This window comes from Hermetia illucens, chromosome 1 (genome assembly GCF_905115235.1).
Source record: "Hermetia illucens chromosome 1, iHerIll2.2.curated.20191125, whole genome shotgun sequence".
Classification (NCBI taxonomy): Eukaryota; Metazoa; Arthropoda; class Insecta; order Diptera; family Stratiomyidae; genus Hermetia; species Hermetia illucens.
The window spans coordinates 107,297,472-107,585,829 of record NC_051849.1 but is presented as its reverse complement, the minus strand read 5'-3'; the positions used below and the strand labels follow the sequence as shown (position 1 = coordinate 107,585,829).

The following is a 288,358-nucleotide window of genomic DNA, read 5'->3' as shown; positions in this document are numbered from 1 at the left end:
CTACGACAGCCCAGCACTCTAACCACTTGAGCCATCCAGACCCATAAATGATAATATAAAGTCTAATTTTTCTTTGGAGGAAATTAAACTATTATTAACAAAGTAATAGAAAATCAAGATTTTTTATTTCATGTAAATTTATCGCAGTCTAACTAGTGAAAGACATGTCATAGGCATTATATTTCTTGTTATAGATGCCGATAACATTTTAGCCCATACGCTCAGTAAAATGACACTTGATGTTATTCAAAAAAAAAAGAACCTATTCTCCTCACCTATTATCTCTTTTCTCCATTGAAATTTTGATTTGACGATAATATTTTTACTAGATCGAGACACTGTTAATCCTTTGCCAAAGTCACTTCATATTTTTCCTTTCACTTCAAAGGTTGGAAGTTCTCTTCCACTTCAAAGAAACCCTTTGAAAAATTTAAAGGCACAAGTGAAACATATTTCCCTGAGTTCTTCTTCTTTCTCTTTAGCCTTCGTCCCATTTACAAGCGAGTAGGCCCATCTTGATCGATTGCACCATTTTGTTCTGTCATTCTCTCACAGCCACCAGCGAGATTTGTATCGTGATTTGACGTCGGATACCAGTCGACTCAGCTGTGAATGAGTACCTGAGTCAAATCAGGGTAATTATCTCAGACGAGCGCAATGCTGACCACATTGCCTCCTACAGTGTACTGTAGTGTACCGTTACGCAATCCCATATCAGGAGCCGACCCCGCTTGTGAACGGGACAAAGGCTGAAGTAAAAGAAGGTGCAATCCCATATCGATCGCGGATATCATTATTTCGAATGTGATCAAAGCATGTCACGCCACTAGTCCCACGCAACATCTTCGTCTCCATAACCACAAGACGCCGATTTGTTTTTTGTAGTTAGCCGACATTCAGAACCACAGAGCATGACAGAGGAGACGACACCACGATAACAACATATTCGTTGATGAGTCGACTAAAAAAAACACCAGTTGTGGAACGCCACTTCATCCAGGTTGCGTTAATGCGTGAAGCAATTTCATAACGTAGTTCTCCATTGGCTGATAGCATTGATCCGAGATATCCACCCTAGAGTAATGTGCCTCTAGCATATTTCGATAAACCTATTTCTTGCATTATCAATAAGGAATTCATTTCCAAAGTATGATAAAACAAAAATGCTTTCAAAAAACTTTATGAGATCTACTTATATGCATTTCATCATCATCAACAGCACAACAACCTGTATTCGGTCTAGGCCTACCTTAATAAGGAATTCCAGGCATCCCGGATTTGTGCCGAGATCCACCAATTCGATATCCCTAAAAGCTGTCTGGCGTCCTGACCTATGTCATTGCTCCATCTCACGCAGGGTCTGCCTCGTCCTCTTTTTCAACCATAGATATTACCCTTACACACTTTCCGGGTTGGATCATCCTCATCTATACGAATTAAGTGACCCGCCCACCCCAACCTGTTGAACCGGATTTTAACCATAACCATCATAGATTTCATCGTTATGTAGGCTACGGAATCGTCCATCCTCATGTCCTGTGGGGGATTCTTCGCACGAACGCGGCCGAGATTTCGCAATTTTTCTTTGCCGTGCGTAGATTTCATCGTCATAGCTGTTATCAGTTGTGATTTTCGACCCTAGATAGGAGAAATTTTCAACGGTCTCAAAGTTTCCTATCTTTGTTGTTTTCGTTTGACCAGTGCGATTCGATGTTGTTCGTTCTGTGGTCTTTGGCGCTGACGTTGCCTTCATTAATGTGCAGTCCGAGATTTCGCGCCGCCTACGCGATTTGGTTGAAGGTAGACTGTACATCTCGGGTCGTTCTTCCCATAATGTCAATATCATCAGCGTAGACCAGTAGTTGGGTGGACTTGAAAAGGATGGTTCCTCTCTCTCCACTTTCTCCAGGACCGGGTTAAAGAGGACGTATGATAGGGCATCCCCTTGTCTTACGCCATTGTTGATGTTGAATTGTCTCGAGACTGATCCTTCTGCTTTTATCTGGCCTCGCACATTGGTCAGGGTCAGCCTAGTCAGTCTTATCAATTTCGTCGGGTTACCGAATTCTCTCGTGGTCGTGTGCAGTTTTACCCTGGGTATGCTGTCATAGGCGGCTTTAAAGTCGATGAACAGATGGTGAACTAACGTCCATATTCCAACAGTTTTTCCATCGCTTGCCGCAGAGAGAAAATCTGATCTGTTGCTGATTTGCCGGAAGTGAAGCCTCTTTGATATGGGCCAATGATCCTCTGGGCGTATGGGGTTGTTCAGCCTAGCAAGATGGCGGAGAATATCTTATAGATGATACGTGACTTCAATAATTGATGGGCGGCTTGATATTTCCCTTTTTATGTATGGGACAGATAATGCCTCGTTGGCAGTCGTCAGCCATTGATTCGCTGTCCCACACTTTAAGCATCAATTGATGAACCACTTGATGTAGTTGATTGCCTCCATATTTAACCAACTGGGCTGTAATTCCATTGGCTCCAGCGACTTAGGTTTTTAAGCCGGTGGATTGCACGGACTGTTTCTTCTATGCTTGGTGGTGCCAGTATTTATCCCTCGTCTTCAGTTGGCGAGACCTCCAACTCACCGATATTTTGGTTCTTGAGCAGTTCATCAAAACACTCAATCCTGCGCTCCAGTATGCCCATTCTGTCGGAAATCAGATTTCCCTCCTTGTCTTGTTGACTAGTTAATAAAACTTCCGCGCCTGGTGCGGTTGCTTCCTGTACGTTCCGAGTTCACAGATCTGTTCGTTCCTCCAGGCTTCCTTTTTCCGTCTGTAAAGTCGCTTCTCCGCTCGATGGAGTTAGTGAAAAGTCTATTCGTATGGTCCCATTCTTTGAATATGCAACATTCCTCGGTATGCGGCATTCTTCCATTCCGTTGCTAGCTCACATTCATCGTTGAACCAGCCGCTCCGACTTTTCTTCTGGCTGGGGCCAAGTATGTTTGTGGCCGTACCAATGGTAACGTTCTTCAAGTGGTTGTGAAGGTCATTTGCTGATGCTTCCACTCCAGGACATCTCTTAGCTGCGATTATTGCGGCGTCTATTTCCCCCTTATAGGTGTTATAATTCGAGCCCGAAGCACTATGCCAACAAGATAGTGATCCGAGTCTATATTGACCCTCCTATATGTTCTGACATTCATCAAGGCTGAGAGGTGGCAGTGTTCAATCAGCACGTGGTCAATTCGGTTGAAAGTGGTCCCGTCCGCAGTGCGTTATCATTGGTATCCTTATGTAGACTATGGGAGCCGACTTATCGCCAGAATACCCGCTCCGTCCCTACTTGATTGTTGAAATCTCTAAGTATGATCTTGATATCATTCTTGGGACAGGCTTCGAAGGTCCGCTCAACTGTCTTGTAGAATGTATCCTTCTCTGACTCTGCAGTCTCCTCTGTAGAGGCGTGAACATTAATGAGGCTTATATTTCTATATTTGCCTCGCAAACGTAGAGTGCATAGCTTTTCGCTTATATTTTCAAAGCCGATAACAGCAGATTTCATTTTTTGGTTGACTAAGAAACCCACTCCGAGCAGATGGTTTACTGGATGGCCGCTATAATATACAGTGTAGTGGCTCTTCTCCAGGAAACCGGTCCCTGTCCATTGCATCTCTTGCAACGCTATTACATCAGCCTTATATTGGAACAGGTTATCGTCTAGCTGCTGAGCAGCATTCGGTGTGTACAGGGAGTGCACGTTCCATGCGAAAATGCGCAAATCGTTATTCCGTTGTCGTTGCCGGGTTCGTCGTTTCAAATTCCATCCCGTCCGAGGCTCCTTCTATAGCTTCATAACTTGGGTTTCCCGTGTAGGTTTCTCATCCCTATCCAATCCCCAAACTGGAGGACTAGTTGGTACAATTTGTCCCGTTTTTAGGTGCGGGAACTCACCTTCATTCTTCTCCATTTACAGTTTTTCATTAAGAAAAAACACCGAGCGTTCACGACGTGGAGGTGGAGATCAAAATTATTATATTTCCGATATACAATGGTTATACACCTAACAAACAAAAAAAATAAAAAGTTGATAGTTCCTTGAATATGCAAAGTAGTAGGATGGTCTAACATATTTAAAATAGGTTATCATTATATATTCTGTATTATAAGTCTAGCTTGCACTTATACCTTTATTATAGGTCAAGCTTATATCGTTTAATATTGGACAGATATAGTCTAAATAAGGTAATGCATGTCGGGAAACCAGAAGCTGGAAGTTTCAGGTATCAAAAGTTTTGTTAAATTTATTTGGCTACACGACGGTTCAATCTATGTGTAGCTCGTAGTGTATACACGTTGAATATACCTGATATTCAATTCGGTGTAGTACAGATATTTTATCTCGTGAGATTTAGGAGAAGCATAATCTACAATGTCTTTGTAAATAAAAATAAAATTTCGACCAAGTATGACCCGTTTAATTGAAGCCTACTTTAATGCAAAATTTAACGGCTCTAGAATGAACTTAACGGGGTTCGCACCAAATTTGCAATAATATACTATTATTATCGTTTTTAAGGTTTTGTTTTATTAATATCGGTTCAATGTCTGTCTGTCCTTCTGTTTGTCTTTTTTTTTCGGCGTTGAAAGGTGGAAAGGTTCAAAACCTACTGCTGACTCCTGCCACGCAGTTATGTGAGACTTTTACTCACTAAAACCACCTCCTTCTCATTCCACTCTCCCCACGGAACTCCTATCAAGTATTACGTCGCGGGGCTGGATCAGCTTTTAACTGTGGCTCATTATGGTTCTCCCCATTCCTTGTTTTCGTCGTAGTTCTTCCTGCTTAAGCTGTTGGTGAATAGCTTACAGTTCCCTTGCAACGTGGTTTCAGGTATCCGTTGACTCCAGCATAGACTCCACAATGTTTTCGGATGTTAAACGCCTTTCTGCGACCGCTTCCATTCTTTTTCAGGGCGCGGTGGACCTGGGGCAATCAAATATGGCATGCTCCGCATTCTCAGCCACGTTACCACATCTTGGGCAGCATAGTGATTCGTCGTGACCAAATCGATGTAAATAAGCACGATAACCTCCATGTCCACTTAAGAATTGTGTTAACTCGTAGCTTAATTCCCCATGGTTTCATTCAAACCATCCCCGAATATCCGGAATGATGCGGTATGTCCAACGACCAGTTTGGGACCCGTCCCATCACTTTTGCCACCGTTCGATAGATTCCCACCGTGCCAGCTGCCGTCGAAATGCGCTAGACTCTCCATCTGCATACGTTTTGTCGTAGAGTCCTCGACTTTCCTTCGCCAAGATATCTATGGGGAGCATCCCTGCTAGTACATATACTGCTTCTCCTGATGTTGTCCGATATACACTGCATACCCGGAGTGCACTTAACCGATACCCCATTCCCAATTTTCGGCAGTTCACTTTAATATTTAGAGCAGTTGCCCAAACTGGAGCTGCGTAGGGTAGCACGGAGCTGACTACCCTGGTGAGTAGAAAACGTTGACTTTGTCTTTTCCCACCAATGTTCTGCAGTATCCTCGAGATCGTTGTAACGATGGCTTTAGTTGCGGCGTACTCAATGTGTCTTTTGAAGTTGAGTCTTCTGTCAATAATTACTCCCAAGTATTTGAGCGATGGTTGGGAGTAAATTGTTTTTTCGCGAACTTTGATTTATACATTATTATACATACATGTAAATGGGAAATGTAAAATTTACATACGTCCGAAATCGATAAGCTTGCACTGCTATAACTTTGGTGATAATAGACGGATTTCCGCGAAGTATTATCCGCGATACTATCCTCTATGCTGCTGCAAAATTTGGTATTCCTAGGATGAACGTACGGGAACTTTTCAGTTAAATTCAAAAAGTTGGTGATATACTATTAGTAAAAATTATTTAAGCAGATATTGGAATTGGCCATATTTTGAGGCGCTTGTGATTTTTCGAATTGGGTGGTTTCTGAAAATGAGCCCTGTGTAATTTTATGTGTGCACATTTTGACTCTTTACGTGCGTACATTGCAATTCACGTCAGAACTATAATAATATCGTTTCCAGAAAGTATTATACTAATCGAGACCTTTCATTTGATACATTACTATATACGGTGGAAAAATACCTCCCCCTTTTGCATGCATCGGGAGCCCCTTTTAAGCTCACCGTAAATTTATCTCACTCACTATATATATGGGATTTCACAGTTCCCATATGTCCACCAAATTACTATTGAATCGAGAAATCGAGAAAAATGCGTGTGGCAGACAAACAAAGAATCGATTTTGTTCTGCACAAAATATTTTATAATTTTATAAAAATAATATGTATATCCCGACGGATCTAACAAAGGAAAAAGAGAGAGAACAATTTAAATTGAAAATTCAGAAAATTTCGCTATTTCGAGCGACTTGTTCGCTATTTAGAGCGCCTAATGTAGAAAAACTTGTATTAGTCATTTGGATCTCTTCTTAATGCCTTTTAGCCATGTCATTTGCAGTTCGTGTTGTAATTGCTTCATATTTTATTGTAGGCCAATATGACCGCAAATAAACGAAACTAAAAATTAAAATCTAAAAATACTCTTCTATTCGTTGGCTATAATGTTCGACAGTAAATTTTCGTCATCACCCTGTGCCGTTTAAGCAAAAGTAAACATCTTGTAGTTCACGTAATAGTCGCACGTAAACAAAAGCGCTCAGTGCCATCTTCGCTACGAGTCTGTCAAACTTGACAATTCTCCCACGGTGTTGTTCGTCCGTGTCCAGTTTGTTTTCTTTTTTATGGATTTTCCACAAATCTTATCAGCACTCATCCGGGGCACGGGGCGCGGATAACCGGGAGCGAGTTTCCCAGAGTACATGACCAGTACACAGGCGCACAGTGGGGCTCAGGTGAGAGGCGGAATAGTGCTTTCCCATTTTCCCTTGCATCGTCCACACATTTTCTCAGGTCTGCGCGATGTCATTTAGAAGCGATAGAGCTTTTGTTGCGCGTCCACCACGATAAGGAATTTGTCGCTTGCATTCCTGCAGCGATAAATCGCGTTCTGGTTTTCAAATCGGGAGAGATAGTCCAGTTTGAAAAATTCGACTGACGTTTAAAACGCGCTTTATTTTCGTGCCCGGCGGGAGTTTCGCGTCCCCGATTTCGCTAGTGAAGGTTTCTACCCCAATCTCCATGCAGTAATTTCGTTCCCGGAACCTTTCTGAGTGTCATGTCTTTGGAGGATCCATTTTTCGTAGTCAAGGAGTGCGTCTCATTATATTCCCTCCCCATTGCTCAGTTGTGTCCACCTGATTGCTAAAGTCGATTTCATCCTTTTGCAGCGAAGTGTTTAAGGCCCTTAACAAAACCCGAGGATTGTATCTCCGTTGGCGAGAACTGGGTGACGGTAGCGGAGCAGAAGTCGAGTGGACTACAACAGAGTTAAGGAATTCTCTGAGGAGCATCGAATGGGATTTGGAGGATCTTGAAGACACGATTTATATCCTTTTTAAATTAAGCTTGCTTTGCACATCTCGAGCCGGTCCGTGCCCATCTCCTTGGAATGCTATGACATTTCAATCTAATTAGTACACGGCCGAACGGGGTCGCGCGACAGAAGCAATCCTATTGCGACACAAAACTACTGGAGCAGCCTCCTCTTGTGAACGACGCTGAGTCACGTTTTCGCCGATGGGCTAGGCAAAGTGGACGGTGAAAATAGAGATGATCCCAGATAAACCGCTACATCGCTTTGTGAGCCTCAGCTCAGTAAATTTTCGGAGCGAACATAGATAATGAATTTCTTGCGGTAAGATGTTTTTAATGAAACGTATATTTCGAGATAAGGCGCAAAGTGGGCAAGACAATGCCGCGGACGCATGTAATGTAAATTACACTCAGTTTGCAAATGACAAGGCGTTCAAAGTTCACTTGGAGCCTTTTGTTCCATGCGCTTTGCCTTATCTGATTAGAATCACAATCAGTTGATGTTACAGATGAGCGATGATAGCAGCCACTATGTCCCTTGAAAAATTATATTTCAGCAAAATCGACGGGTGTTTGTACAGAATAAACTAAATATCGGAAGAAAACTGCTTACTGAGAAGGCAATGTATGATTTCTATCAACCGCAGTCAATCCAAAAATCACGGGGGACAATTATACTGGAAGGAAGGGGGTTTGGATTTTTTTGCAACAAATTGTAAACACTAACCAGTAACCTATTTGTTGTTCAGTCCACGAATTATAAAATAAAATAATCAATTTGCGAAACCGGAAGCTGAACGCTTCACGAATGAAAGATTTCCTGTGCCAGTCTTAGATTGCATTAAATTTGCACAAAAGAGACAATTTTAACCTATTATAACTTTGTTAGCAATAGTGTGATTCCCACCAAACTGGGTGGTATCATGCTCTGTAGTATTACAACTTATCTTATCTACCTTACCCTATATCACTGCAAAACTTGGTGATGGTAGGGTAAATTTAATGAGTTCCAGTCAATTTCTTAAAAAAATACTAATAACAAATAGAGTTATATACTATTATTAACTTAATTTAAACTGGTATCGGCTGTGGATGGTGTTTTAAGGCCTAAACACGATGTAGTTGTAGCTCTGTGATTTTCTTCAGATTTTTCGGTTGAGTAGTTTTAGAGAAAGAAATTATCACTTTCCAATTCCCACCTTGCCCCGCTTGTATAAGGGGGCGAGATTTTCGGATAGAATTTGGGGAAAGTTAGTAGAAAACTCATTCGGTATTCACCACTAGGCAGGAGCACAGCTTCTTCAGAAAATGTTGATCAATTTATGTAGACTATCACCGAAAATCCCTTCTATTTCCACAGCTCTGCTAACCTTCAGGTAAATATATATATATATAGTTTTAAAAACTCCTATTTGAGGCATAGTGCCTCAACCAGACCTACGTGTCATCGCTGTCCGTTCGTGGCGAAGTTCGTCAAATAACCTAAAGATTTTCCTAGAACTTTGCACTCTTGCTTCACTATTTCGCGGGACGTAGGTTTCAGAGTTATATTTTAGTACAACTGCTCCCCCTTTTAGTACAGTATTCTCTGCTTTCTATGCCCATCTAATGTCCATTATTCCAAAATCGGATGAATCATTAACAACATTAATAAAAGGTCAACTCCGTGTGGTAATATTTTGCTGTTGTCGGCGTCCGTCGTTTTAGTTCATGGTCCCTCCTAGGTTTATAAGTCCTTGTTTTGCGCAGGTTTTGTAAATGATTGATTTAGCGCTTCCTCAAGTAGTCTCATTTTGTTTCTGAATTAAGGTACATTTTATTGTCAAAATGTTACTTCCTGGTTTCTTGTAATGTGTTCAACGAATACGCAACTAAACATACCACAATCGCTCCCATTTGTTTGGCGCGGTGCGTTTACCACTGTTTCTTTAACTCAGGGCGATGTCTCAAATGGTTCGTTACGTTTGCTGAAAGATTCTTCTCCGAGGTACTTTGCTAGAGCATCCTAGAGTCTGTGGTTCCCGTTGCCCAAAGGATCGTAATATTTGATCAATGTACATTTTAGGTGCATTATAGTCATGCGCCAGTCTGTCATCCAAAATCCGAAATAACCTCCTTTGTCCATCCTCTAACTGCACTGTGAGAGCCATAGTATAAAGAGTGATACACATTCCTTGAGAAGTACTTTAAAAATTGAAAAATTCACTTCGTTGTCGAGCGTTCATTGTAAATTCATAAATTGCATGAGGCCAATCGGATGAATTATAATACATTCTCGTGGAGGTGAATAGTAGAGTATTATTTAATATTAGATGTTTTTGCACTTAGTTGCAAGTACACGTGACCTAAAGTTAAAAGTAGTTTTGAGCGTTTTTCGAATTGGCAGTGGTATCTTTATTGAAACAATGGAAGGTTAAGGTATTCATTTTTGTGTGACTGTAGTCTTTTGGATTGCGTTCGTTTGCTAGTAAGGAAGAAATTAAAAATTATTAAATGGTGGGATTGAATGTTAAAACGAAAAGAATCCTTGCGTTCCTCATAATTCTAATAGTTCACTGACTGGAACGTGGGGCCATGTCTGCTATTTTCTTCCGAAAATAACATGTGGTGAACAGGAAGGTTCGGCGATTTAAATAATTTTCACAAAACTTGAATATTTGAAATCGGTTTTAGCTTTATCTAAATTGAGTAACGCCGAGAATCCAAGATATGATTTATGCAATCATACATCATCAATAATAAAGCATTGTTATATTATATATATATATAGTTAAAAAAGCCAACGGACCCTCTTCCCGCCCAACCGGACCGATGGGCGACCAACCTAAGGATGAGCTGAAGGCAACATTCAAAGGCCCGCATCACAGCGATGATGCGTTTTAACGCAAAGTTTGTGCGACCATGCGAAAATGTGTAGCTACATCCCGATTGTCGCAAACACTTCAGCCAATGACGCGGTGGTTCTACACTACAGAGACATGAATCTTGTATCGAAGACAGTGCGGATCAAGACTGAAACCGATTAGGTCAGATTGTTACCGGACAGGACTCTTCGGACTATAGCACAGGTTGCCAGGATAACCGCTTTTTGCATCTCCATGTATAGTCCAGCCCTTAAGATCGAGCGTTTTCAGCGCTTTATGTAAGTTCTGCGGGACTAACCCCGTCGCTGAAATTACCACTGAGACTACTTCGATCTTTTGTAGTCTCCAAGTCTGCTTCATATCGTCTGCCAAGGGGCCGTAGTTCTGGATTTTTTCGTGCTGTCCAACGGTACGGCTACATCGATTATAAAGCACGTTCGTTCTTCCTTCAGAGGCAGAATTAGATCGGGTCTGTTATGGTTAACACTGTGGTCGGTGGTAATAGTGTGATCCCACAGTAGTTTGACCCGATCATTTTCCAAGATTCTCGGCGGAGTATATTTATAGTAAGGATGGTAGGTTGCCACTAAGTTATACTTCAACGCAAGGTTTTGATGGAGAATCTTGCAGACGGAATTATGACGATTGGTGTACTCGGTACCGCTCAACATCCTGCACGCAGATGTTATGTGCTGCACATGGTCTCCTCTTCACAGTTGCATAACCTACAACTGGAGTAGGTGATTGAGGAGTCGTGAAGAATGTACCGTTTATAATTTTTTGTTGGGAGTGAAGCATCCTGAATTGAATGTAGGAATGCTTCGGTCTCATAGAAATGTACACCATTAGTCAACCATTTGTTGGAGGCTTCGATGTCAATGCCTGACAACAACAAATTTTTGATATGACCTCTTTCCACTATGTCGATCTTCTGTTGGACTGAAGTAGCATTCGACCTGGGAGCCCATTCTCTGCTTCTCAAGTTCAAAGGAGATAATTTATCATCTGCCATGACGTTAGCCTAATGTATTTGGCTATAGGATTGTTTCTCATAGAAAAACTCACGATGAGAATGCACTTGATTGTAGTGCAACGTTTTTAAATCAAGTACCCCCCTTCCTCCCTGATGACGTGGGATAGTGATCCTCAATTTTTCGGCAGCTCTATTGCGCATGTTGTTGTTTGTAAGAACTACCCTTACCCGTCTATTGACAGATTCTAAATCGGTATTACTCTACTGTATCACACCGAAAGTATAAAGAAGGACGGGAATGGCTAAGGTGTTGATTGCTATGATTCTATTTTTCCCGTACAGCTCAGTTTTATCGACAAGATCCAGACGCCGTTCAAATTTCCCCAGCAACTTAGATTTCATAATTGCCACAGCGGATGTTGTTGCTTGCAATATGCCGAGGTATTTGTACACGTCGTCCGAATCCATACCCTCAATTCGGATATTATTTTGACTGTATCTTTCGTTGCCGGTGTGTTTTCCTCGAACAATTGTTTTTATGCGACATTTCTCCAAACCCAACTGCATGCCGATATCCCTGCTGAACTGGATGGTGATGTCCAGCAAAGAACGAAGTTGGTTCTCGTCTTTGGCATACAATTTGTTGCCGTCGATGTACATTAAATAGCTTAATGCCTTGCTTGACTTGGAACCCGTATTTGCTTTCATGCAAAAGATGGGATAGTGGATTCAAAGCCAAACAAAACCACAGTGGGCTTAGAGAGTCGCCTTGGAAAATGCCAGGTCTGTTTGGTATCTCTCCTGATGTTTGTGAGGATACCGATAGCTTCGTGCTCCAATTCTTCATTACTGTTCTCAGAAGAAGAACGACATTCGGGTTGATTTTATACAAGCGTAACACTTGTAGTAACCACGAATGTGATATGGAGTCAAAGGCTGATTTATAACCGATGTAGGCTGTCGAAATATTTCGAAGGACAGCCTGCTTTACAGCTACCGTATCGATTATAAGCTGTTCTTTGCAGCCTCGGGAGCCTTTTGCGCATCCCTTTTGCTCCCCAGCTATCAATTTATCAACATCAAGATGCTTTGAGATGTTCGCGCACAGAACTGAAGTGAAGACCTTATAGATGGTAGGAAGACAAGTAATAGGTCAACATTTTGAAGGGCAAGAGGCATCCTGTTCCTTGGGATGAGGAAAGTTATCCCCTTGGTGAAAAATGGTGGAACTAAATCAGCATCGACAATCATCTGATTAAATTGATTTGCCAATATCCTGTGAGTGCTCTTGAACCGCTTCAGCCAGAAGTTGTGAATCTTGTCAACTGCTGGCGCCTTCCAGTTACCTGCCTTGTCATACCGCAAGTTTCTGCTTCAGCACCTCGAGGATTTCTTCGATTGGCATATCATTGGACAGATGGTAGTTTCCAATGATAGTTCGCAACGCATCTGTGCACTCTTGGCGATGGATTTCCAAGAAGTGCTTGCGTGACACGACCAATCTCCTTTCTCAACTTTTCGACTCTTTTGTTGAGTCGAAATACCCAGAACGGTAAAGTCCTTCTGCGCATACCTCTGTTATTCGCTCTAAGATGTTGATTATGGAGACGAATAACCGTGGCAGCTGCAACGTAGATCAGATTGTAAACCTCTGTAGCAGTAATCTCGCTAGCCAAACGATCAGCCAAAATTCTGTCAACATGCAGCAATGATGTTAGTAGTTGCCGAAGTAAACTTCAGTTTTGGGATCTTTGGCCGTAGCATCTGGGAGAATCTCAACATACTCTGAATGCGACCTGGAATGCGGTCAAAGCCTCATTATTAGCTGGGTCGACAACCCCAGTCATTAAGCTTCTCCTGATTACTGGGTTCATGGAGTGCCTTATAAGTGGAGTATTCGTATTGCTCCTTTGTTCAGTCCGGTAAGTTGGTAACTCCAGACCGAGTTCAAGTGAAACCTCTTGGAATATTTGTTGCCTAGTTGGTAGGGCAACTCGATTATTTTTCACTATCACCCGGTATTGATTGACAACGTTCTGCTCCGGAACATGACTTAGTTCCGGGAAGCGTCTGTCTGTTCCCTAATGGATTCTGTTCCAAATCCGTGGCACGGTAATAGGCGCGGACGATAAATTCATTAAGTTGGTTCGTCCAAACCATACGACGCCTAGGTCTCCTGTCCCTGGTGGTTGACGGCATAACCGCCAAAACATCCAAGGGCGAAGAGCCGCTCTGGTGTTGCTAAACGACCCTTAACCGTGTTGAGTCTGTCTTTGTGTCCCTGGGGTCCCATCAAAAGAATTTGAAAAATCATCCCCAAGTTTTGTTCCCGACGAGTGTTGGGGAGGCAGTCAACCCTGCAACAGAGCCCCAATGATGCAATGTCCCAAAGTCCAATGAGGCTTAGAAAGACGCTGATATATATATATATAGCCTGGCGTACCAGGTTTATCCTCACCTAAGTTGCAAATGCAGAGCTACATGCGACCAGGCGCGTGTCATGGGTTACGGATAATGACATGACCCACCGGGTCAGCTACGAATATCGCAAGTTAATCTTGTAAATAAGTAGCCGCGGAACAAGCAGAACGTTTCCCTTTGTGTTCGTCCTCCCTTACCGATTCTTCCCTTTCAGGGGGAGTAAACGTCCTTAACAAATCCGTAATCCGGGGTGAAGGGATCGACGCGCCTATCGGATGAATTGCAGTGACGTTACACTGTATTTCAGCGGCTTCCCCTCCAAATACCTTCCCTGCCTTTGGACAATGAGCCCAAAAAGTGGAACAGGTCTCTTTCGCAGAACCTATCCAACCGAAAGATGGTGCATCTATATGAAAACTACGCCTCAAATTACATTCCGTTTAGATATCTGCTCAACTAACAATAATAAAGGTATATTAAACCCCCCTTAGAAGTACAAAATGGTACCAGTATAAGAGATAATATGGGGCATAATTTCGCGAAGTTTGGAAAAAATCCAATTATTATTAACAAACTTATAGAAGGTCAAAGTTTTGTACTTCATATGAATTTATTTTATATATAAAGTGAATTCACATGACCGGCGGAATAGCAGAATATTTTGTGTTCTCTGTATCCATGATTTTTGCGCTTCAAAATCTCTAATTTGGTCGGCCTAATGAATGTTGATGCTTAAGGCATTCAATAAAAAATAAATACCACTGCAATCCTATTATGCTACTCAACTATAATCCCGTTATCCTATCAAAGGCATATTATAGGCCAAAATTCCGATTGCCTGGAGCCCAACCCTGATTCAAATAAGTGTAATGATAATAAAATTGAAATTTAATCTGAAATGAAAGGAAGAAACATTGTAGAGAAACAGAAGACTATCATTCATCATCATCATCATCATCAACGGCGCAATAACCGGTATCCGGTCGAACTCCAGACATCTCGGTTTTGCGCCGAAGTCCACCAATTCGATATCCCTAAAAGCTGTCCTCACCTACGCCATTGCTCCATCTCAGGCAGGATCTGCCTCGTCTCGTTTTGCTACCATAGATATTGCCCTATATTATATTCCAGGATGGATCATCCTCACCCATACAGATTAGGTGACCCGCCCACCGCAACCTGTTGAGCCGGAATTTATCCGCAACAAGACGATCGTGATATCGCTCATAGATATCATCGTTATAGACGCTGCGGACTGTACATCTCAGGTTGTTCTTCCCATAATGTCAATATCGTCTGCGTAGTCCAGTAGTTGGGGGGACTTGAGGAGAATGGTGCCTCTCGCCTCCACATCTTCATCGCGGATCACGTTTTCCAGGACCAGGTTAGAGAGGGCGCATGATACGGCATCGTTGTTGATGTTGAATGGTCTCGAGAGTGATCCTGCTGCTTTTATCTGTTCAAACTAAATGTTATACCGCTTATTATACAATATATACGAAATTTTATTCCATTTTTCATATTTAAGTATATATAAGAATTTCTTTAAACGTTATTATCCTCAACTCACGTCAACACCTATCGTAGAGAAAAACCCAAGCAAATTTCGAATCGATAATAAAGAACTTTCCAGCCGGCGTCACTTTATCGAAGCCACCCGCGATGAGGTCCGTTCGATGAAAGAGAAAATGAACTTGAACCGCAGCCGGGACCGAGATATTACCGCACATCAACCGCTTCTAGATAATCCGTCAGAAACTAACAATAATCTCACCAACTCAGCCATCCTTGGAAATACTGTGAATTTCTCCAGCATGGCGGCACGACATAGTGGAACGAAATATTCAAAACTTGAAAATGCACTCGACAGTCCTGGTCACTATTCAACACTGGACAGTCCGTCACATAAGTTCATTGGAGAGAATGTATCTATACAGCAGCGAATGCTGCAAGGGCAAGATGAGCAATTGGATGTTATCAGCGATTCGATCGGTACACTCAAGACTGTTTCTCGGCAGATTGGTGTCGAATTGGATGAACAGGCTGTGTAAGTATTGAACTAGTTTTCAAGCTGTCCGTCTCAGATCATGATAACCCTTGAATTTTGCAGGATGCTCGATGATTTCGGCAATGAGCTCGAAACAACGGAATCTAAGTTGGATACAACTATGAAGAAGATGGCCAAAGTACTACATATGAATAATGGTAGGTGCAGAGTTCTCAACATAATCGTCAATTAACTCGTTTCTGCTTTCAGATAAGCGGCAATGGGCAGCAATAGTAGTTTTATCAATAATACTTTTAATTGTGATAATTCTATTCATAATTTTGTAATTATCAAGGAATCGCCTTTTACGTAAATTGGTTTCTACTAAAGAGAACAAAGTACATATATGGCAGAATGAGCAGCTGATTCCTTTGCATTCCAAAAATGAAATGAATGCTTTTCATAGGCATCATAAAGTTTCCTAGGGTAACGTTTTTTGATTAATAACGCTTTATTTTTTCAGTTTTCGTGTCGACATTTTCTTGTGCACGATCCATACATTTAAGTATTTATTAACTTGTAGTTTTAATGAACTCCAATTTTCTTTATTTGCTACTGCGTTTAGAAATTATTCGACGTAGTACTTAGCATAATGTAGTAATTCCATTTTGTGCTATAACTCCCCCATTTGGGGGAAGGATTCCGAAAGTAACAGTGTACATATAATATATATCAAGCAAATTGAAATATTCCTTTCACGAAAGCGGCAAAAATTTATTACAACTTTGTAGCAGAGAATTGCGAATTTCTATTCGAAAAAAAAGTTCTATTTACAATTGTGTACACTAGCTGTAGCGAATAATGTGTTAGACGAAAATGTAAACCAAAAACAACGGAAAACTGTATCAACGGACGTACCATATAGAGTCTATATATAGAGGGAAGTATCTACATGTATATGAATGTAAAGTTTTATTACAGAGACAAAATATCAAGTACCATTGACAAAATATAGTTATTAAATGATGACGTTGTTGAAGAGTTACATTTTAGCTTCTTTCTTACCATCGAAATTCAACAGTTGAAAATTTTCGTAAAGAACAATTGATACTGGATCTTTTCCATGATTGTCACGGTACAGGATGAAAATATTCGCTTTGGGGTAAATCATACGAACGAAAGTTGATGTAATCAAAGACATATTTATTTTGTTAAATTAGTTACTTCGATATTCTTATATCAACCAACTGCACGTTTAACAGTTGCGAGAGTATATGTATATGGTTAGCATATTCCCCTAAGTACACGTCAACCACACCTACGCGTCATGATTGCCGCTTTGACTCCCTCCACGATTTCTCGAAAAACTTGTACATCCCCTCCACTGCTTTATGCCACGTAGTGCTAGGGTGATTTACTCGGCGGCAATCCCGGGGAAGTAACATCTATTGCGTGCACCCCGACCAAGTCCAAAAAAGGACATGAATTGATAAAAAAATTGAAGCTTTTTGTGGTGGTCAGCTTCCATGTATTACTTTTACATAGTAGGACAGAGAGGGCACTCGCGTTTTTCCAAATTTTGAGAACACAGCAAAGGTGGATTTAGCGCTGTTAATGCGTAGATCGACATCAAGTACAGTTGACTAAACAACGCTTCCTATATGTATAAATTTACCCACGTACTTGATGTTCTGCCCATTAATGCAAATAGGAAGAGTATGATGTCCATGGCTCGGTGAGAGAGTACAACCAGGTGTCATCAGCGTTTTCCAGGTTCTTGAGAAATGGTGACTCTTATGACTTAAACGAGTTGGTGAGCCGCGAACCATCATCCTATCCCAAAACATGAAGAATTCACCGCCTTGAAGGTCCGTCCGCAAATACTACCACTTTCACAGCCTGGCTCGTCAGTGTGGGAGAGGTCCCTTGAACATGTCACATGTTATTTAACACAACTCAGGGAACTTGAGTCTAAAAATAAAACACAAAAAAATAATGATTCAACCGGTCGCATGGAATCGAGTTCCGCGATCGATAGGGAAGACCCACGACGGATTACGTCCTCAATCGATCTTTCTCCTGCCTCATGTGTTTAAGACGTGCGATCTTTGACGTTACCATCCTAACTTAGCATCCTCAGGCTGTAAAATAAAGGATACCCTTTGTATTAATGATAATATTGAGGGTTAGAAAGGAAGCGGAGAAAAAGTTTTAAGCCTTCATATTACTATACTTCCGTGAACAATAATAATAAATTTACTATAGTCATAAATAAAAAATATGAAAATCAAATTGCTCGCACTTCAGGTATAAAGGTTTTGTGTTCATCTCATTTAAAAAATTTCATTGCAAATTTTTCTATCCGTATATAGCTACAAATCCAACATATTCCTTCATATATTTCAAAAACTACGAGACATACGTACATATTACAGCCATAGATATTACGCTCAGTCTAAACAAACAAACTGCCTATTCCCGGATACTGTACACATATATGCACGTATATAAATTGATCGTACCCATATTTCCGATTTACTTCTTATATCTATCTGAATTAGGGGCTACCCGCAGTTAACAAACACGCATACTATATACCTACATACACACATGTCTGATTGGAGTAATTAACTAAAACAAAATAATTTTTTGGGATCCCATTCATAAGAACTCATTTCGTTGTGGTATTGACGAATTGATATGTGATGATGACGTCATGCAGGTTGTAGAGTGCACGAAATTCACAAAAAATTGTAAAGTTTCACCCCCTATAACTTTGTTAATAACGGTTGGATTTTCTTCAAACTTGACCAAACTGTGCATTATGTTCTCCATTACACGCATGCATTTTGTACTTCTGGGATGAACATAAGGGTGGGAAGAACGGCAACACACTCTAGACGAGTGGCAGCTCTCTTGGCAAAGTGAAACTAGAGGCAGATGGACTGCGCGGCTCATCGGCAACTTAGGTGCGTGGCTGAATCGGAAGCATGGTGAGATTGACTATTTCCTTACCCAATTTTTAAGTGGGCATGGAAGTTTTCAGTCTTACCTGCACAAGATTGGAAAGGCGCGTTCTCCGGATTGTGTGTTTTGCAATGGAGTTGTGGATGATGCCAACCACACTTTTTTTTTTCTTGTGGAAGGTGGGATGTGGTTCGTCAGCAGCTCTATTTAAACACAGGGGATCTCTCTCCAGACAACATTGTGGAAGAGATGCTGAGGACTGCTGACAGCTGGAACCGTGTTGCCCATTACGTTCGGGCCCTTCTCGTTGCTACGAAGATAGAACTCGACCGGTGGAGGAGCCGGATGGCAGGGGGTTTCTTGAACTGGCAGTTCCCTTCCTCCTCTCCCCTCCCGTTGGTGAAAGGAATTCCCTAATTTGAAGGCTCCGCAAGGCGGGAGAGTTCGGGGGCTGGCCCGAAGTAATGTGACAAACGGTTCCAGGCTAGCTCTCTGACGATGGGGAGGTGTTTAGTTGGTAGTCCGACAACGTACCGAATCGGGAGTCCAACACTGTGTGCGTAAATGCATTCACCTACCCTACCCCAAAAAAAAAAAAGGGGGGTGCCTGGTAAATTTCTAAAATGTGGAAATATACTATTATTCACTTTATTTGTGCAGATATCGGAACCGGATATATTTTGAGGCCTAGATTTCATAGAGATGCATCACTGTGATTTTTTTCAGATTTTTCGGTTGGATAGGTTCTGAGAACGAGACCTGTTACACTTTTTAGGGGTCATATTTTGAGCCCTCACTCCCCTATGTTTCACCCAACATCCGAATAAATCGGGTGTGACGGACAGACAGACAGACACCGTAAGGTTTTGTTTCACACTTTCGAGAAAGTGGTAGTGTTCCTCGTAACGCTTAATGTCATAAATACTTGCAGTTCCATAAGGTGGAAAGATATTCTAGAGGCACTAGACAACAATTCCTACGTGCCAAGCTATCTCTTACGGATATTGAGGGATTATCTGACGAACAGCTCCTTGCTCTATGAGACGCTAAAGGGTCAGACGAAGATGGAGAGTGAGAGTGAGTGGTTAGACGACTGCTCATGGTTTCAACGTCGCACTGGAAAAAACCAAAGCATTCATCCTGACTAAAAGGAGAATCTCAACCGTGCGTCCCATATCGATCGGCGAGTCGACAATCGAGTCAGAGCCAACGGTTAAGTATCTTGGACTGTCACTTAACTCAAAATGAGCTTTTACGAGCAAATCAAAGCAGCAGTCTCTGAACCGGCCGTGATAGTGTTCGTGGGAGTGATTTTCGTTGTTATTCTTGTTAACAAGCGTAAAGCCATATACATGAACAAGGGAGGTGGTTCTCGTGAACGTACACTAAATGACTGGCAACTCTCTTGGCAAAATGAGACAAGAGGGAGATGGACCGCACTGCTCATTAGCAACTCAGGCGGGTGGCTGAATCGGAAGCATGGTGACCGACTATTTTCTTACCCAGCTCTAAAGTGGGCATAGAGGTTTTCAGTCATACCTGTAAAAGATTGGGAAGGCACGACCTCCTGATTGTGTGTTTTACAATGGGGTGGTGGGCAATATCCATCACACCTTTTTTTTTGAGGAAGTTGGAATCGAATTCGTCAATAACTTTATTTAAACGCAGGGGATCTCTCTCCAGGCAACATTGTCGGAGAGATGCTGAGGAGCGCTGACAGGTGGAGTCATGTTGCGCATTACGTTCGAGTTCTTCTCGTTGCAAAGAAGATAGTACTCGACCGAGGGAGGGGCCTTGGGCTAAGAGTTTGTTTCTTCCCCTCCTCTCCCGTTGCTGAAAGGAATTCTCTGATTTGAAAACTCCTTAAGCGGACGTGACGGGATCAAATTTTAATTTTTTTACTTTTTTCAAACGATTTATTTTTTGAGAAAAAGACATTGTGATGAAAATTTGCACATATACAATATTATCATATTTAAGAATTAAAAAAGGATTTATGAAATTTTTTAGGCTGTCTTTTGTGTGCTACTGATTTTTTAATAAAATGTCAAAAATTGACGGCGTGGATGATTTCGTCACTGAAAGGTCTAAATAAAAAACAGGGTTTTAATCAGCATGAAATTCTCTATAGAATGAAACACAATCAAAGAATTTCGCCAAAAAATAACAAAATTACGGCGATTTTTTTAAATTTTTCGGCTTTTGGCGCCAAAGATCTGATTTAAATCAAAATATTTAGCACCTATCTCCGTCTTCGAGGTTCATTCTATTGCTTTGAATGTGTATAATATAAAATAAAATTTTAAAGCGGATGTGCAAATGGCTTTTTTTAAATCATCCACGCCGACCGCCAACGTTGTTTTGAAAAAAAAAACGATCAAACAATTGAGCCGTGCACGGGTCCGATCTTTCCCGAATCCCCCGCTCAATGAACGCTTCAATTACGGTTACAACAAAGTCGTCGATACGATCGCCCAACACAGCGAAATTAAACGAAAAGTAAATCCATGTAGAAAACCAGTTAGTTACAAATTGTTGTTAAGTGCAAAATTAATTGCACGAAGTTCTGCAAAAGATGTACTGCATAAATGCTGTGTTAAATTTGTTTTTCAACAAAAGACTGTGGAATGGCTCACCCGAGATTGTGTGGGCCAGTCCTCTGATCAAATCTCGCTTCCATAAGTTATCAGTGACTGCAGCAGTTGTGACAAATCTTATAGAAGCGAAACTTAGACCAAGATAATAGTCCCTCTCGGCCTCAAGGCAATATAATAATAATAATCATTGGCGAAACAATTCATATTGGATCAGAGCCATGAAGCCGTAACAGTCCACTACAGTACATTATAGGAGGCAATGTGGTGAGCATTGCGCTCGCCCGAGATTATTACCCTGATTTGGCTCAGGTGCTCATTCACAGCTAAGTCGACTGGCATCCGATATCCAGTCACGATAACAAAATTCTTCTGCCACAGTGAGATTTTAACCGCGTCCTACCGCTACGACAGCCCTGATAAGCTTGGGGTCAATTTTATTACCTTCTATATATTTACTTATGTTCTTCAATTTTCCAATTATGACTCTGCAGCATTACTTGCGGTCTGCTTCACGATGTCAATATCGAATATGAGAATAACTTCCAGACCATAAAATATTTTCATCTATTTTTGAGTCACCTCGCACCTATAATTCCAGTACTCACCATTAATCCAAACACACAAACCTCTCCCAGAAAATCATACAAACATTAATCTTATCAGTTTTTTTTAAAAATATCCTTAACCGTGTGGTAAGTGAAAACTTTCTCAATAAGAGACGAGATGCCAAAACGAACTCGCCTATGCATCAACCTTTAGTTGTTGACCTTAAACGGGTGTCAAACCGGACAGCGGTCCAGCTAGATCACAGAATAACCATGCGCAATACTTCGCTTTTGCTGGAAACAAACGTTAGGAATGTATTTCCTAATATTCAGCATAATTTCGAAATGCTAGAAATTTTCCCTATTAACCTTGTTGGAAGTTATTTTTATTTAAATATGAGTGAATGGACAGCAAATAGGAAATTGAAAGGATGGTAATGGAGGTGCTAAAGAAACTAAATAATGCGGATGCTGAGAAGCCATGGACACTACATGGCATAGCCCATTGTAGATCCTCAAGCCAAAGCACCGTGAAGAACGTCACCGACAACCACTAGTCTCGATTTGATGAATGCTTTTGTATTGGAAATTTTTTGAAACAATTCCCGAAACTTTTGATTAAGGCAGTATTTCAGAATTCGTCAATAGTCAATTTCTTAATTGCTTTGCTTAATTCTGTTACCTATTGACAGCAGAAATTCCAATCAATAATTTGGCCAGGCTGGAGCAATTTAATAATAATAATCGTTGGCGTAATAATCCAATTGGATCAGGGCCTCGAAATGTGTTAAAGCACTTCATTCAAGACTGTAACGGTACACTCAAGGATTACAGTACCCTTTAGGAGGCAATGTTGTCAGCATTGCGCTCGCCCGAGATTATTACCCTGATTTGATTTAGGTACTAATTCACAGCTGAGTCGACTGGTATCCGATGTCAAATCATGATACAAATTCCACTGCCACCAGTGAGATTTGAACGTGCTCTCTGCACTGGAGCAATTTATACTGGATAATTGCCTTGTAGCCCAATCACACATAGAGCATCACCTTCTTATTCATTAATACTGGCTGCGTGACTGCTTCTGTGGCTTCTGATCACTGCTTCCACGACCGCTCTCGCTACACATTCCGTACGTGATTCATTTCTCATTCCTAGTGACCACTCTTCCCAACAGTTGCATGCTTTTGAACTTTTCCATTCATTTCACGTGGAAATCTGGTCGATCAAATTTTTTGCACTCAGTTAATGCGGCACCCACTTATCGAGCTTCTTGACAAATCTGGCGGCATGCAACTGGTTTAAAATAGTTACATGATCGACGTTTTCCTCCTGAGCAACCGCATGCTACATGTTCTGTGTATTTTTACTGCATCCTCACCATAAACTGCACAAATTGCTTGCGACGCATCCTTGCCTTTCAAATATAAGAGAGATATCTTAATCGCTGTTTCGGCCCGTGAATTCCCTGATCAGCGCTAGCAGGTCTCCCATGGTTTCAAGACTTGTTAATGTGGTCATGTCGATGTGTTCATAGGCTCTCTTGTGAAGCCCCAGAACTTCCCTGGAAGATGCTACTCAAATACTGGTAGAATATATATTTACTAGGATCTCCTTGTTAAAGCCTGCTGAAAATAGAACGCACTTCTGGTTGCACTTTAAAACTACTTTACTGCACTATGTATTGGACTGCTTCGTTACAAATCTTATTTTTGGTTCTGGCTCGCGCGGCCTCAGAACTGCTTTCTCTCGGATTCAGCTGCGATTTCACGTGGCCATTAGGTAGCAACAAGTTTTATTAATTCTGATGGCATGTGAACACCACGTCAGAAGTTAATACACGCAAGGTCGTCGATCGTATGTGACGGAATGCGAACCTGTTGCGGGCATGCTGCCTCAGCGGAAGTATCGTTTTGCATGCCTGTTTACCCTGCAATATTGTGAACTTGTCGATGTTGGCATGTTGCAGCTGGTCAGTTGCGCAATGCTCAGGAAATTGAAAAGTTTTGCAAACATTCTTCCTCCCGAAAAAAATCCTGTGTTCGCCGTAAGTGGTCATTGCGAATTGTCAGTATTACATTGATAACAGTCCTTAGGTGTGTGGTAAAGCGATGGAACAGTTGCTTCTGTTGTTACGAGATAGTTGCTTGTGGAGTGATAAGATAGTTACTTATAGAGCGATGAGATAGCTAACTAACTGTACCTACTGCTACTTCTTTTTGGATATCTTGGCACCTATTCGTAATGCACTGGTAGATCATCTTTTGCTCCACAGTTTATCTCCTTAATGGATTATATTTTACACCAGCCCTGATCAATTTCTTCGTGTGCTATTGCAGATTGGGGACGTAAAACTTCTCTTGAATCAATATCATTGTCGGTTCTATACCACAAAGATCATTCGCTTTATGCGCCTGCCTGATCAATAAATCCATCAAATGGGATTTAACCATGATATAGGATGCTTTTGACCAAATGGGATCGGGGTGTTTCTTAGTCTTCCACCCAATCGAAACAGATCCGTTTCCTTGTCAACAAACGGATCGTAGGCACTCAACCACACTAGCTACCGAAACATAGGTAACGGTTGCATTACACAAAGGGAAAGGCGTCGTTGATAACTCGCCTCTCAAAAATGGAAGTCCATTAAACCATAATTCATTGGACAAAAAGGACAAGGAAATATGCTTCTGATGTACAATCCGCTGGATTCCCCTTCGATCGAATTTCAGCCTCTTTCTTGCTGCAAATCCAAGGGAGTGCTACCGCTGAATCGGTGTAGGCTATAATTCAGCGGAATATTTATCAGGCTCCTCCTTATGTCTGGATATAATTCTGTTAGGAGGACAACGCTTTCTAATTCCAATTTTGGAATAGTACAACGCCGAGACGCGTGTTTTAAGCAAGGACTCCATCAACGACTTCAACTCCCTCCAAAAACAACTGTAGGAGGATGTTTGATCTTAGCAATACCGCAGAATGAGAGGCATGTTCCGTAATCGAATCAGCTAACCTCTTAACAGCGAACAACGTACCAACTTTCTGTAGTAAACAAGGAAGTTATGTGTTATTAATAGCATATATCACACATAGCTTTGCGCTTTTGGCACTCTACCCTTTGCCTATATTTATGGTACACACAGAACACACAGCCTGTAATGTCGCAACAATTCAACCTTGTTCCTACTGTTCAGTAATGTCGGAAACCGGAGAACCATGTGATCTACCATACATACGAAGCAAGAGAAACGTGTTTTATTGTCTCCGTCACTCTTTCGGCGAAGACAACCTCCCTATATAGCTTATCTTCCCTTCGATAAGCGTTCTTATCTGAAATAGTGAGCTCTCAGCCCGGGATCATTATGATGTAGTGATTATCCAAAAGCAGGTCTATATCGTCCATGGTCACGGGTAGCTTGGGGTTCTTCCTTGCCAGTTAAGGTGCTTATCTTCCTTATCTTGGTATGTGACGGAAAGTGGATCTGTTGCGGACATTTAGTCTCAGCGAAAGTATCGTGTTGCGTACCTGTTTACGTTGCAAGAATGTTTCTTCACACGTTGTGACCTTGCCGATATTGGTGTGTTACAACTGATAACTTGCGCAATGCGCAGTGAAAAAATTTACTAGAAATTATTGCAATCCTGTCAATCAAAATCGAAAGAATCAAAAACTTCTTAAACGGTTTATCAGAATGACATGTCAAATATCAAATACAAAGAAATGCATTCTCCAACAGAAAGTGTATTTGACGTATATAATACTATATACACATATCTCCTTCAGCATTTGCCCCGTTGAGAAGCGAGGTCGGATCATCTTGATCGGTTGCGACATTTTGTTCTGTAAAAGGCCTAATTTGGATGTGGTGGCGAAGTTCAGTGTATCAAGTCACCGTTGTTCCGTCCGCCCTTTTGGTCGTTTCTCATCAGCTTCGATGTTCACGCCAATTTTGTCTTGAATCTTTGTTATATCGGTCCAACTCCATATCGATCGCGTTGCACGTTACGTCGCTGGTCCAACATAACATCTTCGTCTCCATTATCGCGAGATGCTGTTCATTGTCTTTTATGGTTGGCCGACACTCAACCATAGAGGGCGACAGGGTGAACGGCACTGCGGTAAATTTTGGATTCGAATCGTTCGTTGATACCTCACTTCATTCAAGTTGCGCTAATGTGTGAAGCAATTTCATAACGCAATTCACTATTAGCTGATAGCATTGATCCGATATATTTAAATCTGATATAATGGTGCTTGTTTTATTAGGTTTAGTCGTCAAAAATTATGCTTTATTCAAATTCAATCTGAGATCGTAGTTCACGTGGCGATTATTCATTTTTGGAACAAGTTGCTCTAGATAAGCCTTGCTATGAGACATTCATCTGTATAAAAGGAGTGTATAAGGCGCTGGCCGTTGGGAGTTTTGTGTAGCAGTATATACAACAAGGCAACGAGGCAGCGGACGAATTAGCCAAGAAAGGAGCAGACACGCCTTTACACGGACCAGAACCCTTCTGTGGAATCGGAACCGGTTTCATGGCTATGAATCTAAGAAATGAAGAGGAACGGTTGAGGGAACTATACTGGAACTATACCTAGGGAAGCTAAGGATATCTACGGAGACTGCCTGCAGGTTTTGTGAGGAGGATGACGAAACCTCTATACACGTCCTGGGACAGTGTCCGGCACGTGTGCAAAGTAGGTCGAGGCTTCTGGGAGAACACTTAATTCCAGATGCAAAGCTGAAAAATCTGGAAATAGGGAACATACTAAAGTTCCTAACGGTTATAGGCCTGCTTGAGATACTATGATCAATAGGTACACTATACCCAGTAAAAGTGGCACAATAGTTCTTCAAGGACGCGGTGCGACTTTCCCCTAACAGAATAATAATAATAATAATTGTAGGACAAGCAACTAGAGGCCAAAGAAACCTCTTTAGTTGCTATATCGATTATGCCAAGGCTTTTGATAGCGTTCCGCATACCTGGCTAATCGATATCCTACATCTGTATCGCATTGATCAGAAACTAATAAAGTTTTTGGCGACAGTCATGGAAGGGTGGCATACCACCTTATCGGTGCGTACATCTGAGGGTACTAATACCTCAGAGCGCATTCGTATACGGAGGGGCATCTTCCAGAGGGATTCTTCGAGTCTCCTTTGGTTTTGTATGGCACTGAACCCCTTTTCATGGCTACTGAATGAAGCTAGAGGGCATGGTTTTACAATAAAGTATGGCCTACGTGCTAAGTGCGAACTGACACATTTGATGTACTTAGACGACATCAAGCTGTATACTGGTACTAACAACCATCTTAGAAGTCTGTTGCGAATAATAGACCTGTTCAGCCGTGATATTCGAATGGAGTTTGGATTAGACAATTATCGAATCCAAGCCATCCGCAAAGGTCATCACGACCCGCATGCCGGACATAGCATTGGTGACCTCCACATCGAAACTATGACCGAGAAAGGCTTCTACAAGTACCTAGGAATTCTGCAAGGAACCCATGCTCGAGTTGGTGATCTGAAGGATGCTCTGCTCTCCGAATTCCTGCGACGTGTAAAGCTGGTACTGAAATCGCATCTCTCGGGGAAGAATAAAATAATTGAATGTATTCGCTATTCCTTCACTGGCTTATGCATTCGGAATATTGCCATGGACGAAGACCGACCTGGGAAACGTCCAGCGGCGGATACGGACAACTATATCCAAATTCCGAATGCATCATCCAAAGTCTGCCGTGGAGCGGATGAACCTGCCTCGTAACATCGGAGGTAGGGGCGTGGTTGACGTGGCGGCACAACATCATCGCCAAGTCGACTCGCTGCGCGCTTATTTTTACAGCAAAGAACAGGCGAGTCCCTTGCATGCGGCTGTCTGTAAGGCAGACTGTGGGCTGACTCCACTTAACTTGAAGGATCGACTTTTCAATCCTCTGAGTGGGGTGAAGTCGGACCAAGGTGAGTTCATGGGACAGACGGTCAAATGCCTTCCCTTGATCCAAAAATGCCATTTAAAGAGGACGATGCTTCTCACGATGTTTCTCCATGAGTAACAGCCGATCATGTATTGCGTCAGTAATTCCGCAGTTGTTGGCAAATCCGACTTAATTTACGGTTATTTGAGCGATGTCGTCGTCGTCAGGTCTAGTTCCTTTCCCCGATTTCATTCGTTTAATTTCTTCCTCGATTTCAATGGGACTCATAATTAAGTCCTAGTGGTTTAACTTGCGTACATCCCGTTTCAACTTAATCCCACAGTTTTCTAACGACATGGATTGATTTTGTGGCCACAACCATGGTGCCAGTACACCTCTGATGAGGCCTCGTGACCGAAGTCACTTCAGATGAAGCTCCGTGCAGACTCGGGTCTGATCACTCTAATTAAGCCTTGGAGTATTCGCCTACTGCATCATGACCAACAAGACAAAGTGAGTACAGTGTTTCCCGGTGCCACCAAATGGAGGTTCTCCTCAGCTAATTGGTTTTGATTCAGCCGACTAGGTTGCTGCCACCCCCCCCCCTTTACAGCAATGACGCTGATAGGTACAATTGCTCCAAATGCCAGCAGTGTGTGTGGAAGTGGACAAATTCTTCCGTTGAAATCTGCTCGAAATATTCTCGCCATCTATTAATCGCGCCTCGTCGGTCGGTAAGCAAAGCGCCGTTCTTGTCATAAACGCAACAGAAGTGTTCGATATCTTGTGTGTCCACTTTTGACAACTTCATAAAGATCTCTTTCGCCATCCCGACTTTCTTTTCCGATTGGAATTCTTATAAATTTGCCAATTGGCCTGCGTTTTGCCGTTGAGAAAGTTATGGTTAACATATTTCTTTTCAAGGACCTTCATTTGGACATCGTCATCCCAAAGCGCCATTTAATGCGGGCGAGCCAGTTTATTCCTCACGTTGTTTTATTAGTGGCGATGTTGACGTGCGATGGTCTCAAAGGAAAAAGCTTTGCAGTCAGTGGCGATGATAAAAAGTGTGCGTCTTATAGAAATATAGTCGATTTGCGTTTTACTGTTCCCACTATAAAATGTAGGAAGATGAGACAATCGTTTGATGAACCATGTATTTAAAAGTACAAGGTCGTTAATGTCCGCAAAATCACCCTCATTGCGAAACGCTTTTCCCCCATAGCATTCGTTGCCGTCTGCCTTTTCACCCACATGAACTTTAAAGTCGCTCACAATGGGTAGTCATCAGTGGGCATGTTGTCTGCGGTGCATATGTGGTGAAGAAATGAATCGTGCTCCATCAGCCGGTCAACAAATCGTTCGACTTCTTTAATGGCAACACGCAAACCTTCAGTGACGACAATGCCAACACCATATTGGGTGTGTGGGTTACCAAAATAGATGAGTTTATAACCAATTTTCCCGCGTCCGCATTCTATATCGCAGCTTTTGGTACCTCACCATCCAGTTTCTTGCAGTGAAAATGTCAATGTGCTTTTTTGAAGAGCTTTTGAGAGTTTTTCCTTCTTTCCAGTGAGGGAATCAATGTTTAGCTTGCAGACTCTTATTTATTTTGCAGGGACTAATTTACTTACTTAGTGTCCGGGTAGCTGAGTGGTTAGAGCACTAGGCTACCGTACGGAAGGTCGCGGTTCAAATCTCACTGGTGACAGTGGAATTTGTATCGTGATTTGACGTCGGATACCAGTCGACTCAGCTGTGAATGAGTACCTGAGTCAAATCAGGGTAATAATCTCGGGCGAGCGCAATGCTGACCACATTGCCTCCTACAGTCTACTGTAGTGTACCGTTACGGTCTTGAATGAAGTGCTCTAACACACTTCAAGGCCTAGATCCAATATGGATTGTTGCGCCAACGATTATTATTATTATTATAATTTACTTACACCTTAACATCGTCCATGTGTCAAGAACTCTTACTCATTTCTCGACAGGACCGGGGCCGGTTTTGCCTAACATTTTTCCTAGGCTTTGGATTCAAAAACAAATGCCAACAACGATACGGGAAAATCACCTTGAGGTCGTAATTAACAAAAAAGATAATGCTAAAAAAATCAAAAAGTTTCAAGCTTACAAAAAGTAACATTTAGGATTAGTAAAACTCCAATTTTGTTAATTACTCTCACCATTATCAGCATAATATCATATTTGAAAGGAGAAAATTGAAAACAAGAGTTAATACTCGAATTTTGATTGTAAGGGGGAAAAGTTATGTATCCAATATCTTCCTCTAACGAGCACCGTGGCACCAAACTAGCCAATATGAAAAAATTCTTCAAACAGAAAAACATGTCGAGACATCAGACGCCTAGTCAGCAAATCTGATCTTATAAATATGTCCTTCATAATAATCTAATGGGACCAGTTCCCGTTCTATATTCTCTCTAAGCGCTCATCAGTTAATTACTCTAAATGGATTTATTGTCTTGTAAAGTCTTTGTTTTAATTCAAATCATTTTTTTAATCCACGCCCAGTCCTAATGTGTAATTTCTCCTGCGCGCCTCAATAAGCCGATTAAATAATTCGCTAAACCAGAGGGTTGAATTCTTATTCTTCGCTGTCCAGAGCTCAGCTGATAAGTGGAACTGCTCCGAAAGCCAAAGTTACCTCCGTTGACATCTGCTCGACGCATACCTAGGATAGGGGTTATTTTGCACATCTTAGACTTAATCTAGGACATTTTCACCTGGATATAATCCACATTTATGATGAGTTTGTAAATGTATGCAAAGAAGTAAGAATAACCTTCCAGCCACTTCGGTCATACTGTCTTCCAGGACAGAAGTGCGATATCGTTCCTTAGACGAAAGCGTCAATCATTTTATCGAGGTTACCATTACGTCCATTAATGCAGAAGTTCTTGCTAGCTGGGGCACGTTTTGCTGGATTGGAATCGCCGATGCAGAACTATTATGCCAGTTTGTAATAAAGTTGCTTGGGGTGTTCGAATAACAGCGACCACTTTCTCGCGTTTATATAGCTTTGCAAACTGGCGCTTTATCACGGAAAAATTCCTGAAAACGACCAAAGTCCTTCACTACCTTTACGATCCACGTGGGTTAGAAGGATTTCATTGGGAGTAAGAACAATAATTATGGTTTAGGAGTGGAGATATACATCAAGGAGGAAGTGATCAATGAAAACATGATCTCGAAGGAAGAAATCACATTTATAGTTTACGAGGAAAAAAATTAAAACCCGTTCCAACCCATCACATTGCTCGGCGACCTCAGGAGCTTACTTCTACCAACATTGCACCTGCACTGGGAACACTCTTAGAATACTCATTTAGTAGTTAATGTAACTCTTTATTTACAAAAAACAGTCTCCAGTTAACCTAAGGCTTGCTTTCTATGTACACATTAAAATTTAAACTAGCATTTCTTAAAATTACTTCATTTCCACTTCACCAGTCATCTTGCGGCAGGCGATATGTCCAGTTGTTGCTGCGGATAACAGTAATGCCCGCGCCATAGTACGGAATGATGTAGGCGGAGCCATCGGCTGGGCCCACTACTTGCGTTGCTATCAGGATAATATCAATGAGCTGCCCTAAGAACATAAACCCAAGCGTACAGAACTTCGCAAGGCCAATGGCCGGATAGCCCAAGTAAAACCTGTCAATGCCGAACATACCGAAGAAGACGGACAACAGCAACGCGGTGTCGAAATGATAGCCATTGCTGGGAAGAGAGATTTTTAGTTCGTATATGGAAGGAAAGAAAGAACTCGCCACTTACGTCCAGTTGCATGGCATTTCCTTGGAGAACGAAGGCATTCTTTGTCTCCGTGCAGTTGATTCCCTCCACGGCTACACACCAAACTGCGAATAAACCGACTAGTTAGTACCCCACTTACACCCTCCAATATAGATATGACAACCTTTTGCTTTGTTTTCTTTTGTGCAGCCTCGCAATTGCTGGGTCTTCGGGTCGATTTGGTTAAGGCTCGGATCCGGGCAAATGAACTGACCCATCAGCAAACTGCCGCAGTCAACTTCGACTTGATGACATTGCACGAAACATGTTGACAGGACCAAGATGACAACAGCGGAGGGATTCACAAGAACACTCATCGTGACGACCAAACGCCGGCATTCATTTTTACGACGACCGACGGCGACTCTTTACTGGAAACGATAGTTGGGACGAATAATGGCTAATAACCCCGTTGACAGCTGATGGAACGATCTGTCAACTGTCATTCGACTCGATGATTTCTTCCCAATATGATAAAAAGCGGTTCTTCAACTTATACATATCTTATACTAGAAAGTCGTTGGCAATAAAAAATCCTTTTTTGCTTTAGGAAAGGTTATTATAAAAGAAAGTTATCTTATCTGAAGATATATCATATTTTCAGTATTACCTTTTCAATGGTTTGTTTCAGTAAAAACCTAAATAACTAAGTACATTGGTAATAAATTAATAAGGATTAATATCAAAGCCATTCAAACACAGCACTCAAAAGGTAGCATTGCGAAAGGATATACAGTGGGTCAAAAGCATAATCGAACAAAGGGGCTCCTTGCTTTGAATTATAGGTTTTTTTCTCTAAATTTGTACGGAGCTTTTACATAATAAACATACTTTTCAGCAGCCATCGAATCTGAACTTTATTTAACGTTTGAGAGGAATTGACAAGAAAATTAGAGAAGCAAAAATTTGAAAGTGTAGTGCAGTTTAAGGAGGTTATTAAATAGGAGTAGAATATAATTTTCACTTCATTCATTTGCAAAAAGTGTTGGCTACTCAGTCGGTTAAAATAATAATAGTTCTAGGAGTGAATTGTCAACAAATAAATAGAAAATGCGTATTTATATAAAAAAAATATAAAAAGGCTAGTACTACAGATTTTAATGTATTTCTATATCACTTGATGAAAACCTGATAACAAGTCGGGAAACCGGAAGATAGACGCTTCAGGTATGAACGGTTTTGTGTATTTCTTTTATAAAGAGATTTGAGTGTGCATTTGTCCCATTAGTATGTAGCACGTAATATATGCATATATTATGAGCGAATGTCCACTTTCAAATGATATTGACATTCAAAGTCTTGAATTTGCACAGAAGCGACAGCTTTGACCTATTATAACTTTGTTAGTAATAGTGCGAATTTCACCAAATTTGGTAGGATCATGGTCTATGCTCTAGCCTACAATTTCGTGATTCTAGGAGGGCCTTAAAAGGGGTTTTCCTGCCAATTACTAAAAATTATAGTAATATACTATTATTAACTTTATTTGAACAGCTATCGATATGGAGGGTATTTTGCTTCGAAAAGTATTAACCGAGACCTTTAATTTGATACCCCACGTGACTATATTTGATGAAAAAAAATGTAGACCCCCCTTTTCAATGAATGGGGACTTTTGTGTGTTTGTGTTTACACAAAACCTTAAAAAATGGGGCGAGGCAAGTACTCCACAACTGATCAACGCAGTCTTAATAAAAGACTAATTTGAAACGCAAAAACTTACTGAGAAATGCAAGATATTGGCTGATCATCGAGGAAGTAATGTAACTAATATATAATCGCAACTTGAAATATGTAGACCGTGCTCCACAGTGACCACCACAATTCATTGAGCATGTAATAGATTCACGAAGAAAAATCCTTTCGCTTCTGCACCTAAAACAGTTTGGAAAATTGAATACTTCAGGTATGAAAGGTTTTGTTGATTTTTTTTATAATATAATAAAGATGGTAGGTTGCCACTAAGTTATACTTCAACGATAGGTTTTGATGAAGAATCTTGCACTTATGACGATTAGTGTATTCGGTACTGCTCAACATCCTGCACACAGATGTTATGTGCTAGATGGTTTCCTCTTCACAGTGCATAACCTACAACTGGAGTTGGTGTTTGAGGAGTCATGAAGAATGTACCGTTTATAATTTTTTGTTGGGAGCGAAGCATCCTGAATTGAAGTTAGAAATGCTTCGGTCTCATAGAAAAGTATACCATTAGTCAATCATTTGTTGGAGGCTTCGATGTCAACGCCTGACAACAACAATTTTTTTATATGACCTCCGTGAATGGGTTTCTGGACTGAAGTAACATTCAACATGGGATCCCAATCTCTGCTTCTCAAGTTCAAAGGAGATAATTTATTATCTGCCATGACGGTAGCCTGATGTATTTGGCGAGAGGATTGTTTCTCATAGAAAAACTCACGAAGAGAATGCACTTGATTTTAGTGCAACGTTTTTAAATCAAGTACCCCCCTTTCCTCCCTGATGACGTGAGATAGCGATCCTCAATTTTTCGGCAGTTCTCTTGTGCATGTTGTTGTTTGCAAGAACTACCCTTACCCGTCTATTGACAGATTCTAAATCCGTATTACCCCACTGTATCACACCGAAAGTGTACAGAAGGACGGGAATGGCGAAGATCCAGACGTCGTTCAAATTCCCCCAGCAACTTAGATTTCATAATTGCCACAGTGGGTGTGTCGTCTTTGGCATACAATTTGATGTCGTCAATGTACATTAAATGGCTTAATGTACATTTCGACAATACGCCATGCTTGACTTAGAACCCGTATTTGCTTTCATGCAAAAGATGGGATAGTGGATTCAAAGCCAAACAAAACCACAGTGTGAGAGTCGCTTTGGGAAATGCCTGATTGGTAGCTCTCCTGATGTTTGTGAGGATACCGATAGCTTTGTGCTCCAATTCTTCATCACTATTCTGAGGAGAAGAACGACATTCGGGTTGATTTTGTACAAGCGTAGCACTTGTAGTAACCACGAATGTTTTATGGAGTGAAAGGGTGATTTATAATCGATGTAGGTTGTCGAGATATTTCGTTTCTGATGGACAGCCTGCTTGACCGCGACCGTATCGATTATAAGCTGTTCTTTGCAGCCTCGGGAGCCTTTTGCGCATCCTTTTTGCTCCTCAGCTATCAATTTACGAACATCAAGATGTTTTGAGATGTTCGCGCACAAAACTGAAATGAAGACCTTGCAGATGGTAGGAAGACAAGTAATTGGTCGTCATTTTGAAGGGCAAGAGGCACCCTGTTTCTTGGGGATGAGGAAAGTTATCCCCTTGGTGAAAAATGGTGGAACTAAATCAGGATCGGCAATCATCTGATTAAATTGATTTGCCAATATCCTGTGAGTGCTCTTGAACTGCTTCAGTCATAAGTTCTTGTCAACTCTTGGCGCCTTCCAGTTACCTGCCTTGTCAAGGGCTGTTTCTACGTCGACTTCAGTTACGTCAGGCATGGTCATTTCGGGGAGGGCCTCGCATGAACGCATAAGGTGTGGGAGCCACGCTGCTTCTAAATTGCAACGGTTAGATTCGCTCCAAACACTCCAGAAGTTTTCTGCCTGATCCAGATCGAGGTTACTTTCCTTACCTGAGTTGGTGAGATTTTTGTAGAATCACCGTTGGTTCTGGAAGAACATGGTGTTGCCTGTCCTTCGCTGGAAGCTTTTTTGATACCTACGGATGGGATTGGAGCATACCAAAAGTTTCTGGTTCAGCACATCGAAGATTTCTTCGATTGACATATCATTAGACAGATGGTAGTTTCCAATGATGTTCGCAACGCATCTGTGCACTCTTGGTGATGGATTTCCAAGGAGTGCTTGTGTAACATGACAAATCTCCTTTCTCAACTTTTCGACTCTTTTGTTGAGTCGAAACACCCAGAACGGTAAAGTCCTTCTGCGCATACCTCTGTTATTCGCTCTAAGATGTTGATTATTTAGACGAATAACCGTGGCAGCTGCAACGTAGATCAGGCTGTGAACCTCTGTAGCAGTAATCTCGCTAGCCAAACGATCAGCCAAAATTTTGTCAACAGCAGCAAGTGATGTTAGTAGTTGCCGAAGTAAACTTCAGTTTTGGGATCTTTGGCCTAGCGTCTGGGAGAATCTCAGCATACTCTGTGAATGTGACCTGGAATGCGGTCAAAGCCTCATTATAAATTGGGTCGACATCCCCGGTTACTAAGCTTCTCCTGATTACTGGGTTCATGGAATGCCTTATAAGTGGAGTATTTTGCTCCTTTGTTCAGTCCGGTAAGTTGGTGACTCTAGACCGAGCTCAAGTGAAACCTCTTGGAATATTTGTTGCCTAGTTGGTAGGGCAACTCGATTATTTTTCATTATTACCCGGTATTTATTGACAACGTTCTGCTCCGGAACATGACTTAGTTCCGAGTGTTAGGGAGGCAGTCAACCCTGCAACAGAGCCCCAATATTGTAATGTCCCATGGTTACCTCCAAAGGTAGGGAAGGTATTTGGAGGGGAGCCGCTGAAATACAGTGTAACGTCACTGCAATTCATCCGATAGGCGCGTCGATCCCTTCACCCCGGATTACGGATTTGTTAAGAAGGTTTACTCCCCCTGAAAGGGAAGAATCGGTAAGAGAGGACGAACACAAAGGGAAACGTTCTGCTTGTCCGCGGCTACTTATTTACAAGATCAACTTGCGATATTCGTAGCTGACCCGGTGGGTCATGTCATTATCCGCAACCCATGACACGCGCCTGGTCGCATGCAGCTCTGCGTTTGCAACTCAGGTGAGGATACACCTGGTACGCCTCATCATTTATATATATATATAGGATGAGTGCCTAAGAGCAAACCTACCCCGCGAAGTAATACCTCAATGGTGGTCTCGCGGGGCTAGGGCTGGAGAGACCGGGGGTGGTTTTTAGTGGGTGTGAATCCCACACGCGCCCGCTGTAGTTCCGCCGTCCGGGCGGCGGAGCTGCGGCGGACGTGTCTTTCTAAGATTTTCCACCTCCGTGTACGCACAAAAAAAAAATATATATATAAATGATGAGGTAATGATTATAATTTCATAATTACACGATTGTAATCATAATCAAACTCTCGTGATTATGATTGCAATCACGTAATCATAATCATGTAATTATAATCCTGCGTTTTCAGATGCCATTGTGCGATTGCGGGGGTCGGCGTTAATTGTTGTCTTTCGGGGATATCTTTACAATCGAGTTACTACAGATGAAAAATGTAGACTTTTGGGATTGGTTTGGAGTATTATTTAGTAGGATGCTTTGCTAAGTTATTTAAATCTTTAGGATTATCTAATTTAGTACATTTGAGGCTAACGCCCACTCGGAACGGCACACCACGGAATATTGCAGTGTTTTTAATACCCGTATCCTGCCAATACGAATACGCGTATTAAAAACACTGTTAGACAATTGTCTCTGCCTGTTCCACACCAATGTCTGTTTCCAACATTCATTCGTCTCCGAGCAAACCTTTTTAACAGACAAGCATCTGTGCTTGCGTTAGGACAAATGGCTCTGTTTCAGACATTAAGGCAAGCATATGAGTGTCTTTATGTCAGACAAATTTTCCCATCTGAACCGTACATCACGGCAATGACCACTCACGAAATACAACATATATATGTATGTATAATTGTGGCATTGGGAATACTGGTATACTTGTACGCATTCCAGTTCACCATTTCGGCTTGCTACGCAGGCGCTCGTGGATATGTTTGTATATATATGCTTACAAATTGAAAGAAATCGATCTCATGCCCCATTTCGAGTCAACTATGTATATACGTACCGTGAGGGGTTGTTTCCACTTTGTAGTTTATAGACGCATACATATCTATGAGGGTGGTCACAGGAAGCCGAAATGGTGAATTGAAATGTGCATAAATATATCTCGTTGTCACGATCGCTACAATTATAGTTATGTAATAATAATTAAGCCACTTTTATAAGATTAGATAGATCCTATTTGAAGGCATGTGAATCTACACCTTTTCATCATCATCATCAACGGCGCAACAACCGGTATCCGGTCTAGACCTGCCTTAAAAGGAACTCCAGATACCCTGGTTTTGCGCCGAAGTCCACCAATGCAATATTTCTAAAAGCTGTCTGTCATCCTGACTTAAATCATCGCTCCATTTCAGGCAGGGTCTACCTCGTTTTCTTTTTCTACGATAGACATTGCTCTTATAGACTTTCGGGCTGGATCATCCTCATCCATATGAATTAGGTGACCCGCCCACCGCAACCTGGTGAGCCGAATTTCATCCACAACCAGGCGGTCATATATAAGCAGCCAAAAACTCGTCAGAGGATTCTTCTCTCGAGGACAGCCAAGAGTTCGCAATTTCTCTTGTTAAGAACCCAGGTCTCCAAGGAATACATAAGGACTGGCAAGATCATAGTCTTGTACAGTAAGAGCTTTGACCCTATGGTGAGATCTTTCGAGCGGAACAGTTTTTGTAAGCTGAAATAGGCTCTGTTGCCTGACAACCGTGCGCGAATTTCATCATCGTAGCTGTTATCGGTTGTGATTTTCGACCCTAGATAAGAGAAATTTTCAATGGTCACAAAGTTGTAGTCTCCTAGCTTGATTATTCTCATTTGGCCAGTGCGATTTGATGTTGTTCGTTCTTTAGTTTTTAGCGCTGACGCTGCCACCATGTACTTTGTCTTGCCTTCATTAATGTGCTGCCCGAGATTTCGCGGCGTCTGCTCGATCTGGATGAAGGTAGACTATACATCTCGGGTTGTTCTTCCCACAATGTCAATATCGTCAGCGTAGGTCAGTAGTTGGGTGGACTTGAAGAGGATGGCGCCTCTTGCATTGACATCTGCATCGAGAATCACTTTCTCTAGGGCCAGGATAAAGAGGACGCATGATAGGGCACCCACTGTCTTAGACCGTTGTTAATGTTGGATGGTCTCCATGGTCTCCTGCTGCTTTTATCTAGCTTCGCATATCGATCAAGTTCAGCATAATCGGTCTTATCAATTTCGTCGGGATACCAAATTCTCTCATGATTGTGTACACTTTTACGTTGGCTATGCTGTCATAGGCGGCTTGAAAGTCGATGAAAAAATGGTGCATATTTCAGCAGTTTTTCCATCGCTTGCTGCAGAGAGAAAATCTGATCTGTTACTGATTTGCGTGGAGTGAAGCGTCTTTGGTGTAGGTCAATGAGGCTCTGGACATATGTGGCTATCGGACCCAGCATCTGCTTTCTGCAGAGAATCTCTTATATATGGTACTCAGCAACGTGTTGCACTACGTGGTATTCCCCTTCTTATGTATGGGACAGATAATGCCCCGTTGCCAGTCGTCAGGCATTGATTCGCTATCCCACACCTTGAGCATCAGGTGATGAACCACTTTTTGTAGTTGGTCGCTCCTGGCCACTTATGGTTTTTAAGCCGATGGATTGCACGGAGTATTTCTTCTATGCTTGGTGGTGGCAGTATTTGCCCGTCGTCTTCAGTTGGCAGGACCTCCAACTCACCGATATTTTGTTTGTTGAGCAGTTCATCGAAACACTCAATCCGCTGCTCCAATATGCCCATTCTGTTGCGTTCTTTGAGAATGCAACATTACTTTGTATGCAGCATTCTTCCGTTCCGTTACTAGCTTACATTTGTCGTCGAACCAGCCGTTCCGACTTTTCTTGGGACTGGGGCCAAGTATGTTTGTGACCGTATCAATGATAACGTTCTTCAGGTGGTTGTGAAGATTATTTGTTGACGCTTCATCTTCAGGACATCTGTTAGCTGCAGTTATTGAGGCATCCATTTCCCCCTTTAAGGTGTTACAGAGGGCTGTGCTGTGAATGGCTTCAGTATTCACTCTCATCTGATTGTCAGAGGAGATTGTAGGTGATGCAGACCAAAGAGATAGTGATCCGAGCTATATTGGTTCCCTTATATGTTCATCAAGGCTGAGACGTGTTGGCGTTCAATTGGTTGAAAGTGGTCCCGTCTGAAGATGTCCACGTATCTTTATGGAACGCTTTCCGTGCAAACCAGGTATTTCCAACAACCATCATTTGTATTTTGATATAATCTATGGGGGCGAAAATATCGCCCGAACACGGACTCTTTCCCTACTTAACTGTTAAAATTTCCCCGTTTATGAGGCTTATATTTCTAAATTTGCCTCGCAAACACAGAATGCATAGCCTTTCGCTTATATTTTCAAAACATGTTTTACTGGATGGCCAGCGCATCTCTTGCAACGCCGTTACATCGGCCTTATATTGGGGCACGGTATCGGCTAGCTCCTTCTCTGTACAGGGAGCACACGTCCGATGAAAAATGCGCAAATTGTTTTTACGTTGTTGTTGCCGGATGCGTCGTTGTAAGGTCCGTCCTGTGCGAGGCGCCTTCTATGGCTTCATAACGTCGATTTCCCTTGTAGGTTTGTCAGCCCTACCCAACCCCCAACCTGGATTACCAGTTGGTACAATGTATCCCGTGTTTAGGTCATGCACGTTCAGTTCAGTGAAAACACCCTGCTTCACTTTTGGTGATTACGAGAGTGTATGTCTTTTCAAAGACGAATCTGGAAACCATATGATCGGCCGGCATCAGAGCTACCGGATGTGTGTCAAGGAATTTCCAGATAAACGCATGACCGTGTGATTAGCCGCCTTTCCGCGCTCCAATGGCATCGAGTCTATATGCGCCATTGGCTGATTTCCGTTTCACTTCGAAATGAATGGGGGATCGATGTAGGATAGCTTCAAGTGCCGCAGTCGGCGTAGTACTCATTGCTCCAGTAATACTTAGTCAACCAAGCTTCTGAATCGGCGTTAGCAGCTTCCTGCTGTTAGCAAAGTTCAGTCTCGGCCACCACACGATGCATGCATACATCAAAATGGGTTTTATTATGGATGTGTAGATTCAGTTTACCCGTTACAGCACCAGAGCAATCTGCAGGATTTCTTATCTAGTTCCTGTATATAGCACTTCCATGTTAACTTGGGAGTTGAAATGTACTCCTAAATACTTGACTGTTTGTGTCAGCTGGATTTCCGACTCTGCTAAGGTGGGTAGCGTATAGCTGCCCCACCTGACTTTCCTAGTGAACGTAATTAGTCCAGCATTCCTAGCGTTCACCGTGAGTCCATTGTGGAGGCACCAACTTTTTGTGTCCGCAAACTTGCCAATAATTATTACGGCTAGGTCGTCCCCAAATGCTTGCGAAGACTTTTCGTCCACCACTGCCACTGCAGGGTATCCGTTACCATAGCAGGGTATCCGCCATAACAGCAGAAAGAGAACCCCTTCCTGTAAGCAGCCCCTAAGAGATACTGCTTCACTAGAGTTCTGGCCGACAAATATGAGGATTTTTGTGCCCTCTAGCATGTGATCCAACTGATTAACAGCGGTTCGATTCCATACTGTCTTGCCGCATCACAAATTGGCGCAAATGAGGGATAATTGGAGACATCTTCGATGTCCAGGAATGCGCCTAGCGCGTATTCTTTTTCGGACATCGCCTTTTCAATTTTTGCCGTCAGTTGATGGAGTGCTGTCTCCGTGGATTTGCCTTTCTGGTAGGCGTGTTGCTTATGGTGAAGTGGGCACTTAGGAATATATGTATCCCTTATGATACGATCTACTAGTCTATCTAGTCCTTTTAGTTGAAAAGACGTTAGACCAATCGATCGGAAGCTTTTTGCGTCTGTATAGGTGGCTTTTCCTGGTTTGGGAATAAATAACGCTCCACATCACGCCAGTTAATTGGAATATAAGCGTGTGCTTGGCATGCACGATTTATATTCCGAATATGAATCCAGGGCATCCATTCCCTCTATTACTAGCGCAGGAATGATGCCATTCGGAGCTGCAGACTTTTATCTATGGAACGAGTCAAATGCCCATTTTACTCGCTACAGTGGTACTACTTTCCATGCCAGATTCCAGTCTCTCGGTTGAGGGCTGTATGCACCTGTTCGCCCCGAGATTAGATTTTGGATGCTGCCTGGGAAGTGCAATTCAAGCAAATGGTTTGCCGTTTCTTCATAACTTTCTGTGCACCTCTCGTTCTGAAAAGGTAAATAACCCTGGTTAGGTTCTTTAACCAGAATCCGCTTCAGCTTTGAGGTTGCCTTGTGTGCCTCTCCTTTCTCCGACCAGAGCCGCGATGTCAGGGGATGCCACCGTGATGTCGATAACCTCTCGCCTGACCACGTTGAAGTAAGTGGGTTCATTACTCAAATTAAGGATCTTCAAATCGGTTCCTACTAGATACTCCAGTAGTTTCGATCCTCTTGGATTGCTGTTGGAATTTCCCCAGCATATGTGGTGAGCGTCGACATCACATCCTGCTATTACTCCCATGAGTTTACTTTTGGCATATTGGATAGCTCCGATGAATGTTGCACTGGGAACGTCTTTTGCGTCATGGGGGAAATATGCAGGGCACCATAGTATCTCTTTATCTCCCTGTTGCCTTTTTATGGTTAGTTAAGCTGTTGTGGTGTCGCCATCACATAAGTCGTTAACCAAATTAGCCTGAAAGTCTTTTGAGACTACTAGTAGTGCCTGAGTCACTCGTTCGTGTTGAAGTTTAGCCGTAACATTTTACGGTATACCCCTACCGACTCAAAGCAAAGCTTGATGCCTTGCGAGGATGCAGTCCTTATAGCTAGGAGGAGTTTCCTCCTAATTAATTAATTGCATTTTAATTGTATTTTTTAAAAAGGTTTTTGTTTTCTCATAATTGGCTGCTTAAACCCTGTGACCATTCAGCCCCAGGCACGTTAGTCACACCTTGGCTTGGGGTTCTGATTACCGCTTGGCTTCAGGTGCCACCTCCCGTTTCCTGGAGGATCGTTCTTACTGAGCTCCCTCATCATGCCAAGGTAGGTAATCGTCGAGGGACGATTTCTGACTAACATTGAGTTTTCCATTATTACACACAACCAAATTTTGCACAAGATTACCACACGGTACGTATGTGGCGCAGCAAGGTGAACAACAATAGACATTTATTTCGAATGTTGTTAATTCGATTGACAGTTGCCACTACCGGTGTACTCCGTCGCGGAGTAGGCCTTGATTTGTCGAGAAAAATAATGGAAGTTAAAAAGTTGATTTTGACATTTGGATTTCAATGAAGCAGAACTAAGTATAAACAGTTCTTCGAAAGAGAGAGTCTCGCTAATTATTCTTTAACTTTGAGAGAGTCTCGCTAATTATTCATTAACTTTATATTAATAAAATTATTTAAGCTGAGTTTCTACGTTTATTTTAATATGCCAACAGAATCGAATCGAAATCAGTTGCTAGTGGTATTCATATCCAATATCTAGAAGAAAATTACAATCAAGTCTTATCAAGACTAAACGCACATGTGAGCATATAAATTGAACATTACCAGACTACTGACGGAATACATATATACGTATCTTTCTTAATTGAGACTATTGCTGCTGAAAAAAGTATCCCAGCAAAGAGTCCGTTTCAGCAAAGAAATTTTTGTTTGTAATAAACTCAGAATCATGTCATTATGGAGGATTTCAGTTGCAGTCTCTTTGAACGAACAGAAACTCAATTTTCCTCAAAACGAATTTATCTTAAGTCATCACAAAACCTTAAAACCCATTTTCAATTTGCATAACTCTAGAACGCAAGCGGCACTTAGATTCAATCAACTGTTACTTACTCTGCCCATTGTATCTAATCATTCAATTAATATTAGTTAAAACATTTGTAAATCAGTTAGCAACTGCACAAATCACAAACAACACCGGTTGTAATGACATCTACGGTGATTTCGTGTGATTCCATGATTATGATTACGATGATTACGATTACATGATTACATGATTGCAATCGTAATCATGGCCTGTGATTATCACAAACTCAGGCATAATATTGATTATAATCACAATCATAATCAGGATTATGATTTTGACCTACTCTAAAGCCAAAACAAAATATCAGTAGATTGTGGAAGTATCATACTAATAACTATATAAACAAAAGTAGTTCAATTGTAGTAATGATCTTAAACTTGATAAAATAATTAAAAAAAAAACCTAACGTGGAATATCCATAATAAAGGAAAAAAGAATATTAACTTTATTTAACACTCGTTTAGAGATTTACACTTTTGAAAATCTAAGCACTTTTAAAGCCAATTGGATCGGACTTACGTAACTCACAGCAAATGTAGACTTCACTAACTTACAAATAACATTTTATGCTAAACATCCAATGAATTAATATATAAGTTATAATTATATGTGTATTATTATAAATTACGAAGAATATGAGGATATAATAGGCAAAATTATGAGAAAGGATTATGTTAACACCTCTCACTACTACGATTCGAGCCACCATTAGGATCAAAGATAGCTTCCCAATTTGGACCAAGCAATATCCATATTCTATGAGCGGCAACGAATTTGTAAAGGAAAAAATTGGCGATATATTAAGGGGTTTTTTTTTTCTAGTTCATTGCTTTATTTTACAAAAATAAAAACATAGCTTTAATACATCATGTTTCGACTTGACTTCACCAAAATTTAAAAAAAAAAAAAATTAATAATGTGAAAAGTTATCGCTGTTTGTGTGGAGCCCGTTCCTCCAGAAGTCCCTTGCGGTGATTATCACAAGTCCTTGGAGATTCATCTGAAATCAATCGGATAAGAGAAATTCGTTTTATTAATAGATAATCTTGTGCCTGATAGAAGCTTTTTTTTTTGTTTTCAAAATTAACAAAATGGCGGCCTCAGGAAATTTTTTTCAGATTTTTCAGACAGTTAATTGTTAAAAAAAAAATCGATATTTATGAAAGAAAAAAAAATCCTTCGATCAGGCACGAGTTTTTTATGTTTTCCATAAGCAGTATAAATTTTATTGAAATCTACCGAGCGGTTTTTAAGTTACAGTGATCACCAGTTGAAAAAACATAATTTTGAGAAAAACGCATTTAAACTTTTGCTATTGATTTATGTAGAGTTATACAAATTATTTACTTACTTACACTGAGTCATCTATTCCTGGGCCATATATATTTTCAGAAGTTCGAAGTTGTCTTGAAACCTTTCTTTAATCACGTCCCATGGTAAATCACTTGAAAAATAATTTATTTTAACACAAAACTATCGACTATCGATTGCAGCTGCTGCTAGCTACCTGCTCTCGAACGCTCCGTAGCGCCCAAGCGCCCTTTGTTAATTGTTGAATAACTCGAAAAGAATTTGTCGGATTCACTTTAAATTTTCACAAAATATTTTTAAAATATTATATTTTAAGAAAACGCAATAAAAAAAAATAAATTTTTTGAAAATTCTGACTACCCCTAACCCCTTAAGAAACGAATAATCAAACCTAGCAAAGTCCTTACAGTTCGCCTGTTTAGATAGTTCTAAACAAGTCGGGAAACCGGAAGCTAGACGCTGCAGTTATGAAAGATTTTGTGTATTTTTTCATAAAGAGATTTGAGTGTGCATTTGTCAGGTGATATTGACATTCAAAGTCTTGAATTTGCGCAGAAGCGACAGATTTGATCTATTATAATTTTGTTAGTAATAGTGCAATTTTCACCAAATTTGGTAGGATCATACTCTATGCTGCAGCCAATTACTAAAAATTATGGTAATGTACTACTATTAACTTTATTTGAACAGGTTTCGGTATGAAGAGTATTTCGGAGCCTAGGCACCATACAGTGGTAGCTTCTTGATTTCTTTCAGATTTTCGGGTTGGGTAGTTTCTGAGAAAGGGTCCGTTAAAGAAATGATCACTTTCAACCCCCCGCACTCTCCATCTTTCCAACAAATGTTAAAACCGGCTTCGAAAAGTACTAACCGAGACCTTTAATTTGATACGCCACACGAGCATATTTGACGAAAAAAAAATGTACACCTCTCTTTTGCATGGCAAGGTGTGTGAAACAAAACCTTATTAGAATCGAGAAGGTTTCTGTCTGTCTGTCACACCCGATTTATTCGGAACCGGCTAGACCGATTGTCACGAAAATTGGTGAGAGTATGTAATCTGGTATTCCCTTTACATGCAGTAAGTGGCGCTATCTTGTGTTAAGTTTAAGGGGGGTTCCCCATACATGTGAATGGAGGGTGCCAATTTTTTTGTCACAGAATGTAGCCATGTGGGGTATCAAATGAAAGGTCTCAATTGGTACTTTTCCAAACTGGTTCAATATTTGATATTAGATGAAACATAGGAGAGTGAGGGCTCAAAATATGACCTCCAGAAAGTGTAACAGGTCTCGTTCTCAGAACCTATCCAACCAAAAAATCTGAAAAAAATCACAGTGGTGCATCTCTACGAAATCTAGGACTCAAAATATATCCGGTTCCGATATCTGCACAAATAAAGTTAATAATAGTATATTTCCACATTTTAGAAATTTACCCGGCACCCCCCTTATGTTCATTCCAGAAGTACAAAATTTGGCACGCGTGTAATGAAGAACATGCACAGTTTGGTCAAGTTTGAAGAAAATCCAACTATTATTGACAAAGTTATAGGGGGTGAAACTTTACAATTTTGTGAATTTCGTGCACTCTACAACCTGCATGAGGTCATCATCACATATCAATTCGTCAATACCACAACGAAATGAGTTCTTATGAATTGGGTCGCAGAGAATTATTTTGTTTTAATTTTTTAGTTATTTGTCAACCAGACATGTGTGTATGTAGGTATATAATATATGCATGCTAACGGGGCTAACGGGTAGTGCCTAATTCAGATAGATATATTTGTATATTAAACCACCTCTTGTGCACGAAGTAAATGGGAAATGTGGGTACGATCAAGTTATATACGTGCATATATGAGTACAATATTCGAAAATATTCAGTTTGTTTGTTTTGGGTGAGCGTAATATCTATGCCTGTAATATGTACGTATGTCTCGTAGTTTGGAAAAATATGAAGGATTATGTTGGATTTGTAGCTATATATGGATAGAAAAATGTATGTTGAAATTTTTTACATAAGATGAAACAAAACCTTTATACCCGAAGCGCGAGCTTCCGCTATTCCGACTTGTTTCAGAACTAAAATCGAAAACACGAACAAATAAAATACAGACTGTTGAAGATTATCTTATTCCGAGAACGTTAAAAGACAAGATCAGTCTTAGGACTAACTTCCTATCATCGGAAAATAATTAAAGATTTTGCGAAAATTACAGAATCTTTAACTGTCTATCTGAGAGTAAGAATAAAAACAAGTCGGGAAACCGCAAGCTGGGCGCTTCAGGTACGAAAGGTTTTGTATGTTTCTTAGTCCGTAGCACGTAATATATGCATATATTAGGTTAGGGAAAAGTAATGTCGTATTTTGTCAATAGATGGCGACACTGAAACATATTTTGTGTTGTACTTATCGCATCGGGTCACACTATACGGCGATTTGAAGACGACAATCTGGGATAGAGGTGTCTCTTTAACAGTTTTATGATCGTACATTTCAGTCTCAAGGTATAGCGCATCAAAAATGGAGTTCACCAAGGATGAAATTCGTCATATTTTACATTTTTGCTACCTGAGAGGTAAAAATGCAACGAAGGCGAAGTTTATGGGTCTGATACTGTAACGAATCGCACTGGACAGTGTTGGTTCGATCGATTTCGTTCTGGTGTAGTGGATGTCCAAGATACACCCCGTACTGGTAGGTTAATCGTCGTAGAAACCGATAAAACGTCGAAATCATCCAAGTAGACCGGCATGTGAGCATTCGCTCGATTGGCCAGGAACTGGGTAAGGACCATAAAACCGTGTGGAACCATCCAAGTAGACCGGCATGTGAGCATTCGCTCGATTGGCCAGGAACTGGGTAAGGACCATAAAACCGTGTGGAACCATTTGCAGAAGATTGCATTCCAAAAAAGCTGGATGTTTGGATGCCAACGAGTTGACGGAAAAAAATCTCTTGGACCGAATCAACGCCTGCGATACACTGCTGAAACGGAAAGAATTCGACCCATTTTTTTGCGAACAAAACGGCGCATATTTGACTTAAATCGGACAATTCTAAGTATGTTAAATAAAGCGTTAAAGTTCGATCACAAATACGACATTACTTTTTCCCGAACCCAATATTATGGGACAATATCCACTTTCAGATGATATTGACATTCATAGTCTTAAATTTGCGAAGAAGCGACAACTATGACGTGTTATATGATAACTTTGCTAGTAATAGTGCGATTTCCACCAAACTTGGTGGGATCATGCTCTATGTTATACCCTATTGTTGTGGTACTAGCATGAACTTATGGGGGGTTTTGCGGCCAATTACTAAAAATTATAGTAATATAGTATTATTAACTTTATTTGTACAGATATCAGCATGGAAGGTATTTCGGAGTCCAGGCACCATATAGTGGCAGCCTCCTATTTTTTCAGATTTTTTGGTTGGGTAGTTTCTGATAATGGCCCCCTTAAAGGAATGTGTAGTGACCGCGGCTGCGTGACGGGAGCGGAATCTCATTCGGCTCTTTCTTAATTAATTTGCTGAAACAATGCATTTAATAGTGTGCAATTGCCTTAATGTTCGCCGCAGATTGCACATTATTGAATGCATTCGAGCGAATTGATCTTGACAAGAGGCGAATGATTTGCCGCATCCGCAGGCGCATGCGCATGTTGCCGCAACATTGCTTAGCGAGTGAGAAAGGCTATGTAGCGGGAATAGAAGCGGTGCACGAAGAAAGGAACGTGAAGAGTGGTGAGGGTTCTTAGTTGAGGACAGGAGGAAAGAAGGAGCGATTGTTGTTTGGAATCGAGGAAGAGGAACAAAATTCAATTTTTATAGAAGGAGAAATAAAGAAAGAGGAGAGAAAGTCTTGGAGAACAGAAGGGGATCATTGGTCCGAAGGTGTGAAGATTTTCGCGAGCAAAAGAAGGGAGTTCGACCAAGGGAACTAACACCACATCGTGCTAAACCCTAACGCAAGTGTGTTTTGAACGAGGATTCCGAGAATAAGTTCAAATCGTTGACAAATCGTTCAATCGTTGGCAAGTGATAAATGCACAGTGATTTAAGGCAAAAAGGAGAAAAACAATTGAACAGACAGATAGTTGAAGTGTCGGATGAATGAAGTTAATATTTAGCTGCAGAAGTAAAGTGTCGGAATTCCCGCGCTGTGTATAAACCAAAACAAACACATAAAACGTGAAGTACGAAATTATAGAGAGAAAGTGTTTTTTTCTAAGGACTATATAGCTCGGAGTGACATCTGGGTAAGTTGTTTATTTTCTTTTCTATTTTCTTTTTTTTTATGATTTTATTTTCATTTTTTTTCTTTAAACTTTTGTTTATTTTTATTTTCATTTTTTTTTCCTCAAATTTTACATTTTGGTTATTTTCTTTATTTTATTTTCATGTTTTTTCTTTAAATTTACATTTTGGTTATCTTTATTTTCATTTTTTTTGTAATAATTTTTTTTGTAACAATTATTGAATGCTGGAACAAGAACCATGTTGATTGAATAATCCTATCGTAGTTTGAGGACTTCCTCCCTTTCGTTCCTCCTTACTCCCGCAGAATTTCTATAGAGGGACATCCTCAAAGTGAATAACTGGCCTGAGGATGTCGAGGAAGGGTGGGAACCTCAGAGGCCGCGCCTCATACAAGATCTGAGGCGGAAGAGACAGCAATTGAGACAGTAATCCGTCGTGGATCTCCCCCTCCTTGATCGCGGCACTCAGGTCCGGAGACTTACGGCTCAACGCGCGCGGTCGAGCCGGTTTTTTTTCCCCTTTTCTATTTTCCAACGTTAGCTCGCGTTCTGTTTGTCCATCGATAGGCCGTCGCAAAATTCATTGTAAAGTCGAATTTAAAATCCGGTGCGGACCCACGCATCGGAAAAGACACGTTGGTTTTTAGTAATGAAGCGTGAGGGATCAAAGCGCTCAAAGGACCCCCCCACAACCGAGCACTTTGATGGAGCTTCAATCTTTGTGGGCGGACCTTCACGGTCAATTTAGCCAAATTGTTTAGATTTTTGGGATAGCTCTGCCCTCTAGGTCGTTATCGACTATCAACTATCACTAAGGATGATCGACCTGATCTCCTTGTTCCACTCTTAACATTACAAATGATCACTTTCAACCCCATGAACTCCCCACCTTTCTAAAAAATGTCAAAACTAAGACCGACTTCGAAAAGTAATAATCGAGACCTTTAATTTGATACCCCACATGACTATATTTGATGAAGAAAATTTACACCCCCTTTTGCATAAATTCATCGTAAAAGGATGGAACTCACTTTATGCGTGCGCGTTCACAGTTCCCAGCTTTCTACCAAATTTGGTGTCAATTGCTGTAACCATCTCCGAGAAAAATACGTGTGACGGACAGACAGACAGACAGTAAACCGATTTTAATAAAGTTTTGTGTTCACACATAGAATAGAATAGAATTGGATGAAGAAGCTATAAAATCAATAGTGATATTAAAAGATATATTACAGGAAAAGGTCGAACTTTATCAGCTCGACTTCAATAAATCTTTTGAATTAACTACTGATGCCAGCAGCCTAGCGATCGGGGCCATAATAAGCCAAAATACGAATCCAATTGTTTTTATCTCAAGGACTCTTCACAAAACAGAACAGAATTATTCCAGGAATTATTAACTATTATATGAAATCTTAAAAAGCTAAGAAACTGTCTATGCCGTACAGCTGACAATCATATACACGGGCCGGGGGCTGCTTATATTCTATTTCTGATAAAAATCTATATCCAAAATTAAAAAGATGGAAGAATCTATTAGAAGAGTATGGTGCAAAACTCATTTATAAACCTGGACATCAGAATATTGTCGCTGATGCACTATCCAGACAATTAATGAATGTGACTACATCAGATTGCAGTCTGTATTCAGCAGATAGTTCTCAGCGTAACGAAACCAAACAGTACTGCAACCTATAAATAGCCTAGCCCTAAACACAAATAATGAAAGAAAATACAACTGATGAGTTGAACTTGGTCAACACATTTCAAGGATATGTAAAGTACGAGGTAAAATTCTCACATGCACAGTTTATTATAGGGCAATTAAAAACGATAGTAAACCCAAAAACTAAATACTAATTTGTCTAAAACAAAGTATGACAGACATCCTAAAAACAGAAATTTAAATTTAATTTACACCTACGCCAATCAAACCTGGCACCTACATTCAAATAGATATCTTTTGCTTCTCAAACAGCACATTTATAACTTGCGTAGATAAATATTCAAAATACGCTTATTTTAGAAAAATACCCAACAAAATCAAAGTATTCGAGCATTTGGAAGAAATATTCCGAACAATATTCCCACATTGCCAATTACTGCTTACAGATAACGAATCCTATCACCCAAACTTTATTGAATATGATACTTTACTGTTTCCGGACACCAGTTGCCCATTCGAATACGGATACGAATGGGCAGGTAGAACGATTACACTCTACCATTATAACTAGAATTAAAAAGCAGAAGCAGAATACTGATCCAATTAATGAAATATTTGACGCAGTTTTCGAATAAAACAATACAATTTATTCAGTCACTAACGAGAAACGTATACTTCAATGAATGTAATTTCCGTCAAATGAAAGAAAAAACCTGAAATGTCTTTCTAGTTCAATGTACAAATATATCTATCTGAATTAGACAAACCCCAAAGCATATACATATGTATGTAACTCAGCCAACTGGAGTTGGATTAAGAGCACCCTGGCTAAACTGGGTGTCCTTGGTTACTTAGTTTCGGAGGGACTTCTTTGGTACGAGACGGACGACGGACTGAAGGAATATATTGTGACTGCAAGTGTTCTCCAAGGCTCCGTACTGGGGCCCCTGCTGTGGAACATAATGTATGACGGAGTGCTCGGCTGCCAAGGGAAGCAACATTGATTGATTTTGCAGACGACCTGGTAGTGGTAGTAGTTGCGAAGGACCACCAAGACGTGGAACTGTATGCAAGTGAAACCATTCATGCTATCAAAGCATGGCTCGAAATGGTGAAATTGGACCTGACGGAAGATAAGACGGAGGCGGTCCTAATTACAAATCGACGGAAAAACAAAACTGTCAAAATCCGGGTTGGTAATCACGAGGTCGTTTCAAAATCGATCATTAGATACCTGGGGGTAAAAATCGATGCCAAGTTGAGCTTCAAGGGGGCACCTGGACTATGCTCGCGAAAATGCAGCAAAGCTAGTTCATCTCTAGCAAAGATGATGCCAAATATTGGAGGGCCAAAATCTAGTCGCCGGTTGCTTATCGCAGGGGTGGTGAAATTCATCCTGCTATACGCGGCTCCTCCATAGCGAACCAGAGAAGGGTAAGTTCGGCATACCGGCCAATCGCGTTGAGGGTGTACGGTGCATATAGAACGGTATCAGGTGAGGCAGTGTGTGTCATCGCGGGAATGATTCCCTTAGATCTTCTGGCGAATGAGGCGCACTCTTTCTACCGGAGGAGGAGGGTGAATGCGGCCGAATTGACTGTGGGCTTCCTAAAAGCTAGACAGCAACGGTGGAATAATTCCGAAAAGGGCCGGTGAACCCATACACTGATCCCGTGTATTGTGAGATGGTTTGAGCGCAAGTATGGAAAATCAACACTTTTTTAAGAACTGGGGAGTCCTAAGTTCGCATCCACTTGATCTCGGGCCGGACCAAATGGAGAACAACTTGCTCCCACTTCATAGTCCACGGATTCCTCTTTTTGAGTCTAACACCCAAGATTCAAACAGTAAAAGAAGGACGAAGACGCCTACGGTTTCGTACCAGGGCAGAAGCAACTCATCAGACGCTGCCTCACCCCTGCCCTGGGAGTAGCGTGACTGAAGCGGCTCGCAGATGTTATATGCTCCCTTTTATAATACGCAAAACACGACAAGGGTGCAAATTATATTCAACTTGGCCGGAACTAGACATTGTTTTTAGGAATTGAGGAGTCCTAAGCCTGCATCCACTTGATGCCGGATCGAGGAGGGTCCCAGCCGCTTCAGTCACGCTATTCCCAAGGCAGAGGAGAGGCAGCGTCTGATGAGTTGCCACTGCCCTGGTACGAAACCATAGCCGTCTTCGTCTATCTTTTACTTTTACTAAGGAAGTTAAACGATGCCCTCAACGCAGTTATCGGACCCCATAATTTCGTGGAGGAGATGCTGAAGTCCCCAGCAAACTGAAGTGCGATAAGCGGAACAGTAACTGCGACACAGGAGAAGCTGAAGGAATTGGAGCGAGCTCGAAAAGCGCGACTTAGTTGGGCTGGTGTAAATCAGAGCCCTCCTCGCGAACTAATACTTCACGGTGGTCTCGCGAGGATATGAGCGAAGAAGTGGGGGTGGTTTTAGTGGATGAGAAAACCACACACTGCAATCGTCTTTTTAAAATTTCCACCTCTACCCATAAAACATATATATATATATATATAGATACATATGTATAAATACATATGTCTGTCTCGAGTTTACATGGTATATCAATATACCATGTAAATTTTGGTGTGAATTGATTAAAAATTAAATAAATGATAAAAAAACTAACAAGAAATGTTTCCCTGCGACCCCGCATTACTATGAATTCACTTTGTTGTGCTATAAACGAATTGATATGCTATAATGACGCCATATACATTTTAGAATGCATGAAATTAACATAAAATGTAAAAGTTTCACCTATAACTTAGTTAATAATAGTTGGAATTCCTTCAAACTTCCCATAAGCTTTAGGAGGGTTTCCGGCTTAATTTCAAAAATATGCTAATATATTATTATTAACTTTAGTTGTGCAGATATCGAAACGGACTATTTTTTGAGATCTAGATTTCGTTTAGACACAGATTTTCAGATCGGTTGAATAGGTTCTGAGAACGAGACCTGTTACACTTTTTGGGGGTCATATTTTGATCCCTCACTCCCCTACGTTTCATCCCATATTAAATATGGGACCATTTTTGAAATGTAATAATTGAGCCCTTTCATTTGAAACCCCGCACGACCATATTCTACGAAAAACAATAGTGCACCCTCCCTTTTGCATGTATAAGGATGCCCTCCTTAAACTCAACACAAAATAGCGTCACTCACTATATGTAAAGGGATTTGTGAAACGCAAAGTTAAGGAAAATCGTGAGGACACCGTTCTTACAACCTCGGGAAAGATCATCCACAAAGATGATATTCGCACGGATTATATTTTGGACCCTCATTGAAGTTTCATCAATAATTTCATTCCAATCCCTGGCGACCGTGCGTCTGTATTTGAAAAGACAGAATTCATGTATTACATGAATAATATTACACACTATCAAATAGTTCTTCAAAAAGTAAAAGAAAATCATTTTACCGATGAGGTTGACCTGAACACTATAGTAAAAATAGAAAATTTCTTACACCAGATCCAGAAGGGTTATCAATTTTAATCACAAAGATGCAGTTGAAGTAAAAATCGCAAAAAAAAAAAAAATTAATCGAAAATAATAAACAAGTCGGGAAACCGGAAACTTGACGCCCAGAACTGAGCGATTTAAATATCTCGGGTTAATGCTATCAGCCAATGGAGAACCGCGTAATGAAATTGCTTCACGCGCTAACGCAACCTGGATGAAGTGGCGTTCCACAACAAACATCTCAAATCTAAAATTTACCGCAATGTCGTTCGTCCTGTCGTTCTCTATGGTTCTGAGTGTTGGCTGACTATAAAAGGCAATGAACGGCGTCAGATTTTTGGGTTGAGTAGTTTCTGAAAATGAGTTCTGTCTCACTTGAAGCGGGTACATTTTGACTCCTTACTCACGCACTCACGTCAAAACTAATATCAGATTCGGAAAGTACTAATCGATACCTTTCATTTGATATAAATGTTTTAAACTCTACCTAAATTCATGTGACTCAATGTATGCCTGGGATTTCATACTTCCCATATGTCCACCAAATTTCGTCTGGGTCGCTTTAGCCGTTTTGGAGAAAGTGCATGTGACAGACAGACAGACAAACAATGAATAGATTTTAATAAGGTTTTATTTTACATAAAACTTTAAAAATGCACATGCGCATGTACTTCCACCAAGCTTATTATAGAGGCTTATCATTTGCCCACAAATTCCAATTATCCTAAATTGCCATTAATCCTAAATGAATCTTTAAAGAAGGTCTGTCTTTGGTTCCCGTTGGGTTGCGGCAAACGTGTTGAGCCGGCTTAATATTAGCCACGTACGTGCAAGCAAGTTGTTTGTTGCAGGGATATAGTATGTTTGTTGGCAAGATGCAATTGCAGCAAAATTGCATATCCTAACTGAACTCCTAATCTGCAGTACATAAAGAGGAAGATGTACTGGGGAAAAGGAGGCGCAGATTTGCATACGACAATGCCATGTGCAAACACATGATCATCGTTGGGGATCATCTAAATGTTGATAGACCCATAGCTTACTCCAAACTACAATTTTATTTTATTATGTATATATAATATATTTCGGGAGAATCTTACTCCCTTCGTCAGTACAAAGCTACTAAAAACAATTACGATTCTACGGTTCTATTTATACTAAAAACACTAATTACCTAAATTACTTTTTAACAAAAAAAAACTTAAATTATTAACCTAATTATCTATTAATTATCGCGGCAAGTCTTATTAATTTTGAGGGGCAATTACCGGAATCTGTGTTTAATAACCGCGTCGCGTCTTCTCTCAGAATTTCTAGACTTTCCCAAGGGTCCAAGGTTGTCGTTCGGTTAGTATGCCGGAAGAGTTCAAGGTTTTCGCGTTGAATGATATGGGCTTCTTCGAATATGTGTGCTGCCACTGATGCACGACTTTTGTTTCCGAACACTACTGACCGCTTCCTTGAAATGTTCATTAAATCCCCGTTATCAGGCGTTTCGTTTGTCCTATGTATAATTTATTGCAGTCGCTGCACGTTATTCGGAAAATCCCGCTTTTTTCGTCCGCTGCCAAAGGATCCTTAACGCTTCCTAGTAAATTCCGCAAGGTGGACGATCGATTCGAAGCTACGACTTCCAGTTGGTACTTTTTTACCCAATTCCTGATGTTGAATAGGTAGGAATATGGGATACTTATTCGTCTAGTGGTTACCTCCTCCTGCTGCGAAAATAGCGTTGTATAGGCATGCCTATTGTGTTGCTTGACTTTTCTTCCAATCAATTTCTCAATGGTCTGAGAATTATACCCATTCTTAATAGCGATTATATTTATCTAGATGGATGGATGTTTCTAATATCTTCTCAAAGGTGTACAACCAATACACACTACTCCTTTCACCTCCTATACATCAGTATAAGTAAGTCTCCGTTGTATTTCTAAGCAGTTAATAATCCAATCTCAATGCTAGCGAAATGTCATCCACTGTATTCGCTGGGAATTTAATATAATTGTCATTTCTGAAAGTAGATTTTTCTTTATGGCAGTTTGGCTTCAATTTGTTTTCCCGTGTTCGTGAATTATGTTATCTTATTGTGTCCTGGTAGCTGAGTGGTTAGAGTACAAGGCTGTCGTACGGAAGGTCGCGGTTCTAATCTCACTGGTGGCAGTGGAATTTGTATCGTGATTTGACGTCGGATACCAGTCGGCTCAGTTGTGAATGAGTACCTGAGTCAAATCAGGGTAATAATATCGGGTGAGCGCAATGTTGACCACATTGCCTCCAATAGGGTATCCTGTAGTGTACCGTTACGGTCTTGAATGAAGTGCTCTAACACACTTCAAGGCCTCGATCCAATATGGATTGTTGCGTCAACGATTATTCTTAATACCCAGCGTTTGAAAACTTTATTACTGAGATTTGGAAGAAAATTCGTAGTGGAGAAAAATACCCTATACGATGTTATTACTGACTGATCCGAGGATATTTTACATTTTCTTCTTCTGCGGTGCTTTATTCCGATATCGGTCCTTAGCCTCCTGAAGTCTTCTTCTTCATTATTCTCCGTTCAGCCATTTCCAATTTCGAAAACCGAGCAATGTGGAATTTGCGTTGTACATTGGGTCCTCCCATCAGCTTCAGGCTCTTCCAGGTGCTCGCTTCACTCCCACCTTGACTTTGAGTACACGCATAGTAATTCTTTTGTCATAAATTGCCTACACACATTCATTATAAAGGTTTTGTGTAAAAAAAAACCTTATTAAACTCGGTAAAATATTTTTCCACTGAGTATAGTTATGTGGGATATAAAATGAAAGATTTCGATAAGAACTTCAGTTTTGACCTTGGTTGCAAAGGGGAGGAGTGAGGGTGTCTGAAAAGGGTTAGTTACTTCAAGGGCCTGCTCAATGCAAATATCTGAAAAGAAATATGGTGGTTTGTGCGCATCTAGGCCTCAAAGTACTCCCCAGGGCGATATCTGCTTAACCCTTGTGTTACCACCTAAAAAATCTACATTCTTTACACCTAAAGACCCGGATACTCAAGCAGCGATTCATTATACTGTAGCTCGAAAGAAGTTCATATATTAGACATACTATACATTGACTAAGTTCTTCTTCTTTTTCTTCAGCCTTTGTCCCGATTCCATGCGGGGTCGGCTCGTCGTGATCGGTTTCGCCATTTGGCTCTATCAAATGCCTGATCTGGGTGCAATCTCGAGGCTTTCAAATCCCCATCTAGCGTATCAAGCCACCATTGTTTGGTCTGCCTTTTGGTCGTTTACCATTGACTTCGATGTTCAGACCAATCTTGGCAAGTGAATTCTCGTTGGCACGAATTGCGTGACCATACCATCGAAGACGTCTCTCTCGCAACTTTTCCACGATCCGTGCAACCCCCTAACGATCGCGGATATCCTCATTTCGGATGTGGTCTAAACGTGTGACGCCACTAGTCCAACGTAGCATCTTCGTCTCCATTACCGCAAGACGCCGTTCATTGTCTTTTATACTGGGCGGACGACATTGCGGTAAATTTTAGATTTCGGACGTTCGTTGATACGTCGATCACAAAGAACACCAGTTGTGGAACGCCGCTTCATCCAGGTTGCGTTAATGCGTGAAGCAATTTCATAACGCAGTTCTCCATTGATATTTAAATCGCTCAGTTCTGGGCAGATCACTGCCGCTGACAATGATTGTGCCTGTTTCATGGGGATTGGTCTTCAAAAATTCAGTTTTGTTTAAATTCAATCTGAGACCATGTTGCAGGAGGCGATATTTCATTTTTGGACAAGTTGCTCGAGATGATTTTTGCTATCAGATGCTAGGAAAACATCATCTGCGTAAAGCAGTCTGTAGGGGGCTGGACTTTGGATATCCTATGTGATGGTAACCATAACAAGAACAAAGAGGAGTGGTGAGAGGGCGCTTCCTTGATGAACACCAACAGAGACACGAAATGGTTTTGATACACCCGTCGTACTTCGAACTTTACTTTTCAGATCGTGGTAGAGCAATCAAACCCAGCAAACGAGTTGTTCTGGCACTAAGTGTTGTCGTAAAGCATACCAGATGAGTTCGTTTGGTACACGGTCAAACAGTTTCTCTAGATCCAGAAATGCAATGTAAAGAGGCGATGCTTCTCACGGTGGTTCTCCATGAGTTACCGCGCAGCGTGTATTGCGTCAGTAGTTCCGCAGTTTTTGACAAATCCGACTTGATTCGCGGTTATTTCAACGATTTCGCGAATACGGTTATCAGGAATGGTTCAAAAATCTTCATGGTATGGGAAAGTAACCGGATCGGACCGTAATTTGAACATTCTGCTGGACTACCTTTCTTTTTCCATGTTGGAACAGTAGCACTTTCTTGCCAGTCAGATGGTGTTCTTCCTTCCTGAATAACCCGATTAAAGAATTCACTGAGCCACAGTGTTGGGTCCCAGCTCTTCACTTTCCAGAGCTCATATGCGATGTCGTCAGGTCCTGTTGCTTTCCCCGACTTCATTTGTTTTATTGCCTCCTCGACTTCAGTTACGCTGAAAGGTGGAACTGGTCCAAATGCCGACAATGATTGTGGAAGTGGAGGAAGAGCAAATTCTTGAGTTGAAATCTGCTCGAAGTATACTCGCCATCTATCCGTTGCGGCTCGACGGTTGGTAAGCAAAGTACTGTTCTTGTCATTAACGCAACAGAAGTGTTCGATATCCTGTGTGCGTTCATTACGGCTTTTAGCAAGTCGATACAGATCTCTCTTGCCATCCCGAGTGTCCAGTTTATAGTAAAGATTTTTGAAATGGTTCGCTCGGGTGACAGCGACCGTTTTCTTTGCTACACTGTTGGTATTCTTATAAATTTACCAATTAGTAGGCGTTTTATCGTCGAGAAATTTGTGGTAGAGGCGTTTCTTTTCATGGACCTTCTTTCAACATCATCATTCCAAAGCCAAGTATTTCGGTTGATGTATCGCTTTCCCGGATTGGTGACCCCGAGGGTTACAGGGGCCGCTTTGCGGATCGTGTCTTTCATTTGGTTCCACGATTCTTTCATATTTGTAATGGTCGACAATCGTATGAGTGAGATCGTTTCTTCTTTCTTCTCACCAAATCGCCACCATTTAATGCGTCGCGGGCCAGTGCGCTCCTCACGCTGTTTTATCGATGGCTTAATTCGCAGGACGGCAATCAACGGCCGATGCTGAGCTGCGATGGTCTCATATGGAACGATTTTGCAATCAGTGACAGTGGTAAAATGTTGGCGTCTTATGAGAATATAGTCGATTTGCGTTTTACTGCTCCCACTATAAAATATAGGAAGATAAGACAATCGTTTGATGAACCATGCATTCGTAAGTACAAGGTCATGGGTGTCCGCAAAATCGATTATACATTCACCATCCTCATTGCGCACTCCGAACTCCTTTCCTCCATGGAACCTGTTACCGCCTGCCTTTTCACCCACATGACCATTAAGGTCGCCGGCAATGATTATATAGTCGTCAGTAGGCACGTGACAAGTCTTTTCATCGAGAAGTTGCCAGAAAGCATCTTTGTCGGCATCAGGTTGACCTGTCTGTGGTGCGTACGCGGTGAAGAAGTGAATAGTGCGATCAGCTGATATAATGGTGAGCTTCATCAGCCGATCACCAAATCATTCGACTTCTTTAATGGCATCACGGAGACCCTCTGAGATGGCAATGACAACACCATTTTGAGTGTGTGGGTTACCAAAATAGAGAAGTTTATAGCCATTTTTACCTCGTTCGCGTTCAATGTCACAACTTTTGGCACCAGACCAGGTTTCATGCAGAGCGCAGATATCAATGCACCTTTTCCGAAGGGCTCTTGCGAGTTCCTCCGTCTTTCCAGTTAGGGTACCAACATTTAGCGTGCAGACACGTATTTGTTTTGTTCGTTGTGTTCGAACTAACTTGCTTACGTCCTGACGCCATCCATGCGTCAAGAACCCTTGCCCATTTCTCGACAGGACCGGGGCCCGTCCTGCCGCGTCGACTGAGGTGGACGCCCTAGCATTTCTCCGAGGCTTGTGACTCAATCCGATCATTATATTTGTAACGACATTGTATGCATTTTCTTGGTCGACCTGTCGCGGGGCCTGTCACCAAGAGAGATCAGGTAGGATTTAGCATAGTAGAATAACTCCAACTATACTCTATTTATCTTTTTCCCTGATCTCAGCATTTTATTTTTGCTTTACTGAGAGAGAGAGAGAGAGAGAGTACGGAGTACAGAATACGTTGCCTCAAACCCTCCTCCTTTACCTGGGCTTGGGACCAGCATACTATGTTAATAGTATGGCGGAGTTTATATTGACTAAGTTATGGTTCACGAAGGTACCATATCTGAATAAAATGAAATATAGTGAATTTTGTAATCCTAAACGAGATCTAATACCCAGTGTACTTTCTTAATTCAGGTAAGGCCAGGTTCATTGAATTGAAAAGATAAATAAAAAGAAGGGTCTCTATATTCTTCGACATCTGAGGAACATTTTGAAACAAATTTATACATCCGGGAGGGAGTTTAGTTTAGTGCGTCTCGTTTCCTCAATGAAGAAAGATACAAACACAGCTCCAATATTTCCGTATGTTGATCAGTATTTTCATGTGTTTATGTATTGTAAACATTATTTAACATGAAAGCCAAAAGAGGGACGAAGACGGCTACGGTTACTTACCAGAGCAGCGTGACCGAAGCGGCTCGCAGGTGTTGTATGCTCCCTTTTATAATTCGTAAAACACAAGAAGTTTACAAATTATATTCAGCGTAAATCCGTCCATAGTTCGGACCAAAACTTGGCGGGAATTAGACAATATCTTTTTAAGGATTGAGGAGTCCTAGTCTGCATCCATTTAATGTCAGACCCTAGCCGTCTTCGTCCCTCTTTCAACTTTAGGTGTTAACCCAAAAAGAGGAGACCGTGGTCCATAAAGAGTGGGAGCAAGTTGCTCTCCATTTGGTCCGGTGCGACATTAAATAGATGCGGACTTAGGACTCCTAAATTCCTAAAAAGAAATTATTTAACAGTCTTTTGTAAAAATAGGCTTCTCGCGCATTTTATATGCAAAATAATTGAAGGGGTAACACGAGCACATGAAGGAGGCAGAGCTGGCTGTCAAGTACTCCCGAAAACCTACTAAATCTATGGTGGCTAAACATATGGTTGAATGCGGCCATAAAATCCCCGAGGATTTGAAGGTTCTAAAGCAGGTAAGGAAAATTAACCAGCTGGATGCTGGTTCGTTAGCAAACAACCGGTTGACACTAGATTGAATTCAAACCTGGGTAATTGCTATTCCCTATTGTTTAAAAAACTCTTTAAGAAAACTAAATGAACCTCTTCTCGTTTCAGGATAGATAAATTAGCTATTAGAATGTAATTAAATATCGTCCATACCGATGTCTGATCAAATAAAGTTCCGGTAGTACCTTTTCCGGTTTCCAGCGGCTACTGCGGGCAAGTCGTGTGAGGAGTTGCCGAATGATGCAACCTTATGCTAAAACTTAATTAGATTAAGCTGCCACTCAGTGTGAAAAGAGGGGCAAATCGAGTTAGAAAAAGAGCCCTTGTAGAACGCGGGGTTTGTTATCCGGGTGAACGGAGAAAGCTTTTGAGGAGGACGCGTTTGTCTGCCGCACCCACCACCTACCTTGTGGATGACGGAAGCATGCGATGGCACTGTGGTCAGAAGGCAAATGCTACCCAATAGGCAACCTAAATACTGGTGGGACAACAAAATCAGTAACTTTTCAAAGCCGCATGTTTCTGGGCAAGAACGCTTAGGGAGGGACCCGGTAGAAACTGATCGCGAGGAGGTACACAAACAAATGAGAGGCTCTTTAAAAGAAGCTTTCCGGGGGACCAAAAAGAACTGCTTAAAACAATTGACTGAGGACTCTAATACGTCGTCACAGTGGGCATACTACAGAGTATGCACGTCAAAAGGCAGTTAGCGCCACCGATGCGCTTGTAAACATGTTGCCGAATGTTAGTGATCCAAAACACAGTCGGAAATTTCTTCTAGCCGGAGTGGCGCGATTCATTCTGCGTGAGGCAGGGGACGATTAGGAACTCTCAGAGAGGGAAGCAAATGAATTCGGTTTACCGGTTGATAGCTCTCAGTGATTGCAGCGCTTTTTGAAACACATCAGATGAAGTTGTACTGGTAGTGGTGGCATAATCCCAGCCGACATTCGAAAGATATGAGTGTGTTGCACCATGCAAGCCGTATAAAGAGAAAGCAGGATCGCAGCAGAATCAGGGTAATAATCTCGGGCGATTACAATGCTGACCATATTGCCTCCTACAGTGTACTGTAGCGTACCGTTACGGTCTTGAATTAAGTACTCTAACACACTTCAAGACCAATATGGATTGTTGCGCCAACGATTATTATTATTAACTGCGTCGCCGAAATTACTACTGGGACTAGTTCCATCTTTTGTAAATCGATGTCTGCTTCATATCGTCTGCCAAGTTGCCGTAAAAAATCTTGTTCTTTCTGTTCTTCGACAGTGCTCCCGTCCAATGGTACGACTACATCGATTAAGAAGAACACTCATTCTTCTTTCAGAAGCAGAACAGGTCTCAAGCTCAATATGGAGAGATGGCCTCCTCTTCATAGTTGCATAGCCTACAATAGGAGTCGGTAATTGAAGGATATACCGTTTGACATACTTTTTTGGAAGTGAAACATCCCGAATTGAAGTGAGGAATGTTTCAGTTTCATAAAATAGTACACCGTTAGTCAGCAATTTTTTGGCAACAACAAATTTTTAATATAGTCTCCGTGAATGGGTTTTTCTTTCCATATGTGGATCTTCTGTTGGACTGAAGTTACATCCAACGAAGGAATCTCTAATTTTCAAGTTCAAAGGAGACAACTTATTATCTGCCATGACAGTAGCCTGATGTAATTGGCTAGAGGATTATTTCTTATAGAAAAACTCATGAAGAGAATGCAATTGAATGTGGTGCAACGTTTTTAAATAAATCTCCAATTCCTTCCCATGAGTAATGAGAAAGCAATCAGCCTTGCGCCAGAGTCCCAATGCTTCAATGCCTCATGATTATCTCAAAAGGTATGGAAGATACTTGGAAGAGAGCCGCTAATGTGCAGTGTACTGTGGCTGCAATTCTTTCGATAAGCATGTCGTTTGCTTCACTCCGGATTACGGATGAGTGGGGCTAATTCGAAAAAAGAGTTGAAAATTTGGGAAAGGAGCTTGGCCGCGTCATGCAAGCAAAAATTCGTCGTCCGTAGCGCATAGATGTATTGACACATCTCGGTTTTGCCCCGCGGCTTATTAATTCGGTGTTGCCCATATAAATTTTGCCGGCAAGATTATCCTTGCCCACACGCGTTAGCTGACAGGCCCAACCCAGCCTATTTTATCCAAGCATCAGTCTACGGTTATGGAGTCGTGAATCCTCCTGTATAAGGCCAATAATTTTTCGGATGATTAAGGAATCTCAATTTTTCTTCTGTAAAACTCAAGTCTCATGAGCACTAATAATAATCGTTGGCGCAACAATCCAACTGAATCAGGGCCTTAAAATGGGTTAGAGCACTTCATTCAAGACCGTAACGGTGCACTAAAGAACACCGCCCGGGATTATTACCCTGATTTGACCCAGGTACTCATTCACAGCTAATACGACTGGTATGCGACATCCAGTCACGATATCAAACCCCTCTGCCACCAGTGAGATTGGTACCGCAACCTTCCGGTACGACAGCGTAGCGCTCTAACCACTTGAGCCATCCTGACTGGTAAGACCATTGTCTTTTCAAATAGGAGCTTTTGGTTCATATAAAAGAGATGTGTGTGGGAAAATAATTTAAGTGGGAACTATAATAAGCATATGCGGCAAATACTTGAAACCTCTCAATAACAATTGAATGTGATTGTCTATATTGGACGTACGTCATGAAATGTTTCCCTCCGAAATTTTCGTTAAGCTTCCGTTAAACATAGAAAATTCGGTAGCAACCGAATTCAGCATAGGAAATGTCAAACGGATATCATAGAAAATGTCATTCGAAATTTGTTTTTGGGAAGTGGTGTAAGCAGGTGAGAAGGGAGATGTTCGAAACATCCACTCGAAATGTCAAGTATTCAAACGAGTCAATGCGATTATGGGCGAGAATGAGTTTTGACAGATCTCTAATTTCCGTTTGTTAAAATTTTGACATTATATGACTATTATAGTCCCGGCTTTTAAATCGACGGTGAAATGTGATGATGGTTCTTAGTGGAGTAGGAAACCTTGAGTTTATAAATGGTGTTATGGATAAAACTCTATATTGAAATATTTAAAAAAAAAAAAACAATTTGAAAACCAGCTCATAAAAATAGGGACCTCCCTGGAGAAGAATGGATTTATTGCATTGCAACGTACTCAGATCCCTAAAAGAAGTTGTATTGTATCTATTAAAATATACCAACCCCACTCGGAGCAATCAATGAGCAAAATTAAAACTTCAAATAAGAACAAATTGTGCAAAGTTATATTAGAAAAATGGAATATAGTAAGTACTAAACCAATAAAAAAATTTGGTTATTCGATGGCGGAGGATTATCAAAGGAAGTACCAAATTTTTCTTAAGATTTACATTTGTTTTTCGTTGTACTTAATATGTCAATAATTGTGTGTTCAGTATTACCTATTTTAGTTATGCTGTGTGTTATATTTTGACGGCAGCTGTGGTGTACAATGTATTCATATATAAACTAATGTAAATGTTTCTAATTTTAGCCGCAAGTCGGAAAGAAAATTCTATAATGTATTGCCATAGTAGGTAGTATATATAGAAATAAGAGCATGAATTATCGTAAGCTAATGACCTAATTAGTGTCTTTATAAAATGTATAAAAAACCAATAAAATTTAAACGAATTTACGTTTGCCAGATATGCAAATAAATACTCGTATTTGGCTACATTCCATTACCTCCTGGCCTCAGTTGGCAAAAGAATAAAATTCTTAGAATCTAACCGAAGATCCTTAGCACATGTGGAACAATAATTTTACAATAAGCAGCAAGGCTATAATTATTAAGGGGAAGGAAACGTTCCTTTCGATGTTGTTTAATCCTTCCGTTATCCATTGCTCTTTCTCCGTTTCAGTTACTGAAATATAATTTAATTACAGGTTATGGTAAACTTTCGCTAACAATCTTGCAAGGAATACTTACAAAACAAATTATACAAGTCTGTGGAATCCCGCACTTTTTCAAATTGGTCTATTATCGACTGCAATTGAGAACGCATTGTATCAATTTGATTTACTGAGAACTTTTTGAGCATGTTGACTTCTGGATGCCAATAATTCTGTAGTTTCCGTTGTTCAAAACACTTGGCCAAGGTGGAAAGAATCTACGACATTTAAAGAAGTTAAAAATTAAAGCTCAAGGCATTTATTAGGGATATACATATAATTTCAAATGTCTCAAACATGGATGTCGTGAGTCGTGTCAGACAAGTCGGGAATGGGAACCTCGCATTTCAGATATGAAAACTTCTGGTGTATTTTGTATGTAGATACAGTGGAACTCCTCTTAATCGGACACCATTGGGAAGAGAAACTTTGTTCTCTTAAGTGAAGTGTTCTCTTAGTAGAAAGGGTATTTCAACAAATTAAAAAAAGTTGACAAAATAAAAATAAAGATGATTTCTTATAATATAAAATTTATTAACCATACAAAAATGTATATGAGCATGAATACAAAATGAATAAGAAAGAAAAATCTGCATGTGAGCATCTTAAAGACAATTTTTCTTCAAACCATTCTTCTAGTCTTTCGTCCCATTCCCTTTCCAACGTTGATGATCTTTCCACAGTCATCACCATTCCTCTTCTAAATCCTTCCATTGTCGAATTTCTTATTGACAGTAGTGATATCAATGGCAGTGTGGTCCCGATAGTTTATCAAATCTTTTCTTAAACAAGCGGGGATACCGTATCTTATGTGAAGATCTCCTATGAACGGTTTTCAACTCGTATATAGCTATTGTTTGACACAAAACCTTAAAAAATGTACACATACATCTCCCTTCCCTTTGCTATCATTTGTAATACGAGTTTCACTGAAGCTATCTTTCCAGACAGGTGGAAGGAGGCTCGTATGATCCCTTTACACAAAAAAGATAATGCTACAATGCTCGAAAACTATCACCTAACATCTATCCTCTCCTCGATCTCCAAGATTCTCGAGAAGTACGTAGAAGGCTGTCTCTTGTATCGTTTTGGACTCTTTTGGACAAAGGTGACATTGTGATCGGATGAGTGATTTGAATGCCAAAATGAACTCTGACAAGATTCCGTTCGGACATATGATGGGCAAACACGCCGACCGTAACGGTAATGATGGATTTGTGCAGCTTCTACTGCCTCGTCATTGGTGGAACATTGTAGGAGGACAGAGCCCGCTTTATGGTCAGTTGGGCCTTCTGGATGTGCATAAAAAAGAGGCGCTGACTGAAAGGGATCACTATCTGATGGCCGCGTTTGTCCGCTTGTGTGCTGCGTCCGCCACTTCTGACAGAGTTCGAGATCCACGAACACCCCCGGTGCTCTATCCTTCCTTCCTTATTAACTTGTACCTGTCTAGTATATGCTGACGATCTATATTTATTCTTTGCCGTTGATTCCCCTACAAGGGTGCTTTGACTCAAATCTCGACACTCTATTTCTATGGTGCGCTCCGAATACGTTAGTACTGAATGTGGGCAAATGTTATATGCTATGTTATTCGTTGAAAGATTCTCCTCCAACACCTGCTTATTACCTTAATAATCTCGGGGTGAATTTGATAGCAAGCTTCGTTTTAACCTTCGTTATGTTAACATCCTTAGTTGAGTGTCAGAATATTTGTCCTTTGTTCATAAGCACTATTTGGTATATAGTTCATGAATATCCATTCCCTGTCATCCTTTTTAACTCTTTTGTCCGTAATATTCTCGAATATGCTTCCGTGATGTGGAATACTACAATTGTGACTACTACTACTTGTTCTCTCTTCTTCAAAAAAAAATCTTCCCTGTACATCTTATCCTAATCGTTTAGTTTTCCTTAATATGATATCTCCACAACACCGAAGAACTTCTCTAGATGCCAGTAAGCTTTATAATGGCCTGATGGACTGTTTGCTAGCCGCTGAGAGGCAGTATGACAGATACATAAAGAGTAAACCGATTTACTGGTGCACAAAACTCTCAAAACTAACTAAATATTAGGCCATGAATTGGATTGACTAAAGAGTAATGACGACAGGTGCGAAAAAAACTGATTAATTCAGGAAATGAAACACATTCTTCAAGAATGGAAAAATTTACGGAAACCGGTAGTGGAAGTCTGGAGCCGCATTTATGCTTGATGACAAACTAAAACGATTGTGTGAAACATAGCGTGGAAATTTTAACATCAAAGTCACTAATGAGGTTGGGGACAACATTATGGCATTCACAAAAAGCTTCAGGCATCGCCGTATGGCCAGACTTCTAACCAAATCATCGAAGCACTGATCCAAAAGCAATGGGCGAATAGCGTACTTCACGTCCCCGCGTTTCGAAGAGCCAACCAGCCTACCTATGGATGTCGTATATTAACAACTCATGGAATAAGCCAACCTTCAATCAATTTCATATCGAATGAACTCACTGCACAGGCGTATATATCACCACTGGCAAAGGAAATAAATTCACATGAGCAGTGGTTTTTAGATGAATCCATCAACGACGGTTGGAGTAAATCCAAGGTGCAATTTAAATGTCGCTGAACACGAAAAAGTATTTGAGACGCAAAATCAAACCGATTTGTTCGACGATGAATTAAGAGGGCAATCATATTAGAAAGTTTTTCACCTAGCATTTTGAGGCTTTTTTTCAATAATAAAGATTAACTGGAATTCAATCAAATTTCGTCATTATATTAGTCATATTTCAGCTAACCTTTTGGATAATTTAAACGTAAAAAGTCAAAGTTACGCTGGAGCTTGTACTAGTTACCTCATACGCATTTTAGAATGCAGGAACTTCACACAAAATATAACAGTGTCACCCTCTATAACTTTGCTAATAATAGTTGGATTTCCTTCAAACTTGCCAAAGTTACTCCTTATGTTATCCCTTATGCAAGTGCCAGTTTGTAGTTCTAACATGAACGTAAGAGGGTTTCCGGCAAAATTTCTAAAATATGCGGATATACTATTATTAACTTAATTTGTGCAGATATCGAAACTGGGTATATTTTCAGACCTAGATTTCATTTAGACACACCACCGTGTTTTTTTTTTCAGATTTTTCGGTTGGATAGGTTGTGAGAACGGGACCTGTTACACTGTTTGTGGGTTATATTTTGAGCCCTCACTGCCTTACGTTTCACCCGATATGCAATATGGGATCAGTTTCGAAAAGTACTAATCGAACACTGTGGAAAAAAAATTGTGCACCCTCCATTCACATGTATGGGGAGCCCCCCCTTAAACTTAATATAAAATGGCACCACTTACTGCATGTAAAGGGAACAATAGATCACATGCTCTCACCAATTTTGACAATCGGTCCAACCGTTTCCGAATAAATCGGGTGTGATAATTCTAATAAGTTTTTGTTTGACACAAAACCTTAAAAATGGGCGTTTCTATTTGAGTCGACCAGATAGCACACACTAATTACATATATTAACATTTCGCCCCGATCTTATCCCGGTGCGCTGCTGGCCTCGATATGGCAGAAAAGAAATTGGAAGACAAAACAAAGTTATGGTACAAACCAGAATAAAATGACAGAATATTACATGTACTGTATTCGCCAAGATATTTTGAAAATGGTGATACATACTTAGGAAGTAAGTTAGCTACCAAAGAACGGAAATGAAATTGACGAAATAAAGACAGGAATCCAACTAGCAAATAAAGCACCCAACTCGATACTCCTCATTTTAAAGTGCAAATACACAACCGCAAAATCTCTCTATAGGGAGCTTGGTAAAAGTACTCGTACATGCACATATTCATTTTTAAAGTTTCTCGCGAATTTACTGCTTCTAAAGCCATGCGAATAAGATGCTGACATCATAATTAACGAGAATAATTGACATTCGTGCGGAATATTAAATTCGCATTTATGAAGAATCTACTTCTCCCCAGCCCTTTTTAAAGTTTTGTGTAAAACACTTATGTGAAATCTTAGTCTCGAAAGATGTTCCATGCCAATATCTGCTCAAATAAACTTCCGAATAGTATATTACCAACTTTTAGAAATTGAATAAAAACCCCCCTTAAGTTCATCCTAGGAGTACTAAATTTTCCACCGGCATAGAGGACAGCATCGTATTATTTACTATATTTTGCAAGTATACTATGGAAAAAACATCGGTTTCATCTTTAAAGCCAGTACGCGCAAAAAACCGACACTCCATCGGATCGACGGCAAGTGCTAGCGAACGGACACAAGCCAAGCAAAACACGCTGTCCACACGTTTGCGGTATAACTATTTGTTGATGCTTGGCAAGTATGTGGACGCGCCAGATCGTCGACAAGCGCCAGCAACCACCCAAACACACTGTCCACACGCTTATGTTTGAGACTTTTTCTTAAGGCTTGGCAAATACGCGGTCGGCACTTTACATAATTACTTATGAAGCATAAAAGCGCCACGGATTACACCGGGGGCTAAAATGCAAAACATGTGTTCTAGATTGATTATATCTACGAGAAAGAATTTCAGATTCGCAATAGGAAAACAGGAACTTTACTTCCCTCCTCCATTCACGCGTCGTTCGTTTTACCACTTACTTAATAATTATTTTTCTAAACTTTCTTGGTTTACTTCCGCCTTAAATCTTATGACCACCTGGCTGTTTACTTCGGACATAGATGAAGAGTTTGGTATGAATGGTCGGTAGGAAATTGAATGATTAAGATACAGGTGCTTTTGGAAACTTTAACGATCAGTTGACCTGACAAGCAACAGTCATTGTGGGAAAAATGCATATTTTAAGGACATTATTAAATTCAGCAATTTTTTTAAAGATCGGAGCATTAGGTCCGAAGTTTTAGCAATTTATAAAGCCGCACCAGAGCAGTTATGTATAGACTTTCAAACCTTCGTTGTCAAACATACTGTATGCAATTGTAGTCATTAAAGGTAATATATGGTAGCCACAAACAGTTGCCTGAGGCGTAGGGACGTCAATCACATCTACCTGCGATCGCTATCGGTTCGTCGAAATGTACAAGGTCGACGCATTCGTTGGTGATTCTGGTATTGTGGATTCCATAACCATAACTCGAAATGGAGTTGCTGCCCTTTCTCAATGCCCCACTTATCCACTGACCTTACACCGATGCGTGAGTTTGAACTGAAACCTGAAAAACACACGAACATCGGGATATCGCGCGTATCTAACGGAAGTAAACGCGAGCTAAAAGTGTGAATAGAAACAACGGCGTCCTGCCTCAGCGGTTCATTTGGCGAAGTCTTCGGAGTTCCATCCTGCATGAGCGTCCTAAGGTCATTATATTGGAGGGTGCTCCTGAAATTACTCCGAGTCTTGTGGGCTAGAGAAGAGGAAGGGAGAGGGTATCCTCAAATTAGAACGAATTATCTCCGATTCATATCATTATAATTAAAAAAAATCACGTAAAGGCAACAAAAGAATTTATGCAGAGACAAGAAATAATAAATTCAAAAAAAGATAAGTAAAAAGTAAGGAAACAAATAAAATAAAATGGAAAAGAAGTATAAACAAGTCGGGAAACCGGAAGCTAGATGCTTCAAGTATAAAACGTTTTGTGTTCATCTTATGTGAGCAACTCTCTATATACGTTTTTCCATTCGTACATAGCTAAGAATGAAAAACATGCCCTCATATATTGCCAAACAAAATATAGATATGTACATACTTATTAAAGACAAAATATTGTGTGTTAAAATTGATCCAACGCACGTTCACACCCTCCTATTTTACTCTATGCACGAAAGGATTCATATATACACACACGTCCATTTTATTGAGCACCACCCGCAAATTTCATTAGCATATATATATACATACATGTTCCTGTCTGCAGTAATTGATATTGACATTCACATAACTAAAAGAAGCTAAAAAAAGTGAGCCCCGCCATTCATATAAGTTCACTTTATAGATATGATGATGACGTCATACACGTCGTAGAGTGCAATAAATTTACATGAAATGCAATAATTTGACCTTCAATAACTTTGTTAGTAATGGTTAGATTGCGTTCAAACTTCCCAGAATTATCTCCTATATTATCGCCTATGCGCTTCTAGGATGAACCTTAGGAGGATTTCGGCTAAATTTCCAACATCACCAACACATAGGTATCGGAACAGGATGTATTTTGAGGCCTAGATTTCGAATAAATGCATCACTTGTGATTTTTTTCAGATTTTGCGGTTGGATAAGTTTTGAGAAAAAAAGACCTGTTTCACTTTTGAGCCCTCACTGACCTATTTTTCACCTAACATCATAAATAAGATCAATACTAATCGAGCCCTTTTATTTAATACCCCACATGACTATATTCTGTGAAAAAAAATTTTACTCCCCTTTCGCATGTATGGGGTGCCCCATACCCCCTGAAACTCAATACAAAATGGCGCCACTCGCTAGTCACCATCTAAAAGGCTATACGCCACCGCAGCGTCTCAGGGGGTGGGTGGAGAAAGTGCAGGAAATTTGTAGTCTTGCAGATTACTCACTAAGAAAGCTATCACCGCACCTAGCAGTTAGGTATAAAATGGAAACCCATAAAATGAGGAGAAGGAGAAATTTAAAGTCCGGGACGGTAGGTATGTACAACATCTTCCCGTTCCTTGTTGCACGAGAGATTCGTCGAGTGCTTTCAACAATAAGCGCACGTGATGGCGCAACAGATTGCAGACCAATACCGCTTTATTACTTGCAACGACACAATCCCGGCCATTATCAGGGAGTGTGTTCGACTTGAGGTCATCGCGGAAACTGGTGATCCAGAGTTTATGGGGGCAGAGGTGGCGGCGTCAACCAGACCACACCGCATTGCAGGCAACAGTTTTATTGCTCGCCGAAGCACTCTTTTTCATCATCCGGAGGAAGTCTCCGTTGAGCTTTGGGACGAATTTAAAAGAGTGTGAAAAGAAACTAATAAAGTTTTTGGGGTGGCATACCACCTTGTCACTGCAGTTATCTGCGCGTACTAACACCTCAGAGCAAATCCGTGTACGGAGAGGCATCTTCCAAGGGGAGAGGGCATTTTTCTGCAACTTAGGACATATTTCTAAGAACTAAGTGCGAGCTGAAATACTTTATGCACTTAGATGACATCAAGTTATACGCGGGTACTGATGACCATCTCAGAAGTTTGTTAGAATGGTAGATATGTTCAGCCATGATATTCGGAAGTAATTCGGATTAGTCATACCCATATCTGGGGTGGTGAACTAATAATATGAATATGTACGCTATCTCTTGACTGACTTATGCACGTGGGAGTACTTCCGTGAACTGGAAGAGGTCCAGCGGCGGATACGAACTACTAGGTACAAATTCCGAATGCACAATCGAAATTGTTTCGTGGAACGGATGAACCTGCCTCGTGACATCAGAAGCAAGGGCGGCACAACATCGCCGCCAAGTCGACTCGCTATGCGCTTATTTTGACAGTAATATTTTGGGCAGATTGTGGGCTGACTTGAATAGATGAATGCAAGGCAATGCACGGTAAATATGTGCGTGAAATGCGTTTGCCGCCGTTTGTCGAGCAGATGGCTGTGTACTAGAGAGATTTTTGTTGAGACAGAAGGATTTATGTGTGCCATTTAGGACGGCGTCCGGATAGCTGCGTGGTTAGTGCACAAGGCTGTCGAACGGAAGGTCGCGGTTCGAATCTCGCTGGAGGCAGTGAGGTCGGATACCGGTCGACTCAGCTGTGAGTGAGTTAAATCAGCGTAATAATTTCGGGCGAGCGCAAAGCTGACCAGATTACCTCCTACAGTATACTGTAGTGTAGCATTACGGTCTTGAATGAAGTGCTCTAACACACTTCAAGGCTCTGATCCAATATGGGTTTTTGCACCAACCATTATTATTATATTCAGGACGGCATGGTCACCACTTGGGCTTATAAATGTCTTAAAATGAAAACCAGGTGAACTGCGACCAGTACAGAATGTATGATTTGGTGTTAGAGACGCCGGACTATCGTATTTTTGGCTGCACTATTATGGCACCGGTGCAATACACCAACAGGAAAAACGCTCCATGGTCGTCCATCAAAACGTTGCACACAAACACGGGCTGATCAGGGGAACATGTCCGGTTTACAGATACGAGCCGCAAGGCAGTACTGAATACAGCATGTATTGGGACCAGCAAGATCAAACTGATCGCCATATACCGCATAAAAGCTTGGCATGCTCTTAGTTGCCAAGACGGGTCACTCCGCGTATGTTAGTGATGTTGCTATCCTCCATAATAGCAGCATTGAATGGAAATATGTAGAGAAGAAGAGACTTTAGAACAGAATGTCAGAACATATAGGAGGCCCATATAAACTCGGATCACTATCTCGTTGGCATGGTGCTTCGAGCTCGAATAACAACACCCCCTGGAATCCCCTCTGACAATTAGGTGAGAGTTGACACTGAAGCCATCCACAACACAGCCCTCCGCGACACCTATAAGAGGGAGGTGGATGCCACAATAACCGCAGTCAACAGAGGACCTGGAGATGAAGCATCAATAAATGATCTTCACAACCACCTTGAAGAATGTTATCATTGATACGGCCACAAACATACTTGGCCTCAGCCGCAAAAGGAATCGGAACAGCTGGTTTGACGATGAATGTAAGCTAGCAACGGAACGGAAGAATGCCGCATACCGAGTAATGTTGCATTCTCAAAGAACGCGGGCATGCGCAGAGACTTATCACGAACTCCGTCGAGCGGAGAAGCGATATCACACTGAAAAAGGAAACCTAGGAGAACCAACAAGTCGGCGAACTAGAAAAATACAGGGAGCAACCGCACCAGGCGTGGAAGTGTTACCAACAAGTCAGCAGGGTGAAGCCTTATACACCTCGATGCTCATCCTGCCGAGACAAAGAGGGAAATCTCATTTCCGAAAGAATGGGCATATTGGAGCGATGTATTGAGCACTTTGATGAGTTACTGAACAACCAGAATATCAGCGAGTTGGAGGTCCCGCCAACTGAAGACGACGGGCAAATACTGCCACCACCAAGTTTAGGAGAAACGGTCCGTGCAATTCATCGGCTAAAAAATCATAAGTCGCCAGGAGCCGACGGAATTACAGCCAGATTGGTTAAATATGGAAGCGACCAGTTGCACCAAGCGGTTCATCAACTGATGCTGAAGGTATGGGACAGCGAATCAATTCCTGACGATTGGCAACGAGGCATTATCTGTCTCATACATACAAAGAGAGATATCACACAGCGCAGCAATTATAGAGGTATCACGTTGCTGAGTACCATCTATAAGATATTCTCCGCTATCTTGCTAGGCCGGATAGCCCCATACGCCCAGAATATCATTGGCCCATACCAAAGAGGCTTCACTCTAGGCAAATCAGCAACAGATTAGATTTTCTCTCTTCGGCAAGCGATGGAAAAACTGTTGGAATATGGGCAACAGTTGCACCATCTATTCATCAACTTTAAAGCCGCCTATGATAGTATAGCCAGGGTAAAACTGTACACGGCCATGAGAGAATTCGGTATCCCGACGAAATTAATAAGACTGACTAGGCTGACCCTGACCAATGTGCGAGGCAAGATAAAAGCAGCAGGATCACTCTCAACTCTTTCAACATCAACAACGGTCTAAGACAAGGGGATGCGCTATCATGCGTCCTCTTTAACCTGGCCCTCGAGAAAGTGATCCGTGATGCTGAGGTAAATGCTAGAGGTACGATCCTCATTAAGTCAACCCTACTACTGACCCATGCTGACGATATCGGAAGAACCACCTGAGACGTATAAATTGCCTTCATCCAGGCCGAGCAGGCAACGCGAGATCTTGGGCTGCACATCAATGAAGGCAAGACAAAATATATGGTGGCAACGTCAGCACCGAAAACCAACCAACCAACAACATCAAACCGCACTGGTCAAACACGAAGAAGAATAAGGATAGGGGAATACAACTTTGAGACCGTTGAAAATTTCTCCTATCTAGGGTCGAAAATCACAACCGATAACAGCTACGATGATGAAATCCGCGCACGGTTGTTGTCAGCCAACAGAGCTTATTTCAGTTTCGGACCCGAGTGCCGCGATCAAGTATTGGAAAATCTACGACGGATCACCTTCCCGATTGCCGTCCCTTCCGCCTCAGATCTTGAACGAGGCGCGGCCGGTGAGGTTCCCACCCTTCCTCGACATCCTCCGGCCAGTTATTCTATTAGAGGATGTCCCTTGTGTAAGAATCCCGCGGGAGTAAGGAGGAACTAAGAGGATTCTTACACAAGGGACATCCTCTAATAGAATAACTGGCCGGAGGATGTCGAGGAAGGGTGGGAACCTCACCGGCCGCGCCTCGTTCAAGATCTGAGGCGGAAGGGACGGCAATCGGGAAGGTGATCCGTCGTAGATTTTCCAATACTTGATCGCGGCACTCGGGTCCGGAGACAAACGGCTCCACGCGCGCGGTCGAGCCGTTTTTTTTTTATTTTCCAATTTAGCTCGCGTTCTGGTTTTATTCGATAGGCCGTCGCGAATTCTTACGTAAAATTCGATTTTAAAATCCGACACGTTATTTTTAGTAATGAAGCGTGAGGGATCAAAGCGCTCAAAGGACCCCCCCACATTCCCGAGCCTGGCTAGCACAGAGGCGTGCAAGAACGTGTCGACCGAGAGCTTTGATAGAGCTGCAATCTTCGTGGGCGGACCTTCACGGTCAAATTTTGCCAAATTGTTTAGTTTTTTTGGGATAGATCTGCCCTCTAGGTCGTTATCGGCCACTCAAGGGATCGACTTGATCTCTTATCTCCATACTTATCATTACAAATGGCGCCCAACGTGGGGCCCAACATTTCCTGGATTCAGGCATAATTTATTATTTACAGGTTTCCTGAATCATGTGGAAGATAGCCTATTCCGGCTCACAACTTCGTTTGGTGGTGTCGGATAGAGAATCAATAGATTCTCAATATTGTTCCCGGCTAGGCTCCACGTACACTTGTCTTCAGATTTCTAGTTTAGGTTTCACGCCTTTTTCCCCGGAAGCAAGTGTTCCTAAGCCTCAATTTCCTTTCCCACCTTGTAACGTAGAGTTTCCTGCCCTATCCTTGGTAGAATACCATAAGAGCTAGTCGTTTGTTGTGTTTGTCTTGAGACTTAACGTCTCGTAGGTGATTGCCTCCCAGAAGTCTCTGGATCTACGGGCCTTTGCGGCTATATGCTGAAAGGTATTGCCGTCCGAGCTTCTGAGGAGTGTCCTTCCCTACCTTTATGTGAAACGACTATCTCTTCGTTTCGGAATTTTGAAGAAAATTAAATATTCTTTCTTCTTCGTAGGGAGGAAGTGACGGGTGAGATGGATCCTTGATGGAATACGGAGGTAGTCGGCTATATGCTGTGCCATTCCGTCCTCAATGATTCATCTTCACTTTGTTCTCTGACTCCAGACGAGGAAGATTGAATTCTCGCGTTCCCTTTTTGCTTGTTCTTTTATTTAATATTCTGCGACGGGGAGCAACTCGATTGTTGTCTCTTCTTGGAAAACACTGTGTGTGGAAGTTCTGCACTCAGATGAGAAAATTTATGAGGAAGGGACGGCAATCGGGAAGGTGATCCGTCGTAGATTTTCCAATACTTGATCGCGGCACTCGGGTCCGGAGACAAACGGCTCCACGCGCGCGGTCGAGCCGTTTTTTTTTATTTTCCAATTTAGCTCGCGTTCTGGTTTTATTCGATAGGCCGTCGCGAATTCTTACGTAAAATTCGATTTTAAAATCCGGTGCGGACCCACGCACCGGTAAAGACACGTTATTTTTAGTAATGAAGCGTGAGGGATCAAAGCGCTCAAAGGACCCCCCCACATTCCCGAACCTGGCTAGCACAGAGGCGTGCAAGAACGTGTCGACCGAGAGCTTTGATAGAGCTGCAATCTTCGTGGGCGGACCTTCACGGTCAAATTTTGCCAAATTGTTTAGTTTTTTTGGGATAGCTCTGCCCTCTAGGTCGTTATCGGCCACTCAAGGGATCGACTTGATCTCTTATCTCCACTATTATCATTACATACAAAAACTATTCCGCTCGAAACGTCTCACCATAGGGTCAATGCTCCTACTCTACAAGACTATGATCTTGCCAGCTCTCATGTATTCGTCGGAAACTTGAGTTCTTAGCAAGAAAAATTGCGAACTCTTGGCCACGTTCGAGAGAAGAATCCTCTGAAGAATTTTTGGTCCCCTACATGAGGATGGACAATTCCGTAGCCTACACAATGACGAAATCTATGAGCGATACCATGACCGTCCTGTTGTGGATAAAATCCGGCTCAATAGGTTACGGTGCGCAGGTCACTTAATCCGTATGGATGAGGCTGATCCTAGCCCGGAAAGTCTATAATGGGCAATATCTATGGTAGAAAAAGAAGACGAGGCAGACCCTGCCTAAGATGGAGCGATGGCGTAGGCCACAACGCCAGACAGCTTTTAGGGATATCGAATTGGTAGGACCTCGGCGCAAAAGCGGGATGTCTGGAGTTCCTTATTAAGGCAGGCCTAGACCGGATACCGGTTGTTGCGCCGTTGATGATGATGATTCAAAAGACAACTGCTAAATCTGCTGCTAATTGGTGATCAAATTAGGTGTTCGTTGCTGGCCAGCGAAAATGGCGGTGAAATTTGCACAAATCAACAAACCCTTCAGTATTGTTGTTACGCTCACTAATATATCATATTTATATATTCTCATCATATGCTCGGCGAAGCTGTAATCAAAGCCCTGGCATTGGGCAGCCTCTCCTGAACTACGTGTAGTCGCTCATAGAATGAACTTTTTTCTTCCTTATCGGAAACTTTCATTGGCACGTAGCAACAATTTTGTTTCACCTGATGTTCATAGATTTCGAGAAGGTTTTTGACAACATTAAGAGAGAATGTATCTGTAGTGTTCTGCGCAGGAGGAACATTTCCCCAGAGACTAGTAATTATTATGTATTCGGGTGGACATATGGTGACGAAAAATTTAACGTATCCAGGTAAAATTCTGTCTCCGACACTACTCCCACCTGTTATCGGTTACATTTTTCATGCTGCCTTTTCCGTAGGACAGTGGACCTTGACAATTTCCTGAAATACCTCTGATACGTTAATGAGATTTGTTGATTTTCCCTGAGTCAGCTTACAGCTTTGGCCAAATGGCTCTGGATTCAAAGTAGGCGAGCAGAGTCCCCCATTAAAACAAAGGTTCTCATTCTGACGGATTATTTCATCCTATCGGCGTTAATGGCCGGAACATAGCCCTCCCGGAACCACCTTTTAGGTATTACTTTGCGGAATGGGTTTGCTATCGGCATCGCGTCCTTTGAGCCTTCCTCCTCCTCCGTTGCATACAGAATAACCCGGCGAAATATCCATCCAAAGCGGTGCAGATACTGCCTATAGGAACCACTGCGTCTCGTGAGGAACTAAATAATGTGGTAGTTGATTTTTCTGTCTTTATGCTTAAATCATACTCTAATGTTAGAAATTAGCTTGCACGTCCACCGTCCCTCGAACGCTCGCCCCATCTGCATTACCAGAGATAATGCGACCCTAACCTTCCCGCATTGCTGCGTTCTGAGTGCCCCTGCATACAACTTGCATGGTATAGCGTACTCATTTCATTCATTAAAATGACGATTGAAATCATGCCCGCCACAACCAATACAGCCACATCTGAGGTGGTTCACACAGATGGCGCATACATAAGAATGGATCGTGTCAGTCCGCCTAAAAGCAATTTTCAACAGTGTTTTAGTCCATCGACACTCGCCAACATTCTTGCAAGTGTTGGGATCGCATTAGCTACCTGTTGACATGCATACTCCAGGTGCCCTAATAAAGCTCAGTTTGGCGTGAATTATCATCCCCACATACTTGATACCTGGCTTATAGACGGCCATATGGCTACCAACTTCCACCTTCACGGTGTTTTTCTTTTCTACGGTCCATTGTTAAGACCGCTTTCGATTTTCTCATCTGTTAGGCCCTATCCCGACCTTTTCGAGTGAAGTATTTGCTGTGCTCACCGTCTCCGTTACGTAAACTTCCACATCATCCGGTTGCTTTGCTGGAACAACTACACCAGGTCTCCGGCAAAGCCTACAATCGTAGCTTCCTCTGGGACGAGAAGCACACACACACTCCATTATGCATGACATTCCACAGCAAGGGCCTACTGCCGAGCCCTGTGGTACTTCCACTGCGACTTTCTTTGAATTCTCATCCGTTGCGAACTAGACAGTCGTTTCTGGGGGATAACTTTCAAGCAGACTCGCCGAATATCCAAGGAATACTTATGCCAGTCAACGCTCCTTCAATTTGACGGAATTTGATGAGATTTCGACATCCTAACACGGAACAGCAGTACCAGAATCCAGTGCGCCTTTTGCCAAGCTCACCACTTACTTATTGCATCTATCGTAAGTTGGAGTAAGCAAGCATTTTTGTGAAGCAAGTTTCGATGCCGTTTGTTCCAAGGTGAGAACATTTGGACGCTTCGGCGCAAGCACATTTTGCTGTGATTCCATTCATAAGAAATCAATGTCTCATTCTCGGGATTGTCAAAAGCCCTTCCGCCATCGCTAAGGCTCTAAGAAAATATACTTTTTGTTATTTTAAAAACAATTTTCTAGAATTCCTTGAAAAAAATTGGAAATGGGTAGATGGTTTAGGCTGAGCGCAAACTAAGAGCGTAGCGTAAACGGGCATTTTTTCAAATCCACTGTTTCTTTAATACTCCGCATATTGCTGAACCACCGCTTGGTTTGAATTTCTACGCTCGTAGTAAGCGGCAGTCATGATTTGATTAGAAGTGAAGATGGATTGTGAAGTGTTAAGGATCAATACGGACATGCTTTAAACAAGTCGGGAAACCCGTAGCTTTTTGCCTTTTCTTGTGAGGAGCATAACGCTGTTCTCCATTGGCCGATAGCATTGACTCGAGATATTTAAATCGCTCAGTTCTGTCAGCGGCGATGACCTGTCCAGAACGATATCTAACGATATCTTGGGTCAATGCTATCAGCCAATGGAGAACTCCATAATGAAATTGCTTCACGCCTTAACGGAATTTGAATGAAGTGGCATTCCACAACCGGTATTCTTTGTGGTCGATGTATCAGCGAACGTATCAAATCTAAAATTTACCGCAATGTCGTCCGCCTGTCGCCCTCTTATACTTCTAAGTGTTGGCCTACTATAAAAGACAATGAACGGCGTTTTTCGGTAATGGGGACTTAGATGTTCCATTGGACTAGTGGCGTGACACGTTTTGATCACATCCGGAATGAGGACATCCGCGATATGGGGTTGCATCGATCGTGGAAAAACTGCGAAAGAAGCGTTTTCGAGGGTTTGGTTACTTAATTCCCGCTAACAAGAACTCACTTACCAATATTGGTCTGAACATCGAAGTCAATGGTAAACGACCAAAAGGCAGACCTAAACAACGGTGGCTTGATACGCTAGATGGGGATTTGAAAGACTCGAGATTCCACCCAGATCAGGCATTTGATAGAGCCAAATGGCGAAGAAAAAGAAGAAGATGTGAGGAGCGACGAACGGATGGTAGCTCCGTGTGACATAGCTAAAAATTCCAATGATCTCTATTTTTTAGAAAGTTATTTAAATAAATCATTTGATGGAAAGCCCTGTATTGAGAATAGTCAACTTCATACGCTTCACATTCTGGGTTTAGTATTATTAGCGAACGCGAAGAATTTAACCGACAACAGATATAAACACAAAACCTTAAAAAGGGCTGGGGAGAAATAGATTCTTCATGAATGGAATTTTAATATTTCACTCGAATGTCAATTATTCTCGTTGAATATGACGTCAGCGTGGTATTTGTATGGCTTAGGATGTGCTGTTAATTCGCACGAAATTGATAAGTTTGAAGTGCTATAACTTTGACACTAATAGTTGCCTTTTCATGAAACTTGGCATTCGTATGCACGATACTGCACTCTATGCCGGTACTCCAAGGATGAACTTAAGGGGGGATTTCCAGTAAATTTGTAAAAGTTGGTAATATACTATTAGTAAGTTTATTTTAGTTGATATCGGAATGGGACATCTCTCGAGGCTTAGATTTCACATTTGTGTTTTATACAAAACCTTAAAAAGGGCTGGGGAGAAGTAGATTCTTCATAAATGCGACCTTAATATTATATTTCACGGGAATGTCAATTATTCTCGCCAATTATGACGTCAGCATCTTATTTGCAGGGCTTTGGAAACAGTAAATTCGCTCGAAATTGCTAAGTTTGAACTGCTATAACTTTATAAGTATAAACTGCTATAACAGTTAATTGCCAGATTTCTATAAAACTTGGCATGTGTATGCGAAATGTGGTCCTCTATGCTGGTGCGAAATTTGGTAGTCCTAGGATGAATTTAAGGGGGTGTTTCAGTAAATTTCTAAAAGTTTGTAATATACTATTAGTAAGTTTATTTGAGCAGATATCGGAATAGAACATATTTTGAGGCCTAGATTTCATCTAAGCGCACTTTCCTGATTTTTTTTAGGCTTTTTTGGATGGTTAGTTTCCGAAAATGAATCTCACTTTAAGCGCCTACATTTTTACTCCTTACTCACGCACTTTGCAATTTACGCCAAAACTAATGTCAGTTGCAGAAAGTACAAATTGAAATCTTTCATTTGATATGCTGCACGACTATTTCCGGTGAAATTTTTTTTTAAATCCCCCCTTTGCATGTATGGGGAGCCCCCTTTAAACTCCACCTAAATTTATGTCACTCGCTGTATGCGTGGGATTTCATAGTTATCATCTGTCCACCGTTCGGATCGGTTTAGCCGTTTTAGAGAAAAGTGCGTGAGACAGACAGACAGACAGTGAATCGATTTGAATAAGGTTTTGTATTACGCAAAACCTGAAAAAAGAATGGAAAACACAATCTGGTTCTGCTGAATTTAGATCATCGGTTGCTGCAAAATTCATCTATGGCGACTTGATGTCGTTTATTAAATATCAATTAATGCCTTCAAAGGGAAATATCTCCGAACGAGCTCCTTCTGGTGACAACTCTACGTCAACTGAGGATGTAGCTATTTTGGGAACGCAAAGTGAACTTGCATTACCCAGCGACCAGCCTGTCGCCTCTAAAAAACAAACTGGAATTGGATTTAGTGGGAATGGTATTGGGAATAGAATAGCAGAGTTTGGAAAGCGACTATAGAGCACCAGAGATATTGATACTGAGAAGATGATTAGTTTGGAAGATAAGGTTATTAGAAATGGATAGTGTACCAGAGCGAGGCGAGGAAAGAGGTGAATACCTTTTGTTTTTGAAAAGTTTACTTCCGTTTATGAAGCAATTTACACAAATACAAAAACTATGTATACGAAATGAGATCCAAAATGTGATTTTGAAGCACGCAGAACAGGCCTCAGCCATCACACTCTTCTTGGGCTTCTTTTGATGATTCCGCTTTTTCTGCAGATGGGGTTGATAATTATTATTATCATCACTTCAATTTATGTGTGCATTTATGTAATGTAAAATTAAATGTGCCTACCTTAAAGTTACAATCAATCTTTGTTCTGGTGAAATTGGTTCACGAAAGTTTGTTTTTTGCTTTCTAATATCTCCTTCAAGAATTGTTAGTATGTAATCAACGTTCAGGAGATATTGTGGCATATTCATAAAATTTATCTGGGTATCTTCGAAGTTGTGGATACAAATGATGAAATTCCCCACATTTTTTTGATAATTTATTAATTTCATGTACCTGTACCAGTCCTCTTCTTTTTAACAAAAACTTTTTATGGAAAGTATTTTCTAAGAAACATAAATAAAATAAAATAAATAAATATTTTTTTGCAGACATAATTGATCTTTTAAAAAAGTAAGCTTGTCATTTTGAATACTTTTTCACTACTGAGTATACAAACGTATTATCATTACTCTGCGCTGCAATACGTCTTCAATCTGCCAATTTTACACTCAATTGCGCTTACGCTTTCATTGAATAATATATGCTACGCTGCGCTGCGTTCCGCTAAGCCTTTAGTCTGCGCTGCTCCTTACTCTGTTAGCTATGGCAAGTGTTAAGTTGTTTGATATTTTGTGTTTGTGTGTCCAGATGGCTCAAGTGGTAAGAGCGCTGGGCTGTCGTAGCGGAAGGTCGCGGTTCAAATCTCACTGGTGGCAGAGGGATTTGTATCGTGATCGAATGTCGGATACCAGTCGAGTCAACTGTGAATGAGTACCTGAGTCAAATCAGGGTAATAATCTCAGTGTACTGTAGTGTAGCGTTACGGTCTTGAATGAAGTGCTCTAACACACTTCAAGGCCCTGATCCAATATGGATTCTTGCGCCAACGATTATTATTGTACAATCTCCTGAAACTCTTATTCAAGCGGCCTCTTGCCTGAGAATCTAAGGACGTCTCTCAGAGTGCGGGAATTTTTCGTTAAAGAGAAGCTTTCCAGGGAAATCTAAAATATGTCTAAAGTTTCTGGCAGCTGCATTTGAAATGCGGTGCCGTCTCCTTCTTCTTTTTACATCAGCTGCATACCTATAACCGAGAAAACTTACCCGATTTCTTCGTGTTGTAGTTTAGGGAAGCTTTGTTCCGTTAGGAGCCCTCCTAGATTTCAGCTTTTCCCTCCTTAAGGAACATTTTTGTTGCTCAATGGTCCATATATAATATATATTTCTCTTATATAAGTACACATGCACATATAATTTACTTACTTTTGAAAGGATTTCTTCTTGTGATTGACGCCAGAAAAGTGGTTTCTCTCGTTCATTTACCAAGAGCAATACTGTTTTCATATGATAGGAATTTAGATTACCAATCTTCTTTCGACTGCACATTTTATTTATAAAGCGGAAAATGCTTTTCAGTTGGTTATTCTCCTTAATTATTTTGCTTTCTTGTTGTGGATAGAACGGCATGAAAAGAGTATTATCTATGGCCTCTGAGCAATATATCCGCTCCTCTATAGCGGACCATTCGAAATTAGTGTGTCGTGATGCCTTTTTTGAGATACAGATTTCCGAGCCGAATTGGAAACCTGGTATCAGTTTAATACTCAAGTTAAACATTTCAGCGTCATCTTCACATTTTGTATCGAGTATATGTCCTGATTCAGTTTTACGGATCGTAAAAGATGAAGTAAATCCATTGATAATTATAGGTTCATCTTTTTTGCTGATTTTACTGAAAAGACTCTGAAACCAGGTTTGTAAGAAGGTAACTTGGAGAAAGCCTTTTTTGTCCAGATGTTTCTGCAAAAGGCTACCAAACACAGTCTCATCCTTGCACTCGCTGACATTTATCTGAATTAGGCCCGCTTTATTTCGTACAGTCACCTTTTTCGGCAATTTGATGAGTATATTATATTCGAACTCATTGAATTCTCCCGCGTGAAGATCATCGTGTGAAATACCGCAAGGAACTACTTTATTAAATGATTCGTTGAATCTGTTGTCAGCATCCTTCATTCTTCTAATTACTTCTTCAACCAGTTGTTTTGCGAGTTTCTTACTTGCTGCTTTGTTCTGTGTAATGCAAGAGAGCATGTGGCTTACTGTTCGCAGGACCGGACCTGTTTCAATTGCCGGTAGACTGTTTCTGAAAAAATAAATTTGATATGATATAAGACCTTTCAATAAATGCAATTAAGTAAAATAAAAGCCGCTATCGATGTTTTTTAGCTTTAACGTAGTACCACACATAGCAGCATGAATTTGCAATGACTTAATGTAATTGACGATGATCAAAAGACCATCCTGAATGATTGGAGACGACCAACAGGGGAGAGTTATAGGGTTCAAATGAAATTGGGTTCTTCAGTTTAGGGGAAAACGTTTGTTCGAAAAGAAGCAAAATTAATTATTTTGAATGTTAGATGTTATATATAAATGAATGTCGGGATGAGAATTGTGAAATTGAGAGGGGTAATTGGGAAGCTAACGGGTGTGAAAATGGGAGAGAAAGAGGGAATGATGCTTATTGTAATGAAATGCCGCTCATGTCGCAAAGCCGTGGACACTACAAGTTGGTATACATATTCCAAGACGGTATTTCCAAACAGAGTTTATGTGATCATTGGCATTCAAGTGAATCTAATGAATGTTGACAAGTTGGGAGCTGAACAAACTATCATCATCATCAACGGCGCAACAACCGGTATCCGGTCTAAGGCTGTCTCAATAAGGAGCTCCAAACATCGCGGTTTTGCGTCGAGGTTCACCAATTCGATATCCCTAAAAGCTATCTAGCGTCCTCGCCTACGCCATCGTTCCAGCTCAGGTAGGGTCTACTTCGTCTTTCTTTTCTACCATAGATATGGCCCTTATAGACTTCCCGGGGTGGATCATCCTCATCCATACGGATTAAGTGACCCGCCCGCCGTAACCTATTAAGTCGGATTTTATCCACAACCTGATGGTCATGGCAACGCTCATGAATTTCGTCGTTATGTAGGCTATGGAATCGTCCATCCTCATGTAGGGAGCCAAAAATTCTTACCATTCTAGCCTTACCATTGGACCGGAACACTGTTGAAGAACAGCACGCAGAAATGCGGAACTACGGTCCCTTGACGGACGATATGAAGCAGACTTGGAGACTACAAAAGATCGAAGTAGTCCCAGCGGTAATTTCAGCGACAGGATTAGTCCCGCAGAACTTACATAAAGCGCTGCAAAAGCTCAATCTTAGGGCTGGACTATACATGGAGATCCAAAGAGCGGTTATCCTTGCAACCTGTGCTATAGTCCGAAGAGTGCTGTCCGGTAACAGTCTGACCTAGCGGGCTTCAGTCTTGGTTCGTACTGTCTTCGATTTAAGATCCATGTCTCTATAGTGTAGAGCCACCGCGTCATTGCTTGAAGTGTTTGTGACAATCAGAATGTAGCAATACATTTTCGCATGATCGTTGTGATGCGGGCCTTTGGATGTTGCTTTCAGCCCATCCTTAAGTTGGTCGCCCCTCGGTCCGGTTGGGCGGGAAGAGGGTCCGTGGGCTTTTTTAACTATATATATTGCTTGCCGGTGCCGAACCTCTGTTGCTATCATTTTCTTTTGTATTGCTACCAAAAAATAATTTATATAGATTATCATATGTACAATGAAGATCCTTTATCTGAATTTTAATTTACTTCACTGTCCTGCTGATCAAAATCCCAAAATAGGTTTATTTACTAAGCCGACACAGTGATCTAACCCTATAAAGAGGAGAATAATGTTAAAGGAGGATAGAAGCACATCAGCAAACAAGTTGGAAACCGAGAGCTCAACACATCAAGTATGAAATATTTTGTAGACTTTTTATATAAGAATACTTGAGTAGGTCGATTTACGCAAAGTTATGTATTATAGTATGTACTGAGTAAGTAGATCTTTGTGATATTTTGTGTACATAAGATGTCTTAGGGTGCAGTACCTCCACCATACGAAAACTGCATCTGCGGTAAGTGCAAGGGCACGCTCCAATGAGAATATTCGAATAGTGCTGGTACAGGAAGCCCTGGGTGTACCGTGCCTCCTTCGCTTTCTACAAGGAGGAAGCATCCACGTAATTTGGGACTCCTCTTGTGAAAAACCAAGAGCTTGTGTAATTCATTCTTCCAGACCGGGGACCTTGTGGCTATCCAAGATTCATTCGGAAGCCGGGACGAGCACTCGAGAAGCAGTCGCGACATCGGGCTACTTCCCAGGAGACGACATCCGGGTTCAACCAGAGCGAGTCGATAAACTAGTAAAGTACTGTGAGAAGGAGGCGTTACCACTTCTCCTCGGCTGCGACGCCAACGCCCATCACGAAGTCGAGGGAAACAGCGACGCCAATCGAAGAGGTGAGTACCTTCTTGAATTTATTCTTAGCAATAAGTTAGAAATTTATAATATAGAGAACACTCCAACATTTGTGATCAGCACTAGACAAGACGTACTAGATATAACTACTACTACTACTCTGATGCAAGAGCTGGTCAGCAATTGGAGGGTGTCGGAAGAGCCCTCTATGTCTGATCACAGAATAATTAGATTCGATATTGAGGGCAATTCCGAAATACCAAGAATAATAAGGAATCCCATGGGAACGCACCTGAGCAGCAACGCACCTGAGCAGCAACATAGCTCACCTTCAAGGAGACGGCGACATTAGGAGCGAACTGGAACTAGAAAAGGAGGTGGAAAAACTCAACACACTCGTCATTGACACATATGGGCCCAGCTGTCCGGCTAAGACAGTTAGGTCATCAAGGGATATACCCTGGTGGAACAGGAGCCTAGCCAAAATGAGAACAGAGGTACGAAAACCGCGCAAAACAAACCAGGGATTGGTCGAGGTACAAAAATGCACTGACTGCGTATAGATACGCGATCAGGGAAGCAAAACGGAACAGTTTCGGGGAATTCTATGAAGGGATTAAACAAATTACAGAATCAAACAACCTTTACAAAGCTGTAGCCAAAGACGGGGCAATATCTTCTGTCTGTTTGAGGAAGGAAGACGAGACATTTACCGAAAGTGAGGAGGATAAAGTATACATGCTTCTTAAAACTCATTGCGCGGGATCCTACCCCACGGCGGAAGGCGACAATATTCTGCCTGACACCCCAACAATGAATAAAAGCGGAAGAAAGGAGAATTGGATACTAGCAAAAAAGGTATGGCCAGAAGCTAGGGTAAGGTGGTCAGTGGAAACTTTTAAACCACTGAAATCACCCAGAGTAGATAACATCTTCCCAGCACTAATCCAAAGAGGCCTAGAAATCAACTTAGAGCCTCTTTTGAGGGTGGTGAGGGTCAGCGGAGTCCTGAGATATATACTAAGGGCATGGAGCCGGGCAAAAGTGGTCTTTATTTTAAAAGCTAATAAAAGAGATCCTTTTCATCCTAAACATTGTTCGTACTCAAAACGATGGAGAAGGTCATAGACAACAATATTAGAACTAACGTTCTAAAGCATAATCCCCTACATTAGTGCCAACGCGCTTACGGGGCAGGACGGTCAACTGAAACTGCTCTGCATCAGCTTATGGTTGTACTATGAAATGCCACAGAAACAAAGGAAATAGCACTGTGTGCGTTTTTGGATATCGAAGAAGCATTCGACAATACATCGCACATTGAGATACAAGATGCCCTGAGCCGCAAGGGAGTGGGAAACATCCTGGCTTTCTGGATGGTCAAAATGCTAGGGAGTAAGCAAATAGAAGTACCGACGGGTACAAATTCTATTGTCATGAATGCTACTCAAGGTTGTCCCCAGGGCGGGGTACTATCATCTAATCTGTATGAGAAAACCTTATGCGATAGAATCCAAACTGGACTAAGAGTTACTAGTGCCTGGTGCAGCAAGGTGAGACTGTGTATCAATCCAGTTAAAACCGCTATGGTACCATTCACTAGGAAACGTAAACTTGATCATTTGCGAGCCATAAGGTTGCACGACAAGGAGGTGAAACGAGAAACAGAGGTCAAATATTTAAGAATTACGCTAGACCAAAAATTACTCTGAAAGGCGCATGTCGGAAACACTTGCCGGAAGGCTACGACGGCTCTGATAACTTATAGGTACAAAGTAGGAGAAAAATAGGATTGCAGCCCGAAAATACTCCTTCGGATATACACTGCAATAGTAAGGCCAATGATTACCTATGGAGCAGTAATCTGGGCACAAAGAACTGAACTGAGCACACAAGCCAGGGAGTCACACAAACTCCAAAAACTGGCTTGAGAGTGGATTAGTGGGGGAATGAGGACATACCGAACGGTATCCCTGGAGGTTCTTCTGGGATTAACCCCTCTCCATCTGCATATACAGATGCAGACAAGGAGGGCAATCTTCAGGATGCTGCCTAAATCAAAGGAAGATTGATATTCTTTCTAGGCGACATCCCGATTTACTAATACCAAAGGATAACATAACAACAAGGTTTCATTTCGATAAAAAGTTTGAAACACGTTGGAGTAACGAGGCAAACTGGCAGAGCGTAGCTGTGAAATACCAGCAACTGATTACCTGATACACTGACGGATCCCTCACGGCAAAGGAAGTTGGTGCTAGGGTCATTGGTCCAAGGGAAATGTACTTGAGGCCAATGGGTAATCACACTAGCATATTCCAGGCGGAAATATGCCCCATAGACAGATGTGCCTCCTGTAATCTCCAAAGGAACTACTAGGGGCAGAACATTGCTATTCTGACAGATAGCCATGCAGCGACCAAAGCACTTAGGTGAACTCTAAGCTGGTAAGGGAATGCCTTGAGAGACTGAATACGCTCGGCATCCAGGCCATGTTTGGTTGGAAGGCAATGAGGCAGTGGACGAACTAGCCAAGAAAGGATCAGGGGCGCCTTTACACGGGCCAGATCCCTTCTGTAGAATCAAAAACAGGTTCGTGGCTATGACATCCAAAAAATGAAGAGGAACGGTTGAGCGAACTTTACTAGGCGGGCCTAGCAGGAATGGAACACTCCAGGGTGCTTATTGGGGGATACAATCGGAAACGGGTGCATGGCTATGACATTCAAAAAATGAAGAGAAACGGCTGAGGGAACTGTACTTGGCGGGCCTAGCAGGAATAGAGCACTCCACGGTGCTTATTGAATTGCTTGAACCCCCCCAAGAAGAATCATAGTGGGAATTCTCACTGCTCACTGTCGGTTAAACTATCACCTAGGGAAGCTAGGGATATCTACGGACACTGCCTGCAGGTTCTTTGCGGAGTGTGATGAAAGCTCCATACACGTTCTGGGACAGTGTGCGGCACTTGTGCAAAGCAGGTCGAGGCGTCTGGAAGAACACTTAATATTAGATGCAAAGTTGAAAAATTTGGAAGTAGGAAATATACTCAAATTCCTAATGATTATCGGCTTGCTTGAAATACTATGATTGTTAGGTACACTATAACCAGTGAAATGGCCACAATAGTTCTTTAAAGATGCGGCGCGACTTCCCCTTAACACTGTAATTTTGCTAATAAATTTGGTCTATATACCTCTTCTTTTGGGCCAAAGAAGTCCGACGGTTTCGTCTAATACAGAGGCAATTCGTCAGACGCTACTCTATCTCTACCTGGGGAGCAATGTGACCAAAAGCGACAGGTGGTGATTGCTTCTTTATAAACTGATTTGCTTTTCACCTGGACGAAACTACCAGTCGTTCTTTTATAATAATATATGATTACTAATTTCATTTGAGCAGACATCGGTATAAAGGATATTTTAAGAACTAAATGTAATGTAGTATATAAGAATGGCCTTTCAATTAAAATGGCCCCTTTCTTACGTCCCGCACTTCCCACCGCGTAAAGACTTCGAGAAAACAGAACAAAATAAAGGCGAATAGTGGAAGGTTGAAGCTCTATACGAAGTAGTATTGAATGAAGTGCTCTAATACACTCCAAAGCCCAGATTCAGTTGGATTGTCACGCCCATGATTATTATTATTTCATTTGATACCCCACATGGTTATGTTCAGTGAAAAAAAAATTGGTACTTTCCCTTTTGCATGTGCCGGACCTCTCTTGAGCCGAACTTAGAATGATGACGAACAGACAGTTGTAAAAAACCTTTAAAAACAATAAACCCTAATCAACTTTAGATGAATCATCCTACCTAATATACAACAAGTCGGGAAACCTGCAGCTAGACAACCGAGATATAAAAGGTTTTGGGTTTCCCTATATGTATCATAGAACCAAACGCCTGAGAGGGTGGATTTTCCAGACAACTGGTCTGGCACCTGGGGTATATAAAATTCATTGTTTTGTTCCATTGCATATGGGTGGGTGCAATTTATACCTCTTGTCAGGTACAGTAGCCTTTGTATTAGAATGTATGGGGTGTGGGACGCTCACGTTTGTCCACCATGCGACGGTTTTCTAAGTTATCTAGGACTACCACTGGAAGATGCTAATTGACTTCATCTAAGTCCAGCTAGTTACTCATGAATTTTAAAATTTAAATCTAATATTCAATCCCTCAAAGATATTTCCTTTCATTTCTATACCTTTTAAAAGAATAGATAAACGTTTAACTGTGTCAGCAACGCAGTAAATGTCGTTCACGATGAGTAAAAAAATCATCTAATCTGTCACTTACGTCTGCTCAAATCAGTTTTAGATTCCCTGGTTCCACCTCCAACACCGCGATGACGAAAGAGCTCATTAAGATCAGTAATAAACATCCACCTCCACTATTTTGGTAATAATTGCTTTTCACTGCGTCCAGCTTCTGGTTTCCGGACTTGTTCAAAGTTTCTTCTAGCGCTACAAGCAGGACCAAATGCAACGGCGACTTAGCCAAAATAAATTTAAACTTGGCAAACTATCTTCAACTAACCTCTGCACCTCACTTTCCCACACCGTGGTTCTAAGTATATTCAGTAATGCCACCTCTTCCGGAAAACAATTTTGGATCTGCAACTCTCTCCTCTTCCAAGTATTAAGTGAAATCTAACGATCTTCAAGAAAATCCGAAAACCAGGATTTCGTCGAGAATCTGAGTACAATCAAATGAAGGGCATTCTTTGTATAACAACCATTTTCTTCTCAAAGTTACGCACAAACTCGCTTAAAACAACAAATCAAACTAAAGCCGGTCATCCAAGTTCAGTTCGGCCTACCAGTTATAGGGCCCATACACTATCAAACAGATTGTGCAACGCAGGCTGTTGCGCAATAATCTGCTAATGTATGGGCACGTTTGATGCGTTGCGCAAATGTTTGACGAATTTCAAACATGTTTGAAATCTTTTGCGCAACGGAGATGTTTGCGCAACGTGTTGTGTAGTGTATGGGCATATTGTGCTCTGTTGCACAATATTTGTCAGGTGATGGCTGAAATATAATTTTCGAGAAGGCAGAATTTTCAACCTCGTCCCCGGAGGGGGTGGAAAGTTTATGGAGGAGAAAGGGGATGGTGCCTCCTGTTCAAACCCGGTCAAAACTCAATGCGCCCATCACCCTTATAAGGTTATGACCATTCAAAGTGGGGTTCCTTTTACATCAGCATGAATTTTCAAACCTATCCCATGAGGAGGACATAATGGGGAGGATAAGTAGAGGAAGGAAAGGTTCTCTTCTTCTAGCCCCGTTAAAGGACAGTGGCGGTCATAATCCCTTTAAAAGATACTGTTTAATTTTGAGCCCTATTCCCGCACTTATAAAGGATGTCCTCTCTCTCAAATTCCCTCCGTCTAATGAGGGGTATTTTGTTATCATCAGTTGAGTCTGCTTACCATACCCCCAGAGAGTAAGAGTACACACAAGAGGATATATAGAAGGAAAAAAATGTCCCTCCTTTCCACTTCTGTCAAAGTTATGGCACCCCGAAAGGGGCTATTTTCGAATCATAAATAAGGTCGAGTAATTACCGTCCCAATGTGGAAGGGGGGCTACAGAGGGGGTCACCCCCACCATTCTATCCCTTCCGATAACAATATAGAGAAATGCAGCACCATTTTAATGGCATGTTATTCGTTCTGTTTCCAACTTGTAACTAATGTTTGAACAAAATTCCACTAACTGTATGGGGACTACAATTGCACAACGCAATGTTGCGCATCGCTCCGTTGCGCAATTTGTTTCACAGTGTATGAGCCCTACGCTTGAAGAGTCCGCGTTTGACCGCCGGCCATAACGCGGATGGGATGCATTTGGTCTGTTATGATCGATGGTGATCGAATGGCAAATAATTCGGCCAACCGGTTAGATATTATTGTGTAGGCTGTGAGCAAGCTTTTATGAGCATTTTTATCGCTGGTGAACATTTTTGATAGATGCTCACAAAAAATATCTCAAATTCTCGTCTCAAGGCTTACCCCGTTCAGAGTTGAACTAATAATGTTGCTGCTTGGCGAAACGTGAAAGGTGCATTCAGTTCAACTGGCGGCCGACTGCATTGCGGGTTCTTCTGACGTAACGGACAGGAAGAACTGAACGTGGATAGCAAGCTTAACAATATCAAAAGCGTAGTTCTCATTCTACCAGCTCATTGCGCTCTTCCTATTTGTATTAACGGGCAAAACATTGACCCTACAGTGTGTATACTTAGGTAGCATTATTTCTAACAAACGGCGGCATTAAAAATTGCGCCACTACACGCCCGTTAAACCTGCCTTCGTCATTTTGCACCTCAACGACAACATCAAGTTGAGGCTATATAAAAGTATAAGCCGAAAAAAACATTGAGAAAGTGTGACAGCTCCATTGCGAGATATGTCATGCAACAAAATCCCCCCCCCCCCAAAATTACACAAAAAAAAAGTTTAACAAGTCACCAAAAATTGACCTTTTAATATTTTTTGATAATCCTATTTTGCGGACTGTGGTTAAGTCTGCACGTTAAAATGCCGTGTACATTTTCTTCTTTAAGGTGATCACAGCGCCCTCTGGCGTAGCAGCAGGAAATAATATTTTTTTGGAGACGGGTGTATAAGTTGCTCTGTATTTCAATAACGAACTATGCTATCGTGCTGCTTACTCCACATGCTCAAGATATTAATAAATATATAGTGAATTTGTACATATATAAATATATACGCATTTGTACCTGCATCCAGTGCTTTACAAAAATGTCAAAAAAAGCGAAAAAAAAACGGCCTTCACACGGAGGACCCCCCTAAGAAACGAGCTTCTTTCTCCACTATATCGGAAATATCCGTTGGTGCGTAGTACTGCACAATTGAAATGTTCTTTGACCTGGATTGAAGTCTTGTAGTCAAAAACCGGCTCCCGATTATGTGAATACGTCTCGTAGCGGCTTTCATCAACAGTCTACTATCCCTAAAAGAGTTTCATCATCTCACTTCACTTAGGCTCAAAATGTCCAGCTTATATCGCTGGAATCTTGGCTCAAGTTGGTGCAAGCAAGCATTCTGGAAGTTATCAGTTCCATTCCCACGAAGCACGTGCACGGGAGAAATTTTTACAGCGCAGGTGTGATAACTTAGCGAAACACTTTTGACAGTTTGAGCATTGCTAACGTGAAGTAGAACGCATTCTTTGAGTATATTCTTACTTACTCACAGGGCACACACGAAAAAAAAAAAATAAAAAAATAATATACATGCAGCTACTCATGATGGAGCACAAAATCTGGCAAAAACCTGCTCAACCAACATCAACAGCTGATACGAAATCTACCTCGTGGTGATTGCAGCGAGGTCTTTTTATACAAACAACTGCAGACAGAGAGGGATGAAGGTAAGTCTTCCGCGTCTCAAAACAGGACGAGTCTCCATACGGGCAAAAGGAAGCAGCGAGGGAGCGTTTTATCAATAAGACACGTGTGCAAAACCTGGTCGAATATCAAGGCCGCCATGAAAGCATAGCCAGAATACAACTGTACCCAGCAATGAGAGAATTCGGCGTCCATCTATTGATAAGACTAGACTGGTCCTGATCAACGCGTGAGCCCAGACAACAACAGAATCACTCTGGATACCATTCATAATCAATAACGGCCTAAAACTTGTGCTCTGTGAATGCCAAATACACTACTTTCTTCGAATCCAACCAACAGAACCGATGACGGCTTAGACGGCAAAATCCTTTTATGGTTCTTGGCAGCCAGCAGAGTCTATTTCCTCTTACAAAAACTGCTGCTCGAAACGTCTAACCATATGGCCAAAACACCTATCACACTACATCCAATAGACAGTACCCACACTCAATGGACCAGGTTTGCGAATGTATTAGGGAAGGTTATCCGTACACATCATAGACCGAAGTTCGGTCCATTGAGTGTGGATACTACTACATTAAATGTACTGTGGCTCCTGTAGAATACAATGATCTCCTCATATATTTCTTGGAAACTCGGTGTAGAGATAAACAAATTGCGAACTCTTAATCGCATTTGAGAGAAGAATTCTTTGAAGAATTTTTAGCCCCTGCGCCGTAGAGAGCAAATCCGGGCTCGGAATGAAAATTAAACAGGTTTGGGGTGAAAAATATATGGGGCCGGTATTGTCCGTTTTTCCATTGAAATTTATGTTCCGGGTTCCTAAGAAAATTCGGGCCCGAGGTGAATCCCCAATTTCCATTTCCCTCTCGTCAAGCTGGTTTAGCCCCTTACAAAAGGATAAACGATTCCGTAGCCTATATAACGACGAAAATTTATGAGCCAGACCACGACCCAGCTCAGTAGACTGCCGGGAGGACCATCCAGTCTGGAAAGTCTACAGGCGCAATATCTATCTCAGAAAAAGAAGACGTGGCAGGTCCTGCCTCAGAGCAGAAAAATGCTAGGGATGTCAAATTGGGGGTTTTTAGAGTTTCTTATTAAGGCAGGCCTAGACCGAACACCGGTTGTTGCGCCGCTGATAAAGATTATAATATTATTGGATTTATTTATGCAAATATTACGAAGGAATTTCATAAAGGTGCATCACAATGTCATTTCCAAGAGTTTTCGTTGCATAGATACTGAACTACATAAGTCTGTTACAGTTTATGGTAAAATTGATAGACAAGAGGTAGCTTCCTCCAAACTACAATTTTTAGTTTTAAATGTAAATATATAGTATATTTGGGGCCGACTTACCCCCTTCATCAGTACAAAGCCACTTTATGGTACCTATAATCTGAGAGCTTCAAAATTCTTTAATAGTTTTGCAACCATTGCTACAACTTGAGCGAGCAACCCCAGCTTGCCTACAGAAGTGGTACTTCGCTGCAACTTGCAACTTGATTGGCAAGCAGGTTGCCCATTGCTGGTTAGTATAACAGTCAGTTTCTGACTACTGACATCGATGACACCGGTGGGATGAACTTCAAAGCTAACAGGGTATAACTTCACCCGAAAAAATCGCTAAATCAGAAAGGCGACACCGCTAATGAACGGTACAAACCCTGATCGAAAAGAAAAAGATGAAAACCGACTTTATAAAAACTTACCCTTTCAAATTTAAGTTCGAAAGCTTTTCGGTTGCATCTGCCAAGTCTGAGTCCTTATCTGTTTCCGTTTCTGTTAAATTCTTATCTGTTTTCCAGATATCAGTTTGGGTAATGCTATTTTCCATGTTAAGTTCACTTATTTCATCTGGGGTAACTATATAAGTAAATAAAACGATGCAAGTATTATGCAAGATGGAAATATTGTTTGGTTTGCCAACATACGAAAAATTTCCAAGAACTTCTCCGCTGATTCGAATTTCTCGAGTTTCTTAAGTATTTTCTTAAGATGGTTGCAGACCGACGAGAAATTTAAACCTTCTAATAGATTACATTTTTTATCCCAATAGAAAGGCAATCGTCCTTTTTCTAGATATGCAATCCATTTTCCGATCATCTGAAATAAGTAATAAATAAAAATTAAATGAATGCAAGTGGAGAGGTAAAAAGAGAGCATTCCTGATAACAAATGCATTGCATAAGTGAAGTTGGAATAGACATGGCGTTATCAAAATATGAGATGAGGGTACTTTCGCTTGTTAATAGAAAGCCTGTAACAATAATCGATAATGACCTATTACCATGAAACCTCAAATTTGACTGGGTGAAAGAGACATAACAAGGAGTTTTCTTCCTACCAAATCGAAAATTTAAGGGTGTATTGATTGATTTCTAAAATATATAATTGAATATTTACTTTACTTTTTATATTTGTATCTATCACAATCGGTTGGTGGCAAAAGTAACCAGAAATTTTCTAACTAGTAACGAATTAACCGAATCAGTCGATACAGAAATTCCGATACGTCTCGCTCGGCAGCTGCGGCTAGAAGAGAAAGTAACACTCCGCGCCGACCTAGTGCTAGGCCGACAGATATGTCTGCGGTAGTTCAGTGCATCGGCGAAGGGTGCTTTCGATACGACACATGGCCGGCCATGCAGTGCGTAGTTCGCGTCTCTGCTGTGCCGCCACCAGCTGAAACTACATGGGTTCAGCGGCGAAACCCGGGATTCCGCCAATCGTGTTACTGGGCGAACCTGACACTTTGCTACCGCTCCCCCAATTTGACGAAAGCCTTAAGTTTCGAGAAGGAAACCCATTTGGGCCCGTCCCAGACCGAGCTTGTAAGAGTACTTCCGTTGCTCCAGGACTTCAAATGGCCCTCATCAAATGCTTGCAACGGCTTCTGAGAACCATCCACCCTAATGAGGAGCGGCGCGCATGTCTCGAGTCCCTCGGAGTATCGACCTCCGTCGTCGTATGTCGGAAAGGTGGAGTCGGCCGCAGTTTTGAAACCGTGTCCCTAAGCAGACGCAGCATGCTGGAATCGCTTAACCCTGATCTGGAATATAGCACAGACAGAGAGTCACAGATTCTCCTTATGCGCTATCTCCAAAGAAGGCCAAGAAGGGCGAAAGGCAAGATCTGTGAAAACTGCAGATCGTCACGAGCCATTAATGCGGCCTTCAGCGTATGATTCCATTGCTCCAGAATTAGACTGCGGCGGATGGTACTACCTAACTCCGAGAAAATGGTAGGTTCAAATTGCATTTCCTGGTCCGTAAAGATAACTACTGGTACACCAATGCGCGGGTTCCATTCTCGGCAGAGGGCCCCAGCACATAATTGTGCAGTAATGTCAGTTAGGGGTATTGTTTCAGGCCACCGATAAACCTGTCGATGATTGTGAGGCAATACTTGTAATCGTGTGAGTCTCGCAAAAGGTCAACGATGTCGAGGTAAATGATGTGGAAGCGATTGGTCGACCGAGGGAATACACCTACTTCCTTTTCTGCGTGGTTGTTGATCTTACACTTCTGGCTTGCGATGCACTGTCTGGCCCAGGAGTTTCCGTCCTTGTTCATGGACTGCTAGTAGTATTTTCTGGTGACTAGCCCGTTCCTCGTCCTGATGCCTGAGTGCGCAAGATCATGTACTGCGTGGAATACTTCCCTGCGAAAATTGGCCGGGAAAAATGGCCTAGGTCTTTTGTCTGAGGTTTAGCAGAATAAGTATAAATTTGGTCAGAAGATAGAAAACTCCTTGAACTTGTATGTGGAGAATGTCCGCAGGCTCTGAAGCTGTGCTTCATCTTTATGCGCCTCGGCGATTGTCGTATAATCGACCGCGGCGGCGACTGTAACTTCTGAGAATCGTGGCAAAGAGTCTGCAATGACATTGTATTTTCCAGACACGTGTTGGATGTCGGAAGTGAACTGGCTAATAAAGCTAAGTTGCCAAAGTTGACGAAAATATGCTTTGTCGAGCTTTTGTTAGAGCGCGAACGTAAGGGGCTTGTGGTTCGTGAACACAGTGAACGGCCTGCCTTAGAAGGTGCCGAGTAACTCACGATCGTAGGCGCTGTGGTTACCTTGAGCTGGGTTTAGTTGTTTAGAAAAGAAGCTCAACCGTCGCCAAGTTTGGTTCACCCGTTGGTGAAGCGCAGCACCTACCTCTGTAGGCATCGACGAACACGGTTAGGGGTGCATATGGCCGAGGAAATGCCAGAAGTATAGCATCAAACAGCAGTTGTTTGACGGTTCCGGATGCTCGGACGATCTCTGCAGACCATGAAACTTCGCGGGAGTGTTTTGTTTTGGGCCCAGACAAGTAAGCGTTGATGATCGCTTGATGGTGGGCCTTAGTCAAGAGACGACGATAGAAGTTTAACACAGATCCTTTCCGTGGTTAGCAGGGGAAAGTTTTTAATTGCTTCAAACTTGTCTGGGTCTAGTTGAATTCCGTCAGGGGTAAATCATGTTGCCGAGAAATTTCACCTGCCTTTGCAGGAATTTGAATTTTCCAACGTTTAAAACGAGCCCGCCTCAAGGGAACGTTGCAAATACATTCGAGATGGTCCAAATGCTCAGATTCGGAAGAAACAGAAGTACAGGTTTCATAGAACAGAGTGAATGAATCCCTGGAATGTTTGCGCTGCGTTGTACAAGCCAAATGTCATCCTGGTGACTTCGGTATATCTTCGGGAGCTACAAGGATCTGGTGGCACGCCTTGCCTAGATCCAACGTCAAGAAAACATGGCAGTTTGGATATCGGTCAGCAACTGTCTGAGAATCTAGACGCTTGTAATATCTGCAAGGCTTCCCGCCGTTTGGCTTGAGGACCATATGGAGTGGAGATGACAAAGAGCTATTGAAGGTCTACATATACCCTGTTTCATAAGATCTTCGAAATCTTTCTTTGCAACAGCTAGCTTCTGGGGTAATAGGGGACGCATCTTTGAGAAGATCGGGGAGCCGGTAGTGTTAATATTGTGCTGCACACCGTGCTTAACCGGCTGGGAGAAAGCCGAAACAATGCAACCACCGACGTAAGCGAACCACTGAAAGCGAACTGAGCGCAGACCGGATCGGAAACTTCACGCCGGCTCTTGAACGAGTGTGCTTTTATTGTATTATTTTATAAAAATAAAAATGTATGTGAAATATTATGTAGAAAACTTCTATGTGATTTTTATAGTAAAAAGTGTGGTTTTAGCACTAGTTGGGATGAAGTTGATAGACCGTCTCCTTTCCTGCGAAACCCCTTGCGATGGAAGCAATTAGCAGAATTGAAAGTTATTGATGAATCGCCTTTTCGGCAGCATTGACCATATCGACAGCGGTGATCTGCCTCCTATCAGAAACGGCGAAATGGCCAAATGGAGAGAACTCCTGGAGGCACTAAGATTTGGTTGGGGCGTGAATGATTGTCGGTTGGCTGTGGAATAATCGATGATGCTTGCGCAACACCAATAAAAGAACTTTCTGGAGCCAAATTTTGAGCTGTACTTATATGCTCTGAATGCGAACTAGATCCACAAGTTGTATGGAAATTCGAATTGCTGGTAGTCTGTTCTTCGTTCTTAATTTGAAAGCAGCATGGAAATTAAAAACGCATTGCCGACCTCGACAATTCGCAAAGCTACAAACGTACAACTCGAAACTTCAATTACGAGTGTTTTGCGTTCGGCACCAGCTTGTTCAACAGTTTAGTGGTATTTTGTATTTTTCCGTTTATTTTTAAGGCTTTGTGTGAAACAAAACCTTATTAGAATCGATTCGATGTCGGTATGTACGTCTGTCTGTCTGTCACACCCGATTTATTCAGAAAATTGATGAGAGCATGTCGTCTGTTGTTCACTTTACATAAAGTAAGTAGCGCCATTTTATGCTAAGTTGAGGAGGGGGCTCCCCATTCATGTGAATGGAGGGTGCAATTTTTTTTTACTGAATGTGGCCAAGTGGGATATCAAATGAAAAGAGTCAATTAGTACTTTTTGAGTGAACCGCAGGGGAGTGATGACTCCAAATAAGACCCCCAAAAAGTGTAACAGGTCTCGTTCTCAGAGCCTATCCAACCCAAAAATCTGAAAAAAATCACAATGCTGTATCTAACCGAAATTTAGGCCTCAAAATACATCCCCTTCCGATATCTGCATGAATAATCGGAATACCGGAAACCTCCCTTAAGTTCGTGCTAGAACTAAAAACTAAAATTTGGCAATTACATAAGCGGTAACATAGGGCATAAGAAAAACCAACTATTATTGGCGAAGCTAAAATAGGTGAAACTTTTACATTTTGCGTGAATTTCGTTCATTCTAAAACGTTCATGACGTCATCATAACATTTGTGTAAAACAAAACCTTATGAAAATCGATTCTCTGTCTGTATGTCTGTCGCGCGCACTTTTATCCAAAACCGCTAAACCGATCCGATATGAAATCCCACGCATACAGCGAGCGACATAAATTTAATAATAATAATAATCGTTGGCGTAACAATCCATATAGAATAAAGGCCTCGAAGTGTGTTAGAGCACTTCATTCAAGACCGGAACGGTATACTACAGAATAACAGTATCCCTGTAGGAGGCAATGTGCTGAGTGGACTGGTATCCAACGTCAAATCACGATACAAATTCGACTGCCACCAGCGAGATTTGAACCATGACCTTCCGTACGATAGCTTTGTGCTCTAACCACTCAGCTATCCGCACCCGCACACGACATAAATCTAGGTGGATTTTAAAGGGGGCTCCCCATACATGCAAAGGGGGGATTTAACTTTTTTTTCACCGGATATAGCTCGAGAATTATTGACATTAAAGTCGCATTTATGAAGAATCTACTTCTCCCCAGCCGTTTTTAAGTTTTCGTGTAAAACACTTATATGAAATCTAAGCCTCGAGAGATGTCCTATTCCGAAATCTACCCAAATAAACTTACTAATAGTATACTACTAATTTGTAGAAATTGACTCAAAAACTCCCCTTCGGTTCATCCTAGGAGTACTTTGCACCGGCATAGAGGGCAGTATTGTGCATACGCATGTTAAGTTTCATCGAAAATCCAACAATTGGTGTCAAAATTATAGGACTTCAAACTTATCAATTTCGAGCGAATTAACAACTTCTTAAGACATACAAATACGACGCTGACGTCATAATTAACGAAAATAATTGAAATTCGAGTGAAATATTAAAATTCCATTTATGAAGAATCTATTTCTCCTCAGCCCTTTTTAAGATTTTGTGTGAAACAAAACCTTATTAGAATCGATTCCGTATCTGTCTCTCTTTCTGTCTGTCACACCCGATTTATTCGGAAATGACTAGACCGATTGTCACGAAAATTGGTAAGAGCGTGTGATCTGTTGTTCCTTTACATACGCCAAGTGGCACCATTTTGTATTAAGTTTAAGGGGGGCTTCCCATACATGTGAATGGAGGGTGCAATTTTTTTTTTCCATAAAATATTGCCGAGTAGTACTTTTCGGAAATGGTTCCATAGTTGGTATCGAATGAAACATAGGGCTCAAAACATGACCGCGAAAAGGGTAACAGGTCTCGTTTTCAGAACCTATCCAACCGAAAAATCATGAAAAAAAAATCACAGTAGTGCATCTCTACGAAATCTAGGTCGGTTCCGGTTCCGATATCTGCACAAATAAAGTTAATAATAGTATATTTCCACATTTAGAAATTTACCCGTCCATCCCAGAAATACAAAATTCGGCTGGGTGTAAAGGATAACATAGTGCACAATTTGGTCAAGTTTGAAGAAAATCCAACTATTATTAACAAAGTTATACGGGATGAATCCCTGCCATTTTTTGTGAATTTCGTGCATTCTACAGCGTTTATCGTTTATCCGTTTATATTTTGTTTTAGTTTTTTAGTCATTTGTATATGAACATCAATTACTCCAAACAGACGTGTGTGTATGTAGGTAAATAGTATATGGGTGCTAATGAAGTTTGCGGGTAGTGTCTAATTCAGATAGATATATTTATACATTAGACCTGTCGTATTTAATATATGTACAATAAATGTAGATATGTATACTACTCTGCACGAAGTAAATCGGAAATATGGATACTAATCAATTTGTACACGTGCATATTCGGAAGTATTCAGAAATAGGCAGTTTGTTTGTTTAGGGTGAGGATAATATCTATGGCTGTAATATACGTATGTCTTGTAGTTTGGAAAAATGTGAAGGAATTATGCTGAATTTGTATAGTTATATATCGATAGGAAAAATGCGCATTGAAGTTTCTTACATAAGATGAACACAAAAACTTTATACCGAAAGCGCGTGCTTCTAGTATTCCGACTTGTTTGTATCTGTTGTAGGTTAAATTCTTCACATTTGCTAATAATATTAAACTCAGAGTGTGAAGCGTATGAGGTTGACTATTATCAGTACAGGGCTTTCCATCAAATGATTTATTTAAATCGCTTTGAATAGAGGGCACTGGAATTTTTACCTATGTGACACGAAGGTGTCATGCACTCATCGCTCCTCATATCTTTTTCTTTTACCTCAGCCTTTGTCCCGTTCACAAGTGAGATCGTTAGCGTGACCATACCATCGAAAACGCTTCACTCGCAGTTTTCCCACGATCGGTTCAATCCCATATCGATCGCGGATATTCGCAGTTCGGATGTGATTAAAACGTGTCACGCCACAAAGTAACATCTTCATATCCATTACCGCAAGGCGGCGTTAATTGTCTTTTATAGTCGGCCAACACTCAGAACTATAGAGCGGAAAACGGGCGACATTGCGGTAAATTTTAGATTTGAGACCTTCGCTCATACGTCAATCACAAAGTACACCAGTTGTGGAATGCCACTTCATCCAGGTTGCGTTAATGCGTGAAGCAATTTCATTACGCAGTTCTCCATTGGTTGATAGCATTAAGCCGGGATGTTTAAATCGCTCAGTTCTGGGCAGGTTACTGCCGATTTAAATATCGCGAGTCAATTCTATCAGCTAAAGGGGAACTGCGTTATTCTCCTCGCACCGGGAAACACCAATTCCTTTATAGTTGAAGCACCAAGCTTCCGGTTTCCCGACTTGTTTTTCCAATAATTTCGAGTCAGACTGGTATATTTTTCGCTTTTATACTAATCTCCGATGAATTTTGATTGTGCCGTTTGTTTGGGTAATTAATCAGATAGTTTTGAATCTAAATGTAAAGCGAGAAATCGCCACATAGAACCGAGGTCTTGAAAATTGCTAACAACAGCATGATCGAGTGTTAATTCGTGTTGAAAAAATGAAAACTCGGTTCACTTTCGGATGCACTATCGGGGTCACCACAGTATAGTTACTTCACTTTTTATATTTGCATTAACTTTATTTGTATTCTATCACAATTGCTTTACAAAGGTTATTGACAAAAGTAGCTAAAAATGTTTTAACTTGACAAATTAATGGAATCAGGTGATAGAAAAAATCCGATTCGTCTTCCTCGGCAGCTGCAGCCAGAAGAGGAAGTAGCGCTCTGCGCTAGTCTAGCTAGGCCGCCAGATGGGATGTCGGAGGGTACATGAACATGAACATGAACATGAACAGAGCTTTTTAAGTTTTTGTGTAAAATAAAACCTCATTAAAATCGGATTACTGTCTGTCTGCTTGTCACACGCGTTTTTCCCAGCAGCGGTTATAGCGAGTGTGAACGCTCATACATACGATGCGTTACATCGTTCTACGTTGCATTTAAGGGGGAGTACCCTATACATGTGAAGGGGGGGTATACATTTTCACCAAATATAGTCATGTGGGGTATCAAAAGAAAGGCCTCGGTTAGTAGTTTCCGAACCCGGTCTAAGTTTTGATATTTTTTGGAAAACTGGGAAGTGTGGGGGACTGAAAGTGATCATTTTTTCCACGGACCCGTTCTCAGAAACTATCCAACACAAAAATCCGAAAAAATCATGAGGCTGCCCTTACATAGTGCCTAAACTCCGAAATACCCTCCATACCGACATCTTTTCAAATAAAGTTAATAACAGTTAATAATATTACTATAATTTTTAGTAATTAACTGCAAAACCCCCCTTAGGTTCGTCATAGAATCACGGAATTGTACAGTAATGTAGTCCATGATTCTATCCAGTTTAGTGGAAATCGCACTATTACTAACAAAACTACAATAGGTCAAAGTTGTCGCTTCCCTGCAAATTTAAAACTTTGAATGTCAGTATCTAGTGAAGGTGGATATTCTTACATAATATTGTATATGCATATATTACATGCTAGGTACTAATGGAACAAATGTGTACTCCAATGTCATTATAAAAGGAATACACAAAACCTTTCATACCAAGAACGTCCAGGTCTGGTTTCCCGACTTTTTATCAGCTGGCGTCAATTTTGGAATTTTAAGGCAAAGTAAAGCACCTAATATTTAGTCGATATAAGGCCGAATGCACTGTTTGGAATAAAGCTTTCAAAAAAAGAAAAATTATGAGCGTTGAACTGATTGTAATTCCATTGAACTACAAGCGGACTTGCACGGTTACTTTTGGCGGGCTTTTATGTTTTTTAGGTTTTATATAAACACAAAGCCTTACTAAAATCAATTCAATATCTGCTTGTTAGTCTGTCACACCCGATTTACTCAAAAAACGGCTAAACCGATTGTCACGAAATTCGATAAGAAGGTGTGGTCTGTGAATCCTTTTACATATAGCTATTGACGCCATTTTGTTTGAGGACGATCTCCCCATACATGTGAAACGGGGCATCAAATGAAAGGGCTCGATTAGTATTTTTCGAAAATGATCTTGTTTCTGATATTGGGCGAAACATAGAGAAGTGAGGGCTCAAAATGTGTACCACAAAAAGTGAAGTAAATCTCGTTCCCAGAACCTATTCAACCAAACAATTTAAAAAATCACAATGATGGATCTTTACCAAATCTAAACTTCAAAATACATTCGTTTTTGATATTTGCACAAATAAAGTTAATAATGGTATATTTCCATATTTCAGAAATTTGGATTGACGTAAGCGATAACATAAGGCACAATTTGGTCAAGTTTGAAGAAAATCCAACTATTATTAGATAAGTTACAGAGGGTTGAACTTCTCCATTTTTTTTGTCAATTTCGTGCATTCTACAACTTGTATGACGTCATCATCACATATCAATTTGTTAATACCACAACAAACTCAGTCTATATGAACGGGGGTCCAAAAACAACATTTTGCTTTAGTTTTTAGTCAATTGTATAATATATCAATATCAATTATTCCAGGCAGACATATGCGTGTATATGGACTAATGAAGTCCGGATAGCTAACGGTAGTCGAAAACATAAATAAAGGTGATTGAAGAAAGAGTGCGCCTACTCAAAAATACTGAAATCAGTTATAATTGTGTGATTTGGGGAGATGGGTCGACGCACTTCAACGGAGTTTCAAAGCTTCCGTACGACAGCTCTAACCACTCAGCTATCCGGACACATTGTACCAAGATAGCGATCCAAAACTCAAATCCGCTATAGTGCAATCTTGGCTAATTTGGAACTGCCCACATTTCATCTAAACACCCGCTTAATCCCCAGATTTAAACTTCATTAAAAATATATGGCATATGCTAAAATTAGGTCTCCGAAAATACCATACTTCTAATGTCCAAAGTTTGAAAGCGGCGCTTAAAGGAATATATGTGGTTGTCTTTCACCCCTTTGTTGGGGTATAGCGTGTCAACCATACGCTCACCGTTACCTGAAATTCGCTTCAGCTCCCTCTACAACTTCCCGAGACCCTCGCACTTGTCCTGTACTGCTCTGTGCCAAGTGCCTTCGGGGCGACCCACTCGTTTACCATCTTGGGAGAGTGGATCCCACTGCACGCCATAGCACGCAATGCAATTTTTGCCCCCCCCCCTTAATGTGTGACCTATCCATTGCCACTTCCCTCTTTTTACCATATCGCATGCGAGCACCGAGCCTGTGCGCCGACCAAGTTCTTCATTTGAGATAGTGCCTGTCCAGCGTACTCCAATGATACGACGCAGACAGGTATTGACGAAAGCTTGGAACTTTTGAGCAACAGTGAATTTCACTTTCAATGTGCTACTTGCACTAGCACAGAACAGCCTCAACCTGATCTTACTAGTTAAGATAACTGCATTTCCAAGATTTTAGACAGGGCAACGAAAGCGGATCTAGCCCTGTTAATGCGTCGGGTGACACCTAGTTCGATGCCGCCTTCGACAGAAACCATGTTTCTGATAGCCCATGATGCATTCATGATGCAGATGAAAGGAATGGCAATGACCCGTCAAACTGGTTTTATTGGTTTTTATCTCCAATTCAACTATACTTGACTCTCATTCCAAATTCAGAACCACTTGACCAAGGTCATGGCTTTACTCCGTTTGAGTGCATTGATGGCCAAAATAATTTCCTTTCAGCTTGGAGGAACAGTCCGTATCCGCGTGTTACGATGACTTTCATCCACAAGAAGAGGACCTTCATCGGATGTAATACGGTTAAGGACCCTGGTGACGTGTTCTTTCTACCTTTTCAGTTCTTCATCATCATGGATGAGAAGTCGAACGTTGACGTCCTTCACAGGGCCATCGAAATATTTGGAACATCATGCAAGTTCTTCCGTGATGCAGTATACAGTTCTGAAATCATTACGATCTGCGGTATCTTCCGCTTCCCTGAACTGCACAATAGCAAATTCCTTTTTTTCAGGGCGCACACTACGTTGAACTTCTCGGGACTTCGCTCGGTACCGGACTCCAAGCGCGTCACGCTCGCCATCATCCGCTGGCCGCTGCGGGAGAGAGCTTTCAACCCCCCTCGTTCATCGATTCGCTTTCACGATTCCGCAGTAAACCAGATTTTATTACGCACCTTCGGGTTGTGGCCGACGGCCTGTGCAGCACCCGTCGGTCAGTTGAAACTCAACTGTCCTTACGACAGGCTCTGTGCTCGAACAGTGTGCCACCAATGACGGGGCGATAGAAGTTGCAGAAATCCACCTAATCTCCCTCCATTCCCCTTCGGTCGCCAAGACCGTGCTTCCCCATCACTTGTCCGAGGAAGGTGTTGTCACATCCCACCTTGGCATTCAAATCACCCATGAGTATCACAATGTCACCTTTAGAAAGCTTCCCCTGAACCGCGTTTAATTGCCCGTCGAAAGTATTCTTTTCCACTGTATGGGAATTCTCCATTAGTGCGTAGCATTGTACAATTGTGATGCTCCTCAACCTGTACCGAAATCTAGCAGTTAGAAGTCTATTAGAAACCGGCTGCCAGATCAAGAGAGCGGTAGCGAAAGCCGTCAAAAGCAACAAGACACCGCATTCGCGTCTGCTACCACTAGGAGTACAAAAGCGTATTGCCGCAAGAGGGAGCTGAGTACTCTCCAGACTTCCACCATCTTACTTCACTTAGGCATACAAGCTAGCATGTATGAAACAAAACCTTATTATTTGTTTTTGTTTTTAAACGAAATATGTGTGTGTGTGACATAATGATTATGTGTTTGTATAATTTTTTTCAATATATCGATGTATGTTGATGCTTGGTTTGTCAAAAATATTGGTCACACTTTTCCCCATTCCTTTCTAAAGTTTTATGTAAAACAAAAACTTATTAAAATATGTTTACTGTCGGTGTGTCTATCATACGGAGACTGAATTAAAAGATTGTCATTTCATATAGTGGTAAAGGGAAACACTTCCTAGAAGCTCTGCCAAACACAATAATCTCCAGTGTATATCCAAAGGACTCATGTTTTAGAGACCTCAGGAAGGCAATCAGAAATGAAAGAAGCAAGTTGTTGTGGTATCCTATTAGAAAAAACGGTAGGAAACTCTGCTCTAAAAGATTAGACTAAGGCATTTGAATACTTGTTGAAGGCAAAAGGCGTATGATGTTCTCTTCATTAATGTAAATAGGAAGAGTAATAGTTTGCGTTAGTTTTTACTTTCAGTTCAACTCTGCTTATCTTCTTCTCCAAGACCAAATAGATGAAATCAGCGTAGTCGAGGCTATATGGGGTTATTCCACTATGCTAAATTCGACCTGATCTTGGTGACAGGTCCCGTGATAAGCTGATCAAGAAGATACATCCATTATCGTTGATTATGGCTATGCTAACTTAGTCACAATACTACTAAAAGTACCAAAATAAACAGAAGCGCTTTGGCAGACTCACTGACAGCAGTTGTAGAAAATAGTTTTGAAAATGAACCAGCTTTATTTAATTATTACAGTTTATTTCATAGTTATAATTAGCTTAAAGTGCAATATTTGCAGTAAATTCTATGTCCTTGGCAAATGGTTGAAGGTATGTCATTCTGCTTACGGTGGTCTATGAAATAAATCTAGAACTGCTTAGGTTGCAAGTTGTGAAGGCACGTGCTATTTATGAAATTTAAATAACAACAGTAATTTATATTTATATGGTATAAAGAGGTGAACTTGACTTTGTGAAAATTATGTTAATATGATGACCTCATGGTCAAGTTTATTTTTAGATTTGAACAATCGTTAAAAACAAAATGATCTTGTTGAAAGATCCTAAGCCTCGGAGAAATGTTAGAGCGTTCACTTCAGCCGACGCAGCAGGGGAAGGCACGGTCAGTCGAGAAATAGGCAAGGGTTCTTGACGCATGGGCGGCGTAAGGACGTAAATTAGTCCGAGCAGAACAAATGTTAGCACCTCACTGGAAACACGTAGGAACTCGCACGAGCCTTCCAAAAAGACGCATTGATACCTGCGCTGTACACGAAACCCGACGGTCTGGTGGCAAACCGTGCGACTTAAAACGCGCTAAAAATGGCTTTAAACTTCTCTATTTTGGTAGTCTTTCTGAAAGTTTTCGTGATGCCGGCTGATTATTATTATTCTGTTAAGGGAAAGTCGCACCGCGTCCTTGAAGAACTATTGTGCCCCTTTTATTGGTTATAGTGTACCTGTTGATCATAGTATCGCAAGCAGGCCAGTAACCGTTAGGAACTTTAGTATGTTCCCCACTTCCAGAAGTTTCAGCTTTGCATCTGGTATTAAGTGTTCTCCCAGATGTATCGACCTACTTTGCACAAGTGCTGGACACTGTCCCAGGACGTGCATAGAGGTTTCGTCCTCCTCCTCACGGAACCTGCAGGCAGTGTCCGTAGATATCCCTAGCTTCCCTAGGTGGTAGTTCAGCCGACAATGACCAGTGAGAATTCCCACTATGATTCGGAGGTTCTTTTTGGTGAGGTTTAAGCAATCCTTTGTGCGCATGGGTTCGTATCCCCCAATAAGCACCCTGGACTGCTCCATCCCTGGTAGGCCCGCCCAATATAGTTCCCTCAACCGTTTTTCTTCGTTTCTTAGATTCATAGCCATGAAACCGTTTCCGATTCCACAGAAGGGTTCTGGCCCGTATAAAGGCATCCCTGCTCCCTTCTTGGCTAGTTCATCCGCTGCCTCATTGCCTTCCAGCCCAGCATGGCCTGGAACCCAAAGTATCCAGACCTTGTTGGACGAGCCGAGTGTATTCAGTCTCTCAAGGCATTCCCATACCAGTTTAGAGTTCACCTGGTTGGACCTTAGTGCCTTGATCGCTGCTTGGCTATCGGTGAGAATAGCTATGTTCTGCCCCCTGTAGTTCCTTTGCAGATTAAAGGAGGCACATTTGTCTATGGCGTAAATTTCCGCCTGGAATATGCTAGTGTACCTGCCCATTGGCTCAAAGTACATTTTCCTTGGACCAATGACACCGGCACCCGCTCCCTCTGCTGATGAAGCCCACCATTATCTCAGCTGCTCGCACTATTTATTTCTTCACCGCATACGCACCACAGACATCTATCTCATGCAAATTGACTACATTCTTATAAGACGCTGACTTTTACCACCGTCACTGACTGCAAAACCTTTCTCTATGAGACTACCGCACCTCGCCATCGGCCGCTGATTGCTGCTTGAGAATTAAATCACCGATAAAACAGTATGAGGAACGCAGTGGCCTGCCACGCATTAAATTGCGGCAATTTTGTGAGAAGAAAGAAGAAATTATCTCGCTTCGCGATTACCAAACATGACGAATGTAAAGGTATCGGTCTGTGCAACGCTCGGGGTCGCAAAGCCAGGTAAGCGGTTCATCAACCGAGTTACTTGACTTTGGAATGATGATGTTCAAATGAAGGTCCGCGCAAAGAGACGCCTCTACCATAAGTTTCCTAACGTTTGCCAATATTCAAATTTACAAGAATGCCAACCGGGAAGCAAAGGAAGCGATCGCTGTCACCCGAACACTCCATTACATAGATCTTCAAGATAAACTGGACACGCGGGATGGCGAGAAAAATCTATATCGACTTGTCGAAACACGACACCAATGCACACATGATATCAAACACTTCTGTTGCGTTTATGACAAGGACTGTACCTTGCTTATCGACCGACGAGTCGCGACGGATAAATTTCGAGAATATTTCGAGCAGATTTCAACTGAAGAATTTGTTCATCCTCTCCACAACCATTGCCGACATTTGGACCGATTCCACCTACCAGCGCGATTGAAGTCGAAGAAGTAATAAATCAAATGAAATCAGAGAAAACAGCAAGAGCTGCTGACATCGCATCTGAGCTCTGAAAAGCGAAGAGCTGGGACCCAACACTGTGGCTCAGTGAGTTCTTCGATCGGGTTATTCAGGAAGGTAGGACACAATCTGAATCGCAAGAAAGCACCACGGTCCAAAATAGAAAAAAGGGTAGTCCAGGAGGATGTTGAAATTACCATCCTATTCCGATTGCTGCTCCATACCAATAACATTTTTTAGCCCATTCTTCCCAATCGTATTCGCGAAATCGTTCAAATAACCGTGAGTCAAGCCGAATTTGTTACGAACTGCGGAACTACTGACGCGATACATGAAACGCCATAAGAAACATCGCCCTCTTTACATTGCATTTTTGAATGTGGAGAAAGCATTTGACCGTATGACACACGAACACCTAGTGCCAGAAAAGCTCATGCGCTGGGTTAAATTGCACTCCCACGACTTGAAAAGTAAAGTTCGAAGTGTGACAGGTGCATCAAAACTGCTTCGTGTCTCTGTTGGAGTTCATCAGAGAAGGGGCCTTTCACTACCCTTCTTTGTTCCTGTTTTATACAGTGTCACACGGAACATCCTCAGATCTCAGATTGGATCTGAATAAAACAGAATTATTATCGCCCGATCCTCATGAAACAAGTACTACCACGGTCAGCGGCAGTGATCTACCTAAAACTGAGCGATTTAAATATTTCGATTTAACGCTATCAGCCAATTGAGAACTGCGTTATGAAATTGCTTCACGCATTAGCCCAACGTGGATAAAGTGGCGTTGTATAACTGGTGCTTTTTGTCATCGACTTATTAACGAACGTCTCAAATCCAAAATTTACCGCCGTGTCTGTCGTCTTCTATGGTTCTGATTTGAAATGACCTGCCTTTTGTGCAAATTTACTGCAATGTAGAACTTTGTATGCCAGTCTTGCATTTACATGCATTTACACACATGATAAAAAATGTCCTCTTTGAATGTATGGAAACCACCTTTAAACTCAATGCAGAATGATGTTACTCACTAGGAGAGGATTCACAGTTCCCACCTCTTCAACGAATTTCGTGGCGATAGGAGTAACTGTTTCTGAGAAAATGCTGCCATATGCATGTAACACAGCCAGACAGGTCGACGGAGGGACGGGGAGTCTGACAGGTAGTAAACCGGTTTTAATGAGGTTTTGTTTTACACAAAAAAAAAAGTAAAAGAAGCTACCCTAAACTGATGTGATATTGTCGATGAATACATTTCCAAGGCGGTATTAAAACGTCTCCACAGGTAACGGGGATTCAAAACAGAAAAATAAAAATGATAGAAATTAACAATATAAAATTAGGACTAACACACCATTGCCACCACTTTTCAGAACCTTGAAAGTTTTTGAACGAGCTGAGCTAGAAGAGACTTGCCCGCATAGTGAATTTCCTGCTTTTGTTCTTTTTACGAAATCGAATTGCGTTGGAGCGCTTAATAATGACAATACGAAATAAATAACAAGCCCTTCGTCTACTTACTCAGAAAGTTTACTTTTTCCACCCAAATACCACTTGTTCCTAAAAATTGCTTCCCCTGTCATGTCCGCACGCATGAAGATTTATTCCTTCTGTAATGTCTTCCAAATTAATGAATATTCAAAAGCAACAACTTTATGTATTTCTTTGCTGATACCAAAAGAAGAAAACATAAAATGCACACATTGCTTCCAAAAGAAAGAAAAACAGAATAATTAGTAGAAAACACTGTGACTGGCTGATACATCCTCTTCGTATACCCACAAACATAACGTGCAAGGGAACTTTCGTGCTAAGTGAAATTTGGTATCCATGCAGACGGAGTTAGTCATTAAATATAATACGTCGATATGTACAATAGGTGCTTCGCGGTAATTGTGTACTCGAATATCAGCATAATAAGATGGAGATCGATATCAATGAAAGCCGTCACAGCAAATCTCTCTAAACATTGAATTTATGCAAATGATGTTCTGGTTCCATACTAACAAAATATATAGTATATACATATAGTCATGTTGGGCACCAAATGAAAGGTCTCAGCTAGTACTTTTCGATGCCGGTCTTAGTTTTGACATTTGTTAGAAAGCGAGTGAGAAGGGCGGAAAATGATAATTTTTTGAAAGGACCCATTCTCAGACACTACCCAACCGAAAAATCTGAAAAATCACGAAGCTGCCTCTATATGGTGTCCAGGCCTCAAAATACTCTCCATATCGATAGATGCTCAAATTAAGTTAATAATAGCATATTACAGTATTTTTGGGGAAATCCAGTAAAACCCCCTTAAGTTTATCCCAGAGTTATAAAAGTCGATAGTAGTATAGATTATAATATGAAGCATATTATCCCCAACTTTGATTAAAATCATAATATTACTAACAAAGTTAAAGTAGCTCAAAGTTGACTTTGTCGCAACTAAATATCAATATCACACTAAAGTGAATAGTCTGTTATGCTAAATACATATACATAACGGACTACGTACAAATGAGATAGTTCTGTACTCAAATATACTCACAGAAGAAGCAAACAAAATCTTCATATCTGAGGCGCCGAGCTTCCGGTTTCTGGTTTTTATAAATCTAGGATAAACTTAAAGGGGTTTCTACTCAGTTTCTACAAAAATATGGTAATGTACTGGAGTATTTTGCAGCCTGGACACCATATAGTGTTAGCTTGATAATTTTTTTGAGATTTTTTGGTTGGGTAGTTTCTGAGAATGGGTCCGTTAAAGAAATCATCACTTTCCACCCCTCTCACTCCCAGCTAACAAATGTCAAAGCTAATACCAGCTTGGAAAAGTACTAATCAAGACCCTCCATTTGATACTCAACATGACTGTATTCGGTGAAAACAAATTGTAAACCCCCCTTTTGCATGTATGGGAACCCGCCCTTAATCCCAACGTAGAAGAATATCACTCATTGCATGTCTCAGCGTTTACAGTTCCCACCTTTTCACCAAATTTCGTGACAAGCGCAATAGCCGTTTCTGAGAAAAGTGCGTGTGATAGACCGACAGACAGACGGCCACGGTAGTGGGTTAGGCCGATGATATAGCACAGGTTGTTGTCGCAAAGCATCTTGAGGATGCTGAGTTATACGCAAGCGGAGCAACCAGTGTTGTTAAGGCTTGGTTAGAGAGTGCTGGTTTTGTTTTGCCAACCTTAACCTCTCTTGCAGGCAAAACCTTAAAAAGGGCTGGGTAGAACTAGATTCTTCATGAATGGAATTTTAATATTTCAGGCGAATGCCAATTATTCTCGTTAATTATGACGTCAGCATTTTATTTGGATGGCTTTGGAAGCAGTAAATTCGCGCTAACTGCCAAGTTTGAACTGCTATAAGTTTGGCGTTAGTGCCTACATTTTCATGAAATTTGGCAGGTTTATACGAAATATTGTCCTCTATGCCCCGGTGCGGGGCGGGTGTGTGTATGTTTGAAGTCCAAGGATGAATTTAAGGATTTTTTTAGTCAATTTCCAAAAGCTGGTAATATAGTATTAGTAAATTTATTTGAGCAGATATCGTAATGGGACATATTTGGAGGCCTAGATTTCATCTAAGCGCACCACCATGGTTTTTTTTCGGATTTTTGGGTTGGGTAGTTTCCGAAAATGTCTCACTTGAAGTGTGTACATTTTGACTCCTTATTCGCGCACTTTGCGATTCACGTCAAAACTAGTATCAGATTCGGAAAATAATAATCGATACCTTTCATTTGATACCCAACACAACTATATATCCGGTGAAAAATTTTTGTAAATCCCCCCTTTACATGTATGGGGAGCCTTCCTTTAAACTCCACCCAAATTTAAATCACTCACTGTATGCGTGGGATTTCATATTTCGCATCTGTCTAACAAATTTCGGATCGGTTTAGCCCTTTTGCAGAAAAGTGCTTGCTACAGACAGACAGACAGACAGTGAATCTATTTTAATAAGGTTTTGTTGCACACCAGTACCTCTTCATAATTTACAGCGGATCCCAGCGTCATCACGAAGCACATTCGACTAGTAGTGGCCAAGAGTCAATGGGGGCAGAGGCGGTGGCATTACCATCTTGTCAGTGCATTCATCTGAAGGTGCCGCAGAGCCACGAAAACTAAGAAACATTTTCCAGGGGGTTTATTGAGTGCCTCTTTGGCTCTGTATGGCACTGAACCCCCTTTAATGGCTACTGAACGATGGGAGAGGGCATAGCTTTGCAATGAAATATGGCTTACGTGATAAGTGCGAGGCTGACACACTTGATGTGTGTTTGATATTAGGGCACAACACGATCGTCAATTCAACTCGCTGCGCCCTTATTTTTACAGTAAGGGGGCACTCACTTATTCTTACAGAAAAGAGGAGGCGTGTTTCTTGCATGCGGCTGTTTGTAAGGCAAATTGTGTATTGACTGCATTGACCTTCAAATATTAGTCTTTCAATCCTCTGAGTGGGGTGAAGTCAAACCAAGGGCATATAATAGAATGGAATTCGAAACACCAACAGGCACAATGCTCTATGTAAGATGATTCACCAAAACCTTTCATAAAAGCATGGGTTGATCATGGGACATGTCTTGATAGTTCTGCTTACAGCATGCATTAGGACCGGCAAGTCCTAACTGATCGCCATACACCACTTAACAAACCTTTCTTGCTGATAGTTGACAAGATTCAGGTTGCTATATGGATAGGAAATATGTAGAGAAGAAGGTGAACTATCGGCCACTGGCAGGCCTGAGAAGAGGGGGTGGAGAGGGGGGATTCCCCCCGGGCCTGAAGTATGGTCGGGAGCCATTCAATGCAACAAAGGGATAATAGGCGAATCAACATAACTTTCTCCCGAGACACATATATTTCCCACCTCGGCCTCCGCAAAATTTTCACCCCGGCCAAGAATTTTCTCTCTACGGCCCTGACCACTGGTCCAAAGTATCACTGGAACTTGGCGGAATACTGTCGGCTGCAGATATTGCACCTTCCCTAGATGTCCTGGGACGCTCACACAGTCTGCTTCGAACCAGGCAGAAATACACCATTCTGCATACGTGCTCGATGTTGCGGGAAGTTTTCGATGGATTCTCCCAGTAACCTACCTCCGGCGGCCCCCACCAAAGTTCCTTCGTCTTTTGAGTAGATAAAATCGTCTGAGCCTACATGATATTATTATGACAATTTGGGAAAAAAAATTTATTTACTTTTTCAACATTTCACCCAATCACTTCGGCATTATGAAAACAAACATACATTTACTCTATTACGTCAAAGGGTAGTATAGGATATGAGGCGGATGAATGATAAGTGCCTAAAAACGGGACAAATTGTAATAACTCTTCCTTCAGGTTAGACCTAATAAAAACTACATGATATGAAGCCACAGAAGGAGCCTCAGACTGGATTGATTTTCCAACGATGGGCTCGGCAACGAAAACGGACAAACGACTTGCGCGTATTCCCTATACAGAACAGAAACTGCTAAGCAGCTAACCCATACCTTGTTCCAATATAAGGCTAATATTAAAGCGATATAAGGGATGCACTGGATAGAGCCCGTTTTTCTGTAGAAGAGCAACTACACCATCAATCATAACGGTCATCCAGTAAGCCATGTACCCGGAGTGGGTTTTCTATACAACCAAAAAGTTAAACGTGATGCTATCGACTTTGAAAATTTAACCGAACGGCTATGAACGGGCAAATTGCGAGATACATATAAACCTCATTAACGTTTACGTCCCTAAAGAGGAGACTGCAGAAACGATGAAGATTGCCTTCCATGAGGCAGTGGAGCGAATCCTTAAAATCTGCTCGAGGTTTTGTTCCATTTATATATATATCAAGTGGCGCCATTTTGTGTTAAGTCTAAGGAGGGCTCCGCATACATGTGAATGCAGGGTACAACCTTTTTTTGCACAGGTTTTGGCCACGTGGGATATCAAACGAAAGGGCTCAATTAGTACTTTTCGAAACTGGTCCAACATTTGATATCGGGCGAAACGTAGGAGAGCGAGGGCTCAAATATGATCCCAAAAAGTGTAACAGGTCTCGTTCTCAGAACCTATTCAGTCGAAAAATCTGAAAAAATCACAGTGTGTATCTAAACGAAATCTAAGCCTCAAAATATATTAGCATGTTTCAACAATTTAGCCGTTTCTGCTAAAAGTACAAAATTTGGCACCTGCATAAGGGATTACATAAGGCATAACTTTAGGAAGCTTGAAGGCATTCCAACTATTATTAACAAAGTTATAGAAGGTGAAATTTTTACATTTTGTGTGAATTTCGCGCATTCTAAACCGTGTGTGACGTCATCACAACATAGCAATTCCTCAATACTACAACAAGGTGAGCTCACGTGAATGGCAGGTCGCAGGGAAACATTTCGATTTAGCTCTTTTAATCGTTTATATATCAATATCAATTACTCCAGGCATATGTAAATGTATTTGTACATTAAACCATATTCCAACAGTTCTCCATCGTTTGCCGCACAGAGGAAATCTGAGCTGTTGCTGATTTACCTGAAGTGAAGCCTCTTTGGTATAGGCCAGTGATATTCTGGACGTATGGGGCTATCCGGCCTAGCAAGCTAGCGGAGAATATCTTATTACATCTTATATTATATATAGTAGTGTGTGATATCTCCCTTTTCATGTATTAGACAGATAATGCCTCTTTGCTAGTCGTCAGGCATTGATTCGCTGTCCCACACCTTGAGCACAAATTAGTGAACCACTTGGTGTAATTGGTCGCTTTCATATTTAACCAATTCGGCTGTAATTCCATCGACTCCTGGCGACTTATGACTTTTAAGCCGATGAATTGCACGGACTGTTTCTTCTATACTTGGTGTTGGCAGTACTTGTCCGCCAGCTTCAGTTGGCGGGACTCGCCGATGTTCTAGTTATTCAGTAGTTCATCAAAATGCTCAACCAATCGCTCTAATATTCTCTGCTCTAATTTCCCTCTTATAGGTGTTGCGGAGGGCTGTGTTGTGGATGGTTTCAGTGTTAACTCTCACCTGATTGTTAGAGGGGATTCTGGGTGGTGCTGTTATTCGAGCTCGGAGCACCATGCGAACGAGATTGTGATCCGAAGCTACATTGCCCCCCCGCCCCCTCCCGTGTGGAGAGACCCACGTATGTTTGTGAATCGCTTTCCGCGTAAGCATTTGTATTTTGATGTCAGCTATGGGTGCCAACGTATCGTCTGCATACGGACTCTGTCTCTACTTCGCTGTTAAAATTCCCAAGCATGATTTTGATTTCATATCTGGGACAGGCTTGGAGAGTTCGTTCTACTGCCTCGTGGAAGGTATCTTTCTCCGACTCTGCAGTCTCCTCTGTAGGGCCGTGAACGCAGCAGCAAGCGCAGAGTACATCGCCGTTCGCTTATGTTTTCAAAGCCGATAATAGCAGGTTTCATTTTTTAGCTAAGACACCTGCTCCGAGCACATGGTTTACTGGCCACTATAATATATGGTGTAGTGACTCTTCTCCAGGAAACCAGTACCTGTCCAACGCATCTCCTGGAATGCTGTTACGTCAGCTCTATATTGGGACAGGGTATCGCCTAGCTGCTTGGCAGCTCCATCTCTGTACAGGAAGTGCACGTTCCATGAGAAAATACGCAAATCCTTATTCCGTTTTCGTTTCCGGGTTGGTCATTTTGAAGTCCATCCTGTCCGAGGCTCCTTCCGTGGCTTCGTAACATTGGTTTTCCGTGTAGGGTTGTCAGCTCTACCCACGGTACAATTTGTCCCGTTTTTAGACGCGGGAGACTCACCTTCATCCTTTTCCGCCTGCAGCTTTTGGTAAAAAAAGAGCTCCCAGCTGTCACCACTTGGAGGTGGAGATGGGATTTGGTAGTAGAGCTGTTGGTATTGGTTCAGCAAGTGTTTCCCAAGTTTTATACTCCATCGTGGGTCCCATTCTACGTTTCGTTGGTACCTACCCTACCCTTTGACCACCACCATTTTTATGCACGAAGTAAATGGAAAATAGGTTTACGATCAATTTATATCCATGCATATAGAATACAGTATTCGGTAATAGGCAATGATTGTTTGTTTAGTGTGAGCATAATGAGCATAATATATTTTCTGTAGTTTGAGAAAAATATGAAGGAATATCTCACATAAGATGAACATAAAACCTTTATACCCGAAGTGCCAGCTTCCGGTATTCCGACTTGTTTTAGATTGATCGGATGCTGTCTCTCATTAAGGCAAAATAGACAATTTTCAACTATTATACTTAGTAAGTAATAGTAGGAATTCTGTCAAAATTTCCAAAATGATGTCCTGTATTGCATTCTTCATTAATGCAATTTTATATGTAGTACTTCCAATGTAAAGTGAAAGGGGTTTGTTAGTATATTTCTGAAAATATAATTATATAGTTTTATTAAATTTATTTGAAGTCTCAATTTTTACGGATTTTTTTGCCGGATAGTTTCTGATAATGGTTATTACGCAAACAAATTGATTATTTGAATTTTGGTCAAAAAACTACGAAACTTTTTTTATTGAAAAATACGTCACAATTGCCGTTCAAAAAACATTTTTATTTTTTACCATGATACCAAAATTGTGGCGAACTGGATAATCTATTCCAAAAAACGGCGCTGGATTTAGTTGAATAACAGTAACACAGGTCCTTTGTTTCCTATAGTTCCTTTTAAGTAAAACTATTAAAACGAAAAGTTTCCAGTTTACCTATAGATTTCATTTAAAGATTGCGGACACTTGTTTCGGCCACAACATGTGTCCTTCTTCAGTGATGGTTTTGTAATAATTTCATTTCATCATTTCATTTAACTCTATAGCCTTATATACCCTAGCCTATTAAACTAATTAACGTGATATCACGTTAATTGATTTTCATGTATTGAATAAGCTTGCCACCTTTCAGCCGTTTCCAGTAATTTTGGTCACCGGTTTCAACATGTTATTTGTAGAAAAATGCGTTAAAAGTTTCAAGCATGCATTCTCACATAGTTGTACTCCAAAAAAAATGATTTTTTTCAATACGACGAGATTTTTGAAAGTCTCTCACGGCAGAAAGTGGACCAAGTTGGACCACCATTTAGAATTTTTTTATAAACTATGGTGTATAGGTGTTTCTAGAGAAGTACACACTATTATAATTTTGAAATTCCTTTTGATCAGAATGGCGGGGCTGAAAAACAAAATTCGCTTTTTCCACAATAAAAATTGGCTATGTACCTCACTAGATAATCAAATGAAGAAGTTATAATTAAATTTTCATATTGATTGCGATTTGAGTTCTACTGCTCGCCGGTTTCGAAAACGTGGCTTCGCGAAAACGCGTTTCAAATTTGAATACACCATAGTTTTCCATGTCATAGAAATATGGTTCATAAAAACTTTTTCAACTTGGCTCTCCTATCCTAGCATCATACAATCGCCCTTCCACAATCATATTTTGCTACACTAAAAAGCGGTTTTTTTCTTAAAAGTTACTCCAGAGAAATAAATTTTAAAAATATTTTAGTTCCTCAGGACGCCGTGCAAATCTCCCTTGATATTTACTTTCCGAGTTGTCACAACCTCGGCGGATGCCGGATTTTACCTAATACTAGCACTAAGTGCCAAGCATTCGAGCTCTTACGATCCTACCCACTTAAAAACTAAAGGGAAAACTAGATCAATGAGAGAATCCGTCGAGAACTCCCCGCAATATCGAGCACGTATGCAGAATGGTGTACTTCTGCATGGTTTGAACCAGACGGTGCGAAAGTCCCAGGACATCAAGGGAAGCCGTGAGGGATTCAGGTACAATACCTGTAGCTGACAATATTATGGGAACTACAACCACCCGGTCGGGACGCCAAATTTCTTTGATCTCCCGAGCCAGTGGCTCATAGTTCACCTTCTTCTCCACGTATTTTCGTTCGATGTTGCTGTTATGGGGGATAGCAACATCAATAATACTCGTATACGTGGAGGGACCCGTCCTGTCAACTAACAGTATGTCAGTCTTCTTGTGTGTCATAACTTGCCGGTCCCAACACATGCTATAAGCAGAACTATCAAGTACTACTTGCGGCTCATATCGATAAACCGGACATATTCCCGTGATCAGCCCATGCTTGTATGCAAGGTTTGGATGGATAACCTTACATGCAGCGTTATTTCTGATGATGTTTTGCACCGGTGCCATAACAGTACAGTCAGAAATGAGATGGTCCAACGTCTCTAACGCCGAACCATACATTCTGCACTAGTTGTTTTCCACCCGTTCTTTCATAGTGAGTTTTTTATAAACTCGGGTGGCGACTACGCCGTCCTGAATGGCACACATGAGCCCCTTCGTCTCGGCAAGGAGCTCCCCAGCACACAGTCATCTGTTCGATAAATGCAAATCGACAAATGACTGCCAAAGATAATTCACGTGTTTACCGTGCATTGCCTTCGACTTCCATTCATCAATCCGCTCTTGGTTCGACTTAACCCCATTCAGAGGATTGAAAGATCGATCTCCAAGTTAAGTGGAGTCAGTTCACAGTCTGCCTTACAGACAGCCGCATGTAAGGGGCTCGCCTGTTCATTGCTGTAAAAATAAGCGCACAACGAGTCGACTTGGCGATGATGTTGTCCCGCCACGTCAACCACGTCCCCTACCGCCGATGTCACGAGGCAGGTTCATCCGCTCCACGCAGACTTTGGATGATGCATTCGGAATTTGACCATAGTTGTCCGTATCCCGCCGCTGGACGTTTTCCAGATCGCTCTTCGTCCACAGCAATATTCCGAATGAATAAGCCAGTGAAGGGATAGCGAATACATTTAACGCACTTATTTTATTCTTCGTCGAGAGATGCGATTTCAGCACCAGCTTTACACGTCGCAGGAATTCGGACAGCAGAGCATCCTTCAGATCACTAACTCGAGCATGATTTCCTTGCAGAATTCCTAGGTACTTGTAGAAGTCTGTCTTGGTCATAGCTTCGATCTGGAGGTCACCAATGCTATGTCCAGCATGTGGCTCGTGATGACCGTTTGCGGATGGTTTGGATTCGACACTTGTCTAATCCACACTCCATCCGAATATCACGGCTGAACATATATGTTATTCGCAACAGACTTCTAAGATGGTGGTCAGTATCAGCATACAGCTTGATGTCATCTAAGTACATTAAGTGCGTCAGATCACACTTAGCACGTAGGCCATACTTTATTGCAAAACCATTCCCTCTAGCATCATTCAGTAGCCATGAAAGGGGGTTCAGTGCCATACAAAACCAAAGGGGGATCAACGAATTCCACCTGGAAGATGCCCCTCCGTATACGGATGGGCTCTGAGGTATTAACACCCTCAGATGTACGCGCCGATAAGGTGGTATGCCACCCTTCCATAACTGTCGCCAATTGCGGTTCAATTGCTCGAACACGATCCAAAAAGTAAAGTTCCAAGTGTGGCGTGTGTATAAAATTGCTTCGTGTCTCTGTGTGTGTTCAAGGGAGCGAATTTTTCGACGACACAATCACTCTCAGCGGTATGGAGCGATTTAAATATTTCCGGTCAATGCTATCAGCCAATTGACAACTGGGTTGTGAAATTGCTTCACGCATTAGTGCAACCTGGATGAAGTGGCGTTCCACAACTGGTGTTCTTTATGGTCGACGTATCAACAAACATCTCAAATCTAGAATTTACCCCAATGTCGTCCGTCCTGTCGGTCTCTATAGTTCTGAGTGTTGGCCGACTATAAAAAACAATGAACGGCGTCTTGCGGTAATGGAGGCCAAGAAGTTGCGTTGGATTAGTGGCGTGATACGTTTGGATCACATTCGAAGTGAGGATATCCGCGATTGATATATGGTTGGATCGATCGTGGAAAAATTGCGAGAGAGAATTCACTCGCCTATATTGGTATGAACATCAAATCAAATCCTTCAAATCTTTTTATAAAAAATATACAAAACCTTTCATACCTGAAGCATTCAGCTTCCGGTTTCCCTACTTATTTTGTTTTATTCTACAGATCTACTTTATCTGCTGATTTTTTAAAAGCTGCCAAAATTCTACTTTTCAACCGATCTCGTTAATTCAAGTTCGGGCGATAACTACATGCGTTCCAAACAAAATGACATCTACAATTTTTTTTCCTTTGGTTTCACGGTTCGGTGAGAAAAGCATGGATCAAGTCTCAAAAAGAGACCAATTTCAAAATCAAATAGAATACATTTTTTATTCTAATTTCCTACTTTATCTTCTAATTAAAAAACGCAAATCACATTTTTTTTAAATTTGCTGTTTTCTACCAAAAGTAACGTGCGGTGAGCAACATTCAGCGATTTAAATAATTTTCATAAAGCAGTTGAAAGGCACTGGAAGAAATCGTCTGAACATCTGACATCGCCATCAGCGTTATCTAAAATCGGTAAAGATCCAAATAACGAAGATTCGATTGAAACTCGCTAGAAATTATCAATTACAAAGCATTGTTATATACATAGTATATATCTACGCCATGTATGTTATTGCATGCCATGTTGTCGCCTTTTAAATAGAAACCAGTTACCATACTAAAACTATTTTGTTCATTTATTTACGAATTATTTATGTTTCGCATATTTCACATAAAATTTATTTATAAATATCTTTATGGTTTAGGTATGGTAACATGGGAATGAAAACGTAGGCGTAGACGATATAAGAGTCCTATAAAGATCTGAACCAACTGGGTTCTGCTCCCACAGCAGTCATGGTCTCAGGAGGTTGTGGGATCAAAACGGCGCACCACAGCGTTAACCTGACTTCAGATTAGATTAGCTGAGAAGGGTCCTGTTAGTTTAAGATGTTTTAAATATTTAATCGCAGAATCTTTCGGACAAATCAAAATTAATTTACACTTAAGATGTCTGTACTTTGCTAGCAATCCAGATTTTTTTTTTGTACTTCGGTATAATTTCCCTAATTCTAGAGAAATTTGCCGTTACATACACCAAACAAATGTCCTTGCAATGATCTCTATTAGGGCAGTTTTCCTTCTTCGGTATGTTAACAATCATTTTTTTCTGTCGTTGGGTTGGGAAAATTGTGATTTCACAGAATTTCAAAATTAATGAGAAAGTTTTCTTCTTGCAATTTTATTTTGGCTAGTTATAGGGCGAACGAGTAGCAATCAACCTCGTTTATGTACATTTGCTTAATAGAAGAATTCTCCTCGAGCAATGTTAGGCAACATCTGAAGAGGCAGGAAAAGTGAACTGCTCACGAGGTACCAATAAGTTGGTGATACACCATAGTAACAGTTTACGGATGAAGTTTTTTTGAATTTAGCTCTGCAAATGGAGGCAGTTATTGATAAATTATGTAATTTTTGTTAGTCTTCACATACATTTTCTCACAGCTATTTAGAAAAATGTTCAGATAAAGGTAACTCGCTTACGTACAAATTCTCCAATATCAATAGCCAAAAAAGGAAAAATGGAAACTCACATTAGCTTCTATTTAGATGGAGTGGAAGGTCTCCCGCCCAAAAATGAAGCGCCCTAAATACATCATCGTCAAAACTTTTTACTAAGCTCAACGATACCGAGTCCCATTAGCCTCCTTTGGAACGTTTCTTTCCATGACAACATTTACAATAGATTCCGAGGAGCACTAACCACGTGAACTTGTTATTTTTCCTCCTAGGCACCCCCTGCCACCCACGTATACTGTAAAGAACTTCATAGTGACTAGTGAAGTGGCACACAACCTTCTGCATTGGGTGACTAGACAAACCTTTAAACCTTTTTTTATTGCTTTGCGTCAAGTGTTCTAGAATGGAACAATATATATAAATAATATAATTTTTTTCTACCAAATATAGTTATGCGGAGTATCAAATGAAAGGTTTCGGTTACTACTTTCCGACATTTGGTGGAAAGATGGGGAGTGCGGGGAAACTACCCAACCGAAAAGATCGTAAAAAATTAAAAGAGGCTGCCACTATATAGTGCCTAGGCTCCGAAATACCCTCCATACCGACGTCTGTTCAAACAAAGTTAATAATAGTATATATAGCATAATAGTACTGTAGTACAAAAGTAGTACAAAACCCGCCTTAAGTTCATCCTAGAATCACGAAATTTAGCAGCAATGTAAGCTATAACATAAAGCATGATATATCAGGTGGTGGTGGAAATCTCACTACTACTAACAAAATTATAATAGGTCAAAGTTTTCGCTTCAATGCACATTCAAGCCTTTGAATGTCAGTATCACGGGTAACTGGATATTCTCACATGACGTCTGGATATATTACGTGCTACGTACTAATGGGACAAATGTCACTCAAATGTTTTTATAAAAGAAATACACTAAACCTTTCATACCTGAGGCGTCCAGGTTCCAGTTTCTCGACTTGTTCCATATTACAACGACCAATAACGCGATCGAAAATCTCACTGAGGCAGAGGGTTGTGCCGCAGCTCTTCGCCTTCGACAGCTCAGCTGTGACGTCATCGAGTTTTATTGCTTTCCTCGATTTTATTCCTTTGATTGATTCTCCGACCTCTGTGACGCTAGCAAGTGGAATGGCTCCAAATGTCGGTAGTGCTTATGAAAATGGGGGATAAGCGAGTTCTTCCGTTCAAATCTACTCGAAATATTCCCGCTTTTCACACGTCCATATAGATCACGAGTCATAAAGATGTTTATAACATCAGTCACTTTTTTGCATCCCTGTTCACATTGCTGTAAATTTGTCAATTGGCTAGTATTCTATCGACGAAAGACTCACCAGATTTGGTGACCCTAAGACATAGAAAGCTTTGTGGATCGTATCTCTTCCTTATTTCTTCTCTTTTTTTTTACCACCAACGCCAAAATTATTCCAATATTTAGGAGTTTTTCTTATAAAAACTTTATGTTTAAAATATTTTAAACAATATGGCAAATTTTAGGTAAAAATTGAAAAAGAATGTTAAAAATTGTTTTGTTTTTTAGTGGGGATAATTAATTGGTATTCAATCAAGTTAGGACATTATATTTTTCATATTTCGGACAACTTTTGCACTTTTCAAGGTTTTGTGTAAAGCAAAACCTTATTAAAATCGGTTTACTGTCTGTCCGTCACACGCATTTTTTCGGGGACTGTTGCAGCAAATTTGGTGGAAAGGTGATTTTAATCTTACATTACTAACTTATTTTCTTAGAATATGAACAGCAATGCAGGTGAAAATAATCAAACTTCCCGCAGCTATTGAAAAAAAAATTCAATTTTCATAATTTAGTCACGGTTTTCTCATGGTTGGTAGGTGCTGTCGGCTTCTGCTTTAGCATTGCGTCCTTGAACAGACCAGTAGCGTTGTGTTCCGACCTGATGTTCAGAACAAGGTAGCTGGGGAGTCTCAGGTCCACCTAGTATACCAACTCCGTGGCATTTGCAGCAAACGCTTCTCCATTGTCCGAAGGCCAAATAGAACGAGTGGTAAGACTTGCGCCCAAGAAGGGCGGCCTTCAACGGCTTGTGCCACCTTTCGAGCATCTATTAGACTGCAGGTGGTAAGCGGTTGTCCAATGGCGTTTAAAGCCGAGGAATCTGTCCACCTCTAAGAAAAGAAAGGACTCAAACTGCATTCCCTGGTCGGTGATTATAACTGCCGGCACACCAAAGCATGGAATCCATCCTCGACAGAGGGCCTCTACACAAGATTGTGGAGCAATGTCTTTCAGAGGTATCGCTTCAGGCCACCGCGTGAACTTCTCGATGATTGTAAGGCAATACCTTATTACCTTATTCTGCGACTTTCCCTTAACAGAATGATAATAAGGCAATACCTTTAACCGTGCGAGTCTCGCAAAGAGCCAATGGTGGGTTGTGTGGAAATGGACCGTGGTAACACTCCAAACTCTTTCATCACATGCTTTTATTATAGTATTGCACTTCTCGCATGCAATGCAATATGGCCCAAAAATTAATGTTCTGGTTCATGCACGATCAGAAATACTTTGCGGTGACTAATCGATTCGTTGCCCGAATGCCTGAGTGCGCCAGGTCGTGAACGGCGTGAAATGCTTCCCTTCCGAAATCGGCCGGAATATGTGGCCTTGATCCCCTGTCTGAGGTCTCGCAGTATATACTAAATGTTGAACCGAAGATAAGCAACTCCCTAAATGTGTATTTGGAGTTAGTGCTCAGGTCCTCAGGATTGATTCAGTTTTTGATGAAGAGTAGCACCTACATTAATGTCTGAGGCATCGAAGAATACGGCTAGGAGTGCATCTTGCTGAGGAAATGCCAGAAGTGTAACGTCCACCAGGGGTTGCTTGGTGGTCTGAAACGCCTGGGTAACCTCTGAGAATCACACAATCAGACATTAGGTTGGTTTTCGGCCCAGACAAGAAGACAAGAAGCGGTTAAGGATCGATTGACGGTGGACGGCCTTGAGCAAGAAATGATGAAAGAAATTTAACACGCCCAAGAACCTTCTCAGATCCTTAAGAGTTTTTGGAAGCGGGAGGATCACAATCGTTTGCACCTGGACTGGATCCGGTTGGATGCCTTCAGGGGTAATCAGGTGGCCAAGAAATCTCACCCGCGATTGTAGGAATTTGCACTTTTCAACGTAAGTAGTACAAGGGTCTCAGAGATGAAAAATGCACTTGAGGTGCTCCTAAATGCTCGAACTCAGAGGAAGACGCGACCAGAACATCATCTAAATATACGAAACCGAAGTGGAGGTTTCGCAGCACAGAGTGGATGAATCTCTGAAAGGTTTGGGCCGCGTTGCACCGTCAAAAAGTCATCCTAGTGAAAACGAAGAGTTCGAAAGGTCTGCATTTTGCCGTTTTCTGAATGTAATCGGGAGCTACAGGGATCTGATGGTATGCCACGACTAAGTCCAAGGTCGGGAAAATACGGCAACTCAACGAAGGATGTCACTAAACAACTCAAATAACAACAGTCAATCATGCGAGCGCATAGTGAAAATTCAATGGTTCGTGAATTGTACTTATATTTCCCAACAGTAGCTGATTTTAGTGGTTTGTGGGCGGTGTGTTATCCGTATTAGCTGAATCTTTTTGGGAGCTCCAAGCGAATTCATGGAATCAACAACAAAACCAACAGCATCCCGGCTAACAACAATATCAGACAAGCAGGAGACATTTATATCTAATTTAATGGTTATTATTTTATTATTTTCGTTTTTAATCGTTTTATATCGCAATAGTTTTTTTTTTCTTTTCTGTGCAATCTAAACGTATGTAAGTCACATTATTGAATTGTTTGGAAGATATTATTAAAGTAAGACACGTCAGACCGCAAGAGTCGGCACAGCCTCTCTCTCTTCCAAATATTATATACAAATCGAGTATAAAGGTTTTATGTTCATCTTTATGAGAAACTTTCTAGGCACATTTTTGCATTCGTATTTTGCTAAAAACCCAAGATATTCCTTCATATTTTTTTCAAATTACAACATATACGTACATATTACAGACGTAAATATTATGCTCATCCTAAGCAAAGAAACATTGCTTGCTACCGAATACTACACTTATATATACATCTATATAAATTAATCACATATTCCCGATTTACTTCCTGCACAAAAGCTAATATATGGCATATACAGTACGTAATGTACAAATATATCTATCTGATTTAGGCACTAACCCAAAGTTTCAATAGCATATATATACATACATACATATGCCTGTCTCAAATATAATTGATATTAATATTCAAATGACTAAAATACTAAAACAGAATATTTCTTCGCGACCCTCATTCATAAGAGTTCGCTTTGTTGTGGTATTGATGAATTGATAAGAGATGATGACGTCATACACGCTGTAGAATGCGGAAATTCATAAAAAAATGGCAAAAGTTTCACCTTCTATAAATTTGATAAAAATAGTTGGATTTCCTCTAAACTTCCCAAAGTTATGCTCTGTATTATCCCTTATAACACTACCAATTTTGTACTTTTAGCATGAACGTAAGTGAGTTTCCGGCTAAATTTCGCAAATATGTTGATATAATGTTATTAACTTTGAGGAGATATCGGAACGGAATGCATTTCGAAGCCTAGATATCATTTAGGTACACCACTGTGATTTTTTCCAGATTTTTCGATTGGATAGGTTCGACGAACGAGACCTGTTACAATTTCTGAGGTTATATTTTCAGCCCCCCGCTCTTCTATGTTTCACCTAATACATGGAACCAGTTTCGAAAAGTACTAATTGAGCCCTTTCATTTAATAACCCACATGGTCACGTTCTGTTACAAAAAGGTTGCACCTCTCTTTCGCATGTATGGGGAGCCCCTCCCCCCTTAAACTCAACGCAAAATGGCAACACTTGCTATATGTGAAGGGATCAATACATCAAATGTTCTCACCAACCTTCGTGGCAATCGGTCCAGCGACTTCCAAATAAGTCGGGTGTGACAGGTAGACAGACAGACACCGACTTTAAAAAAAGAATGCCTTAAGATACGGCGCAGAGCCGTTTTCCTTTTCCTCCGCTCTTTTCTGCTCGTTTCTGTACTCATTCCACTTGCGTTTGATTTGTTTTCTCTCTTGTGGGTTGTTCGCTTCCGCTCAATGTGCATCAATGTAATTCACCGCATGCGTGAGGGTTCAGAGTTCCAACCTTCGGTAGAAAGGTTTCAGTAAGGGTACCAGTTCCTGAGAAAACTGTCGGAAAGTCTTGATTAAAAATACCTTCAGCCCTGCAAAATGGAGCACAATAATTGCTACATTAGCCAAATTAAGCGTTCCAAAATGCATGGTGTCGATAGTCATCGAATTCCTCCGGAAGAGGCCAATGGGTTACCATTCGGACGATGGACCTAAGACGTATAGAAGAATCTGTGGAGTTCCATCCGGCTCCTCCACCGGTCGAGTTCTATCTTCTTAGCAACGAGAAGGGCCCGAACGTAATGGGCAACACGGTTCCAGCTGTCAGCAGTCCTCAGCATCTCTTCCACAATGTTGTCTGGAGAGAGATTCCCTGTGTTTAAATAGAGCTGCTGACGAACCCCATCCCACCTTCCACAAGAAAAAAAAGTGTGGTGGGCGTCGTCCACAACTCCATTGCAAAACACACAATCCGGAGAACGCGCCTTTCCAATCTTGTGCAGGTAAGACTGAAAATTTCCATGTTCACTTAAAAATTGGGTAAGGAAATAGTCAGTCTCACCATACTTACGATTCAGCCACGCACCTAAGTTGCCGATGAGCCGCGCAGTCCATCTGCCTCTAGTTTCATTTTGCCAAGAGAGCTGCCACTGGTCTAGAGTGTGTTGCCGTTCTTCCCGAGCAACCACCTCCCTTGGCTCATCTCCCTTGCGCTTGTATATGACCTGACGCTCCCTAGCAAGAAGGGCAACGGGGATAACTTCCCGCGATCACCATCACGGCCGGTTCAGAGACTGTGCGGTACGCAGACGCCACCCGTAAAGCTCCCCGTCTCTGTACTTGCGCGAGGCGTCTACGATATACCTCCTTGTTAAGAGCGCCAGCCCATACCTCTGCACCATAGAGCAGGGCAGACTGTGTTGAGCTCATCAGGAGACGTCGCCTACTAGACGTAGGACCCCCAATGTTTGCCATTAGCCTACTTAACGCCGAAACTCCAGCCGCAGCCTTGTTTGCTGCTGCTTGGATTTGCTCAGAAAAGCGCATCTTTGAGTCAAGAGTCAACCCGAGGTACTTTACTTGCTGATTTTGACTCGATTATCGACTCGCCGAACGATATGGGACTGCAGGGTCGGAATTCTCTTCTTAGTCAGGATGACTACTTCGGTTTTTTCCAATGCAAGGTTGAAACCATGAGTAGTCATCCATCCGCTTACCCGTCGCATCAATATGCCGAGTCTGCTTTACGCCTGTTCGACAGTGCGTCCAGCAACAAGCGCTGCGACATCATCTGCGTAGCCGACCAGGCGCGACTCTTCTGGCATGTCCGGCCCTAGGATGGATCCCTGTGCAACCCCCGACGTGACCTCCATCCACCTTTGACCCTCTAGTGTTTCATAGAGCAGGGAGCGGTTCCTCAGATAGTCCCTCAAAATCCGTAAGAGATAGTTCGGCACGTTAAAGGTATTGTCTAGTGTGCCTAGAATGTCTTTCCATCTTACGGAATGGAAGGCCTTTCTGACTGTCAAGTATTACGAGGAGCACCACCCGTCGAGTTCGGCGGCTATGTACATCAATTGTCGATCTCCCTGCCTTAAAACCAAACTGCCGGGGAGATAAATCTCCGGCAGCGCGTATCGCTTCAGCGAGTCTATTTCTGATGAGCTTTTCGAGCACTTTCCCAGCAGTATCAAGCATACATAGTGGGCGGTATGAAGACGGCAGTTCGGGATCGCCTTTCCCTTTAGGGATCAGCGCAAGCCTCACAACTTTGCCACCGAGCAGGGAAAATGCCCTCTTTCAGGTAAGCGTTGAATGCGCCGAGCAGTAGGTCTGGCCGGTGTCGGAATACCAGTTTCTACACCTCTGCTGGAATACCATCGGGTCCTGGCGCCTTCTTATTTTTCATAGAGAGGACTGCCTGTTCCAACTCTTTTACAGAGAAAAGTGGACAGTCCTCTGCACTCTCCGCGCCGACGTCATCATCCCATACATGGTGTGCAGGGAAGAGTGCTCTCACAATGCGGTCCATCTGCTCGGCCTTAAGTGAACAGGGTTTCCGCAGAGCCCCGATTTTACGGGTTACAAGTTTGTAACCGAGTCCCCACGGATCCCCATTCACCTCGTCGACCAGATCTTGCCAGCAGCGGGCTTTGCTCTTGTTTATTGCGCTGCGGAGTCTCCTTTTGGCTGATTTGTACTCCATCATTATGGTACATGCCTCCTCCCGGCCGCCTAGACGTTGTGTTAAGCGGCGGAGCCTGTGACACTCTTTCCGGAACTCTGCGATTTCCACTGTCCACCAATACATGGAAGGTTTGCCGCGCCTCGATGTCTTCCTGGGCATGGAGGCCCCGCAGACCGTCGTTATCAGGTTCATAACTGAATTTACGACAGTGTCAGCAGCGGCGCCACCGCCCCCAGGAGTACCCTTCAGCGTGGCTCCACCTGTTCCCAGAGTTTCGACAAACTTGCCGGTGTTCACTTTCGCGATGTTCCATACACAGAAAGATCGCTGGGGTGGCGCACACCGAGAGTTTGTGTCCACCACTTCGAAAGCAATGTATTGGTGGTCACTTGCCGAAAAGTCTTCCAGAACTCGCCATCCGTCCACCAGCGACACCAGTGATTCCGATGCGAAGATTACGTCTGGAATGCTTCCTTTGCAGCCCGGGCGCCGGAACGTTGGGGTGGATCCGGTGTTTAGAACTACCAGTCCTGTTCTCGCCGCCATTTACAGAATTCGTTTCCCTCTGGAATCTGTGTGAGGCATGCCCCATTCAAGTGCCCTAGCATTGAAGTCACCCCCGACCAGGATCCGCCCATCCGTGCTTAAGATAGCGTCCTCCAAAGCCTCAAGCCTCCGACGAAAGTCCGGCATCGTCTCATTCGGCGTAAGATAGACACTAAAAAACGTTATCCCTGAACACCGAATCCAGACAAAGCCGTCCCCTCGGCCTTGGGCAAGAACCCCCAGGAGGGTGCCGTCCCGAACCCAGATGGCAGCGGTACCTGATATGTCTGGGTGCCATGAAACTGGGCCCTTGTTTGGGTACTGCTCACTGATGAGTACTAAATCAGCTTTGGTCTCCGCAGCGAACTGCGCTAGCAACTCGTGAGCGGTTGCACTCCGGTGCATATTGATTTGTAGGATGCGAATCATGTTGACCGTATCCTAGCTCTTTCCAGTTCTGCCCTGAAAACTGGGCATCGCCCTGATCCCGCAGTGTGCGCAATGCTCTCATCAGTCGCACCACGGTCCCTGCATAGGACGCAGCTTTCCTTTTCATTGCAGCTGTTCGCTTTATGGCCATGCCTGACCGCATTTACGGCATGTTGCCCTTCTGTCAGGTCCCCGACAGTTTGCAGATGTGTGCCCATAATCCAAACATCTGTAACATTTGGTTGGGGCGGCCCGAATTCGTATTCTACACACTACCCAACCAATTCTTATTTTCCCGCTTTTTAGAAGCTTCCTCGCGTATTGCTCGGCAACTTCCACCACAGCCAGTTTTTGGCCTCGGGAGTTTGCGGAGGAGATACCAATCCGGACATTGGTTACCTCCGGGTATTCGCGTTTGATGGCCTCTTCTACCTCGTTCTTTTCCGTGAGACAGTCAAGGTCTCGGATTTCTAAAGCACACGTGGGTTCCAGGCTAGAAACCAAAGCTTTTTCTCCTAGAAGCCCCTTGACTGCTTCACAGAACGTGACTTTATTTATAGTCTTCGGGCCTAGTTCGACTAAGACTCCACCACCCTTCGTTTTACGTATGGAAGACACCTCCGCTCCGTTGTCTTCGGGTTTGATTTTGGATTTCGCTGAGGACTTCCGCAAAAGTTTTGCCTTCCATCGGCTTAATAAGCAAAGCTGGCGGTCTAGTCCTCCTTCGTCTCCCCACCTTTTCTTTTGGCACTCCGTCCTTCGTGTCCGTCTTAGTTTTAGGCAGCGGTTTTTCTGATGGCGCGACGTGTTGTTGTCTTTTGATCCTCTTCGCCTTCTTCTTTTCAGCCCTGGAGGGTACCTGAGTGAAGTCTCCTTCAGATGTCTCTTCCTCCTTTTGTTTTTTACCAAGTTCACTCTGCAATGGGCTGTCAGCGATCCGTTTGGTACTCGTGGTGTTCTCCTCGGGAAGCGTAGTTGTTTCTGCTTCCTGCGGATTTTGTCTTCCTTTCCATGTTCGCCTATAGTATGAAATCCTGTCCAGGAGCTCTTCCAGTTACATTAGGCCCGTTTTTCACCCCCTTATCGACGTTTTTCTGAAGGAACTTCGAAGATCGCATGTGCTTCACAACTGCCGTGCATTTTTTAATAAGTCTTTCCTCTTCCGCTTGCGCCAGAGTAATCGACAGTCCTCCCACTCGGCTTATATTCGAAAACATTTTATTAGTTTCGGCAAGTTTCCACTGTGCCTCTTTCCCCAATTACAGCACTGTACGGTATGGTCTGGGTTCCTATCTGTGTTGCAGGTGCGGCATCATTTTCCGAGTCTTTCTCTCCGTCTGCGCGTCCCGATGTCTCGTCGGGTATTTCAGCCCTTGTTGCGTCCTTCGCTGGGCGCTGGGGCGAACGGCGCATTTTCGTCCTGCGAATAAACGCAGCCAGCTCACTCTCCATTTCCACTATCTCCTCGTTTCGTTCGTTTTTATTCTCCATTTGAGTTGTTTACCAGCGCATCGTGTGCAAGGGAGCGGGCCGCAATAGTCAGGAACGGGTATACCCTCGGGGACACAGCCCCTACCCCAGTTCCCTGAGGCCTGACCTACGCTTAGCTGATCCCGGAATTCACGGACGGATCAGCGCTCGCTCGGGGCAACGCGGTCTACTAACACCGGTTCAATGCACACTACCCGACCAGGGTCCCGAAGGGGCTGGCTACACACGCCACAACTACCACCTTGGCAGAGCTACGCTCACATCACCCCATCGACGTCGACAGGGAGTTGTCGACGTCGACAGGGAGTTGTCGACGTCGACAGGGAGTTGTCGACGGCTCCGGGGACTCCCAGTGTCGCCGGGAGTATCGGTCATTAGCAGTTCGCTCTTCACCGAGAAACTTTTCTCGAGGCTACTACCTAGGATGCAAGTATTTTGCCAGCTAGGGGGTCAGAACTACTTGCTCGGGCACCTCGGGGACGCCACACCCCGTATCGTAAACGACCCATGAAGGATCGTTGCCGATCCCCTGAGGGAATAATAAACAAGTCGGGAAACCGAAAGCTGGACGCTTCAGATATGTAAGGTTTTGTGTATTTCTTTTATAAAGGCATTTGAATGTGAATTTTTCCCATAAGCACGTAATACGTAATTTCCACATATAGTATGTGAGAATATTCACGCTCGGGTGATATTGGCATTCAAAATCTTGAATTTGCAAAGAAGTGACAGATTTGACTTAGTAATAGTAGAACTTCCACCAAACTTGGTAGGATCACGCTCCATATTATAGCCTACATTGCTGCATGCTGGTGCTAGGATGAATTAAAGGCGGGGGGGGGGGTTCTGCAGCCAACTACTGAAAATTATAGCAATATACTATTATTAACTTTATTTGAATGGATAGCCAACATATAGTGGCAGCCTCTTGATTTTTTCTAGATTTTTCGGTTGGTCAGTTTCTAAGAATGGTCCCGATAAAAAAAATGACCTATTTCAACCCCCGAACTCCCCGCCTTTCTAACAAACATCAAAACTAACACCAGGTTTGGAAAGTACTAACAGAGGCCTTTCATTTGATACCCCACATGACCATATTTGGTGAAAAAAAATTACACCTCCCTTCTGCATGTACGGGGACCCCCCTTCACTTCGACGTAAAAGGATGTAACTCACTGCATGCGTGAGCGTTCACAGTTCCCACCTTTGTACCAAGTTTGGTGTCAATCGTGGCTATAGTCTCTGAGAAAAATGCACAGACAGACAGACGGAAGAGTGAGGAGTGGCCAGATCCCCCGCAGATGGCGGATTGGGGCATTCTTATTGATGTGTAAATATGTGTTCATGCACTTTTCTTTTCTGACTGTGCGTGGGCTATTGTTTGCTCATCCCTGGTGCGCGGACCAAAATGGCTATGAGAAGGATACCCAAAACATAAAACCACCATGGAAGTCAAGAGAAGGAGGAAACTTACAGTGCAGGAGCTCGGAACTCCAGTACCGGCGGCTTTTGGGAGTGAACAAGCGCCTAAGAGAAAAAAAGGCGGACAGGACATTCTGAAAACCAACACCAACAGCTGAGAAGGAGGAAAGCGTAGGAAACTCGAACAGCGTTGCGAAGTCAGAGACGAGGGAAAACGACGGATGGACTAAAGTTACCAACAAAAAAGCGGAACGAAAAGCAAAAGCGCGAACTCGTCCAGATGCAATTGTTATCTCCAATAAGGGCAATCTGTCCTACGCGGAGATACTCAAAGAGGTCAAAGCTGATCCCGACCTAAAAGTATCTGAGCGGAAATGTGAACAGAATCCGAAGAACTCAGAAAGGGGATCTCATGTTCGAGCTGAAAGATCCAGCGTGGGCAAAACTGATGACTTTCGCACTCAAGTGAAAAACTCACTTGGGGAGAATGCCGCAGTGCTTGCTCAAAAACATGAGATCTATATACAATGTAAGGATCTCGATGAAGTGACATCGAAAGGAGAAATTTGTACTGCTCTGAAGGAGCAACTCAAGTTGAAAGAACTTACCGAGGAGTCTGTTGTAGGCTTACTGAAAAGCCTATGGGGGTACTCAAACGGCCACAATACGAGTACCACCGGGAGCAGCACAGATGTTGCTTGCCTGCCGGAAGGGTTCGGAATTGGATGGGTTGTCTGCCGTTTAAGAGAACAAATTTCACTGAAGAGGTGCTTTAAATGCCTCACGTTTGGACACTTCGCGAAGGCATGCACCAGCATCATTGATCGATCCGATCGATGCAGATGGTGTGGGGAGAAAGGCCATATTGCCAGAGAGTGCAATAGGGATTCCCAAATGCCTATTGTGCGAAGTAAAAAAGGGACAGGATAACCGGCATATTGCCAGAAGTGGTAAATGTCCAGAATTTAGGAAGGTGCTCATTGCAATGAGAAAATGAGGTTTATTCAAATAAACCTCAATCATTGCAGGGTCGCTCAGGATTTACTTGAGCAGACCACTTTCGAATCTGAGATGAAAATTGCCATCATAAGTGAACTATATAGAAACCATCACGGTGGCATATGGGTCACAGATTCGACTGGTGGAGCGGCGATATGGGCTTGCGGTCGACAGGCCATACAATATACTGCAAGTCAGGCAGCCAGTGGCTTTATGGGGGCCAAAATAAGTGGTGTATATATATACACCACTTATTTTCGGTGCTGTAAACACCTTCCAGAAAGGGGAGTCAGGCTCGCTACACCCACAGCGATCACCAGGCAATCTTCTTTGAGACATGTGTCGAACCTCAGGGCAAAGAGCTATCATGCCCGAAACCGAAAAAATTTCAGGCTTTAAGGAAAGGAGCTCTGCTCAGAAGCGGACATAAACCCGTGAGGGGGTGCCGACAGAATCGTGATGGAGACAATAAAGCGCCGGGCCTGGACGGAGTACCGAATAAGGCCCTTAAGCTTGCCGTGAAATCCAGACCGGACATGTTCGCTGAGTTGTTCGAAGCGTGCATGTCCGAAGGAATATTTCCAGCGGCATGGAAGGCGACAGAAGTTGGTACTTCTGCCTAAGTCTGGTAAACCTCCAGATGAACTATCGTCATACCGACCCATGTGTCTTTTAGACACGGTGGGAAAATGTTAGAGTGGGTAATCTATAATAGATTACTCCCGGTTGTTGAGAGCCAAGGAGGCCTTTCAGATCAGCAGTATGGGTTCCGTAAAGCCAGATCAACCATTAATGCCATCAAATTCGGTTACTGGCTTGGCCGAAGATTGGAATCCATGGAAATGGTGGTACCAGCAAATATTGCGTGATAGTAACCCTGAACGTGAAAAAATGCATCCAATTCGGCTAATTGGAATCTAATACGCAAATCCCTAGCGAAGATTGGTATTCCCCGCCTATCTCGCTGCTATCGTCGATAGTTATTTAACTGAAAGGAGGCTCTGGTACGACACTGATGACGGACGCCAGGAGTACGTTGTTTCCGCGGGTATCCCGCAGGGCTCTGTATTGGGCCCACTACTGTGGAGCATTATATACAACGATGTACTTAACCTTCCTCTTCCGATGGTGGGTTACGACATAGCACTGGTTGTTGTCGCAAAGCATCTCGAAGATGCTGAGTTATACCCAAGCGGGGCAATCAGTGTTGTTAAATTTTGGTTAGAGAGCTCAGATCTGACGCTTGCAGAGGAGAAAACAGAAGCGGTCTTCATCACCAAGCGCTGGAAGAGAAATTACGCCTGATTAATTATAATTATAATCTCACCCAGTTTCTCACGGGGCATGGAGGATATCGCCAATACCTGGACAGGTTTAAATTGGGGACCTCACCCGATTGTCCAAATTGCGATGGAGTCCCAGACACACAGAGGATATATTCTTCCACTGTCTGAGATTTATGGAAGAAAGGAGGAATCTAGAGGAGACTCTAGGAGAGGTGCTGTACCAGAAAATCTGGTGGCGAAAATGCTATCAAAACAAGAGAATTGGGATGCGGCCAACTGCATGATCACATCTATCCAAAATAAATTCCGAATGCAGAGGAGAGGAGAAAAGCGCGGCAACGTATGCCGCGTATAGAAGAAATGGATTCAACTACAATGAACTGACTCCGCCCCGTGATGTAATACCCTCATGGTGGTTCCGCGGGGCAAGGAGGAAATCGGGGGTGGTTTTAGTAGGTAAAAATCATATACACCGAGGTACCCAGACCAGTGTCTTTTGAAGATTTCCACCTCTTCAAAAAAACCAAAAAAAAAAGACAGACAGACAGACAGACGGATGTCGGCTTCCAGTCGACCAAGCTGTGAATGAATACCTAGTCAAATCATACAGTGTACTGTAGTGCACCGTTACGGTCTTGAATGAAGTGCTCTAACACATTTCAAGGCCCCGATTTTTTAAAATCGTCACACTGCACTACTACCTTAAAAAGAGCGATCTCTATCTGTGGCCACTTTTGGTCGCGCTGCACCCAGGGCAGAGGTGAGGCATCGTCTGATGAGTTGCCTCTGCCCTAGGCGAAACTCCAAGCCGATAACTAATAAAAAATATATTACTATGTTTTAGGGAAATTGACTAGAAATCCCCTTAAATTCATCCCAGAGTCATAAAAATGTGTAGTAATACAGTATGCAGGTACGTATAAAGCATAATATCCACAAATTTTGAAAAAATCGTTCTATTACTGAAAAAGTTACAGTAAAGTGAGTAGTCCGACATGCTAACATGCGACATTACAGGCTGCGTCCAAATGAATAGTTCTGCTCTCAAATATACTTACACAAGAAATAAATATGAGAGTATGAGGCTGAAGTGTCCAAATATCGGTTTTCGACTTGTTTTTATCTGGATTAATTTTGGAGGCTGAGGCATGTTTAGTCAATTGCAGAAAACCAAAACCGCCGGTGAATTTAAAATGTGAACTGCCATCACAACGAACCGCACGATTGTGACATTTTAATTGTACAAACATTTAAATTAGGAGCAGTACTTCAGGTGAACCGTCCAACGGTCTGCTCGCGCTAATACCCCAGCTTAAGATGAGCCCAAGCGTCCCCATTCATATGGGCTCATATTATCTCCGACGATTCGTTTTATTGTGGCAATGACATACATATAGAATATTTTCTACGTACAAACATATATTATAGAATACATATAATGTACATAAATATGTATATATATAATATATAGCTCAAAAATCAGACGATAACAACTTTTCTTGCTTATATGTAGTTGTTTCTGTGGTGTTTGTCGGTAGGAAGCGTTATCTGACGGCCCCTTTTAAGGTTTCGTCTAAAACAAAAATGTCAATAATTTCGGTTTTTGCCGCCACGTACTGCTACATCCAGAGTGGAGCATTGTGTCTAAAGTGAAAAGCCACCCTGGTTCAATATTAGATAAGTCCTGCATAAGTACTAGTTCTTAAAGTCATTACATTAAAAAAGCAAATGAGCTACCGGAAGATTTTTAACATAGCATCCCCAAAATGTTCATGGTGAATGTGGAAAACAAAGTAAACATGTCGAAAACGGCAACAAAAAGGAAAAAGGTGATGTAGTAGAAATGCAGCAAGTTGAATGAAACCTTGGCTATGTACAGGGCGCAGCAGCATAACTTCCTTTTTTCAAAACTCAATAAAAACTATTGTATGCATCGGAAAATATTTATTTATTTTTTATAATGTAGGCACATGTCTAAAGTTTTTATTTACATTGTTTTGAAGATCAAATCTGTTAGATGACGTCCCCGATTCTCCATACATTGCGTAAACCGATTGGCGTTTGTCATGACTCTTGTTAGCATAGCAGGTGTTATGTTGGCAATTTCTTCTTGGATGTTGGTCTTCAAATCTTGTAGGGTTCTTGGACGGTTCACATAAACACGGGATTTCAAAAAACCCCATAGAAAAAAATCACAAGGGGACAGATCGGGAGAGCGTGCCGGCCATTCCAAATCGCCTCTAATTGAGATAAGGCGCTCTGGAAAGTGTTCCCTCAAAACAGCCATCGATGCTCTTGAAGTGTGTGCTGTTGCACCGTCTTGTTGGAACCAAGTGTCCCCCAAATCCAAATTTTCTAGCCGTGGGAAAAAAAAATTCTGTAGCATGTTTACATACCGGTCCGAATTCACTGTCACTGTAACCTCATTTTCCTCAAAAAACCAGGGACCAATAATTCCAGCTGAGGGAATTGCACACCATACTGTGACTTTTGGTGAATGCAAAGGCTTTTGATGCAATTCTCGAGGGTTGGTGTCATCCCAGTAGCGCATGTTTTGTTTGTTAACCGACCCACACAAATGAAAATGGGCTTCATCGCTAAAAAAAAACAATAGCTCCCTCGGGAACGACATCAAGAAGAAGCTCACACGCGTTCATCCGAGAATTGAAGTCATGTTCTGAAAGTTCCTGCACTATCGCCATCTTATAGGGATGAAAATGAAGATCATCACGAAGAATTCTTCTCACAGAACGATCGGATAGTCCAAGGGCAGATGCGTGTTTGCGCGCAGAACGCCGTGGTGATCGCAACATTGACGCTCTCACTGCTTCAATGTTCTCAGATGATCTAACGGGCCGAGGGACTCCAGTTCTTCCTTTTGTCGCACTTGCAGTTTGTCTGAATGTAGTGACCCATGTAACAATTGATTTGCGGTCTGGGACGGGAGCCAACGGGGCTAAATTAAAGCGATTCCGAAATTCACCCTGTGTTGCAATAACCGAACATCCGCTTGAAAAGTAAACCTCAACGGCAAAGGAACTATTCCAACGCATGATGGCGACTGAACCGTGTCGGGACAAAACTTTACAGTATCCCCTCTTGAACGAGACCACTAGCGCTCCGCTATGACATCAACTAACTGAGTGGCGCGCATTTTAAAAAAGGAAGTTATGCTGCCGCACCCTGTACATCAACTGACGGTGCCGTCGAAGACATCGATGTTGTCTACAAATTTTTTGAAATAAGATGGTTTTGTTTCACACAAAACCTTGAAAAGTACTATTTAGTATCTTTTTGTTCCACTTTTTAATACCACAGTTCTTCCACTTCCGACAACATTGCTTACTACAGTCATCATTACCTGAAATAAGGATAACTAGAAAACAATTTGACCAAAAAAGATTCAGTATATTATTACCATCTCAAGCGGACGAATAGTTTGACACACGTCTTAATTGTTGAGGCATGCCCATAATGGCAATAGCTTGCTAGCTGCTAGGGAATATCGAGAATCGGGGCTTCCAATTTCGACGGTACAATGAATCACTTGAAATTTACATCTGAATTCCTACCACTTGTCTTGGGAAAACTTTGAAAACTCGGAGCTCCACAATACGAGTTCATTTTTACGATTGAGTGTAAAAGCCAATTAGGGAAAATCCCAATTTCGCTAAGAATATTTTATTTACCCACGAAGGTATTCGAGATTACCCGATTTGAACCATTTCCTCTGGTGAGCTTGTAAACGAATGATTTATAAAGGCACTCCAAGGTCCTTAGAAGAAGTTTCTTTTAAAGTTAGTAATGTTAACGTAAATATATAAAGCAGAATGTTATGAAAATCAATTCCTTGTTTTGTTTAAAAGAGCATTCTATTGCTCAACAATGGAGGGTGGTGATTTTGAACATTTTTAGAAAAACTTTAAACTAAACCATTCACAATACAATCATCTTTTAATTTTCGTTTAACGAAGTATTCGGTATGTGTTTTTGTCCAAATCCGGTGTTTTCAAAGTTTTGTGGGAAACAATCTTTAAAAGAGACTGGCCTGGACACGGCAGCGTGTGGGATTTTTGCCCACTAAAACCACCCCCGACTACTCCCACGCCTCGCGGAAAGACCATATGATATTAAATCACGAGGCCGAGTTAGCCCACTCTAGGTTAGTCAGCTTTTTTCTCTATGCAGCGTACGTAACCGCAATTTTGTCATCTTCTCTGCCTTGCGCGGCATGCTCTGGATAGATGTGATCGTGGAATTGATTGCATCTCAGTCCTGATATGTAAGCATTCTCCTCCCCTGGAGTCTCCTCTAGATTCTTCGTTTTTTCCACAAATCTTGGACAGTAAAAGAACACGTGCTTTGGGTCCTCTGGGATTCCATCTCAATTTCGAAAATTGGGTAAGATATCTAATCTAAACATGTACAAATACTGCAATATTGTGCGTACCCCGTGCGAAACTGGGTAAAATTATAATTAGTCTCACCGTGCCGTCTTTGCAATCACTCCTTGATGGGCCGGATGAACTTGTGTGTCCACTGATCCATTTCCGAGCGTTGCTAATGTTCGCTTTCGGCGTTCTTCGTTTGTGATAAAGGTAAGGTAGGCTTCGCATTGTATATATTCGTCACCTGATTGCCGAGATGTCAATCGGCATCATTCCTGAGATGACGAACGATGCATCATCTGAGACGGTCCTGGAGACAAAGCATACCTTTAGAGCTGTCCTTCCTTCCTTTCCTACACACTAGAAGTGCATCAAGCCAGATCGAACTCACCACCCTAGCCATAAGCAGCCTAGAAGTATGCCGTAATCCTCTCACGTTTCGCTTCGCGTCTGTCATCACCCCCAAGTATTTGATGGCTGGCTTGGAAGAGATGAACACAATTCAATATCTCTCTGCATGTTTGTGTAAAATACTGTAAACTTATCCACATTATCATTGCCTACTATGTAATATTTTCTCTAAAAATACTGTAAATTCATATGTACCGGCCTACTAAGTATAGGTAAAAATTGTATAAAATAGGAAATATAAATTAAAAATACATAGTTCGTTGGAACTATCGAACACAAGCCTAACGTGTTTTATTCTGTGGAGTCCAGGCAATTTGCTGCTCCCAAAATTTACACTGCTTGACTAGATCATTGTGGAGTTCAGGCAATTGCTGCTCCCATAGCTGGTTAGTCTGGAGTTTTGGCATTTAGCTGCTCCGACTAACCATAAACTAATTTATAAAGAAAGAAGAGTAAGGGATTGCCAAGTGGACTGGCAACAACCACATAAGGTGGCACATCACATGGCGACCGTGACAGTCTAAAGACTTCGTATATAAGTACCAGTCTAAAGACTTCTGCTTACTATCGTTTCTACTTACTATCGTTTCTACTATTGTCACAATTTGAAAATCAAGGTCGTGTAAATGAACGACATTGGGGAAAAGTTCGACCAGCTTTACCAGAAAATCTGGCGATTGCTCAAAAAACCAGAGCGAAACACCGGAGGCATAACACTATATAAAGTTGGAGAGCAACCACCACGCTGGAAGCCGTCAGAATCAACACCGACAACTGCGGTTGATGATAAACTTGCGGGACCTCGACGCGTTACAATAGAAAAATATAAGAAGCGAACGAAACGACTATCCAATAACGTATCTGTCAGCGCTAAAGGAGGACGAAGAAGAGAACTCCAGCGGCAGTTCATAAAGTATAAACGGTTAGAGCAAATTGCAGCCACACCAGAGGAGAAGAACAAGTATAAATATTTAATAACCAATGTTAAAAAAGAAATAAATTATTTAAAAAAAATGCAAAAAAAAAAATATTAACGTTAATCCTGAAAATAATATAAAAAAAATGTTTGTTCCCAATTAGAATTAGTTTAATAAATGTAGTAGTAATAAATAATAAATGATTTTTTTTGTTTGTTCCAAATAATGTTAGTATTTGTACCACATGATTGAAAGCACGACAATATAACAATATAAAAGAAGATGTCTGAAAATGTTATTCTTTGCTTTTTCTAAATGGACAAATTAGAATCTCTAAAAGAGAAACTTCAAATTACACTAATAAATCTACGGAAAAGTGTAAATAGTCCTTACAGTGAAAAAACTATACGCGAAAAACGCGAATTAATTGAACAAACACTAATAGACGCAAAGTCGACTGAACAAAATATACGAACAGACGTTTTGTCCCAAATTTCGCTGAAATTGCCCTACCTTTAAATCAATTGTTGCGTAAAAATGTTAAATTCGAATGGACACCACGGTGTAGCACTGCATTCGACATCCTTAAAACAATATTAATGTCCCCGCCCATACTTCAGTACCCTGATTTTAAACAAGAGTTTATAATATCCACAGATGCATCCGAAAATGCATGTGGAGCAATACTATCACAGACAATAGATGGAACTGAATTGCCAATAGCTTTCGCTAGCAAAACATTCACTAAAGGTGAAAAAAATAAATCTACCATAGAAAAAGAACTAACAGCAATTCATTGGGCAATAATGTATTTCAAACCATATGTTTATGGAAGACATTTTATAGTAAGAACAGATCATAGGCCACTTATTTACTTATTTGGGATGAAAAATCCATCATCTAAACTAACACGGATGAGGCTTGATCTAGAAGAATATCAATTTGACATACAGTACATTAAAGGCAAAGAGAACATTGGCCCAGATACATTATCTAGAATAGAACTAGATATAACAGACCTGACAAACCTGAAAAATGTCTTGCAAATACAAACAAGAACAATGACCAAAAACACAAATCAATCAAAACTCATTCACAATACTTCAGAAAACCACAATACTAACAAAAACATGCAGCCTGATCAACTGCACGTTTTCGAGGTTTTATCACCTAATGAAGTAATGCATTTACCGGAATTGAAATTTAATATTGCGCAATATAAAAATAAAAATACTGATATAGAAATAGACGTAATACATAAAAATAAAGTCCAAATAAAGCGGTATATAAATCTAAATAATAACCAATCAATTGAACCCGCATTAGTGCAGGAACTCACAGAGTTGGAAAAATATCTAAACAATAGGTTTCAGATCAAGACTCTGAAACTATCGGCCGAAAGTGAATTATTCACTATATTAAACACAACCGCATTTAAAACGCTAGCGAATCATACTTTGAAAAATATGGATATCCAAATATACAAACCACTAATTACGATAACGGACAAATCGAAAATAATAGAAATATTGCATAACAATCACTCTACTCCAACAGCAGGACACATTGGACAGAGTAGAATGTATAAAAAACTTCGTGAAATGTACAAATGGAAAAACATGAAAAAAACAATCGCTAATTATATTAAAAACTGTAGTTCATGTACAAAAAATAAACATCAAAAACAAAATAGGGAATTACTAGAGATAACAACAACACCAACCAAAGTATTCGATACCATGTCCATAGACACAGTTGGACCGTTTACCAAAACCAACCAAGGTAATAAATACGCTGTAACTATGCAGTGTGATCTGAGCAAATATGTGATAATAATACCTATTCCAAACAAGGAAGCGAACACTGTTGCAAGAGCAATTGTCCATGGATTCATATTAAACTACGGACCCATGAACAAAATAAAAACAGATCTCGGTACTGAATACAAAAATCAAGTATTCTCGGAGATATGTAAATTGCTAAAAATAGAACAAATATTTGCAACACCAGCTCATCCTGAAACCATAGGAGCTCTAGAACGTAACCATAAGTGTCTAAACGAATACCTACGAAGTTTCGTTAACGAAAACAAAGACGATTGGGATGATTGGGTACAGTACTACTCTTTCTGTTACAACACGTCACCCAATTCCATACATGGTTACACACCATTCGAGTTAGTGTTTGGAAAAAAAGTAAATATACCCTCAGAACTCTCTAAAACAAAACCAGAACCAATATATAATTACGACTTGTACAATAATGAACTAAAATACAGATTACAAAATTCCATTAGCAAAGCCAAACAACTTCTAGAAAAAGCAAAGAAAAAGACAAAAAACCAAAATGACCCAAAATGTAACCCATTATCATTGAAAATAGGAGATCAAGTTTTGTTATCCGTCGAAAACAGACGAAAACTAGACCCATTGTATGAAGGTCCTTATAGCATAATATCAATTGACAATGTAAATTGCCTGATAAAAGACCAGGACAATAAAATATCTAAAATTCACAAAAATAGGTTAAGACGAATAAATAAATAAATAAAATAAACAAAATCGCTTTGAAATTGCCTATACTGTTGAAAATACTATTATAAATATAAATATACCACCTAATTAATCAATACCAATACAATATATTACAATAAGTAGACTTTAAAAATATTACTCATTATTGTTAAAAAAAAAAAAAACTTCTAACATAATATAAACAATAAAGAAAAAACGAATTGTCTACCGTTCCTAAAGACAATTCATTTTTTTTCAAAAGGGGTAAGGTGTAAAATACTGTAAACTTATCCACATTATCATTGCCTACTATGTAATATTTTCTCTAAAAATACTGTAAATTCATATGTACCGGCCTACTAAGTATAGGTAAAAATTGTATAAAATAGGAAATATAAATTAAAAATACATAGTTCGTTGGAACTATCGAACACAAGCCTAACGTGTTTTATTCTGTGGAGTCCAGGCAATTTGCTGCTCCCAAAATTTACACTGCTTGACTAGATCATTGTGGAGTTCAGGCAATTGCTGCTCCCATAGCTGGTTAGTCTGGAGTTTTGGCATTTAGCTGCTCCGACTAACCATAAACTAATTTACAAAGAAAGAAGAGTAAGGGATTGCCAAGTGGACTGGCAACAACCACATAAGGTGGCACATCACATTTGTCTGTCTGTCTGTCACATTTAATTTACTGGGAAACTGTGAAATTTGGTGATAACGTCTGTGAGTTTCTTTACATTCAGCGAGTGGCAGCATTTTGCGAGGGGTTTCTCATACACGAGAAAGCGTGTATATGGCCTTTTCGAAACTGATCTTACTTCTGATACTGAGTGAAACATAGTGAAATAGGGTTCAAAATATGTGTTCCGAAAAGTGACAGGTCTTGGTCTCAGAACCTATCCAATCGGAAGATCTGAAAAAAATCACAATCACAATACCCTCCATTTCGAAATCCAATAGTGATTTAGTAGTAGAAGTATAAAATTTTTAATCAAAATAAATAGTACATTGAAGGAAATCCAGCTATTATTACCAGTACACGGTACACTACAGGATTACAGTACCCTGTAGGAGGCAATGTGGTCAGCATTGTGCTCGCCCGAAATTATTACCCTGATTTGACTCAGGTGCTCATTCATAGCTGAGTCGACTGGTATTCGACGTCAAATCACGATATAAATTCTACTGCCACCAGTGAGATTTGAACCACGACCTTCCGTACGACCACCTCTAACCGCTCAGCTACACGAACTAGTGACGTTATTATCATATACATAAAGTGATCTCATATAAGGGGCGGATGCCTGAAAATATATTAGTTTTCCTTTTTGAGGGTATTGTATGAAAGCGTTTCAACTGACCGACACTGACTGAGCAGTCAGATCGACTAGAAAGAACACTTTACCACGGTTCTTAACCGTATCATATCCGGTGAAGTGCCCCCTCTTATGGATGAAATAGTTAGCCACCGTTAGATGAAGATATGGACTGTTTCTCTAAATAAAAGAGAAATCATTTCGGCCCTCAATGCACCCAAACGGTCTGAAGCCGTTGGGCTTTTCGGTCTCCCCGCAGAGCTATTTATCGCTGCCCATGCATTTACTGCAGATCTGGTACTTTCACTCGTACGGATATTTTGGGAATCTGAGACCTTTCCCAGAGAATAGAGAAAGAGGACGGTCGTCTAGATCCCAAAGACCCGTTTTGAGTGTGACAATCTGCGTGCTCTCTATCACAAAGTACAGAAAGTTAATAGGTAAAATAATACCGGAATGCAAAAATAATCCTGGAACGCTTCAAAAAACATCTTGAAAGTATGATCGACAGAGAGCACCCAATGGATCATTTCGGAAAAGTGCGCGGAGATTAGATTTTTGATGTGTCTGCTCTTCATCGATTTCGAGAAAGCTTTTGATAGCGTGAACAGAGAGTTATCTAGAGCTTTTAGAAATTGACTAAAAAACTCCCCTTAAGTTACTCCTAAGTGTACTAAATTTCGCACCGACATAGAGGACAGCCTCATGCATACACATGCCAAGTTTCATGAAAATCCAACTATTATTGGGAAAGTTATAGCAGTTCAAACTTATCAATTTCGTGCTAATTAACAGCATCCTAAGCCATACAAATAAGATGCTGACGTCATAATTAACGAGAATAATTGAAATTCGAGTGAAATATTAAAATTCCATTCAAGAAGAATCTAATTCTCCTTAGCCCTTTTTTATATTTGATGTTGGTTAAATTGTTGGCATTTGCTAATAATATTAAACTCAGAGTGTGAAGCGTATGAGGTTGACTATTTCAGTACAGGGCTTTCCGAGCAAATGATTTATTTAAATGACTTTCTAAAAAATAGATGCCAATAGAATTTTTAACTATGTGACACGGAACTGTCAGGTTCATCGCTCCTCACATCTTCTTCTTTTTGTTCAGCCTTCAGTTCACAAGCGGGGTCGGCTCGTCGTGATCGGTTTCGTCATTTTATTTTATCAAATGCCTGATCAGGATGTAATCGCGAGACCTTCAAATCCCCATCCAGTGTACCATGCGACCATTGTTTTGGTCGGCTTTTTGGTTGCTTACCATTGACTTCGATGTTCTGACCAATACTGGTTGTTGAATTCTCGTTACCGTGAATTACGTGACCACACCATCGAAAACGCCTCTCTTGTAGTTTTTCCACGATCGGTGCAAACCCATATCGATCGCGGATATTCTCATTTCAGACGTACATAATCAAAACGTGTCACGCCACCAGTGCAATACAACATCTTCGTTCCCATTACCGCAAGACGCCGTTCATTGTCCTTTATAGTCGGCCGACACTCAGAACTATAGAGAGCGGTAGACGGACGACATTGCAGTAAATTTTAGATTTGGGACGTGCGCTGATACGTCGATCACAAAGAAGACCAGTTGAGAAATGCCACTTCATCCAGGTTGCATTAATACGTGAAACAATTTCATTACCCAGCTCTCCATTGGCTGATAGCATTGACTCGGGATATTTAAATCGCTGAGTTCTGGCAATGGTAGTAACCTGCCCTTCGAGATATTTAAATCGCTCAGTTCTGACAATGGCAGTAACCTGCCCAGAACTGAGAGATTTCAATATGTCGGGTCAATGCTATAAGCCAATAGAGAACTACGTTATGCTCCTCACATAGGGAAACACAAAACCTTTTATACCTGAAGCGTCAAGCTTCCGGTTTCCCGACTTGTTTCATGATTAAATTAATGCAGATCACCACTCCCTAAACATTTTCTTTTGAACTTAACTTAAATTGAAGAAAAAAATGGAAAAATTTAAAAAAAAAACATACATTTTAATGCTAAAATAGATAATTCCCAGCAATGGCATGGGATAATATAGATAATTTACTAGTATCTGAAGCTTCCAATGTTTGGTTGGGATCAAAGCTTGCGTGGCAGTTTTGAAACTCCCTCTAGGATTGGTTCCCAGGAACTCGATATGTCTGGCTATTTTTGTTTTTCAAGCATAGTTACGTAATGTTTTATAATAAAATCAACGCGCAGTCAGCGAGTGTAATAGTCAACAATTAATCTCATATTGTTCATATCAGGTAACATTTCATTCTTTTTTCTTTTTTATCGGAACCACGGTCGCGAGGAAATAGTGCAGGTCTTCTGATTCGAAGAGTGGAGGAGTAACATACAAATATGTATGAAGGTATCGCCAATCAGCATAGAAATTTAAGTAACATAGAAGCCTTGCGATAAACAACGACTGCCGTTTCGGAGGAACACTTGGAATAGGTAGCACGTAGATTGCTTCGAGCCATTCATTCTCGATTTGTTCTTTCCTGTGACGAGGGCAATGAACGTCGTGCTCTGAGGTGTTATATACTCCTGTATCGCTCGTTTCTTCCTCCGTAGTTAGTATCCACGAACCACGGCGGCGTGGGAACCTCCGACAGAACGACAAAAGTCACAATCGCCTTCGATTCTGAATTATTCGCGTGATATATTAGTTTCAGCGAAGGCTCTCATAGCTGATTGGAAATAGAATCTTTACACGTCCCACCGATTCGTACGAAATCAATTGAACAATTCGGGGGTTGGTTTGTGGTGCCTAATGTCCTTGAAGTGATTTGTGCCGGAGTTTAGCTCTCCTTCGCTATGTCGTCAAATTGCCGCCGGATCTCAACGAATCAGCATCCGTTGCGGAAGCAGGTATCCTTGGTAGACTCATCAGTTCCCAACGCTTCTTTGGTTATCCCGCGTAGTCACGCTGTGAACATCCGCCGCGTCGACCGTTTCAAATTCGCGAATTTTCAAAAGCAATTTTCGGTCGACCAAGTGTTTGCGGTTAGCCGTGGTGTTCGGCAAAAAACTGTCGGCCAGAATACTTTACGAGTAAGTGTTACAAAGGGTACGACTGTCGGCTATTCTAAAGCATGTGATGGCAATGCAGCCTTGCCTTCACACCAACAGTGCGATAGAGTTGGTGAGCCAGGGGACGCAAATTTAAAGATAGTCCCTGCTTTGAAGAAACGAGTACAACCGCGGGGATATGATGACCGGAAGAAGGAGTAAGTAGCTATTCATAATGGGGAAACCCACATTAAATATCCATTAAAGCCAACGTCCCGAGAATTGCGAAACGTAACCTTGACTTTGGCTTTGAGAACTTGACGGTAAAGTTATGCAAATTATGAACAATGAACGTTTCTTTCCAAGAAACTTAACACTCAAAAGTTTAAGTTCATAACTTTTTATGAGTTAGGAAATGAAATATTGCATACTTTACGGCGAAATTGTTTGTTAAATTGGTCAGTCTTCAAGTTGGTAGCACTCCCAAACGCTACTTTTCAGTTTATTTTGAACGTTCCTCTTGGCTCAACTTTTACTCAATATTTTAGAGAGACTAACAGAAAAATCCAGGCAACTGGAAGCTGAACGGTTCAAGTATGAAAGGTTTTGTGTTTTTCCTATATTTGTGTGCAGACCTGTAATACCACGAGCATCAAACTTGGCAGTAACATGATCATAGCTTATATTACTGGAGAGATTCATGATTCTAGGATGAACTGAGGGAGAGGTTTCCAAAAAATTTTCAAAAAATTTAATAATATACTATTATTAACTTTATTTGAGCAGGTATTTGTATGGAGGGCTTTTGAGCTCTAAGGACCGTACATGGGAAGTTTCGTGATTTTTTCAAATTTTTCGACTGCTCAATTTCTGAGAATGCCGCCGTTAGACAAGTGCTCGCCTTCCAGCTCTCCCACTCCCCTTTACAACTAATTTCAAAACTAATACCGGAAAGTAACAATCAAGACAGCAAACAGACGGACAGTAAACCGATTTAAATCAGGCTTTGTTTTCAGCAATTTCACAAACGAGGTCTAATAATAATAAGCAATATAAGAAAAAGAATCAAATATTTAATATTATTTAATATTTCACTAAAAACGACTTCTAACTGTAATATGAATTGAACTGTGTGAATCAAATGGTTACATTACGTCATAATGGCGCAGAGTGTTTGGAATTAAGAAAATAAATAAATTAGGCAGAGGTAATTACTTAGCGGTAACTAAATAATAATGTCATATATAAGGACAAGACAAAATTTCAAGCAGTCGTATCCATGCACGGAATATGATCATGCAGGATATTAAATGAAAGTGCTCTATTAATACTTTCCGATTCTGATAGTATATGAAACGTAGAGGAGTGAGTGTTCAAAATGTGTGCCCCGAGAAGTGAAACTGAACCTATCAAGCCGAAAAATCTGACAAATTTCACGATGATGCATTTAGGCCTTAACATACATTCTATTCTGATATCTCCTCAAATAAAGCTAATAATGGTTTATTACTACATTTTAGATGTTTTCTCGAAACCCCCTGTTAAGTTTATCCTGGCACCATAATAAGTAATAATATAATTATGGAAAGTTTGAAGGAAATCCAACTGCTATTAACAAAGTTATGAAAGGTCAACATTTTGTATTTCGCGTAAATGTATTGCAGTCTAAGCCATATATGACGTCAACATCATATAAAGTGAACACATGCGGACGGCAGATTTGGAGTTTAGAAATACGTATAGCAGGGAATATTTTGAATTTTTAGTTATTTACGAATGGACAAACGTGCATAGGAAATTACTCATACACGATGAACACAAAACCTTTCTACTCCACGCGACCAGCTTCTGGTATTCCGACTTGTTAAGGTTTTATGTAAAACAAAACCTTATTAAAATCGGTTTACCCTCTGTCTATCCGTCTGTGTGTTTATCACACGCATTTTTCTCGCAGGCGCTTATAGCAGTTGACACCAAATTTGGTGAAAAGGTGGGAACTGTGAACGCTCACGCATACAGTAAGTTACATCATTATATAACGAATTTAACTTGGAGTCCCCATATATGCAAAACGGAAAAGTACATTTTTTTTTACCAAATGTAGTCATGTGTTAGTATCAAATGAAAGGTCTCAGTTAGTACCTTCCGAAGCCGGGCTTAGTTTTGACATTTCTTCGAAAGGTGGGGAATGCGGGGAATCGAAAGTGATCAATTTTTTAACGGAGCCATTCTCAGAAACTACTCAACCGAAAAACCAGACAAAAATCACAAGGCTGTCACTATGTAGTCCCTAGGCTCCGAAATACCCTTCATGCCAGTATCTATTCAAATAAAGCTAATAATTTTAGTAATTGGCCGCGAAACCCCTTTTAAATTCATCCTAGAACCACGAAATTTTTCAGCAAAGTAGGCTACAGCATAGAGCATAATCCTACCATTGGTGGAAATCGCACTGTTACTAACAAAGTCATAATAACTCAAGGTTGTCGCTTCTTTGCAAATTCAAGACTTCGAAAGTCAATATCACGCGAAAGTATTCTCACATAATATGCATATATTACGTGCTAGGTTCGAATGGGGCAAATGCACACTCAAATGGCTTTATAAAAGAAATACACCTTCAGCGTCGAGCTTCCGGTTTCCCGACTTGTTTTTATATTGCATTGTGTAATCATAATAAAGAGAAAGATAGAGAGAGAAAGGAAGGAAAAACAAAAAGAGATATTTAGAACAAAACAAAAGAAAAGGTACACGCGAATTCTCTAACGAGAAGTTCCACTTTAAGGATATTATCAATTTGTATGTTAATCAAAATTGTCTATAAATCCGGAAAAGAAGCGTTCCGTGTCTCATTTCTATCGCTTTGTGATTTTCAAAACAAATTTTTTTTTCCGGAATAATTAAAATATTTCCGTGTAATCCTCCTCCTGCATTTTCCCCTGTTCCGATCCTTACGATATACTTGACACGTATCAAGTGGTTCAAGCCATCAATTGCGATGTTATTGGAAACTCATCGCAAACACCAGGAAATGTTAAAGTTGAAAAGTTTCAGCACTCGACCGGCTGAATGAAATCTCCCCCTCAGTTTCCAAGAAAAGATACAAATTCCGCAACGTTCCTACAAAAGATTGGGTCTCTTTTTCTTGCGAAATCTAAACATCAAAAACTGTATATCGAACACAATTTCGATTAAATTGTGTCACAAAGTCCTAGAATTGAATCTTTGAATTTTTGATTTTGTTTTCCTCCGCTTCCTCCGCTCCGCACTTTACTCAACTGTTCTCGTGCAATTCACAGAAGTCAGTATACACAGACTAGACAAGGTAATATCAATACGAAACGTCAAACTCTTGACGACGTCACTTGGATCGATACAATATGTAGCGAAATTTAATGAACACCTTGTATCTCTGGAACTATTATGGTTTCAGGACAGTTATGAATTAAGATTTGTGAGTAACATTTCAATCTATGAATAAAGTCCATATCTATGAAAATCGGTAGAAAAGTATGACCATAGATCTGTTAATTTGCGACCAAAAATAAAATCATCACTAAAAGTTATTGTTAGTAAATCAAATGCTGCATTCACTTATGAAAAAAATTTGTAAAATTCATTGATAATGAAATCAATCAATCAGTTTAGGTTCAACAAAGAACATAAGCTTAGTGTGAACACATAAAATTAATAAATAGTCTTAATAATTTTTCGTTTTGGTGCCAGTCGTTGGCCATCACTAACATTGGCATACTCAAAATATTTCTGACCTTCATCTCGTTATCTTTTGACACCTCCCCTCCCCGCACCCAGAGTCGTTCTTTAATGTCTTCCCTTGATTTTAATACCAGTTGCAGCACAGATTTGACGATTCCATGATTAATTTTTATCTTTGCAACCTGTTAACTTACGCTGTTTGAACATTAACGTCTTGAACAGGTGAAATACTTTCTACTTCGCTTGCAATATCTTCTTGCCCTTAATACAATTATCGGAAGTTAAATTTGGATTTATTTTGTTGTGGATTTGGGCAGTGCTAAGCCCACCATCAATTTAATGGTGCACTGCATTAAGTGCACAGCAACTTGATGTGCCGCTTGTTATGTGCAGACCCTTCGTTCATGGGAAACCACCCAATGAAAAAAAAACGGGAAAAAAGGCTAGACTCTTTCGTCCAAGAAGTAGGCATGACGAATAAATATAAACAGAAAACAATACCTGCTGACCAGGTAGCGTCTGATGAATCATCCCTTTATTTTTGATGAAAACGTCTAGCCTTTTTCTATTTTTTAAATATCTTCTTCGAATTGAATAACATCTTACATCTGAAAAGATGATACAGCATCTTGTACCAACTTTTTTGTCTCCTCAGTTGTACTCTTTTGGGTGTATGGCTTTCATTACCCTGCTGCCGGAAATACTGACTCGGAACGGCGTCGTCCTTTAACCGTCTTTTGCTTTTCAAAGTCTCTAGAAGTATGTCTTATATTTATAATGGTCTTGCAAAACATGTTTTGAACACACATGACGTTTTCAAAGTTGATCTCCCTTCACTTTTCACATAGTTTTCTCTACTCTTCGCAAATTGTCTCATTCATCCAAACGAAAGAACCTCAAAGTGCTTCCTCTTTTGCCTTGATAACTGTAACAACCATTTATAGCGCATCTCCTCATTTTCAATTTTTCACACAAAACATGATTGAGCGGTCAAAAAGTAATATAGGTCCCAGGTCGAAACGTGTATTGATACCTACGATGGAGCATAAAACCTGGGAAGCACCTGCTGAACCAATACCAACAGCTCTACTACCAAACCCCATCTCCACCTCTACGTGGTGATTGCTGGGAGTTCTTTCCTCATGAAAAACTGCAGACGGAGAAGGACGAAGGCGAGTTTTTCGCCTCTAAAAACGGGATAAAACGTACCAACTGGGTCACCAGGTTGGGGGTTGGGTAGGGCTGGAAACTCTACACGGAAAACCAGAGCTACGAAGCCACGGAAGGAGCCTCAGACAGGATAGATTTCAAAACGACGAACCTTATGACTATGACTATGTACTCTGCGTTTGAGAGGCAAATTTAGAAATATAAGCCTCATAAACGATCATAACTCTACAGAGAAAACTGCAGAGTCGGAGAAGGATACCTTCTACGAGGCAGTTGAACGGACGCTCGAAGCCCGCCCCAGGTATGATATCAAAATCACACTTAGAAATTTCGACAGTCAAGCAGGGACGGAGCCCGTATTCAGACGATACGTCGGCTCCCATAGCTTACATAGGGTTACCAATGATAAAGGACTGCGGATTATTCAGTTAGCTGCATCGCACGAAATAGTTGTTGGAAGTACCTGATCTGCGCGGAAAACGGTCCACAAACATATGTGAGCCCCTCCAGACGGGACCATTTTCAACCAAATTGACCACCTGCCGATCGAACGCGGCCACCTTTCAGCCTTGGTGAACGTAAGAACATATAGGGGCCAATATAGACTCGGACCACTATCTCGTTGGCATAATGCTCCGAGCCCGAATTACCACACCACCTACAATCCCCTCTGACAATCAAGTGAGAGTGAATACTGAAGCCATTCATATCCCAGCCCTCCGTAACACCTAAGGGGGAAGTGGATGCCGCAATAACCCCAGCTAACAGATGTCCTGGAGATGAAGCGTCAACATATGATCTTTACAACTACTTGAAGAACGTTGTATTGATACGGCCGCAAACATACTTGGCCCCAGCCGCAAGATAAATCAGAACAGCTGGTTTGACGATGAATGTAAGCTAGCAACGGAATGGAAGAATACTGCATACCAAGTATTGTTGCATTCTCAAAGAAAGCCGACACGCACAGATTTCTACCAAGAACTCCGTTGAACGGAGAAGCGACTCCACAGACGGAAGAAGGAACCCTGGGAGAACCAACAGGTCTGTGAACTCGAAAAGTACAGGGTAGCAATCGCACCACGCGCCCAAGTTTTACCAACAAGCCAGCAGGATGAAGTCTTACGCACCTCGATGTTCATCCTGCCGAGATAAAGAGGGAAATCTGATTTCCGATAGAATGGGCATATTGGAGCAATGGGTTGAGTACTTTGATGAACTACTAAACAACCAGAACATTGGCGAATTGGAGGTCCCGCCAACTGAAGACGACGGACAAATACTGCCACCACCAAGTATATAAGAAACATTCCGTGCAATTCACCGCTTAATAATAAGTCACCAGGGACTAATGGAATTACAGCCGAATTGGTTAAATATAGAGGCGACCAACTATACCAAGATAAGATATTCTCCTCCATCTTGCTAGGCTGGATAGCCCCCTATCTCAGAACACCATTGACCCATACCAAAGAGGCTTCAAGCAAATCAGCGACAGATCAGATTGTCTCTCTGAAGCAAGCCATGGCAAAACTGTTGGAATATGGACATCAGATTCCATGGGTAGTCGATGACCCATGGAAACTGATGTCCATATTCCCGCCATAAAGCCGGCTATAACATAAAACTGTGCACGGCCATGAGAGAATTCGGTATCCCGACGAAATTAATGAGACTGACTAGGTTGACCCTAACTAATGTGCGAGGTCAGATAAAAGCAGCAGGATCACTCTCGAGACCATTCGACATCAACAACGATCTACGACAAGGGGATGCACATCAATGAAGGCAAGATAAAAAGTATGGTGGCAATGTCAGCACCGAAAAACAACCAACCAACAACATCAAACCGCACTGGTCAACCGGGAAGAATAAAGATAGGAGACTACAACTTTGAGACCGTTGATAATTTCTCCTATCTAGGATCGAAAATCACAACCGATAACAGCTACGATGATGAAATCCGCGCACGGTTGTTGGCAGACAACAGAGGCCTATTTCAGCTTACAAAAACTGTTCCGCTCGAAACGTCTCACCCTAGAGTCAAAGCTCTTACTGTACAAGATAATGATCTTGCCAGTCCTCATGTATTCCTCGCAGACTTGGGTTCTTAGCAACAAGAATTGCGAACTCATTAGCCGCGTTCGAAAGAAGAATCCTCCGAAGAATTTCTGGCCCCCAACATGAGGATGGACGATTCCGTAGCCTATATAAAGACGAAACCTATGAGCGATACCATGGCCGTCAGGTTGTGGACAAAATCCGACTCAATAGGTTACGGTGGGCGGGTCACTTAATCCGTATGGATAAGGTTGATCGAATGCTCGGAAAGTCTATAAGGGCAATATCTATGATAGAAAAAGAAGACGAGGCAGACCAGGAACAGGAGGAAAAAGATTGTGATTATTTTGAACAAGAGTAGCGGGGACGTCGCTTGGCGTGATTTTTGTCCACAAATCTTGTTCATTACACCCTTGTCAGCAGGGTGCTACGGGTTTGTATTTGTCTCAAGACACAACTGCTTGTAGCAATTCCGCTTACTTTCCCGTATAGCCTTCTTAAGGCTACTTCGAAGATGGCAATATTCTTTTCGCAACTGCGGATATTCTGGCTCCCCTCTTGTTCCTTGCCTAAGCCTCCTCGCTCGCACATACGATGCTCTCAACAGCGCAATGTTTCCATCAGTAGTTTGGTTTCGTACTGTGTTGGAAGTTCCGTCGCGGCATTGTAGAATCGCATGCCTTAGTTACCCTGATATACAGCTGAAATAGTCGGTTCACTTTTTCCAGCGCCGTTCCCTTCGGGTCGTAACCTTCTTCCAAAGCCTCGGAAGGTGAGCACGCATACAACATTGACGATGTCCAGCTCCGCGAAGGTTTCAAGCAGCATTTGGCCCCTGGTGTTCGTCGCTCGACTTCACCAGTCTAAGGCCCACACTTTGAAATCGCTGGCAATGATTTTGGGGCGGAGGCCTCTAGCATCCAACAGAAAATCGTCTAGCATCTCCTCATGTTGCCCTAATGTTGCACTAGGAGAAGCAAAACAGCTATAGATATGGACGCCGTTGATTTTTGCCCTTACAAAACCGACTCCCGGGAATGCAATTATTTCTTGAATGACATGCCGTCCGCAAGCCCATATCGGCGCGTTTCTAGATAGTCTCTCACCATGTAGCACTATCTTATTTCCGGTAATGATTCTCTCACCCATGTAGCACTATCTTACCTTCCGGTAAAGTACATAGAGTACCAACACGTCCACATTCGACTCTCGAATGGTTTGCGACAGCTAATCTTGAGCTGTCTTGCAATGGTTGCCTCGCAGTGGTTGATCTTGTTGGTAAGTAGCCGCGGACAAGCAGAACGTTTCCCTATGAGTTTGTCTTCCTAAACCCTTTCCTTCTTTCGGGAAGAGTAAACCTCCTTAACGAATTCGTAATCCGGGGTAAAGGAATCGACTGCGCCTATTGAATGAATTGCACTGACGTTACGCTGCTATTCCAGCGGCTACTCTCTAAATACCTTCTCTACTTTTGTAGGTAACCATGCAAGCCTTGCAACATTAGGGCTCTGTTGTAAGGCTGATTGTTTCCTCACTACTCGTGGGCAAGGAATTGGGGATAATATTTCAAATTATTTTGATGGGACCCCAGGCGCATGAAGACATTACCCAATACGGTGAGGAGTAGTTCAACAACATTAGAGCGGTTCTCCGCGCGATTATGCCGGCAACCACCAGGGGCGGGGCGGGTTCATAACCCAATTTCCGGAACTGAGTCATGTTCCGGAGCAGAACGTAGTCAATCAATACCGGGTGATAGTGAAAAATAATCCAGTTGCCCTACCAACTAGGCAACTTAGCGAACTGAACAAAGGAGCAACTCGAATACTCCACATACAAGGCAATCAGGAGAAGCTTAGTGGCTGGGGATGTCAACCCAATTTATAATGAGGCATTCACAGAGTATGCTGGGATTCTCCCACACGCTAGACCACAGATCCCGAAATTAAAATTTACTTCCTTACCAACATCAATGCTCCCGTTGACAGAATCGTTTGGCTAGCGAGATTACTGCTACAGAGTCTGGTCTACGTTTCGGCCGCTACGGTTATTCGTCTCAACAACATCTTGGAGCGAAAAACAGAATTATGCGTAGAAGGACTTTACCGTTCTGGGTATTTCGACTCAGCAAAAAAGCCGAACGTCTAGAAAGGATATTGGCCGTGTTACGCAATCGCTTCTTGAAAATCCATCACCAAGAGTGCATAGATATGTTGCGGACAAATTCTCGAGTTGCTGAAGCAGAAACTTGCGGTATGCTCCAATCGCATCCGTAGGTATCAAAAGAGCTTTCAGCGAAGGGCAGTTAACACCTTGTTCAAAAGAGCTTCAGAACCAAAGAAGATTTCATAAAAGCCTCACAAACTCAGAGCGGGAAAATAATCTCCATCTGGATCAGGAAGAAGACTTCTGGAGAAGTGTTTGGAGCGAACGCAGCCGTTTCAATTTAGATGTCTTCATATGGGACCATCCCCAAAATGAACATGTCTGGTATAACCGAAGTGGACGCAGAAGCAGCCCTTGATAAGTCAAGTAATTGAGTTGATAAGATTCGCAACTTCTAGCTGAAGCGATTCAAGAAAACTCACAGGGTATCGGCAGTCATTTTAAACAGATTATTGCCGATTCAAAATTAGTTCCACAATTTTTCACTAAGGGGATAACTTTTCCTCATCTCCAATGAACACGGTGCCTACCGTCCTTCAAAATGTCGACCAATTAGTTGCCTTCCTACCATCTACAAGATCTTCACTTCAGTTTTGTGCGCGAACATCTCAAAACATTTTGATGTTCATAAATTGATAACTGAGGGGTAAAAGAGATGCGCAAAAACTCCCGAGGCTGTAATCGATACGGTAGCTGTAAAACAGGCTGTCAACCAAAATCGAAATATCTCGAGAGCCTACAACTACTATAAATCAGCCTTTGACTCCATATCGCATTCGTGATTACTACAAGTGTTACGCTTATACAAAAACAACCCGAATGTGGTCCTTCTCCTGAAAACAATGGTGAAGAATTACAGAACGAAGCTATCGGTATCCTCGCAAACATCAGGAGAGATATCAATCAGGCGTTCAGGTGAGCAGGGATATTGGCATGCAAGTGGGTTTGGAGAAATGTCGCATAAAAACAATTGTTCCTGGAAAACACGTGGAAACTCGGAAGCCATATAAAAAATTTGTTGATCGAAGCATTCCTAATTTTAATTCAGGATGCTTCGCTCCCAACAAAAAGCTACAAACGTACATGTATACTTCATGAGTCCTCAATCATCAACCCCAGTTGTAGGTTATGCAACTGTGAAAAGGTGCTGGATGGTCAGCACATAACATCTGCATTCAGGATGTTGAGTCGTACCGAGAGTACACCAATCGTCATAACTCCGTCTGCAATATTCTCCATCAAAACCTTGCGTTGAAGTATAACTTAGTGGCAACCTACCATCCTAATTATAAGTATACTCCGCAGAGAATCTTGGAAAATGATCGGCCAAACCACTGTGGGATCATACTATTGCCACTGACCACAGTGACAATCACAACAGTCCCGATCTAGTTCTGCTTGTCAAGGAAGAACGAGCGTGTTTCATAATCGATGTTGCTATACCGTTGGACCGGATCACTGTTGATCAACAGCAAGAAAACGATATGAAGCAGAGTTGGAGACAACAAACAGTGGTAATTTCAACGATGGGATTAGTCCCGAAAAATCGATCTAAGGGCCGAGCTATACATGGAGATACAAAAAGTGGAAATCCTTGCAACATGTGCTATAGTCCGGGTCCTGTCCGGTAATAGTCTGGCCTACTGGGCTTCAGCCTCGATTCGTACGGTCTTTAATTTAAAATCTATGTCACTGCTTGAAGTGTTTGTGACTATCGGGGATGTAGCAATACATTCTCGTATGGTCGCACACACTTTGCATTGAAACGCATAATCGCTGTGATGCGGGTCCTTGGATGTTGCCTTCAGCCCATCCAGCCCCCAACCGACCAGGTTGGGCAGCAAAAGGGTTCGTGGGCTTTTTTAATTATATATATACATATATATATATATTGAGTTGGCGCGTGAGGAGTGATCAAGGCTTTGAAAAATTGTATTTTTTCGCTAACTATTCAATCTCTACGGGAAATCTCTCAACCAATGCCACTCTCGGAAATTCCATCTTTACAATATTCACATCATAATACCCGAAAGTTAGGGATTCATACAATTGGTTCTAAGGTTCAAGCATATCTACTTTGCCATTGGTGAATGATCCCATTTGAAAAACTAGGACAATGTATTCTGCCTTAGGCACTCATATATTTGACATACCATGCGGGGTTAATGTTCGAGGATAATAAATCTTTTCAACCCAAATAATAGGAATGATTTCATGCCATGCATGATAGTTCAGAATTATATTGATATATGAATATGAGCTTAGGTTCGGGGGCAGAAATCATCGTGTCTTCAAAGATATTTAGGAAATTGGATTTGGTTGATTGACGATGAACGAAGTAGTTAAGATGGAAGGTTACGGTTCGTGATGGCAATTTAAGCATTTGATACCTTCATGGACTATTTCGTTAGCTTTTCACTTACAACAAAACTACGAGGACAAATTAAAGCTTGAACGAATATAGCCATTTAATGTGTTATTTAGTTCAACCTTTTATTGATTATTCTACACTAACATTACCTACAAAGCTCACAAAAACCCAGCAAGGACAAACACACTAACAAATTACCACATTATAATATTTCAACAGTTGTCTCTTCACCTACATGCTTAATATACATATTACTTCCGTGATTGCCAATGCATATCTTATCGACCTTAGTCTCTCCCTATCTGAATCGATCAAAATGTTGTTAAAATACTATTAATTGGCTGTGATGATTTTTGCTCATTTGCATTTGCAAATCATTTCATTACTGAAAATTCCTCACCTTGTTCCTTTCACTAGTTCACTGTTCACTGTTTTGACTTATCTGCATTTCCCTCCACAATCTCTACCGAAAATTTTTTTTCGGATTGTAATTACCTCTTTATCCCCTTTGCCCTCTATATGTCATTTATTAAAGTCAGTTCGGCAAAATAAGCAAATCAAACTATTCAGCCCCGCGGGACGAAAACTACCCTACCAATAAGCGTATCAATAAAGTGTAAAATTCAAACCTTACTTCTGATTGAGGCACCATCAGTTTTTGAAGGAGGTGATGACTATAAACTTGATGACCTTCCTACTTCCTCCGGCGATATTTACATTTAAAAAGAGCTTTTTTCTGCTAAAAATACATTATTTTTTTAACAGGTTATATTTGAGATTATTTTAAAATTTGAATATGTTGCTTTCGTTAAATATATAATATTATAGTTACGGTCGTTCCCTAAGTGGGCAAATTAAAATAAAATTCACTTTGAGTCCGTTTGGGAAGGATCGTATGACCATTTTATTTAAATTCCAAATTTAGACTAAAGACTACTTACAATATTTCTTACAAAGTAACCTATCTTGTAAACATTATCCTATCTTTATCATGTGTCGCGCACATGTCCATATTGCATTTTACAATGCGCAGGTCAAAGTGTCTTCATTAATGAACACACATTTCTTACGAAATAGGGTACAAGCAATATAAATATGATAACATTATGCTTGTACCATTTTTATTATCAGGCCCGTTCACACATGTTACAAAACAAGATGCGTTCTTCGAACAGGGTCCTGTTATTATCTTAAGATAAGAATATGTCTACAACTATGGTACAGGCAATATAAAATACATTATGCCTGCACCCAATAATATTTATTCTATATGTATACCCTAAATATTCATATTGTGCTATTACTGGCACATTCGCCGCACTTAGAACCAATTGACACCAGTCTACTGAAACTTGCTTTTGCTTCCTTCCCTCCTCTCTTTCTCGAGAAGCTTGCACTCCTCCATTGTTCTGCCGCACGTGTACCTGGGGTCGCTAGCTAGTAGCTCCCTCTGGGACAATGAATTCCATTGAATGGCACAGCCAGAAGTAGAGTTGTAGCTCGCTGTTAAGCATATCTACTGCTACTTTCGCTTTCTAATCAATGCATCCACAAGCATCTGGCCCGAGCGCCGGCGAAGTTCTTCGTGCAACGTGCTATAATACTCGACATTCTTTTTAACGACGCCTTCGAGAGTACGAGTAGCAGTGAAAGTCACCTTCAATGTAAAGAGCAATGTCGACTTGACGTTGAGGTAACTACTCGTACATTTCCAGATTTCAGACAAAACAACAAAAGAACAAGCGTTATTAATGTGTCAAACAGCATCAGGTTCGCTGCCGTTGTCAGCAGAAACAGCGCTATCAAGTTATACAAATTAATCAACGACTTCAATGCTTTGTCCATTAATACAAACTTTCGTCAACGCGTTTCCAAGCTCCAGTATGCCACTCCTTCGGGGTATGGCCGAAAACTTGACCTATACCAGGCGAGCAGTGTAGCTCAATGTGCGACAGGTGGTAGTCGCTCCATTCATATATTACTGCCGGGCAGAGGTGAGGCAGCGTCTGTTGATTGGCCTCTGCCCTGGACGAAATCGTCAGTCAATTTCGTAAGTAACTTGTGTGTTTAACCTAAAAAGAGGGGTACGTGGACCATAGGAGCGGAAGTAAGTTGCTTTCCAAGTGGTTTGCTCCGTTATCAAGTGAATCGGGACTCAATCCTCTCTTTACACTCAAACAAAAAAATTCACTTCGGCCTAATTTAGACCACCCTACGGACTTCAATATAATTTGCACTCCTATTGGGTTTGCGGTTACATATAACTGGATTGATTACCACCTGTCGCCACTTTCAGTCACGCTGCTCCCAGGACAAAATTGAGGCAGCGTCTGGTGCGTTAGCTCTGCCCTAGACGAAATCATCGGTCGATTTTTTTCTCGCAGTATTGTAATTGCTGTCCCAACACTGTGATTATCCATAACGTATCCAAGCAAGGTGTGATCAAAGCCCACTTTGACGTGCGGATGATCCATAACGATCACAATGTCTCCATTAACCCTAGAATACCAAAACTATCTCCACCTCCACGTGCTGACCGCTGGGAGCTCATTCTTAACGAAAAGCTGCAGACGGAAAAGGATGAAGGCAAGTCTCCCGTGCCTTCAAACGGGACAGATTGTACCAACCTATCCCAATATAGGGCTGATGTAACAGCGTTGCAGGAGATGCGATGGACAGACACAAGAAAGAAGAGAGAAGACCCATTACACCATATAGTATATTATAGTGGCCATTCAGTAAATCATGTGTTTAGCGTTACTTACTGTCACTTTTGTAAAAATGGGTTTTCAATATATTCCGTTATATTCATTTTCCACATTTCATGTTCCTAATATTAATTAACGCTACTTTATAACATTATTATTGTTGTTATTCAATTTAGAAATTTTATAACAGAATTATCATTATTATTCAACTTAGAAACTTTATTTCGAAATAAATTTCGAATGCTGCGGATCCTGGCGCGCCACATCACTCCGCCCCCAGACGAAACCTAGGGGGTTTCGGCGACCGATCCCGGAACTCCGTTCTCCGTTAAACCACAAAGCGGACATGACGCAGCTTCGGGGCGCACACGGGTTTCAGTCTGGACAAAGAGACCGCCTTTTTGTGTCCCCCGATCTCGAGCTGGAAGAAATGTTCTCCCCGCTCGAGAACGCGGTACGGGCCCTCATATGGAGGCTGTAGCGGCTTCCGGACGGCATCCGTCCTGACCAGAACGTGCGTGCAAGTGTCCAGTTCCTTGGGCGAACAGGCAGGTGTGCGCGAGTGTGGAGTGGGTGGTTGGGCTTTGATGCGTCGGAGATTGTCCCTCAGCAGCCGCACCAACCCCGACTCCGTGAGACCCGATCTATTATCGAAGACCGGATCGCTTGGGAGTCTTGGGTTCTCCCCGTATACCAGCTACGCGGGGCTGGCAGCAAATTCCTCTCGGCGGGTTGTACGTAGGCCGAGTAGGACGAGAGGCAAGACTTGAGTCCAGGACGGGTCGTCGCGTGCCATAATGGGGGCTTTCAGCGTCCAGTGCCAGCGTTCTAGCATTCCATGGGATTGCGGGTGGTATGCTGCAGTCCGCTGGCGTTTAACTCCGAGAAAAGGGTGGATTCAAATTGCATTCCCTGGTCAGTGATGGCCACTGCAGGGACGCCAAAGCGAGGTATCCAGTCTCGGCAGAGGATTTCGGCACAAGATTGCGCTGTAATGTCTTTCAGAGGTATTGCCTCAGGCCACCGCGTGAACCTGTGATGATTGTGAGGCAATACTTGTAACCGTCCGAGTCTCGCAAAGGCCCTATTATGTCGAGGTGTATCGTGTGGAAACGCTTGGTAGTGCGGGGGAATGAGCCCACTTCTTTCCTTACATGCTTGGAGACTTTACACTTCTGGCATGCGATGCATCCTCTGGCCCAGGAATTGATATCCTTGTTCATGGAGGGCCAGAAGTATTTTCCGGTGACTAACCGATTTGTTGTCCTGATGCCGGGATGCGCCAAGTCGTGAACTGCGTGGAACACTTCCTTGCGAAATGTGGCCGGAATGTATGGCCGAGATCCCTTTTCCGAGTCTTCGCAGCAGAGCGAGAGGTTTGAGCTGAAGATGGGTAACTCCCGAAATTTGTATTTGGGGTTGGATTTGAGGCTCTGAAGTGCTGCGTCATCCTCCTGCGCCTTGGCAATAGCCGAGAAATCGAGTGAGACGGGGACGTTAACCTCGGAAACACGAGACAAAGCATCAGCAACTATGTTGTCCTTGCCGGACACGTGCTGGATGTCTGACGTAAACTGGCTTATAAAGCTCAGGTGTCGAAGCTGACGAGGGGACGCTTTGTCGGGCTTTTGTTTCAAAGCATACGTGAGAGGCTTATGGTCCGTGAACACTGTGAACGGCCTGCCTTCTAGGGAGAAACGGAAGTATTTGATGCTCAAGTACGCGGCGAGCAGTTCGGGATTCAACTGTTTCGAGAAGAAGCTCAACGGCTGCCAAACTTGATCCACCTTTTGGTGAAGGGCAGCACCTACTGCGATGTCAGAGGCATCAACAAAAACGGCTAGGGGTGCATCTTGCAGAGGAAATGCCAAAAGTGTAGCATCAGCCAGTTGCTGTCGGGATTTATCGAACGCGCAGACAGCCTCTTCAGACCACACAATCTCTCGTGTGTCTTTTTTTTTGGGGTCAGACAAGTACGCGTTCAAAACGGACTGGTGATGGGCGGCCTTGGGCAGGAAACGACGGTAGAAGTTTAGCATGCCCAAGAACCTCCTCAACTCCCTCACTGTCTTCGGACGCGGGAAGCTTGTAATTGTTTGCACCTTGTCTGGGTCGGGCTGTATTCCTTCAGGGGAAATGGAGTGGCCGAGGAATCTCACCTGTTTTTGAAGGAATTTGCATTTCTCAACGTTTAGGACTAAACCGGCCTCAAGGAGACGTTGAAAAATGCACTGGAGATAGGCTAAGTGCTCAGACTCAGTGGAAGAACCGACCAAAACATCATCCAAATATACGAAACAGAAATCGAGGTTTCGCAGGACTGAGTGAATGAACCTTTGAAAGGTTTGCACCGCATTGCACAATCCGAAAGTCATTCGGGTGAACTCGAAGAGTCCAAAGGGTGTGCATATTGTCGTCTTTGGAATGTCTTCAGGAGCTACTGGGATTTGGTGGTAAGCCTTGGCTAAGTCCAAGGTCGAAAAGATGCGGCAATTCGCGAGATGATGCGCAAAGTCGTGGATGAGTGGAATTGGATATCGGTCAGGAACAGCCTGTGCATTTAGCTTTCTGTAATCCCCACAGGGGCGCCATTCGCCATTAGGCTTAGGTACCATTTGTAATGGGGAAGACCAACAGCTGTTTGAGGGCCTGCAGATACCCTGTTGAACAAGTTGTTCAAATTCTTTCCGCGCAATAGCCAGTTTCTGGGGTGGTAGAGGACGCACCTTCGAGAAGATCGGGGAACCAGTAGTGTTAATGTGGTGCTGCACATTATGCTTCACTGGTCTTGAGAGACTACACTCGGTAGTAATCTGGCTGAACTTTTGGAGGAGTGGCCGAACACGAGAGTCGGTGATGTCTTCCAAAAGAACGGGAAGGTTATTGTCAGTGTGAGATACCATTTGACCCGACGGATTAATGTTGTTCGTGAGGTCCATAAGGGACTTTTTTTAGCAAGTCCACCAGCAACCCATAGTGACACAAGAAGTCTGCGCCTAATATGGGGAAGCTGACATCCGCCAGCATGAAACGCCACGAAAACGTCTTACGCAAGCCAAGACTCATGTCCACTTGCCTATACCCGTATGTGCTTATGCGGGAGGAATTTGCTGCCGAAGACGAATCAACCAACAACATCAAACCGCACTGGTCAAACACAAGCACGAACAAGAATAAGGATAGGGGAATACAACTTTGAGACCGTTGACAATTTCTCCTATCTAGGGTCGAAAATCACAACCGATAACAACTACGATGATGAAATCCGCGCACGGTTGTTGTCAGCCAACAGAGCCTACTTCAGCTTACAAAGACTGTTCCGCTCGAAACGCCTCACCATAGGGTCAAAGCTCTTACTGTACAAGACTATGATCTTGCCAGTCCTCATGTATTCCTCGGAAACTTGGGTTCTTAGCAAGAAAAATTGCGAACTCTTGGCGGTTCGAGAGAAGAATCCTCCGAAGAATTTTTGGCCCCCTACATGAGGATGGACGATTCCGTAGCCTACACAATGACGAAATCTATGAGCGATACCATGACCGTCCGGTTGTGGATAAAATCCGGCTCAATAGGTTACGGTGGGCGGGTCACTTAATCCGTATGGATGAAGATGATCCCACCCGGAAAGTCTATAAGGGCAATATCTATGGTAGGAAAAGAAGACGAGGCAGACCCTGCCTAAGATGGAGCGATGGCGTGGGCCAGGACGCCAGACAGCTTTTAGGGATATCGAATTGGTGGACCTCGGCGCAAAACCGGGATGTCTGGAGTTCCTTATTAAGGCAGGCCTAGACCGGATACCGGTTGTTGCGCCGTTGATGATGATGAATTTGCTGCCGCCAGTTTGAGCGCTTGTGGAAAAAGTTAATGTTGCCGAGGTACGGGAAGAACCGAAACCTCCGCACCAGTATCGATGAGGTAGTTGCGCCTGCTGAGAGGGTCGAAAATAGTTAGGCGACGTGGCACTGCGCTCTAGGTGGCCGTCGCCAAGACCCCCCGCGGACCTATTTTTTTGCGGTAGGCGCGAATTTACACGGTAGCGTACATCTTGTCGCTTTATCGCCGAATCTAAGATGGTACCAGCAAATACCTTTGCCCGCAGGCTGTCCTGACGACCTGCTACTCGAACGCCCTTTTCGAGTGGCAGACCGTGAGCGAGCTCGCGATCTGGCGCCCGAACGCTGAGCGCCCAACATCGCCTGCATCTCAGCCACACTGGCTGTTAAAGCGGCTATCTCGCGCCTTAAGTCGCTCACCTCGACGGTGGTTGAACGGCCGCTATGGTTAGACATACGTACACCTCCTACACCTGGTCGGCCGTCGCTGCCATTTCTTCCAAGGAACCGGAGACGCAAGCTAGGATCGCCTGGGTGCCCTCCGGGAGCCGTCGCAGCCAGAGCGACTTGATCAGGTCATCGCCAATCTTGCTCCCACCCAATTGCCTCCACCGCTTAGTTGAAGCGGGTCGCGTCCGATGTGATGCCGGACATTTGGAACTGCGCTTCCAAATGTACGAACCACAGCTCCGGGTTCCGCCGCCAAAACGGAGGAACACGTACGGCGAGGGCGGTCACTTGCGGGTCCGATGGGCCTGCCGCGTCTTTGCTGTCGAACGACATCTTGAGTAACAAAAAGTAGGAGTTTGCAATGAAAACGCGACGAGTTTGTAATGAAAACGCGGTGAATTTGTTCCGAAACGGCAGGGCGCACCCACCAATGACCGCATGAACAGAGTGGATAACAACAACCCGAAGCGGACGCTCTTAAGCGCAGACCGAAATTACGGAGGAACACGCCAAAAGGATGAAGAACCCGCGGTGAATGTAAATGCTTCGACGCCGTCTCTTGCAGCGGATATTACTTTTATTATTGCCAATTATTATAAAATTTAATAATTAATAAACAATAAAATTTAACAAAATTTAAAATTTCCGTTGTTGAAATCAGCTGGTTTTCGTTGTGAATGCTGCTGCCGCTGTTGTTGCACTTGCTGCTGCTGTAAATGCTGTTGTTGGGCTCGCTGCTGCTGCAATTGTTGTTGTTGTGCTCGCTGCTGCTGATGCTTTTCGGCCGGACCGTTGCGACGGGTACAAAGAGATGACCCCTGCCGCTGCTTAGGTTGGGCGGATGTCCGCCCGACAGCTCCTGCGATCGGTTGAGTCCCCACTCGGGCTGGCGTGAATGCGATCGGCAGTCGCTGGTGATTCCTTTCACCGGGGCGGAGGCTTGAACTTGAGATCCTTGGGCTATTGCTGATCGTTGCCGCGACTACTCCTGTACCTGTTGCGTGGCTCTGCCTGGGTGCACTGGGCGATTAGTTCGCTATGCGATGGCTGAGCGAAATGTTTTCATACAATCCCAGACGTTGTAGCGACGCAGCACTCGACTCGTTTTCGGGCGAGAAGAGTGCAAATTCGATGAATGTGCTACGCGCACCGGACTGTAGACCGAGATTTTGGGAAAACACTGCGATCCTTTCCTTCTTCTGTAGTTTCTATCGGGGTCACCACTTTAGCGTTACTTACTGTCACTTTTGTAAAAATGGGTTTTCAATATATTCCGTTATATTCATTTTCCACATTTCATGTTCTTAATATTAATTAACGCTACTTTATAACATTATTATTGTTGTTATTCAATTTAGAAATTTTATAACAGAATTATCATTATTATTCAACATAGAAACTTTATTACGGTGAACGGTGAAAGGTTTTATTCGATGGGCCGTGAGAGAAGCCGCGTGTGTCTCCCGGTGGTTGCGACAGAAGAGACCGGCTTATTTCCATGCGGTCCCTTCTGTCCCAACCAACGGCTCGTTCTCACCGCTAATTCTCCACCCTCGTGGCGAGTTCTAAAGTGAGTGGAAAGTTCCGCGCCACATGTGCTCGGAGTAGGTTTCTTAATCAGCCAAAAAATGAAACCTGCTGTTATCGAATTTGAAAACATAAGCGAAAGGCTATGTACTCTGCGTCTAAGAGACAAATTTAGATATATTTGCCTCATAAACGGTCACCCCTCTATAGAGGAGATTTCATAGTCAGAGAAGGATACCTTCTACGAGGCAGTTGAACGGACCCTCGAAGCCTATCCCACACTTGGAGATTTCAACAGTCACGTAGGGACGGAGCCCGTATTCAGGAGATACGTTGGCTCCCATAGCTTACATATAGATACCAATAATAACGGACTGCGGATTATTCAGTTTGCAGTATCGCACGAAATGGTTATTGGAAGTACCTGGTTTGCGCGGAAAGCGGTCCACAAACACACGTGGACATCTCCAGATGGGACCATCTTCAACCTAATTGACCACGTGCTGATTGAATGATTCCAACTCACAGCCTTGATGAATGTCACAACATATAGGGAGCCCAATATAGAGTTTCTATCTCGTTGGCATAGTGCTCCGGGTTCGAATTACAACACCACCTACAATCCCCTCTCACAATCAGGTGAGAGTGAATACTGATCCATTCACAACACAGCCCTCCATAACACCTATAAGGGGGAAATGGATGCCGCAATAACTGCCGCCAAGAGATGTCCTGGAGATGAAGCACCAACAAATGATCTTCACAACCACCTGAAGAAAGTTATCATTGACACGGCCGCAAACATACTTCGCCCCAGTCGCAAGAAAAGTCGGAACGGTTGATTTGGCGATGAATGTAATCTAGCAACGGAATGGAAGAATGCTGTATACCGAGTAGTGATGCATTCTCAAAGAAGGCGGGCACGCGTAGAGATCTACCAAGAACTCTGTCAAATGGAGAAGCAACTTCACAGAAGGAAGCCTGGGAGAATTGTGGCGCAGCAGGGGAAACCGCGCGCGCACCGCACAAAAAGGAATTTCAATTGGAAATCGGTTTTGAGGCGTTCGAGCACGGCGACGGCAATTGTTCCCAACCCAGAAGAAAAATTCCACTGGCCGCGAAGAGTTTTGACTGAAAAGCGGGTAGAAAAGTGCAAAACAGTTTAGCGTGAAATCGCGTGACAGAAAGCATCAGTTTCGCAGTGAAACGGTCGGTCGAGCTGAGATTTGAGATTACAACGTTGAGATTGCCGTTTGTTGTTTTCCAGAGCATTTTCGCGTTGTACGATTAGCTGTGGAGTTTGTCAGTTCAAGTGTTGTGAGTCTTTCGGGAGCTGCTGTGGTATTCGTCACGTGATACTGTTGGTGATTATCTTTTTACGGATTAAGCTGGTATCAGACCCTAGGCAGGGTCGGGGACGACTGTGACCCGTGAAACCTAGCTCCCGGCCTTATCTACAAATCACGAGACTGCTTTGGAGGCTTATTGTATTTTCTAGCTGAGGAGCAAGAGACATTCCACGGCCCGTCCGAACTGCTCGCATTTTTGTTAATTTCTATGTGGGAGCAACAAAACAATAGTCACGGTCCCCGCCTGCCCCCATCAGCACTTACCGCGACAGCGAGTGAGAAAATTTCTTTTGGATTGCCGCTGCCAATTGTCTAGTGCTGAAATAATTGATCAGTCCCTTGAGCCGCCAGCCTCTAAGAAGCGGAAGCTGACTTCAACAATGTCGCCGCAGGGAGTCGGAGCCGCCGTCAAGGATCAATGGCACGCGCAGGAGCCTTAACCTCAAAAAACGCTGTCAGTGCAAGCTACCGCAGGGAAAATTCACAAGGCGATCAAAACAAGCAAATCCAAGAAATCCGCCGAAGACTGCAGTCAAGTCGCAGGTTCCATGCTTATTATTCGATGTTCATACTTATTATTATCATAAGAATTTTCATACAATAAACATACACTCGCCGCAAGAGACGGCGACGATATTTTTTTTAAAATTCGTCGTTGGAGTTCCGTTCTCGTGGCGAGTTTTTTATTTTTGTCCTGCGCTTCAAGCTTCCCCTCCCGCTCTCGACTCATCTCGCATTGCTTAACTTAGCTATTGTCATGTCTCTGGACAACAAAGACGCGGCAGGCCATCGGACCCTCAAGTGACCGCCCATGCAGTGCGCCTCCTTTTTGGCGAAGGAACCCGAAGCTGTGGTTCGTCCATCTGGAGGCGCAATTCCAGATGTCCGGATCACAACGGACGCGACCAAGTTTAACTACGCCATTGTAGGCCTGCATGAGGAGACCATTCTCCTTGTGACAGACATTGTCAAAACGGCCACCCACAATGTACTCAAAACGGGGCTAATTAAGCGCCTGTCAGGCAGGCCTGGCATGTTTGACGTTGGGCGACCGAACCCCCAGCAAATTGCTTCGCGAAATGAGGCAATTCAGTGGGAGCAAGATTGACGACGACTTGCTGGAGTCGCTCTGGCTTCGACGACTTCCGGAGAGCACCCAGGCGATCCTCGCGTGCGTCTCCGATTCTTTGGAGGCACTGGCCGCTGCGGCTAATAATTTGTATGAGATGCACGCGCGTCCCACAATAGCGGCCGTTCAGCAGCCTTCAGAAGAAATAGGCGCGCTGAAGTACGAAATCGCTACTCTTGTGGCCTGCATGGCGGAAATGAGGCCGACGCTGGACGCTCAGCGTTCGGGCAGCAGGTCGCGAGTTCGCTCGCGGTCTATCGCCCGAAAAGGGCGATCGAGCAACAGGTCATCAGGACAGCCTATGGACCGAAGCATTTGTTGGTACCATTGTAGATTCGGCGAAAAAGCTACCAGATGTACGCTCCCGTTTAAATTCGCGCCTACCTAAAAAAAAAACTAGGTCCGCAGGGGGTCCTGGCGACGGCCAATTTATGACACTCTCAGCAGGCGCAGTTATCTTGTTGATACTGGTGCGGACATTACTGACTCTCGAGTTCATGCACTCCTCCAAAAGTTCAGCCAGATTACTACCGAATGTAGTCTCTCTAAACCAATGAAGCACAATGAGCAGCGCCACATTAACACTACTGGTTCCCCTATCTTCTCAAAGGTGCGTCCTCTACCACCCCAGAAGTTGACTCTTGCACCGAAAGAATTTGAGCAACTTATCCAACAGGGTATCTGCAGACCTTCAGACAGTTATTGGTCTTCCCCATTCCATATGGGCGTAAGTAGTATAGCTATGCGGGTTCTGCGCCAAAATCCCATGTATTTTTAAAGGGGCTTCCGATTTTTACATTCGCCGCCATCTTGGATTTTTTGGATGACGTCATAGACTTTTTCCTAACGAATTGCATAATATGTGGAGTTGTTAATAATTAAATTAAAAAGCTCATTACATAATATTACCTTATATTGTGAAATAGCTTTTCAAGATTTTTACTCACTATGGATATTGGCAGTGATTTTTCATCTCAATAGATGGCGTTGTGTCTGTTAATGATATGTAAAAGTTTAATTTAGAAGGATTGAGTTCGAATTGGTTGGGTGCTAAAATATTGATATTTAAATTTATATTATAACTCCACTTAAGTTAGATTAATAAGTACTACAATATACGCCAGTCAGTTTTCAAATACACACGTATGCGGTAAATGCCTAATTCAATGCCTTCTCTTTGATGATCACTTATCTGGTCAATGTACCTCGGTGCTATATCCAATTGATAATTTGAGAAAGGAAAACTTGATATTTATCCAATATCAGTTGAAAGAAGTGAAGGGTAATTGAAGCTTCAAAGCAAGAAAACCAATATTACCATATAATAAGAAATTTATTTATTGATTAATATTAATTAATATTAATTAATAATAATATTAATTATTAATATTAATATTAATTAATATTAATTAATTAATAATTAATATTAATATTAATATTATACTGATAGTCAATCAATCAATCAATCAATAATAATCAATATCATTATAAACAATGTACATTCTTTAAGTTTTCTAAGTTTCGTGAAACTCCGGGATAAACTATCAATTGTGGTAATTATTAGGTAAAGTTTTAAATTAATATTATCACTTCATTCTAATTAACCTGTAGTTTAAATACACATGCTTTATAATTTGTTGTTATTGTAGATAATGTGTTTCTGAATTACTGAGCTTTAATTATTGGGTTCTGCGGTGCAATTGAAATCTATATATGAGATGCAATTTCGACATGCATGTTATTCACTCTTTATCTTTCAAGTAGAAAGGTGTTGCAGACAAGTTACATTGCAGCAAATTTTAAAGTGTATTGTGTCAATATTCAACGTTGTGAAATATAGACAATTACAAACGAAATTTAATGTTCGTTTAATGTACATCTAATTAGTTGCTTGTTTATTGTCAGATATAAAATCTGTAAAAATATTTCATAAATATTGTTTTTTCTAAAATTACTCGAAACGATAAAACTCAACATGAATATCAAAAACATTATAGAGCATACAAAATCCGCAGTAAATTTAACTAAGAAAAATGTGGAATTACTAGAAGGTACTATTAAGGAATGCAGCAAAAATTTAAGAAAACTTAACTCTGCTCTAATGAACGCGAAAACGATTGGCGCTAGAAGGAAAGTCGCCCATGCAATATGTGTTTTAAGTGGTTTGCGAACACAAATGAAACTACGTCGACCTGTGTGCTTTGACCGTTCTTCTTCGAATCTATGTCCAGTTAGGCGTACAGTAAAATGGGAAAATGTGCAGTCAGCTTTTAAAAGTCGAATACGGACTGGAGTGATCACTAATCTTGAAAACAAAGACCCAGCTAACTTTTTACATGCTTGTGCAAGTTTATTTCGTCGTCGTATAACAAGAATTCTTAAAAGTGAAATAGCGTTAAAAGTAAACGCAGAATTGTGTGGTGAATTTAAAATTGTTAAAGGCGAAGATGAACATTATGAGTTCAAGTGTATGAACACAAGGAATATGCCAATCTATCAGGATACTGATATTAATATTTGGTTTAAGCGAAATATTCAGGATAAGATTTTACAAAAATTGGAAGAATTCGAGGAGAAAGATAGTGGTTGGACACTATCAGCCATTATAAACCTAAGCATTAATATTAACAAATTCGCACCAATGCAAGGCTCATCTTATATTCAACTCCCTAAAGAAATAAGTGACAAGAAAGCTTGTATTAATGTAAAAAATGATGATAATGCTTGCTTTGCTTGGGCAGTTGTATCAGCTTTACATTCAGTACATCGCTTGGAACATCCAGATCGACCAGCCTCATATCCACATTATTCCCATGTGCTGAATTTAAAAGATATACGATTTCCAATAACAGTGAAGCAAATTCCCCGTTTCGAGAAGCAGAATAATCTCTCTATTAATGTTTATATTCTGCAGAAAACAGGCGATGGAAAAAAAGTAAATTATATTGTTTTACCAACTTACTTAACAAAAGCTAAAAAGATCCAGCATGTACGAGGGCGGTCCGATAAGTACTTAGCCTCTCCGCCCGATGGCGCTACTATCGCAAGAAGTATTTACTGTCGTGTAGAACATTCTCGTAGACGGCTACTGTCAAAATTTTAGTCGAATAGGACTTGTAGTTTTGTTTTTAGCGCGTGTAGAAGCGGGCGTGCGGGCGAATTTTAGAAAAATGGAAAAAGAACAATATCGGTCGGTGATTCGATTCTTGTTTTTGGAAGGGAAATCGCGCAGCGAAATCAAAGAACGCTTGGATGCTGTGTACGGTGACGCTTCTCCTTCGATGGCGACCGTCAAAAATTGGTTTAATGAATTTCAACGTGGTCGCACGTCAGTTTTTGATGAGCCATGCCCCGGTGCCCCGAAAACGGCTACTGCGGAGAAGAACGTTACAAAAATCCATGACCTTGTATTGGCAGACCGCCGATTGAAGGTACGCGAGATAGCCGAGACAGTAGGCATCTCAAAAGATCGCGTGGGTCATATCCTGCATGAAATTTTGGGCATGAGAAAGCTGTCGGCGAGATGGGTGCCGCGTTTGCTCACTCCGGACAACAAGCGCAACCGTGAAACCACTTCAGAGCAGTGTTTGACGCTGTTTAAGCGCAATTCGAAAGAGTTTCTTCGTCGTTTCGTGACCGTCGACGAAACATGGATCCACTGGTACACTCCAGAGACCAAGGAACAGTCGAAACAGTGGACTTTACCCGGCGAACGTGCTCCCAAGAAGGCAAAGACTGTGCAATCGGCAGGAAAGGTGATGGCCGCCGTTTTCTGGGATTCACAAGGTGTGATCTACATCGACTACCTGGAGAAGGACAAAACGATCACAGGGCTGTACTATGCCGAATTATTGAGCCGATTTGACGCCGAATTGCGGAAAAAACGGCCGCATTTGATGAAGAAAAAAGTGCTCTTCCACCACGATAACGCACCGGCTCACACTTCCGCCGTCGCCACGGCCAAATTGGTCGAATTGGGCTACGAACTGCTGCCCCATCCACCGTATTCCCCAGATTTGGCCCCGTGCGACTATTATTTATTTCCTAACTTGAAAAAGTCACTCGCCGGGCAGAAATTTGAGTCGAATGAGGAGGTTATAGCCGCCACGGAAGCCCACTTTGCAGACCTCGAGAAAAGTATTTTTCAGACGGGTTAAAGAAGTTGGAGCATCGCTGGGAGAAGTGTATCGAGTTAAAAGGAGACTATGTCGAGAAATAAATCGCCACTTTTCAAAAATTTTCGTTTTTTTTTTGGTAGGCTAAGTACTTATCGGACCGCCCTCGTAAATCTTCTGATGGTACAAAGTGAATACTATAATGACGAAGATGTAAATGATAGCGATATTAATAGAGTTGAATGTTTGCATTATCACTTTGTTTGGATTAAAAACCTATCACGGCTTTTATCTTCACAAGTATCTCAACATAAAAGCAAAATTTTATTTTGTGAGCGATGTCTTCATTATTTTTATAGCCCAACACGTTTAGAAAAACATATTCAGGATTGTAATAAACTTAACAATTGTAAAATTCGGTTACCATCCGAAGATTCAATGTTTCTGAAATTTAAGAATTTTAGTAATAAAGTAGAAATTCCTTTTGTAATTTATGCAGATTTAGAGTGTCTACTGATACCAATTAATGATAAAAACAAGTATCAAGAACATATTCCCAGTAATGTAGGTTATTATGTTAAGTGTTCGTATGATCAAAATTTATCTTTCTACAAGAGTTATCGTGGGAAGGATTGCATAAAGTGGTTTATTAATGAATTGAAACAAATTGCTGAATATCTACAGTCGATTTTCCTTTCCCCTGTTCCATTGACTGAGTTAACTATAGAAGAAACCAGTAATTTTAAAAATGCTTGCAAATGTCACATATGCGAAAAATTGTTTTCCATGAACGATATTAAAGTGCAAGATCACTGTCATCTTACAGGTAAATACCGAGGTGCAGCTCATAATGCATGCAACATTAATTTTAAAGATTCACATACAATTCCAGTTATTTTTCACAATCTTAGCGGCTACGATTCCCATTTCATCATTGAGAATTTAGCTTCTGGGTTAAGAGGTCGCATTGATCTACTGCATATAAATAAAGAGCGATATATTTCATTCACGAAACATTTGGAAGGATACTTAATTAAGTTCCGTTTTATTGATTCTTTCAGATTCATGGCAAATAGTCTGGATACATTAGCATCCTACCTAACCATGTTTCCTATTTTAAAGTCTCAATTCACTGATCTTACAGAAGATAAATTTAATCTCATAACTCGCAAACTTTTGTACCCATATGACTATTTTAACTCTTTCGATAAATTCACAGAAACAGAAATCCCTGATTTTCCCCAGTTTTATAACAAATTAAATGACGAAAGTGTAAGTCACAAAGATTACGTGCACACCTCTAGAATTTGGGAGGAATTTTCAATAAAAAATCTTGGCGAATACTCTGATTTGTATCTAAAAATTGATGTTCTTCTTCTGGCGGATGTTTTTGAAGAATTTCGTTCAAATTGTTATAATACATACGGTCTTGACCCAGCTCACTACTTCACACTTCCTGGTTATACCTGGGATGCAATGCTCAAATGCACTGATGTTACTTTAGAATTATTGACTGATGTAGATATGTTAATGTTTTTTGAACGCGGCATTAGAGGAGGACTTAGTCAATGTTCAAAACGTTATTCAAAGGCAAACAATAAATATATGTGCAATTACGATTCAACTAAGCCGTCTAAATTCTTGATTTATAATGATATTAATAATCAATATGGGTGGGCAATGTGCCAATTTCTACCACAAAATAGTTTTGAGTGGCTGGAAAATACGGCAGATTTTAAAGTAGAAGATGTGTCTGATGAGTCACCTATTGGTTATATCCTTGAAGTAGATCTGGAATATCCGAAAGAATTACATAATCTACACAATCAACTCCCCTTCTGTTCAGAACGCAGTGTACCGCCTGGATCAAAAGAAGAAAAATTGTTGGCTACTTTAAAAGATAAAGTTAAATATATCATTCATTACCGAAACTTGAAGCAAGCAATGGAGCATGGTCTAAATCTTACTAAAATTCACAGAGTTCTCAGTTTTAGGCAGTCTCCTTGGCTCAAACCGTACATTGAACTCAACACACGACTTCGAACTTTATCAAAAAATGACTTTGAAAAACATTTGTTTAAACTGATGAACAATGCTGTGTTTGGCAAAACAATGGAAAACGTTCGTAAACATAGCATTGTGAAACTAGTAACACAATGGTCAGGTCGGTATGGAGCAGAATCGCTAATTGCAAAGCCAGAATTTAAAGCGTCAACTGTTTTTAATGAGAATCTTGTAGCCATTGAACTTAATAAATCTGAAATTTACTTCAATAAACCGATATATGTAGGTATGTGTATTTTGGATTTGGCAAAAACCACTATATATGATTTCCACTATAATTATATGATTCCTGAATTTGGTTTCAACTGTTCATTGTGTTATACGGATACAGATTCCCTTATATATGAAATAGAATGTTACGATTTCTACGAAGTAATTAAACGTGATTGTCGCAATCGCTTTGATACTAGTGATTATCCTTCTAATAACATTTTTGGAATACCCCTCGTAAACAAAAAAGTATTAGGCCTTATGAAAGATGAGAATAATGGGAAAATTATGATCGAATTCGTTGGTTTACGCTCAAAAATGTATGCAATTCGCGTGGCGGGTGAAGATAAAATGAAAAAATCTAAAGGTGTTAAAAGTCAAATTGTAAAAAATAGATTATCATTCGATGATTTTGTAGACTGTTTAAAAAATAACACTCGAAAAGAAGTAAACCAAAATCTCATACAATCTCAGAAACATAAGGTGAGTTCAGTAAGACAACTCAAAATTGCCCTGAGCGCTAATGATGATAAGAGGTACATGATAAAAGATACTTTCGAAACTCTTGCATGGGGTCATCATAGTATTATGGATGTAGATATAAGTGATAACGTAGCAAATAAGGAAATATTGTAAACTATACTATGTATGAGAATGTTCTTTAAATTTAAAATATGAATTATATCCACTATTGTAATATACTTAATTAATTCAATAAATAAATTTCTTATTATATGGTAATATTGGTTTTCTTGCTTTGAAGCTTCAATTACCCTTCACTTCTTTCAACTGATATTGGATAAATATCAAGTTTTCCTTTCTCAAATTATCAATTGGATATAGCACCGAGGTACATTGACCAGATAAGTGATCATCAAAGAGAAGGCATTGAATTAGGCATTTACCGCATACGTGTGTATTTGAAAACTGACTGGCGTATATTGTAGTACTTATTAATCTAACTTAAGTGGAGTTATAATATAAATTTAAATATCAATATTTTAGCACCCAACCAATTCGAACTCAATCCTTCTAAATTAAACTTTTACATATCATTAACAGACACAACGCCATCTATTGAGATGAAAAATCACTGCCAATATCCATAGTGAGTAAAAATCTTGAAAAGCTATTTCACAATATAAGGTAATATTATGTAATGAGCTTTTTAATTTAATTATTAACAACTCCACATATTATGCAATTCGTTAGGAAAAAGTCTATGACGTCATCCCAAAAATCCAAGATGGCGGCGAATGTAAAAATCGGAAGCCCCTTTAAAAATACATGGGATTTTGGCGCAGAACCCGCATAGCTATACTACTGGCGTAGGCCAAATGGCGAATAGCGCCACTGTCGGGGCGAAACCTCCACTTCTGTTTCGTGTATTTGGATGATGTTTTGGTCGCTTCTTCCTCAGAGTCTGAGCATTTAGCCCATCTTGAGTGTACTTTTCAACGTCTCCTTGAGGCCGTTTTAGTCCTAAACGTTGATAAATGCAAGTTTCTCCAGACACAGGTGAGATTCCTCGGCAACTTCATTTCCCCTGACGGAATACAGCCCGACCCAGACAAGGTGCAAGCAATCTCAAGCTTCCCGCATCCGAAAATTGCAGAGGGTCTTGGGCATGCTAAAATTCTATCGTCGTTTCCTGCCCAACACCAGTCCGTTTGAACGCGTACTTGTCTGGTCCCAAAACAAAATACACTCGAGAGATTGTGTGGTCTGACAAAGCGTCCCCTCGTCAGCTTCGACATCTGAGCTATATAAGCCAGTTCACGTCCGACATACACAACGTGTCCGGCACGGACAACGCAGTTGCTGACGCTTTGTCTCGTGTCTCCGAGGTTAACATCCCCTCCCGCCTCACTCGACTTCTCGATTATTACCAAGGGGCAGGAGGATGATGCAGTAATTTAGAGCCTCAAATCCAACCCCAAATACAAATTTCGAGAGTTGTCCACCTTCGGCTCGAACCTCTCTCTGCTGCGAGTACTCGGAAAAGGAACCCTGGCCATACATTCCGGCCACTTTTCGCAAGGAAGTGTTCCACGCGGTTCACGATGTAGCGCATCCAGACATCAGGACCACAAACCGGCTAGTCACCGAAAAATACTTCTGGCCCTCCATGAATAAGGACATCAACTGCTGGGCCAGACAGTGCATCGTATGCCAGAAGTGTAAGGTCACCAGGGATGTAAAAAAATAAGTGGGCTCATTCCCACGCACTACCAAGCGATTCCACACGATACACCTCGACATCGTAGTCCTTTTGCGAGACTCGCACGGTTTCAAGTATTGTCTTACAATCATCGACAGGTTTACGCGGTGGCCTGAAGCAATACCTCTGAAGGACATTACGGCGCAATCATGTGCTGAAGCCCTCTGTCGAGAGTGGATCCCTCGTTTTGGTGTCCCTGCAGTGATTATCACTGACCAGGGAATGAGTCCACCCTTTTTTCGGAATTAGGCAAACTCCTGGGATTCAAGCGCTAGCGGACATATTATAGGGCGTTGGCATCGGACGCTGAAATCCGCCATTATGGCCCGCGACGATCCGTCCTGGACTCAAGTCTTACCTCTCGTTCTACTTGGCCCCCGAAAAACCCGCCGAGAGGAATTTCCGGCCATTCCCGCGGAGCTGGTATACGGGGAGAACCCAAGGCTTCCAAGTGACCCGGTCTTCGAAAAGAGATCGGGTCTCACAGACTCTGGATTGCTGCGTCTACTGAGAGACAACCTCCGCCGCCTTAAAACCACACTTCCCACCCGGCACTCATCGCACCTGCCTGCGCTCCCAAGGAACTGGACTCATGCACGCACGTCCGGGTCAGGACGGATGCTGTCCAGAGGCCGCTGCAGCGTCCATACGAAGGCCCGTACCGTATTCTCGAGCGGGGAGAACATTTCTTCCAGCTCTAGAGCAAAGGCGGAGCGTTGTGGCGCAGCAGGGTTAGCAACATTCGAAATAAATCTTTTTGTTATTAATTCGGTGTTCTCCATGGCGTAGTCGGCCTTGACAAATAATTTAAATTGTAAAAAATAGTGAAATATGATTATTAAGTTGCTTTTGATCGCCGAATTTTCAATTTAACAAGAAAAATGTAATTTCGACTTCATGCAGGGAATATGAAAAATCAGCTACTTCCCTTTGTTTCATGTATTTGTAAATTCAAGCTATAAATAATAATAAAATATAATGACTAAAGAACCAACAGGACTGTGGACCGTACCAGGCGCGGAGGTTTTACCAACAAGTCAGCAGGATGAAGTCACACCTCGATGCTCATCCTGCCGAGACAAAGAGGGATTATCTGTCCCATTCATAAAAGGGGGGATATCACGCAATGCAGCAATTATCGAGGTATCCCGTTGCTGAGTGCCGTCTATAAAATATTCTCCGATATCTCGATAGGCCGGATAGCTCCATACGCCCAAAACATCATTGGCCCATACCAAAGAGGTTTCACTCCAAGCAAATCAGTAATAGATCAGATTTTCTCTCTGCGGCAAGCGATGGAAAAACTGTTGGAATATCGACATCAGTTGCATCATCTTTTCGTCGACTTTAAAGCCGCATATGACAGCATAGCCAGGGTAAAGATGTACACGGCTATGAGAGAATTCAGTATCCCAACGAAATAGATAAGACTGATTAGGCTTACCCTGACCAATGTGCGAGGCCAGATAAAAGCAGCAGGATCACTCTCGAGACCATTCAACATCAACAACAGTTTAAGACAAGGGGTAGTCGTATAATGCGTCCTCTTCAACCTGGCCCTGGAGAAAGTAAATCGCGATGCAGATGTAAATGCGAGATGCACTATCATCTTCGAGTCCATCCAAGTACTGGCCTATGCTGACGATATTGACATTATGGTCTACCTTCATCCAGATCGAGCAGATGGCGCGAAATATCGGCCTGTACGTTAAGAAGGCAGGACGAAGGCAACCAATCAACAACCTCGAATCGCACTGGTCAAACGAAAATAATAAAGATAGGAGACTACAACTTTCAAACCGTTGAAAACTTCTCCTATCTAGGGTCGAAAATCACATCCGATAACAGCTATGACGATGAAATCCGTACGCGGTTTTTAGCTTCCAACAGAGCCCATTTCAGCTTACAAAAATTGTTCCGCGCAAAAACTGCATTCACATTGCTCTCTCATCGCGGACACATCCTTTGGTTGGTGCCAAAAAATAACACTCCATCGGATCGACGGCAAGCGCTAGGTAGCAAGCCAAACATCTTATCCACACATTTGTGTTACCACGGTTTTTTCAGGTTTGGCAAGTGTGTGAATGCGCATGATTACCTACAAGCGCTTGCAACCAAGCCAAACACGCGCTTGCGAATTTTTCTTAAGGCTTGGAAAACATGTGGATGGGCTTCCCCTTGCGCTAATGGAGATCTCAGTCGCCTCTAGGCGATTCCATGTGGTCCTTTACTGTTTTTGCCCAGGGTTCAGTCGTCGACTTTGTTGTCCTTGGACTTCACTGAACTGAACAACACCAGCTTTTGTGACACTGTCTTTCTACATTCTGGGCTCTAAATTACGCCTCTGAAAGCAAACATATAAGTTAATAAAAATATCGGGTAGTTATATTAAAAAAAAACAATTTATTACTTCATGCCTGTTTGGCATTCTAATTACAACTAACTACAATTTTTTGAAATATAAAAGAAATTAATATGATTTTGCCTAATGTGCAATCATGCGATTTCATCGATTTTTGGATGTGGTGCTGACACAGGTGTGTTTGCGCGTGCAGCATTTCCGTTCGGGTTAACTCGCCCGGCTTTAAATGCGATAGTCCCCAATCGCTAAAAGAATCGTATGTCGTTGAACCTGACCTTGGTAGTTGCTGATCGTGGATCTGATGTTGGAATTGATGTTGGCGGTTCTGGATCGGATTTCGAAGACGACGATGATGTCGGAACCGGTGATGGTAGTTCCGTCGATTGCTTAACCTTTATTTCTGAAACGATATTCTTAGTTTTGAATTTTAAGCATAACTGGAAGGAAATGATGAAAGCGATAAAAACGCCAATTATGGTAAGTGTTGAGTATGTTGTTATTCGATGGATGCTAGTTTCGGTATGCATAAGTTGAATCTCGCTGGTGTTGTTTATATGGAGATTTTTCATCATTTGTAGTGAGAGTACTTCCTGGTAAGTGTTAACTTCTGGAGATGGTTGTAATATGGCAGGTAGCACATTCATCGTTGTTATATCGCGATTGACAAAGGTCCTTCCATTTACCGTTAAGCTCGTGTTATGGATTTTAACTAAATAGGTACCGTTTAGTTTATGGGCTATCTGCTCAGCTTCGATTGTACCAGTAAATTGGTTCAGCAAAATGGTACCGGATGCAATCTCTTCAATGGTTGGTATGTGCGCATTGCTGGTTGTCTTGCATGTGGCTGTAAGGCTTTTCATCAGGTTTGGTATGCAAGAGGTGTTTGAGATATCCAAAATTTCATCCGATTTACAAATGGTTAAAGAATTTACATTTTTACAGTTTTCAATTACGCCAAATATTTGTTCATCATTTTTCAAAATTACTAAATTCGATGAAATTGATAATATGTTTTTTCTTTACAGCTTTAATTAATAATGTTTCATAGATAGGCTTAGTCGTCAAAGGAATATTTATAATGTACAGTAAACATGACAAATTTGTTATTATTTTTACTTCCGCGAAATCTAAAGCTTCTTCTATTGTGGAGTACGGTACAAATTCTTTATCTAAAATGTCAGTAGCTAATTTCATTTCTATTTTTGATAAAATAATTGAGTTAACGACGCCTAATTTTGCCCAATGAATTGCTAGGTTTATATTTTTCAATTCTTCTTTAATTATTGACAATCTGAATTTAACATCTAATATCATATCATAATTTGTTTTGTTGCTTTCCTTAAATAATTTCTGAATTTCGTTTGCAATTTGTGTAATATTATTGATTCTTTCAGTGTACATTTGATTGATTAGAACCTGTCTATTATTATTTTCTAACATATTGTTAATTTTTGCTTTTATAGTGACAAAGTCCTCGTGATCTGGATTACCTGCAATCCATTTCCAAGTACTGCCGATAAAATCAAGTGACCTTTTAATTTTTCGTGGTTTTAAATTTCGAATAAATTCCTGAATTTGTTTGAGCTCGTAAGATAAATGAGATGAGAAAGAATAGTGTCTGACTTCTGGGAGATTAAGAACAGGTTCAATATCTGTTACGAAGCGCTCGTATTGATCGATGTTGATAGTGTGGATCAATTTAAAATTTCCGTCTTGTATTTTTCCTCTTCCTGTGTGAAACAAGACGATTTGGGAGTTCGAAAAGTCCAAAATCTCAATTTTGGCGTTTACCAAGTAGGGTAAGATCCTGAAAAGGGAAGACTAGTTACGTATGTGGCTTTTATGTATGATTTTTCCAGATTCAGTTAAAACGGTTGTATTATTGTTTTCTTTAACAACTTCTTGTTTGTATCGTGCTGTCAATTTTGATCCTTTTCTTTTGTTTTGTTTTACGTAGATAGTTTCTCCAGTTTCGTATTGCTTAGTGGGCTGTCTCGTCTTATTGTGGTTTTTTATGTCCGTCTGTTGTTTCTGTCTTAATTTCTCAATATTTGATAGCCGAATTCGTTCTAATTCGTCTGGGTCTATTCTTGGAATTCGGCCGAAATGTAGCTCAACTGGTTTTTTTCCCGTAGTGGAGTGAATAGTACGGTTGTATTCGTAAACAGCACGCTGCAAGAGATTTTCAAAGGATCTAGGTGGTCCTTCTTCCTTTAGGCATCGCATAATCTCAGTAAGCGTATTGTGCCAGCGTTCAACTTGGCCATTTATCTCACTTTTATAAGGGGGAGTCTTATAGATTCGGATTTTAAGGTCATCTTCTAATAAGGAGGTTATGGAGGCGGACCTAAGCGCTCCTTCATTGTCGATGACAACGATTTCTGGCACACAGTAAAAGAAAAGTAAGTCTGTAAGGGGTTGTTTAATATCCTCGATGGATTTTGAAGCAATTATTTTAGCCTGGGCAAATTTAGAAAATTTATCGACGGCAGTTAGAACTCTATGTCCCTCAGTGCTAAAGAGATCGATATGAATTGTATGACCTGCGTATGCGGGGATAGGAGTAGCGTTTAGTAAGGGTTTATTAGGGTGTCGGTCGTATTTATTTACTTTGCAAGTACAACATCGTTTTACTATGCTTTTTATTTTTGCCGACATTCTCGGAAAATATAAATGCTCTAATAGCTGTAACCGATTTTCCTCGGCATTGCGGTGCGCTCGTTTATGTACCTGTAGTATTCTCTCTTCTTGCTCGGCCTCGTTAGAGACGTCCTCGACAAATTTCTGCGTATAGCGTATTCGGTAGCTACTGAAATGTTCAGGGTAAATTTCTTGGATGCGGCCCATATTCTCTTCGGCAGTTAGAAGACCATTTATGGTGTTAGGATTGAGGTAACGCTTGAAGATACTTATTAATTCATTATTTGAATATTGCGCCTTGATAAATATGTGTCTCGAATAATTTGGAAAAGGGTTTTGTAGCTGGTAGCTGTCTTCATTGCCGAATTTTAAAATAATTTGATTCCTGAATGCATTAATGGGTGACTCGACAGTAGGGATGAGGTTGTGTGACGAGCTCTCATCACTATGTTCTGTAGGGGTAAGGGAATTGATTAGGGTTGATTTAGAAGGCCGCTCTACCTGTCTTGTACTCTAGCTCGTAGTTGTATTCCTCTAGGATGGCTTTCCATCTTTTCATCTTACTGTTAGTGTTCTTATTGCTAAGAGCATAGGTAAGTGGTTGATGGTCAGTGTATATTTTAATCTTTCGAGAACCATAAAGGTAGCTTCGCAATGAGGTCAGTGCCCATATAATGGCAAGCATCTCTTTCTCATTGGTAGCATAGTTTTCTTCGGTGTTTGTTAATGTTCTGGAAAGGAAGACGATGGGTTTTTTATCCTGAGAGAGTACTGCACCAATGGCGTAGTCAGAAGCGTCTGTTGTTAAATGAAATTCCTTTTCAAAATTCGGATGAGTCAGTACTACTTCTTTAGACACAAGACAATTTTTTAGATTATTAAAAGCATTTAAGGCTTTCGAGTCGAGGTGAACGATTTTGTTTTTGGATTGATTTTTAGACACTCGTCCGTCTACCCCTCTTAAAAGAGACGTTAGGGGTTTTGCAATTTTTGCATAATCCTGAATAAAACGTCGATAATATCCTGACATTCCTAAAAATGATCGAAGATCTTTCAATGTTTTAGGTACTGCCATATTCGCAATTGCCTGGACCTTTTGAGGGTTAGTTTTGATACCATCCTTACTTACTACGAATCCTAAGAATTCTATGTCCGTTTTCATAAATTCGCATTTATCCGACTGGATTTTCATGTTGGAGGCTTCTAAGGTTTTCAACACTTTTTCAAGATTACTAAAGTGTTCTTCCTCGTTTCTTCCAAAGATGATAATGTCATCAATGTAAACGTAACAGCACACCCCTATGTGCTCTCGGAGAATATCATCGAGGGTTCTCTGAAAAATGGACGGAGCATTCTTCAACCCAAACGGAAGACGGGTAAACTCGAATTTACCGTTGTTAATGGAAAAAGCCGTTTTTGGTATGTTGCGCTCCTTGAGTGGGATTTGGTGGAATCCACTCTTCAGGTCGATTATAGAGAAAAATTTGTTTTTGCCCAAATTCGCTAAAATTTCACTTATTTCGGGAATGGGGTATCTCTCTGAGATAGTAACCGTGTTGAGCTTGCGATAATCTATTACCATTCGATACTTTTTCTCACCGGATGCGTCTTGCTTTTTAGGAACGATCCAAACTGGTGAATTATAAGCGGATTTGGAGGGTCTTATTATTCCATCTTTGAGAAGCTTGTTTACTTCTTTCTCAACTTCTCCTTTCAAGGCCATTGGGTAGGGATATGACCTGGAGTATACAGGGTCGTCGGTCTTCGTACGTATCTCTCCCTTTACTGTGCTAGTATACGTTAACTTTTCGTCGGGTTCTGTGAGTAGTTTCGAGCAATTCTTAAGGATTAACTTTAACCTACTCGATTGCTCCTGGCTTAGATGTGTTGTTCTGATGTTAATGCTGTTAACAGTCTCTGAGATATGCTGTTTCAAAGGAATGTGTAAGTTAGGGTGAAGTGTCATATAGTTTTCGTCTGTGTGAATGATAGCTTTCATTTGTTTAAGGGTGTCGTTACCAATTATACCATCGAATGAAATCAAACTTGGAAGGATAAAAAATTGAATTTTCGTTGCATCAGGGCCAAATAAGTTTACAAATGCATGATGCGTAATTTCGATGCTACCTCCTACGGAGTTAGCGTAGAAAGCTCTGTTGTTTGGTATATGGTTTCGGATGTGTCTAGGCTGTATATAATTTTTGTTAGACCCTGTGTCCACAAGAAATCTGAGACGCTCTCCACTTCGTACTACATGCTCGAAATATGGGAGTGAAGAGCGTGTTAATCTAAAAAATAGATATCGTCCAGCTGTTCGGATTGGTCGATACTTGGTTCGTCACTAGTGTCCACATAGTCAGTTAGGGTCTGGTCATAATTAAGGTCCTCTTGGTTCATGTCTTGTTCGTATTGTTCCTCTGTAACATCATTGGTTTCATCAGGTTCTGTGTAGTACACTCTTTGTATCTTAGGTGGAGGGTGATGCCTCTGGGAGGCTTGTTGGGGACGTTTTGGTAGCCAACGTTGGTTTTGGGGTCTATTGGCATAATTTATGGCGTGAGACCTGATGGATTGGTCAACATCCATAGGTACTGATCCTCGTGGTGGTCGAGGAGGAGGTAACTTATTTTGGGGAGCCTCATGTTGGGGTTGTTGGTAACCTTGTGAGTAGAATCGTGGTCTCTGTGGCACTTGAGGATTATGGACCAATTGTGGATGAAAATCGCGCCTAGGGGCTGGTATTGGTGCCTGTCTAGAAGGAATAGACATCATTCTACGTGGTGGAACAAGAGGTGGAGTATTATGGAGCACCTTCCGTGGATTGGTGCTGGAATTATTCGCGTATTGGGCACGATAATCCATGTTTTGAAGTTTGAAACACAAATGTAAGGCCTGCGGTAGGTCTGCCGGTTCGCGAATGCTAAGCAACCGTGGCAAATCACCTTTTAGTCCTCTGATAAACGTATCAAGTGCTTTTTCGCGGTACGATTGAGTCATGATATTCATCGCGTCCTGACTCATTTCAATCGACCCTAATTTGTTAAGTATAAGAGATAGGTGATTATACACTTCTTGATAGAATTGGGAAACGGTATTCGCACCTTGGACTAAGGTTGTCATCTGGTACTCTAAGGTACCAAGATCTCTTTTATCCGCGTAATGCAGATTTAAACATTTGGAGATTTTAGTCCAATTCAGAGGGGTATTGTACGATTCTAATGCTATATCTGCGTTACCTACAATTTTGTTTCTTATAACCGATAGTATACCGTAATATTTCGGCGTGCCTCTTAGATGGTCATAAATATGAAGGATTCTATCAACGCTCTTTCGCCATGAGCTGAATTCACCTGGTTCCCCAGAAAATGTCCTCAAGCTCTTAACGACGTCAGGAATTCTATCCATTTCGGACAGATTCTCATTATTACTGATATTAACTGGTACGTCTACTTCATCTCCAATGTCAGATGCGGGATTCAATAATGCACTAAACATTTGTCTCCCTTGAGTACGGAGAGTTTCCTCAACTACTCGGGAAATAGTTTGGAGCAGTTCGTAGTTCGGAGCATTATTAGACTCATTATGATTGCCATTAACCGGTGGTTCTAAAGTGGGCAAAGCATCAGCAAGGCCATCGAGATTTAATCGCGGTGGTTGAATCAAATTATGAGGATTCGACATTTTTGAATAACTAAAAGATCACCTTTCCCGATAAATTCAAAAAGATTGCAGATATTCACTATTCACTTCCTGAATTCAATCACTTTTAATTATTTCACTTCTGATTATGTCAATTCAAACGATTCGCTTTTCGAGTATTTTTCTTTTGAATTAAAATAAATTAAATATTTTTGTATATAAAAGACAATTTAGTGACAATAATGCAATAGCTTTAATAAATGAATATAAGGTAAAACAAAACATACAATTCTTAATTGAACCTTTAAAACTTTGAATTTATTCTAATTGAATCTGGTTAGCTTTTTTAGAGAAATCAATTTGGCGTAATTTTACAATAATAATTTGTAATTACTTACATTAAGAACGCTCTTGCTTTCATATCGGATGAAATTTTGTTTTGTTCGAATTTTATGGTGAACTGCTTCGGATCCTTAATCAGCGATTGTCCTTTTTGCCTCCTTTGGTTATTCAAAGGCTACTTGGGGCTAAATCAGGAAAAACACGCGTGCTTCGAAATTTTGGTTAATTCCGGTTTTATCTTTTCCACTCCGAAACTTTTCATTCGCGTTTACACGAAAACGATTACTTGGTTATCGCGTATCGTTTTAAAATTCGCGGAAACTTTGCGATAATGTAAGGAAGTTACTAGAGATTCTAAGGATAAGACTTATCAAAAAAATCACACGTGCGAAACGGTCCCTGCTCGGGCGCCAGTTAATAAAAATATCGGGTAGTTATATTAAAAAAAAAACAATTTATTACTTCATGCCTGTTTGGCATTCTAATTACAACTAACTACAATTTTTTGAAATATAAAAGAAATTAATATGATTTTGCCTAATGTGCAATCATGCGATTTCATCGATTGCACCGATGACCCCAATAGTTGCAGACGTCGCTTTTGGATGTGGTGCTGACACAGGTGTGTTTGCGCGTGCAGCATTTCCGTTCGGGTTAACTTATACACCCTTTTTTGGGCAATGCTTGTGCACTAGAGAATTTTCTCTTTTTCTCGCAGTGTTTTGTTTGTAGGGCGGCAGTGCAATTAGTTTTCACTAATATCAGCCTTCGGACCGGGGTTTTCTTTTATAACATATGAATATGGCTTTTTTATATAAGCTTCCATATTTCAAAGCATGCAAAAGGTGCCAATTTCAGTTTTCGAAGCCTTTTTCATCAGCAAGAACTCGAATTTCTACCGAAAGTAAGGCGTACCCTGTTTGAACATTTCCTTTCCTCAATCACTTGTAGCATTAAAAGCTTTGTCAGCCAATTGATTCATCACCAAATCATTGTGGTCGAGAGATATTTATGGCCGTTAGCTCACCTCCATTTTAGTTTTGTATTCCAGGTTTCCTTCATATAAGAATATCTGTAAATGCCCCAGAGATTTTTGAATACCTGCTCATGCATAACTTCTGACTGCAAGATTCCGGTCCAAGTTAAGGAGCATAATTATTGTACAGTTCAATGCACGAACGAAGATTCTTGATATAGTGCAGTCATTACACGCAGATCATTGTGATATAAATGCCAAGGTGTGCTCCGACATCTGATAAAGAGACTTCTTGGCGACCATAACGTTAATGGTAAAAGTTTTGTGGGTCGTACATTGTTCAAGCACATAACTTGCCATAAGGAAAATGGCGTTTCAACTGATTGACACTGTATGAGCAATTCACCACTTTGCAATCAGGAGTAGATTTAGGAGTAGTCTTCTGGATGCGCATAACAAGAAAGGCACTGACATGAGCCTTGAAAGGTATTACCATCTGATGATCGCTTTTGTCCGCTTGCTTGTTGCGTCCGTCATTTCTCACAAAGCTGAAGAGCTGCGACCCCCAAGTTCAAAATCGACCGCTTATATGATCTAGCTGTCGCTCCACAGTGATCGAGCTATTTTGCTGATCCGATGCAGATACACTGAGTAACCAGTTTCAGAATATTGATGAGCATATGCTCTTTTCTCGGGTGCTATGCAGGTCCTCGTCCATGTCCCGAAGGAACGTCACAAGACCTGGCTGATTGCGAAATTGTAAAAGCGGATTGATAAACGGAAGGCTCTATTGATTGCTGATATTGATGGCGTCTGAATTACGATACCGTGCGAAATCCCAGAAAGTTCCGCGTAGTATACGTCGTGACAAAGGGAAATTTGTTATTGCGCTGATCAGGGAAGCAGACCATTCGGCAGATCGCAATGATTTTAAAAGTGCATATCACATCACACGAAAGAACGGTTTTGAATCCTTAACATTCAAAGCTTTTATCGTTTACGTTGTTTACCAGGCTGGTGTCCCTTAGAGACGTCTTTTTTACTTTTGGGAGTGTGGAGGTATGCTTCAGTGATCAGATCATCATTTTTAAGGTTTTGTGTAAAACAAAACCTTATTAAAATCGATTCAATGTCTGTCTGTCTGTCACACGCATTTTTCTCCAAAACGACTAAACCGATCCGAACGAAATTTGGTAGACAGATGGGAACTATGAAATCCCACGTATACAGCGAGTGGCATAAATTTAGGTGGAGTTTAAAGGGGGGCTCGCCATACATGCAAAAGGAGGATTCAACAATTTTTTTCACCGGATATAGTTGTGTAGGGTATCAAATGAAAGGTATCGATTCGTACTTTCCGAAACTGACTAGTTTTGGCATAGGTTGCAAAGTGCGTGAGTAAGGAGTCAAAATGTGCGCACTTGAAGTGAGACAGGGCTCATTTTCGGAAACTACCCAACCTAAAAATCCGAAAAAAAATCAGGGTGGTGCGCCTAGATGAAATCTAGGCCTCACAATATGTCCCATTCCAATATCTGCTCAAATAAACTTACTAATAGTATACTACTACTTTTTAGAAATTTACTGAAAAACCCCCCTTAAATTCATCCTAGCACTTCCGAATTTTGTACCAGCATAGGGGACAATATTTCGTATATATATATTTCATGGAAATCAGGCAATTAACGCCAAAGTTGTAGCAGTTCAAACTTAGCAATTTCGCGCGAGTTTACTGCTTCCAAAGCCATGCAAATCAGATGCTGACGTCATAATTACCCGGAATAATTGACATTCGCGTGAAATATTAAAGTCACATTTATGAAGAATTTATTTATCTGCAGCCCTTTTTAAGGTTTTGTGTAAAACACTTATGTGAAATCTAATCTTCGAGGTATCTGCTCAAAACATTTACTAATAGTATATTATCAACTTTTAGAAATAGACTAAAAAACTCCCCTTAAGTTACTCCCAAGTGTACTAAATTTTGCACCGACCGAGAGGACAGCCTTGTGCATACACATGCCAGGTTTCATGAAAATCCAACTATTAGTGGGAAAGTTATAGCAGTTCAAACTTATCAATTTCGTGCTAATTAACAGCATTCTAAGCCATACAAATAAGATGCTGACGTCATAATTAACGAGAATAATTGAAATTCGAGTGAAATATTAAAATTCCATTTAAGAAGAATCTAATTCTCCCTAGCCCTTTTTAGGGTTTTGTTTGTAAAACAAAACCTTATTAAAATCGGTATACTGTCTGCCTGTCTGTCCGTCACACGCATTTTTCTCGGAGACGGTTATAGCGATTGACACCAAATTTGGTACAAAGGTGGGAACTGTAAACTCTCACGCATATAGTGAGTTACATCCTTTTACGACGAATTTAAGGGGGGGTCCCCATACATGCAAAGGGAGGGTGTACATTTTTTTTCATCAAATATAGTCATGTGGGGTATCAAATTAAAGGTATCGATTAGTACTTTTCGAAGCCGGTCTTAGTTTTGACATTTGTTGAAAAAGTGGGAGGTGCGGGGGGTTCAAAGTGGTCTTTTTTTTAACGAACCCATTCTCAGAAACCACCCAACCGAAAAATCTAAAAAAAATCAGGGGTTGTGTGTAAGGTGCCTAGGCTTTGAAATACCCTCCATACCGATACCTGTTCAAATAAAGTTAATAATAGTACATTACTATAATTTTTAGTAATTGACAGGAAAACCCCCCTTAAGTTCACTCTAGAATCACAAAATTTTGCAACGATATAGGCTACAGCATAGAGCATGATCCTGCCAAATTTGGTGAAAATCGCACTATTACTAACAAAGTAATACTAGGTCAAAGCTGTCGCTTCTCTGCAAATTCGAGACTATGAATGTCAATATCACTTGAAAGTGGCTATTTTCACAAAATATGCATATTTTACGTGCTACATGCTAATGAGACAAATGCACAGCCAAATCCCTTTATAAAAGAAATACACAAAACCTTTCATACCTGAAGCGTCTAGCTTCCGGTTTTCCGACTTGTTTATATTTGATGTTGGTTAAATGGTTTTCATTGGCTAATAATATTAAACTGAGAGCGTGAAGCGTATGAGGTTGACCATTATCAACATAGGGCTTTCCATCAAATGATTTATTTAAATCGCTTTCTAGAAAATAGAGAGCAATGGAATTTTTAGCTATATTACACGGAGCTGTCGTGCACTCGTCGCTCCTCACATCTTTTTCTTTTTCTTCAGCCTTCAGTTCACAAGCGGGGTCGGCTCGTGATGATCGGTTTCGTCATTTTATTTTATCAAATGCCTGATCAGGATGTAATCGCGAGACCTTTAAATCCCCATCCAGCGTATCAAGCCACCATTGTTTTGGCCGGCTTTTTGATTGCTTACCATTGCTTTCGATGTTCTGATCAATACTGGTTGTTGATTCTCGTTAGCGTGAATTACGTGACCACACCATCGAAAACGCCTCTCTTGTAGTTTTTCCACGATCGATGCAAACCCATATCGATCGCGGATATTCTCATTTCAGACGTAATCAAAACGTGTCATGCCACCAGTGCAATGCAACATCTTCGTCCCCATTACCGCAAGACGCCGTTCATTACCCTTTATAGTCGGCCAACACTCAGAACTATAGAGAGTGACAGACGGACGACATTGCAGTAAATTTTAGATTTGGGACGTGCGCTGATACGTCGATCACAAAGAACACCAGTTGGGGAATGCCACTTCATCCAGATTGCATTAATGCGTGAAACAATTTCATTCCCAGTTCTCCATTGGCTGATAGCCTTGACTCGAGATTTTTAAATCGCTTAGTTCTGGGAATGGCAGTAACCTGCTCTTCGAGATATTTAAATCGCTCAATTCTGGCAAAGGCAGTAACCTGCCCAGAACTGAACGATTTCAATATCTCGGGTCAATGCTATAAGCCAATGGAGAACTACGATATGCTCCTCACATAGGGAAACACAAAACCTTTTATACCTGAAGCGTCAAGCTTCCGGTTTCCCGACTTGTTTAGTAATATTTAGTAACATTTTTAACAATAACAGTAAGATAGTAAGATTCTACTATACGAAGTAATATATTTTTTGTTTACTAAATACTGCGCAATAATATTAAGCCATTTAGAAATTTAACTTTAAAAAAACGTTAAATTTCATTTGCTGCTAGTGTTATAAGGGTTTTTTTCTTGTAGAGAGTAACCTACAACTTTTTAAAAAAAAGCAATTATAGGGATATTAATAGTATATTAATTTTCATTTAATTTGGGACCCTTATAAAAATTAGGATTATAGTAGGTACTGCAAAATCACCTAAAGTCACTGTCCGGGGTCCCTCGAGGACAACCTTGGCATGTTAAGGGTTAACCGTATCGTATCCGGTGAAATTTCGCCTCTTGTGGATCAAATGGCTAGTCACCGTAACATGCGGATACGGACAGTTGCTCCAAACAGAAGAGATATCATCTCAGTCACCAAAGCACTGAAATTCAGTAAAGCCGCCGGTCATGACGGTCTCCCCACAGAGATATTTATCGCTACACCTACAGTTATTGCAGATCTGCTACTTCTAGTCGTACGGAATTCCTGGGAGTTTGAGATCTTTCCCAAAGAGTGGAAGATGGGGATCATCGTTAAGATTTGAAGAGCGGAACCTTTCTATATGCAACAAATGGAGAGGTATCTGCCTGCCCTTTGCCGTCGCAAAGATAATTGTCGAAATAATCCTGAAACGTATCAAAAAATACTTCGGATAATTTTCCCTCTGGATCCGGCTAAGGTCTAGATAGCTCAGTGCTTAAAGCGCTAGGTATTTCGCATCGTAACTTAAGGTCGAATGCTAGTCAAGTCAGCTATGAATGAGCATCTGGGTCAGATAAGGGTAATAATCACAGGCGAGGGCAATGTTGACGACGACTACCTTGACCTTGACCAAATCCAGGGTCATTTGACCAAGGTTCAAGAAGTAAGGAAAGCAAGCAGACTGAAAAATAGCGAGAAAACCAAAGTTTTCAGTCTGACAGGTCACCGTACTCTCCCCCTGGAACCGCACTGGATATCACTCGACGCTGTAATAGCCCTGAATCCGCTTTCGTTACCCTGTCTAAACTACCCCTACTACTACTCAAAACCTTCCGAACAGGTCAATTCCAACTCCATTCACCTGCTTTCTTTTATAGGTATAGATGAAGCCTAGTCGGAATGTCCGTCCTCGTCAATTATAACTAAAAACATAAATACAGCAAATCGGAAACCGTAAGCTTGGTTTTTCAGATATGACAAGTTTTGTTATACGACGATTCCCTTTGTATGATACATAGCATTGTGTATATAATTTAATATATCAGATTGTCTTAAGGTACAGCAGATTCATGCAAATGAGACAACTTTGACCTACTATAACTTTGCTATTAATGTGATTACCGTCAAATCATCATCAACGGCGCAACAACCGATATCCGGGCTAGGTCTGCATTAATAAGGAACTCCAGACATCCCGGTTTTGCGCCGAGGTCCACCAATTCGATATCCCCAAAAGCTGTCTGGCGTCCTGGCCTACGCCATCGCTCCATCTTAGGCAGGGTTTGACTCGTCTTCTTTTTCTACCATAGATATTGCCCTTATAGACTTTCCGGGGTCGATCATCCTCATTCATACAGATTAAGTGATCCGCCCACCGTAACCTATTGAGCCGGATTTTATCCACAACCGGACGGTCATGGTATCGCTCATAGATTTCGTCGTTATGTAGGCTACGGAATCGTCCATCCTCAAGAAGGGGCCAAAAATTCTTCGAAGTATTCTTCTCTCGAACGCGGCCAAGTTTTTATAAGCTGAAATAGGCTCTGTTGGCTGATAACAACCATGCGCGCATTTCATCATCATAGCTGTTATCGGTTGTGATTTTCGACCCTGGATAGGAGAAATTATCAACGGTCTCAAAGTTGTATTCTCCTATATTTATTCTTCCCGTTTGACCAGTGCGGTTTGATGTTGTTGGTTGGCTGGTTTTCGGTGCTGACGTTGCCACCATATACTTTGCCTTGCCTTCATTGATGTGTAGCCTAAGATCTCGCGCCGCCTGCTCGATCTGGATGAAGGCAGTTTGTACGTCTCAGATGGTTCTTCCCATGATGTCGATATCGTCAACATAGGCCAGTAGTTGGGTGAACTTAAAGAGGATCGTACCTATTGCATTTACCTCAGCATCACGGATCACTTTTTCAAGGGCCAAGTTAAAGAGGGCGCATGATAGGGCACCCCCTTGTCGTAGACCGTTGTTGATGTCGAATGGTCTTGAGAGTGATCCTGCTGCTTTTATCTGGCCTCGCACATTGGTCAGGGTCAGCTTAGTCAGTCTTATTAATTTCGTCAGGATACCGAATTCTCTCATAGCCGCGTACAGTTTTACCCTGGCTATGCTAGCATAGGCGGCTTTAAAGTCGATGAATAGGTGGTGGAACTGTTGTCCATATTCCAACAGTTTTTCCATCGCTTGCCGCAAAGAGAAAATCTGATCTCTTGCTGATTTGCCTAGAGTGAAGCCTCTTTGGTATGGTTTTTAGACAAAATCTCAGAAACTACGGAATAGAACATTCTCACACTAAAGTTATTGGTTTCTAGATCGATTTACATTTTTTGGATAAGTAGCTTCAGAATATTCTAAATGCTTTTCTGTTTTTTTTTCCAGCAAAGTAAATGCTGAGCGCACAAGAAAACAATCTAAAGCTGAAGATGACCGCTACAATTTAAAAATATTCCTAGATCCTAATATTTCGAGCAAAGATTCAAATGGTATTGAGGGCGAAGAATCTTCGTCATCTTCATCCGAGGAAACAGATTCGGAACAAGTTAGTGAGTCAGAGGTATGTAATATAGAAATCGGTTTTCTGTGTTATCTCATTAATATTGTATTTCACCATCCATAGCCTCAGAATATGTTTGTGTTAATCGCGATTTCATTTCGCAAATATCGCACTCGCTATACGTATTTTTTACTCTATTCTAATACCTAGATTTAATCTGACGAACGAGTCTACTTAAAAGTAAATTTCCAGACTGGAGACGTACAGAAGCGCTTGGAGCAGGAATTAAAGGACTCGAAGCTAAAACCTGTTGATCAATCGCAACGCTTTCAACCTTCAGCATCTGCACGACGAGCCCAGTTCCAAGCTAGTCGAGGTACCGTCGGAAATCCAGCTTTTTCAGTAGTTAGTGCCTTGTCTTTGACGGTGGAGCGACGGACTCCGCTAGTGCGTGCTATGTCCGCACCTATAAGGCCACACGACGAAAATAGCAAAGCCACCCTAGCTAATAAGCGGAAAATTCGACGGAGAAAGATCTCCGGCCGCCCAACATCAAGCACTTTCAGTCAAATTAGTGAAAATGGTGTAGTCGAAAGTAAAACCCCAGAGAGCGTAGACACCTCCGCCGAACAGTCCAAGGCGAAAGGGGGCAAGAAATCAATCGCACGTACTCGACCGACTTTGGGGTGTGACGTCGTCACGTTGGTGTCCCTAATTAGTTCCGAGGGTAGTGACTCCGAAAAGGAGGAATCCCTTATTGCGATTGATTCAAGCCGGCTGAAGCGCCCACCTCTGTTAAGAAAGTCCGGCAAATCTGGTAAGTAAACCCGCATTTCGTAAGGCTTTGATAATTAACCCTATTAAACGCTTGAAGTCTCGTTCCAGGAGCATGACATTAATAATTTTAGCAATACAGCGAAGGAGTTTCCTCATATGATACGCCGGGGATCTGTTGCACCTCTCGCAGCAAGGATACGAGCGAATAGGCCACCAACCGCACCACCTGGCTCCATTTTTGTACACGGATTTGAAGCAAGGTGCTCAACGTTATGATTTTTAAGTGTTTTAAAAAATCCACTCGTTACGGTTAGAACGGAGATATGAGAACAGTGGAAGAAATATTTGCAGTTCAAGTCGAGCCCATAAACCAATTTTCTAGATTTTATCTACAAAAAAGGCATCCTTTTTTGGCAGAAAACGTATTTCATTTTGCAAATGGAAGACATATTTCGGTGACCTATTGTTCTTTTTATCAGTATTGGTCTCCTAATAGAAAAGAAAACGGCTAGTTACCAAAATATGTTACTCTCCTGTCTAAAAGAGAAAGGCTAACATCAAGACTTCAAATACATACCTCATTTGCAAAATAAAACACAATTTTATTCGAAAACAGAAAAAGCTCTCTATTTTTCTTTTAAATAAATTACCCTAAAATGTTCCTCCTCTCCTTGAAGGAGAAATGGCAAACCGGCATTTCCTCGCTGATTTGCGGTTTGCAGATGATCCCGCCTTGTATTAGCTTATTATACACTGTCATCATAATCCTTCTGACAGACTCCCCGCCTTATTTCCAATCTTTATTAATAATATATGACTACGTTTCAATTTTGTGTCACTGTTACTAATTTTTAAGCCTTTTGTGTAAAACAAAACCTTATTCAAATCGGTTTACTGTCTGTCTGCCACACGTTTTTTTTTCTCGGAGACAGTTACAGCGATCGACACCAAATTTGGTGGAAAGGTGGGAACTGTCAACGCTCACGCATACAGCGAGTTACATCCTTTTACGTCGAATTTAAGGGAGGTCCCAACACATGAAAAAGGGGAGGGGGGTAAATTTTTTTCGCAAATATAGTCGTGTGGGATATCAGATGAAAGGTCTCGGTTAGTACTTTCCGAAGCCGGTGTTAGTTTTGACATTTGTTGAAAACAGTGGGGAGTGCGGCGGGTCGAAAGTGATCATCTCCTTAACGGACCCATTCTCAAAAACTAAAATCAACAGACTGCCACTATATGGTGCCTATGCTCCGAAATACCCTCCATGCCGATATCCTTTCAAATAAAGTTAATAATAGTATATTACTATAGTTTTTAGTAATTGAGTGCAAGGTCCCCGTAAGTTCATCCTAGAAATACCAAATTTCGCAGCAATGTAGGCTATAACATAATTCTACAAAGTTTGGTGAAAATCGCAGTATCACTGACAAAGTTGTAATAGGTCAAATTTGCCGCTTCTTTGCAAATTCAAGATTATGCATATATTATGTAGTAGGTGCTAATCGGGCAAACACATATTCAAATTTCTTTACATAAGAAATTCATCCAGCTTCCGGTTTCATATTTCACTTGGGGGAAAACTTTGAGACTTGCATGTAGTTCTCATTCAACCTCATTTCCTAAAGCCTCAGAATGACTCACGCTTGAAAAGGTTCGAATCCCGTTCAGTGCGAATCCGATATGTTGGTGGCCTGCGAATCTTCCAAAAATGTATTCTATTCTACTCTATTGCCACCCAGTGTGAAGTTTCTTGTGCATCTTGGACATTATCTCCATCAAAACCGTGCAAATATTTATGTCCTTATGAATGTTCCGAGTTGGTTTTTCTCAATGGATATGTTAAATGAGCAGGTAAAACTACTACTTATAAAGTAGTTTTCCAACGCGTAATGGAAGTGTTTGGGGAAAGATGTCATTGTCTATTGAAGTCCTCAACATCCTCCGGACAAGACAGCAAACCGAACGTTACCGTTGACACAACGGAATATCTGCGACAGAATACAGAATACTCCCCTTCAAATGACGCAACCAAGGCGGGTGCGTTTTTTCTTCCGCTTATGGGGTTCAGATTCCCAGGTTTACTGTATAAATGGAAGTAGCAACTCTGCAGAAAATGCAGATGATACGATGAATAGTTCCCCGGAGAGACGAAATGCTGATACGCAAAATAACTTCAGAGCTTACTATTGGCCGAAACTACTGATTTGGAATATTTAAAACACTGTTCTGAACAGGTCCCCGCCAATCGCAGCGACTATATTAGATAGATATAAGATTAATTGGTACAATGGAGAAACTAAGTTGACACTTTTAAAAAGTGAAACCGTTCAGATTCAGACAGAAGCTGTTGGGTGGGTTGTTATTTTTTACAAAAGTGAGCTTAGAAAAAAAAAATACTCATTCATTTCGCTAAGTTTCGCCGGCATCGTAAGAGGTGCTCACGCCTTCTGCTCCTTTTGTGTCTAGATCGCATAGTGATTAGAGCAGTAGGCTGCCGTAATGGAAGGTCGAGGTTCAAACCTCAGTGGTGATAGCGAGATTTATACCCTGACTAGAAGTCCGATATCAGTCGACTCAACTTTGAGTGAGTACTTGAGTCAAATTCGGATAATAATCACGGACGAGCGCAATGCTGATCGTATTGTCCCCTAATGTAATGTTACGGTTTAGAATGAGCAGAACCAATTATTATTATTATCAAAGGTCGTACTTGTTTCTTTTTATTACAATCAATTCTTATGATTTTCTCTTTCACGCAGTGAACCCAAAATGTCTATTCCGAGGAGAACTGCCAGTAAAGAAGATCTAACGACAATCACCTCCACTCAGGGAAGCTCGAAGGAAAATGTTTCAGAAAATAACAACACTACGAATGATACTCAGTACCCGGAATATGTCCGATCACTAAAGGAACGCGAATGCTGGAAACTTTTCCAGAAGATGATGAACAAGGGTGTAACCATTTCTTATGATACCATTTTAAGAGGAATGCTAACACCAACGGAACTTCGCCTTATACAGAAGCAGAAAGAGCTGGAAGAAGCGCGAAAAAACAAGGAACTGGAGGAGGTTGGGGAGAGAAAGTAAAGATACTTGTGAAAATAATACTACGTAACTAGTGATATGCTTTACGCTTTTTCTTCAATGAGTAGTTATTATTTTTTTTTAATTTATTATATTATTCATAAATATGTAAATCTGTTGACCATGTGATAAGTTTATTCTGGAGAAAATATTGAATGAGCGTTGTAACAATAGAGGTTGCGTTTTATTTCCTAGATGAACACCCAAAACGTATTTCCAAATGATGAACACATCGAAAATATACGAGTAGTTAATGTATTGTCATCCTAAACAAACAAACATTGGACATTGCCTTTTAGTAAGTGTATGTATGTACGCATTTGAAGAACACGGCCATCTCAAAACGCAAATATGTACATACGCATCTGAACATTACCACTTTACTTGGCAAGCAAACCCATCCATACATACCGATGTTCACGCAAGAAAATATCGCCTTCTATTACGAATGTATATACATATATTGCCGTTCATACCATCCATATTCTCTTTTAACCATACACGGAACTGTTTTACAAAAGAATATCTATCCAAAGCTAGCAAATTTACAACTTGTCAGAATACTTTCATCATATTCCCTTTCGTTTATGGGGCTTTCAATACGTATGACTTTCCACTTTAATTTGATGCTGACTTTACGTGATCTCTCGGCGTGCAATAAAATCATATGAAAATGACAACTTTGATCTACTATAACTAATAAAAGGCTACAACGGTATTAGCTAGTGTTAATTGTGAACAAAGCAAATCATCATTGTTCATATAAACTATTATTCCATCTGGGTCTAGACTTAACTAGAATACCCCATGAGATGGGGATTGCGCAACATCCCAGCTGACTCTATGGCACCGTATGCAGCTAGCGATGAGTGATACTTGAGCTCAAATTCCACCGAATACCGAGTATTCTTTCTGTATGCTAACATTTTCAAAAAATTGCAAAATAAAAATATATAATGTTATCGAGAAAAAAGGAATTAACTCTGGCGCCGGACTAACCGCAATTGAATATAGCCTCGAGCAACTGCACTAGTCCACCCAGAATGAATTTATGAAAGGGTTTACAACCGGGAAGCAAGAAGACTATATACAGCAGATTTAACTCCCGGCGCATTTTTTGAACTTTTATGGGGGCGAAAAATCTTGATGGGAGTTGCGCCACCAAAATACCGCGCATAAGGGCTCGTGCTAGTGCCGAGTGTGATATAGTGCATTGGTGTGCGCGCACATAGGTTGCGAGCATATGGCTGCGAGTTGTTGCGACCACGTGTCCAATACCTGTCATAATAATAGATATTGCGCAGCGTTTTATGGCTTCCCACATCCTAACTGGAACCAAAGGCTTCATCAAATATTCATTCCGGAACAATGGACCTTAATGGAATCACTGGACGAATGATGCTTCAAAATGTCCCTATAGGAAGCTTGATATGAACAAACGCGCGCATCATTCTCGGCAATTATTCATGTTTACTCTCACAGGAAGTGAAGAAGGAATAAATAGATGCATTCAAGATCGACTTTAAAGCTGCCTATAACAGCATAACCATGATAAAATTCTACGCGGCCATGAAGGAATTTGGTATCCCGACGAAATTAATAACACTGACTAGGCTGACCTTGACCAATGTGCGAGGTCAGATAAAAGCAGCAGGATTACTCTCGAGAGCATTCAACATCAACAACGGTCTAAGATAAGGGGATGCCCTAGCATGCGTGCTTTCTAATCTAGCCGTGGAGAAAGTGATTCGCGATGGAGATGTCAACCCAAGAGGCACCATCCGCTTCAGATGTATCCAACTACTGGCCTACGCTGACGATATTGACATTATGGGAAGAGCGACCCGAGATGTACACTCTACCTTCATCCAGATCGAGCAGGCGGCGCGAGATCTCGGGCACATAAATGAAGGCAAGACGAAGAACATAGTAGCAATGTCAGCACCAGAAGCCAACCAACCAACAACCTCGAATCACACTGGTCAAACGAGAAGAATAAAGATAAGAGACTACAACTTTGAGACCGTTGATAATTTCTCCTATCTAGGATCGGTGTTGTGCCGTTGATGATGATGACTCAAGATCAATCTTTCGGATGAATTTGTTTCTTGCTGGGATAGAGTGGGAAAGCCACACAAGAAAACCATCGAGGTGACATTACCACAACCCATTACATTAATCACATGGGTCACCAGTCACTTACCTACCTCTTCGCTACCCGCAAGGTACACAATAAGGTCCCACACCGCTTTGCCGCTGGATTTGCTCCTCTTGCATATAGTCTTCTTGCTGAGAAGGGCTCTACATCGAACAAAGAAAATCAACTCCAAAAAAAAACCTGACACCAATCAGTACATTACCGTCGATAATATGAATGAATGCAGATGCACATAAAAAGCAGCCCCATGACAAGATTCACACTAGCATCGATAGACACATTATTGTTACAAAAAGTAAACGTAATCCAAAATCAAAACAAGTCGGAACACCGGAAGCTCGTGCTTCGGGTATAAAGTTTTTGTGTTCATCTTATATAAGAAATTTCAACGCACATTTTTCCATCCGCATATAGCTACAAATCCAACATCTTCTTTTATATTTTCCCAAACTACAAGGCATGCGTACATGACTGTAATCATAGATATTATCCTCACCCTACACATACAAACTGCCTATTTCCGAATATTGTACATATATATGCACGTATATAATTTGTTCGTACCTATATTTCCGATTTACTTCGTGCGCAAAAGCGTACATACGTACATATAGTACGTATTAAATACGGCTGGTTTAATGTACAAATATATCTATTTGAATTAGACACCACCCGGAAACTTCATTATCACGTATGTTCTATATATGTACGTACATACCCATATGTCAGTTTGGACTAATTGGTATTCATATACAAATGCGAAAAAACTAAAACAAACTAATTCTTTACGACCCCACTGACTATGATGACGTCACATTCATTCACAAAAACTGGCAGTTTCACCCCCTATAGCTTTGTTAATAATAGTTGAATTTTCTTCGAACTTGACCAAATTGTGCATTATGTTATTCCTTACACCCATGCCAAATTTTTGTACTTTTGGGATGGACATAAGGGAGGTTGCTGGGGAAATTTTCAAAAAGTGGAAATATACTATTATTAATTTTATTTGTGCAGATATCGGAACGGGAGGCCTAGATTTCACAGGGATGCATCACTGATTTTTATCAGATTTTTCGGTTGAATAGATTCTGAGAACGAGACCTGGTCCACTTTTTGATGTTCATATTTTAAGTCCTCACTCCCCTATGTTTCACCCGATCTCAAATACAGAACCAGTTTCGAAAATTAATTGAGGGCTTTCATTTGATACCCCACATGACCACATTTTATGAAAAAAAAAATGTGCACCCTCCATTTACATGTATGAGGAGCCCCCCCTTAATCTTAACATCAGATGGCACAAAATTAAGCTGTATGTAAAGGGCACAACAGATCACCCGCTTTCACCAATCGGTCTAGCCATTTCCGAATAAATCGGGTGTGGCAAACACACAGGCAGACAGACGTACGGGCAGACATCTACTCGATTCTAGTAAGGTTTTGTTTCACACAAAACAAGGAATCCCGGAAAGTTCTCGAAAACTGAATCGGTCACCTTTTCAAACCAAAACCGATTGAAATTACTGAATGAGACCAGCCAACAAACTGCTCACGGCTGTAAAAAACTAAAACTATCAACTCTTTATTTCTGTGACAAAAATAACAATAGACTAGTGAAACTTATTTTGCAACTTATTGTGAATAATAATTTTCATATAGCTCCTGTTACCAAAGGTAGCATCCATGAAGTGAAGATACAAATCTATAGCGCAGATCATTTTCGTAAAGTAATTTTTGCGTTCGATATTTCGAAAAAAAACCTGAGTACACTTAGTATTAAGCCTGGTGTGAATTTAGACGAAATAAAAGATGCAGCAGATTGCAGTTAAAACTATTTACAATATTGTGAATTAAAACAAAGCCTTGCAGCCTCTCCCGATTTGAATTGGAACCAACCAATTGCAAACTGAAAGCCCATGAAAATCATCCGATTTATAATCTACGTTACCTCTTCTATCGATAGATAACCGTTAAGGAATTTCGGAGAAGAATCGACCCACCCCAGTGTCAAAATTGCCGGGAGTTTGCCACACCAACCAAACTTTTGCTAGATCTGCGGCGATTTTCAATCAACTTTTAACTGCAAAACAAAGAAGAATGAAATATAGCAATTGGGGTGGATCACATACTGCTAACTATCGAGGATGCTAAGTATACGTTATAGTGAAACAAAACGATTCTAAACTGCAACCCTCCCATCACGAACATAGTTGTACCCATTGTTTAAATACCCGAAAAATAACTTCAATCCTGAGTTACATACGAGAACGAATTGAAATTAGATACTCACGAGATAGGCCTGACGGGAGGGGGTGGAAAGGGGATATTCTCCCCGGGTATGGAGTTTTCGGGGGGGCCCAGAATAGGAATTTTAGTGAAAAAGGGAATAATACGGGGCCACCATATAGAGGCAGCTTCATGATTTTTTTCAGATTTTTGGGTTGGGTAGCTTCTGCGAATGGATCCGTTAAAGAAATCATCACTTTTCTACCCCTCCCACTCCCCGCCTTTTTAACAAATCTCAAAACGGCTTCGAAAAGTACTAATTAAGACCTTTCATTTGATACCCCACATGACTATATTCAGTGAAAAATTTTTTTACACATTTTTACATGTTTGGGGACCCCCCCCCCCAATCTCAACGGAGAAGGATATCACTCACTGCATATGTGGGTGTCCACAGTTCCCACCTTCTCACCAAATTTCGTGCCAATCGGTACAGCCATCTCTGAGGAAAGTGTATCCTACACGACTATATCGGGTAGAAAATTTTTTTGAATCCCACCTTTGGATGTATGGGGAGCCCCCCTTTAAAATCCACCTAAATTTATGCCGCTGTATGCGTGGCATTTCATAGTTACCATCTGTCCACCAAATTTCGTTCGGATTGGTTTAGCCGTTTTGGAGAAAAGTGCGTGTGACAGACAGACAGACAGACAGACATTGAATCGATTTTAATAAAGTTTTCTTTTACACAAAACCTTAAAAAAGGCATTCAAGGTAGAGGAAAGAACAGTTTGATATTTGGAGAAATGGGTCGTGATAAATTGTTAGATTATTCCAAAATCGCAAAGATTTTAGAATTCCCACACGGGAATTAAAGTGTTTTGCTAGAATTGGGCGAACTATTGGTAGGATTCCAAAGACAGTGACGAATTTGTTTCCGGATCCGGAAAACTACGGGAAAAGAAAGCCACCTGGCCGACCACGAGCGATAACTTCACGTCAGGAACGTAGAATTTTGAGGGAGGCCCCTAATTCAACTCTTACTCCGAGGGAGATCAACAGACGAGTTGGCGTAAAAACGCATGTCCACAATATACAGAGGGTAATTAGAAATCCACCATTTATTAAATGCCGGCAAGTGAAACGAAAACCACCGTTAACCTCTCTTGACAAGAAGCCATATGGTATTGAGGAATTGATATGTGATTATGGCGTTATACACGTTGTAGAGTGCACGAAGTTCACATAAAATGGCAAAGTTTCACCCCTATGACTTTGTCTATAATAGTTGGATTTTCTTCAAACTTGAAACAATTGTGCACTATATTATCCCTTAGATTTCATAGAGATACTGTGATTTTTTCAGATTTTTCGGTTGGATAGGTTCGGAGAACAGGACCTGTTACACTTTTTGGGGGTCACATTTTGAGCCCCCACACGCCTACTTTTCACCCGATGTCAAATATGGAACTAGTTTCGAAAAGTACTAACTGATACCCCACATGGCCACCTTTTTTGAAAAAAAAATGTTGCACCCTCCATTCACATATATTGGGAGCCCCCCCTTAAACTTAACACAAAATTGGGCCACTTGCTGCATGTAAAGGGAACAACAGATCACACGCCCTCACCAATTTTCGTAATAATCAGTCCAGCTGTTTCCGAATAAATCGAGTGTGACAGACGGACATCGACTCGATTCTAATAAGGTTTTGTTTCACACAAAATCTTAAAAAGTAGAGACGTGTGGTATTTTCAGATGAGAAGAAATTCAATTTGGATGGTCCGGACGGCTGGTCATATTATTTCCTCCACATCCGAAACGAGGAAGTAATTTTAAGTAAGCGGCAGTATGGCTCCGTAATGATCTGGGGTGCTATCAGATTTAACAGTTGGGCCGAATTAGCGTCCATTAGGGGAAAATGAACTCTGAAAAGTACGTGCAGCTATTGGAGGAACAAATATCTGGCGGCCTGATGTCCATCGCAGTTCACCAGCATGGAGTGAATCGCAATACTGTGCCGAGTGTTATCCAAAGGTAGAGAATTGAACAGGACGGAAAGTTTTCACCACAATTCGAATGCGTCGAATTATGAAGCGGATTGTGGATACGAATTCGACGATAAGTGCTCGGGAAGTCGAATCAGTACTTGTGGAAAATCATGGACGGGAGAAAGGTGTTAATCCCAAATATACCGCTCAAACGGTTAAACACAATTCTGGTGGTGTTATGGTCTGAGGGCTCCATTGCCAGCCATCTATCTATATCGCTTGTTCAATGTACAAATATATCTATCTGAATTAGGCACTATCCCAAAGCTTCATTTACATGCGCATATAAATACATATATATGTCTCGAGTAATTGATATTGATATATAAATGATTAAAAACTTGTTATGGTATTGGCGAATTGATATGTTGTGATGACGCCATACACGTTTTAGAATACACCAAATTCACATAAAATGTAAAAGTTTCACCTTCTAGTTGGATTTCCTTCAAACTTCCCAAACTTATGCTTTATGTTATCCCTTATGCAAGGGCTGTACTTCTTGTATGAACATAAAATGTGATTGTGTGAACTTTTCGGTTGGATAGGTTCTGAGAACGAGACCTGCTACACTTTTTGGAGATCATATTTTGAGCCCTCACTTTGCTACGCTTCACCCGATGTCAAATATGAGACCAGTTTCAAAAAGTCCTAATTACACTGATTCATTTGACACCCCACATGGCCACATTTTGTGAAAAAAAAAATTGTGCAGCCTCCATTCACATGTATGGGGCGCCCCTTAACACAAAATAGCGCCGCTCATTATAGAGGAAGGGAACAAGAGATCACATGCTGTCACCAATTTTCGTGATAATCGGTTCAGTCGTTTCCGAATAAATCGGGTGTGACAGACAGACATCGATTTTAATAAGGTTTTGTTGTGGCTTCTAATGGAATGGCTTTTCAATTTTCCTATAATAATTCTGACTAGCGCTGCGCAAGTTTGTGCAGATACGCACGCTAGCCGCGTTATTGCAAAGTACAGAAAATGGGGAAAAACTCGCCACGACGTCTAAAATGACACTGCGGCGAACTTCAGGCAAAACAGGTGGAATCGAATACACATATTGAAATTGAAATAACGTAATATTCTCAATTTGGTGGTTTCACATATAATACCAAATGTACGCTTTCAAAACACAATGTTACCCAAATAAAATTTTGAGTACAGGCGTTTTATCATTACTTTTGTGAATACGACTGTGTGCGGTTAAACAAATTTCGCGCACTGTACATTTAGGATTCGCTTTAGTGTAATACTGAATTTTAAAGTCGTAGGTTGCTGTAAATTCACACAAGGGAGACAATTTTGACCTATTATAACTTTGTCAGAAAAAGTGTGATTTTTTATTTACTTTTTTTTATACAGGTGCTGATATCTGAGGGTAGATCCGTGAAAGCAATGATCATTTTCGAGCCCCGCCACTCTCCCATTTTGCAATAATTATCAGCTTCGAAAAGTATTAAGTCCTCTTTTGCAGCATCCCGTACATGCTGTCCCCCTTCCCTCTCTCCCCGGAAATTCACTGGATGTGATACAATTGCGAATCTTGATGAAAAATTCATCCACCTCTTTAGCTGCTTACCATAGGAAATGAGAAGCCTAGCATTAATGCGCATCACAGGACCATCTTTCTTGCTGCGGTATATGGTAGCGCAGTTGGTGCAATTTGTGCCAGATTCTGCTTCGGAAGGGTGGAATTATTTTTGTCACTCGTTTAGCCCCTCTCGCAACCATTAACAGAGCTCTCAGCTAAAGTTCATCGATCCGCCTTCACCTTTCCAGACAGCCAGGTTTTTTACCTCTTTTTGGGACATAGCCAACCTATTTACCTGCACTATGGTTAAAACTCATGAATATTCTCGTGTTGTTTCGTTTGCATAAGAGGAAAGAGTTCCAACTCCTGAAGGACTGTATTCAATTTCGGGGAAGGAGTGATGTCTCCTGATTCATAAATCTTTAAATAAAATGAGGAGAATCAAAGAAAAAAATTATTGACTGTATAAAAACTCTAAAATATATTTGTAGAAGGTATTCATCTACGATGGTAAATAATCTAGCGAAGAACGCGGCTCACCACTAAAAATGTATGTTTATATAATGACGCTGCAACTACGCGTTGGAGTTATCTTTCGATAAAAATAAGCCCAAAATTCCTCGAACAATCCATTCCACAATCGAATTACTTTTCACTTCTTCCTGTTCGCTTTGAACAACACTGATTGGCGCGCTGCTGTTCAGTTTACTAATTTCGTCATCGTCAACTGAAAGATTAAACATTAACAAAAGTGGTATTACGTTGATTCTTTTCGAAACATACGGAAAATATTCAATATTTTCCCTGGTTCAGATTCATAATATCCCTTCAAACGTTTGAGGACTTGTTTGAGTTGACAGCACATTGTTCCCCAACTTCCTCGTTCCAGAAGGTTACAATCTTTGTCCCAATAGAAAGGTAAGCGTTCCTCTGCTAGATAATCAATCCATCGCTCTATCATCTGAAATATATTATAATGGAAATATATAAATGTAGAAATGGGACGGACTCATCTTGTTTATGTATAAAAGTCTAAAGCTAATGAACCTCACGTTAATCACAATAGTTTTTCGAATTGTTTTAGCATCGGACCACCACCAAATCAATGAAAACTTTGTAGTTGCAATACGATTCGCACATAATTGAAATTATTTTTGAGTCTTTTGTTTCGATTTTCGACCATGTAATTTGGATTTGGTAACGTTGGAAATAACCTTTTTGTGAGTAGTCGAGCTCACTTCTTTAAGGCAGACCGAAAGTGGCTCTAGAGGATTTTAGCCCATTCTCCGCGAAGCGCCAACCTTCTTCAATATACTCCCGACAGAACAGTCTAACGGATTTGTATTAGGACAATTTGATAACCATTCGTGGAAGATTGTTTTCTGAATCATTCTTGGTTGACGCGCACTTTGTGAGATGGTGTTGAGTCTTGTTTTTTAACAATCCACGTTCTTTGATCGAAATGTTCATTTGGCCAGGTCTTTAATACCAGGCCCTAAGATAGTTTCAAGGTATATGGTCGGTTTAATTTTGATACCATGATCCAAGAATAGCTCACACCGTCACCATCGGTGTTGCATGCTTTTGGGTGGCCATCCGAGGGTGTGAATTTTCGAAAGACCTCTATGGCGAAAGATCTCTGTGATTCTAATTATTCACAAACTGCTTAATGGTGAGTGGGATGTCGCCGCGAAAAAACAAATTCAGCAACTCACCACTTTCGACTGGAAAAAGCAATTCCTTGGCTCTTTCTACTCTAAAGCTGGAACTGTAATGGGCATATTACAAGGCCAACATTTTAACGAACGTAGATTGGATATCTATCAAAACTCATTCACGCCCATAATCGTATTGACTCGTTTGAATACTTGGCATTCAAATCACTTCACAGAAACAAATTTTGAATGACATTTCCTACGGCATCTGTTTAGCATTTCCTATGCTAAATTCAGTTAATAATAATAATCGTTCGCGCAATAATCCATATTGGATCAGGGCCTTGAAATGTGTTAGAGCACTTCATTCAAGACCGTAACGGTATACTACGGGATTACAGTACCCTGTGAGAGGCAATGTTGTCAGCATTGCGCTCGCCGAGATTACTACCCTGATTTGACTCAGGTACTTATTCACAGTTGAGTCGACTGGTATCAGACATCAAATCACTATACAAATTCCACTACCACCAGTGAGATTTGCACCGTACGACAGTCTTGTGCTCTAACCACTCAGTTGTGTAGGCAACGAAAAAATCAGTTGTTACCGAATTTTCTGTTTAACAAAACTCTCGGAGGGAAACATTTCACGACGTTCTCATTGAGGGATTTCATTATTATAGTTCCGGCTTAGCTTATGTACTTTGGAAACTTCGAAGAGTTTGGTCGTCGAGACATTTTCCTTTCACTTCGATGCGAGTTTCGTTTGATTAGCATCTTCAGTTCCCGAATCATTTCTGGTGAAATTGCAGTTTTGTTCAGAACAATCACACTATTACGTTTGAAATCTATCGAGAATATATTTTTCCATACAACAATATGCGAATCGTTTGGCAAGATTGTATAAAATAAAATTAGCTGTTATGCGGCACAATTCGAGCGCACTGTCGTGAACAGTTTCAAGAATATTTCAATCTGAATTTGGTTGCAGTTCGATTGCCATACATACATACAAAGTATACCAAAATATTCGCAGACTGCTATACCTGTATTCGGAGATATTAGAACTAAGGTTAAGATCCCTAGATAGACCTGCATCTGTCGCCATGATCTTGAATCGAAGCAAGAGGCTAAGGAGTGGTGTCCACTCAAATCTTCGGCACCGAAGCGAGTTCGTGAGTAGAAATCAGCTGTTAGATGTTAGCATCAGTGTTTAAGGATGTTAATGAAATTTTGTTAGTGAATTACCTCCAAACTGGTAAAACAATTCATGAGAAAAGGCCTGACTTGCTGAGGAAAAAAGTAATTTTGCTTCAAGACAATGACCCTGCCCAAACAGCGATTAAAACCATAGCTAAAATCACGAAATTAAAGTACAAATTGCTGCAACATCAACTCTAGTTGCCAGATTTGGCTCCCTTGTTGGCTGTTCCCACACCTCAAAAAAATTCTCACGTGAATATCATTTTCATCAAATGAAGAGATAATAGCTGCCGCCAACGGGTATTTTACCATCTTCAAGAAATCCACTATAGGGGTGGGATCCTTAAATTAGAAAATCATTGGAATAAGTCTATACAAGGTTAGGGAAATTACAAAGAAAATCAAAGTCATTTATGTAACTACAAATTCACTTTATAATTTCAATTCCAGGGACTTTTTGATATACCTAGTATATATGTATACGATTGCTATTCATCCCTTGGTGGGGTATAGCGCGTCAAACCACGCCTACACGCCATCACCCCAAGGATTTCAAGAAAGGTTCGAACTTTTCCTCTACTATTATGCCTTAAGTGCTCTCGGGCCTTCATCGGCCATCTTAGGAGGGTAAGTTCCACAGCATCGTAGTCAATAATAAAACTCTCGCTCCACTTTGGAGGTAGAGGTGGGAGGCCTATGCGCGTATGTAGCAACACACAAAAGGACCACTAGTCCTGCACTAGTGGACGCATCTCAACTTGATCTTGATGTTGAGATAACTACGTTTTCGGGTTTTAGACAGCGAACGCTGTTAATTAAATGCGTCGGGCGATATTCGGTTCGTTGCCACCAATGGCAGTAAATTACGCTTCTCAGATATACAAATATATATATACAAGAAACAAGTCAAAATACCAGAAACTCAGCGCCTCAGGTATGAAAGGTTTTGTGTATTTCCTATATAAGAATATTTGCGCCCAGCCTATAATGCTTGCGTTTAATATGTCAGACTATTCACTCTAATATAACACTGGCTTTCAGTCTTCGATTGAAGCATAAGACAGATCATTTGATCCATTATAACTTTGTTAGTTATAGCGGAGTTCCCATAAAACTTGGTAGTATCATCTTCTACGTTATGATCAATAGTACCGCAAAACTTGATGATTCTAGGACAAACTTAAGGGGAGTCACCAATAAATTTCTAAAAAATATAGTGGTATGGTATTAACTTTATTTTGGTCCCTGGGCACCATATTGGGGCAGCTTCGTGACTTTTTTCAGATTTTTCGTTTTGGTAGTTTCTGAGAATGGCTCCGTGAAAGGAAAGATCACTTTCGTTCCCTCGCACTTCCCCCTGAATCTCAACCTAGGGTGATGTTACTCATTGCATGCAAATTACCGATCCTCACCTTTCCACCAAATTTCGTATCAATAGGTGTAACCATTTCTGTGGAAGCGGATGTGACAACGGACGGAAATAAACAAATATTGTCTATTACCACACACTGATGCATACATATATGTACCCATCTAAATTGATTGTGTGTCCACCTTACGCTATGTATAAAAGCATACATATGTATGTATATAGATGTAAATATATATATAAATTGAATACCGCTGGTGGTTTTTTTTTTTTTGAGTAGAATAGGTGAATGCATTTATGCGCAGAGTTGGATTTCCACAGCGGTACGTCGATGGACAACCAACTAAACACCTCCCCATTCTTTCGAAAACTATCCTTAATGTCAGGAAATTCCTTACATCAACAAGAGGGGAGAGGAGGGAGTTGCTAGCTCTAGGAACCTCTTGCCAGTCGGTTTCTCCACCGGTCGAGCTAAATCTTCTTCGCAACATAAAGTTGCTGATGTGGTCGGCATCGCCCGCCACTCCATTGCAACACACAATCAGGAGGTCGTGCCTTCATGATCTTGTACAGGTACGACTGAAAACATCAATTTTCGGACCTAATTCAACGAGGACTCCGCCACCCTTGCTTTTCCGTATGGAAGACACTTCTGCTCCACTGTTTTCGGGCAAACGACTTGATTTCCGTCGGTTTAATGTCCTTTGTCTTAGTCCCTTCACCTTTTCTGTTAGCGATTTACCATTCGTAATCGCCTTTGCTTTGGTATAGTATGTTTTCTTTTTTGTCCTTCTTTGCCTTCTTCTTTCGAATGAAGGCTTCTTTAGATACATTTTGCTTTCTCCTCCGTTCGATTTATGGTGGGCTGTCGGCGACCTGTTTGAAGTTTACAGGGTTCTCAGCGAGAAGCATGGTTGTGTCTGCTTATCGGACGTCTTCCATTGCTGCCCATGTTCGCCTGTAAAAGGAAATATGCTCCAGTAGTTCTTCCACTTCCATCAGGACATTTTTCCGCCTTTTGCTGACGTTCTTTTGGAGGAACGTCGCCGGCCGCGTGCGCTTCACCACTGCCGCTGGTAATAAAGTACATATGTATGCATGTGTTGATTTGAATTGTATACTAAACGCGAACCTCATTGGCGTATACATATCCATATGTAAGACTCGAATAATTGATACTGGTATGCAAATAACTAAAAAAAATCAAACAAGTTTGAATGTCGAAAGCTGGGCGCTTCGCGTACAAAGATTTTGTGTTCATCTTATGTGTCCACATAAAGTTCTTCTATAGACGTTTTTCTCTCCGTACATAGTTAAAAATTCAAAACATTCCTTCAATCATTACAAGCTTTCAGATATTCATACATACATATTGAGGACCACTTATTCTGATACCAAATCTTGTAGATAGGCAGACAGTCATCGCATCAATTTTAATAAGGCTTTGTGTCACACAAAACCTCAATAATGTCGGGCACAAGATGCAACCCTGGCGGACTTCGCTTTGGACCTCAAATTCCTATGGGATTTCACATCGATGCAGCACGTGCCTTTTTGCATCATCAAATGTCGTTCTGATGATACCTATTACTGCCTCCCGAATGCTCCCCCTCCCTAGAGTACATAAGATACACTTTCCCGAAATCAATGAAGAGAACTCCGCACACTGTTTCAAAATTATCCGTAGACGTTGAGGTGGTCATTACAAGCAGATCCAGAGTGGAAACCAGCCTGCAATCTGTCGATCAAACTTTAGAGATGTTCTTTGATACGTTCCAGGATTATTTTAGCTATTATCTTTCCGATGGCAGGGAACATGCAGCACCCCCCAAACCCCACTGAAAACGAGTGCCCTTCTTTGGAATCTTAGCGATCATCCCCTTCTTGTATCCTTCCGAAAGGTTCCGGATTCCCCGGATTTCCATACAAATGGAAGTACCAGATCTGCCAACTGCAGGTGCATCGATAAATAACACACCTCCGACAACCTGCCTTGCACTCGAGAAAAGAGCATTTTCTATGGCGGCCCAATGCTCAGCGGTATTTTCCAGTACCAATAACCACTATATCTCTCGTCCTTTGCCATCACTTATTCGAGCAAGGTCTTGTCAGAGCCCACCTTGCCAATCAGATCCTGACGATCACGATCGCAATGTCACCTACGTGTAATTGCTTGTAGAAAGCATCCTTCTGCACTATATCGGAAATCTACGTTGCTTCATAGCACAGCACAATTTTGACACTCCTTAACCTGGATCGGAATCTTACATTGCTTAAACCCCAATTCAATGGAAATGATTCGTAATGTTTTTATGGTGATTTTCATTTCTACCAATTCATAATATTTTCGTGAGTAGCGTGAGGAAATTTTCAACAGTACCTCGGTCTTGTCAAAAGAAAGTTGATGTTCGGTACCAGTTTATTTTCCGCTAGAATCAACTGTGTGACGTTGACCTCATGGCCTGACTTTTCGGTTGACCTATATACATATGTATGTTTTATGGCAGTTGTTACATATAATGCGATATCTAGAACGATCAATGCCACTATTGTCCTGGTTTCCAAGTCTTGGATGGTTTGGCAGAGCATAATAGTAAATATGATACACTATAGGGCCGAATACGCTCTCCTGAGGAATTTCTGCTCTGATCTTACCTTTTCACTAAGCATATTTTTTTTTCATCTTTCGATATGATATTACTAGATTACACAAACATTCAAGCAGTAGGCGTTTGACTTGATTAATGTGACCTGTGTGCCAGATTGAGCAGGCGGCGCGACATCCTAAGCTGCACATTAATGAAGGCAAGACGAACGACATGTTGGCATTGCCAGCACCGAAAATTTGGAAATATTGCAACTTATAAAAACTTTTCCGCTCGAAATATCTCACTATAGGGTCGAAGCTCTTACTGTACAAGACAATGACCTTGCCAGTCCTAATTATTCGTCGGAAACTTGGGTTCTTAGCAAGAAAAATTGCAAACTCCTCGCCGCGCTCCAGAGAAGAATCCTCCGAAGAATTATCGCCTCTTATGGATGAACGCCCATTTGACGTTGCGGTGGGCGGATTAATTAATCCGCGCGAGTGAGGAAAGTTTATATGGATGGGCAAACTCTCCCTCAGATAGAGCGGTGGCGTACCCCAGGACGCCAGGCAGCTTTTAAAAATATCGAAGTGGTGGACCGTGGCGCGAAACCGAGATATCTGGTTGTTGCGCCATTGGCGATGATTGCTATAAAAAAGAGACGGAAACAGAAAACTAAAACGCTAGTGCAAATCAAAATTAAAATAAAATTGCAATGACGACACTGTTATGGCTGCAGGTTTTTCATGATGACTGAAATTACTTTTTCTAGATTTTGATTTTAAGTGAACTTATCACAGGTTTGCATCGTTGAACATGTGATTCGCTTTCAACCATCATTACCCTCATTTCATATCGGCTTGTTGCAGCATGCGTAATTGAATGGTATATTACCATATTTTAGAAAGTTACCCGAAAGCCCCCCTTAAGTTCGTCCTAGGTATTGGTACATAAGAGATAATATAAGGCATAATTTTGAGAAGCTTGAAAAAATTCAAATATAATTAACAAAGTTATAAAAGGTGAAAATTTTCCACTTTATTTGAATTTAGCGGTACGATCACGGTAACTAAGTGAGTGAGTAAACTTATAAAATAAAGACAACTCCGTTAAAATTGTTAACGGTTATTTGACTTTTTTACTGGTCAAGCTCACGAAATCTACATTGGATACACTTGGATGATCTCAAATCAAACTGGACTATTGGACAAATTTCAGCACTGTTCTTCAGTGGTAGGTATTTATCGCCAAAAACTCGAATTTTGACCAATCCAGATGGTATCACATCTCCTGGAAAATCGAATCAGGATTTGATAGGAATATGGTGGGAAGTCCGACGTAGTGGCTAACAGGCTATAATCAATGGCTGAAAGCAGCTTTATACATCGACAAAACCATGGCTAACATGGAAATTCGTAATAATAATTTATCTTTGGTAAGCGCAAGCCCCATCATTCATTTTTCATCAAGCTCGACAGTCCCGCTCCGCTCCTTGGAATAGAAAAGGTGACAATACGTATGTGAACGATCAACGGGACTCCTTTCCCGGTTCTCGAAGGCCAGAATGTTGCAGTGCATTCTGCTTAATTTGTCAAGTGTTAAGCATTTGCTTTGGCTGTATATTGCACGATTACATATTATATAGTATAACGTAACGCTTTGCTGGGATAGAAATATGTTGTATATTATGTAAACGTATTTGCATTGCTCAGCCTCCGTTTCACCCTAAATTTTGTCAACATTAATTTTTAAGCTTTTGTGTGAAACAAAACCTTATTAGAATCGAGTCGGTGTCTGTCTGTCACACCCGATTTATTCGGAAACGGCTAGACCGATTGTCATGAAAATTGATGACAGTATATAATCTGGTGTTCCCTTTACATGCAGTAAATGGCGCCACTAAGTTTAAGGGGTGCTCCCCATGCATGTGAATGGAAAATGCAAATTTTTTTTTTACAGAATGTAGCCATGTGGGATATCAAATGAAAGGTCTTTTTGAAACTGGTTCCATATTTGATATTGGGTGAAACATAGGGGAGTGAGGGCTCAAAATATGACCCCCAAAAAGTGTAACAGATCTCGTTCTCTCGGCACCCCCCTTATGTTAATCCCAGAAATACAAAATGTGGCATAGTTTGAAGAAACTCCAACTATTATTAACAAAATTATAGGGGATAAAACTTTACCATTTTTTGTGAATTTCGTGCACTCTACAACCTGCATGACATCATCATCACATGTCAATTCATCAATACCACAAGGAAATGAGTTCTTATGAATGGGGTCGGAAAGAATTATTTTGTTTTAGTTTTTTAGTCATTTGTATATGAATATCAATTACTCCAACCAAACTTTGCGGGTAGTGCCTAATTCAGATAGATATAAGAAATCGGAAATATGGGTACGAACAATTTATATACGTGTATATATGTGTACAGTATTCGGAAATAGGCAGTTTGTTTGTTTAGGGTGAGCCATAGATATTACTATGGCTGTAATATGTACGTATGTCTCGTAGTTTGGAAAAATATCAAGGAATATGTTTGATTTGTAACTACATACGGATAGAAAAATGTGCGTTGACATTTCTTACATAAGATGAATACAAAACCTTTATACCCGAAGCGCCAGCTTCCGGTATTCCGACTTGCTTTATTTTTTAAAAGCTGTTACCTTTCACTTATTAACTGGCGCCCGAGGAGCTGCATTCGTCTGTTACGTAAAGAGGTCGTGTTAGTCTAAACAACGACAATAAAGGTGTCTCCGCGCAAGATACCGTCTTTTGTAGTTGATGAAAACCAAACGAGGGCGTTTGTATTTTTGTTTCCACCGTGTGTCCGGTGAAGGAAAGTGGTGAACAAAAGTTGATAACCAAATCATTGGAAGCGTAACGGTACATTAAGGATAGGCCTCCGAGTAGCCCATAACCAACCGAATAAAAGCGAATTTGGAGGTTTCCACCGCCGCCTAATTTCGGATTGCAGTCCAGAACCTCATAATCAGCACAGCAATTTGTATTTTCTATATTATATTGAAAGGAGAGAAAAGTGAAAGTGAAAAGGAATCCAAATTAGAAGTTTTAATGCTAAAGTGGGCCTTGTGAGCGTTTCTACTGAAAATAGTGTGAGTTAAAATTATTATTATTGAAGTGAGTTTCACGGGAAATTGGTTGAATTGAATCTAAAAACAGGAAATTCACTTCAATTTTATGAAACTTAATCTTTTCTGGAAGTTTCTGGAATTCTGCATAAAATTCAAGTGTCATTAAGAATTTCTTTTGAAATATTGTCAATTTTTTCTTTTCTCTTCTTTCACCTTTCTCTCTTCATAAAACTAGCAAATTTGATTGATTTATAAATTGTTTAAAAAGTGGATGTGACAATATTAGAGTGTTATTGCTGCAAAGTATTTTTGTAAAGGAAATTGTGATCTTGTGTAGTAACGAAATCTCAGTGTGGTTAACAATTTGCTTTTCTCTCGATTTTTCGGAAAAATCTTAAACCCAAGAAACCTTGTTCGACCGCCTGTGCTACAGATACCAAACCCACCCCCACCTGAAGATGTTGTTCCAGCCCCAGTCATTCCACAAAACCAAGTAGTGACAAACGAACATTTGAGACACATAATACCTTAAATCGTTGCCGCTACTTTGGAGAACCAAGGAAGGCGAATCTTTAATTCCATAATGAATCCTGCATCGGATATCAATAATGATGTCGATGTCCCTCTAAATATCGGAAATAACCAGGATTTGTCAGAAATGGGCAAAATCCCTGATGAAGTGAAGAGCCTAAGGGAATTCTCTGGCCGCCCGAGGGAATTTAATTCCTGGAAAAAAGTGTAGATAGAATTTTAAAGATATATGAACACACGAAAGGTACTCCCAAGTATTATGGTACCCTCTCGATCATTCGAAATAAGATGATTGGGCAAGTGGATGTTGCATTAGAGTCTTATAATACCCCAAACAATTGGGAAAATATATCTAAATGCTTAACATTGCATTATGCAGATAAGAGGGACCTTGGTACACTTGAGTACCAAATGACTACTCTGGTACAGGGAACAGACACTAAACCTTAATTCTATCAATCCGTCTGTCACCACTTCTCAGTGAGCAGGGACGTCCGCTTACGATGGCAGTCGAGACGAAAGGAAGATGATCGAGCAAGAAGCACGCAGAAACAACATTTGTTTGAGTGCGCGTCGTGGGGCTCGTTGTACAGCGATATCTGTTATCGATTGAGTCCGACTGGTCAGGGGTAATCTGAAGGCAACCCAGAAACTCCATCCTTTGGTTGGACATCTCGAGCATCCGGCCTACGAAGGTTGAAATGGACCACGTGCGGCGGTCTCTTATAGATCTTCCCAGAAAGAGGTCCGATGGCGAAGCTTGTCCTCTTTGTATGTAGTACTAAGTCCCAAAAGGACGGTTGGTCAAATCTCGATCCAGGGTGTGCGATAGTAACACATAAGTGCTGGCATCGCAATAAAGTCTAAATGGACGTGAGTGAAGAGTGCCTCCGGAACCCCGATGTTGTTAGGCTGTGGATCTTGGCTCGCAGTACCAGGCCAAATGAATTTTACTTTTAACTGCCTGCATGTTTCTCGGTCACTTGGGTGCGATGATCCACGGACGACTTTGAAGGATACTCTCCGTAGTGATACTGGCAGGTACGGAAGCATTACGCCTGAAGAGACGTCGCAAAGGACTCAAACACCTTCAAGCTGCAACGGCTGGATCTTAAGCGACTTGGCGTCTTCAATCGGCAAGTCTGCATTGGGCTCAGCCTGAGCTTCGCATCTGGTTGGCGTAGTAAACGTGCAAACACGCGAGAGTACGTCTGCAACGGCATTTTCTTCACCTGGAATATGAACAATGTTGGTACTGAACTGACCTATACAATGAAGCTGCTGCATCAGAGGCGGAGAGACTTTTTCATGACGCTGTTGAAATGCATTGACTAGGAGCATGTGATCAGTAATAATAATAATAATAATCGTTGGCGCAACCATCCATGTTGGATCAGGGCCTTGAAGTGTGTTAGAGCACTTCATTTTTAAGACCGTAACGGTACACTAGGAGGCAATGTGGTCAGCATTGCGCTCATGTGATCAGTACGTATCTTAAAGTGCCTACCTTCAACGATATGGCCAAAGTGCTTGAGCATTGACAAATTTACCGAAAACTCACGAACGTGTGGGCTGTACTTCTGCTGTGCCGACGACAGCTTCCTGAAAAAAATGTGGATGGCTTCTATCTACTAACTGCTCTAACGAAGCGCCGATCGCGGTTGAAGATACGTCGGCTGAGAGAACGAATGCGTCCGAATGAAGAAAAATCGACATTGTGGCGTTGGCGAGAGTCTTTCTGAATGTCTCGAAAGCATCTATCAGCTGCGGAATCCAATCAACTAGTCTCTCATCTTCTTTGTATTTCTAAGCTGCTCGTTGAGCAGAGCTTGTGTTTGAGCTACGTGTGGGATGTGCGCTCTGAAATAATTGACAATTCCCAAGTAGCGCTTGAGGTTCCACAGAGTTTTGGGTCTGGGGTAGGACAAGATGGCTTCGACTTTCTCTCCCGGCTGTTTAAACTCATGTGCGCTAATTGTGAAACCCAAGAAATCAACCTCATCTTTAGCAAACACACATTTGTCCCTGTTGATCCGGAGTCTATTCTCAGGTGGATGTTGAAGACGATGCGTAGGTGCTCTCGATGCTCCTGCATGCCGGACGACGAGATGAGAAAATCATCCAAGTAAGCGGCCATGAAATATATCTCTACAACGTTTGGGTCGCATTTCTAAGACCTAGGGACATCCCGATGAGCTCAAAGAGCCCAAATGGTGCATTCACTGTCGTCTTTGTTACATCTTCTTCTGTAACCGGGATTTCAAAGTATGTTATCGTAGAGAAAACTGTTTTTCCATGCAGTTGCAAAAATTGGTTATATATTTGTGAGATCGGGTATCTATCCGGCACTGTCTGCGTGTTAAGATTCCGGTAATCGGCTGTAGGACGAACCTGTCTAGACATAGCATTGTGCAGAGGACTTGGCTACTGGAAGGTCCGACGGCGCATAAAATTTAAATTCAGCCAGCCAATCAATTGACGAGGTCTCAAAAAGACAGGCGAGCCAATGGTCACTACGTGATACTTGACTGTAGCGGTTGGCCCGATGATGATACCTTCAATGCGACAAAATGCTTATGAGTATAAGACTCTGCGACGGGGGCTGGAACTCCCTTGTGCATGCCATCTGTATCTGTTTCAATTTGCCACAATGAGGAAATTGAAGAGCAGAGAGTAGTCTCAACGATGAGGCATCAGAGAGAAGACCGCAATATGAGAGAAAAGCAGCGCCTAAAATTGGTACTTTCACATCTGCTAGGACAAACGACTATGGAAATAAACTGCGAAGGCTTAGCTCCAGCTGCGCTATCTTGGGCCTAAATGTATAGATGAGTGACTCGTTTGCGGCTGCATGTTTTGGATCCGAATGGAGTTGATGAATACGTTGGAATCGCTTTCAACCAGGAAACTTACACGTACGTTTAAATTTCGCTGCGGCAATTGCTTGTTGAAGTTACTCGGCAAGTTGCATCGGTTTTTCGCGGCGCTAAAGCGATTGTAATAAAAACACAATTCGTTTGTCTGACGCTGCAAACGCGTGCCAGGAACTCTTGCGAAACGGCTATGAGTTGAGATAATAATTCGTTTATCTCCGAAAGCTCTGATAAGGATTTTTCTATTCTGAGAACATTTGGAGCTGTACTCATGGCAAAGAAGGACTAAGTCGGAAAGTCGAAGATGGTATCAGCTGCATCCAGTTGGATGAAGAGAGAGAGAATTCGAACCGAATAATGTGAAAATCTAAGGCTTCTTACGCCCTCTTTACGTCTAACTTCGAAAATTCCGTAACTGGAATTATGTGCCATAACTTGGTGAACTATTGTTTTCAGTTCATCAAGCAGGTTGTACGCTGATACCATATTTCCCACCGTCTAACATTCAACTGTAGACACTTGAAATCCTGAATGAGTCTCATGTTCTTCTTATCAATAGTTAGCATCCCTTTTGCGCTTCCCCCAGCTTGAAATTTTCCGTCGCACTTTCTGGTCGACAGCTTATCATCTCTCAAACACAGTCATCGACATTTCTACAGATTTCCATTAACATGACCATACATTACCGGGAGAGACAATGGAAAACTTAACGTCACAGCTGTGTGAGTACATCTGAGTGTAATTACACGGTATTTGTAGCGATTAAATTATTTGAAATAATGAAAACTTGTTTTTCCCATTCGCTCGTGTTAATTTATTGGTCTTGCAAACACCTATATTTGGGGAACCACTTGTTCCCTTCATCAGTGCTAACAAGTCCTGTGTGAGTACACCAAATGTCCGAGGATTCCGATATCTTTCTAGGAAACTACAAAACGAGAATAACGACATTTATCCCTGAAATACGATATGAGAGTATAATGTTCTATGTAAAGGACGAGGATTATGTCGTTGAAAGGGAACAAGTCAATGATTAAAACAAGTCCGGAAACCGGAAGCTGGACGCTTCAAGTATGAAAAGTTTTGTGTATTTCTTTGATAAAATATTTGTCCCATTAGTAAGTAGCACGTAATATATGAATATATTATGTGAGAATATCCACATGCAGTATTGAATTTGCAAAGAAGCGACAATTTTGACCTATTATAACTTTGTTAGTAAAAGTGCGTATACAATTTCGTGGTGCTAGAATTAACTTAGGGGGGAATGATGTGCAGACAGTTACTAAAAATTATAGTAATATACTATTCTTAACTTTATTTGAATAGATATCGATATGGAGCGTACTTCGGAGACTAGGCACGATTTAGTGGCAGCATCTTGATTCTTTTCAGATTTTTCGGTTGGGTAATTTCTGAGGATGGGTCCGTTAAAGAAATGATCACTAGCAAACCCCGCACTCCCCACCTTTCCAACAAATGTCAAAACTAAGATCGGCTTCGGAAATTCGAGAGTTTTCATTTGATACCCTACATGACTATCTTTGACGAAAAAAAATTAGACCCACCTTAAATTCGGTGTAGAGTTATGTTATTCACTGTATGCGTGAGCGTTCACATTTAACACCTTTCCCCCAAACTTGGTGTGAATCGCTACAACCATCTCCGATAAAAATGCGAATGATAGACAAAGATAAAGACAGACAGAGAGTAAACCGATTTTAATAATAATAATCGTGTGTTATAGTACTTCATTCAAGACCGTAACGGTACACTACAGTACACTGTAGGAGACAATGTGGTCAGCATTGCGCTCGCCCGAGATTATTACCCTGATTTGACTCAGGTACTCATTCACAGTTAAGGGGGTCATCCCGTGTGTCGGGTTGGAGAAATCGATTTTTTTTTGCATGAATTCTATCTATCTATATATAGTGGAGAATATGTGGGCAAAGGGATTTTCCGATATTCCGAGTCCTTCAGAAATTACAGGGTTAAACAGGTAAGGAGTTTGCACCCGCGGCTAGAGTACTCGATGAGGAAGAGCATCGAATCTGTTTTTACCTGGTAGTTTTTTACCTGAGCCTTATAAATTTGAACAGAGGTATAAATATAAAAAGATGAAAAACCAATCAATTGTCTAAACTTATTTGCTGTTTGGAATAAAAAGGATAATCCAGTCTAGAGTGAGCACTGAAAGGCGTTCAAGTTATACTCAGTTATATTTTGTTGTAAGTATTGTGCTGTTTTTGTGTTCAGTGATTTTTTTAAATGGATTGTACGAAGGGAGATCCCTTTAACGTTCAACGTCATGCTCGCACTAAAAAACGAGTATTTCATGGGAATCGATAGTTATCAGAGAAGAAAAAGGAAGGAAATCAACATCAGCAAAGAAACTTTTAGCAAGCATGAACATGGATGTTCCAATTCCGACAAGTTTTGTATATTGTATATTGGATTTTGCTGCAGTTTTCTCCGGAATTTCTGCAAATAATAAAATATACGTAGTAGTAAACAAGTCGGGAAACCGGAAGCTAGACGCTTCAGGTATGAAAGGTTTTGTGTATTTATTTTATAAAGAGATTTGGGTGTGCATTTGTCCCATTAGCATGTAGCACGTAATATATGCATATATTATGTGAAAATAGCGATATTGACATTCATAGTCTTGAATTTGCAGAGGAGCGCAGATTTGACCTGGTATAACTTTGTTAGTAATAGTGCGATTTTCACCAAATTTGGCAGGATCATGATCTATACTGTAGCCTACATTGCTGCAAAATTTTGTGATTCTAGGGTGAACTTAAGGGGGGTTTTCCTGTCAATTACTAAAAATTATTTTAATATACTATTGTTAACTTTATATGAACAGGTATCGATATGGAGGGTATTTCGGAGTCTAGGCACCATATAGTGGCAGCCCCCTGATTTTTTCCAGATTTTTCGGTTGGGTAGTTCCTGAGAATGGGTTCGTTAAAATAATGACCACTTTTAACCCCCCGCACTCCCCACCTTTTCAGCAAAAGTCAAAACTAATACCGGCTTCGAAAAGTACTAACCGAGACCTTTAATTTGATACCCCACATGACTATATTTGATGAAAAAAAAAATTACACCCCCCTTTTGCATGTATGGGGACCCCCCTTAAATTCGTCGTAAGAGGATGTAACTCACTATATGCGTGAGCGTTCATAGTTCCCACCTTACTACCAAATTTGGTGTCAATCGCTATAACCGTCTCCGAGAAAAATGCGTGTGACGGACAGACAGACTGACAGACAGACAGTAAACCGATTTCAATAAGGTTTTGTTTTACAAACAAAACCTTAAAAAGGAATACGTAAGACATGTCGAGAAAAGAATGGGAACGCGGCTTAGAAATGCAAAGAAGCACAAAGGCATTGGTGGAAAAGGGGCTGGAAAACTTACTGATAAGGACCTCACTACATTTTCTGGGCTAGCTATTCGTCGACACGCAAATTCGATAGAAGGAATGAAGCAAGAAATTGGGGAAATTTTCTTCCATAAATGTTCTACAGACGAAAATCCTCAGCATCAAAATTGTCCAGCAGGCGAGGACAGTTGGTGCAAATGGCGCAAAGCGGATGCTAAAGGAGAACTGGATAGTTTTCACCACGAGAAGGCACCTTTGACTGAAGGAGTTCAAACAGTCATCAAACCAATCTATGAAGATTTGTCACGACATGATCTCTTGAACAGATGTTTAAGAGCAGAGACCCAGAATAACAATGAGTCGTTAAATGCATTGAACTGAACTTTCGCTCCTAAACACCTTCATTCTGGGGCCAAGGTCGTAGAAATAGCCACTTTTCTGGCTGTAATTATTTTCAATGAAGGATTCAATGGCATTCTTAAAATCCTAGTGACAATGGAATGTCAAGTCGGTCACATATGTCAGGTTTATGCCGACCGCCGTAATGAAGCGCGAATTTGGCGGTCCGAACGACCATCGACTGACATCGCTAAAAGAGCCACAATTGACACCAGAGAGCAACAATCGACCTTACAAGACTTTTTTGAAGAAACGGAGGGTGCTCTCTATGGACCAGGTATAGCAGATTAATGGTGGGCTAAAATTTTACTGTTGATAATCACGTTTAAATTTTCAAATGCGTTTATCTCGAAACTGCATCTTGAAAATCGGCTGCCACCATAGCTCAAAATCTATCCAACCAAATTCTTTGAAATTTTCACGGCCTCTTTAGTACAGATTTATACGGTCCGCAAACTAGGATAATTGCAATCGGACTGGTAGTTCTTTTTATTCATAAAAAAAGCCGTAAAAAAACACCAAAATCCAAAAAATTAAGTTTAAAAGCCCACCAAAAATTTACCTTTTAATATTTTCTAATTATCCTAGTTTGCGGACCGTGGAATATTGTCCACATTAAAATGTCATTTAGTTTTTTTTCCTCAGATGAACACAGCGCCCTCCAGATCCAGATACTAGAGATATCAATAAACATATGGTGAAAAAATCACGTTTCTATCTTTATCCAGTCCTTCAAAATAATTTTTCAAAAAAAGGCAAAAAAAAAATGGCCTTCACACGGGATGACACCCTTAAATCGACTGGTATCCGACATCCAGTCACGATAACAAATCCCTCCGCCACCAACGAACTTCTGCTACGACAGCCCAGCACTCTAGCCGCTTGGGCAATCCGGAACGGCGATTTTAATAATGTTTCGTTTTACACAAAACATTCTGGCTTCATCTCGAAGAAGTTTGTCATGCCGGTACAACTGAACGCCATCTGAGATATATAAATATTATTTTTTTCATCACAGACACGTGCATTACACCATTCTTCCTTCAATGCTTGGCATTTGCTAAAATTATGAAGTTGCGTGATAGTTGGTTTTTTGCCCTTTTTTTGAAAATCAAATTTTCATTTCCGTACAAAACTTGTTTTAGCTTGCAACTGGAAGAATAAGTTTTGACATACTCGTAATTTAATTCGAAAAGAATTTATTTTTCAATTACTTAGTAACAATTTAATTACGTGCTTGCAGGGTCTTCCTTTATTGCGATGAAAACCAGCAGTTTTCCCACACGAGTCACCTAATTTCAGAAAATTAAAACCAATGCATAAGACTTGTACACAAGCCTAAATCATTGTATGAACGAATGGCGCCTTTCTCTGAGGTCGACAAAAGCTTTCCACACCGCATTTTTGCTAACACAAAAAAGATAACAATACAGTTTCTGACAGTCAAATGAGAGTGAATACTGACGATATCCACAACAATCCCTCCGTAACACCTATAAGGGGGAAATGGATGCCACAATAACCGGAGATACCCTGGACATGAAGCATCAACAAATGATCTTCACGACCACCTGAAGAACGTTATTATTTATATGATCACAAACATACATGACCGCGATCGCAAAAAAGTCCGGAACAATCATGGAAGAGACAGTCCCTACAATTCATCGGCTTAAAAATCATAAGTCAAATTAGTTAAATATGGAGGCGACCAACTAAACCAAACCGTTCATCAATTGCTGCTCAAGGTATGAGACAGCCAATCAATGCCTGAAAATGGCAACAAGGCAGTATCTATCCCATACATAAAAAAGCTGATATCACGCAGTGCAGCAATTATACAGATACTACGCTGTCAAGTAAAATCTATAAGATATTCTCCGCTCTCTTACTACTCTCCATACGACCAGAGCACCAATAACCCAGACCAAAGACGTTTCACTCCAGGCAAATCAGCAACAGCCATCTACTGGCCTACGCTGATAACATCAACATCACGGTACGAACAACCAGAGATGTACAAAGCTGCCTTCATCCAGCGTGAGATCTTAGGTTGTACATAAATGAAAGTAAGAAGAAATATATGATTACAAAAACCAAAGAAGCAACTACATCAAACAGCACTGGTCACACGAGAACAATAAAGACAGGAGACTAAAATTTTAAGACCTTTGATGATTTTTCCTATCTAGGGTCGAAAATCACAACCGATAACAGCTATGACGATGAAATCCGCGCACGGGTGTTGGTTGCCAACAGTCTATTTCAGCTTCGCTCGAAACGTCTCACCATAGGGCCAAAGCTCTACTGTGCAAGATCTTGCCAGTCCCGCATTTGCGGAAAGTTTTACTTTTTCCACTGTCTGTCTGTCACACGCACTTTTCTCCAAAACGGCTAAACCGATCCAAACGAAATTTGGTGAACAGATGGGAATTATGAAATCCCACGCATACCGTGAGTCACATAAATTTAGGTGGAGTTGAAAGGGGGTCTCCCCAAACATATAAAGATATATTTGTGTAGGGTATCAAATGGAAGGTCTCGATTAGTACTTTCCGAATCTGATATTACGTGAATCGCAAAGTACGCGAGTAAGGAGTCAAAATGTACACACTTCAGGTGAAACAGGACTCATTTTCGAAAAGTACCCAACCCAAAAATCCAAACAAAAAGCAGGGTGTTGCGCTTAGATGAAATCTAGGCCTCAAAATATGTCCCATTCCGAAAAAAAAAACCCCTTAAATGCATCCTGGGACTTTCAAATTTCGCATAGAGGACAATATTTCGTATAAACGTGCCAAATTTTATGGAAATCTGGCCACTAACGCCAAAGTTATAGCAGTTCAAACTTCAAACAAATAAGATGCTGACGTCGTAATTGACGAGAATAATTGACATTCGAGTGAAATATTAAAATTCCATTCATGAAGAATCTAGTTCTAACCAGCCCTTTTTAAGGTTTTGTGTAAAACAAAACCTTATTAAAATCGATTCACTGTCTGTCTGTCACACACACTTTTCTCCAAACCGCTAAACAGATACGAACCAAATTTGGTGGATAGATGGGAATTATGAAATTCCACGCATACAGCGCGTGACATAAATTTAGGTGACGTTTAAAGGTGGACTCCCCATATATGGAAGGGGGATTTAAAACAAAATTTCACCGGATATAGTCGTGTAGCATATAAAATGGAGGGTCTCGATTAGTACTTACCGAAATTGACATTAGTTTTGGCGTGAATTGCAAAGTGCGCGAATACAGAGTCAAAATATACGCACTTAACGTGAGACAGGACTCATTTTCAGAAACCCACCCAACCAACCCAAAAATCCGAAAATAATCAGGAGAGTGCGCTTAAATCTAGGCCTCAAAATATGTCGCATTCCGACATCTGCTCAAATAAACTTATTAATAGTATATTACCAGCTTTTAGAAATTTACTGAAAATCCCCCTTTCATTCATCCTAGGACTGCCATTTCGCATACACATGCCAAATTTCATGAAAATCTGGCCATTAACGCCAAAGTTATAGCAGTTCAAATTTATCAATTTCGCGCGAATTTACTGCTGACGTCATAATTAACGAGAATAATTTACATTCGAATAAAATATTAAAATTTCATTCATGAAGAATCTACTTCTCTCTGGCCCTTTTTGTATGTGTTGTAGATTAAGCTCTTCACATTTGCTAATAATATTAAACTCAGTCTAAAGCGTATGAGGTTGACTATTATCAATACAGGACTTTCGATCAAATGATTTATTAAAATCGCTTTCTAAAAACTAGAAGGCAATGGAATTTCTAACTATGTGACAGGGAGCTGTGATGTGTTTCGGCCTGCCTTTTGGTCGTTTACCATCGACTTCGATGTTCAGAGCAATTTTGGTAAGTGAATTCTCATTAAACCGAATTACGTGACCATACCATCGAAGACCCCTCTCTTCAACACCATATCGATCGCAGATATCCTCATTTCGGATGTGATCAAAACGTGTCACGCTACTAGTCCAACGCAACATATTTATAGTCGGCCAACACTCGGAACCATTGAAAGCGACAGGACGGACGACACTGCGGTAATTTTTAGATTTGAGATGTTCGGTGATACGTCGATCACAAAGAACACCAGTTGTGGAATGCCACTTCATCCAGGTTGCGTTAATGCGTGATCAATTTCATTACGCAGTTCTCTATTAGCTGGTAGCATTAGCCCGAGATATTTGAATCGCTCAGTTCTGGGCAAATCACTGCCGCTAACCGAACTGAACCATTTAATATCTCAAGTCAATGCTATCAGCCAACGGAGAACTGCGTTATGTTCCTCTCATAGGGAAATACAAAACCTTTTATACGTGAAGCGTCAAGCTTCCAGTTTCTCGACTTGTTTATTATTTAAGGAAAAGTGTTGCTGGTAATCATCGTTTACTTGATGTTGACGGTGAACCTAAGACGATAGTATGTGCACAAGATGGATTGGACAATTCAAAGGTGTTTATGATGTTGGGGACGCGGGAGTACCAAGTTTAATGGTGAACAATTGGAAAGATTACTTGATGAGGATCCATGCCAAACACAATCAGAATTGGCTTCTGCATTAAACCTTTTTCAATTAACTGTTGCCAAACGTTAAGACTCAAAAGGCTGGTTATTGGGTCCCACATGAATTGAAAGACAGAGACATCAAACGTCGAAAAACCATTTGTAAAATGCTATTTCAAAGACAAAAAAAGAAAGGTTTTCTGCATCGAATTATTACTGGAGATGAAAAATGGATTTGCTACGGGAATCCTAAATCTAAAAAACCTTGGGTGAAGTCGGGAGAACCAGATCCAGCGCAACGAAAGCGAGATGTTTATTGTGGTGAGATTGTGTTGGGTATCTAGTGCGACCACTAGGGTATGGTGAATTTTTAGTTACTGGAAACAGGTGAACGTATCTCTAGCGGTGTCTACAGGCGACAACTAATCCGTTTGAAACGGACTATTCAAGAAAACTGCCCAGAATGGGTTAACAGACACCACAAATTAATATTTGGAAGAGCAAGACTGAGAAGTCATTCCTTCTACAGACAAAGCTCTTTCAAATTACCACTTGTTCCGGTCGATGCAATTAGCCCTCGCAGACCAGCGGTTCAATTCTCGTGAAAATGTCGAAAATTGACCTACCCAAAGGAAGTAGACTTCATTCAGACAAGGAATCAGTAAATTGCCTGAAAAATGGGTGGAGGTTGTGGCTGCAAATAGAGCATACTTTGCATAACATTCCTATGTAACATGCATTTCAAATAAATATCTGGTTTTAACAAAAAGCAGGAACACATTTTTATTATTTTTATTTATTTGCACGTTTATGACAATCCCAAAGTACTATTGAAACTTGAAACTTCAATTTCAATTTTTTTTTTGTTCAATGAAAAACAGAAGATTTACACTTTTAGTTAGAAGAATAATAGTTGGGATAGCTGAGTGGTTAGAGCGCAAGGCTGTCGTACGGAAGGTCGCGTTTCAAAACTAGCTGGTGGCAGTGGGATTTGTATCGTGATTTGACGTCGAATGCAATGCTGACCACATTGCCTCCTAGTGTCCCGTGTTACGGTCTTGAATGAAGTGCTCTAACACACTTCAAGGCCCTGATCCAACATGGATTGTTGCGCCAACGATTATTATTATTATTATTAATAATAGTATATTTTTTTACAGCTAAATTCACATACTAGTTAGAAAATACATGAAATGGCGAATATAAAAAACCAAAGTAGTACTAAATTTTATACGACTTTTATTGTTTCGTAGCAGTTGCAACATGGACTTCCGCGGTGCTTTTTAAAACAGGCACATGACAGCTCTCGCAGTAGAACTTTGTCTTTTTCTCTTGAGAAAAAACTATATCTTATCCTTTTATTTGGCTTTGATTATTCTGCAGGTTGTGAGATATCGCATGTTTTCAACATCCAAAATCAATCGAATGCTTTCACGAAATTGATAACTTTGTCCCTATTATTGGAGTAGAGCTACCACTAAACTTTCTTCTAATTGTAGAACAACTATTGGTGAAAACTCTAGGGGAGAACGAAACTGTTTCTCTTCTTTCGAGTCTTCCCAATCAGTAGATTCATTATCTATAATGTCTTTAATTTCAACGTTATCTACGTCACTTTCAAAATTACTACCTACAAATTTATTATCATAATTTGCTACTCGATTAGTATACGCCTTATTTCTTCAACAAGACGAGTTAATGCCATTTTTAAATAAAGTTAATAATATATTATAGTATGTTACCATTTTTAGATATTGCCTGGGGGTTTAAGTTTATCCCAGAATGACCAACTTTTCCAGTAATATAGGCTATACCATAAAGCATGATACTACCAAGTTGGATGGGAATCGCACTATTAATAACAGAGTTGTAATAGGTCAAAGTTGTGAGTTTTTGTGCACAATTTCTTGCATTCTAAGACTTGAAAATCAGTTAAAATGGAGCAAATAACCATAGAAATATGCTTATGTAAGCAATACACAAAACCGTTCATACCTTCAGTTTGCGGCTTTCCCCGACATGTTTTTAGGTAATTAATTATTCAGTATATGTAGTTAACAGGGGTCAAGCAGTGCACCGCAGGATAGACTGATGCGGAACATAGCTCCCTGAGGCGAACCTATCTCTCTATGGATGAGTTGTCTCTCCTCTGGGACGGATGTGTGCCTTTTCAGGGGCCAAGCCTCTCGTCTACCAAGACCGTTAGTGAGTGGTAATAGCCACAACCTGTACGAGGTGACCCTACTATTAACAAAACGCTACGGATCTAGACTGGGGAGTCGAAAAACATCTCCCCCAATCCAGGGTGTCATGCGAACCGTGCCCATTGGATAGTTTGCAGTCGGGGGTAACTGACTGTATTCGAACGGAGCCTCACTGATACCTGGTCGCCTCAGTGAGTAAGTTAGACCTTACCGTGCTACGGGGGGCTATGGCACGGCGGACCTCTTAACCCCCATACTCGTGGGAAATCAAATGAGTACAAAACTAGAAAAGAAAACAAGAACCAAAAAAGCGGGGCCCCGTACCGCACCAAAACTCGTTAATCAGGCGGAGGCACGTCTCCGAATTACTGAGAGCCAGGTGACTACACCCAATAAGGGAGAAGTTGAGGACGTCAAGGTGAGCATTGGTATACTGCGTGGACTATAGCCAACGAACACCACTGCTCAAAGAGCAGGGAGCCAGCAAAAGCACGTCTGAGATAAATTTAACAGGAAGGAGACAGGTCTCAGTGGCGCCGGGGTTAAATGGTACCTGCACTATCTGAAGGAAGGCCTGAAACCAGAAGAGGCTCAGGATAGACCTAAGCCATCTCTACCGGAGCCGAGAAAGCGGGGAGCAGCAGAGATCAGCCCGCATGAAGGGAATGCTCCCAAAAAATCCAGACCTGAACCCACGGGAAGGAGAAAACCCGGGCAGGTCAGGAGTGAAGGCAGGACCCAGGAAGCCCGGCATTAGGCTATGCTAGTGCGGTCAAGGGCATTCGATTGGCCATACTGCCAAAAAGGTTCCCCGAGCAAATACTCACTCGAGAGGAACAGGAAATCATTGAGGAACTTGTCGTCAAGCGATGATCAAGGGTTGGACGTCGAAACTAGTGTTCACCGGGATACGCTTTCGACCAGGCCTTATACTGGTGGACTGCGCGACGGAAGGCACCGCAGAATGGGTTAGAACCATAATTCCTAGATTGCCAGGCTGGGAAGGGGTAGAACTGTCAACATGTGCTGGGGATGATATACCAGGAGCCCACATGGTGACAGTTTTTCTCCCAAAGGCCGCGGCAATAGAAACAGAAGACCTTATGAGACTCCTAATTGCTCAGAATGAAGATCTCCATACTCGACTATGGAGAGTCTTCAGAAGCAAGGTGGAGAGAAAGATAAACTCCTCACGATCGGGGTAAATGACCGATCCCTGGAGGCAATTAAACGTCGGAGTTGTCATATCAAGCTACCGATTTGGCAACATACCCATGCATGTGCACAAGGAAAAGCCAAGGAAAGAGAACCTCGGAGGAGGCATCGGGTGGAAAACTTACCGAGGTCCCTGAAGAAGTCTCAGAAGCCATAGAGGCGGAAAGAACTGGATCAACCAGGGAAATAGACCTGCTGCCTCAGTGAAAAGCAGAAGCTGGACGACCTAGACCTAGGACTCGGGGTGGATAGCGACGCGCAAGGAAAGCGCCATGTCGGAAGGAGGAGGGTGACACTCCGACAGTGGAGAAGAGCTCCAAACAATAACGAGCCAATGGCCAGCACTAGGATAGCCCAGATAAACCTCCACCATGCGAGAAGCTGCATCTGCAGTGATTGCAAGGGCAAATTCCAAGGAAAACATTGGAATAGTGCTGGCTCAGGAGCCCTGGGTGTACCGGGGGCAGATTCGCGGTCTGCAAGGAGGAAACATGCAGGTAATTTGGGACTCCTCTTGTGAAAAACCAAGAGCTTGCATAATTCTCAAACGTAATTTAAAATACATATGCCTTTCAGAGTTCTTAACCGGGGACCTTGTGGCTATCCAAGTCTCATTGGAAGCCGGGAGGAGCACTCGAGAGGCAGTTGTAGCATCGGGATACTTCCCAGGAGACGACAGCCGGGCTCCACCGGAACAAGTCGCAAAGGCTGACGGAGTATTGCGAGGAGAGGGCATTACCACTTCTTCTCGGCTGCGATGCCAACGCCCACCACGAAGTGTGGGGAAGCAGCGACACTAATCGTAGAGATGAGTACCTTCTCGAATTTATTCTTAGTAATAAGCTAGAAATATACAACGTAGGGAACACTCCAACATTTGTGACCAGCACCAGACAAGAGGTACTAGATATAACTCTAGGAAATACCCTAATGAACGGGATGGTCAGGAATTGGAGGCCGTCGGATGAACCCTCAATGTCTGATCACAGGATAATCAGATTCGACATTGAGGGTAAGCTCCGAAATAAAAAGAATAATAAGGAATCCCAAGAGAACGGAATTAGGGAATCCTACACAACGCACCTGAGCAACAACATTGCCCACCTTCAAGGGGGCGGTGACATCAGGAGCGAATTGGAATTAGAAACGGTGGTGGAAGACCTCAACACAATCGTCATTGACGCATATGAGGCCAGCTGTCCGGCCAAGACAGTCAAGTCATCAAGGGATGTACCATGGTGGAACAGGAACCTAGCCAGAATAAGAACGGAGGTACGAAAACTCTCTAACCGGGCAAAACAAAACGGGGACTGGCGGAGGTATACAAATGCACTGACTGCGTATAGCAACGCGATCAGGGAAGCGAAACGGAACAGCTTTAGGGAATTCTGTGAAGGGATTGAACAGATCACAGAAAGCAACCAGGCTGTACAAGGCTGTAGCCAAAGACGGGGGAATATCCTCTGTCTGCTTGAAGAAGGAAGATGGGACATTCACCGAGAATGAGGAGGACAGGGTACACCTGCTTCTCAGAACTCATTTCCCGGGGTCCTACCGCTCGGCGGCAGGCGACAACAATCTGGCTGACACCCCAACAACGAATAAAAGGGGAAGGAAAGAGAGCTGGAAACTAGCAAAAGAGGTATGCTCAGAAGCTAGGCTAACATGGGCAGTGGGAACTTTTCAACCAATGAAATCTCCCGGAGTCGATGGCATTTTCCCAGCACTTATCCAGAGAGGCCTAGGAATTATCTTAGAGTCTCTTCTGAGGGTGGTAAGGGGGAGCATAGCACTGGGTTACATACCAAGGGCATGGAGACGGGCAAAAGTGGTCTTTATTCCGAAAGCGGGTAAAAAGGATCCTTTTCACCCTAAATCTTTCAGACCAATTTGCCTAACATCGTTCATACTCAAAACGGTGGAGAAGGTCATAGACAACTATATTAGAACTAACGTTCTAAAGCGTAATCCCCTACATCACTGTCAACACCCTTACCGGGCAGGACGGTCAACTAAAACTGCTCTGTATCAGCTGACAGAGGTACTACGGGACGCCATAGAAACAAAAGAAATTGCACTGTGCGCGTTTTTGGATATCGAAGGAGCATTCGACAACACATCGCACACAGAGATACAAGATGCCCTGAGCCGCAAAGGAGTGGAAAACACCTTGGCACTCTGAATGGGCAAAATGCTAGAAAGCAGACAAATAGAGGTACAAACAGGTACAAATTCTATTATCATGAACACCACTCAAGGCTGTCCACAGGGTGGAGTACTATCGCCGCTGATGTGGAGTATGGTAGTGGATGAACTCCTGGACGTGTTAACTAATACTAGAATACAAGTCCAGGGCTACGCGGACGACATTGTTCTAATCTGTAGGGGCAAATATGAAGATACCCTATGTGATAGAATCCAAACTGGATTAAGGGTGACTAGTGCCTGGTGCAGGAAGGTGGGACTGCGGATCAACCCAACCAAAACCACCATAGTACCATTCACTAGGAGGCGTAAGCTGGATCACCTGAGAGCCATAACATTACATGATATGGAGGTGAAACGAGAAACAGGTCAAATATTTGGGAATCACGCTAGACCAAAAATACTCTGGAAGACACATGTCGGAAATACTTGTCGGAAATACTTGTCGAAAAGCCACTAGGGCTCTGATGACTTGCAGATCCATAGCAGGAAAAAAATGGGGTTGCAGTCCCGAAGATACTACTTTGGATATATACTGCAATAGTAAGGCCAATGATTACCTATGGAGCGGTAATCTGGGCAGAAAGAACCCAACTCAGCGCACAAGCCAGGGAATTACATAAGCTCCAAAGGCTGGCTTGCGTGTGTATCAGTGGGGCAATGAGGACATGCGATCAGCGATCAAGGCACTTAGGTCCAACCAGGTGAACTCTAAACTGGTATGGGAATGCCTTGAGAGACTGAATACACTCGGACTCATCCAACAAGGTCTGGATACTTTGGGTTCCAGGCCATGCTGGGTTGGAAGGCAATGAGGCAGCGGATGAACTAGCCAAGAAGGGAGCAGGGATGCCTTTACATGGGCCAGAACCCTTCTGTGCTATCGGAAACAGGTTTCATGGCTATGAATCTAAGAAACGAAGAGAAACGGTTGAGGGAACTATATTGGGCGGGCCTACCAGGGATGGAGCAGTCCAGGGTGCTTATTGGGGGATACGAACCCTATGCGTACAAAGGATTGCTTAAACCTCACCAAAAAGAACCTCCGAATCATAGTGGGAATTCTCACTGGTCATTGTCGGCTGAACTATCACCTAGGGAAGCTAGGGATATCTACGGACACTGCCTGCAGGTTCAGTGAGGAGGAGGACGAAACCTCTATGCACGTCCTGGGACAGTATCCGGCACTTGTGCAAAGTAGGTCGATACATCTGGGAGAACACTTAATACCAGATGCAAAGCTGAAACTTCTGGAAGTGGGGAACATACTAAAGTTCCTAACGGTTACAGGCCTGCTTGAGATACTATGATCAACAGGTACACTATAACCAGTAGAAGGGGCACAATAGTTCTTCAAGAACGCGGTGCGACTTTCCCTTAACAAAATAATAATAATAAATGTAGTTAACAACTGTTAAACGCACGATTTTTATATAAAAATAAAAAAAAATAACTATAAAATTGAACGGGTATGAAAAGTTTTGTGTATTGCTTGTATCATCATCATCACCGGCACAACAACCGGTATCCGCTCTAGACCTGGCTTGATAAGGAACTCCAGACATCCTGATTTTGCGACGAGCTCCACCAATTCGATATACCTAAAAGCGGTCTGGCGTCCTGACCTACGCCATCGCTCCATCTCAGGCAGGGTCTGCCTCATCTTCTTTTTCTACCATAGATATTGTCCTTATAGACTTTCCGGGCTGGATCATCCTCATCCATACGGATTAAATAACCTGCCCACCATAACCTATTGAGCCGCAACTTGACGGTTATGGTATCGCTCATAGTTTTCGTCGTTATGTAGGCTACGTCCATCCTCATGTAGGACGCCAAAAATTCTTCGGAGGATTCCTCTCTCGAACGCGTCCAAGTTTTTATAAGCTGAAATAGGCTCTGTTGGCTGACAACAACCAGTGCGCGGATTTCGTCATCGTAGCTGTTATCGGTTGTGATTTTCGACCCTAGATAGCAGAAATTATCAACTGTCTCAAACTTGTAGTCTCCTATATTTATTCTTCCCGTTTGACCAGTGCGGTTTGATGTTGTTGGTTGGTTGGTTGGTTTCTGGTGCTGACGTTGCCACCATATATTTGGTCTTGTCCTTCATTGATGTGCAGCCCAAGATCTCGCGCCGCCTGCTCGATCTGGATTCTGGATGAAGGCAGTTTATACGTCTCGGGTCGTTCTTCCCATGATGTCGATATCGTCAGCATAGGCCAGTAGTTGAGTGTACTGAAAGAGAATCGTACCTCTTGCATTTACCTCAGCATCACGGATCACTTTCTCGAAGGCCAGGTTAAACAGGACGCATGATAGGGCATCCCCTTGTCGTAGACAGTTGTTGATGTCGAATGGTCTTGAGAGTGATCCTGCTGCTTTTATCTGGCCTCGCACATTGGTCAGGGTCAGCCTAGTCAGTCTTATCAATTTCGTCGGAATACCGAATTCTCTCATGGCCGTGTACAATTTTACTCTGGCTATGCTGTCATAGGTGGCTTTAAAGCCGATGAAAAAATGGTGCAACTGATGTCCAAATTCCAATAGCTTTTCCATCGCTTGCCGCAGAGAGAAAATCTGATCTGTTGCTGATTTGCCTTGAGTGAAGCCTCTTTGGTATGGACCAATGATGTGGGCGTATGGGGCTATCCGGCCTAGCAAGATAGCGGAGAATATATTATAGATGGTACTCAGCAACGTGATACCTCTATAATTGCTGCACTATGTGATATCTTTTATGTATGAGACAGATAATGCCTCGTTGCCAGTTGTCAGGCATTGATTCGCTGTCCCACACCTTGAACACAAGTTGATGAACTACTTGGTGTAATTGGTCGCCTCCATATTTAACCAATTCGGTTGTAATTCCATCGGCTCCTGGTGACTTATGATTTTTAAGCTGATGAATTGCACGGACTGTTTCTCCTATACTTGGTGGTGGCAGTATTTGCCTGTCGTCTTCAGTTGCCAACTCGCCGTTGTTCTGGTTGTTCAGTAGTTCATCAAAGTACTCAACCCATCGCTCGAATATTCCCATTCTGCCGGAAGTCAGATTTCCCTCTTTGTTTCTGCAGGATGAACATCGAGGTATGTAAGGCTTCATCCTGCTGACTTTTTGGTAAAACTTCCGTACCTGATGCGGTTGCTCCTTGTACTTTTCGGAGTTCACAGACCTGTCGGTTCTCCCAGGTTTCCTTTTTCCGTCTGTGAAGTTGCTTTCTCCGCTCGCCGGAGTTCGTGATAAGTTTCCGCGCGTGCCCGCATTCTTTGAGAATGCAGCATTACTCGGTAGCATTCTTCCGGTCCGTTGCTAGCTTACATTCATCGTCAAACCAGCCGTTCCGACTCTTTTTGCGGCTGGGGCCAAGTATGTTTATTGCCCTATTCATAGTAACGTTCTTCAGGTGATTGTGAAGATCATTTGTTGATGCTTCATCTCCAGGATCTCTGTTGACTGCGGTTATTGCAGCATCCATTTTCGTCTTATAGGTGTTGTGGAGGGACTGTTGTGGATGGCTTCAGTGTTAACTCTCACCTGATTGTCAGAGGGGATTCTGGATGGTGTTGTTATTCGAGCTCGGAGCACCTTGTATACGCATATTAAAGTGGGCATTTGTCCCACTTGTATCTAATTCATAACGTTTATGCACTTACTTTGTTAAGCCATCCACTTTAGAATGATACTGATATCCAAAGTCTTAGAAAATAAAAAAATTGCACAAACGTGATAACTTTGACCTATTATAGCTCTGTAGTAATAGTGTTATTTTTATCGAACCTGGCAGCATCGTCTGCCTAGCCTACATTACTGCAAAAGTTGATAGTCCGGATAGCTGAATGGTTAGAACACAAGACTCTCGTACGGAAAGTCGCGGTTCAAATCTCGGATTTGTATCGTGATTTGACGTCGGATACCAGTCGACTCAGCTGTGAATGAGTACCTGTGTCAAATCAGGGTAATAATCTCGGGCGAGCGCAATGCTGACCACATTGCCTCCTACAGTATACTGTAGTGTACCGTTAGGGTCTTGAATGAAGGTGCTCTAACACACTTCAAGGCCCTGATCTAATATGGATTGTTGCGCCAACGATTATTATTATTATTATTATAAACTTAAGGGGATACCCGGTCAATTTCTACAAAATATATTTATAATATACATAGTATTTTGATATTATTAACTTTAGTTAAACTGGTATCGGCATGGGGCGTGTTTTAAAGTCTAGATACTAAGCAAGGCCAACCACATTTCTTCAGATACTTGGATTGAAGAGTTTCCGAGAACGGGTCCTTGCAGTAACTGACCTTTTTCCGACCCCTCAACTCCTCCCCTTGCAGTCAATATCAAAACTAATATCGATTTTGAAAAGTACTAATCGAGACCTTTAATTTGATATAACATGACTACACCCGGTGGAAAAAAGTGATACATCTTCCTTTTGCATATATGGGGAACCCCTTAAACTCAACGTGGAACTATGTTACTCAGACAAATATTTACATTGGGGTTTGGTAGAAAAGTGTATGAGTTTCTAGATAGGTCTAGACCCGAAATGTGGAATACAAGTAAGATCAGCAGTTGCCAGTCATATGATGATACAAGGAAGGATCAAGGAAGTAACGTTAAGCAGTTTGACTCATATTGGCTATTATTATAATTCATGAAAAAATTCACGAAAAGACCTTGAAGGGGACAATTGTTTCAAAAGATGTAGTATATGTAACTTCACCAAAAAAATTCAGCCAATAACCAAAATCCTCTTCAAAAATATTGATTCGACATAACCAAAATAAATATTTTGTAAAATAAATGATATTTATGAATTTAACTTCAATTTTCCTCTTTATTTTTCTATTTTGAAAAGGAAAAATTGAAATTGACATATTAGCTGAAAAATACCCTTCGATTTTTTTTGTACATTTCCTTCATTTTCTTGAAACTTATATTTTGGCTTGAACATAAAATAATACAGGAATATCCAGCATACTTACATGGATGACTAGCTCAGAAACTGGCCGATTCCAGAACTCCGGAGGCTGCATGTCGCACTCCCATAAATACATTGTCTTGATAAAGTAACTTTTAAAATGGTTATAATTTTGTCTATCTCGCAGCTTTTTCAGTATTCGACATGTATTCTTCAAATTGTTTTTGTTGCCGATTATCGTTCGCTCGAAATCAGCATACGATCCTTGCCACGATATATTGCTTTGGCCCGCTTTTTCCTTTATGGGTTTTGGTATAGCATGCCAGTAAAGAGAAGTGTGTTCTTTAGGGTAATTTCGTTTAGCACGCCATTGATCGCTCTTGCAAATAACCGCTGGAACTAGGTCCATACTGAACGATAGTGGTTCAGTCGTTACATGACATGTATGCGCAGGGCCGGAAATCGTATATTTTAGCCTGAAACTTCTGCCCTGAGACTCAAAGTAAGAGTTATGTAAATTAATTTTTGATAAAATGCCTTGAACCCAGGACTGGAATTTATCCTGGAGTAAATAGTCGTTGTCATCCTTAAGCTTTTTAAGTCTCTCCCAAACAAACTTGGTGTTATCGTTTTCCAAACATTTTTTCAGTATTTCAGATATGTTAATTTTAACGTTCCCTGGTTTCTGTGTGTCACTTTCTATCCTAGCAGTAACGAAGAATTTCGTTAATTTGATTTCAATGAGCAAGTCGAATTCATTAGGCGAAGTAATCTTTAAATTGTCCGCGTAGCTTCCCGCTAAGTTGTGGCGATTAGCCAAGTAATTAAAAACTTTATCTTGTTTGCACATTTCGTCAATGATATATTTCTTAACGGTTTCGTAATTCTTTGTAGTTTGCTTGTCCATCCCGTTGAGCGAAGTGAATCTGTTTATAAGATGGAATGCTTCCTCGGCGTTTTTGGGTGCAGCCATATTTTATCTAAATGAGAAAAATTAAAGGTTTCGTTATAAAAGTTCAAGTGAAATACCATGAAACATGTAACATACAAACATTTTGACGAATTTCAATGTTCAGAAGCGTGTGTGTTTGCATTGTAAGGTAAGGCAAAAATACACGATTTACAATTGATAATGATTGAACAAACCTGGCACTATGCATATAAAAAAATCAAATCGACGGTATAACTACGATAGACATGGCTTGCTGCTCAAAGTCATCAATTGAAGCCAAGGGCCAAAGAGCGCCTCAAGCCTGTTTGAAACAAGTCTGGGCGCTCGGGTATGAAGGTTTTGTGTTTATCTTATGTGAGAAACTATACCATATATGCACGACATACGTACATAGTTAAGAACACAAAATATTCCGTCATATTTTTTTAAACTCCAAGATACACATATGTACATAAATATCAACGACATAAATACTGTGTTCATCCTAAATAAACAAACATTGTCTATTATCGCATTGATAAATTGATCTGATGATTGTTCATATAAGTTCACTTTATATACACGTGTTACAGTATAATCAATTTACCTGAAATGCAAAATTTTGACCTTCTATAACTTTGTTAATAATGGTTAGATTACGTTCAAACTTTTCACAATTATGTCCCATACTATCGCGTAAGGTGATGCCAAATTTTGTACTTCCGGCATGAAATTTTGGGGGATTTTCCGGTGAATTTCTAAAACATGGTAATATACTATTAATTTTATTTGTACAGATATCGAAACGGGATATATTTTCAAGGCCTAGATTTAATATATCTGCATCACTGTGATTTTTTTCAGATTTTTTGGTTGAATGGATTCTGAGAATGAGACCTATTCCCTACCCCTCCTATATTTCAACGAATAGTAGAAATAAGTATCGCAGAATACTGTTTGAGCCCTTTCATTTAATACCCCACATGACCATATTCTGCGAGAAAAAATATACACCCCCTTTCGCATGTATGTAAGCAGCGCCACTCGCTACATGTAAAGGAGCACACAGACCACATGTTCTCACCAAATTTTTTACAGGCAGACATTGAATCGATTTTAATAGGGTTTTGTTTCACAGAAAACCTTAAAAAGGAGAGAAAGAAAAGCGGCTGTAGCGAAAATTATGGAGAAAAGTTTGCGTATTGCACGCACGAGAACTAAAAAATTATTCAAATTTAACAGGTATCGATTTAACTATCTGTCACACGGCAATATAATAAGCATTTTACTATGCGGCCCACAATAATCTGGAATATTCCATCAGAGCAGACTGATGAGCGATAGACAGCATCCTTTGTTCCATTTGACTGCCCCTTTTCTAAGAGGATCGCCTACTTTCAAACCGAAAGTTCAAGTCTATTTTTGGGAACTAGTTACGAAATTTTTTGATTCAAACCTTATCTTTTAAGATATTTGAAAATTTACTGTAACCGCCCTTAGACTTAAAACGTCCGCAAGTAAAATAAGTTTGTAGCCAGGAGCTGTAGTAGGAGGCCCATTTGTTTTAATTTCTATCCTCAGCTCAATTACTTTTACACGCCGTATTAAGTAATGGCCAACTTTCCAGACTCGAGCTATACATGTAGACGTTTGGGTATCTAAAGGCTGGAAGGTACTTTGTGCATGCTCCGCGAAAACATCTTGCCTTATCCTTTGAAGAACGAACCTAGTTCCCATTTTCCTGTTTAATGGGTGGGATTTGTCGTCTAGGTCTTTTAGATTTTTCGCAGGCTTCCATAGTGTGAGTCTTTCAGATTTGAAATACAGAGGAATCTCCAGATTTCGTATTCCAATTATTCGTATTTCCGGCTAATTAATACAAAATTGCTGATCACCAGAGTTAATTTTTATTCTTTTATATTCCCGATAATTCGAAACAAGTTGTCAGTCCCTTGACCATAGGAATTATCGAGAATCTATCATACTATATATCTGTTGAAGCATTCATTTCGACATTTAGAAAGTGAGACCTGTAGCTTGTTTGATAGGAAGTTTAAATTTTGTTCCTTCCGTTGTTCAACGAAAACAGACAAAAGGATTGCGAATTTTCTCATGGAACGTGCGCCCCCTGCACCGAATAGGAACTGCTAAATAGTTAGCCGATATCCTGTCCAATATAAGTTTATTGTAACAGCGCTACAAGAAACGCGTTAAATAGGAAGCGGTATCCTGGAGAAGAGCCACTACACCATATAATATAGTGGCCTTCCAGTAAACCATATGCTCAGAGGTTGCCTAATTAGTAAAAAAATTAAACCTGCTATTACCGGCTCTACAAACATAAGTGCAATCTGCACTTGCAAGCAATGCTGCAGTCTCAAAGAAAGCGGATACGCACAGGGATCTATCACGAATTTCATCGAACGAAGAAGAGAATTCACAGACAGGAAAAGGAAGGATGGGGAGACCAACATATCTGTGAACTTGAAAAGTACAGGCAGCAGGAAGTTTTACCAACGTCTAGCGCCCTATGCTTTATGCAGATGATTTTTCCTAGAGTCGAATAGTAAAGATGATCTAGAGCAACTGGTCCAAAAATGGAATGATGGCCTCATGCAACACGGTCTTAGATTGATCCTGAATAAAACAACATCCAATCCCCATGAAACTATCACGTAACAACGAACGCCTCAAATTTAAAATTTACCGCAGTGTCGTCCTCCTCGTCGCTCTCAATGGTTCTGAGTGTTGGCCGACTATAAACGACAAATGAACGGCGTTTTGCGGTAATGGAGGCGAAGATGTTGTGTTGGACTAGTGGCTTAACATGGCTTAATCACATCCGAAATGAGATTGATATGAGGTTGCACCGATCGTGGAAAAATTGCGAAAGGCGGCATCAATGGTATCGTCACGTAGTTCACGCTAACGAGAATTCACTCGCCAAGATTTGTCTGAACATCGAAGTCAATTGTAACCGACCAAAAGGCTGGCCGAAACAACGATGGCGTGCTGGCCTGAAAACCTCCTGATTGCATCCAGATCAGACAAATAACAGAACAAAATGGCACTACCGATCCCAATTGTGAAGGAGCCAAAGGCTAAAGAAAAAGAAGAAGATGCAGAATGAAGCTATATATACCTCGATACTCAAGCTGTCGAGACAAAGAGGGAAATCTGATTGCCGACGGTATGGCATATTTTAATGAACTTCTCAACAATCAAAATATTGGCGGGTTGGAGGTTCCGCCAATCATCATCATAGGTCACCCCAGGAGCCGATGGAATTGCAACCGAATTGGTTGAATACGGAGGACCAACTAAACGAAACCGTTCATCAACTGATGCTCAAAGTGTGATACAAAATCAATGCCTGACGACTGGCAATGGGACATTATTAATCTTATACATAAAAAGGGGGATATGGCGCATTGCAAAAATGATACAAGGTTAACGTTGTTGAGTACCATCTACAAGATATTCTCCGCTATTTTGCTAGACCGGATAGCCCCACACGCCCAGAACATCATCGGCCCAAACCAAAGGGGTTTCACTCTTGACAAATCAGCAACAAACCTCCCTACGACAAACTATGGAGAAACTGTTGGAATATGGCTATCAGTTACACCATCTTTTCATCGATCTATGCCTTTGCTCATGTCGAAACTGTACACGGCTATGAGAGAATTCGGTATCCCGATGAAATTGATAGGACTGACTAGATGGCGTAGGTCACGACGCCAGGCAGCTTTTAGGGATATCGTGGTGGACTTCGACGCAAAACCAAGATGTCTGCATTTTTAAGGCATGCCTAGACCGGATACCAATTGTTGCGCCTTTAATGATGATAAGTTTGTCAAAAAATTATTTATTGCTTTTGGTTAGCGCACCTTGTTTTACTATCTGTGGGTATTCTATTTTCTTGGGTTTAACAAGAGACACGGGAATGTAATATCGTGGCTCAGGTTGTATTTTCGGGAGCTGCTATCCGTGCGGAGGCGTTCCTTCACGTCTCTGTAATTGACCGAGTGTTGGGCCTTACAATTGACACACTTTACCGGAGAAGCTCTCACATTTTACACAGTTTGGTTTACAGTGCCTTTGTGCATGATTGTGTATATGACATCTTTCGAACTGGCGTATTCGGTCGCTGATTTTTCTCAATGCTTTTATTTAGACCTCGGCGTTTCTTTTTTCAACACATCTTAAAACAATCTTAAAACCTCTTTCCCTTAAGTCTTCTACAAACTAAACAAACAAACATTACGTCTTACGAAATTCTCATATAACCGGAAACCGGAAGCAGGACATGTGGGATTGGGTAATATCCGAAAATGAGTCCTGTCTCACATTTGCTACACTAATGGCAATGTGCTTTTGTGATCTGTAAAGCCAAGTGGTAGCAGACGCGAATCCGATGTCGGTTTGCTTCTGGCGGCTACCACAAGGCATCATCATCATCAAGGGCGCAACAACCGGTATCCGGTCTAGGCCTGCCTTAATAAGGAACTAAAGACATCCCGGTTTTGTGCCGAGGTCCACCAATTCGACATCCCTAAAAGCTGTCTGGCGTCCTGACCTACGCCATCGCTCCATCTTAGGCAGGATTTGCCTCGTCTTCTGTTTCTACCATAGGTCATCCTCATCCATACGGATTAAGTGACCCGCCCACCGTAACCTATTGAGCCGGATTTTATCCACAACCGGGCGGTCATAGTATCGCTCATAGATTTCGTCATTGTGTAGGCTATGGAATCGTCCATCCTCATGTAGGGGGCCAAAAATTCTTCGGAGGATTCCTCTCTCGAACGCGGCCAAGTGTTCACAATTTTTCTTGCTAAGAACCCAAGTTTCCGAGGAGTACATGAGGACTGGCAAGATCATAGTCTTGTACAGTAAGAGCTTTGACCCTATGCTGAGACGTTTCGAGCGGAACAGTCTTTGTAAGCTGAAATAGGCTCTGTTGGCTGACAACAACCGTGCGCGGATTTCATCATGTTATCGGTTGTGATTTTCGACCCTAGATAGGAGAAATTGTCAACGGTCTCAAAGTTGTATTCTCCTATCCTTATTCTTCGTGTTTGACCAGTGCGGTTTGATGTTGTTGGTTGATTCGTCTTCGGTGCTGACGTTGCATATATTTTGTCTTGCCTTCATTGATGTGCAGCCCAAGATCTCGCGCCACCTGCTCGATCTGGATTCTGGATGAAGGCAGTTTGTACGTCTCGGGTCGTTCTTCCCATGATGTCGATATCGTCAGCATAGGCCAGTAGTTGGGTGAACTTAAAGAGGATCACTTTTTCAAGCGCCAAGTTAAAGAGGATGCATGATAGGGCATCCCCTTGTCGTAGACCGTTGTTGATGTCGAATGGTCTTGAGAGTGATCCTGCTGCTTTTATCTGGCCTCGCACATTGGTCAGGGTCAGCCTAGTCAGTCTTATTCATTTCGTCGGGATACCGAATTCTCTCATGGCCGTGTACAGTTTTACCCAGGCTATGCTAGCATAGGCGGCTTCAAAGTCGATGAATAGATGGTGCAAGTGTTGTCCATATTCCAACAGTTTTTCCATCGCTTGCCGCAGAGAGAAAATCTGATCTGTTGCTGTTTTGCCTAGAGTGAAGCTTCTTCGGTATGGGCCAATGGTGCTCTGGGCGTATGGGGCTATCCGGCCTAGCAAGATAGCGAAGAATATCTTATAGATGGTACTCAGCAACGTGATATCTCTCTCGTCAAATAGCCCTGGTTTATGTTGCATTGCCGCGAAATTGTATAATTATAGAGTAAATGTAAGGAGATTTTCCAGTAAAATTCAAAATTTCTAAACATACTATTATTATCTTTATTTGAACAGAGATCGGCATGACATGCATTTCGAGCTTCAGGCATAGATTTTAATTAGGGGCATCATTATGGGACCTGTTTCACTTTAAATTTTTACTTTTTAACCCCTAACGCTCCTATTTTGCAACCGACGTCAAATCTGAGACCTGATTCGTAAAGTTCTATTTGAAACCTTGCATTTCATGTACCCTCTTTTCGTTTGTAAGGGCCCCCCGTCTTAGGCCAGTAGTTGGGTGGACAGAAAGAGGATCGTACCTCTTGCATTTACCTCAGCATCACGGATCACTTTCTCGAAGGCCAGGTTAAAGAGGACGCATGATAGGGCATCCCCTTCTCGTAGACCGTTGTTGATGTCGAATGGTCTACCACAAGGTATGTTCTCTTGAATCGGGGAGCCGGTTTCTGAGTTCTGATGACTGCAGGACTCAAATCTAGGTTAAGAAGTATTACAATTGTACAAGCTGCGAGCCGCCATGTTCAACATAGACCGAGAGAGAGAATAGAATATCAATGAGCATTGGGCTGTCATAAAAAATGAGCTTTTCTCGGATGCTATGCAAATGGGCGTCGTAAGATCTGGATGACTGCGGAATGGTGAAAGCGAATCAATGAAAGAAAGGGGTTATTGAACGCTGCATCATATTTCACTAGTCCAGAATTATTCAACGCTGCACCTGCTGTTACTGGAGATCTGCTACTTCCATTCGTAAGAAATTCTTGGAAATTCAAGACCCTTCCCAGAAAGTGGAAGAGGAGGATGGTCGGTAAAACTTCAAAGAAGGGGGCTCGTTTTGATTGTGACAATTGGATGGTTATCTGCGTGCTCCTTGCCACTGCAAAGATATATCCTGAAATAATCCTGGAACGCATAGAAAAACATCGCGGAATTATGATCGGCAGAGAGCACGCTGGTTTCCGCTTCGGATCCTCCTGCATTGACCACATCAACACCCTATGGATCGTTTTGGAACAGAACGCGGAGATCAGATTTTCGCTGCGTCTGCTATTCATCGATTTCGACAAAGCTTTTGATAACGTGAACAGGGTGTATTTCGAGTACTTTACACAAAAGGGTCGTTCCGGAGAAACTAACAGCTATTATCAGGGCGACATATGATGGCGTCAAATGTCATACGCTGCACCTGAGTGAAATCTCAAAGGAATTTAAGGCCCAAAGTGGTGTCCGCCAGGGTTGCATCTTGTCAGTGATATTATTTCTTCTATCAGTGACGTTCTTAATGTTGCCTTGTCCTGAAGACGTGGAGTTCAATGGATTATAACATTTTTCCTTAATCATCCCAACTACACACATGGCATCTGTTTACTCTCTCCCCGGATCATGGACCCTGACCAAATGAGTCTGGATTTGGAAAGAGAGACAAGTCGAGTTGGATTAAAGAAACACCAACAAAACCAATGTTCTCCGTCTGAGGGGTTATCGTACTCTATCTGCATTAAAGGGCAAGCCATCGAAGCCATCAATCAATTGAATATCTAGGAAGAGTGGTTTCTCCCGGCATTGGCAACAACCTAGATTCCCGCATTAACAACGCTAGGTCCGCTTTGTTGCCTTATCCAAAATCTGGAACCGCAGTTATCTCAACGTGAAAATCAAGTTGAATCTGTTCTGTGTTAGTATTCTTTCTGTGTTGCTAGATGGGAGTAGCACATGGAAAGTAAACCCCACTGTTATTCAAAAGCTCTAATACCTCATCATCGAATCATATCAGACGCTGGCCTGATACTATCTCAAACGAAGAACTTCGGTCGGCACAGACCAGTCACTCCTACGCACCGGAAGTAGCAGTGGTATAAGGAGGGGCGACAATTCCATTGCCACCTACGCCATGCAGTGGGTCGCTTCAAGGGCATCTGCCACAAAACCGTGAAGGGGAACTGATGCACAGTACAGGTAACCGCGAACGATGGCGCATAGGTGTGGTTGTCCCGCTATACCCCAGCAAGCGTTAAATAGCAACCATATATGGGAGCGCCTCATTGAACTCTATATATTTTCTGCAATTTCGAAGAAAAGTGTGTGCGACAGTGAACCAATTTTAATAAGGTTTGATTTTACACAAAACCTTAAAACATACATATACTAATGGGAGTACAATTGAATAGTACTGATACTGCGAATACTTGCATACATAAATATTTGAGTAAATATCATGTTTCCCGGAGTTTTTCGTTGGGTAGGTTTTGAAAACGAGATATGTTTCACTTATTGAGAACGCAAGCCATTTCTCCGCTATATTTCAACCGATATCAGAAATAGGATCAGTTTCGAAAAGTACTAACCCTTAATGTTCATACTCCGTACCATATAGTGAAAAAAAAATTTCGCCCCTCTTTCGTATGTTTGGGGACTCCCTCTTTAAACTCAACACGAAAATTATGTCACTAGCTGCATGCAAATACATGTAAAGGATTTCACAGACCACACATTCTCACCAAAATTTCATGACAATAGTTTAGTCATTTTGAAGCAAACCGTGTGAATAGATTTCAATAATCTGTTGTTTTACACAAGATGTTGTTTCCCCGAAAAAGTTTATTTGTTTTGAAACTCGTTGAACATTATAGTACACAATGATATAAAAAGAAATCATAATTCCACATATCTTTTGGCTTATCAAAGACTTTAAAAGTGAAAAAAAAAACTTGGAAATCGTCATCGAAAAAGCATATCAAAATGTCCAATCTCGGTACTTTACGTGCGCAAGATTTCTGGATTTTTGTTATTTGAGAATATGTGCGAACTACTAAATTGTTCCATTTGTAAAAAACTCGTAGTGTATATACACTTCCAGATTATTTAATGTGATTCCGATGTACATAGATGTCTCAGGCTGCAATGCAATATGATCTTTCATATTATAACCATTTGCAATTAATTCATCATAATTTTTTCAGATTTTTTTGGGTGGATAATTTCATAGAAGGTTTTGTGTTTCGCTAGGTGAGAAATGATGAGTACATGACAATTCCGTATGTACATAGTTAAAAATTCAATTGCCCTCTACTTTTTAAAAAGACATTTTACGCAAATAATTTGATCTGGAAAGCACTGTGTTGATAACAGTCAAGCTTATACGCTTCACACTAGGAGTTCAATATTATTAACAAATGTGAGCAAGACAATCTACAAACAAGTCGGGATATCGGAGACTACAGGTAAAAGGTTTTGTGTTCAGATTATGTGAGAAACTCCCCATAGAAAACCATGCTTCTATTCGTACATAGCTAAAAATGCAAAATATTCCTTCATTAATTGCTGAACTCCAGATATACATACGTACATTCATATCAAAGACATCAGCATTGAACTAATCCTAAAAAAAAACAAACGTTCCCCATCCAAATTGATTAAATGCATCTTCATGCATTTCCAATTCACCCCGTGCACAAAAGCATGCAAATGTTCTTGAGGTAAATACCACTGGTACTAACGTACACAAATGTCTATACTATTAGACACTACCTGCAAACTTAATTAGCACATACATGTACATACACATGTCTTTTTCGAGTAAGTGATACTGAATATACAAATAACTAAAAAAAAAACTAAACAAGGAAAACTAAAATGTCCCCATGGACCCCGCCGTTCATATAACTTCACTTTATATGATGATGACGTCAAACACGTCTTAGAATGCAATAAATTTCCGTGAAATGTAAAACTTTCACCGCCAGAACTTTGTTAATAATAGTTGGATTTTGTTCAAACTCTCCTTATATTATCCCCCCCCCCCCTTATATTATCCCTTATGCCAAATCTTGTACCTCTCTTCGGGTAAATTTCTAAAATGTAGTAATATGCTATTATTAACTTTATTTGAACAGATATTAGGAATGAAATGTATTTTGAGGCCTAGATTTCGTATAGAAACACCATTGTGAATTTTTTTCAAATTTTTCGGCTGGATAGGTTCTAAGAACGAGATCTGTTTCACTTTTTGGGACACACATTTTGAGTCCCCACTCCCTCACGTTTCACCCAATATCAGAAATATCAATTTCGAAAAATACTAATCGAGTCCTTGCATTTGATAACCCACATGACCATATGCTGTGAAAAATAATTTTACACCAAACTTCTTCGCATGCACACTCAAAACAAAATGGCGCCACTTGCCACACTTGTAAAGGGGTTCCCAGACAACACTTTCTCGCCAATTTCGTGATAATTGGTTTGGCCGTTTCCGAGTAAACCGGGCATGACAGACGGACAGGCAGACATTGAATCGATTTTAATAAGGTTTTGTTTCACACAAAACCTTGAAAAGGCCTGGGGAGAACATGGAAGAATGGAATTTTAATATTTCACTCGAATGTCAATTATTCTTGTTAATTATGACGTCATCATCTTATTTGCAGGCTTAGGATGGAATAAATTCGCACGAAATTGATAGTTTTGAACTGCTATAACTTTGACAATAATAGCTAAATTTCCATGAAACTTGGTATGCATATGCGCGATACTGTCCTTTATGCTGGTGCAGGACAGGTTTAATAAGGTTTTCTTTTACACAAAACTTTAAAAACCAAGAAAATCCCCAACTTTTGGTATTAGTCGATGATGTGGCAAAAGTAAAGACAACCTATTTAAGGAGAAACCCAAGTACACTTCCTTCTCGGCACAGGAATAGTTATTGTATACTGTCTAACGCCGACTCTAGATGCTTCTCTAATCGGTAAACCTTTATCTGGCTGAAAATTCTGTGGCATTTCCCCGAATTCTATATCCGTAAACAGCACACCTCAAAAATTGATTTCCGGAAAACATTGTAGGAATTTGAGAACGAATGTGATGTGATTCAATATTTTTCCAATCTGATGCACCGTTGTTTTACAGATCAAATGGCAGTTGAAATTTGATTGGGTTTTCATTAGCATCCGGTCACTTTTCTTGATTCTGCTCCTTTTTCCTTGCTTGTGTGATCTATATACAGTTACTCAAAAAACTATCCGGACATGACCGTTGTATAGATATTTTCAAAGAAATATAAACAATTGTGGCACATTTGCTTAATGATTATTTGTTATATTTATCTTTGATTGGTTTATAATAAATTTCCAAAAAAAAAAAATTTCTCAGTTTCCGCTTTAAAAAAAAATAAGCTCCGCTGTTAAGAACGCTACAAAAAATAAAATCAAAAAAGTATCCGGACAGAAAGCGTTTGAAGGAAACTTACCCCTTTAATGTAAAATTTAATATCTTGTTGGACCTCCTCGATTTTTTATTACTTCCCTTAGTCGACTAGGCATCGATTTGACAAGTTTCTCACAAAATTGTGGACTGATCGTCGCCCACTCTTCCTTCAAAGCTTTTCTAAGTGTAATTAGACTTGAAATTTCGCAGTTTTGAATTTTTCTTTTCAAATGTTCCCACAAATGCTCTATTGGATTTAGATCCGGACTTTGCGCCGGAGTATCTATCACTTTTGGGCAATTGTACAGCCGCCAAAGTCTACAAACGTAGGAGTTATGTTTGGGATCATTGTCCTCATAATAACAAAAATGCTCCATTTGCATTTTCCTTGCGCTTTGAAGTAAGTTTTCCTTAAGGACTGTGAGATGCTGATATTTGTCATATTTCCCATTTATAAACTTTAAATTGCCAACTCCCGCTGCTGACATACAGCCCCATACCAACTGAGAACCACCGCCATGTTTCACCGTGCACTTTAAATTTTTCAAATTCAGCTCCGTATTTGGCTGCCGCCATACAAAATTACTTCCATCTGATCCAAATATGTTATATTTGCTTTCGTCGGCAAATATAACGGTTTTCCAAAAGACCTATTTATATGTTCAATAGCAAACCGTAGCCTTTTTTGCCGATTTTGCTTACTTATATAGGGCTTTTTTCTGGGAACTCTACCGTGGAAATTATTCTTTCGAAGAATATTTCTAATTGTTTCGACACTTGTAACATTACCAAACCTCTTTTCCGCCTGAGCTCTCAACTTAACTGCACTTAGTTTGGGGTTTATTTTCATTTTCCGCACGATCCATCTTTCTTCTCCGTCATTAAACTTTCGTGGACGGCCTGATCGCCCTTTCTTATCGATGAAACCCGTTTTTTTAAAGCGTGTAATTATTTCATGAACCGTCGATTTATTCACTTTCACGATTTCCGCGATCGCTCGTATCGGTTTATTGTCCTTGAAAAGATCAATAATAACTTTTCTAACATCACTACTAATCTCCCGCGTTTTCCGACCCATCTTTATTAAACGTGTGTATACACAGAAGAATTAAATGCGCTACTAATCAATGTTTAATCACCATGTTAAATCAAAAGACAACTCAGTTGCAATATTGTGCATTTTCCAAGAATTCATCGCTGTCCGGATACTTTTTTGACTTTCATAACAAGCATGTATACATAAATTCTCAGAAAAACAACTGCACTAAAACGAAATGATGATTTTTTTTCGCTCATTCGAAAGTGTTGCTATAAAATATTATTATCGTGGAAAACGAAATTATGTTACTATTTTACAAATCTATGTTTTTCGCATTACAATTCTAAATTAACCATTGTCCGGATACTTTTTTGAGTAACTGTATATATAATATAGTAATATGGAATCCAATATTGGAGTTGAAGTTTGCTGGAGATCCTTCTATTATTAATAAAGTTGTAAGAGGACAGAACTTCACCAAATTTCTAGTAAACTTACTGCACCCCAAGCAGAGCCGCAGTGTGTTCTACGCCTCTCTTTATGTATTGTGTGTCGTCTTTCTATAGCACGTCTGGGGGTGTGAATCGATGTAACGAGAATGCAGTAAATTACAAGAACCGAAAGGAAATTGATAGTGACATGTGATCCCCACCTTCTACGATTGATTTGGCACTTAACTAGAAAATGCAAGCATTTGCACTAACACCATCGTATCATCACACAAATGGATACTACTGCTTCTAGGACGTAAAAGTATGAATGGAACAGTCGAACACCCAACTATTAAGAAGTCTGGAGCCTTATCAAATAAAGTGAAAATTGCTTTTTCGTTTATTTGGAAATACTTTTCTTTCATATAATGCAGAAGTTTGCTCAACAGGCACTAAAATGCAATATTGAATTTAAACAATATATTATACTTTGCGATAGGGATATTTGAGCGGTGTCCCCCTTCACTACATATCCATTCAAAGTAAACTTTTTCTAAATGTAGTTTGGAAAGTTATCATGGATCATGATGCTAAGAGAATAAACATTGGAATCAAAAAAACCCAACCAAAAATAAAGGAAATAGATATTATGAAATTCAATACCAATAAATCGAAAGCCAAACCTTTATAAGGCCACTGAAGTGTAAACATTTACTTTCGGAACTGAAACACTTCCTCACTTTAGATCAAAATATTGACAAACGTAAACCTATTCTTTGAGCAGACAAGGCACCATGCATGTCATGATGAATTTGATACTCTTAATGTTCGGGAAACGATGATTTGGAACCGTGTTAATGTTAATGTGCTGCAGATATTAAAGATTGTTTCAATTTTGGATACTAATTTATTATCTTAATTTGCGGGAAAATTCCATCGATCACCTAATGAAAATCTAAAACAAAACCCTATTAAAGTCGGTTTACTATCTATCTGTCACACGCATTTTTCTCAGAAGCGATTATAGGAATTGGGACCAAATTTGGTCGAAAGGTGGGAACCGTGAACGCTCACGCATTCAGTGAGATACATCATTCTATATCGAGTTTAGGTAGCGGAATTCCCCATACATGCAAAAGGGGATGTACATTTTTCTTTCACCAAATATAGTCATGTGGGGTATCAAATAAAAGGTCTCGATTAGTCCTCTCGTTTTTGTCATTTGTTGGAATGGTAGGGAGTCCGAGGGTGCGAAAGTGATCATGGGCTCCGAAAATCCTCCATACCGATATCTATTCAAATCAAGCAAATAATAGTATATTACTATAATTTTTAGTAAGTTACCTCAAACCCCCCTTAGGTTCATCCTGAAATCATGAAATTTCGCAGCAATATAGGCATACAGAGCATGATCATTCCAAGTTTAGTGGAAATCGCACTATTACTTACAAAATCATCATAGGTAAAAATTGTCGCTTCTGTTCAAAATCAAAACTTTAAAAGTCAGTATCATGCGAAAGTGGATATTCTCACATAATATGTATAGTATATGCATATATTACACATTGGTACCTAGAGTGGCACAAATATCCCCTCAAATGTTTTTATAAAAGTCCAGCCTCCGGGATCCCGGCTTGTTTTCGCATTTTTGGGGGATTTTTCGTGAAAAACTGAATAAAGATAGAAATGCGATTTTTTCACAATAAATTAAAATCCTGAGCAAGCGTAACAATTCCAGCACGGTATCATGGTTCATTATTGAAGTACAGAGCAATTTGGATATCTATCACCAAAAAAGGTGTTTTTCAGTTGCCACGCTAGAGGACGCTGTGCTCGTTTTAAAGAAAAAAAGTAAACAGCATTTTAACGTGGGGAGTATATCACGGTCCACAAACTAGGATTATTAAAAAATATTGGAAGGTAAATTGTTGGTGCCCTGCTAAACTTTTTTTTGTAAATTCTCGTATTTTCTTATGGCCTTTTTAATGTATAAACAAGTCGGGAAACCGGAAGCTGGACGCTTCAGGTATGAAAGGTTTTGTGTATATTTTTTATGTAGATATTTGAGTGTACATTTATCCCATTAGTACGCAGCATGTAATATGTACATCGGCGAGTTGGAGGTCCTGCCAACTGAAGACGACGGACAAATACTGCCACCACCAAGTTTAGGAGAAACAGTCCGTGCAATTCTTCGGCTAAATAATCATAAGTCGCCAGGAGCCGATGGAATTAAAACCGAATTGGTTAAATATGGAGGCAACCAGTTATACCAAGCGGTTCATCAACAATTGGCAACGAGGCATTATCTGCCTTATACATAAAAAGGGAGATATCACACAGTGCAGCAGTTATAGAGGTATCACGTTGCTGAGTACCATCTATAAGATATTCTCCGCTATCTTGCATGGTCGGATAGCCCCATACGCCCAGAGCACCATTGGCCCATATCAAAGAGGCTTCACTCCAGGCAAATCAGCAACAGATCAGATTTTCTCTCTGCGGCAAGCGATGGAAAACATCCAGATCGAGCAGGCGGCGCGAGATCTTGGGCTGCACATCAATGAAGACAAGACAAAATATATGGTGGCAACGTCAGCACCGAAGACGAACCAACCAACATCAAACCGCACTGGTCAAATAGGAAGAATAAGGATAGGAGAATACAACTTGTTGACCGTTGACAATTTCTCCTATCTAGGGTCGAAAATCACAACCGATAACAGCTACGATGATGAAATCCGCGCACGGTTGTTGTCAGCCAACAGAGCCTATTTCAGCTTACAAAAGCTGTTCCGCTCGAAACGTCTCACCATAGGGTCAAAGCTCTTACTGTACAAGACTATGATCTTGCCAGTCCTCATGTATTCCTCGGAAACTTGGGTTCTCAGCAAGAAAAATTGCGAACTCTTGGCCGCGTTCGAGAGAGGAATCCTCCGAAGAATTTTTGGCCCCCTACATGAGGATGGACGATTCCGTAGCCTACACAATGACGAAATCTATGAGCGATACCATGACCGTCCGGTTGTGGTTAAAATCCGGCTCAATAGGTTACGGTGGGCGGGTCACTTAATCCGTATGGATGAGAATGATCCCACCCGCAGAGTCTATAAGGGCAATATCTATGGTAGAAAAAGAAGACGAGGCAGACCCTGCCTAAGATGGAGCGATGGCGTAGGTCAGGACGCCAGACAGCTTTTAGGGATGTCGAATTGGTGGACCCCGGCGCAAAACCGGGATGTCTGGAGTTCCTTATTAAGGCAGGCATAGACCGGATACCGGTTGTTGCGCCGTTGATGATGATGATGATGATGTAATATGTATGTCCGGATAGCTGAGTGGTTAGAGCACAAGGGTGTCGTACGGAATATCGCGGTTCAAATCTCACTGGTGACAGTGGGATTTGTATCGTGATTTGACGTCGGATACCAGTTGACTCAGCTGGGAATGAGTACCTGAGTCAAATCAGGGTAATAATCTCGGGGAAGCGTAATGCTGACCACGTTGCCTCCTACAGGGTACTGTAATCCTGTAGTGTACCGTTACCGTCTTTAATGAAATGCTCTAAGTGGGAATATCCACATTCAGTCTTGAATTTGCAACGAAGCGACAAGTTTGACCTATTATAACTTTGTTAATAATAGCGGAATTTCCACCAAACTTGGATATGCTCTGTTATACCCTTTATTGTTGCAAAATTGCGTGGCACTGAAATGAACTTAAGGGAGGTTTTGCAGTCAATTACTAAAAATTATAGTAATATATTACTAACTTTATTTAAACCGTCATCGGTATGGTGGATATTTCGGAGCCTAGGCACCATAAAGCGGCACCTTCTTGATTTTTGTTAAATTTTTCGATTGGGTAGCTTCTGAGAATAGGTCCCTTAACGAAATGTTCACTTTCGACCTCCCGCACTCCAGCAAATGTCAAAACTAAGACCGGTTTCGGAAAGTACTAACCGAGACCTTTCATTTGATACCTCACATGCCTATATTTAATGAAAACAAATCGGGAAACCGGAAGCTGGGCGCTTCAGGTATGAAAGGTTTTGTTTGCTTCTTCTGTGAGTATACTTGAGTGTAGAACTATCCCATTTGTAGGTAGCCCGTTATGTATATGCATTTAGCATGTCTGACTACCCACTTTAGTGTGATATTGATTGTTAGTTGCAGTAAATTTACACGGTAAAATCAACTTTGAGCTACTGTTACTTTGTTACTAATAGTATGGTTTTAATCAAGATAATATGCTTCACATTATATTTTATACTACTACTAACTTTTATAACTCTGGGATAAACTTAAGGGGGGTTTTACTCAATTTCCCCAAAAATATGGTAATATACTATTATTAACTTAATTTGAACGGATTTCAGATTTTTCGATTGGGTAGTTTCTGAGAATGGGTCCGTTAAAGAAATCATCACTTTCTACCCCTCCCACTCCCTGTCTTTCTAATAAATCTCAAAACTAAGACCGGCTTCGAAAAGAACTAATCGAGACTTTTCATTTCATACTCCACGTGACTATATTCACTGAAAAAAAAAAATTTAAACTCCCTTTTACATATCATTTATGTCACTCACTGTATGCGCGAGTTTCCATAGTTTCCACCATATTTTGTTCAGATAGATTTAGCCGTTTTGGATAAAAGTGCGTGTGACCGACAGACATACAGTGAATCTATTTTAATTAGGTTTTGTTTTACATAAAACCTTAAAAAACGGCCTAATGAATCGCAATTATCCTAGTTTGCGAACCGTAGAAATATGATCTAAATAAGTCGTGAACATTTCAAAGAATGATGTTGGATAGATTTTGGGCTATGAGGGCACCCGATTTTAAGCATGCAGTTTCGAGAAAAAACGCATTTAAAAATTAAAATGTGATTATGAGCCATATAATCTTAAACGGTAATTAGTTGGCTATACCTAGTCCAACTTGCTTTAATTCTCGCCTTTTTAACGAAGTTATTCGAACGTCCTTCGAGCCCGTAAATTTGAGCTTCATTGTGAAGATTGACATTAACCTGACATATGCCACTTTACTTGTTTGGCCTGTAATTTCCGAACGACGTTGAAATGAAGGTCTGTGAAAAGAAATGCCTCTACCACAAATTTCTCGACGATAAAACGACGATAAATTGGCAAATTTATAAGAATGATAAAACGCCTGCAAATTGGCAAATTTATAAGAATGCCAGCCAGGAAGCAAAGAAAGCAGTCGCTGTCACCCGAGCGAACCATTGCAAAAATCTTTACGATAAACCGGACACTCGTGATGGAGAGAGAGATCTGTATCGACTTGCTAAAAGCCTTAACGAACGTACAAAGGATATCGAACATTTCTGTTGCGTTAATGAAAAAAAGGGTACTTTGCTTACCAACCGTTGAGCCGCAACGGATAGATGGCGAGAATACTTCGAGCAGATTTCAACTGAAGAATTTGCTCATCCTCCACTTTCACAATCATTGCCGACATTTGGAGCAGTTCCACCTGTCGGTGCAAGTGAAGTCAAAGAGGCAATAAAACGAATGAAATCGGTGAAAGCCACAGGACCTGACGACATTGCATCTGAGCTCTGGAAAGTGAAGAGCTAGGACCCAACACTGTGGCTCAGTGAATTCTTTAATCGGGTTATTCAGGAAGAAAGAACACCATCTGACTGACAAGAAAGTACCACTGTCCCAATATGGAAAAAGAAAGGTAGTCCAGCAAAATGTTCAAATTACCGTCCGATCCGGTTACTCTCCCGTACCATGAAGATTTTTGAACGCATTCTTGACAACCGTATTCGCGAAATCGTTGAAATAACCGTGAATCAAGCCGGATTTGTCAAGAACTGCGGAACTACTGACGGAATACACGCTGCGCGGTTACTCATGGAGAAACACCGTGAGAAGCATCGCACTCTTTACATTGCCTTTCTGGATCTAGAGAAAGAATTTGACCGTGTACCACACGAACTCATCTGGTATGCTTTACGACAACACTTAGTGCCAGAAGAACTCGCGCGCTGGGTTCAATTGCTCTACCAGCCAATGGAGAACTGCGTTATGAAATTGCTTCACGCATTAACGCAACCTGGATGAAGTGGCGTTCCACAACTGGTGTCCTTTGCTTTGTGATAAACGTATCAAAGAACGTCTCAAATCTAAAATTTACCGCAATGTCGTCCGTTCTGTCGCTCTCTATGGCTCTGAGTGTTGGCCAACTATAAAAGACAATGAATGGCGTCTTGCGATAATCGAGACGAAGATGTTGCGTTGGACTAGTGGCGTGAAATGTTTTGATCACATCCGAAATGCGGATATCCACGATCATTATGTGATTGCACCGATCGTGGAAAAATTGGGAGACAGGCCTGGTCTGAACATCGAAGTCGATGGTAAACGACCAATAGGCAGGCCGAAACAACGGTGACTTGATACGCTGGATGGGAATTTAAAAGCCTCGAGATTGCACCCAGAGCTGGCATTCGATAGAGCCAAATGGCGAAACCGATCGCTTATGAACGGGACAAAGGCTGAAGAAAAAGATGAAGAAAGCCCGGTACTGATAATAGTCAACCTCATACGCTTCACACTCTCGAGTTCTTAGCAAATGCGATACAAAGGGCTGGGGAGAAGTAGATTCTTCATGAATGGAATTTTAATATTTCCCGCGAATGTCAATTATTCTCGTCAATTATGAAGTCACCATCTTATTTGCATGACTTTAGAAGCAGTAAATTCGTGCGAAATTGGTAAGTTTGAACTGCTATAGCGAGACCTTCCATTTGATAGTCCACATTATATCCGATAAAAAAAAATTTTAAATCCTCCCCTTTGCATGTATGGGGAGCCCCTTTAAAATCCACCTAAATTTATATCACTCGCTGTATGCGTGGGATTTCATAGTTCCCTTCCGTCCACCAAATTTCGTTCGCAACAGTTTAGCTGATAGTCGATTTTAATAAGGTTTTGTTTTACACAAGACCTTAAAAACAAGTATTGAACAAAACACCGGTCTACTTACATCTAAAAACTCCCGTAAATAAAAAAAAAGCATTCAGCAGAATTGGCAGCTCAAAAGAAAAACGTTTTAGATGGAATATAGAGATGGGCAACTCATGAGTGAAGTCGACTCAATTGTGATACTCCGTCCATTGATGTGAGTTGACTCGGCACAATGAGCAAGCTCCACATCCGACTCAACGAGGTGCGAGTCGACTCAATTGCTGAGGCGATATTGGATGGCTTGTGGATGCGGTGCACTGTGTGCATAGTGAATACATTTCTGTTTTGCAAATGCAGCCAATATGACTATTATACGTATGTACGAAGGAAGGTATGTTTACAAGGCAATTTTGTACGTCGAACCTATCATTTTAAAGTTTTGTGTAAAAACAATTATAAGGTGAAATGTGGTATGAACAAATTGTGTGCAAATTTCAATATGGAATGAAATACATAACTTGAATTCACAAATTCGACACCTAATATTGCATATGGGCATGAGGTTATCAGGTTTTAGTGAACAAGATGAGATGATATGTGTGTACATACGTGCATGCTAATGTCGGAAGTAGAAGCAATGTAAATTATGGAGCCTCGAATAAAAGAGCTTGAATTAATTACAATTTTGCTTCTTAACTTAAATGTTATCTCAAAGCGGAAATGCACAAATGTGCATTTAAATAGTTTGTTCCTTAAATAGATGTTGCGTTTTATCCCCTAGACGTTATTCGAATATCGGAAAAGATGGTTGGGTAAATTCCCTTGAATTTTATAGTCTTTGGAGTATAGAATTGGATTGGGCAGAATTGGGAAATATGAGTCTCGGAATGGAAGCATGCGCTTCTTGATTTTATGTTGTGAATTACAGGTACGTGCTGATTTGAGGATTGTGTTTATTGAGACAGAGATAGGTATGTGTTAACTTGTATATAACCCCAGCGCACCCAGCCTATTGTATGGAGTCATTTCAGTTTCAATCGTCATTGAAGTTCCAAGTAAAACTCAAAGAAAAAAGCATGGAAGGGAGTCAAAAACGTCTACTTTTTCTATATGAATTTAAACTTGGTCACAACGCATCGGAGGCAACCAGAAACATTTGCAGAGCATTTGTAGCTGACGCAGCAAACGAACGAACGACACAGCGGTGGTTCGAAAAATTCCGATCAGGCGACATGACCCTCCAAAGTGAACCTCGTGGACACTCAGGACCATCGATCGACAACGACGAGTTGCGTTTGATAGTGGAATCTGATCCCCGATCATCGATTCGTGACATTGCAGAGAAAATAGGCGTACACTATTCGACAATATCTCGGCACTTACAACAGCTTGGAAAGGTGAAGAAGCTTGATAAGTGGGTTCTGCATGAACTCAACGAGCAAAACATGGCGCTGCGAATGGAAATATCCAGTTCTCTACTCAACCGCAACAGGAACAATCCCTTTTTGCACAGAATAGTGACATGCGATGAAAAGTGGATATTGTACGACAACCGTCGCAGATCAGCGCAATGGCTAGATGCCGATCAGCCTCCACAACACATGCCAAAACCGAGCCTTCACCCGAAGAAGGTAATGGTAACTGTTTGGTGGTCTGCATCTGGAATTATTCATTATTCGTTTTTGGAGCGTGGTGAAACAATTAATGCAGAGAAATATTGTGCCCAACTTGATGAAATGCACGAGAAATTACGTGTTCAGCGGCCTAGATTGGTCAACAGAGATGGAGTGATACTGCTCCATGATAACGCCCGACCTCATATTTCCAGAATGACGATCCAAAAATTAAATGAATTACGATATGAGACTCTTCCTCATCCACCATATTCACCCGACCTCTCGCCAACCGACTACCACTTTTTTAAGCATTTGGATCACTTTTTGGCGGGGAAACAATTCAGCAATGAAGTAGCTGTCAAAAGTACCTTTGAAGAATTTCTTAGCTCTAGAAACCCAGACTTTTACGAAACGGGAATAAATGCCCTTGTATCTCGTTGGGAGAAGTACATTGAAGCTGCTGGTTCTTATTTTGACTAATAAAATTAATTTTCATAAAAGTTATAGTTTTTTGAAATTTTACTCAAATATCCGACATTTCATTTGCAACAACCTAATATATTTATTCAAAGAATAAATATAAATAATATATTTATTCAAAGAATAAATATATTGTTTTCTAAGACTTTCTAATTTCTGAATATCAAATACCAAGAAACAGAAATCACAATACATCAGGCACTGCTTATTCTGATATTAATTTAGATATGTTTTATTGTTTTAAGTTTTCGATACGAAATTTCCGTGATAGGCGAAGTGAAAATAATGCTTACTCTTTAGAGGATTCACCGAAATGGGTCATATTCCCCATCACTATGGAATGATTCTAGTGACCAATGATATTTGAATATGTTAAAATCGCAATACAACAAGAGAGGTGACCTGAACCTTATAATCTAAATCGTCCTTTTGTGAACAACCCTTTTCAATTGAAAATCTTGATATCAGTCTATCCAAACACACAACGAATTCGTCCCCGAAAATTGTATTGCATCAGTATCTCGAGTAGATAAATGTCTCAGCTAAACACAATTTAATGATAGTACTAAATAAGGCATGGCTTCAATTAACAATTTTGGCAGATGGGGCCTTTAATAAATAGTCCTAATTCTAAAAAAAAATTAAGACTGATCCAATTTTAGAAATTTTCTGCCAATATCCTTAATTAATGTATTAGCCAAGAAGCTCAATGCGATAGTGAAAAAAAAAGACTTGAAAGCTTCGTGAAGAATAAGTGTTTTCCCCTTGAAAGCTACACTTACAGACCTTCCAGGTCAATAAACTCCTGCATCATTGACCTTCTCTTACATATCTCGGTCGAAAAAAGTAATAAGAGACATGTAGTGTTTGTAACCCTAGCCACACAAAAGAGAAAACACACTTATTGAAAGACAATTTCCTTGAACTGACATTGCTCGATGCGAACTCCTACTCCTTGCGCATAGACCTCTGATAATCAATAATAAGTCCCTCACAAACCCAAATGGTCTAATGCAATGGGAGCTGCCTAAGCCCTATTTTTTTCGAACCTTTACACTGCATCCCTATAAAGAGCTATAACGTTAATACAGCGACTTCTCAATACCCCCTGACTTTATGATCAATTCAACCTGCAAAAGTAAATGAGGAAGCAATTTCAAGCCTAAAGATATAGGCAAAATCTTCCACTGAAGAATGTGTCTACTTTAGACTACCGATCAGCTTGGAAAAACAAACCACCATCATTTTGCGAACAGAGTTCAGCTTATAGTTAACGATCACACGTTAAATGATCTCAACAGCATCTTCTCCTTAAGAAGACGATTAATGTCGAAGATACAACTCAACGAGGAACCTCCTGTGTATAATCTTCCTGAATCGGACCAATACCCGATATATACAGTTTCGTCAACTTTCGAAACAACCGTTTGTGGCCGCACAATTCCGTAGATATTTGGACTTACAAGAATCAAACATTTCGAAGAAGCAAATAACGGAACAATACTTCCTTCCTCAATAACTTAGCCTCCGATGGATTCACGATTCTGAGTACAGATGCTGCAAAGTTTTTAGAGTGGTGCGGTGGGGCAGCTATCCCCCATATGTGATATCCAAAACCCTCTCCTTACATACGTGTAAAACTTCACCGGCCGGTAATGCAACTACATGAGTAGTGGAAACAATCTCCGCAGATCCGCAATAATATAATAGATTGTCATATTTCTTGGACCCCGCCCCATTCCAACACTGTCAACGACCTAGCTCACTTTGGAACCAACGCTGCCTTAAGTCTAGCAACACCAAGAAAAACAAACCCCTCCGCGTCGGACGCACCCACGCATATCTCCAAAAGGAGATTGGGAGGAAATATACAAATTAGCATCGGCATCCAAGGCAAACCTTTTGCCGGTATATTCCCTCGTCTATGTGGCACGTCCTTGTTCAACACTTCTAAAGATCAAACGCACACCAAATCTAAGTACCCACGCAATTTGTGAACTTCTGGAAGACAGCGATGAGAGCGATGATGAACTTGGCAGAAGTGAATTATATCACGATGAACTGAATAAGGATGAAGAGGATGCGGAGAAGCGAAGTGTTAGTTCCCCAAAAGACTATCTAACAATCTATGAGAATGCCTTCCTCCAGTACAATCAGCACTGGGGAGAGGATGATAACACTGCAAGTTCTGGGTATCTCAGATGCAAGAATCTATTCAAAAAAAGAACCTATGAAACAGTCAATATTTCGACAAAATGATAATCACAAACCCATAGTGTGAAACAAAACCTTATTAGAATCGAGTCGGTGTCTGTCTGCCTGAATGTCACACCCGATTTATTCGGAAACTGCTGGACCAATTGTCACGAAAAGTGGTGGGAGCGTGTGTTGTTGTTCGCGTTACATACAGTAAGTGGCGCTATTTTGTGTTAAGTTCAAGCGGGTGCTCCCCATACATGTGAATGGAAGGTTCAATATTTCTATCACAGAATACCATCAAATGAAAGGGCTCAATTAACACTTTTCGAAACTGGTCCCATATTTAATATCAGGTAAAACGTAGAGGAGTGAGGGCTCAAAATATCACCCCCAAAAAGTGTAACAGGTCTTGTTCTCAGAACCCATCCAACCGAAAAATCTAAAAAAAATCACTTCCCTTTCCGATATCTGCATAAATAAAGTTAATAATAGTATATTAGCATATTTTAGAAATTTAGCCGGCAACCCCCATTACGTTCATGTCAGAACTACACTACACTGGCACTTGCTTAAAGGATAACATTTTGTGTGAATTTCGTCAATACCACAACAAAGTAAGCTCACGTGAATGAGAGGTCGCAGGAAAACATTTCGTTTTAGTTTTTTAATCATTTATATGTCAATATCAATTATTCCAGACAGACGTATGTATTTATATTTATACGTAAATGAAGCTCTGAGGTAGTGCCTAATTCAGATAGATATATTGAACAAGCGATATTCACTATACGTAGCGCTGTTATACGGAATGTCGCGGTTTAAATCTCATTGGTCGCAGTGGGATTTGTGTCGTGATTTGAGGTCGGATGCTAGCCGACTCAGCTGTGAATGAAAACCCGAGTCAAATCACAATCTTTTTTTTCAAATCAGGGTAATAATCTCGGGTAAGCGCAATGTTGAGCTCATTGCCTCCTATAGAGTTCTGTAATCCCGTAGTGAATCGTTACGGTCTTCAAGACCCTGACCCAATTGGATTGTTGCACCAATGGTTATTATTATTAACTTTATTTGAGTTCCATGTGGAGCCTCATGTCTCACGATTACAACGATCGTATATATGTTTCCGCTTTACGTGTTCAAAAGCGAACATATGTACATATACAATACGTTTTCAATGTACACATATATCTATCTGAATTAGGCACTACTCCAACTTTTTTTTTTTTTTTTTATATGGATGGAGGTGGAAATCTTAGAAAGACGCTGCTGCGCCAGGTTGCAGCAGTGTGTGGGATTCACACCCACTAAAACTACCCCCACTCTTCCCCCCCTCCCCGCGGGACCCCCGTGAAGTATTACTTCGCGGGGGAGGCTCTGGTTCGCTATACCAGCTCGTCCATGTCACGTCTCCGTCGCGCCGCCTTCCGAGCTCGATCCAACTCCAGGAGTTTTGTCTGCACCACGGCTACTGCCTCATTTACCGCCATTCAGTTTTCCTCCGACTTCAACATCTCTTCCACCAGGTTGGAGGGCTCGATGTCCGCCCCTAAGATGCTGTTCAACCTCCTTTTCTGCTGCAGAAATCTGGGACAATGGAACATAACGTGCTCCGGGTCCTCGAGTGTAGCACCGCATTCAGGACAGTTGGGAGACTCGTCCAACTCGAAGCGATGCAAGTACTTCCTATAGCCACCGTGTCCCGTAAGGAACTGTGTCAGGTGGTAATTCAATTCTCCGTGCTTTCGGTTGACTCATTTCTCGATACACGGGATCAATGTATGGGTCCACCTGCCCTTGTCGGAGTTATCCCATCGTTGTTGCCACTTACCACAAAACTCTCTCCTGATGGCTTTACGGAAATCCGCATTCACCTCGGCTGGATTTGCCTTCCGTTTTTCGTAGAGCCAGTGCGCCTCGCTCGCTAGAAGATCTATAGGGATCATTCCTGCGATAACACACACTGCCTCCGTCGACGCCGTCCTAAATGCATAAAGCTCCACGTCCTCGGGATGCTTTGCAATTGCAACTACCTCCAAGTCGTCCGCAAAACCAATCAGCGTTGTCTCCTCCGGCACGCGAAGGCCAAGCACCCCGTCGTACATTATGTTCCACAGCAGCGGTCCCAATACAGAACCTTGAGGCACACCTGCTGTCAAAATGTACTCCTTCGGCCCGTCGTCCGTCTCGTACCAGAAAAGTCTGTCCGAAAAGTAACTCTCGATGAGCCGAGCCAAGTAGCTAGGAACACCCAGTTTGGCCAAAGAGCCCTTAATCCAGCCCCAGTTGGCTGAGTTAAAAGCATTTTTGACGTCCAGCGTCACCAGAGCACAGCATTTGCCCATGGCCATTGCATTTCGAGCCAATTCCACGACCTTTGCTACTGCATCGACCGTAGAACGGGCTCGCCGAAACCCATATTGCCGCTCTGAAAGACCACCCGCAAGCTCGATGAACGGGAGCAGCCTGTTGTATATCACCCTCTCCAACATTTTCCCCATGGTGTCTAAGAGACAAATAGGGCAAGAGGGCACGCCGGGTGGTTTTCGAGGCTTCGGTAACAAGACCAGCTTCTGCCTCTTCCACTGGGCGGGAAACACTTCTTCCACCATGCACGATTCGAATGTGCTTGCGAACCACCTTGGTCTGGCCTTGACCGCCACCTTCAGAGCCCTGTTCGGAATTCCGTCCAACCCCGGAGCCTTGCTGTCCCGAATACGCCTGCAAATTTCCCAAAGTTCCTCTTCGGTAACATCAGGGATCGAGAAGACGTCCTGCTGAGCTGCCAGTTGGGGTTCTCTTTCGTCCTGCTCCTGCTGCGGGAAAAGAGTTGTAATTATTTGCAACAAGAGCCGTGGGCATGTCACCTGAGGTGATTTTCGCCCGCGGATCTTCTTCATTACAACTCGGTAGGCTGTACCCCACGGATTCGTATTAGCCTCCATGCAGAGCTTCTGGTAGCATTCCCGCTTGCTTCTTCGAATGGCCTTCTTAAGGTTGCTTCGCATATCCCTGTATTCCTCCTCACGCTCCTGGTGCTCCGGCCTTCCCCTTGTCCTGTGGGGAAGTCTCCTCGCTCGGAGACAAGAGGATCTCAAGGCAGCGATCTCCGTGTTCCACCAGTAGTTTGGCCTCTTGCCGTGGTGCAAACGTCGTCGTGGCATCGTAGCGTCGCATGCTTCGGTTACACGCTGATACAACTGTGTGACCCTTTCCACCGCTGTTCCATCCGGATCATGGGCTCCCTCCAATGCGGCCAGGAATGTCTCCTCGTTGAAAGCTCCGACAGCCTTTCCACCTCCAGAGCGTCGTTGACTGCTCCCCCGGTTCCCAATGTGGAGGAAGATGGCCTGGTGGTCACTGTGGGTGTAGTGCTCACTCACTTGCCAAGCCATCCCCCTCACCAGTGAAGTGCTAACAAATGTCAGGTCAACGATCGAACCCGACCGTCTTCTTCGAAAGGTGGGCACGCATCCAACGTTGGCCAGTACGATGTCCAGCTCCGCAAATGACTCCAACAGAATTTGACCTCTGGTGTTCGTCGATCGGCTTCCCCACTCCAGGGCCCACGCGTTGAAATCGCCCGCAATGATTTTAGGGCTACGGTCTCTAGCATCCAACACCAGACTGTCTAACATCTCCTAATATTGTGCTAAGGTTGCACTAGGAGGAGCGTAGCAGCTGTAAATATAGACACCGTCGACCTTCGTCCTTATAAAACCGGCTGCCGGGGGGGGGGGGGGGGCATGACTTCCTGCTGCTTCCCGCAATATGCCGGCCGTCCACGCCCTCTTTCCCACTACATAATATACACCGTGGATCTCCGGTGCAATCTTTGATGAGGTGGCCCTCTTCCCCACACTTCCTGCAACTCCTCGACCTATCATGCTGGCTAGTGCATGCCGCCGCAAAATGGCCGAAATCGAGGCATCTGAAGCATCTCTTTAGAGAGATTTGCTCCCTGAGCCTGCACACGACCCAACCTACTCTTACCTTGCCCGCGGTAATTAACTTAATAGCTGATTCCGTCGGCAAACTAATAATAGCGGTCTGTGTGCCACCATATGCCTTCTTCATCCTTTTTATGGCACTCTGGTCTATATCGCCAAGGTTGAACTGCTGCTTTAGCGCAGCACAGATGTCCTCCCGTGAGGTGACTTCATCTAGGTCCTTGCATTCAACCACTATCTCCTGTTTCCGAGCTCTCACCTCAGCTTCCTCTCCAAGTACACTTTCCACCTTCCCGCGGAAGTTATCGGCCGACTTGTCGGCGGATTTACTTAACTCCAGCATCAGATCCCCTCTCTGTGTTCGCCTGATACGGCTCACACTATCCCCCAAATCCTTCAATTGCGGGTCTGACTTCACCTTTCGGAGGATGTCGGCATAGGACATATTTCCCTTCTTGGAAATAATTATTATTTCCGGGCGGAGCTTCTTTTTGTCCTTTTTCCTCTTGTTGCTCACCTTAGTCCATTGTTCGGGACTTCGGGCGTTGGTTTTTTCCACTTTTGTAGGTGTTGTGGCTGCAATCGTGAGATTACCGACTTTCGCGGGTACTCTCGCCGGCTCCGCCTTCTTTGGTGAAGAGGCTTTTTTCTTCTTCGGAACTTGCTGTGGTCCAAGAGGCTCGCTGGTACCATCTCTAGCCCGTTTTCCTGCCTTCCCGCCTGCTTTACCGCGGGGAGGCGTCACCTGCGTTTCCCTTGTGACCTTGCCAACTGACGCTTGGGAATTCTTTTCTTCGAGGGCCTTGATATAAGACAATTTAATGCCTCTTATCAAGGCTCGAATATTTTGGTGGATATTCCGCCTCTCCTTGATGAACTCGCACAGTTTATTTATTCGTTCCCCGAGTGTAACGAACGTGATATTCCCGTTTGCTTTCGCGCCTTGCGCCACAAGGAATGATCTCGATTAAGGGACTATTCGTATTTCTTTCAGAGTCCCGCGACGAATCTCGACTACCAAAAAGAACCATTGTTCTCAGTGGTGATCTCCCAAGCTTCGAACTCTTCCTAAAGGGATCCGGTGTGGATCTAATTTCCACTCCACCATTATCTCTTGTAGCATTAGATGCCACAGTAGCCAAGTTTCCCACTACTGAGGCACTGCGGTCGTTGGATATCGACGGCCGGGAGCCCGCTTGCTCACTCCCAAAAACCGCCGGCACTGGGTTTCCGAAGCCCTGCACCGTAAAAAAAACTTTTCTCCTCTTCCATATTTGATTTAATTTCTGGGTGTCCTTCCCATAGCCAATTTTTATCCACGGGTGGGCGTTTACTTCCCACCTACCCGGCCTGCGCATAAGCATGCCCATACACGCACATCTCCGGATGCGTGCATGTGCATGCCCATGACACATTCGCCGAGCATTCCCTTATCCGCACGAAGGGACTCGCCTGATGGGAGATTTGGCAACTCCGCACAGACCTTCATTAGCATATACATATAAATACATACATAAGAGTAATTGATATTGACATATAAAACATTAAAAAACTAAGACAAAATGTTTCCCTCCGAACGCCCACTCATATGAACTCACTTTGTTGTGGTATTGACTAATTGGTACATTCTGAGGACGTCATACAAGTTGTAGAATGCGTGAAACTCACTTAAAATGTAAAAGTTTCACCTTCTATAATCTTGTTAATAATAATTCGATGTCCAAAATTATGCATCATGTTATCCCTTATACTTGTGCCAAATTTCATAGTTCTAGCATGAACTTAAGAGGTTTTTCCGGCTAAATCTCTAAATTACGCTAATGTACTACTATTAGCTTTATTTGTGCAGATATCGGAACGGGATGTATTCTGAGGTCTAGATTTGGTTCAGATATGCCACTGTGATTTTTCCAGATTTTTCATCTGGATATGTTCTGAAAACGAGACCTGTTACACTTTTTGAGGGTCATATTTTGGGCTCTCACTCCCCTACATTTCACCCGATATTAAATATAGGACCAGCTTCGAAAAGTACTAATTGTATCATTTCATTTGTCACCCCACTATGGAAAAAAATGTTGCACTCCCTTTTGGAAGAAAGGGATCTTATTTCAAACAAAACTGCAGCGCATTCGAGTTAATTATATGGTCTTTCGAATACTATTATCCTACCTTTTGATACATTGTTCCCAGGAAGTCATTCCATTATAACCGAAAACAACGCCATCATCACGACTTAGCGGGACAAATGTCCTAGTAAGTAAAAGACTCATATGGCAACACCGAGTAATGTTATAACAATATAATACAAATAATATAAATTCCAGGCTTTTTCACCTTTCGTCAATGAAACAATAAGGTTTTGATTTCTGGACGCCAATCTGTGCTACATTCTGATCGAAATAAAAATATTTAAGGCTCAAATATTAGCGAAACAGATACGCATTTTCCTTTATCAACTTTAGGAAAACCATAGTAAGTACAGGTGCCCCTATTTTTTCGCCGTGTAGACGAAATTGAACATTTTTTCTGTGTCTATGCGGCGACATCAGGCGACAATCTGGGGAAACCCCCGCTTGCCGAGCACGGAATTGAAGGCACCGCAACTCTGATGGGTTCTCATCCAATGTCATGTGCACAAGCGTGAGTAATCGCAGAATAGCACTGCGCCGCAATATGCATATTGTGCTCCTAATACTGTTTCTTAACATTTTAGGACCTCTTAATACCGCAACAAATAAAAATGGGCGCTTCTAAGCGAAGCAGTCCCGCAATGCCCTTTGAAATCTGAAAGCGACACAAGTAAAATCACTTCACCATGTCAAATGTGCCGCCGCGATGGCAGGCGCATGTGCAGCCGGGTAGCGAACATACTCAAAAGAAGTGTTTTATTTCAATTTCCTTTTATTCGGGGAAATGTTGGGAACAGTGTGACCCCAGTAAAGGTATACATAATAACGCACGGCGCATCACCAACCATTTCTTCTGAAACTTTTCCCGAACGAAACCAATGTCAAAACGCGATCTGTCAACGCGATTAGAACTACACGGGAAGCAAATGCGCCGGCTTCTGTAATCTTCGCTCGGCATCCGCGATAACATACAAAACTCACCTGATTTAAAGTCACTGGTTCCAATAAAAATTATATCAACTCAAAAGCACTTTCGCGATTCACACGAACACTTGCGGCACTTGCCCGAATGGCAATCCGCGGACGGGAAAACCTTATTTATAACATTACGCCGCGGAACTGGAGTACTGCACCCGTGTATCTGTGCAGTTTTTCTTTGCAGATAAAGCCCCGGAATATTTGAAGCCCCCAATCGCGCCAAACGTTCGTCAGCATTTCTTCACGATCGTCCAGTTTTATGCTCACGTTGTGCAGCTGATGACTGCACACCAAAGCTTCTTTCGTTCAAAACAACCGAAGCTTTCTATCAATAGCGTGGATCGCTACCCTGGCCTTGGTCCAGTGATTATGAACCCAATAATGTGAACACTTACGTTTTCTTTCCATATACATGGTGTCCCGTTCATGATGGTAGACAGTCCAAAGGTGGGTAGTATCACTTGTGTCAGGAAAATTGGTCCAAGAATTGGCCGAAGATCGGCCAAGTTCGTTCCACGACAGCAAGGTTCGTTTTGATGGTAGGTAGGTACACTTTTAGGTGCATTCATTTTTAAGGTTTTGTGTGAAACAAAACCTTATTAGAATCGATTCGATGTCTGTCTGTCCGTCTGTCTGTCTGTCTGTCTGTCTGTCTGTCTGTCCGTCTGTCTGTCTGTCTGTCTGTCTGTCTGTCACAGCCGATTTATTCGGAAACGGCTGAACCGATTGTCACGAAAATTGGTAGGAGTATGTGATCTGCCGTTCCCTTTACATGCAGCAACTGACGCCATTTTGTGTTAAGTTTAAGGGGGGCTCCCCATACATGTAAAAGGAGGGTGCAAAATTTTTTTTCACAAAATGTGGCCATGTGGGATATCAAATGAAAGGTATCAATTAGTACTTTTTGAAAATGGTTCAATATTTTATATGGGGTGAAACATAGGGGAGTGAGGGCTCAAAATATGACCCCCAAAAAGTGTAACAGGTCTCGTTCTCAGAACCTATACAACCGAAAAATCTGAAAAAAATCTCAGTAGTGCATCTCTGTGAAATCTAGGCCTCAAAATATATCCGGTTCCGATATCTGCACAAATAAAGTTAATAATAGTATATTTCCACATTTTAGAAATTTACCCGGCACCCCCCTTATGTTCGTCCCAGAAGTACAAAATTTGGCATGCATATAACGAAGAGCATAGTGCACAATTTGGTCAAGTTTGAAGAAAATCCTACTATTATTAACAAAGTTATAAAGGGTAAAACTTTACAATTTTTTGTGAATTTCGTGCACTCTACAACCTGCATGACGTCATCATTACATATCAATTCGTCAATACCACAGGAAGTAAGTTCGTATAAATTGAGTGGAAAAGAATTATTTTGTTTTAGTTCTTTAATAATTTGTATATGAATATCAATTATTCCAACGAGACATGTGTGTATGTAGGTATATAGTATATGCGTGCTAGTGAACTTTGCGGGTAGAGCCTAATTCAGATAGATATAAGAAGTAAATCGAAAATATGGGTACGATCAATTTATATACGAGCCTATATGTTGTACAGTATTCGAAAATAGGAAGTTTGTTTGTTTAGGGTGAGTGTAACATCTACGGCTGTAATATGTACGTATGTCTCGTAGTTTTGTAGTTGGATACGGGTATAAAAATGTGCGTTGAAATTTCTTAGATAAGATGAACACAAAACCTTTATACCCGAAGCACGAGCTTCCGGTATTCCGACTTGTTACTATTTTCATCAAACAAAATATGCTCGCAGCTTAGTTTGCGATTAAATCCAATATCATGAGAGGGTTCACGAACAATCGACCTGTGCGCATATTCTTTGTTATGAAAGTCTAATTTCATGACTTTCATAACAGAATATGCGCACTACAGAGGATACCCTGTCTTCTACCACGTAATTAAAAGAAGTAACTACTTAAACCCGGTCAAAAAGTTACATGGTATCCAGCGTTCACAGAAATCACAGCACCGCGTCAATCAACATATCGCCAACTCCAGCTTCTGGTTTAGGCAATAAAGAGTCGCTCAAAGTATCTTCGCTTATACACTCAAAGGAACTAGTTCTATAAACTATACAAATTAAGGTGAGCTTTTACAAAAGTTCTTATCACTTGCTAACAACATCCAACAATTAACCACGATAGTGCATCAAATACAACGGCAAACTATCAACCAAACTAGCCCAGCCATGAAGGAGTTTAAAATAGCCCACTTGAATGCCAATGGAATCTTCAGCCATAAAAATGAAATAGAACACTCCTTAGAATCCGAAAACATTGATATCTTGCTGGTAATCTGAAACTCACCTTACTTCCAAAAACTTCCTTAAAGTTCATGGACACTCCATCTATTCAGGAAACCACCGTGGCGGGGTTGCAGTAATTGTCAGAAGCTCAATTCAGCACTACCCTACTGTGTGAACAACTGTTATATCGTCACTATTCAACTGTCAACATTCAGTCTTCTGCCCACCTAAACATAAGATAACGGTGACACAATTTGACTCGTTCTATAAAAAATTAGGGTCCCGCTTTATAGCGGCGGGTTATTATATTGCTAAATTGCCATACTAAAGATCTCGCTTAACATCTCCCAAAGGCAAACAACTCATAATTACTATCCTTAACAGTCACCTATCCTGCTTGTCAGATGTCAAGCTGATTTCCCCGATTTAATCGTTTTTAATGTCTCGAAAGGAATCGACACTACTAAACTACGGTAACAATTACCAGAAATCTTTTCTCAGATCACTCGCCGACCATTACCACACTAAACTGTGATCTGCTAACCTAAAAACCAAATGGGACAAGTTTCAAATTTTTTTTACACAATACCTTCTGCCCAAACAACAAGCTTAAGTCAAACGAAAATATCGAAATCCTAAGGGATACCATCATAAGCCGTCAGCAACACTGGCTCCTCCACGATGCTCCAAACACCTCTCTAATGCCCCCAGTAACTCTACGCCGTTTTTGTTGCGCTTAAAAAGGAAAGCGATCTCCAAAAATAAAAAAAAACTTTCTATGAGGCGATCATGCATCCCAAAACAAAACTTATAACGAAAAAACACTAAAGGTCGCAACTTTTTATTTCAGCTTGACCATACAGCTGCTTGTAAGGTCTCGATAACGAATAAAAGGGGAAGGAAAGAGAGCTGGAAACTAGCAAAAGAGGTATGCTCAGAAGCTAGGCTAAGATGGGCAGTGGGAACCTTTCAACCAATGAAATCTCCCGGAGCAGATGGCATTTTCCCTGCACTTATCCAGAGAGGCCTAGGAATTATCCTAGAGTCTCTTCTGAGGGTGGTAAGGGGGAGCATAGCACTGGGTTACATACCAAGGGCATGGAGACGGGCAAAAGTGGTCTTTATTCCGAAAGCGGGTAAAAAGGATCCTTTTCACCCTAAATCTTTCAGACCAATCTGCCTAACATCGTTCGTACTCAAAACGGTGGAGAAGGTCATAGACAACTATATTAGAACTAACGTTCTAAAGCGTAATCCCTTACATCACTGTCAACACGCTTACCGGGCAGGACGGTCAACTGAAACTGCTCTGTATCAGCTGACAGAGGTACTACGGGACGCCATTGAAACAAAAGAAATTGCACTGTGCGCGTTTTTGGATATCGAAGGAGCATTCGACAACACATCGCACACAGAGATACAGGATGCCCTGAGCCGCAAAGGAGTGGGAAACACCCTGGCACTCTGGATGGGCAAAATGCTAGAAAGCAGACAAATAGAGGTACAAACAGGTACAAATTCTATTATCATGAACACCACTCAAGGCTGTCCACAGGGCGGAGTACTATCGCCGCTGATGTGGAGTATGGTAGTGGATGAACTCCTGGACGTGTTAACTAATACTGGAATACAAGTCCAGGGCTACGCGGACGACATTGTTCTAATCTGTAGGGGCAAATATGAAGATACCCTATGTGATAGAATCCAAACTGGATTAAGGGTTACTAGTGCCTGGTGCAGGAAGGTGGGACTGCGGATCAACCCAACCAAAACCACCATAGTACCATTCACTAGGAGGCGTAAGCTGGATCACCTGAAAGCCATAACATTACATGATATGGAGGTGAAACGAGAAACAGAGGTCAAATACTTGGGAATCACGCTAGACCAAAAATTACTGTGGAAGACACATGTCGGAAACACTTGTCGGAAAGCCACGAGGGCTCTGATGACTTGCAGATCCATAGCAGGAAAAAAATGGGGGTGTAGCCCGAAGATACTACTTTAGATATATACTGCAATAGTAAGACCAATGATTACCTATGGAGCGGTAATCTGGGCAGAAAGAACCCAACTCAGCACACAAGCCAGGGAATTACATAAGCTCCAAAGGCTGGTTTGCGTGTGTATCAGTGGGGTAATGAGGACATGCCCAACGGCATCCCTGGAGGTCCTTCTGGGATTAACCCCTCTCCATCTGCACATACAGATGCAGGCAAGGAGATCAATATTCAGGATGGCCGGTAGCATGAGTGAGGCGGGGAGCTGCCTAAATCGAAGGAAGATTGATATCCTTTCTAGGCGGTATCCCGAATTACTGATACCGAGGGACAACATGACAACGAGGTTTCACTTCGATAAGAAGTTTGAAACACGTTGGAGTAACAAGACAAACTGGGAAAGCGTGGCTGCGACATACGGCTTAAACCAGCAACTGATTACTTGGTACACTGACGGATCCCTCACAGCAGAGGGAGCGGGTGCCGGTGTCATTGGTCCAAGGAAAATGTACTTTGAGCCAATGGGCAGGTACACTAGCATATTCCAGGCGGAAATTTACGCCATAGACAAATGTGACTCCTTTAATCTGCAAAGGAACTACAGGGGGCAGAACATAGCTATTCTCACCGATAGCCAAGCAGCGATCAAGGCACTTAGGTCCAACCAGGTAAACTCTAAACTGGTATGGGAATGCCTTGAGAGACTGAATACACTCGGCGGATGAACTAGCCAAGAAGGGAGCAGGGATGCCTTTATACGGGCCAGAACCCTTCTGTGGAATCGGAAACGGTTTCATGGCTATGAATCTAAGAAACGAAGAAAAACGGTTGAGGGAACTATATTGGGCGGGCCTACCAGGGATGGAGCAGTCCAGGGTGCTTATTGGGGGATACGAACCCATGCGCACAAAGGATTGCTTAAACCTCACCAAAAAGAACCTCCGAATCATAGTGGGAATTCTCACTGGTCATTGTCGGCTGAACTACCACCTAGGGAAGCTAGGGATATCTACGGACACTGCCTGCAGGTTCTGTGAGGAGGAGGACGAAACCTCTATGCACGTCCTGGGACAGTGTCCAGCACTTGTGCAAAGTAGGTCAATACATCTGGGAGAACACTTAATACCAGATGCAAAGCTGAAACTTCTGGAAGTGGGGAACATACTAAAGTTCCTAACGGTTACTGGCCTGCTTGAGATACTATGATCAACAGGTACACTATAACCAGTAAAAGGGGCACAATAGTTCTTCAAGGACGCGGTGCGACTTTCCCTTAACAAAATAATAATAAAGGTCTCGATTTACAAAGTTACTAAAAATATTAAGCGTGCTAGGTTACCAGAAACACCGCTCAAAGGTGACCAAGACTATTGTATTCCAGCCCCCGCTGATAAGGCTGTAAAACTAATGCACTAATGGCACCTCATCGGTCACCGAACGCCCTTTCTACAACATCCCAAAGAAGAAGACCAAGAAAACGTAAATTCACATCTCACGCCAAGATCAAGGATCTGCGTACTAACAAAGCCCAACGTCATAAACCTGAAAGATTTCTCTCCCGAAAAGGCAGAGTGGCCGGCTTATACATATTGACCACCGTCATCACGCCTATTCTCAAGCAGGAAAGGACAAGACCAAGCTAGACTCACATAGACCCATTAGTCTTCCGCCAGTCCTTTCCAAATTGTTCGGACGTATGCTCCTTGATAAAATCCTACTAAAGCTGAGGAAGAATATAACCATCAATTTGGATTCAGAAACAAGCATAAACAACAACACTATTGAACAAGTGCACAAGATTGTAAACAAAATTGAATTGGCAATGAAGCGCAATGCATACTGTCTAGCATTATTTCTAGACGTGACAAAGGAGTTCGGCAAAGTCTGGCACCTTGGACTTAAACACAAGATAGCAACTTGCACTCCCCTTGAATCCCATGATATATTATTAAACTACCTAGATCACGGATGCTTCAAAGTATCCTGCAATGTCCACAAAAGTAAACTTTAATATATTCATGTACCGGACGGTATTGTCCTCGAACCAACTTTCTACCTAATATACCCACTGATTTACCAACTGACAAAGAAATTATCACCACCACGTTTGCTGACGACACAGTCATTCTGTTCAGCAACAAAAACCGTCCCACCGAATTTTGCAATAACATATGAATCGAATCTAGGAATAGACTAACAATTCACCATCATCATCGACGGCACAACAACCGGTATCCGGTCTAGGCCTGCCTTAATAAGGAACTCCGGATATCCTGGTTTTGCGCAGAGGTTCACCAATTCGATAACCCTAATAGTTGTCTGGCGTCCTGACCTACGCCATCGTTCCATCTCAGGCAGGATCTGCCTCGTCTTCTTTTTCTACCATAGATATTGCCCTTATAGACCTTCCGGGTTGGAACATCCTCATCCATACGGATTAAGTGACCCGCCCACCGTAACCTATTGAGCCGGATTTTATCCACAACCGGACGGTCATGGTATCGCTCATAGATTTCGTCATTGTGTAGGCTACGGAATCGTCCATCCTCATGTAGGGGGCCAAAAATTCTTGGAAGCATTCTCCTCTCGAACGCAATCAAGGGTTCGCAATTTTTCTTGCTAAGAACCCAAGTCTCCGAGGAATAGATGAGTATTGGCAAGATCATTGGCTTGTATAGTAAGAACTTTGACCCTATGGTGAGACGTTTCGAGCGGAACAGTTTTTGTAAGCTGAAATAGGCTCTGTTGGCTGCCAACAATCGTGCGTGGATTTCATCATCGTAGCTGTTATCGGTTGTGATTTTCGACCCTAGATAAGAGAAATTTTCAACGGTCTCAAAGTTGTAGTCTCCTATCTTCATTGTTTTCGTTTGACCAGCGCGATTGTTGTACAACGCAAATTCACCCGGTTCCTCTTTTATAAAAAGAACCTTCCACGGATTGACTATCCGTCAAGACTCCGCACCCCAAATCTCCCCTCCCTGCAGCAACGCCGTATTTTCCTTGATATGTGTACTTTTTTCAAACTCTACAATTGCCTGGTGGACTGCTCTGCCAACTCGGATATTACTTTCCGGATTACCTCGTTTCATAATACACGTAGTGCGGACATTTTTGATGTACTCTTCTCGGGGCTCGAGATTTACTTCCACCTAGTTTTAAACGTAAAGTAAGCCATTCACTTGCTCCTCCCTCTGAGGAAATATGTAATAAGGAATTTGTTTTCTGCATATTGTCCCCATTAAATAAAATAATAATATAATAAATGTCCGGATAGCTCAGTGGTTAGAGCACTGGGTTGTCATACGGAAGGCCGCGGTTCAAATCTCGCTGGTGGCAGTAGGATTTGCATCGTGACTTGACGTCGGATACCAGTCGACTCAGCTGTGAATGAGTACCTGAGTCAAATCAGGGTAATAATCTCGGGTGAGCGCAATGCTGACCACATTGCCTCCTAGTGTACCGTTACGGTCTTGAATGAAGTGCTCTAACACACTTCAAGGCCCTGATCCAATATGGATTGTAGCGTCCAATGATTATTATTATTTCCGAGTTATCACAATCCTGGCAGATGCCGGATTTTACCTAATACTAGCACTAAGTGCCAAGCATTTAGGCTCGGACGATCCTACCTACTTAAAAACTAAAGGGGCACTGGTGGTGGTGGCCAGGTGGTAGGTCAGCGGGAGAATCCGTCGAGTACTCCCCGCAACATCGAGCACGTATGCAGAATGGTGTACTTCTGCATGGTTTGAACCAGACTGTGCGAAAGTCCCAAGGACATCAAGGGAAGCCGTCAGGGATTTAGGTACAATACCTGTAGCTGACAATATTATGGGAACTACAACCACCCGCTCGAGACGCCAAATTTCTTTGATTTCCCGAGCCAATGGCTCATAGTTCACCTTCTTCTCCACGTATTTCCGTTCAATGTTGCTATTATGCGGGATAGCAACATCAATAATATACGCGGAGCGACCCGTCTTGTCAAGCTAGCAGTACGTCAGGCTTGTTGTGTGCTGTATGGCGATCAGTCAGAACTTGCCGGTCCCAATACATGCTGTAAGCAGAACTATCAAGTACTGCTTGCGGCTAATATCGGTAAACCGGACATGTCCCCGTGATCAGCCCATGCTTATATGCAAGGTTTTGATGGATAACCTTACATACAGCATTATGCCTGGTGATGTATTGCACCGGTGCCATAACAGTACAGCCAGAAATGAGATGGTCCAACGTCTCTAGCGCCGAATCACACATTCTGCACTGGTCGTTCTCCACCCGTTCTTTCATGATGAGCTTCTTATAAGCTCGGGTGGCGACCACGCCTATCCTGAATGGCACACATAAACCCCTCCGTCTCAGCAAAGAGCTCCCCAGCACACAGCCATCTGTTCGACAAATGCAAATCGACAAATGGCTGCCAAAGACAATTCACGTGTTTACCGTGCATTGCCTTCGACTTCCATTCCTCGATCCGCTCCTGGTCCGACTTCACCCCACTCAGAGGATTGAAAGATCGATCCTTCAAGTTAAGTGGAGTCAGTCCACAGTCTGCCTTACAGACAGCCGCATGCAAGGGGACTCGTCTGCTCTTTACTGTAAAAATAAGCGCGCAGCGAGTCGACTTGGCGATGATGTTGTGCCGCCACGTCAACCACGCCCCTACCTCCGATGTCACGAGGCAGGTTCATCCGCTCCACGGCCGACTTTGGGTGATGCATTCGGAATTTGGACATAGTTGTCCGTATCCGCCGCTGGACGTTTTCCAGGATCGGTCTTCGTCCACGGCAATATTCCGAATGCATAAGCCAGTGAAGGGATAGGCGAATACATTCAACGCGCTTATTTTATTCTTCCCCGAGAGATGCGATTTCAGCACCAGCTTTACACGTCGCAGGAATTCGGACAGCAGAGCTTCCTTCAGATCACCAACTCGAGCATGGGTTCCTTGCAGAATTCCTAGGTACTTGTAGAAGTCTGTCTCGGTCATAGCTTCGATGTGGAGGTCACCAATGCTATGTCCAGCATGCGGCTCGTGATGACCTTTGCGAATGGCTTGGATTCGACATTTGTCTAATCCAAACTCCATCCGAATATCACGGCTGAACATGTCTATTATTCGCAACAGACTTCTAAGATGGCTGTCAGTACCAGCATACAGCTTGATGTCATCTAGGTACATCAAGTGTGTCAGTTCGCACTTAGCACGTAGGCCATACTTTATTGCAAAACCATGCCCTCTAGCATCATTCAGTAGCCTATGAAAGGGGGTTCAGTGCCATACAAAAGCCAAAGAGGGACTCAATGAATCCTCCTGGAAGATGCCCCTCCGAATACGGATGGGCTCTGAGGTATTAGCACCCTCAGATGTACGGACTGACTAAGGTGGTATGCCACCCTTCCATGACTGTCGCCAAAAACTTTATTAGTTTCGGAATCAATGCGATACAGATGTAGGATAGTCGATTAGCCAGGTATGCGGAACGCTATCAAAAGCCTTGGCATAATCGATATAGCAACTGAAGAGGTTTCTTTGGCCTCTAGTTGCTTGTCCTACAACTACCGAGTAGATAATGAGTTGCTCTTTGCAACCCCTTGACCCAACTCGGCAGCCCTTCTGCTTCCTCGGACAGAATGTTGTTGGTCTCGAGGTGCGCATTGATCCTTCCACTAATAATGGACGGGATGAATTTGTAGAGGGTTGGTAAGCAAGTGATCGGTCTTGTGTCTGCGGGGTCCTGCACCGTGTCCTTCTTAGGGATAAGGTAGGTAATTCCCGCAGTGAGGAAAGGTGGAAATTCCTCCGGTCGACTCATGACCTCATTTATACTGCGTGCCAACCGACTGTGTACGCTGGTAAATTTCTTATACCAGAAATTCTGCACCCGATCCAGACCTGGGCCCCTCCAGTTCTTCGAGATGTTTATGGCTCGTCGAACTTCCTCTTCGGTAACATCCGCGAAATTCATGCCAGGTGTATTGGCATGGCGGGTGCCTTCGGCGGTGATCCACTCAGCATGCTCAGCATGCTGGGCAGGTAACCCCCAAAGTCCACCCCAATACTCTTTCGCTTCCGTCACCGAGAACTGTATTGTCTGGGCGCTCTGTTGGGATTCGTTGAGAGATCTGAAAAAGCTCCGCTGATTCCTCGCGTATGTTGCATTCTGGACACGTCTGGAATAACTTTCGCCATACCGTCGTAACCGACTGCATATGACAGAAAGTTTCTGTTTTAGTGTGTCCAGAATTTCAACAACGGGTGTCTCACAGGGGATGGCATAGTTCCGGTAAACCCTCTGCACTTTATTTCTCACCCGTCGGCTGGCACTGCCAGTGCTGATCTGAATCAGTCTAGCAATGTCCTGCCTTAGTGAGTCCCGCCGACGTTCCAGACGAATTTTCCATGGTGGATCTCTTTTGTCACTCAAACCAATAACGCGAAAGCGAATCTTCTGACCGTGCAATCTAATAGCCGCAACTGCACCACAATACACAAGTGATTGTAGTTGCAGCAGCGACATATCAGCACACAGTCGAGATGCAATCTCATCATTGATTTGAGATAGAATTCCCGGAGTTGCTGGAGATGCATAGAGCCTGGGAATACCTGGTCTATGCAAAGGATCCATATCCGAGAATTCTATACACGCTCTTTGGAATTCGTCTCGAACCTCAGCGGAAACCTCAGCTGGACGGTGGAGAAGAGTGCTTCGGCGAGTACTGAACCTGTTGCCTGCAGTGCGGCGTGGTGTTGTTGATGCCGCCACCTCTGCCCCCATCGACTCTCGGTCACCAGTTTCCCCGATGACTTCAAGTCGAACACGTTCCCTGATGGTGGCCGGGATTGTGTCACTGCGAGTGATGAAGCGGTACTGGTCTGCGACTCGCTGCACAGTCACGTGCGCGAATTGCGGGAAACGCTCGACGAATCTCTGGTGCAACAAGGGGCGGTAAGATGTTGTACCCGCCCCCGCCGTTATTTCGTAGTAGGAGCGGACGATGAAGAGGTTCATTTCTTCAGTCCATTTCATCCGCTTCCTACGCGAACCTGGTCGTCGTGGCGCCTAGACGTCGAACCGCCCCACGACTAGCGGTTTCGACGCCGTGCTGTCCATTACGAGAGCCCGACCCAGTCACCAAGTCAGACGACTCCCGCCGGTTATCCGTACCGGACCTTAAATTTCTCTTTCTTCTCATTTTTTGGTGGTGCATTTTATCCCTAGCTGCCAGGTGTGTAGATAGCTTCCTTAGTGAGTAATCTGCAAGACTGCAAAGTTCTTGCACTTTCCTCACCTACCCCCTGAGACGCTGCGGTGGTGTACAGCCATTCAGACTGAAGCTATCCATCCCTCCTCCTTTCACAACCGGGCTTGGGACCGGCTTCGGCGGAGTTAACGATTATTATTATTATTATTATTACTATATTTTTTAGTAATTGACTGCAAGGTCCCCGTAAGTTCATCCTAGAAAGACCAAATTTCGCAGGAACGTGGACTATAGTACAGAGCATAATCCTGCCTCCTAGTTCCTAGTGGTGGCAATCCCACTATTACTAACCCACAGCTGCAACAAGCACGGCACCCGGCGACATAGCCAGCGACATCTAAGCAGCAGAAAGCACCTCAAAGGAAGCAGATAAGTGCGAAAATTCCTCCAAGCATAGTCGTAAAACTCGCAGAAATTTCTTGCCCAGCCAAACCATGATTTTCAATTCTATTACCAAGAACTTTTTCTTTAAAAAATCAAGAAGTTTCAATCACCAGATACTCTTTAAAAACAAAGAGGGCTACTCCACAACTAAGGACCACCTCGTGAAGAACTAAACGAAGTCCTTCGCTTTTACGCGTCCTTCGGAGAAAATAACATCTTTGATAATTTATGGCATGGACTACACTTACTCTGCACAGAAGATCGCTGATCGCTAATATATACAAAGCGAAAACTGCTAGCAAGTCGGTCATACAGCGAAGAACTGCCCCTTCCAGTATCGCTGTGTTAAATGTGACAGCGTGCAGAGGCCTAGAATGCTCCAAGACGTGAAATGAAAGTCCCATGTCCGCGAACTGCGAAGTAAGCGACTACCCCGCTAACTATCGCAAGTGCCCTAACTTTGCCTAAGGTATGCCCAAAAATGAGTCTCTTCATCCCAGAAACAACCCGGTCCAATTCAACTAACAGCGCGTGATTTTAGGACTCTCCTGCACTCGGTCATCCAAACATACTCGACTTTCGACAATTCGCCAAGCAATGCCGCCAAGTACCAAGTACAAGACTTTGAAAAGAATAAAATTTCCTCGAAACCGCTGCGTATCGAATACCATACCATTGACAGGACAGATCATTAATTCACTGAAGCTATTCAGGAAGTATGCGACGAACATGCCGACATGCGCCTTCAAGGCGGAGATTTTTTTGAAAAAGGTAGAGACTATCTATTTCTAAAGTAGTACGTCGTAGTACGCCTCCCCGGAGCACAAAATTCACGCTCTGATTACTTCAAACAGCGAAAGAATCTTCACCCTGTATATCACCAATCTCCATAACAACCAGCCCAACATAGAATTAAATACAAATACATCCAGGGAAATCTCCACCCCACTACTTGGCAAAACTACCCGCCGTAGTAATATTCTATTCTAAAACATCCCGCAAACGTCTTTGTGAAACATTCGCATGAAGCTCACCCCTCCACGCTCCACATGCTCAACCAAAGCTTTGAATCGAATTGGTCACTCGATTAGATAGCCTTTTCTCATCTTCCAACAATGACCTTTCTCGTTGATATATGGAAAGGCTTCGACTCCGTATTTCAATACGGACTCGTCTTCAAGTTGAAAAACATCCTAGACTTCCACCCACACGTCTGTCTGCTTACACTTAGGTTCCGAGGTGGGTAGCAATTCCAGGCGAAAGTTCAGTATAGCTATTCACACCAAGTAATTGTTCAGCTCGAATTCCACAAGGCTTCGTCCTTTCCGTACATCCTTCTCACGATTCTCAGCCTATATCCCTAAACCCGTTCACCACCACAACCCAATCAAGATACTTCAATGTGCCGGTGACCTTATCAGTAAAAGGCGATTATAAATGAGAGATGAGAGATGAGATGAGAGATTTGTGGGCTAATAACCTAATTTCGAAAATTTACTACCACCCAAACCTCAAGAATGCCAAACGATAGGAACTGACCTCACGGCTACAACCTTTGGCTATTGAAAACAGATTATGATTGGTTTCTGAAATGGTCGCACACTCCTCAATAAGGGTATCGAGGGTCCCAAAAGTGCTCGCTTTCTCCAACTAGAGTGAGAATTGCAAGGATAAAATCTGGACATTCTAAGCCTAAGCGAAATGAGATGGGGGGGGCACTGGAGAGTACTCTTCTCGACCCTGTGGCAAAGTACTTTATACTCTGGAGAGACAAGTGGTAGCAGATGCGAATTCGGTGTCGGTTTGTTACTGAGGGCTCCTGCAAGGCGCGTTATCTTGGCCTGGGAGCCGCTATCTGACAGGATTCAGACTGCAAAATTCTGGTACAAGTGAAACAGTATCAGCATTGGACAGAGCACCAACGGATATTTTCTAAAGATGACATTGTGATCGTGATGAGTGATCTGAATGCCAGGGTAGGCTCTGATGACATGTGATGGGGCAGTACGGTCTTGGTGACCGGAACAAGAATAGTGCGAGGATTGTGAATTTTTGCAGTTTCCACTGCGTTGTCATTGGTGGCATATTGTTTGAGCGCAGAGCTTGCAATAAGTTCATTTGGCTTTCAACTGAATAACGCCGAACGAACATATAGATTGGCCAGTTTGCGGATAGATTTAAGAGTTGTCTTATGGATTTGTGTAACAAGAGAGGCGCTGATATTGACTTCAAAGGGATCACCATCTGATGGTCGTTCACCTTTGCTTGCGTGTTTCGTCTGCTACTTCTCC

At 41.6% G+C, this 288,358-nt stretch overlaps 6 protein-coding genes across 7 annotated transcripts; 3 read left to right on the top strand and 3 right to left on the bottom strand.

Annotated features, from left to right (window-relative positions):
- Nucleotides 1-6,926: 6,926 nt before the first annotated feature.
- On the top strand, nucleotides 6,927-16,732 carry LOC119656263 (syntaxin-6). Of its 2 annotated transcripts, XR_005250029.1 has the most exons (6): nucleotides 6,927-7,226; nucleotides 7,304-7,461; nucleotides 15,285-15,753; nucleotides 15,817-15,911; nucleotides 15,964-16,179; nucleotides 16,319-16,732. XR_005250029.1 is itself a non-coding variant. In XM_038062687.1 (5 exons), exons 1-5 carry the CDS (start codon nucleotides 7,192-7,194, stop codon nucleotides 16,038-16,040), a joined length of 834 nt encoding a protein of 277 aa, XP_037918615.1. In that variant the 5' UTR covers nucleotides 6,927-7,191; the 3' UTR covers nucleotides 16,041-16,732. The 2 variants fall into 2 exon arrangements, 1 of the variants encoding a protein (XP_037918615.1); XM_038062687.1 differs by having other exon boundaries at nucleotides 15,964-16,732.
- Nucleotides 16,733-31,079: 14,347 nt separating this feature from the next.
- Nucleotides 31,080-32,262, bottom strand: LOC119646897 (TM2 domain-containing protein CG10795). Its single transcript, XM_038047555.1, is given in 5 exon segments — nucleotides 31,080-31,475; nucleotides 31,533-31,564; nucleotides 31,566-31,615; nucleotides 31,675-32,094; nucleotides 32,161-32,262. Coding segments are annotated over 4 exon segments (552 nt in total). The 5' UTR covers nucleotides 31,868-32,094; nucleotides 32,161-32,262; the 3' UTR covers nucleotides 31,080-31,198.
- Nucleotides 32,263-64,795: 32,533 nt separating this feature from the next.
- LOC119646422 lies at nucleotides 64,796-210,124 on the bottom strand. The gene is made up of 7 exons (XM_038046867.1): nucleotides 210,054-210,124; nucleotides 188,214-188,218; nucleotides 96,351-96,522; nucleotides 96,129-96,282; nucleotides 83,959-84,841; nucleotides 65,181-65,361; nucleotides 64,796-65,115 (listed from the first exon to the last, which is right to left on the bottom strand). The coding sequence occupies exons 1-7, from the start codon at nucleotides 210,106-210,108 to the stop codon at nucleotides 64,991-64,993; spliced, it is 1,575 nt and encodes a 524-aa protein (XP_037902795.1). The 5' UTR covers nucleotides 210,109-210,124; the 3' UTR covers nucleotides 64,796-64,990.
- Nucleotides 150,050-151,183, top strand: LOC119646424. The gene is made up of 2 exons (XM_038046869.1): nucleotides 150,050-150,746; nucleotides 151,077-151,183. The coding sequence occupies exons 1-2, from the start codon at nucleotides 150,334-150,336 to the stop codon at nucleotides 151,111-151,113; spliced, it is 450 nt and encodes a 149-aa protein (XP_037902797.1). The 5' UTR covers nucleotides 150,050-150,333; the 3' UTR covers nucleotides 151,114-151,183.
- On the top strand, nucleotides 198,722-199,672 carry LOC119646423. The gene is made up of 2 exons (XM_038046868.1): nucleotides 198,722-199,212; nucleotides 199,270-199,672. The coding sequence occupies exons 1-2, from the start codon at nucleotides 198,852-198,854 to the stop codon at nucleotides 199,446-199,448; spliced, it is 540 nt and encodes a 179-aa protein (XP_037902796.1). The 5' UTR covers nucleotides 198,722-198,851; the 3' UTR covers nucleotides 199,449-199,672.
- Nucleotides 210,125-210,693: 569 nt separating the features above from the next.
- On the bottom strand, nucleotides 210,694-274,317 carry LOC119646139. Its single transcript, XM_038046496.1, has 4 exons — nucleotides 274,148-274,317; nucleotides 242,516-243,431; nucleotides 211,020-211,197; nucleotides 210,694-210,963 (listed from the first exon to the last, which is right to left on the bottom strand). Exons 2-4 carry the CDS (start codon nucleotides 243,422-243,424, stop codon nucleotides 210,812-210,814), a joined length of 1,239 nt encoding a protein of 412 aa, XP_037902424.1. The 5' UTR covers nucleotides 243,425-243,431; nucleotides 274,148-274,317; the 3' UTR covers nucleotides 210,694-210,811.
- Between the last annotated feature and the right edge of the window lie 14,041 nt (nucleotides 274,318-288,358).

Coding starts and splice junctions, on each gene's coding strand:
- LOC119656263 (XM_038062687.1), top strand. CDS start 7,192: ATGTCTTTGGAGGATCCATTTTTCGTAGTCAAGGA. Junction 7,227..7,303: donor CCATTTTTCGTAGTCAAGGA/GTGCGTCTCATT, acceptor ATCCTTTTGCAG/CGAAGTGTTTAAGGCCCTTA. Junction 7,462..15,284: donor GGATCTTGAAGACACGATTT/ATATCCTTTTTA, acceptor TCACGTCAACAC/CTATCGTAGAGAAAAACCCA.
- LOC119646424 (XM_038046869.1), top strand. CDS start 150,334: ATGTCGTCAAATTGCCGCCGGATCTCAACGAATCAGCATCCGTTGCGG. Junction 150,747..151,076: donor TATGATGACCGGAAGAAGGA/GTAAGTAGCTAT, acceptor TCAATATTTTAG/AGAGACTAACAGAAAAATCC.
- LOC119646423 (XM_038046868.1), top strand. CDS start 198,852: ATGTCCGCACCTATAAGGCCACACGACGAAAATAGCAAAGCCACCCTA. Junction 199,213..199,269: donor AAGAAAGTCCGGCAAATCTG/GTAAGTAAACCC, acceptor AAACGCTTGAAG/TCTCGTTCCAGGAGCATGAC.
- LOC119646422 (XM_038046867.1), bottom strand. CDS start 210,108: ATGATCATTGCTTTCACGGATCTACCCTCAGATATCAGCACCTGTATA. Junction 96,283..96,350: donor GAAGTTCTTGGAAATTTTTC/GTATGTTGGCAA, acceptor TTACTTATATAG/TTACCCCAGATGAAATAAGT. Junction 65,116..65,180: donor AGACTTGTATAATTTGTTTT/GTAAGTATTCCT, acceptor ATTATATTTCAG/TAACTGAAACGGAGAAAGAG.
- LOC119646139 (XM_038046496.1), bottom strand. CDS start 243,424: ATGGCTGCACCCAAAAACGCCGAGGAAGCATTCCATCTTATAAACAGA. Junction 211,198..242,515: donor TTTCTGAGCTAGTCATCCAT/GTAAGTATGCTG, acceptor AATATATTTCAG/ATGATAGAGCGATGGATTGA. Junction 210,964..211,019: donor GAAAATATTGAATATTTTCC/GTATGTTTCGAA, acceptor TTAATCTTTCAG/TTGACGATGACGAAATTAGT.